The sequence below is a fragment of the Ips typographus genome, linkage group LG16 (genome assembly GCF_016097725.1).
Source record: "Ips typographus isolate SLU linkage group LG16, UJ_Ityp_2.0, whole genome shotgun sequence".
Classification (NCBI taxonomy): domain Eukaryota; kingdom Metazoa; phylum Arthropoda; class Insecta; order Coleoptera; family Curculionidae; genus Ips; species Ips typographus.
Window position 1 is genome coordinate 6,931,127 of NC_138437.1, and position 210,749 is coordinate 7,141,875.

Genomic DNA, 210,749 nt, shown 5'->3' on the forward strand with positions numbered 1-210,749 from the left:
AAAAAAAATTTAGTATAGATTAGTGTGTATTCAAATTTTATTTTAAACAACCAGCATTAGTATAAAAAGCAAGAACACATTTGCTGACCTTTTGTTAATTTTTTATACGTTCGCTTACCAAATTTGCATTGCATTGTACGTTAATTCTGTACAAATTGGTCCTCATAACCAAGCAAATATTGGCAAATGGACTATCGATTAGAAACTACTGAATTATCCGAGCGGTAAAGTGGGAATTTGGTCATCCACACATTTTGAGAACAGGTGACTTATAATAAGTGAAAGTCATAAAAATCAACCAAAAGTGTCCCACATGGCGTATTATTATTGAAAAAACTGTTGTTGAATTGTAATCGTATTACTTATAGATTTTTAGTGCAATTAAGTTCCCTAATTAACTCCCCTACACACAAACTGCCCTATCGGAAATTTGCATTACTAACTTGACCGCCTAATTGGTTATTTGTTTTAGCGTACCGTAACTAACGCGATTTCATTTATTAGTTGCATGATCATTGATCACCATAACTGCTTATATGTAGGCGCTGATACAAGATTTGCATTTCACTGCTTTTAAATTGAGCGACTCCTGTCTTTAATAATTTTTATTTCAATTTTTTATGAAAGCTTTTATTATTCTGGTTGTTTACTCACTCTTATTCTCATTTATTTCAGGAAATTGCTTAAGTTTTTTTTCTTGAGGGTACAATCCGAACGAACCAAGAAAACGAGAACTAGGTCGAGTTTTGTTGACTTTAAACGACTAACTAATCAATTGTTTTAAATACTTCAATAAAAGAGGGCATTGCAATTTGGCACAAACATGCATATCGCAAAGTATTAAATTAACCTTTAGATGGTTACATTCAGTCCAAACCGAGACCAAATGAATCTCGAATTATCAAGCCAAATGCATACACATTTGGTCAAAGTAATTGAATCAAACAACCACTCAATCCTAATTAGACTTGAAAATTCAATAAAAGGCATTACACAGGAAAATACTGTATTCAATTAGCATTTGTCTACTGATTAGATTAAAATAACGAAGTATGAACTTTCCACATGTTTAACAAAAAAACTACCATAAATTCCATATAATTCGGATTATATAGCGCTTTAATCTAATTCTGCAACAACTTTTTACCGTAAAAGCTGCACACACAACTTCATTACAGCAAAATCTATATTGTGTCGACCACTTTGATACCACAGAAGCATGTTTGCCCAAGGGAGACGTTTTCTAGTTGAATAGAGGTAGATTTTATACTTGAATAAGCTTACAGGATAATTAAACAATGTTGACTGAGAACAGGAAAAGTGATTTAGAAAAAAACCACAAAATATTTTCTACCTATGCAGAGTGTTTTTCGGTTACTTTAGGGCTTTATTTAGGATTATCTTAATGGAGTGAGAATTACTTCCAAGTTTGTTGAGTGTCTAATGTACAGGATTTTTTCCACCATTAGTCAGTTCTATGTTTGAATTTAACTTGAAAAATCCTTAGATGATCTAGAACTCTTGTAACAACATTAAGGGTGTATTAATTTAATTTTTATTTCTACTTTCAGTTAAAAACTTTCCTTAAGGCGTAACATCACTACCTACTCGAAAAATGGGATATTTATCCAAAGTTGGTTAATTAACCACGATTCTTTGGATCTCAGTTTAGCTGCACTTAATTATATACATTTAGGAAAAGCAAAAATAGCTAGATTGCAGAAAATTGTGGGTTTTAATTAGCATCTCAGCACTGCAGTTAAATCTAAAGTTAACTTTGTCAAAACAATAAATAAGATGAAAAACTGGCAAAACAGTTTGGAAATTTTCCGGTTTGTTATTTTGTCGATCATATTAACTTTTGTTGTTAATTACTTACACTGTTTGTATTACAAAATAATAGTAACAGTTAAATTTTTATGAAGCTGAACTACATTTCCACTTGATATTTTTAAAATAGCATTTCCTTTTGATGCAGGATGTTACGAATTTAAAGGTACACAAGAAATTCACCCTTGACGTTTTAAAAGGACGTAAATAAAATGTTAAAGGGTCCTCAAACTAACACATTACGTTACACTCTTACGTCTTTCTAGGAACTTAATTTTTAACGACCAACTAGGCAAATCGTAATTTATCAGTAAAATTCTTAGACATTTTTCTCTTCTTGTTAAAGCTTCAGCTTCAGCTTATTCATGTAGATATACATAATTTAAAGTATTCGTTAATAGGACATAATCTCCAAAAGACTTATTTTTGATACCTAGTACAGGCAAGCCTCACTTTTAATATTCACATATAAATCCGTTTCTAGAAAAGTTTGCTTTATGTTCGGTTTGAATTGAATTTGAAACGTCGATGTTTTCTGGAAAACTCTAATAAAAGCAGTACAATGTTCAATTTTAAATGTCAGTCCTAATTTAGTGATCGAGGAAATAGAGAAAATATTTTACTAAAAAATATGTTTAAGAGTTGCAGAGATCAGTGGAAAAAGTCTGTCAGTTAGAGTTTCTTACTTTATAAAAAGCTTTTTGGCATACTGCATGCATTTTTCTTCTGATTCTACAAAACGATTTGCTCACTCATTCCTAGTATCATTGACGAATAAAAAGAAAATATGGCGTAGGTGATAAAGCGAATCTTCTACGAATCGTACAAATTGTCTGTTTGCTTTCATTTCACTGCAAAAAAATTTAAAACCCATTCAGATCATAGATCATTAAATTTTAAAACTTTCTTAAAACCTGGTTAAAGGAAAAAAACGTTTTTATATCTGGTGATTCTACATATTTATTAAGTTAAAATGTACCTACATACATAAGTAATTTTTATTATTCAAGTTTTAAGCAATTTACTGGCTATAATTTTTGGATAAAGGATTAGCACGTTTCTATTTGCAACTAAATTTCTGACTCCAATTACTTGTTCTGTACGTGGGCTGATAGTTTCAATGCAGAACAATTCACAGAATTTGTTTTGTGAAGCTTTAGCACAATATTAAGTCCAACATATATAAAATATCGTATATCGTAATATTAGTCCGAGTTTTTCTTTTCCGAATAGGTGATCAAAAAGAGAATTAAATATGAAGCAAATTACGTCCAGACTTTGATGTTATTGTTGCTGGAATTGCCAGAAATTACATAAAAACCACCGTAATTTCTGACCACATGTTTTTCTTAAATATATTCTCAAAACTAACAATAAGCTCATGCGGACTTGAGAAAACTTTTCTGTTTTCAAATGAACGGAAAAACTGCTTTAGAGTTTATTATAATAAATTTCCCATGCAAAGAGCTTTCCACATTTTTATATATTAGGTAAAACAAACTAAAAGACTAAAAGAGACTTTGAAAGTGAACAACGTTATTAAAAGATACTTGTTGCATGTAAAGATATTACATGTACCATGATATTGATCATGCTTAATACAGCTAGAAGGAGCAACAAGTACGCTTGCGCTTTAGGGATGTTTCTTTCCTATTTCATTCTCGCAAATAGGGTCCCTTTTTTAGTCCACAGCATGCTTTCTGAATGCAAGAAATACCCAGCAGTGACAGCGCTCCGTAATATGTAAAACAGTTTCAACCGAATACGACAGCTGAGATATTCTGAGGTAAGCTGATGATTTATTACCTTTAGTTTTTTTCAATTTCAAGGGTAGTTTTAGTCATCAATTTGAATTGCGCGCCCGCTTTCACTCATAATTTTAACTTTTTACGCGGCAAGTGACGGACGGAAAAGTTTGCTAAACTTTTTTCTACGAGCTAATCTGTTTTACATTTGGCGCCATTAGAGGGTGTAATTAGCTTCCGATTAAATATTTAAAATCTTCGATCAGTCGGTAATTTTTCAGCGAATTCCTAAAATACCCACATGTGCTGCTATATTTGGGATAACTACGTAAGTGGACGCGTAACAAAAAATTTTGTATAAATAAAAATTAAAAGTGCAGAATTTTAATTAAGTGAATGTGATTTTATAGATGCATGTAATATATGAGTTCTATAATTATGTAAGATAAAATATTTAAAACAAACTTGCCCTTAATTAATCAGGGATGGGCAAACGTAATTAAAACTAAATATTTTTGTTAAAAACTTCCATAATTATATTTTACATGTTTGCTAGGGTTTAATCAACTTTTAAAAGTTTGATAATGATAATTTAATTAATTACGGCAACTATGTGCCTTAAACCCGCATAATTCACTAAATTTCAGTTATCCAACTTTTTAGCTTTAAATGGATTTGCATTACATTTTCCCGGAAAAACCGATGAAATTTAATATTGAAGTTTACAGTATTCCAGTACTAAGCAAAATATTCGGGAACATAATAAGTAAAATTTTGACGTATTTACACTCCTGTACAGGGTGATACAAATATTTGACGTTCAAGATTGACTTAGTATAAGCGAGGGGATAATATGAGGATTATCATAGATTATTCAGTATTATTGATGCTATTGGTATTATACCGGTATTATTGTCCAAATAATACTGATACTATATGTATTATTTCTTGATTATCGTATTATTAGAGATTAATCTGTATTACTTGGATTATGCCGTATTATTCAGATTATTATTAGTATTATTGCATATTATTAATATTATTTGGTGAGTGACACCCCTCGGTGATAAGGCTTTAAAATAAAAACTCTTTTTTTAATTAAAATGTACAAGAGTGTTAGTGTTAAAGAAAATGTCTGCTTGAAAAATCAGACACAAAGTTTCAGGCAGGATAATTCTCTATAAAAAATAAGTCACACCAGAAATGTACATCAATGTCAAATGTAAAGTATTAATATTTAAACAAAAACTTGTGATAATTAAAAACTGATTGAAATACCATGTTGTTTGAATAAAATCTTTTTCCAACTTTAACAAACCTAAAAACGATAACAACACAGGTCAAACTAGACAAAAAGGGTCACAAAAATTTCAGAATCTTCCAAGTATAATATTTTAAAACCAAGACAATTATTCTCATGGAAATGATATATAATTTACTAAGTTATCTCAAAAGAGATTCTAATTATTCTTGACATTGTTAATAGCGTGCAATGTGACAAACGTGACAATATCACCGAGAAGGGATTATTCTCCTGAAACTTTACCAAAGTCAAATGAAACTAATTTCCCAAATTCTACACGTAATCGCATTACAATTCTTCCGGCTTCCTTAAGTTTCATTAATCAGAAATTTGTATTTAATTATTAAAGTGTGGAAAAACAACAACCAAGTGGTTGTCTTCTCCTGTGTTATCTTTTTGTTTGATATATTAGTTGGTAATTAAAAATTTTGGTCTTTTGATAAACGCAATTAAACTCCACTTATTTGAAAAGAAAGTACATTAAACACTGTTGAAATTAAAGTAAACATTCAAGGTACTTAAATGTATATTTACTATTAAGCTGTTTCCTTAGGTTTACGTAAGCAAGACTAAGAATTTTCCTTTTAATTCGTTTGCGGAGGAAATGAAGCACCAAAAGAGATTAACTCCATTACAGAGTTGCAGTTTTTACATTGAGTCTAGAATAAATGCGATTCCGTCGAGAATTGCGTTAAAAAGAAATTTCTAGAATGGTAGACATTTATTTTTAAGAGTTTTAAATGGCACTGAGACTCTTTGATGGTAAACATCTTTTAAGACTATTTTATTTTAAGTAAACAACACAAAATTACAGGTATACCTCATAATTAATGCGTTTTGCTACTAAAATAAGACAGAGAGAATGGATCCATAATTTATTACGTTTCTCCAGAGTTCCGGAGCTTTCTGCTTATGCATTATAATCCACTTAGTTACAGCTTCCAAAGTAATTGCTGACTTTTATCTTTAGCAGTTTTGCCCCTAGCCATGTCGCTGAACACGGCTTCATCCACTCCATCAACCAGCATGGCGGCCCCAGGTAAGTATTATGTTTAAAAACATTTTAAGTAAAATTTCCAGCCGGCATTAATTTAAAATATGTGTAAAATGGGGTTGTTAGGACGAAAAAATTTAAGGGTGCTTTAATCGATTTTGTACGGAAAATCAATTTTAATAACTCTCGAAAGTCTGTTCGAGTTTAAATGGACAAACACATAACAGATAACAATTTGGTTTTTGCTTGTTTAATCCTTATGTATTTTTTGTCAATTTGATTGGCTATATGTGGACACAGTATAAATGCAAAATTCATGGTGTTGATGATTGCTTTACATTATCAAAATTATTAAATTGTTAAACATGTGTACCATTGGTCATTACTCTCTATTTGATGTTGCCTGGCCTTTAACACCTAAATTAATTTTCCGATGTGCAAATAACAAATTTTGAAATTTCCCAATTATTAGCCTTGAAATGAATACTGGCAAATGCAGTGGCGTAACTTGAAATTTCAAAATTTTCTGTATTTGCTCTGGGCTTTTGCAAGACTACAACAGATACACCACTGGGAAAATGTTTCAATAAAATTCGATTTTAACACAGTTTGAAACATTAACATTCACACCAGTTTACAAATCAACATTATGCTTACATTTTAAAGTGAAAACTGTTCAGTATTGTACATAGTTTTGATTGGTTTAGAACAATTGCCCTTTTATTCAGGAAAACAAGCAAATATCGCCAACGACAAAATAAATACGACAATTACGCAAACCGTTAGTGAATGTTTATATGTACGTATTTGAAGTCGTCCATAACGACTATTTATTCTAGAATGGAGTTTAGTTTGGTCTGAATACAATACGAACTTTGTCAAAAAGGTTTAATTATTATTGAAGTTCCTACTACATTAAACAAATAAATGGATATGAAACTAAATACTGTATTGTTAACTTATCCCACTGATTTGAAAGCCATTTTAAAGTTTAATGTCAGGAGGTTTGAGTGGCCGGATTTCAAAATGGAAACTGTTCTCGAGTTAATTTAATAATGCAACATGGTCCAGCAGAATATCCGAAATTGGCATAAAATGACACACAAGAAGCTTCTTATTGTGCATAACTACAAATAAAGCTAAACATGAAAATAATGTTCCTAAAGACATCACCTTGGTCGTTCAGGCAGTCTATTGTTTGTCTGACAACAAAAAGGTTTTGTGCTTGGACGTCCGGTGAAAAAAATCCAATAGACCAAGGGAAAATCGCACATTGTGTAGGTCTCATTTCCTTTTTCTATTAGAATAGAGCCACATTGAAAGACAAAACATATAAAAGGAAAATGCGGATAACATGACCGTGTAACGGTAATCTAGACGCTTTGGGAATAGTTTGTTCTTATTTTTTTCAAAACGCGTTTAGCTTTTCCGCAACTCAGTTGCGGAAAACTCAGCTATAAAATTGACAAGGTTGGACAAAAAACAACAAAAAGTCATTAAACCAAATTAAACCCACTTTCATCTTCTTGAAGAAATCGGACATAACTCCAAAATGAACTTTGTGAACAAACTTTTGAGATTTGATTTCTAAGCACTAAAGACTCAGTTTTGTTTCAGACTACATTAAAACTTTACGTTTGGTCAGATTAGACTTTTGTTGTTTTTGAAGTTTCAGGTAGATTCAGAATTTTAATTGTTCTCCTTTCGTTTAATAAAATCTGATTATAATTTAAAAGGATATATTTACAGAATTAACTGGTTGACCGTCATTTCAAAACCAAAACCCATTTTTTCTATTGTCATTATTTATAATAATTAATTATTTGTTGCATGAAATTTCGACACGACAGTTCAGAATAATTAAATCCATAAATAAACTCCCTCAGGGTGTGTCTGCTCATTATCATGTATTGCAAATTTTGCTTTTAATTTTAGTGAGTTCAGAAAATCAAATTTTACTGGTAAAACTCCAACACATTGGGTTTGATCAACATTACATAATTTTCCTATATTTCATTATTACTATAAATAGCAACCTTGTTTCCATCTCCAGTATTTTGTTGATATAGCCGCAAAATTTAACCTTAATAAGTTTTTTTGTAATTAAGACAGCTGTTATTCTGGCACTATCAAAGTTAAAGTTAATTAAAAACCCTTTTATTTCAATGTTTAATATAAGCGGTTTAAGATTATTTTAAACGTACCTTTCTTTGTACAGATGTTATTTGCGTGGATGTGGGCTGTGCCACGTTATGTTGAAAATAAGTTTTCTTTCAGTCTTATAATTAAGCCAAACTGTGAAACGTGTTGAAACAATAATAAATAAACCATGATCTTGTACTTATACACAACAAGTTCATCGTCCAATATTTATTTTGTTTACCTGAGGCGGGCATATGAAATTTACGTTAGATTGCAAATAAATATAAAGTCTATTTCATATTCCCTCTGAGAGAGAACTTCTGTATCGCTTACGATCATAATAAGAGGGGTGTATAAAGCAGAAGAAAATTCTGAAATATTCTATGGAGTTTATTTGTTTCAACCCACAAATGTAAAATAATACTGATAACCTGTAACCTAAAATCATCGACTCTTTGTGGAGGCACTTGCAATATTAATAATTTAGAATGACTTTTAAATAGAATTACTCACAACCCTGAGTGCTGCAGAAATTTCGGATTTCTACATATTGTAGATTAGACATTAAGGAAAATACGTTCTAATGAGTATAATAAATGAGAAACCTCCATTATTATTAAAAAATAACAACGTACCTACATAGTACAGCTGATAAAATGTGTGCCTCATTTACCTGAACAGAAGGGTGAAGAGATTTTAAAAATTCTAAATATAACCTTTGCACCCCTTCCTTAAAATACACCTGATGCACCCTTGTTTGGAATTAATTTGGATTATACTAGTTTGAAATAAATAATAATTAAAACATTCATCAATATGTGTGTGGAGAATTCAATACAATTGAGAATTTTCTATAATTTAAATTATATAAAGAGAAGATTTTTCCTATTTTTAAGTCTCAGTCATGTGTGTCTATTCTTTACATATTTCTCCACACGTTCCTTCAGTATGCAGACAAAATATTTAAAATCTAATTGCATTGTTACGTAACCATAATTAATAATTAGCTTTGTAACCTATTGGTTAAGCAACTACAGAGTCCGAAATCAACGGTCTTGTATCATTAACAGCAATGCCTGCAAATTGATATTTTGCATCAAAACTTCCATTGACCTAAACCTGTCAGACACCATGTTTCACTTTGTGTTACATATCTGAGTGGAAATTGCATTCTAACTTTAATTAACGTTGGTTATAACTGGTTTTTCAGAGCCGAAAGACCCTAAGGAGCCGAAAAAGTCGTCCACATCGAGTTCCTTGCTTAGTCCAAAGATGCAAAAATCCATTAAAGTTAACGAAACTCAATTACTTTTCTTGTCCGAGCGAGCCAATGGGGACGCTAGAATGCTTGGATCTTTGTGGAAAAAGTCGACATCGTCAGAAAAATGGCAGCTGCGTTTTTTTATTCTTTACCAGGTAAATTGAAATGTAATTTATTAACTTCAATAAGCCAAGCTAATAAGTACATCCAGAAAGGTTATTAAAGAAATTGGTGCCTTTGCGTTTGACGGCTTTTAATGAAATGGGACGCTAATTATTTTTCGCATTGGGAATTTTCTGACAAAAGTTAATAACGAGATTAAACAATAAAATATTTGTAAACTTAATTTACTAAACACAAAGGAGCAAATAATGAAAATCGCCCAAGAATGTCATTAAGAGTCTCTCGAAAGGCGGAAGTAGCTTAGTTCCTAGTAATTTCCTCGTGACAACACCTTTATTAATGACTATTTTTGAGAGATGCTTGTTGACAACAAATAATAGGGAAAGCTTAATTAACTTTATGTTGTTTGCTTAGTCGTGAATTTCTCAATAGTTTTATAAAGTTTCCGAAAGCTCTGAGAAAACCACTGAAGCCTAAAGATAATTAAACTTTGTTTTTGTGCTTTGATATCATTATTTAATACAAATATTTTGTTATTTCAGGAAATCAAGGATTTATTCTGTTGTGAATGGATGTGTCAGTTTTAGGCCGGGTTTAATTGATTTTTCCTTCTGTGTCCTAATAATAAGATTTTTTAATATCATCACCGAGATATAATTAACTTTCTTTAGATTTTTATCTCCTTCATATATAATTTAACACATTTTTTATTTGCTGGAAAATTAATAATGCATGGTAAACCATAAAGCATTTTATGATAAATACAATTTTCTGATTACAACCTCAAAACAAATAAGCTACTAATCACGCTAATTAGATGATCTGTTGTCGGTTTCAAAATATGCAAGTATTTGAAGGGAACCTTTAATAATTGCCTTAGGGAGGAACAAAACTTCAAGTTCGATAAAGTCAATTAGCAAACTTTAAGCTTCGAAGGCCTGAATGAAGTTTCCCATTCATTTCTAGAAAATCGTAATATAACCTTATTGAGACTACTTAGCTGAAAATTCCAGCTTCTCATATTACAACAGCAACGAGTAAAATTACTGCACTGCTAAGTAAGAGTTAAAACACAAAAGTAATCAAATCTTTAGTACTGGTTTTAGCTACTTCCACCGCAAATTGCTAGAGTTTCGAAATTCAACGTTTATTTAAAATAAATAAACTTTGTATTATATAGCAATAAATAATTCACTAATGCTTACCAAACTTTTTAACCGAGGATTGTATGATGCTTATTTATATTTTATTACTCAGAAATTTACGCAACAACTCACGGTGCTAGTTTAGAGTCTACAATATGACCACTGTTTTGTGTTGCTATTGATTTTATGATATACCAAAGAACGGACGTTTCCTTTCTCAGTTTTGCATGTATTGAATATGAATGTAAAGGGATCCAATTTTTGTGAAAAATGGTCACTGAATCTGAATGTAGCAAAAGCACAGTTAACAAAACGTTAACAATTTGATTCAAATGTTAGTTCTGCATACAATTACTTAGTTTTTACGACCACGAGTATCTAAAGTCCCTTCTGGAAAATTACAGTATAAGCCACACAAGTAGGATTAGTAGAAAATAAACATTCTCCCCAAATATCCAATTCAATATGACTACAACAAAAGAGTGTGTGTTATACAATGTTAAATTATGAATGATACTTTTTCTATGCTCAGTTTTCAACATGTTTGATCTTCGAAACAGTATGTATTATAATAAGAGAGTACTCCTTATATTCAACATCGCTCGACTTTGCAATAGGACTCCATCGTCTAGAGCTATATTAGCAGTAACACTTGTTGCTCATTAAACTGAGCAAACTAGTAAAATAAAACTCATATTCACCTCCCAGCGTTACAAATTAATCCAAATTGAATTTCGGTGTAAAAGCACCCCTAAAGTGAAATCGAACCGGGGATGTTTTATGAAGAGCATAATTAATTTTGAGTTTAATGCGCATTTTTATGGTCTTACGGTCTTGTTTGTTCTCTTAAGGATCTAAAAAAGGTAAATTTAAACCTGACATTATCGACGGTAAAGAAGAGATTATTTGATTTTTTTTTTCTGTGTGTGTTTTCCGACCCTGAAATCTGCCGAGGTAGATATCATCCATTAACGATGGAAGCGATGAACAAAATTAATTACATAACGTAGTTGAAAGCTTCCATTATAGCATTGCATCAATTTTAATGGTTAATTTTCTACTAACAACAGTTTTTTTTGGTTTAAGTTCCATACCCGCTGGAATTAATCTCGTTAGATTAATCAACTTTAATATATTATAACTAAAATTCAATTTATTGTTCGAATTGACATTATCAGTTTGCATTAACAAAATTAATCTTTGCGTTGATTGTGATGCATATACTTCACAACATATTAAATTATAGTTACACGTTAATTTCATTATTTTCATTTCAATCAAAGGGACTCAAATATAATTGAGCCTTTCCTTTGTTCGAGTATCCCAATAAATTCTGCTCGATAAATATTTCAAATCAAAATTAAAAATTAATCAACGGTTTGTTTGTTCCAGAACATGCTGTTTTATTACGAAAACAAAGAAAAAAAGGATCGTCCCTTGGGGGTTATTTTTCTGGAAGGGTCTTACGTTGAGAGGGTCATCTACACTGATAGCACTTTACTACCCCCCACACCTGAGAAAACTAAAGACAAGGACAAGGAGAAAGAAAAATCAGACAAAGTAGATAAAGAGAAGGAGAAGGAAAAAGAGAAAGATCTTGTGGATCGTAATGTGAGTATTGCTGGGATAATTTACGTTAATAATTAAGTTGAATCCAGAAAACTGTTTCTATACCGAAAAGGGGATATTTATAAGGGGAAAATTCAACGGGAAATACCTTTAGGTTTTTATTCGGGGTTTGGCAACTATTTATACAGATTCTGTGGGCGTTTTTATAGGTACAAATTCCCTGGGAATCTCTAACTGAAGTAAATCGATTTAGAGCCAGGGAGCTTTTACATTAGTATAAACAAACGTTTATTTATGGGAGTATTTAAGAAGTACCTTTAAGTTGACGCTTTATCAAAATCCAACAAATAATGTATGTTTTTTTTTAAGAATAGTACTGAAAGTTAATTAAACTCACTAGATGCTTCATCAAACTGTAGATAAACTCTTTTTAACTTTGTTGTTAGTCGTAACCAAATTGGTTGCAACTTGAACTTAGCCGTAACTTATAAATTGCTGATTTAGTAATTGTGAGGCTCAAAAGTTTGGATTGCCGCATGAACTAAACTTGGTACATAAAATTTGTATTTGTGTGTAACATTTCAGATGTTAAAGTAACTTATTTTTAAGTTTTGTAACCTGTTGTCTCCAAATCAAATTTTGAGGTAGAAGTGCTTTAATTTAATATCCTTCAAAGACTTAACCTAATTAAGTGCCAACAACGTTCACTTTACTGTTCCCGGTTTCAATTCTGATTCAGAAGCTTTTTGTTCCTATCCCAAAGTTTAGAAGGTTTACGATTTACCCTTATTGCATTAAACGCGGAATTAATGTTAACCTATAAAAGTTAAGATTTAAAAAAATTGTTGAAAGCAACAGATAGTTGTTTTCTCAAGCAACATTCAAACTCAGTTCAAACAGTTAAACTTTAAGTAACAAGATTAAATTGTTGTATTGTTCTGAGTGCACTGAAAGTGGTAAATGCAGTGGAAAATCCTTTAGAGGCAAGGTAACGACATTTATCTATTCTTTGTTTCAGTTTTGCTTCCAGATAAGCTTTAAGAAAGAATATGTTAGGAAATTTGAATTGTGTGGTCTCGCTGAAACGGAAACTTTGATTTGGATCCAAGAAATAGAAAAAGCTAGGTAAGTGATAAAGTTTTATTTATTGAGTTTAAGTTTTTGAAAGGATTTTTAAGAAGTAAATAAATAGATATAATTTACTTAGTGTTTAATTATTGGTGTATTTAGATTTGGTATGTTTCCAGTAAACTACTGAATAATAGTAAGTGTTAAGATAAGCAAGACTACATCAATAAATGTCATATACATTATATACATTTATTAAGGTAGTTCTGCTTGATTCAACACTCAGTATCAGTTATTTTAGTACGTGATAACAATTTGAATATATTTCTTACCATAATAACGTAACACTTGTGAACATTCTACTTTTAAGTAACTAACAATTTTTGTGCATAAATGAAAATAGATACATATAAAGACATAAAATCAATTATTCAGCACTTCTCGTAAATGCGTAATCAGATTGTATTGTATAACTGAAAAGCGAAATAAACGACCGGTCAATTTGATATTTCCAATTAGCACCATGTGGGTGAGAAATAATTTCCAGTTTCAAATTACACTATTTAAATTTGTCCGCTTGGATTACAGTTTAATGGCTTTTCAATACCTTTCGCATGCAAATTGTGCTATGCAGGTTTTGGACGTTTAGATCCAATCTCCTTTTCTGATAAGCATACAAAGCAGTTTTGATCAGTTATTGAAGTCCGGAAACGGATTAGCTGATGAATTAACTATGAACTGGCAAAACAAACAGCGATTCATGTGTGTTTTGGGGTTCGCAGATTTCAAATAAAGAAAAAACACAAAAATGCGCTTTGCATCTGTGCAGGGTAAATGGAACTGATTTTAAATTCGCTCCCGGTTAATGGTTATATACTCTCGTGCAAAATGAATCCTGTTGTTTTTTTTTCCAACATCCAAATTATTATTTTTTAGTGAATTAATTAGCTCAAAATTACTGAGTGAATTTGCTGTCACATGTAATAAAACTGTGACTTCTAATTGAGATAAACAGAGAAAGATTTAAAAATGTTAACAACATATAGATTGATAATCTTCTTAATACTGGAATTTAGCTAGAAAGAATAACACTTTGACTTTTTACAAGGTAAAACAGTATTAGTCGAATTTATTTGAACAGACAGCCCGAAGCAGAAAATCTAGACTTTATAACTGAAATTTATTGTTAATTAAGCACTAAAGTGTAATTGTTATCTTGAATGGAAAGTGGAGCGAAATTTTCCGCTTTTACATAGATTTACTAGTTAGATGGTGCACTTAAAAATAATTTACAATGGAAATTATATATCCGTATTAGGAGTAAAACTGAATTTCCCTCAGGTGCAGCTGTACTGTTTACGCTTGGCTCTGCAGCTAATGTGCCCCTCGAAAGAGCGTATCCCCTTGTGAATTAATTTTTCGCCCTCACGTTCTCCATTTCAAATCTGCATTATCTTACTTAATAAGGTTTTTGTTTACTTTACAAAATGTGTCCCTTTTTGACCTTTCTACGCCCCGACGGTTTTATAATGTTCTCATTTCCAAATTACTGAATATATGAAGAATCAGGTAAAATTTGACGATCAATAACTTCGTTAATGCTAATTGGATTTTTCAGTACTGCTTTACTTTAGAAAAGTGTATTCTTTAATTAATACTGAAATAAAGACGATTATGGCTAACACAAAATATTAATAATTTTGTCCCATTTAGTATTTATTTGTCCCGTGTTCAACATCCAGGTATTTTAACAACTGTGCAACGTTACAAAAAATATGTTTTTCTCTTCCAATAATAGAAAATCGACATTTGTCCTTTATTTCTATATTTTTAAAATGATACTTCAATGAGCAGTGGCCTGTAAGTAGGTCGGTTATAGCCCTTATATCTGTGCCGTTTAAACTGAAAAATTGTGAGCTTGGTTTGAGCCAATCTAGAAAAATAACACTTTGTATTAAAAAGTAAATTGCATTACCAGACTTGGAAAATTCTTAATTTCATTCTGATAAGCTGATTAAAAACGGTCTTGCTTCCATAACAGAAAACTCAAAAGTTTGTAAATCGCTATTTTATAAAAAGTGCTTTTAAACTCCAACCGTTAACAAGTCATCAATTTAAGTACTTTTGAAATTGTGTGGAAAGCCATAATAAAAGAATCAAATAACACAGTGAATAGGGATTTCGAGCTCAATAATTTTCAAAGTGTTTTGGAGCTTTAGAGCATTTTAATCTGAATGCTCTTATAATTTATTACCGATTAAACGCACTTTAATCCCAATAGAATTTTTTTTACAAACAACAAATAAGTGTATTTTTACTGTGGTTTGGTGAAACCATTAATCCAAATTTAAAAACAGTGAGGTAGATTACATAAAATAAAGTTTCATTCTTTACAATATTAAATTTTACCTAACTCTGGCAAGAAGAGTAAATGATTGTAGTAATAATTTCCAATTATATAAACACAATTAGTTTAAAAACACTATCAATATCGTTGATAATTGGATTTATTCTGTGAAAATGTATAACTTTGTGAGAACATTTTCTAATTTTATGGATTATCAAGTTACCTAGTGGGAATATTTCCTTTAACACCTAGAATTCCTGTAAATCTGTAATCGAAATCTTGGAAGATATTAACTGAAATAAAATAACTTTTTTGAACGTTTTGGTTCTGGGGATTGGTTTATATAACAAGGTTTCTTCTTATTATAAACAAAGGTAAAGAAATACAACAACAACATAAACTTTATCCACCAAAGGATTAACTTTGGAAACTTTTGATAAAAGTCACAATTTTCTAACAAAATATAACAATTAAGACTTGTGTCGAGTTTACATAACTCCACTGGGGTGGTTTTAGGTTACCAAACGTGAAAGGCAATTTATATTCCATCGTAAAAAAAGCTTTAGGGAATTGTCGAATGACGTTAAATTTAAATGTTTTTACGTATTTGACGTGGGTTGTGGCAAACATAAAAAATCCAACCCCCCAACGATAAAGTAAATACATTTCTTTTAAAGAAATTTGCCTCTGTGGTAGCCGAATGTATTAATTTTTCTCCAAAAAGGAATTAATTTAGAAAGATTTTTATTTTTCAGTTTCAGCAAACAACATCTGGAAATGCAAAAGATAACCGCAAAACATTTGCATATTATTCAGGTGGTAGAAGCGGAACAAACTGCTAAATGGCAATTTTCACTACATTGTGAAGACTTGTATGCTGAAATGAGATTTTTAAGAGAAGAGGTATTTAATTTTGCATGAAACTTGTCCATCCTAGCGTCCCACCCTTAGGTTATTTTGCTACTGTTTTCGCGTAATAATCCCTAAGCCTTTATCTACTCCCTCAAAGTTTGTACTAATTCCGAATAACAGAACAAACTAACCTAGTTTAATGAATTAAAATAAAGTTGGTGCAGTTTTTAATTACTCAACTTTGAAATTGTTTGTTTTAGTTAACTGCACTGAAACGTCAAAGACATGTAGAATGTTACAACAGTCACATGATCCACACTTGCATGAATGTCGAAGACAATTCATGCATATGTTGCTTGTATGAAGATTTGCAAGGGGACGAGGAAAAACTTGCGAAACTCAGAAAAGTGCAAAGCTTTTTTAGGGGATGGTTGTGTCGTAGAAAATGGAAGCAAATTGTGGAGCAATACATTAAAAGTCCTCACGCTGAACGACTAAGAAAGAGGAATAACTTAGTTTTCCAGCTTGTTGAAGCTGAAGAAGAATATATTCAACAAATGGAAGTGTTGATAACGGGCTTTTTAAGACCTTTTAAAATGGCGGCATCATCTAAAAAACCACCCTGCACTCACGATGATGTCAATTCCATTTTTCTAAACAGTGAAACCGTGTTTTTTTTACATCAAATTTTTTTGAAGGGTTTAACTGCCAGATTGGAAAGTTGGCCTACCCTCGTATTAGGTAAGAACAGGTTTTGTTTGTATTTTCTATGTAGAATATTACAATTGCATTTTCTAAATCAAAATATGTAGTTATATACAATCAGAGAGAAATGCTGTTCACATTTAATTATTCAACTTTGATATTTCATTTTGCATGGAACGTGTTTTTATTTATTTATGCACGCGGACAGAAATGGAAGCCGCATGTGAACTCGTCTCGTATTTTTATTTCGTTATATTCGTATTTTTGCAGTTTAAATTACCTAATAAAACTTCATCTAATGCAATTTAAATTTAAAATAGGAATTTCCGCGCCAATTTACATAACATTAATAAGATTTATCTAAATTGCGACAGTATTAAATCGAGTACGGTTTGTTGTATTCGAAAATTGGGCTCTTAAACCTAAATGAATCTACAAAAATATGAATTTTGACGACGTTTGCAGGTGATTTATTTTCCATGCTATTGCCGATGCTAAACATTTATCAAGAATATGTGAGGAATCATCATTATTCTTTGCAAGTATTGACCGAGTGTAAGCAACATCAGGCTTTTGCTGCCACTTTGAAAAGGCTCGAATCGAAACCCATGTGTAATGGACGAACTTTGGAAACTTACCTAACATATCCTATGCACCAGGTATTTTATTTTGTACTAAATAATTACGACACGTGTAACAACCAAAAATTCGATAATTGCATTGTTCATGTAGTGAGTTGGTTTAAATGACCACATTTGGTTGACTAAAATATAGAACAAAGCTGTTTCAGTAATGTAGATATGAATTTATATTATTCAGCATTTAATTGGTAATGAAGTTACTAACTTAGGACACGTGTTTTCACTTAGGTAACACACTAAAAGGAGTTTTCATGTCAAGTTGCTCTTAAGAGAATACTGCAAGATAGTTAAGTTTAAAAATTGTGACTCTAGAAACACGAATTCTTGGTTATTTATGGTTGCTTACTTAACATCATTGGTGCCAAATAAAATCGAAAATGTATCACTAATAACTGACTCTGAAAATCGATAATTCTCAATTAGATTGTAGGGTGTTCAAAATTAAGACACTCCTAGAATCTTATAAACAACCTGACTGATTACAATTACTTGTTAGGAAACCGGTAACATATACGGAAAATCAAACTAAATTAGGATGACATCACAAGTTCTAAATGTTAATGTCATAATTGTTTTTAGATCCTCTGACAATATTAAAATGATTCTAGAGGAGTTTGGCTTTTTTTATAATGAAATAGTTAAAATTACTTTGTGTGTGACTTCTAGCAGTATTAAAATAAGGTTATTTGATGGCTAGAGGAGTTTTGAGGTTCTTGACAACTTTAAAATGATTCTCGAGACATTTGATATTTATTATAGATTATTTGATTAGAAAGGTGGACAATGATAATTGTGAATATTACGAGAAGCGACTTGACTTTTTAAAACCCCCTACACCCCCTATAGGGTTGACCAGAGTATAGAATGATATTTTACCAAATATACTGTAATAACTGAACGTTATAAAATAACCCTTAAAAGCTACTGTGTGTACTGTTGGTTATTGTGAATTGGCCCTGTAGGATATTTTTCGGTGTTAAACTTAAAAGAGTCAATATTTACGTTTTCACGTTCCCAGTAATTAAGTCAAGTGCTTGAACTCGCCTAAGGGCAATACACCCTTTAAAGAAAATTAAATATCCTGAACAAACTGTTTTAGATTCCGAGATACATAATTACGCTTCACGAATTGTTGGCTCATACGCCATTTGAGCACGTGGAAAGAAAAAGTTTAGAAGCAGCACAAGTTCAGCTAGAAAATTTATCAAAACAAATGCATGACGAGGTACGTTAAAAGGCTTTTGGAGACGTTTTAATTTTTAAGCAGTTTTATTCTGTTTGATACAAAATCCATTAGCTAATGTTGTTTTTAAGGTTTCCGAAACAGAGAATCTTCGCAAAAATTTGGCTATTGAAAGAATGATTATGGAGGGGTGCGACATCTTGCTGGATGTAAAACAAGTTTTTGTTAGACAGGGGTCTTTAATGCAAATTCCTTCAGAAAAATCTAAAGAAAAAGTTACATTCAAAGGATTCAGGACTATAACCCGTCCTGATAAAGATGCCATGAGGCAGTGCTTCCTCTTTAGTTATCATTTAATCATCACTACAAGGTAAGTTTTTTTTATTTATGAATTTAGTTAACATATTTGCAATCATAGAGGAAGTGATGGCAACTTATATCTAGTACCAAAAGTAGGGAAGGTACCTATGAGTGACTCTATTCTCATTGAAGAACCTAGTGAAGACAATCCATTAGGTAATTTAGTATTAATTAAATTGGGTTTATGCGGGCTAGTTCAAACTAACTTGAACTTTTCCTGTAATATATCCACTAAACTAAAAATAGTTTCTAATATTTTAAAGGCTTGTTTACAGATCGTCCAGGATCCACGTCCTCAATAAACACAGAGCAAAACACATCCTATCAGGGTCGGGATTTCAAAATTGTAATTGACAATAGGAACCTGGAAACCCCGGTAAGCTAAACAGGAAGATGCACCAATTAATTCCCCCTAGTACTTGTTAAATATTGCTCCTTTTGGTTCAATTATGTTTCTTTATGTCGTTGGTTTCAAACTTCGCCTATAGGCTTGTTTTTCTAAGTTAAAGTTGAACGTTTCAAACGTGATTATACAAAAAGAATCGCTATTTCGTGTTGGGAAATTGTAAAAAAATACCTACCCTCCTTGACAAAATCTCCTGGGGTTGGAAAGTTGGAAAATCGAGTTTTCAAGACAGCTGAAGTAAGTTAGGAGATATTTATTACTTTTTAATATCGCGTCTTGTATTCTTTAGGTTTACATTTACGAGAGCTAGGAAATTTATGCTTAAACTGAGATCGTGGTTGAATTTTAATACTACGTACCTGCTTTTATTGATGAAATATTTGTCACGAGTGGGTAGTGGTTAAAAGCCCTCAAACTGCCAGAATAAATAATTGAACAGTCAAGATATCCTGTGGGAAGATATTAGAGGTTGGAGTTTCCTAAAAATGTATTTTTGGAGCAGTTAAGAAATGTTATGAATTTAAGCAACCTGAAGAGTTGTCCATTCACCATGTTATCAGAAATAGCAGTAATAACTGTAGAACTACACACACACTATTATAATATACAGGGTGTCGCAGAAAAAAAAACGGAAAGAAAGTCAAGTATCCCAATGTTGTTGCTGTTGGACAAAAACCTAAATTTTTAAAAGTAAATTTCTTGAGTTTGTTTGAAGAGATTAATGACAGTGAATTATTAATTATGTATTCAAAACATTATTCACTGATTTCCACACCAAATTGACTGTTACCTATAAAACATATTTAACTTTTCCAGATGGTTATCCACTTTGTGGCACCTACAGTAAATGACAAAGCAGCTTGGATATCTGATATAGCCGCGTGTATAGACAACGCACAATTCAGCGAAATTTGCAAGCCAATCCTGCCAGAAACTAGTTCGATAAATCTTCCTCAGTATATTAAAAATGATCCACGGCTATTTCACGATGAACCAGATATCAAATTCTCGAAAACTTTAAATTCCTGCAAAATACCCCAAATCCGCTATGCTACTCCAGATCGGCTTCTAGAAAGACTTACTGGTAAGCTGGTTAGCCTCTAAATCATTTAGATGTGTTTACATTTTTCCAGATATGTAATTAATATTTGTAGTGTATATTTTCATGTCGTCAGCATGATATAGTTTAGACTTACACTTCATTAAGCGTCATGTTTTTTTTATCCAATCCCCAGGAGCACATAAACACTGATCGAATCATCTTAGGAAGACTTTTTAGTATTTTGCCCATATTTTGCATGCTCATCACCATCACCCTCGTTTCTAGTTAAATCACAGGTAATACTCAATGTATCCAGTAAAACTTTGAGTTTCAGCGCCATCTCTATTTTTAGATCTACGTTTCCTTTCCATCGACTTTCTGAACACATTCCTTTTAACTTATAAAGTGTTCACTGATGGTCTCACAGTGCTAACAGCTTTAAAGAGAGTGTATTATGCTAGTGCTGAGAAAGAAAGAGAAAGGATGACAGACTTTATGCAAACTAAAGACGATAACACCCTACAGATTTATGACGATTATAGGAGAAGGAGTAGTCTTTTACAATTTCCTTTTAGAAGAACCAGTGGCGCTAGCTCAGTTTCTGGATATTGTTCTGAAGCTAGCGATAGAGATCGCTCATGTAGCTATGACTCTCAAGGACAGAGAATTTTTAGAAATACTCTGTTGACAAAACGTAAGTCCGAAAATCATCTGTGATTCTGAGTGACCAGATTTACACACAATTCACTTGAAAATGATTTAAAAATTGTCAGTGAAAATAATGTCTGTAAAGTATGAAAGACCAGCAAATTTGGTCACTACAACCAAAAAGATTATAACTACTAGCCAATTTTAACAACCAGAAGTGTAAAATTGTGTGACAAGTGTTATCTTTTTTGAAAATTATTAACGCTAAAATTATCCTTAAACTAGATATTTTTGTTTTAATTGGCCAGCAGGTTACCTTTCCATCTTAAATGTTGTAATGTCTTATACCCCCCCCCAAATTTACTTTAAATCACGAGAGCGTTAACCTAAACTTAATCAACTCACTTAATTAACAGCAATCAAAATCAGTATGAGTTAACGTTACCGTGATATTACAAAAAATCCATATCTTACAACTGCACAAATTTAGCTTTGGCAGTCAGATGCAAGTCAGCCAGAAAGAGACCGAATTTGCAAGTGAATTGGCCTGTTAACGCAAATAAAGTGTTTGTCCGCTGCGACTTAATATCAACCAAGCATCTGACAGATACCACCAAAGCTAAATTTGGGAAGTTGTACACTTCTTTCGCTGTAGATGAGGAGGATGCAAGTAGAAAGCCTTCGACTTCACAACAAGCCACTCCAGAAAGAAAACGGAGCTCTTCTAAAACCATTTTTATTCAAGTCAATTCATATGATGAGAGTTGCGAAGAAGTTGAAGAAAAAAATGAGAAATTGCTTGAAGTTCCTAAAGTCGAAGCTTCTAGCAGCTCAGAGACTTTAGCTGGTATGTCAACCTCAAAAAAATCGGTTTTACTAAACTCACAAACTTTAAATAGATGTAGGTCCAGACCCATGTGGAAGTTGCGGTCAAGAGTTACCAGTGGATAAACTTACAGTAGAGCAAAGAAGAAGAAGAGATATAATAGAAGAGAAGAAAGTAGCCCGTAAAAAGTCTGCTGAACTCAAAGCATCTGAACTCCGCAGAAAATCTGACATTACGGCTGAAAGAAAAAAGTCGGTTTTATCAGACGACGCTAGAAAAGCATTAATTGAAAGACGTAGATCTGAAATTCCTGAAAGAGTTAGATTGGAAGACCGTCGTAAAAGTGAATTCGTTGAACGTAAATTAAGCAAGTCCATAGATGAACGTAAAAAACCTCCTTTGCTCGAAGACCGGAAAACTACTATTATGCCAAAACGTCCTTCAATATCTATTGAAGAACGCAAAAGATCAGTGGATGTTGGTACTGTGAAAATTAGTGAAGAACGTCGCAAATCTGAAGACGAAGTAAAAAGGAAAAACATCTACCGACACATTTCTTCACCAAGGCCTACAAGAAAACACAACAAGGAAAAAAGTCTTTCATTTGAAAGTGACATTCATCCTGAAGAAGACGCCCCTGAGCCAGAAGATCGAATTGAGGAAAGCCCAGACCACATTGCTAGATCTTCCATAGCTTCAGTCCAAGCCTCCACTCAAGTAATTCTAGGGGTGAGACACTCAAGCGGATTAATGACAGTTTTAGCACTAAAACCTTAAATTCTAGTTCTTCCAAAACTTCTATCAACGCTCACAGAAAGAAGGAGAAAGACGTGAAACTCATGTTTCCAGCCGCTCTACTACTGCCAGATCAAGTTTCCAGCATGAAGCTGTTACCAAATCTCCTAGTAAAGCTGGAATTGTTGTGGGAGGCATAAAACATGCCAAAAGAAGGAGCAGCTCTTCGTATGCTAGCACTGCTTTTGCTATTGCTACATGTGCCGCTGATAATCCAGTTGCTCTTCAATATCAACAGAGACAGATTATTGTAGAAGATAAAACCAAGTCTTTGGAACATATTATTTCTACTGCAGCTACTATGAGAGTTTTGAATGTTTTAAGGTAAAAATTAACTTTAATTGGTTGCTCTGAGTGTTCTTAAGGTATAATTATTACTGTAGGCATTGGATTTCAAAGCAAGGAAGAGATTTTGAGGTTAACAAGGAATTAAAAACCCAAACCAAGGACTTCCTGGAGGAAATTCGTTGCAATCCAAACCTCACATCTGCAGAGCATAAGGCTGCTGCTCAACTTTTGCTTTTGCTCGAAAAGCAGGATGAACAAGATAAAACTGTAGTTGATTTGGTCAAACTCCTTAATCCTCCTCCAGTAAGTCGACAGTAAATTCAGTCAGTTAAATGTTATTGAGTTGTTTTATAGGAGCCAAGTAGAGAAAGAATTGATAGTTTGTCGGCTTTAGAAATAGCCGAGCAGCTGACCTATTTAGATCATCAGATTTTCAAACAAATTCAGCCTGAGTAAGTTGACTTAAATCACTTGATTGGGTTTGATTAATACTGATTTCAGGGAGTTAATGAAAAATGTGTGGACTGGTGATCAAAAAGAGATTAAATCTCCGCACGTGGTGATGATGTCAACTAGGTTCAACCACGTGTCTCGACTAATAGCTTCGGAAATTGTTCGTAAAAATGACATAGGAGCCAGAGTGGAAACCATAGAAAAATGGGCTGCTGTAGCCGATATAGCTAAATGCCTACACAACTTCAATGGAGTGCTACAAGTTTGCTCAGCCTTTACTACTGCGTCAGTATTTCGTTTGAGACACACATGGGAGAAAGTTTCTAAAACGGTAAAGTTTCATCACAGTTAATTAAACTATAAACTACTAACTGAAGTCACAGGCAAAACAATCAATCGAGAAGCACCAGAAAATGATTTCTTCAGAAGGCAGATTCAGAGCTTTAAGGGATGTAATACACAAATGCGATCCTCCATGTGTCCCTTATCTTGGTGTATATCTCACTGATCTGTCTTTTATTGAGGAAGCCACAAATAACTACATTGACGATACTTTGCTTAACTTTTCCAAGATGAGAATGGTAAATATAAAATACTTATTTTATTTGTTTTAAAAAATGTATTTACCAAAATATTCGAAACCTACATTATCATCTTAATATTACTGTTATTTAGCGTCTAAAATTTCTATAATAAAACAAATATGATATGAGTGGATAATACTGCTTACATACTATAACTAAGTAAGATGCATTGAGCTTGTGCACTGCCAATTTAGTCAAATTAAAATAACGTTACAAAAATCAAGTCAATCAAAATATAAATATTGCTACCTACTCATCTAAAGTCCGTTCCATAAATTAAATTTAACCTTAATCTATTCAATCAAGTAAATTAAAACAATATTAGTAAAGCTTTGTGCAACACCTGTCGGTTTAATAATTTCAACACATCTAAGGCTTTTGCCACTGTAGCAAAAAATAACAGGTAATATTTAGAAAATTTGAATAAATGTTATTTTTTTCCAACTTACTCAAAAGATCATAAATTGATTTTGAAATTAAATAAAAAGGGAGTTTTTAGTAAAGTTTGCAAATGACAGTCTAGATGTGTCTTATCACTAACCTGAAACTAATTCTAATAATAAAAAAAACTTATCAGATATAATAAGCAGGTTATAGATGTAATATAAAATTATAAATACCCTAAATAAAAATACACATACTTATACTAAATAATACGTAATAAGGAATCACTGGTGATGCTCGTCTCTTTGACTATTTTTGTACACTCCTAAACCTAATTTATAGTACTAGTAAACTTAATTTACACTAATTCTAATGAGTAAATATGAATTTTACTACTAATAATAAAAGCAAGGTTTCTAACATGCTCTTCCTAAATTTAAAAAAAAATGTATCGTTACAAAAAGGTACTGGTAATTATGAGTTAAAATACGTGGAAAGGACATGTTAGAAAGCATTATCTAAATAAAACTAATACGTTTAATATTAATTATTGTATAAAATAAAAAATAAATAATTAAGCAAATTAAAATAAAAAGTGGACGGACTATAGATAAGTCTTGTAAAAGGTGGCGAATTAATTGAACGACGTTTTTTCAGTCTGAAAGTATTTGCAAATCTCAACTGGTATGAAAATAGTGAAATGAATTTGAATTTGAGAAATAAGAAAAATTAGAAAAGCTAGAAAACTACAGTCATGTCATGACGTTTGTTATGTTACTCGAACGTAATCATTATCCATTTAACTATATTATATTAATAAATTGCCGTTGGCCACCCTGTATAGTGTATTTCATATTGTTTTTTTAATTTATATATATGAGGGTCTTGGTGTACAAGGTGAAAAAAAAAAAAATTTTTTGTCTAAAAACAGTAAAAGATATTAAATTTAATTAAATTTTTTGAAAAATTATTAAGTCTACTTTGAATATTTATCAATTACCAAGAACTTCATATACCTATATAAAACCAATTTGAAATACACTGTGTGTTCAAACTATACTAATTAGTTCATTATATAAGCTTAAACTAGTTTGTTCCTTAACAATTAAAATGAAAAAATGAATCTCAATAAACACTATTTTAACTACTTAAAATTAAACTTATAGAAGTAATAATACTTATTAAATTTATTTTAGATTGCCCATGTTATACGTGATATAAGACAGTACCAACAGACATCCTACAAAATTGACTTGGTCACAAGAGTATCCAACTATTTATTGGATCCATCTCTGTTAATGAGCGATGATGATTTATTCAGCTATTCTTTGAAAATTGAACCGAAAACCAATCGACTTTGTTCACAATCAAGCATCGGTAAAAGTTAAGACATATTATTGAAATATTTTGAGAAGGGCTATTGCATTGGTCAATCGACGATGCTTCAACAGTTTTTTCTGTGTTGAGGCATTGTTAATTGTTACTGTAACGTCCTGCTCAAAATCCTCTTCTCTCCTCTTTCTCACTGATTGAGTTCTATGGTAAATTTTATGATTATTGCATTGTATTTTATTTTAGGAGGTCTGGTACCATGGTAGGACGACTAATTCTGCAATTTCGAGAGATATTTCAAAAGGGTTCTAATTGAAAATTTAAAATTATAATGAGTTTCAGGACTACCTTAACTATGGATGTCACCCCTGTTGGATATTTATCCTGGATCCCTCATGCTCTGACCTGAAATTAAATAAATGTTTTAGAAACTTTGTTCAAAATAATATAATATGTATTAATTATCATAGTTATATTGGGTGTCACTAACTACTTTATGACTTAAATGTATATCTGTGACTTTGATAGACCAGGTTTTATTGCCCTTTGGCTATTATTCTAAACTCATGTCATTCATGTTTTTCAACAGCCATATATCAATAAATTGACTATAATATTTTTGTCAAACAGCTTTAGTGTGCTGATAGTACAGAAGAAAAATTTCCCTTCAAAACTAAAATTACTAAAACTAAAAACTTTAGCAATAGTTTCGTCATCTCAATGTTTCATATACAATTATTTAATGGCCTAATATTCTAACTATATGTACTAATCAATAAATGTGATGTCTAACCTAAGATTTCGCCCATTTTAATATTCTTAAACATTGCTGAAAAATAAGACAATCAGCCCAAACCAGTACAAATACATTATTTTATACATTTACACACCAGAGAAATACTAAAGTAAAATTTTATTCTTTACAACCGAAAATATTAAAATGCGTGAAACCTAATTGCATGTATTTTTAAATAAATTCTATATATCGTATATCATATAAATGTAGGGGAATATATTTTTTGTAAAACTATATGATTGTTCTATGGTGACTTTTTGGTTGATGTGAAATATATCAGTTATTTATAACTAGATCTATACTAAACACATCATTCAAAACGTCGAAAAAATGGGAAAGTTTATTTTTTCTAATTGTACAATGTTCATTCATATATTTGGTAAAATCTCCACTGGTAATGGGAAAGAACTTTTTAACCAAAAAAATGTATTGATCTATGCAGATGATTAACTATATGAAGTACTATTTTAATACAAAACTTTGAAGTAAATATAAGTAATATATACCTACCGTAAGGACTGTCGTAGGCCCTTAAATTACGTCAGTATTTAGTTTGCTATTTGAACTCTGAATATTGTATATACAGTTAATATGGTCAATTACCTGTGATTAATCTTATACAGAGTGAGATCAACGAAGAAAACTGTGACAGTGTGACAACTCGTGTTTGGTCTACTCTGTACTATTTACTATTCTTCATCTTTCATATAAGTATTCAATTTATGACTTTAAACGTAAATGTACTTGGCTGATTAAAAAGCAGTCACTTTAAATTATCTAAGTGTTCCCTTGTGATAATAATGAAATTCTTGGTATACAGGGTGCATCAAAAGTATTATAATATTAAAAGCGGAAGAATTCCAGATAGTGACATGTTGGTAGTATTTCAGAGGTTTATTTAATACGTAAAAAAGTGCTTCACTGAGTCAAAAAGACGTGTCCTGTATATTAAGCAGTGTTTATAATGGCTATACGTCTATCCAATGTTTGTGATCTCCTTCCATTAAGTCCCTCCTTTTGGAATGGTTTTTGTGCCTATTTGACGTTAAAGTGCTCAAATTTAACTTCATGGATTACCAATCCTCTGTTAAAGTCCCTTAGTGTTAGATGACTTGTTGTTATAATCAATGTTTTCCATTTAATCGTTGTTTGGTACAGAGTTTTTATCCCAAAAACTTTGTACAGCCAAATCTTCATCGTTAGTAAAGTAAGTATATGTGATTACCACTCAACACGTTACAATGCAATGCTTGACTCAACTTATGTCAATTTTTGGTATTTCACTACTAATTAACATTGCAATGCAACGTTGAAGTGGTGATATGCATCTCGTTTTGATTGTCTTATAGTTCTCACCAACAGAAAAAACAGGAAAACAACACATTATTGCGTTTCATTCAAATGACTGAGTCCGACAGTATTTTATGGCTTTAAGACAATATATGTATGCATATCTTTTGATAGTGTCTCCAATTTTTAATAAATTCCTTTTAAGACGTTTAATGATTGTTAATTTCTTTTAAACCCCTCTCCCATAGAATATGCATGTTTTTCTTAAACAAGATTCGAACTGATACACACCTAAAAAGCCTTTTAGGTTAAATTGAATAGGTACTGCTGCTAATAGCTTGCCATACTGATAATCATATCAAGATGACAAACGTTTGGTTATCTCTCTTTCTCTGTTCCTTAGGGTAATGCTATTCTAAGTTAATCTGATTGCCAGAAGGGATTGCTAGATGTAATTATAGTTTTGATATTACTTATTAAGGAGATGACTAATGTTTGGTAAATTAACTAAAAGTGTGCCAATAGGGCATGAAATCATGTTAACTTAGGATGTTATAGGAAAGTGAAAAGTTTTGGTAGCTTCCCTGTAATTTGCGCACAGTTTTATTACAAATATATTGATTACCTACACCTCGCATTTAATCTAAACGTGTTCAAGAGAAAGACGGTGTGATTGAGATTTAAGATTTTTTGTTATACGAGGGTTAATGTGAATGTACGCATTTCTGACAGTTTTTCAATTATTACGATTCTAAAGTCACCAAGTTCTGCCTGACCGACAAAAAAAACCACGTTTCTTAAATATTGCAACAGTTCTCCAAAGATGAGCAGGGAAATTAAAAATTAAATAAGAAAATTAATAAGTACTTAAACATTATCTGAAATAATGATTGGTCTCCCTTCTTCCCAGTTTTCCATAATAACCGAGAACATAGCTTGATTTCCCCAGAGGGGTTACACAATCTGGTTTAAAGAATTGTTCGGATTATGACAAGGGGATTAAGACAGACAAATCAGGTTGTAATTGCAATAATATGTATTTGGCTTACCAAATTGTTTTGTAGGTTGCCTCTTGGAGATATCTGATAAACAACAAAAATTAGTAATGACTGACTAGTAAAAAGAACCTACTTACTTTAGTAAGCAGTAATGTCCATCTTAAGCAGTTAAAAGATTTTAATTAAGGTCAAGTATGGTTGATGAGGGTAGTTGTAAGAATCCTGGGAGTGATCCCAAGGCTGCTCCTCTTGGAACATTTCTGGATTTTTTGGTGGCTTCACCGCTCTGAAATAATCATCAAAAATTTAGTGCATGAGTATTTGCAAATAAAACTTAAGATATTTAAACTTCATGAAAAGTTAGAGATCTATTGAGAAACCAGCTTCCTAGTGTTTGCGTACTCGATTGCAGCGTATGTAGGCGGACTAACTAATTATGTTTCTGCGGATCTTCAAACACAAACTTCCCGAATTTCGCTAATGTATAGCTGAAATTATTATATTGAAACCGAGATATCTGATCAGCATTCATTAGGGACGCTTGAAGCAACTAAATACGTGTTTGTCATAACTTATGTGCAATCTGGAAGAACTTTCTGTTCCTCTTAGTTGGATTACAATTATTGCAGTTAATCCGTCTATGCATGACCTGGGTTGTTTCGGCCTACTGACCAGATTACACTATCGTAGATTGGTGTGGTTGGCAATTAGAAAGGACGGTTAATAAATAACTTCTTACCCTTAAATAAATTAGTTTAATATCTAAAATGAAATAATCTTGTTATGTGTTTCCGTAACGTTATTAATCACAGCGACGACACGAACCTAAATAAAGATAGATGTTTCGTAAGTTTTCATTTAAATTATTTACGTGAAATTTCAGTTTCCATAAAGCTGGATTCCCAGGATACATTCATATTTGGGTGCTTTATTGGAACTCAGTTGGGTATTTTAATTAATACATAATTTACGTATATAACCCAAGAGTTTGTTATCTACTCTCTAGAAGAGGGTCTAATCACTATGTAACTTTAAGTGGTAATTCCAATAATCATCATAAATTTAGCTTGAATATTAACGTGCCAATACACAATCAAAAACAGTGAGAGTAGACCGTTTAATACATTTTAAGTCCAGACCTATTAAAAATTTTAATTTAAAACCCACCAGCAAAATGTATTTATCCATATGCTTTAGTGGAGATTTCCGGCGAAACCAATTAATACAAAATAAATTTGTTTTAATTCAGTTTTATAAAATTGAGAATTTGCTTTAATTATTTATGGGCAATGCTGCCTGTATGACAATATGTATATTTGCATATTTTTCCCAATAAAGTTGCGTTTCACTTTAACAGCTAAAATAAATTGAATTTTAAAATCCAGTGTTGTATATGTTTGTATATCAAAAGCAATAAAAATTACAAGACTAAGTGCCATAATATCACGCCATTTTTAAACCATAACCCATACTTATAACTGCTGTTGGTGGCAGTAATTGAAAACGATAAGCCCGATAAAACCACATTACCAATAATGCAATTCAATGGTTCTGGCACCACGTATAAATCATCCATTGTTGGGCATATATTTGATATAAATAAACGTTTGATAAGTCACTAAACTTCCACAATACCACTGTTTTTCATTGTGTTTAGCAAATATTTTCGATAAGAAACTATTCCAATGACTAATTGGTAAAATGCACAAAATATGGTACCCTAGTTTAAGTTTTCAATTTAAATGATTTCAAGATTGCTGTTTTTTTTTTGTTTTTAAAGATGTAATTTTAAATTTGATGTCATCTGCAAACAATCATTTTTTTTTTAATACATAATCATATATAATTTTACCCTTATCTTGTTGTTTTCAGAAGTTATCTAGTTAATCAAAAATATGACAAAATAGTCTTACCTAATCTTCTTTTTTGCATCTTAACAATCACAAGAATGATAAGTTCGATTAGCAGAATTTTAATCAATATTTTTAAAAATGAATACAAAACGTCACACAATAAAACAAACAAGTTTTCTAAGCCCATGTTTAAAAAGAAGTGGGAGAACCACGCTTGGTTCTGTGGGTAGCCTCCTCGTCACGTTTGTAGGGACGGAATTGCGCAGTTAAATATTAATACTAATCAAAAATTATCATTAAATTAACAACAAATCTATTTTTTTTATATATTCTTAATTTACATGGAGGATTTATAATTAACTTTGGAAACACTATATTGTACACATATTTACATTTTACATTAAAAGCGCTTTTGTAATTTAAGCAGTTAATTCTGAAGCCTTTCTGAACTAGATTTTTCTCTCTCATTTTTATCTGAATAGTTATTTTGTGTTTTAATGTCTTTTTGAGTCTTTTTATCGTTTTCAGCTATAGAAGTTAAATATAAAGTTTCCTAAAAATATCCCAACCACCAAATGCAACAAATTTTCAGTGCGATTTTATCTTATCAAAAACGGTGTTTAAAACCTTTTTTAGTTTATTAAAAATTAAATTGTGTTGTAACTTAATATATATCAAATAAAAAACTTAAAAAAATAGAGCAAAGGTTACAACAATTTTAAATTAGTTAAGGTTACTGTAAAATAATTAAGATACAGAATATTTCTGAATTTACATGAAAACAATTTTTCTTGTAAAATTTAGCGTTTTTCGTTAAATGCGTGAATAAAATTACCAATTTTTAATCAACGAAATGGTTTAATTTAACTAAAATGCAATGTGACTGTTCGGTAATTCCCTAATAAGCTATTACAAATTAGTTCGAAAATCCGTTTCGTCTATTGATGATTTCCGAGCATTTTCAATAAAATGGATGTGGTTTCGGTACTCAATTTACATTAACGTTACGAATAAACACAAAATGCTAAATAAAATTGAAAAACTCACCTATCGAATACGGCGGAAAATGTGGACGGTAATACGAAGAACAGTTTCAATTATCAGTATTTTAGTTAACAAAAGTAAAAGTGAAAGAGAAAAATAGCACAATGCTGAAAGCATTTTTTTTGGAATCAGTTCACCTGTGAGTAAGAGAAAATTGTACTAACTGTGGTTCCTTACTTTTTTGAAATCAACAGTGTAAAATCACTTGCGCAGTTACGACAACAAAAAACAATAGCTGAGTCAGTACAAAGTCTGTTACATTGGTGAGGGTTATAAACTTTTAAATAAATTTTTTTTAATTAAATATGTAATTACAAACTTACCGAATCTACTGCCGCACAACTCGTATTATAATCAGAAACAAAGTTTTAGCTATAAATATATGAAAAAGCAAAATCATAAACAAAATGAGGAACTGAGCCAATTCAGTAAATTCAGTCATTTTTAGCAGACTGTTTGAAGCAATGACTACGAATGACAGTGAATGAGCATTGAGTACAACAATCATTACCCCCACACTTTTTCTTTTGAACTTCAAAACAAATAATAGAAAAAGTTCAAAAACTTACCTAATCGCCTTCTATGCCTTAATGTGTAGAGAATAATCACAACTATAATTTTTGTTATAAAATATTTCCCTAATAGAAGAAACAATAAAAATAAAAAATCACAAAAACTGGAAAACATTTTTCTAACACCAGGTTTCAACTTTAACTGAGTCTAACGCTATGTGAGCCACCCTTGGTGCGCCAGTAACATGCGCACTTGATTTTTTATTAGTCAAGATTTAGTGCCATGGTGAATTAAAATAACGCAAAATTATCAAAACATAACTAATAATTAGCAATGCTACATAGTCTATTACAGTGTCTAAAAACCTAAGAAGTGTTTGAAAAAATTCAAACAACATTTTTTTAAGTGGTAATTGTTAATAACTGGTTGTCCAAACTACTATAATTACACCTTTTACTAAGTCATGCGCAGAAAAATTGATTTAAATCTGGTAAATAAAGTTTTCAAACAAATTCGTTTAAACGGAAAAATTACATTTTTATTTTAAGTTTTATATTGAATGAACAAAAGGATTTATAATGTTTTGCGCCTCTCACAGAAGGATCTGATGAATAACATAAGGTGCAAAGGAAAAGTAAAATTAATTAAAACCCTACGAATTTCGGAATGTGAAACAGACTGAAATTCATTTGTATTTAAAATGGCCTATGAAGTATGTTGTTAAAGGGTAAGTTAAAAAATATATTAAGCAGTCCCCTGTCTTAATAATGAAAAAGCTACATACCTGACACAAAATCTGAGTACTTCGCACATATTTAGCATTCTTGAATAACAAAATTGAATCTTTACCCACTAGAAATAGTAATTTCAGTTAGTAATATGCAATGTTGCCAAAGAAAAGTAGCCAAAATTTTGGTTTGCTATTACTCTTAAATTTAGTTAATTATCAAATACTACAACAATTCTTCACTGTTCGAACAAACGTGGAATAAAACTAAAACTGGCAATATTAAATATGTATAACCGATATTATTGTTATTGACTGCTACAGCTTATTTCTGCTACCGGTAGCAGGAATTTGTTCTGGCAACACTGGTTGTATTACTGATAATTCTTGATGACTACAATCTTTAAAACTATATTCCAGATAACACTGGCATTTACTGTAAATAAGTAATAAAAAAAATATCAAAGTGAAAATCCGCTGACACTACAATGATATGTACACGGTAAAAAATATTATTGGTATTAAAGGCATTATGCGGTATATCAAATGTACTGAAATAGTATATTGTACAAGGGTGGATGTAATAAAGTAGATGCTTTATTATATTAATTATTGACAGTAAAGATGACTTGAAAAACCTTTGATTTGCTTGTTAAGGAATTAACCAATATCCCTGTAAAGGTAGAAAAGATATTGAAGGAAACTAACCCTATCCTGCTGTTTATATTTAATTTCCTAAATGCTAAAACTGAACTGTTCCACGTTAAACTCTAAACATACTCTAATGAAATTAAGGTGAACTTGAACTATCCGAAACTAAATCCTGCTATGCTGATATATCGCCCTAGAAATTGACCCTGAACTCCAAAGGGTCGTTTGTGGGAATATCTGTGGTGCTATTTCTTTTAATTGAGGGGATTGAGATGAAGTTTTGGTAAATATAATTGTCGAAGTTGCAGATCTAATATATTTTGCTGTATCATTACAATCCTTAGAGTTTCTGCTATAAATGCTTGAACGAATTGTCTTGTAATCATGGCTTCATCGCAAGGACTTCAGTTAATTGGTGCTGGAGTAAACATAGAAGTCTTATAAGATAATAGCAGCTATCCTAAATTTATCTTAATTCTGAAAATTGGTACTGGTTAGATGTTTGAGAGCTATCATTACAACTGCAGCAAGGTCTCTGCATTTGCAGATTAAAAGGTTGGTTGAGGGTTAATTGAAGACTACATTGAGTGTCTTATCACAATAAATCAGTCAAATCTAGTAGATACGTGGTTTGAGTGCATCGAGGCTGTAAATATGAAGATTTATGATACGTTTATATGCAGCGTTGAAGCAGAAAAGGAAGTTATTACAGGCGATAACACCAACGACTAAGTATTGGAGAAATCTTTCTCAATAAATTATCGGAGCTCATTTATTGATTTAACACTGAATTTAACGATCATTTAAATGACCTAAGTTTCCTTTATTTGAGGGACCCTAATCGTAAATCTATCAAGCGGATAACATTGTAGTATGCAATTTCAAGGTAATATATTCACTCTCATTTTCGCATTTTTGTTCGAATCTTCATTTGCTTTTAATCTTTCCGAGACTCGCGAAAAAATTATAAAGATAACCTTGTTTTCAGGCTAAAATCCCTTTTAAAGCTCCACTGTCGCTCTGATTTAGAACGACTTACGTTTTAATCTCGTTCATTTTTTTTGGGTGGATTTCAAGGAAGGAAAACGTTGTTTTTCCGGTTCTGTGGTAAACAAATTTGGATGTAGAAACGTTAAAGCGCGATGAATAAACGGTTTATCTAGAAATCTCTTTTTTTGATGGTTTTTATGCTAAACTCCCTTTCTTTCTAACATTTTGTGGGCCCATGTAACTGACTTCGGCATTCTTACGGATCAAAATAAAACTCATTAAAGCGTTAGGAAGCTTTGGAACGCTAAAGCTTTATTCACCCTGTAAATAAAGTGCACGATAAAATTATTGGCTTTGAGTAACTAAGGTTTTATTTTACATTGACTTCTTAAGATGGTCAAAATAGCAGCAATAATTCAGTAAAAACAAAAGTCAAGAAGCTCTCCAGTTTCTGGCATAAGTTGAATTCTGTGACTACGCTTTGATAAAAAATATTGAACTAATTTTTATGTTGCGTTTTTTTAAATTAAAATTCGAGCGCTTATAAAATACGATAGGGTTCAGGGTAAATTTGCTGTTTTCACGAAATTTTCAAGAAGTTAAAAATGAGTCTAAATGGTAATACTGAGAATGTTAAACAAAAATTAATCAACTTGCTGTATAAATATGTGTCGAACTGTTTTTCTGTTGGAGGTAAAAATCGAACTATAAATGAAAGAGATCAATATGAAACAAGTCATATGGTGGATAAGCGTTAGAGGGAGCAACTCGATGCCTGGATGTGGAAATAGCGACGATTTTCCAGATATACTACTGCCGACGCCTCAGTTACACGAGGATCCTCGAAGCGCTAGCTATTTCCCGATTAGCGCCGTTCTGGAAACGCCGACCACGCGATCTTTCGTAACCTAAAATCTGGAAAATTGTTTTTATTTCCGAGTCCAGCAATTAATAATTTAATAAAAAAAATGAGATTTTTCAATGCAAATTTAAATTTTCAATTTAAATTTCGTAAAGTTGGATAAACTTTCAGTGTTTCTGATCGTTGATTACACTAGTGACTGAATTAGTGGTGATTGCAGTGACTTGTTAAATCGCTCAACCAAATATGTGTGGGAAAAATCAGTTGATAGTGGTAGTTGTCGTTTTGCTGTTTAATCCAGGTAAATTTTGGTTATGAACTAAAATGTAAACAACCTTTGCACCTGCATAACAAACTTCCGTAAATAACTAACTCGCTTAGCATGGAGGATTTGTTATGCTTTAAGTGCAATAATTTAGTCAGTAAACGAGTTAACAATAACTGATTGTGTATTTTTAGGGAGCTGAGATTGGTCCCATTGTATATCAATTTTAAAGGTTCCGTATAGATTTGAACAAAAAAGTTCGTATTCACGTGAGTGAAATTCTCCTGGGAATGTTCTCCCTTAGGAAACATTTCTGCTCGTAAAATATTGCGAATTTACACCTTAAGTAAACGAAAAGTTTCGGAAATATTTTATAAAAAAGGCGATTTGTAAATTATATCTCTTTTAAATGAAGCCGACAGGGTGATGCTACATTGTTCTGTCTTTAATCTGTTTAATCAGTATGCAAACAAGCTTGTCTCCTTTAAATTCGGGCATTTTTTTCTTAACAGGTTCATTATTTTTTTTCCCTTCAGCCTTGTCAGGAATTTAATTTGAAAGGGCACTGGCACCTTCGAATGTTAATGAGTGTCAGGTTCTGGAGAAATTGTTAGTTTATAGGACACACTTCATAATCCAAAACTTCCTCTTCGTAAATTGAACAGTTTAAGAAGTAACGGCACGGAAAATCGACTGTTTCAAACCCCTGAACGACTCGAGAATGAAAACGAGCTAACTTAGTGCAAATTCTACTTCTGTTTTTGGTAATTTAAACTGCTAGTGTCCATTCGCAGCTTCCTGGAGCAATTTAAACTATCGACTCCAGGAGAGAAAATTTCCTGGATTGGAACTGAGTCAGCTTGATTTTTTGATACGTTGGATGTTTGGAAATAGGAAATTCGATTAAATTGAATTTCGTTTTTCCGCTAGAAGCTTATTTTGCTTCAACTCATTATACAATATAGAGGATGTCTGTACATTGTCTTATAACAGAATAATTGTTTAAACCTCAAAGCCTTGTTCAAGACAATTTAACATGCTTTACAATACTCAAAGAAATCTTGTTATCTAAACCTTATTATTTTAGATTGAAGTAACTTGTATGTAAAAAGTATTATTCTTGTTCATGTTAAACCCATAAGACAGTTATAATTGGGCGATTTCGAAAGAAGACTAACCCAGGCTCGGCCTTTTGTTAGGATATTTACGTGCTCTCCTGGGATTTCACATTTTATTACAAAAATATGTAAGGATAGTAGTTTGGTAAAGTTGATTGCTAAGTTACATTTTATAGATTAAAAGCACTTTTTAATATAAGAAGAAGTCTTTCTTCACTTTTTTCTCAGTCAAAAAGTATTTATAATATGTAACATTTACTGAAATGACAATATTTTTCTCAATTACATGCAGAACCGAATTCATGATACGGAAATTATATTTCTGACTAAGAAATGTCCAAAAGTTACTAATAACTAACAAATTTGAGTAAATTAAAATAGAAATAGTCACGTGACTTTCAGAGCAAGGAAATTGATAATTCAAAACAGTCACGTAACCTACACAAATTTTAGTTGTAGAATGACCACGTAATCTTCAGAGGAACAGTTTGATCTTAAGAAGTCATGTGATCTTCAGCAATTCCAGTTAATCGTAAAAATGGTCGTGTTACCTTCACAATTAACATTTGATCTTTAATATGGTCACGTGACTGCAAGCATGCTATCTGAACCTTAAAAAAAATTTCAATATAGATTCAGATTATGATGCATGAAACAGAATTGTCAGGAGTATTCAAAAATATTATAATAGACAGGGTGTTCTATTTAAAATAAGAAAGTTGGTAAATAACTTACAAGTACACTTCAAGGTTCTTATAAACCTTAATTTTTTAAAGTAAACATCACAAAGAAGTAAAAAAATAAAAACATTTTATTTGCTGCTATAAAATGGAATCTTCAAACCAATATCACATCAGAGAGTTTTTTTTGTAAATTATATACAGGGTGCAACATATTTCTGATTTCATATCTCAAACAAGTAATGTTATAGACAAAATCATGACTTTCTTTGAACTTTTTGCTATTCATTAACATTCTGTATGCCTAGTATTGGAACTGTATACTCTCACAATATGAAAATACAAAACAAGAGCAGTTTTAAAAAATTGTTGATTGGTCGGTTCATACACTAGATTTAGTTCTTTTGATTTCTCCGATTGAAATATACACAATCTCGATTGTTTAGGTAAACCACAAAGACTTCAAACGCGTCAATTTCCACATCTGATTCGATCAGTTAAGCGCTTTAATATGTAATATATGCTTCATTCATACATTACATCGATGTAATTTACTTCACTTACACTAATTGATTTGGGAGGTGCAATTTAAGTTTTAATCGACTTAACCCTTACAAACCAGTTGATTTTGACTGTTTTAACAGCACTCTAAGATCATTAAAGTTGGTTTTGATTTAAAATAACAAGTTAGTTACCTACATAATTAAAAACACTGTATACAGTCACAATAATTCTATAAGGACAAAATTACAATAAAACTTACATGATGCTAAAAATGTTCACATGGTCACTCCACAAGTAAAACCACCTTGAAATCAGAAAATAAACTACAATGAGACCGAGTCCTTTAAAGTGTTTGTATTAAGAATGTAAGCAAAAACGTTGTTTTGGATTTGTAATTTCAGCCTGTATGGGGGCAATATCTAGACTTCCATATAAGCCTGTCATTGTCGTAATTTATAAACTCAAGCTAGCGATAGCGCTTTTTTATTTTCTAAAAATATTTAAATTCTTTAAACACAATTTATCATTTGGGTTTGTATCTTATAATTTCGGCTCTAAGCATAGGCAGAGAGAACGTCATTTTAAGGCACAATATCAATCATTCCGCTGAGAATGTCAGCCTTCATTATAACCGAAAGAAAATGTATTTCTTAAAATTCCTCATGGGCTTCGGAAAGAACTGCTTTGTTGCGGAGCTTCAAATTTTTATAAAATTTGTGTGAAAATCATATGTAAGTATTTTTTACGTTTTAAATTTTGTACGTCATTCGCTCTAATGGGTATTTATAATAGAGAGTTATTTTTGCCCGGGTCACTGGAACAAAACTAATCAATCATTTTCGTGTAATGAACTTGTAGTATTCAGAACATATGCTACTTGGCGCAAAATACCTCCCGCTGTCATTATCACACAGTACGTCCCCTAAGATAGACGAAAAGGCAATTTGTCTCTGGTTAGTAAAACCACCACAATTCCTCCCTTTATTTTCTGCAGGAGCATGACCTTCCTGCTCGAGCGTTGACTAAGTAAACCCATAAAAAGTGTGATATCAAAATATATTGGACCGAAACCTGAAAAGCTTTTTAGAGTTTAAAAGGTTGCCAAAATGGCAAACGTGGGATATTTACTGCTAGCGTACATTTCGGGGCGACAGGAAATCGGCTTGATATAATTCCTCTGATGGACATGCTATTCACAATAAACATTTCAAAGATATTGATATGTCTTTCCAACGAAAAAATTACTAATTGTTCGGATTATTTATAGCTCAAAGGCAAACGTGTTAAAATTGGATCCTGCTATTCACTTTAATTTATCCATGAAACTAATAGCGGGTTTAAGCACCTGGATAATTATAGGTGCACAATATAATGTTTGGAATGATAAATTATTCACATATTAAATTAGAGGGATGTCTGTAATAACTAATAAATAATGTAAATTCAATGATAATTATTGTTAATGTGAAGGGAAAAATAAAAATGTTTTGTACGAGAAGTATAGTGTTATGTATAAAGTTTCTTAAATTGTTTTGAGAGAACTTTAAAATGTAAGTATGTATACTCCTTTTCTTTCCAGTCATTTAATTTTTAGATATGATCAGTGTGTACAAAAATATGATATTCTGTGCTCTAGAAAAAGTAAATGTGCTTGAAAAGCCCTTACAAACGAAATTGCTACTTTCCATGATACGTTTATTTTAATTTTCATGAAACGAATATAGTTGTTACACACCTGGAAAACTCTTGCTTGGCTGGTAAATAAATTTACTGACTCTTTTTGGTCCTTTTACGAATAAAAATAAAAATTCCTAATGCCTCGTGCGTCACTATCGGCAATAAACTTCGATCTAGACCTAAGTTTAAATTGACAAAGGTAAACAAAAGGCAGCTCTGGGAGACATTTTATTTAAATTCTGACCAATGGTTTGGGCATAACGCAATAAAAATGGTATAAGGGTTCTCCCTTCGGTATCTTAAAATGTGTCAATTTAAATTTTATTGCCTTTTTTTGCCTTTTTAACTGCGAATCCCAAACTTTTCCCTACTGAGTTTTGTTCCTAAACTGTAAGTTTGCGTCAACTTAAACCACGAACTGCCCATTTATTAATTAAGTTACTTTTTTTTATTCATTTTAAAGTCGAAGCTTATTCAAATTGGTATTTAATAAGATAACTTCTCGGTTGCTAAACCAATTATCTATATTGAAGGAAACTCAAAAATCTAATAATTTCCCATCTCCGTTCGATTTGAACGCCGATTTAGGTTGGTTTAGTATATATTTTATATCTGTATCCTATAGCAAAACAACAGAAAATCCATATTTTTGACAAACAATAACGTTGCCTGTCCATTCTTGTGTTTCCTTATTAAACTTTCCCTATGGAAAAACCAGGATGACAAATGAACTCGATAGCCAAGGAACATTCGCTTGTGTCTTCATTTGTCATTTCTCCATAAAGACATTCCTATAATGTTAGCCAAGAAAATACCTGCCTTTATTTCTTATTCACAATAAGAATATTCGCGTAAAACGAGATGAGGCAAAAACATTATTTGGGAAGTTCTCGTATAGTTCAGGGAATATGTAGATTTAGGCAAATCGATAAAGGATTTCAAGATTTTCTAGCAAAATTCCACTCTTGATGATTTTTACCTTCTACCCTTAAGTTTTCATTTATGTCCTCCGCTATGGCGGACATGTTGTTACATTTGCATTTTATTCCTCATAAATCCAAATTGAAAACAATTTTCCTGCCGGATTTTATCCTGCGTTATTAGTTGTGATTTATGGCACTTTTCGCTTAATTGGAAGATTTATCACTAAAACGCGTAAAAACCGCATTTGTTTCCACCTCCAACGCTAAAACATTGAAAAGGTGTTCTGGACCTTTCTAAGTTCACACTTAAAAGCAATTAATAGGTCCTAGTTAGAACATGATTGATATAAGAAATTAAGATTTATCTATGGTAAACATCGAGAATTTCTTGTTTAGTAAGAATTAATTATTTTGTTCATTTATCGGATCGCGTAGTTATAATTAATCATCTTTTATGGATAGCGAGGCTAAATTAGACGGAAACACTTATTAATTATTTTGTAATGAAAGTTTGATTGAAGTAAAAGGGTCAGAGCTAAATACTTTTTACTAATTACCAGTAAGGATAAAGTGACGGTTTCTTTATGCAATCTCTAAGTTCATTACAAAGTTTGACATTTTTCAAAATAGATACTAGTAAAATTCTCTTCTCTTGTCGAGAGGAAAGCCTTCAATAAAAATTGTATAAAAATGTATAGAAAGTATTATTTCTAAAGTCACTTCTCAAGTACATGTTCATTATACATAAAATTCTCTAATATAAATTAATGTCTGCTGAACTTAATATTATAAAAATAAATTATTTACTTGAAGCATAAAAGAAAGTCTTTATCAAGGTGATAAAAACAAACCCCCACTTTCGATAAAACGAAATTGATAGTCAAAATAAATGACTGGGAATTTAATAGGAGTTTAATGGAGACTTAAATTATACTTAGCTGTACCTAGCAGTAAGTAAGCGATAAATTCGATATAAATCTCTAAAAATTTCGTAAAGCCTTTTTAGAGCCGTCCTGAATTTATCCAGTGACAGCGCGATTTAGAAGGGGGCTCATAATAAATATTTACAATTTCTGCTTAGCAATGAGTCCCTTCGTGAGCTAAAGGAGCAGAGAGTCATTAAAAACGAGTCCCTCATTAATTTTAAAGGGAGTAACGATTGCAGCCAGTTGTGTATGTTTGGATTTATGAAACGGTAATATTGGGTGAGCCTTATATTAAATAACTTTGGGTAAATAGTCGGGAGAAAAGGAGCTAGGGTGTTTGTTACCCCTGTTGGACCTTAATTGGTTATAAACCAATGTCAGGAGTTGATTAAAATTGCTGTGGAGTAAGTAAAAAAAGGGAAGAAAAAGGATGCATACCCGGTAAAATGGATATAATAGGAATAAATTAACTTTTGACTAGCAATTCAGACCCTAAGAAATTTACCCAAAATGATCTATTTTCGGTCAGACATCTTGTCTCGGATTTTGTAATTCACCTTCCAAAGAAGAAAATCCAATTTTTCTCATTGGGTTTTATTAGTCCTAAGGCACTTGTAAATATACTTTTCGTACTAGACCCGACTGATGTCTCAATTATGTTATTAATATTGATTTTCCTTCTCGATTCCGCTTTCTTTCCTGTTTTAATCCTCTCATACATTACGTTGTTTGCTTTTGTACCTCAATGGCAATTTCTTCGAAGGTCATAACCGAATATTTTCGTTGAATTTTAGATAAGTAAACACGAACTTTCTGTTCTGTTGATTCATTCAATTCACCTCAAAGCTTCCCTATCAATAAAAATATTGACATTCTTTCAAAGCTGTGAATTTCAAGCGCCAATAAAGAAAATCACTTTTTGTCTTTCCTTCATTAAGTGCTTTTTCAATGGCGATATCCGATATGGCATTGCCTCGATTTATATAAGTGTTTGGTTCGTTAGTCTACAGCGTCAGACGCAGGTAATGATAGTAATTGGATAGAAATTCACACACAGAACATTTAAAATAACAGTCTGTTAACTTAATTAAGCAAAAAATTCACGACGTTAACCAAAACAGGAGTTGCTTTTCAAATTACTCAGGTATTGCCAACTTAAAAACGTTATTTCTAAAGTGTCATGTTAATTTAGTTTATTAGCAATTTAACTAACTTAATTAGGTTTTTGGATGCTTGCTGTTAACAGGCGAGTGTAATTGTGCATTGCCAGATTATCTTTTTTATTCTTAGTGCTTTTCTCTTTTCCCCTAGTTTTATTTTAGGTAGCCACTTTGGGACTCTTTAAGTATTTAAATTTAGTTCTCGCCTTGATATCTAACTAATAAATAATGAGCTATCGTAAACAAAGCGAGGAATAAATTTCAGCTAAATAAAAGGGCTCCCATAATTTCTGATATGCAGATATTTTATTTACAAGGTTGGATTTATGAGACCCAAATTATGCAGACTGGGATTTATTAACAGTGCTAGTCTTACATAGGTGCAAACATTTATCTCTTGGAGAGACTCGTAATCACGTAGTCATATTAGTAAACCGCAGCTTGCCTTTGTGATTTTACGGTCTAGAATGCTGCAGTCTACATTTATCTGCTAAAAGTCTTGCCGAGCTTTGAGCTTTAAAAACTTAAAATACCTTAGAGTTTCCTTTTCATTACTTTAGATATAATCAGGTGACTTAATCCAGTATCATTATATAATTGCCTAACTTCCAAAGAGGATATTCAAAGCATTGTAGGCAATTAATTGATTAAACTACAAAGCAAGTGTCTATTGTGTGTTCTGGCATCAAAATCATGTATTGATTAAAGTGTAATTTGGATTAGTATTGGTCAGGGTCAATGTGATCCATCTTATTTAATTGAGAAGAACAATCTCAAAATTCGTTAATGTCTATTAAAAAAATGTATCCAGGAATATTCCGTTCCTATAATAGAAACACGGGTTTTTCGAATAAAGAGAACTTTTGATACTTGCTCAAATGTTTCCTCTTGCTTTATGAGCGGTTTTGTCTTCTACGGGTTCATTATTTTTACGGCACCGATTTCGAATATTATTCCGCAATAACTTCAGAGACAAAAACTTTTCCTATGCGTAGGCACGTTTCACAATGGTTTTTAATATAATCGTATAAGCTCCTCTTCTAACAAACCAGGGTGGAAAGATTCCAGGATTAAACCTACGGCTCGTTGGAGATCTAGCACAATTTGTGGAGATAAAATTTTGATTCATGCGGCACAAACCATAGCTTACATGCATGCACTCCCTTCGTATTTCTCTTTGAGCGAATATAAAAAAATATATTCTATTATCCTGTCAGAAAATACCTTTACGTGTGCACAGCATGCACTTTAAGAAGTGCACCGATAAATCTCCTCAGTCTGGCGACGTGTAATTTTCCACTCGTTTACATGTAAATCGAGTACAAGGATGGCATAAATTATAAAAATACTAGTCAAAAGTAGCCCACACTACAAATCTAGAACTATATTTACGTGTGCTGCTAAGCTTTAGGGTTGATAGTTCTTGACCCTTTTAAAAACTCTTAACTTAATTAAGTGCACTGTGCACAGAGGGGCAAAACGAAAAATCCCTGGCAGACATTTTTGTTACTAGAATTCTACTAAATGAAAAAGTTTTACATTTTACTACAACATGATCAAGAGTATATGAACTTAACAAAGTGTATATGATGATAAATTGAATTTTCTGCAACGTTTTTAACAAATAGCAGCTCCTCTGTGCGACGTGTAAGCCTTAAACAAGGGTGTTGTGTGCCCCTTTTTTATGACCACCCCCTTTCTCGTTTATAACAATTACTCAAATACTAAAACAAAGCCGAATTAGTTTTATGGCTTAGTTTTTATTGTATATAGATTTAAACACTCACTCTCTCAAGTATTACAATAATTACTGAATTTAAAACTTACTTAAACTCACAAAATTCTAAATTTAGGGTCTATTTCCATTTAACGGTTAGGTCATGTGCATTTTGGTGTAATTTCCTTAAGCGTTCAGACCCTTTATTGCCAGTTTTCAGGCAATTAGAGTGGTCTAAATTTGACGATTATCAAAGGCACCTTTCTAATTTCATTAACACTGTTTAATGTAAATGCCTTAATAAGTCGAAGCAATTTAAAGGAGATCTTGGACAATTCGTAAAATTTAGAGTAGACACGCATCCCAGTTTATAACAACACACATTTATTTCTGGATTAAAGAGTAGCATATTATTGTGTTTCTTGAGAGTTTCATATTGATTTCGTTGTTCAAGTTCAAAAAAATGTGCCGCCGTTTGAAAACGTTATGAAATTCTCCCGTACCAAAAATACGAGAATAACATATTGCTTTAATATGCGAATTTCTGTACTAAGCACGAGGGAGAAATTTGTAGTTCTTGTGACGTTTGTACTGTTTACACAACAAATATTAAAATTTCCTTCTTTATAAAATTTTAACACCATATTCAGACATTGATTGAGGGTTGTACCAGAATGTCCGTGTCAATGAGCACATGTACACTGCTCAGCTAACACTATGACCACCCAGGCAGATGTCTGGAAAATTACCTATTAAGCTGGCGTCTACCTGCCAGAAGCATTCTTAAGGGCCCCTGACCAACTGGACAAGACTGAAAGGTTTGAGAAAAGAAAATTTTTCTTTCTCAGCTGGAAACCTGTTAAGCTTATATGTTGAGTCAGCTTTTATTGGGTTTTATACACATCCGTTTCAGTACAGTTTTTATTGAGGCTAGGAGCCTTAAAATAAGAGCTAAATATATCTCAATGGCAAAATGAACTGAGGCTAAACAATTATGTATTCTGGTGATCAAAGGGTTACAGTAAGTGTACTGGACGGGCAACCAGTGTGTAGACACATTCTGAGTGACAAAAACAAATTTTCCTTTATGCCGGATAACTGGAATAACACGCTTAGTAGAAAGTAAAAACATACGCAACATTTGCAAAGTGAATTTACCAAAGAGGAATGGAAAGTTCTTCAGGGTGGTCGGATTTGCTTATTTTAGAAACATGTGTAAATATTCAACATACATACCAAGCCTTGGATATACGAAGGGGAGAATGATCTTCAATCTCACACTCATGCAACACCGAAGCTTATTTATCAAATATGTATACATATGGCTTCTTGATAAAATATCCAAATGCAATAGACAAAAGTTTCAATTTTACCTTTCTGTATATTGCGAAAGCGGAAATTTATTCTAGACCATTTTTAAAAGATGAAATCTGGGCATTCATCTCCGACTCAATTTATAGGTTAAATACCTTCAAAATTCAAGTTCAAAACAGTTCCGTAAGAACTCCCGAATATTTTTAGCTCTAAACTTGTGATCGATTAGAATAATCCATTCTAGCTACATACTTTATTGACGCACAGCATAATGGACTTAAGAAGATCAGTTTTCAACTCCCCTCTGTTACTACTTCCGGACAATGCTCTATTTGTTCGACATGGAATTTAGAATAGACGGCTCCAGGCTGACAACATTGAAAACGAGATAGGAATAATACCTCCTTGCGAATTCGCGTTTCTATTGCTTCTATTCAGTAATAATTCTCACATGCTTCTTCTTATCGTTGCTAGTATGTAAGAAAGTTAAAAAATACTGTTGCCAAATTGATATTTGTCCCAAAATTAAGTATCATATAAGTGAAATATGAAAGTTATCCGGGCTTATCATATAACTAACATTTTTTCATCCAATATACATTCACACTTTTGCATTGTTGTTACACCGGTCATTATCCTTATTATTTGTCAACATTTTTCCAATATTGCCAATTTGATAATTTTCTCAACTTTCACATTGTTGCAACGCTGTCATTTTCTTAATTTAGTTCCACATTTTTGCAATATTGATAAATTGACATTTTTCATAAAATTAATCATAAATGATCAATATTCACATTTCAGTAGCATTGCCAAACTAACCATTTTCCTAATTCAGGTCCACATTTTTTCAATGCTACATAACTGACCATTTCCCTATGTTATGACCAAATTTTTGTAGTTATTGCCAAATTGGCAATTTTCTTAAAATTACCCGTAAATAATAAATATTTTCTTTTTTCATTTCTCCAACGTTGCGAAAATGACCATTCCCTGATTTAGTATCAAAATTATTGAGATGTTGTCAAATTAACATTTTCCTTAAAACGACCCAATCTCTCTTTCTTCTCAAACATTTTCCTGAAAAGTATCCAATACACATAATCACACTTTAGCAATGTTGCCAAACTGATCATTTACCCCATTTACTTACACGTTTCTTGCAATGATGCTAAATTGACATTTTTTCTAAAATTAGTCATAAATGATCAATATTGACATTTCAGTAGCGTTACCAAACTAAGTATTCTCCTAATTTAGTTCCACAATTGTACAATTACGACAAACTCACTATTTTCTTAATTTATGACTAAACTTTTGCAATGTTGTCAAACTGACATTTTTTCTTAAATTATTCATAAGTAATCATTATAAAAATTCACACTTTAGAAACGTTTTTTTTAAGAAAATTTTTACAGTGTTGACATTTTCCAAAAATTACTCATAAATATGAATACAATTTTTTCTACTTTTGAGTTGATTGTCCCCCTAAATAATATTTCAGGGAGTTAACCACCCAATAGGGTATTCGAAACCAATTATCTGACTCAAATGATGTTCCGTCGAAGCTAATTGAAATAAAATTTGAGATGAAACACGTATGTTTACATTGTAATAGAAGAGTTTGTTGGGAAGCCAATTTTAGCAGGAAAATTAGCCTCACGCAACTGTGAAAACTATGCTTTGTTGCTGAACTGTGTTTGATTTTAATGGGGAAAGTTTCTACTTTCTAGTTTTTAGTGTAGATTGGGTTACCGGATGCAGTTGCTTTTTGAATAGCCTTTTCACATTCTCCCCTAATTCAATCCGGGAAATATTTGATTAAAAGTAAATCTGACAAATCCTGAAGTTATTTCGAGCTCTTGTTGCCACCAAACAAGATAGGCGTCGACTTTATTGGATTTTTTTTTCAAGGGCTTTGGGCTCCCCTTAAAAACCGTCTTATAGCTGTCATTCAAAAAATTTGAATAACATTGTCGACAAGTAATTTTTTTGGTCGACTAATGGAACCAAATATTAATTTCAACTGAATTATAATAAGCATCGTAAGAACTTGTTCACCTAACTACTTGGGAAATATCGGTAAGTTTCCTTGGTGATTTAATTATCACCCAAGCTCTGGATCACGAACAAAGCCAAAACTTTGCATACATCTAGCTTACAAAGAAGTCAGTTTCTTGTGTGATCCACAAATAAAGCTCTAACTAGTCTTTCAGAGCCTTCAAGTCTACATAGTAAACATAAAACTTTCCTGGAATGTCTATATTGTCGTTGACTGTTCGATGCTCTTCATAGCTAGTTAACCACGCGCAATTTACCAACGTTTATTTGAAAAGTCCTGATGGATCTTTTACTTTTTCTTTTGTTCTCAAATTGTGTTTTGTTTTAAAGGGATTTAAGCTTAGTAAGTATTAAAGCGCATACTCGTAAACAGGTCAATGCCAATGCGCGGAACTTTAGGTGTGTGTTACGTGACTAAACCAGCACAGTGTAAAAGAAACCTTTCGTGTGGCCGATTAGCTTTTTTCAAATACGTTCAAAGCTCACGCAAGATAACAATCTACGTCAGCACTCGACATATAAACGGAATTATCTTGGTGCAAGGCTTTTATTATTCCGGAATGGGTGAAAAACGACAACCACAATAATTCATTTCTTCGAAAAGTACACACTCTGGAATAAGTTTTCTTATTTCGGGTGACGGGACCAACGTAAACAAGTGACATGGAAAGACAAATAAAGGAGATTAGTTTTTATGTTTTCCAAGTTCAGGTGGCAAATAGCCGGGGAAACTTTTAAGAGTGGGAGAGATATTGAAGTGAGCAACGCGTTTTGACGTGAATTTATTAGAATAAACGTCTGTCAGGGTTGGAAATTCAATGCAAACATTTCTCTGATTTTGTAGGAATGGACGAGAACACTATGTTCACGAAACCCAATTTTTGTGTTTAGACACAAATTCTGTAGGTTGATAGTCTTTTTCTGTTAGACACGGTTTTTAAGATACGCACAAAATTATTTTTCTCAAAAAAGGATACAAATCTGTAAAAAAGCTTTAAAGGTACAAAACTTTTCAGAGATGCAATTATTTTTTTTTTGAGCTCAAGTTTTAGACGTTTTTTGAAAACTTTCAAAATTGTTTTGAACTACTTAAGGAGTATTTGGAAGGTTTTTGGCACAGTTTGACAGTTTTAAGAGCATATTGAAGGTTCTGGAATGCTTTAGAGGCATTTGGAAATTTTTAAACAGTCCTAGAATTTTTTGGAAGCTTCTAGACTGTTTTGATATCTTTTGGGAGCTTCTAGACTAGTTGAAGAGCGTTTGCAATCTTTTAGACTGTTCTAAAAGCTTTTGGATTGTTTTGTACTTTAAGAGCATTTGAAAAGTTTCTGGAGAGTTTAAAAAGCCTTGAAGATTTTGGACTGCTTTTAAAGCATTTGAAAACTTATGGACGGTTTTACAAACTTATGGAAGTTTTTAAACTGCTTTAGAAACCTACGGAAGCTTTTAGATTGCCTTGAAATTTTTTGAGAGCTTAGTTGAAGATCATTTGGAAGTCTTTAGAGCGTTCTTAAACTTTTGGAAGCTTCTAGACTGTTTTGATATCTTTTAGGAGCTTCTAGACTAGTTGAAGAGCGTTTGCAATCTTTTAGACTGTTCTAAAAGCTTTTGGATTGTTTTGAAAGGCTTCCGACTGTTGTCGTTTCTTTTTAGACTACTTTAAGAGCATTTGAAAAGTTTCTGGAGAGTTTAAAAAGCCTTGAAGATTTTGGACTGCTTTTAAAGCATTTGAAAACTTATGGACGGTTTTACAAACTTATGGAAGTTTTTAAACTGCTTTAGAAACCTACGGAAGCTTTTAGATTGCCTTGAAATTTTTTGAGAGCGTAGTTGAAGATCATTTGGAAGTCTTTAGAGCGTTCTAAAACTTTTGGAGGCTTCTAGACTGTTTTGATATCTTTTGGGAGGTTCCAGACTAGTTGAAGAGCGTTTGCAATCTTTTAGACTGTTCTAAAATCTTTTGGATTGTTTTGGAAGGCTTCCGACAGTTGTCGTTTTTGTTTTAGACTACTTTAAGAGCATTTGAAAAGTTTCTGGAGAGTTTAAAAAGCCTTGAAGATTTTGGACTGACTGCTTTTAAAGCATTTGAAAACTTATGGACGGTTCTACAAACTTATGGAAGTTTTTAAACTGCTTTAGAAACCTACGGAAGCTTTTAGATTGCCTTGAAATTTTTTGAGAGCGTAGTTGAAGATCATTTGGAAGTCTTTAGAGCGTTCTAAAACTTTTGGAAGCTTCTAGACTGTTTTGATATCTTTTAGGAGCTTCTAGACTAGTTGAAGAGCGTTTGCAATCTTTTAGACTGTTCTAAAAGCTTTTGGATTGTTTTGAAAGGGTTCCGACTGTTGTTGTTTCTTTTTAGACTACTTTAAGAGCATTTGAAAAGTTTCTGGAGAGTTAAAAGAGCCTTGAAGATTTTGGACTGCTTTTAAAGCATTTGAAAACTTATGGACGGTTCTACAAACTTATGAAAGTTTTTAAACTGCTTTAGAAACCTACGGAAGCTTTTAGATTGCCTTGAAATTTTTTGAGAGCTTAGTTGAAGATCATTTGGAAGTCTTTAGAGCGTTCTAAAACTTTTGGAAGCTTCTAGACTGTTTTGATATCTTTTAGGAGCTTCTAGACTAGTTGAAGAGCGTTTGAAATCTTTTAGACTGTTCTAAAAGCTTTTGGATTGTTTTGAAAGGCTTCCGACTGTTGTCGTTTCTTTTTAGACTACTTTAAGAGCATTTGAAAGGTTTCTGGAGAGTTTAAAAAGTATTCAAGGTTTCAGACTGCTTTTAAAGCATTTGAAAACTTATGCACTGTTCTACAAACTTATGGAAGTTTTTAAACTGCTTTAGAAACCTACGGAAGCTTTTAGATTGCCTTGAAATTTTTTGAGAGCGTAGTTGAAGATCATTTGGAAGTCTTTAGAGCGTTCTAAAACTTTTGGAAGCTTCTAGACTGTTTTGGAAGGTTTTCGACTGCTTGAGAAGCATTTTGGAGTTTCTGTAGTGTTTTAAAACCTTTTTAGACTACTTTAATTTCGCCCTTTTTGAAAATTCTCCAACTTGTTTGTTTATCAAAATATCGAAGTGAAACGATGAGATTCTAGTGGCGTGCTTAGTTTTTTTGCTACTGCCTTACGTTTTCTAAATAATTGACATAACTTTCTAGCTCAAAAAACAAACACCCTATATATTATAAAACGGACAATTAAATGATTTATTTAACGTGTTAAAATGTATTTTCTGTAAAATTGATCACCTGAATCCAGATTGTCTTTCTTCCACGTGCAATTAATGAGTTAACTGATAGCAATAAAAGCCAAGACCTGTATCAAAATGTCTTCAATCATGTGCTTTGAAATTACATACAGGGTCACTCCAAAGTTAGAGACAGATAGTCGTTTCAACTTCATGGATTACTACAGTAAAATTTTAAAAAAGGTGGTTCAAACCATTGCAATCAATACTTTTAATTTACAATTGGAATTGCAGCCCATTTGAATTGTTCGATTATATTAAGTGGGTTTGTCACTGCCGTGCATCGTTTGATACAAATGTTGCCAGTGGCTGATACTAATTTTAAGTACCCAGAGGTATTTTAAAATATTGGCTAATAATAACTGTAGGAGCGGTCCCGTCTCTAAAGATATGACAGATGACTGAGTTATATATTTTTAGTCCGGATAAGATTGTTGATGAGTTCAGCTTAATAATGTATACATTGCATGATTTCGTGCACATGAGAAAACACTCAACGCGCGAACTGTTTACTGAGAGGAGGAGGAGCTGTCGATAAGTTATTGTGGAATTTATTTCACTTTACTGAAATGCATTTTTCTTGTTAAACTCAAGTCATTCAAAGCGGAACTTTCTTTATATGAAGCGTAAAACCCAATGCAATCTCATTTATTTCGTTGGGATTGCTTGTTCTAATCTCACATTGAAATCGACTTGAAAGTTATATTGAGTGTTAGTGTCTACTTCTTTGAAGCCTCAATTGAAATCGTAAGCAAAATATCTCAAATAATGTTGTGAATTGCCAATCATATATTATATCGACATAGTTTTTACAATAACAGTGCCAGATTTGTTTTTGTTAGATTATAAAATGAGTTATATAACGTGTTTCTGTGATAACAACTGAACTTCAAATCCTGACACAAAGCAATTTTGTTCCAAATTTTTAATAACTGTATTCAGTTCGTATATGGTTGGTAGAGATAATTCGAGAATGGAAGTTACCAAATGTAAATGGGCATTTAGTGCTGATGGCCTAATTTAAAAACAAACTATTAATGGAGCGTCTGTAAGTGATTGATTGTGTTATTGTGTTTCGTGTAAACAAAGCTGTTTGTGTACGTTGCGCTATTCTAAAATGGTGAACGTAATTTCGAACTCGGCATTGTTTTAGTGTCTTCACTTAATGACTGCCAGAAAAATACGGAAAGTTAAATTGCAGCGGAGAACAAAAATATTGTCGAACGGGTTCAATTTTAAATTAATTACAACTCTCTCGGACCAGCATTTTTCTGCAATGGAATATAATTTTGCGCATTCAAACTCAGCGAATCGTATATCACTTTCAAACTTGCCGTGAATCAGAAAGAACTAATACACAATAAAAACATTTAGGTTAATGTCTCTAATAAAGCAGGCTGAAATGCCTTTTCATCGAGTCAAATAAAGCTAATTTACAAACACAATAAGAGTGAGATATCTTTTGGTGGTTTCCGATTAAGTAAATAATTACGTTTGGATAAAAGAGTATTTATTTAGAGATTTCATCTTTAAAACATGTGTGGAATATTGCTTGTGCTATAATTATATTTCATTAAGTAATTTCGATAAACCCATATTTCCTTTCATGGAAAAGATCAATAAGGCAGAGTTACCACTCCCACTAGCAAAAAAACTTTATTGAAAATTTTATTGTTGAAGTTGCCAGGCTTAATAAACAATGATCTATTCTTATCACGTTTTCAGTCTACTAAAAATTAATTGTGGAAGGTAGAGAAAACGTGAAAGGAAAAGTCTCCTAATTTAAATTTTCCAGACTTTATGCGCTGGACTTCTTTCCGGTAATATTTGCGATTGTTTAACGGTTTTCTCATTTGTTTGTTCCACTCATAATTGGTATCTTCATTATAGCCTTTATTTAAGGAAGACCTGTTGCCCTGGGTTACTGTTAAACCTCTTTTATGAAAATTAGTTATTAAAAACCTAAATGAGTTGCTTTAATTAATAAGAAAAAATGTACATTTTGATCTTGGAGGCCTGGCACAGTAATGATATTCTTTCAAGTTTTACATAAGAAAATGAGGGAATATAAATTTGGACATGGCGCCTGAATAAGCGGTAAAAATCCTCAACGAAGGCTTTTTAAGCCTAGAAGGATAAAGAAATACATAAGACTTCAGGAGCTGATTTAAAGTCAACTTTCTTTAGTCCTGTTTTTATATTAAGAAAAAACAAATTGAATCTGGAGTTGGATATTTTTAACAACTTAAATATTTAAAAGGCAGATAGTTTCGTAAACAATCTATTTTTGAAATTTGATTTAATTACTGCTATTACTACAAACTTTAGAGTGTTTATTATTTTTATATGACACACGAGTGTAGCAAAGCAGGAAATAATTAACACCATTACACGTGTTTGTACTTGTTAGGTTATTCAATCTAATAACCGGTATTGACATTTGCTACAAATAATTTCTAAATATAAAAACACCCCATAGGATAAGTATAGAAAGAATAACAAACAAATAGCAGTTAGTGAGGACAGTTTTAATGATGGCGTTGTTCGAGAAACTAATTGAGCATTCAAATTGTTCTGATAACCCATATTTACTTTATGCGTCTGAAGGGAGTTCTGAAGGAAGAAAAGCTGTTATTTTAGGATAGGAAATTTCGAGATAATTACCTCTATTAAGCGCCATTATCTTACACGGAATAATGTTACGAAGTTAGAGATCAAGTAACCTCATTTTAAGACAACAAGCTTTATGTAAGTGGAGACAGGGCGTGAAGTGTTAATTTTAAGACGTATGTTTTGAGGTTTGTTTCTAATTGGTAAAAATGTTTAAGGCGGCGAGTTTAAATGGAAAACTTAGGAAATCCTCGGAGTTTGGAAGTGAAAGCTTACTGGGAATAATTAATTGTAAACAGCTTTATTTAGCTAGAGCTGTGAAATTAAAAACAACTAGAATTTTTCTGACACTACATTACTTTGTTTTTTGTTCCAGGTAAGCTATTTTGATTGCCGTGCAGTTCCATAATGGTAAGTAGACCTTTCACTTCATAGGGGTCAGGAATAAATCCAAGTTAAAACGTTTCTTGGAGGTCTTATAATTTAAGGGCTCACGTTGAAAAACGAAGATTTATCGCCCGTTCTTTTATTCGCCTGCTGATGGTTAATTTTTAACTAATTGTTGAATAATTTATAAAAATAGCAGTCCAGAGTTTGTTTGCCAACCCCTAGTTTGTTAAAATTTTAGTAGCGAATAATTAGGTTATTCATCTTCTTTCCACTTTCCTTCTGCACTAGCCGCAAGCAAAGGGATTACCGATGCAGCATAAAAAGCTCACGAAACTACCAGCTATTTAAAATATCGTCTAAATCATTTTACTTGGAGAAATGTAAAGTTTTTAATTAACACTGACGACCTTGCGCAAGGCTTAAGACTTAAATTTCACGTTAATGGAACTCAGCATTTTACAGAACTTTTTTGTTTAAGTTGTTTTTAATTCTTGTTATTTACAGTTAAAAAATTCTTAGATTTTTAACATGAAAGTGTGGAGAGTCTAGAGTAATAATCTCACTTTTGTTTTTTCTGTAAGGGCTAAATAATGTGAACTACTATATAAATTTAGGGAATATACAGGGGGAGTTTTTTCTTCCTAGCAGGGTATAAAGTTGGTTGAATAAGGAAAAAACTGCAGTTTTAGAAAATCAATTCAAAACCGTTTTTCTTTTTTTGAAAAAGTACGGCGGCCTGGAAAAAGTCTGTCTCATTTTGTCTGTCATTTCTTGAAACTACGTGAAATTTCCTTTAAAACGAGGTGCAAGTCAATATTTTGATAGAAAAGTCAAAATGGCGGCCTGGAAAGCCATTTTGTCTGTCATTTCTTGAAACTACGTGAAATTTTCTTTAAAATGAGATGCAAGTCAATATTTTGAGAGAAAATTCAAAATGGCGGCCTGGAAAGCCATTTTGTCTGTCATTTCTTGAAACTACGTGAAACTTCCTTTAAAATGAGGTGCAAGTCAATATTTTGACAGCAAATTCAAAATCAAGGCCTGAAACGCCATTTTGTCTGTCATTTCTAGAAACTACGTGAAATTTCCTTCAGAATGAGGTGCAAGTCAATATTTTGACAAACAATTCAAAATGGCGGCCTGGAACCGTCAAAAATACAACTTTTTTATTTGTCAATTTACAGTTGACGTCTCGGTGTCAGTTTATGTTAAAATTGCCCGGAAAAGACGCTGGTGCAGTCGGTTTCTTGATATCTCAAAAACTAACAGAGTTAGACCTAAACTTTAACATTTTAACCATTTCTTTGCCAGGAACTCGGCCGGATTAAGAGATACATGAAATCTGACTAAAAAATATTTACAATATAATGTGATATTATGGTAAAGAAAATTTGACGCCCTCTAGCGTCCAAACGGAGTTATCAATCAATTGCATAAATATGCATTAAAATCCTTTTTTTATTTTATTTGTTTATACTGAAAATAGTAGATACAACAATAATTAAAATATATCCATTAATTAATTAACAAAACGTGAATAGCTGGATTTGTTTAAATCCGCATTTATTAATCATAGCATTAATTCCTGGTTTACAATGCAAACGCAAATTTTAAAATTTGTAACATTGCGGTAAATACGTATAACGATATTTGTTTCATTAATATTCTCCTGGTGTGGGAGAAGGGGATTATAAAAAGCAAATTTTAGGTTGAAAACCTAAAACCCTAGGGTATCCAATCTGCTTTTTTAATCAAGTTATTCCGTGGTTTCAGTAATTAAAATGTATACATTGAGTGGCAGCAGACATAATTTAAGCATTAAACAATTTAGTAAAAATTTTTGGATGGAGTAATTAAAGAATAATTTTATCTTTGGCGAGGTTAACAAAAGAGTTACCTTGAGTTCTTTTAACTTCCGAAAAGGGTGGCTTTAAATATAATAATAAGCAAACAGTGAGCTCAACTGAAAATCTCTCACCAACAACCGCACCAATCTCTGGCAAACTTAATTACCATTAAGGATTAATGAATGTTTCAATAAATATTAACTACTTGTGGGACTGCCTTGTTGTACCTATCCTAGATAATGAGTTAGAGCAGGTAGGAAGAGCTAAATTTGAACACGACTAACACGAGGGTGTGTAGAAGCCCCCTTAAGACTCTGTATACCCTGTAAATATGATTATGTAAGTGTAAGGACAAACTTTGGGACTAAATAGGGTCGGGATGACGTCGGTGACCGCTAATTGAGTGTAAATATTAATCAATAATTTTCATTAATTGTATCAAAATTGAGGCTATAGTGACTGGTTTATTATTTAGCACGCACTACTGTAAAAACCTGTTGCTCCGATCGATACGTACGTATATTTCCATCTTTTTATTAAACCACTTTTCTTTATAATAATGGGGTGCATTAAGAGTTCAAGATACTTGATTAACCTCTAGCGAATCCATATTTTAGTACGTGTAAAATTGCCTCTGCAGTGTATTTCCTATGTAAACCGCTTTGCGCCCCTTAATCTAAACACTTGGGTAAATTTATTCCTTATCACGCCCCTGAAAATTTTCCTTTAGGTATTAAAATATTTTTTGACAGAAAAACACGTCGCGTTCACTTCAAAGCCCTCTGTTGTCCTAGTTTTCCTCAATAACCACAAGAGACCGCCTTTGCCATATTTTCTTTCTATGTATTCGGTGTTAATGCCGCATAGTTTGTTTAACGCTTTACGGATTTACCTAAAAGATAAATTACTATCGACAAAACGACTTCGATAAACACGGGATTAAGTTTTATACACGATTCATTACCTTAATTAACAGCCAGAAAGTGGGAGTATCAGATGTGCACATACACTTAGTGCTACTTTCAAAAGACAAACAATGCTTAGGCGTGAACTGTTTCATTTGTACGCAAGCAATTAATCTGCTTTAGAATTATCACACTTCAAGACGACAGAATAAAATTCAGCTTTAGGAAATCGGACTAATATACGAAATTCGAGGACGTCCTTTCATCCTGCTGACTGTGACAAAATGTTCAGGACGATTTTTTTCCTTTTTTTTTTGCTGTCGCGACGATTATTATCTGAATATATACAGCCACACGTATTTTGCTGCCAAAATCATTACTTGTCTGATATTTTAGTTAAATTTTATACATGAAGTTGTATATTTTCATGTGGAACGATTAAAATCATGGTCACGTGACCATAGAAAATCTTCAGCCATCCCACTGGTTATGGTAACCAATTATCTTCTCTTAAGATAAATTAAACTTCTTACTTCCAAAATTAATGGATACTGAATAATTTTTGTATCATTTACCCGCTTGATGGCACCACATAACACCAAGACTGTCATTTGTCACCAGACAGTAATGTGAAATCGTTAAAATCGTTTGGGAAAGTAACCCGAAGGTAAAATGGTAGTTAGTTGTATTTGTCGTTGCTATAGTAGCTATAAGTTAAATCGTGTTTGTAATTTTGATTAAAGTAAAGACTAAATTACTGTCCAAAAATAGTATTTATTTTCCGGCCACTTATATCTACCGTTAATAATAAAGATAAATAAGCTATCATAACTGGACATTTTAGGGGCCCATAATGATGAATGTATAAGTAGTAAAATTGTTTCGTTGCTATCCAGAAAAAGTTTAGTCACTTCCTGTTTGTTTGACCGTAATGTAAACAGTTGTAACTTATTTGACACACTTTTTTACTTATGTACATATAAGAATACATACATTTTTAAATACCGTGGCGATAACTCGTTGGACCCTAATTCTGAGTACTTTAGAGAAAAAATAAAGCAGTTTCAAAAACAACATTGTGAAACAGATTAGGCGAAATTGCATGCGCTGGCATAGTTAAAGCCACTGGTCATATGTTTAACAAACCGTATAATTAAAAGTGAGAGCACTGATAAATCATATAAAATAACAGTGAAAACCCCAGTAATAAAGGAAAAGGTAAACTGGATTTATCTCAGCAAATTGTCTAAATTAAGTAGTCTGATTCTGGTCTCGCTCTTGAGAAATTAACCAAATGTTGGTTAACATGGGAATTTTACTGAGTTTCAACCTTATTAAAAACCACCCAGTTACAGTAAAAATTAACTGTAAATTATTAACAAATGTGTTTTGAAATAACAAATTAGTGAACAAAACAAAAATGTGGTGACAAAAAAGATACTGAAATTTGTCTGACCAAATTGGTCCTCGTCTCGTTCCTCCGAAATTGGCTTAGTATAGGTCAACATAGAGGTTTTAGGAAATTTTAGCTTTTGCAGGTTAAAAGGTTCACAAACATTTGGCAGCAAAGAAGATAAACGTTTATACTTATTGGAGATCCATTATCGGTTTTAGTCCGGTTGTGAGTGAATGCGTCTAAATACCCTCCAAACCAAAAAATTGTTAAAATAAAAGGTTTTATATGGTGTAAACGGTTGATAGTTATGAATACCGTTAAATCATATAAAAGCAGGAAATTGAATTAACTGGTAATATATATCCTTGATTAAAAAAACCAGACTGAATTTCTTGAGGATTATGGAGCTGTTTTCCTTCTCAATTTCAAGAATAATGTTCGGCAAATTGACTTTCTTTTCCAGTTATTTTAGCTTTAAAAATATTCGTGGAAATCTGGGACCCGTCTCCCTTGTTTCTTCCAGCGTGAATTTTAGGGGTCAGCGGACAGACCTGGCAAGTCAGTTTTCATGCGGAATTAACTTATATTTATTAAGACAAAGGACTACATTTTTTTGTCATGTAGGTGATGGGATTGGGAGAAAAAATGAGAATTGTCGGGAACTCTTTTTAGTTTCATGTTTGGTACCATTAATCTTGTATCGTCTTGTTTTTGCTCTGACACTAACAAGTTATTTTTCATCGAAAAAGTTATCAGGATATCAAGGAATTTCTTTCTGGTCGTCGACATATACTTTTACTCGATTTTCTGGCAATATTTGCACGTTTAACGAAATTGAGCTTTTGACACGTTAAGCTGACGTTAACTAAAAAAAGTACTAAGATTCAATATCTCGGTAACGTGAGGAGCTAGAAAGGCGAGTTTTGGCTAATTTTGTTGAGAAATCTATAAGAGTTCAAATAAAAAATTTACAACTTTTCAAAAATACAAAAAATGACATTTCACATCAAAGTGCATTTTTGGCAAATTTTTTATTTTGCTCCATAAGGGTTCCAATGCACAGCAAAGGGCATATTTATAACTAAAAACCTTAAATTAGCTGAAATAAACACAAAAACAGCATTTTAAAATGGATTTTCTTTCTACAACCGCTTACGTATAATACCTTAAGCAGCTATTTAGACGCATATGTTAGAGATTAGCCTTTGAAGTATTAAAGTTAATCAGCTTTCTGTCGGCTTTAAAATTCCAACTAGCTGCATTTCGCTCATTGGGTTACATCCAAAATCAAAACTGTAGCCCCCACAAAAATTAATTTATCTTGAAATTAAAAGGGGTGACTTGCCAGAATATCTTCTTAAGTTTTTGGAATTATGCCAAGGCAAATTCATTTTAATGTAAAAACTCCCAAGTGGATTTCTGCGATATAATTTACACTTTCCTAGGTTATGGAACTTTTAGTAATAATTACAGATGAGGAAACTCCCTACATTTTTTTAAGCCCGCTAGGTATCAAAAAAAGTCAAAGTTAAGTTATGCAAATTAACATAAATCATTTCGTTCTCCCCAAAGTAATTCGTTTTATCCTCATAAGAGCTCCGCGATGTAAAAAATTATCTGTACCCCGCCTAAAAGACCCGAGTTTAATTATAAATTCAAATATCTTTTCAAGCAGTGCGTTTTAAAATAACTGCCTTTAATTTTACGTAATTATGCGGTTTTTGGCTTACGCAAAAATTGAGCAAATCCAATTGAGCAAGCGAAGCCTGGAAAAAGTGGCCTCTAGGTTCTTCAGCGGACTTAAAAGAGGCATTTTTTAAATTAATAGCATGTTTAAATCCTAAACCGTAGTGAAAGCAATAACGCACTTTCGGCTCAAATCAATTATTTAAGGAGACAGCGAAAGGGCTTTGATCTCTCTGGAATTATTTATCATTTGGTGCTGATTCGCCGGAGATTAAATAAGGGTGGAATGCTTAGCATTAATCACTTTGTCAAATGCGGAATTGCGTACTTTGTACCATTTACCTTGTAACTCTATTCCTATTTAGCTTGAGGCCACGCATAACCCAACATACTGGTGCTTTCAACATATTCAGTTCCATAGAACCATACAAATCAGTGTTCTAACTAATCTGACGTTTAATCTCAGCTTGCAGCGTTAAAGATTTTCTATCACTTTGATTTAGTGTGCAAAACTTAGAGTATGAACTTGGTAAACATTTTTCCACATAAAATGTAGCCAGCCTCGCCAATGTATTTTCCTAAACTTGGGCATGTACGGGATAACTTTTACACTTTAAATAGATTTCCCTCACTGCCCTGAAACTTTCTTTGTTACTGCTTTGACTTCATCTAACCCATTAAATTGATTACCATCCAAAATAACTTGTAAATAATACGTCAGGCTTGGAATTGGAATTTTAAAATTGAAATGTGGCATATTAAGACAGCTGCATTTTCTATCCTAACAGATAAGAAAGAACTAAATTTCAATTCCGTCAGAGCGGGCTTACTAATACCCTCAAGCGTGAACCAAATTTCAATTCTGAAGGACCTTTTGTAAAATACGATTACAGGAGATTGTCCAATTATGCTTTTTACTGATCAAAAGTTGTCAAGTTTTTAAGATTTGATTTGTAATTAATAAAATACTGGACAATTTTATTGGGTTTACAAAGTTGTAATAACCTACATTACTTAATTAAAAATATAAGCTAACTAATGTAAAACCTGAGAAAAGAAATGTCTTTACTATTTATTAAAAAAAGTGTAAACTTAAGCAAATCATTCTTATCTTATAAGCAGGATTATTCCAGGCCGTCTTACGGAAGCTTGAGAAAATATTGAGTGAAAATTGCCCTTAGAAGCTGAATAATAATCCGCATACATGCTTAATCTCTCGATCAGTTACTTATGCTTGGTTGGTGTTTCAGAAAATTGCCTCAACTTTGGCATAAACTAAGTAGAATATTCTTCCTATAAGTTGAGCTGTGACAAACTGTTTTCGAGGATGATTTGCAAAAACTCCACGAAAATGCTATAATAAATAAAGCATTTTAGTCAGCAAATCCGGTGCTCGTAATCTCTATCGCACGCACGTATTTATGGTAACTTCGCAATTTACATATGAATAACTAAAATAGGATCGACACAAAAGGCTGTATAAACTAGAACTCTCTGGTTTCTAGGATTGGCCCTACGCCCTGGATTGGACAATGCTTTAGGACCCACGATACGCCAAACCTGCCTACGTTGTTGTATAGGGAATGATCTCTTTACTTTATAAAATTCAGATCTATATGGCTTCAATTTATTAACTCTTGTTGAAATTCAATTCCGTATAGTTTTTTAAGCTCAAATAAAATTGAATTGAAGAGATCGCATATAACGACGTATATGAAGTAGAGTTGGCTACAGATAGTGGAAGGATCACAGATAATAATGAAATGGCCTTATATTGTGGAATACGAAAAGGATTTTCCGATAATTCTCTTTTTTAATTAAACGATATTCTGCAATTGTGCCGAAATAAAACAGGGAAAAATTGTGAGTCTGCGATAAATTAGACCTTGTTTAAATTTCATTTTTTTTTTCACTAAAGTCGACTGGTTATCCAGGAATAAAGTTTTGTTCGTTTCGAAACAGCAGAAACACGTTTATTCCAGGGATCCAGTCCATTATGAAAAATGAGTTTACACATTATCCACATTGTCATATGGACGTGCTTTTTTTATTATGTCGTTTTTGAGAGGATAAAAAATATTTGCTAATATATTAATTATTTACAATTAACATTACCAATTAGAGTGAATGTATTCCCACTAGGCATTGAAATTGCAATGTTTCAAAAACTTTTATTAATTTGCACAAACTCTAATTAGAAATTGCTAATTAATAAATAATGTATTACTTTAAATTAAATCCGACAAATATGCAACAAAATTGGTCCAGAATTATTATGGTATGGGGGATAGTTAAAAACGCTAAATAATGGCCTTTTATGGTTGCATTTTGTTTTGAATTTTACTTTGGAACGAACAATAGTTTTGTATAATGTTCCATATTTAGATGGCACCCTAATCGCTGGCCTCTGCTACGCTGAATCACGCGTTGTTTAGCCATTGTCCCATATGGCCCATATAACAGCCCTGACATTCCCAAGCATGACATTTCATATATCACATTATTATACTGCAAAGGGGTTTTTGCCCGACTTTCCAGAAAAAGCCGGCTTTTTAATATCGCGGCTTTATTTTCCAGGAATTAAAGCAAAACAGATTCCTTTGTAGAACCATTAGAGTCATATCGACCATTAACATTAAAGCGATACGTGTTACACCAAAAGCACAATTATTTGCATTCTGACCATTTAATTCAGATATCGTCTATGGTATATTTGCCCAAGTTAGCCGTAATTGCTATCCTCATAAATTAACATGATTGGCACTACGGAATTGGTAAATAATGTTAGTCTATCAATGTGACCGTATAAATCCCTAATTTATATCGGATGTCGAGCCTCCATTTTCCTTTATGCAGGCTCCAGTTGTTACATTACAATGTTTTTCTTAGGTTAATCCCAAATTTGGACGTTATACCCCCCTCGAATTTCCATGAGCCTTCAACAAACCATCGGTCTCCATTGTTTTAACTTCTGTTTATCCACTATAATAGAGACCCTTTCAGATGATGACTATGTCATATCAGCAGCTGATTACGCTCCAAATAATAATTCAGATAGAAGCCATTTTCCTGGCTGCCTAAGGGGTCTGAAATGACTATCTAATGATCGAATGTTAATTGAAAATGCAAATGCCCTATTTCCAGTGATTGACTCTGATGTTGTTGACTAACTGCGTTTAGTACGCCTTAGAAATGTTTACAATATTGTATTTCCAACCTTCAAACTCTATGAATTTCTGGTTTCAAAATTGACTGTTCCGAAAAGGGCTGTTTATTATTATGGTCCCATATAAAGTGCGTTCGTTTCATGTTCCTGCTATACTGGTTGTATACGTACTTGTGGAAAGAGAGGGACTTTTAGTTATTTCACCCGTATTGTCACAGTATGACTTCTTAACATTAATATTTCTCTACTTCCTAAAACCTAGTTCATTACAGTCATTAAACAGAACAGTACGCTCTATGTTATGTTGTCTTGTGTATGTGGAAGTTTAATTCTATATGTTTTCTAAGTTACACTTTTAATTAAAACCGGGACACCCCATTAAGATTACTCGAATATGTTTCCAGACAGTACGTCCTTGAAAGTTGCATACTTTGCACTAACTTTCCAAATTGAAGTACGTATGAATGTGCATTTAAGCAGCACTCTACTTGAACTGATATCAGCACGGCTTGTCTAAATAGTTTTGAATTGTAAATTCACCCTCCGTCGATTTGATAACAGCTTATGGCAAAAAAGTCGAACATAATACTTAAATCACCTCTTACCTGGGTTGTTTTAATGATTAATAACAAGCTCTTAAAAGTCTCAAGTTTCCTTATCAAGACTAAGGAAATTCCAAACAGTTCGAAAGGAACAAGCATCCACTTAAAAACAGTAATAATGTTTCTAAGGTGCAATTTCTCTCTTTAATTTATACTCCCCAGGAAGATGTTTTCCCCATCTAATTAAGTACATTTGTTAAAATCTTTAATTGCGCTTGTACTTTAATAAGTATACTTATCCGGACAATAAATGTCTGTTTTGGAGTTAGTTTTATTACAAATTCATCAAAAATAAAACGACGTAAAAGGGAAAAAGCTTTGCGAATACGACAGGAAGAAAATCATGAAATACTATATAGCCCCGAAAAGAGGTGTCCTAAACTCCTTTTAAAACGTTATTGAAGGATATGATAGTAGGGGTAAAATAAAAAAATATTGGTATCTAGCCTTAGAGGGAAAAAACGCCATTAAAGTAGAACCAAAGTAAGGTTTATGCAATTTTTCTTATGTTTCAGGAAGCTTTGATGAAGTTATAACGACTTTCTGATGGCGTTTTCTATAAAAGAAGAGCTTTTGTTTACCAAATATGTTTTTGACTGCCTCGAGCTTGCAACCGTATTTGTTGCATGTTTGAAGTATAGTTGTGTGAGGCTGTTTTAACAAAAAAAAACAAATTTTTAATTAAGTCTTCATTAAAAAACGTCCGCCATTACCATTTAAATCAGAAAACTTTTTCGTTTGGCCCCGATACGAAACTTCAATTACAAAAAAAAATTGATTTGAAGGAATATTGTTGCCGTTATGAGTTAAATGTCGGAATTTCCATTTTCCAGATTCGGCTCTGCCATTCTGTGATAATTAAACCGAAGACTAAATCACATTTGTCCTTTTATGAAGTCGTTATTAATATTTCAGATAACAATTGTTCTTGATAAATTAAATTTTCAGATTAGTCATCCTTGATTTATTATTCAGATAATTATACTTTTAGATTATACTTAGTGAGTGCAAAATTAATTGATCATTCCGTTTCATTAAGACATCGAAATGAATAATTTTAACGAATTCATCAAAAGGGACTGAGAAATAGATTTTCATTCTTAGTATTGTTTTAGATTCTCGAAGGTGTTATTAATTAATGGGATCCTAGGTTCAGTAGCAATTTAGCATCTCACTGGAGAATTTATGAAGTTTGCTCATCTAGATAAAGAATATACTTTTCTTAATACATACATACTAAGTCTTATTTCGAGATTGAATATAGATTGATCTAAACGGAAAACGAAGGCAATTTTGGAACTAAATCCTTAAAGCCCGGTACTCGAGAAGAACAAACAACCTCGTAAATAGTTGAGTGTATAAAGCCCAGAAGAGTCAATAGTAAAACAAAGTAAGGAAACCTAGATAATCCGAAAATAATAAAATATTATGGTGGCATATAAGAATAATATAACGATGTTTGTACGTGAGAAAAGTACTGATAGGACTTCGGAGGTAGTCTATTGATTTGTCGAAGCTACATGAAAATAAACGAAACCAAAATTATGGACGTTTGTTCTCAATAGCGAATAAAGTTTCGCTATAACTTTAACTTGAACTCGATACTGCGGTTTTTGCTTTTATTGCCTTTGCATTTTTATGAAACTCCCACTTCGCCTAGATATTCAATAACTACTTCCAGGGTTATGCGCATTTTACTGTAAACTCTTTAAAACACCGACTTGTGGTGGTTATAAAATTTCTCAAAAACAATCTCTTAAGTAAATTTTAAACTTTGCTACTACAAACACAAATAAAGAAAATAAACACAGCAGGAAGATTTGGTTCGGACATTTTTATTGGCACATTTTGCAAACCTTATTCTACGAAGTAATCCCTTTAAACAATCTCGGAGTCGCTGCCTTAAAGAAGAACTATTCAACCCTACGTTTATGAGTCAACTTACTAAATTCTAAGATAGGTATTTACAAACCCGACATTTGAAATCTACATGAGAAAAGCTTATGGGCTTCTACACTACACTGTCTCAAATAAGGCCATGTTATTAAAATACCCTAAATTTATCTAGCAAATTCTTGGGGTTGGGTTTGTCGTTTAATAAATTTTAAACTTTTCCAACTTAAGTCCTTTTATTTAATGTTGTTTGGGTTGTTTAATGACGCAACTTCGTTTATTTCACCAAATTATTCTCTGACAATTTTTGTTTGTCTTTGAACTTGTACAGGATAATCCAAGTTTAGTTAAAAAACACTCTGTAAACATGCCTTATAATTATAGGTATTTCTACTGCAACACAGTAATTCTGAAGCTCTATTTCTTTTATGTCTTCCTGGAGCCTAAAAGTCACTGTTAAGGGACTTAAAAGGTTTCTTTCTTATTGATGTACTTGGGAAGATATTAATGTTTAAATGAGCCATTTCACACGTAAAAAACTTGAAAGAATGGGGGTATATTAGGGGTCTTTTTTTACTACTTTTTGAAATTCAAGATCTCGGTAACCTGATGAGTTAGAGAGGTCAGTTTGGCTCATTGATTGGAGTTCAAATAAAAAAGTTACAATCATTCAAAAATTGAAAAAATGCAATATTTGTCAAAAGTGCAATTTTGGCAAATTTTTATTTTGCTCTATAAGGGTTCCAATGCACAGCAAAGGGCATATTTATACAAAAGAACCTTAAATTAGGTAAAATAAGCACAAAAAAAGCACTTTAAAATTTTTCACTTTTCAAAAAAATTGAAAGAATGGGGGGGTACTAGAGAGGTTTTTCAGGTACTTTTTGAAATTTAATATCTCAGTAACATGAGGAACTAGAGAGGCCATTTTTACCTATTTTGTAGTATTTTTTATGCTTTTTCGAATGGCGTAGGAACGAATTTCCTGCGAATTTAAATAAAAGAGCTACGATTTTTCAAAAAGTAAAAAAACTCAATTTTTGTCAAAAGTGCAATTTTGGCAAATTTTTATTTTGCTCTATAAGGGTTCCAATGCACAGCAAAGGGCATATTTATACAAAAGAACCTTAAATTAGGTAAAATAAACACAAAAAAAGCACTTTAAAATTTTTCACTTTTCAAAAAAATTGAAAGAATGGGGGGGTACTAGAGAGGTTTTTTAGGTACTTTTTGAAATTTAATATCTCAGTAACATGAGGAACTAGAGAGGCCATTTTTACCTATTTTGTAGTATTTTTTATGCTTTTTCGAATGGCGTAGGAACGAATTTCCTGCGAATTTAAATAAAAGAGCTACGATTTTTCAAAAAGTAAAAAAACTCAATTTTTGTCAAAAGTGCAATTTTGGCAAATTTTTATTTTGCTCTATAAGGGTTCCAATGCACAGCAAAGGGCATATTTATACAAAAGAACCTTAAATTAGGTGAAATAAGCACAAAAAAAGCACTTTAAAATTTTTCACTTTTCAAAAAAATTGAAAGAATGGGGGGGTACTAGAGAGGTTTTTCAGGTACTTTTTGAAATTTAATATCTCAGTAACATGAGGAACTAGAGAGGCCATTTTTACCTATTTTGTAGTATTTTTTATGCTTTTTCGAATGGCGTAGGAACGAATTTCCTGCGAATTTAAATAAAAGAGCTACGATTTTTCAAAAAGTAAAAAAACTCAATTTTTGTCAAAAGTGCAATTTTGGCAAATTTTTATTTTGCTCTATAAGGGTTCCAATGCACAGCAAAGGGCATATTTATACAAAAGAACCTTAAATTAGGTGAAATAAGCACAAAAAAAGCACTTTAAAATTTTTCACTTTTCAAAAAAATTGAAAGAATGGGGGGGTACTAGAGAGGTTTTTCAGGTACTTTTTGAAATTCAATATCTCGGTAACGTGAGGAGCTACAGAGGCCATTTTTAACCCATTTTGTAGTATTTTTTATGCTTTTTCGAATGGCGTAGGAATAAATTTCCTGCGAATTTAAATAAAAGAGCTACGATTTTTCAAAAAGTCAAAAAATTCAATTTTTGTCAAAAGTGCAATTTTTGCAAATTTTTATTTTGCTCTATAAGGGTTCCAATGCACAGCAAAGGGCATATTTATTCAAAATAACCTTAAATTAGGTGAAATAAGCACAAAAAAAGCACTTTAAAATTTTTCACTTTTCAAAAAAATTGAAAGAATGGGGGGGTACTAGAGAGGTTTTTCAGGTACTTTTTGAAGTTCAATATCTCGGTAACGTGAGGAGCTACAGAGGCCATTTTTAACCCATTTTGTAGTATTTTTTATGCTTTTTCGAATGGCGTAGGAACGAATTTCCTGCGAATTTAAATAAAAGAGCTACGATTTTTCAAAACGTCAAAAAACTCAATTTTTGTCAAAAGTGCAATTTTGGCAAATTTTTATTTTGCTCTATAAGGGTTCCAATGCACAGCAAAGGGCATATTTATACAAAAGAACCTTAAATTAGGTGAAATAAACACAAAAAAAGCACTTTAAAATTTTTCACTTTTCAAAAAAATTGAAAGAATGGGGGGGTACTAGAGAGGTTTTTTAGGTACTTTTTGAAATTTAATATCTCAGTAACATGAGGAACTAGAGAGGCCATTTTTACCTATTTTGTAGTATTTTTTATGCTTTTTCGAATGGCGTAGGAACGAATTTCCTGAGAATTTAAATAAAAGAGCTACGATTTTTCAAAAAGTCAAAAAACTCAATTTTTGTCAAAAGTGCAATTTTGGCAAATTTTTATTTTGCTCTATAAGGGTTCCAATGCACAGCAAAGGGCATATTTATACGAAAGAACCTTAAATTAGGTGAAATAAGCACAAAAAAAGCACTTTAAAATTTTTCACTTTTCAAAAAAATTGAAAGAATGGGGGGGTACTAGAGAGTTTTTTTAGGTACTTTTTGAAATTTAATATCTCAGTAACATGAGGAGCTAGAGAGGCCATTTTTACCTATTTTGTAGTATTTTTTATGCTTTTTCGAATGGCGTAGGAACGAATTTCTTGCGAATCTAAATAAAAGAGCTACGATTTTTCAAAAAGTAAAAAAATGCAATATTTGTCAAAAGTGCAATTTTGGCAAATTTTTATTTTGCTCTATAAGGGTTCCAATGCACAGCAAAGGGCATATTTATACCGAAATACCTTAAGTTAGGTGAAATAAGCCCTTTAAACCTTTCAAAAATTGGAACAATGTAATTTTTGAGTACACTCCAAGTAGTTTTTGCATAACTATTTTTGATATTATAACATACTGCTCTTCAGAATATTAGCTGACAAGTGGAATTTAACTGGAATACCACAAAACTACGTTTATAATTGTCAGTAAAATTTAACAAAATATTTGAAAGAGGCAAGAATTTACCTAGCAAATCAAGGAAAACGCTTTGGGCATCTAATTAGTAGAAAATTATTGTGTAATTAGTTTGCAGCCGGAATTGTTTAGGTTTGTTTTACATTTTTAATTAACCTTTCATTCTGTAACAGACAAGTAGTTTTATTATTTATTTTTTCCTAATTTAGAAAACAATAAAAGTAGTTAAAATGTTATAAATGAGAAAATCCAACGTAACCTGTGAAAGCTAGCCTGGGAAAGTGAAAAGGACAGCAATTTGTTATCGGATACCACACGACAGGTCGTAGGTGAACATTGTGCAGTAGAAAATACCTCGATATATATGTTCAATTACCGAAAATAAACAAGGTTAGCTAAAGCGAAACTCTGGCAAATAAGTTTCCGGGTATAGGGAGCAAAAACTAAACAGAACCATTCAATTTTCGCAAAACCCGGCAATTTAGTTTTGGAGCAAAAGTCATTTAAATCTAACAATAAAGTTAATTTTGCAAAAGCCGACTCGTCCTGAACATAAAATGGAAAATGTTGAACATTTGCTTGTTGAAATTTTACGCGGAATTAATTTAGCAGAGAAGTCAGTGCGTCTGAATTATCTGATATTATAATAGTTTCGTTTTACGTAGGGTAGAGGTGAGTTAAAAGTTTCAGAAGTTAATTCTAAAACAAAATGAAAATAAGTTTGCTGTCTAGTGCAGTGGCTAGCACCCTTGTAAGAGTTCCTAAATATGCACGAGATTCAAATACTTTTTGTGCTACTAGAGCATAGATAAGTTGCAAAATTTGCATTTCTAATGTGCGTTTTATTAAACCCTTCAAGGAATCATTAACATTTTTATTCAAGTTTAACGGCTTTCTGATAGTACTTACAACTCGATTTTAATGGTTTCAAAGAGAGTTGTTGCGCATGTAATTCTACTAGAAAACTCGCACCTCGACGTGGACAAATCTAATTTTACTGATAGAAGTTTGGAATTATAGTCTGATACAGTTGGTGAAGTTTGGTTTTTTTGATAAAAGTTAGATTTTCGCAACTCAATTTAAATTCAGAGAAAAGCAATATTTTGTTTGCTTAATATAAAACCTACTTCGGTTATGAAAATCGTTTTCGGGCTCTTTGGAATCCTACAATTTTATGGCCGACAAAACACCCACTTATCTTCGCAAATAAAACTTGCAATAAACAATTCACAATCTCCCATGAAATATCGGCTAAGAGACAATAACGACTGAAGTTGTGTTGATCCTGATAGTTGAAGGATCAATAAGCGATAACATCTCATAATAGGATATGTTTCATAGGAAGTAATTCTACGTTGTAATACACACTGATTGATACGGTGTTTATCTGGTTAAAGTGATAATTTTCAGCTCCATAACAGAAACGAGGAAGTCCTTCCGTTTGATTGGTCTTCGCCTAATTCATTCCATTACTAAGTTAGCCAGAATTATTAATCGTTCAGTCTATCGAATGCTACCAATCAATTCTCGAGTGGTTTACCGGACTAATTAACTCTCAATTTCAGTACTTTTAAGCTACAGCCTCTGTAATATTGGAGTTCACTTCAATCTCAGAGAAAATAATGAAATATTCAATAAAACCCCAAAAACCACTTCGCCCTAAGTCTGCTGAATTAAGAATGAGCAATATCATTAGGAGCTGCGTTGAACTAGCGTTCTTTACGATTATTGACCTAATCTAACTCTAATAAATTAACTTTGCTAAAACACCCACTGAACTTAATATTCGTATTAAGATATTTTCATTTCTGGAAACAAACCGGCTGCATCCGAACTTTAGAAGTTCAATATAAAGGTTTCCTTATTTTGCCGCCCTATTTATTCACTGCACGCTCATTGCATCTATTATTACGAATTTAAAGAGTTCCCTATACACTGAATTCAAATTGAAAACCCGGCAACTAATCTTCAGCTGTGTAGTTTCAAGAAAGCTACTTCTCTTATTTTATGCATGCTAATGTGTTGGCATTGCTAATTCTTCTCAAGTGTTTTCAAATCAAATAGAATGTTACGTATACGTGGAATTTTGGTGAAAATTATACGTCAACTGTACCCTGTAGCTAAAATGTGTTTGTAATATATTAAACGCGCAGAAAATTTGAATATATTAGAGTGCAGGTTCGTATACTCCTAATGTTAAATGAAGTTATGAAATTGTTTTACCAGATCACCGAAGCACGGTTTTTTTAAAGCATAAATTAAATTTTGCGATAATAGTTTTGGAGTGAGTTTACAAGGTATTTAGATTCTAATCTAAAACTTTTCCAAGTTAATATAACTTTCACACAGCAGTTTAAAACAGAGAAACTTTTTTTGGATTGCTTTGCATAATACCGAGTAGTATTCGCGCTGTATTTTAAATGTTCATGACTTTTAGAGAGTTTTGACGTAGTTTCGACGTTTCAGTGAGAAGTTCTTAAGGTAGATTAAATCGAGGAAATTTGTTAGCGGTGTTTTTTAATTAAAAAAACTTCGATTATAAAGAAATTACCTAAATGAGGTTAAATTGAACGTAAAAAGTAGATTTTCCCTCCATTTTAAATTAGGCTACTCACTCGAACTTCCGAAGTTCTTAACGTCATTATGGAAACTGCAAGCCGATTAACCTTCGGTTAGAATAATTTTGGAAGTTTCTTGGGATACATTTATTACAAATCTTTTAGAAATCTCGCTTCAATAACTTATTAAAAACAGTGGAAAACTGTCCAAGTAAAGATAATTCGAAAATGGTGTTTCCGGAAAAACTTATCTTAGTACTTAAAGTTTACGAATGTTTCTGCATGGATATTTCATTGAACGAGAATGGCTATATAATACGCAAAGTAATAAGTAATATGGAGAATAGCCTCACCGTTTTCAATGCAATAAAATTGTTCGTTTCTCCATGTTAACTTTATGTCGTCATGAACATTCCTGACTTTATATCGGCAATTCCAGAAGTAACTTTCCTCGCAATGTTTCCATAAAATATTTAGCCGCAAGTTTGTTTTCATTTCCTAATGGCCAAAATTAATTTAGACCTATTTTTGGGGATGCTCAGACCATTGTCCCAATCCTGTGTAAATGTTCGTTAAAGTTAACATTCGGAACTGAATGAAATTTATTTTTATGCGTCGTAAACATTTAAAACACTTTAGGCAATTAGGGTTGGTTATTTTTCCTCAACGTTCATGTTTAATTAGGTTTGTCTCAGTTTTTACGTTATACCAGTTTTATTATTTTATTTTATTAATACAGCATTAATTAAATTTTAATATTTGTAATTGTGAATTTAGAAGTGTCAATCAAGTTTTAATTCACTTACACTGATACACTTCCAAGGCAGGTAATAATCATAGATAACAATTTTTTTGTATGATTTATACAAAATCCAATTTTTTGACTATAATACAAATTTCTACGGAAATTAAATCATCAAACAATAACATCGACGTCTCCGAAATAAAATTTTTAATTTTGTATAGTTTCAATTTATTAATAGAAGAAGCTAGAATAAATCACTTTTGTATTTCGGGTAGCGTAGCCACGTGAGCATTGAATTAAAATTCTTAATTAAACTAAAACATATGAAAAAGGCATTTTAATTTAATTTCAATTTGGTCTGTTTTTTATTAACGTTCATATCTTTGTGTGTTTCGAATTAATTAATTTTAATGGTATAACTGGCTGAAAACTGAGCAAAGAATGCTTAATTTTACATTTAACAAAATGAATTAGCACATCAGTGAAAAGGATAAACAAGAATCTGAAATCATAATTGTATGGTTACGCCTAGTTCAACATTAAGCAACATGAAAAAAATCACGTTTCATTAAAGGCCATTTATTAAAACCCCTTCGGCGTTGTACTCTAATATTCCAGATATTAATGGCATTATGGGCGAGCCTTTTCGTGCAGCTGGATTACAGGACTAGGTTTTTTTTTTTGGAAAATTAATTTTCCCTAAGTCAGCTCCTGAGCTTTTACTAAAGATTTATCTTTAACCTCGTCTATTCTTGAAAGGTCTATAGTTCACTAATACAATATTTTCGTACATAATTTAACCGCTTAGAAAATTGTCTTGGACTTGATGTAATTGGTCTCTGTCGGATTTTAAATTAACAATTATTCGAGAAAGATGGCAGAATACTTTCTTAACTTGAGTGAGGGCACCAAATTTTACGCAAGGCTGATTTTATTCGGGGGTAGATCTTATGAATGTGTCGAGATATTTTAATTTCCTGAATAAATAGATGTTCCATAATTTATTTCCGGGTGGAGCATCCTGTCGTATCTTATCAGGAACAATTTACTTCCCATAACCGTTGATTTTCTACTACTCAGTATAATTAAATTAAAAGACTTCATTGGAAGAGTAGAAGAATGGATTTTTTATCGCAGAATTATGCGCTGTCGTGGAAAAAATAGGGAGTTTTTTTTAATTAAAGATTAATTCTTAAGTCACGTCAGAGTAAGAGTTTTTAATAAAAGCGCTGAAATTCTTGTGTAAGCTCAACTATTACAATTGTCTCTTGGAGTTTTTTTACAACTTCATTTAAGGTCCTTTATTTCCAGATGTTGTTTACAAAATGAAATCAAAATTCAACAACCTTTCTCTTTTATCAAATGCCGTTTGATATTAGGCCTTTGACGTCGAAAGGCGCCTTTTTAATCGCCTGTTATTATCCCTTTGCTGTACCCTTTGCTCTCCAAAACATTTTCCGGACGCGATTATTAAATGAATGCCAACCAATAAATGCAAGAGTGGTTGCAATGATTGATCAAAATTTAACTTTAAAAGCGGCGTAAACAGTAATTAATTGTTAATATTATATTCCGATATTTACCACAGGCATTTAGTTTTCGCTTCAAACAGCAACTTTCGACTAAAATAATTACAAAACTTTTAATAGGTAATCCAATACAATTCCGTTGAAGCGATACTGAAATACCTTTCAAGCTGGGTGTGTTCGAAATAATAGACCTCCAGCAAAAAGGAATTTTTAATTGATGCTTTTCCTATATAAAGCACAGGTTTGTATGAAGTTTATTCAGTTGACAGCCAATTTGCCCCTTCCAAACACCCTGCAAAATATGATTATATCGGGTATAAAAGGGGTATAGGTGGGTAATGTAATTCATGGAAGTGAAAGTGACAAATGTGTTCTGTATACAATGTATGTCAGCTTACCAGCTCCATAAATTCAATTGATATTGCTATCTGAGCGACGCCTTTTTGTTTTGTAACTTCCACATAAACACGTCAATTTCTCTAGTTTAATTAATTTTATCAATAATTATTTTAACCCAAACAATACAGTTATAGAGTATATTTATTCTATTTTTCTTAACAACTGTCATAGTTTTAATTTTTTACTATTGGAGAGTGGTTGTGTTTTGGTACGAGGGTTTGGAGGTATTCACGTGACTTAAGACAACGATCCTTAATGCTCTAAGTTACTAAGTTCAGCATGTGACTATTTCCATTTGTTATGTCACATTCAAAACCAAAGTCAACTTGAGGTCGTTAAGTATGAGATTATTAAATTTTTTAATAGGCTTTATAATGATTCTTAAAGTGTATATTTATGCCAATATACAGGGAGGTCCAAATTGATTGTAGGATACGTAAAGGGTGGAAATTGAGAATTGCTCCTTCCTCCCCTCATTTTTGGCATGCTTGTTTACTATTTTTAAGTGGTAATTTGTAAATGTTTTGAATTATTATATTATATATAATTTATATTTTGCCATAACAGTAATTTCTGTACCAAATCTACAGTACTGAATTAATTCCATTAACTCTAGAAACATACGGAAGCTTTTAGACTGTTTTGAAATCTTTTGTAAGCTTTAGTTGAAAAACATTAGGAACATTTTAGATTGTTTTAGGTTTTTAGATAGTTTAAAGAGCATATTCAAGGCTCTGGACTGCTTTAGATGCATTTGGAAGCTTAAAGATTATTTTGAAATCTTTTGAGAGCTTCTAGACTGTTTTCGAAGGCTTTCGACTTCTTTAGAAGTATTTTGGAGTTTCTATAGTAAAGTGGATGCTTCTGAAATCTTTTTAGACTACTTCAAGAGCATTTGGAAGATTTTTGGTCAGTTTAAAGAGCATATGAAGGTTCTGGACATTTATAGACAACCACTATGGTTACCAACTGGTAGATACTATATTGGTAAGCAAAGAAGAGACAGCAAATTGATTAACTATAAGAAATTTGGTAATTTAAATCACCAAAGTTAATTAAACTAAACAGGTTGGACTGTAATAGAAAAGGGAAAGGGTGACAAAGATTTTAAGATGCATTAACATCTCAAAATTTAGTTTTATCTCTAACTTATGAAAGGGGTAGGGCAGTTATTTGGGGTTCAATGACGGTTAGGGTTGGAAATTTAGGTTTAAGAGAACATAGGCCAAACAGTTAGTAAAAAATTATGTGTTAAACTTAATTACTGGAAATAGTGGAAATTAATTACAGCTTGTGAATTATCTGGTTTAAGACTAATTATTTCTGAATTGCCTTACTCACCTTTTTACTTGTTGCATTTTTAGAAGTGGTTTATTTAAGCAAGAGCAATAGTGTGATAAATTAATACCAAATACTATTAAATGTATTGATTATAAATTGTATGGCAAATATAGTCATATTATGTCAACTGTCAGAATTCGTTATTGGATTTTTTTAGAATTATTTTAAAACTGGTTTTGTCTGCTTGGCAACCTTTAAAGTGTGTAGAACATGTTTCAGAACTTCTGACGTCTTACTCTACTAAACCTACATGACACTTATGTCAAATGTCAGAATTGTCTTTTAAAAAGGAATGAAACGTGTATCAGTCTGTAGATCCGTTATTTTAAAGAGGACAATTCTGAAAATATCTGATTTCATACTACCTCTTTTCAGTTATCCCTGGAATTTTCTGAAAACTGAATTTGTCTGTAAAAAGTTCCCAGACTGGAAAAGAGCAATATGACTTTTATCCAGCAAAAATATGGGTATAAGATTTTCAGTCTCGATAGGCACAATTACCGGCCTATAAATACTAGCAGGTCAACCAAGCCACGATTTTGGTGTAAGCATAAGAAAGGGAAATTTTTCTTTCCGATTTCTACGCGATAATATGCTAAAGTTGCCGTATTGTTTACTTATAAAACCCTTTTTCCGTAGGTATAAGCAAACCATTTTGTATACATTCACAACGAAAAGAAAAATTAAATCTTCTGTGTGTGTAATTAATATAAGTTGTGTTAACATGAATTTGTTATATTTCAGGTAATGAACAAAAAAGGGTCATGACGACGTAAAATTGCACTGCTGGACACATCTGTAAGTAAGCATGTGATAAATTTTGTGAGGTATAGCTGCAAAGCATAGTGAAAATGTTATTAGTAGTATCGAATTTGAGGGTGCATAAGCTGAATGCCTGTTGTGGTTTTACCAAAAATTCATTAGAGCAGGAACTACTGCTGGCAGCACTGCGCCTAGCAAACTCATTTAGCGAATGGGATATCTAGAACGTGCTATTTCTGACCGCCGTTTTGGTAATTAGCCAAGTTGATTTGGTTTCAACCCTACTGTTATTGAATTGTACCGGGATTATTTCTCATTGTAACAAATAGAATCCTATTACCATTAACGCTTAATTAGGATTAGTCGTTATACGAAAAAAATTTAATGGAATATTATTTAAAGCAAGCGGCTCCAAGCACATTATGCGGTATGAAGTTCTTAAATGGGAAGTAACTTCATAGTTATCATTCAAATTCAGGCTCCTGGGAGTCATATGCTTTTATTAGTTTGAAACTTTGAATCATTTTCAATGCAAACCGCGATAAGTAGCAGCTAATTCGAAGTTCTAAATTTATATCTTGTATTTTACGTCGGAATATATTAGGGAAGGTAATCTTGCAGACTTGAAGGCAGTGTTTCATTGTCCAAGTTTTTCTTAAACGAACAAAATAGCTTTTCTCGATAAGAGAACTAATATACTTGACGTGTATTCTTTCGACGAAGCTTTAACGAAACGGGAAATCCCGAGCAAGTTTTTATTGAAATAATATTTTCGTACAATTGCCCATAAAAGTCAATGCGGACTTTGTTGTTGTTCTTTTGCTATACTTCGGTCATCATAATAAAAATAACCAGGTTATAAAATTGTACATTTCCACGGACAAACTGTATTACGCCGTCGTTTCTATAGCTTTACTTGGAAGAAAATAAATTTTGGACTTTGTTTTATTAAACGGCTTTCTTGACAACATAAGAAATCAGGATTTATGGATTTAGCTCGGGTCAACCTCAGGGCAATTCTCTAATACCCTCACTTTTGTAGTTAAATCTTCTCTGGCTGCTTCTCCGCGCTCTGCGTGTATGTTATTTGAATTACGGTCATGCAAATGTGTTAAATAGCATTTCAGTTGTCAAGATTTCAGATAAACCAATTATTTAAATGAGAAATTTTCAAAGGGCTGAAATTTTTAGAGTGCAGACTGTATTTGTGACAAGGCCTGAATGATTACAAGCTAATTAATCACTGTTGGCTTGTAATGAGTTTCACAACTTCTGTGTCCCTACTATGTTTTTGTTTTAATGTCTCTTTTAAATAGTAAAGTCATATATTTTAAGTACAATGTCATTTTTCAAGGACTGTTTTTATTGCAGCAGAATTTTAAACATTCATCACAGATCAAAAATAGAAAGAAATAAAATATCAAATACTACTTTTGTGGCTCAGAAAACTTAATGGAAATTGCCATTCTGAGAAATTTAACAATAAAGACAGATTTGACTGAATTGTCTACAATAGACACTTATCCATCGATATTTTATCCATTGCAGGTATTTCAAATATATAAATTTGTTCCTATTTAAAAATCTATAACTAAAACGATTTTGTAAGTTATTTTAAGAGTTACAGAGTGATTTAATACAGCAATTTGTATCTCTTTAAATACTCTTTTCATTCCCTTTTATAGGACGTCCTTTCTTAAACAAAGGAGGAAGTATATATTGAAATGATTGAGCTGGCTAATTGCTTCAAAATTTTTAAAGAAGTGTACTTTTTAAACAAATGTGTTTAGTTGTCGGTAGTTGAATTACTTTCAAATTACTTTCAAGTAATTGAACTACTTAACAATAACTATAATTGATTTTTATTACTTAACGGGTAGACGATTAGAGAGAACGATTAGAACTTCCAGAGTAATTAAAATAGTCTGGTACTGCTGAGTAATATTTAGGCAAGCTTGTTCAGCAGGCAGTTCCAAAATAATTCTCAGGGCCTCTCAAACTTAAAATTCTGGATAGATTAAGACACTTGTAGAATGCCTCTGACAGTATTTGGAGATTTAGGAGAGTTTTAGTAATATTTAGAGATTTCTGGCAATTCCAGAATGATTTTAAATGTCTTTCCAATTTCATGGAATATTTAAGACTATTTTTAGGAGCCAACAATTGAAGTTTGGACAAATCAAATTGGTGACAACTAGTTAAAACAAAATATTCATAATTAGTGGCCTTTAAAATTCATTATACAGTCCAGGTCCTAACTGTTCCTGAACAATAATGCTGGTACTCATATATGAGTTACGTTTAATATATGCTAATGCATTCAAAATATTTTCCTCATTTCTACTTCTGGCCATTGCGACTAAATACCTACTGGTGGATAAATGGACCAAACATGTCTATGAGAATATCGCTTTGCATAAATTCTGAAAGCTGTAGTTGTATTTTCTGTTTTTGCTCACAATGCACCCACAGTTTTGTTGGAAGACACATTTTTTAGCGTAAACAAAAATGCTGAGAAACCACTTTCCATAAAGAATTTTTAGTTTTATGATTAATTAAGGGCATTTATGTTAATTACTGCAAACTTTTGTTCTCCTGAAAAATGTTTGCTTCGTCAGGAGATGAATAAGAGTATTTGGCTTTCTAAAAATGCAACCTTTTGTACTGAAAATACTAAGCTACTTTTTAATAAAAAAAATTTTCACCCAAAACTTCTGCCATAATCTAACAAGGCAAATAGTTTAAACGTTTTGTGTACTAACTAAAAGTACTTTTATTTTCTACCTTGAAACGTAATTTATAAAACAATTAAGCTACAACAAAGTACGTTTAGGTGTAGTTGCTTGGAAAATTGAAATTAGTGAAAGTTAATGCGTTCTTCCTTTAATGCAATTGCTCGTTTTATCTAGTAATAAAATTCGCAATTTTTAAGCAACACTCTCTGACTTTAGTGGAGTTATCTAAATCTATATGGTGAATATATCAAATCTAACGTTATCCCAAGGCAAATCCAATATGCAATAACATTTACAGTACTTTATTAAAAGGACTGGAAATGGTTTTGCACTTTCTCACTAGAGTGTTGACTTATTGGCTTTTTTTGATGCTTATGTTAACGTGTCAGCGAAGTCATTAAAAACAGTACGTTGGAGGCAACATAGATGCAAACTAAAGCAGGATTAGACTCAAGAGATACGCAAATAAAATGATTAATATCACTTCACTCGGGAGCAACCTCAAGCTAGAATATCCAGAATCAAATTATATATAAAATCGATGTTTTAAGTTAGGTTATAAGAAGCTGAAAATTCATTTATAAGGTTATCTTAATTTAAAGAGCACTTAGAAAATGCATTTTCCTTTTAGACTTTCACTCGAGAACTGCGTTAAATTGTTTTGATGTTTAATTTTAACGTCTTTTGATGCCGAGCCACCGACGCTGTGGAAGTGTAAAAACCGCTATTTCCGACAGAATAGGAAGAAGCTAAGAAAGTTTGAAGTAGTATTTAAGCTTCCTTTTTATTCAATGAGGAGCCACTAAAAACGTTACGTTAATCCTTTGGTAATGTCCTAAGATAGGAAAAAATTCATATTGTTTAGTTTGCACAACAATATTCCGCGAAAATGATATTCCTAGACGGCATCTAACACCACATCCCAATAGAGCTTGGCAAGAAGGCAAATTTGACATTAAACTGAATATGCAAAACACGTCATCGTGGATGCTGGATGGGACTTCGTATTACTTTAAATGAATCCCATTGTAGCCCGTGGGTTGAACGATAAGTGCACTAAGTTTGGATACGGATCCATTAAAATTCCATTAACATCTTGTTCATAAGGGAATTCTACAGTTGTTTAATTTCGTTAGCTTGATACGGCTTACGGACGGAAGCAACTTCTATTAAGGTAACTCTCATTGTTAACTTCTTTAACTAGAACTTCCAACTACACAAAATCTCCACCATATATTAGTATAATTCAGTTTACTGGCTTTGGATACTTGCACCATTCAAAGTTTCCTTATAAACAGTTACACGTCTTCATTTTATTAAGGGGATTAAATTATTTATTCCAGAAAGGTCCAATTTTAATAAAGGAAATCATTATCTCCTAAGCTTTGATAATAGTTTTCTCTAAATTATCCTTTACTGAAACAGTTTGCAAGAGAAGACGCAATTAAGGAGTTTAGACCAAGCGTGGACTACAATCTAAGTTCTGTGTGGGTAATTTTTGGCTTTGATTACATCTTTTTTGTTGCAGTTTGATAAATTCAGAATACAAATTTAAAGTTTGTTCTTTTCCGCATTTAAAAGAGCAGTATGTTCAAAAATACCTCAATATAAATCCAGAACGTGATGAAAATCCCTCTATGCAACGCCTCGATTGAAGCTGCTTAAATGCTCAAATCCACGCTTTCGTGCCTAAAAATGTTTTTCAGCACCTGTCTATTTGGATTTTACATGTACATAAACGCGAACTAACTAGACCAATTAGTCGCAGATGACATTTGTTTATTTGGCTTCTCCCTTTTAACATAACACGAGAAGTGAGGGAAATATGTAGAATATAGAAAGGAAATTGCAATTTTCCGATTACATTTTGGGCATACACGCCGATTTACATAAATTGCGTTTGATTGTAATTCTAGCGCTGGAAAAATTAATCGTGTTTACAGGATTGCTGCATGTTTAAATTTATTTTATTTTGCGTGAATTTTCAGGTCTTTAACAATTTAACCGGTATTTATTTAGGTTCTTTTAATTCAATTGTTAATGCCATTTCCATGCCTTCTTGTTGTAATATTTACTTTATTTAACTTTCAAATGCATTCACCACTATTTATATTAAATCCAAATTTGTGTGAAAAAGCCAAGTGATGTCCTGAATTTAACTAATAATTCTTTAAATAGAAAAAAAGAACTTAAGGTACTTCTCAAGCATTGAAATATTCTAGCTAAACTTGAGAAAGTAAATCAACAATATGACGTATGTTTTCTATGCTTTGAAAAGCAATGCGGGTAAAGTGCGAAGTCGCCTGAATAAGATATTACTTTGAGGCAATAGGGAAATTTGCGAAAGAGACAAATATACAGCATTTATTTGGATTCTTTCTATAACATTACAAGAGAAGAACTACGAAGCAAGAAAAATTGTTCAGATTTCCGGTATTTTGTTGTTCAGTAAATTGCACAATAAGCAAAAGGACACTGTTGTAACTTTTCCTCTTTTACAATGTATCAATCCGAAAATCACGTAAAAATATTAATGCATAGGTATTGTGTTTTTTAGTAAACAATATTTAAATAAAAGCTGGAGATATTGTTATTGATTTTCATTCATGTTGTTACAGTAATGAACCTGTATTAATTCAAGAAATTAAAACTAATATAACAGCAACTAATTAGTCTCCTCATATATTAATTATAGTATATAATAATTCAGTTTTTGAGCATTACACTTTAGTGGTTTAATTAAATAGAAATGCAAATATGGAAACATTTTCCGGATGACAAAACTACTCGTAATTTAGATTAATAATAATTATTGTAAAGTTGTCATTAAAAATCCAGCGTAATATTAGTTAAAACCTAAAATTCACTATGCAAACAGAAGGGGAAATGTTTAGAAAGTAGTTACAAAGAAACATGGAAAAGAAGAAAATTTTAATGACTTGCATTTTACTTAAACCAACATTCACAGAAACTTTGTCGTCAGGAATTTAAAAACATATAATCCTGATAATTTGATTTACTCTCCGGTAAACTGGAACTAATTTCCAGGAACATTTTTAAAGTTTTTGATGGCTTGTTTGCTGCAAACTGCTTTGTTTTGCTTCTGTTTCTTAAAGTTTTGAAAGCGAAGTTTCTCCGCCTGATTAGAATATTTACGCTGGTTTTGTTTTCCCAACGTTCTGCGTCTCTGCTTACTTCTCTGAGTTTCATCATTTGGTGAAGTACGACACACTTGTTAATTTAATCACGAGGACTGTTACTTGCAGTTCAGTGAGAACGAAAAGTCCGATTCAACCTACAAAGTATTTCAAATTCAAATCCGTTCCGAACAAATATGGATACTGATCTTCCACTGATGTCCAACGCGAATAATTTGTACTTTCAAATATACATTTGCAAGTGTAATTAAATTATATTCCTGTCTACTTGAATTCAATTCGGATTAATTCTGATTAAATTTCCCTCGTTTTAAGGCAAAGTAGGATAACGCCGTTTATTGGACAAGGCACCGATTTGAATTTAGAGGGAAAGAGGTTTGTCACTTTCACATTAAGCTTAATTCAACTAGTTGCATCAACACTTTCATAGTTGGTTACTAAACAACAGAGAAATTAAAGTCGTTCAAGACGTCCAACTGGAAAAAAGGCTTGAAACTCTCCTGCCTTAAACAGGTTATATTTTCATCAAGTAATTTTCGTGTTGCTCTGGTCTGAGCGGAGTTTATTTAAAAGCTAGCAACTTAATGCAGATAAGAACTTTTCAGCAAATTGCCTCACACAGAGATGTTAAATTTAAAATATAATCTCATACCGCTCATTCAAAAAGTTTTAAACTTATGATAGACCTAAACTTTGTTACGCAAAACTAGGTTAACTCTTGACATTTGGTGATGTGAAAAAAAACTAAATGATAGCATAATTACAGGACAAATTGAGCAAAGGAGAGTCCTAAAAACTGAAGTGCCACTCAATCACCTTTTATTATGGAAAATTACATAACCACCCCCAAGCTGTTGTTTTTACTTTTTTATTTTGAATTGTGAAAGCAAAATTAATAGAACAAAATTACTTTCCAGTGATTTTTGCTTCAGTATAGTGTAATTTCACTTTCATTGTGTTGAATTCTTACAAACATTCTGAATTAGCCTTTAAAAGCTTTGTGACATTCGACTGACGTATTGTAAAAATTAAAATCCGGCAAGGACGAAAGACATAAACTAACCTGTCGGAAAGAAGTTAAAACGTACATTTCAGGATAAAAGCCCCTTATTTAAATGTAGCCCAGTTATTCCATGCGTTTTTATTACATCTAACCAACATATATAATTCCTGCTGGGCAAAAAATTTGGGGGATATGGGTCACATATCATTTTCAGGCCATTTATTCTTGATTGTTTTGTGTGTCTCAGTGATAAATTAACTTTTAGCAAAAAGTTGTTATTTTAAGACACTCTTTTATATCAAGATACGAGTTGTTTTTGATGTCAGGCGGTGTTAAAATGGTTAAAATTTCGCCAGCGAAAAGCGTGGATTCGAATTTAATTTCTTATGTGTACATAAGACATTTACCCCTCCCATGGCAATCAAGTTAAAATATTCAAGACCATACACTCGCATACATTTCGTGATTTGCATTTGGGTTCTTTTTCGCTTGAGTTGGTAGAAGCATCTCTATAACTAAAATATGCACGTACGGATTCCATACATAGTTCTGTCCCTAGCACGAAATTCCAATTTAATGTTGTTAAGAAAGAAAACCTAATTCAGGATTGATGATCCTATTCACTCCTAACATTACCTTACAACACCTAAGCAACTGCAGAAAAATTGAAGAATGAATTCTATCAGCCCAATTTCCTCAAATTTTAAAGCCTATTAAAAGAGGTATAATTAATTTTAAATAAATTAGAGTAAAGCAAGCAATTTCTCTTCTCGACAAAACCAAATAGAGTTTCTTCTCTGTCGGTACAAGTAATTGATATTCAGCTCATCCTCATATTGATGTATCTGGTTAACGAAAAGTTCCAAGCAGTAATTAAAGCTTTCAGACAACGGTTCCTTTTGGACTTGGGTCATTTAGGCAAATAAATTACGGAAATATTTTCTTCTGACCCCCCTAAAATAAAACGCTCGTTTTCTATCAAAGCTGACACAATATATCTCAGGCAATTTATGAGAATTTTAGTTGGTTATATGGCTTGGAAGTTTCATTTTCGGTTTATTCACGGAAAGACGATATTATCGACAGAATGAAATATGTCATTACCGTTTGATATCTTATAGACAAAGTAATAGATTGTCTTTAATTTAGTAGAGGGGCTGGTGCAAGTTGCTAGTATTTTCAAGATTTAAACTTGGTAATGAACCAATCCAGTTCACGCCATTAGAGGAGTGAAACTCTGCTCATTAAAAGCTGCATGTCAGGACCATCTTTGACTGTAGATTAGCGAGGAGAAAATGTAGTCGAAAATAACTTTGATTGACTTTCTCTATTTCGAGTTTGAATGTTACGCACGGCAATATTCTGGAACATCTCTATATTGGTACATTTACATGAGGCCGATTTCAATATAGCGCACTTATAGAATAGAAATTTCAATAAACTAGCCATCTATCCTGGAAATTGCTGCAAAAGAAGTGAAGTTGGAAACGCAACCATTTGCGCAAGAAATTCCGTGTAACATAAAGATCTAAGATTTGTTGTGCACTACTGAGACATCAAGAGTGATAAATCTGTATATGCTGCAACTTCACGATAGTTTAGTAACGGAGTTACCCGAAGAAATACGGTTGCTTGACAGACTTTCATTTTAAAGTTCAAACAATAACAGATTTTTCAATGCCTCCGCGTTGTTTCCGGAAGTTACGGTAATAAAATTTGCTTACGTTTTTACCTTGAAGGCATAAATTTTCACTGGGCCAACTCGTTATTGCTCTCACTTTAAGATTAATACCCCTTAATTGCTTCAACCGGAAACTAAAATCGAGGATTTTTAAGTGAACTTGTATAATTGTATTTAAGAACGCTTCCTAATCTAATTTAATCTACCCTAGAAATACCGCTAATTGACCAACGCCGTGAAGAATTCCATTGCGTAATACTACAAGTATTTTAAAATGTAAAGTAACGAACTGGCTAATTTTATTACAAACCCAACTGGCAAAGAGCAGTCGTCCAATAAAATGCCTTTTCCTGTTGTCCAACTTTCGTAATTAAATTCAAATCATTTCCGTTCTGAAATAGTGATTTGCAATTATAATTAAATTATATAAACGAGGGCATAAGTTAGCCAAAGCGGCTTGTTATTGATTATGCCGATGTTAATTCTAAATAGAATTGCATCACAATTTCATACTCAAAATTGTGCTCGTTTATTTTCCCTCTGGAACTATTTGGTTATCTTGCGGTATAAATATACACTGATATATAGTAAGGCAAAAACATTACTGCAGTTTGAAGGATACTCATTAATTATTTTAATCGTGAGAATTTGCCGGGATATCCCAGAATTTATGATTGTTAAATTGCGGTCATCTGGTTTAACTTAATTTTCACCATTAAAATAAGCATGCAAAAACTAGTTTACACCAGCAAACTTGACTAATAAACTGAAATATCTGAACTAAATATCCACAAAATGTCATACTAGAAAACAGCTTATATTTGATAGTTATTTCCAATCTAATCCTATCAGACATCCATTTTATGTTAAATTCAGTAAAAGCTGATAAAAACTACTACACTATGCTTTGAAATGCTTTCAGCTAAAAATTATAACGTTGCCGACGAGAACATAATTTTGATAAAAATACTTCGATATTCATTCCCACTGCAGAACGGTAAATTGGAATACCGAAATGAACTATCTATAGAATTTTAAGAACGCAAAAAAATATCGGCTTTGCAAACCTTCTATTGTTGAGGAAAAGAAGATTTCGGTTTTGTAATTGATTTCCGGTACAACGGAATCGTTGTAATCTTGATTTTGTAAATTTGGGATTATATCATTTGATGGGAGTTGTTTTACGTATAGGTAAAAATTGAATAGGCATTTACGAGAGTATTTTAATTTCATTTCATCTTTGTTTTCAAAACAAATGTAGAGAAATACCATTTTTTGGTCAAAATTTGTTATTTTGCTTCATAAAGGTTCCAATACACAGCAAAGGGCATATTTATACTAAAGGATCTTAAATTAGGCGAAATAAGCACAAAAAAAGCACTTTTGGAATTTCCTCAAATGGGCCAGCAAGGTGGGTGTTTACAGCAGCAAAGTATTTTCATGTAGAAGCAAGAACCCATTTAAAACCATTTTTAAGCTTCATTGAAAAATGCAAAATTATTTCCTATACAAATTAATATTGATTTGAATTGGGAAATCAATCATTACATGACTTTATTCGATTTGTATATGTAATCCTAATAGGTTAAATGTTCGATTAATATTTCACGTGGTGTAACGTGTATAACCCTTAGCATTGTTTGATACATCAATGTATTCAAAAATAGTATTATGGAGAAATTAATTTGTTTGGTACATTATTAATACTAGTAAAATTAAAATAGTTTAAACTGGGCTTTATACTCTTATTAAGTGGTATTGCACACGAGTAAATTCAATTAGGTGCAGTTTATTACAGGCGAAAATCGGATTTGGTTACAGTTTAAACAAATCCAATGGATTGCAACCACATTTCTCTAGTTTTGTTCGATCGGATTTAATTACATGAACCCTTTAAATGCAGGTAAGTGCTTTTCAGGCTCAAAGAGTGCGCATTTAGCAAAATCAGGCCGCGCTTCTAGGTTAGTCCAAATCAAATCAAAGTAACATATGTCACTCGTTTTAGAGACTTCAAAGAAAATCTTGGGACAGTCCCGTATTTGTATTTGCCATGTTGCGCTAGGTCTTTTATAGGACGTGAACGCGAAACCAATGAGCTGAATAAAAGCGAAGCTTATTTTTCGACCCCCTTTTTGTACATATTTATTTTTATTTGCTTCCTGCAAAAATATTATAACTTGTTCCTGAGTCTCTTCGCATAAACAGCCGCGTGATGCTCTGCAATTTTCATGAGGTGGATCTGGACGTCAAAAGCAAATTTATGTGATTAACTGCGAATGCTTTCTTCTTTTGAATAAATTGGAGCTTTCTGCAAGAGGGTAATCCGTTTATCTGGGACGCCCCTTGAGGTGGTAAATGGTAATATTCGAACTAAAGGCGGTAAAGGGAACACAATATACCAAACGACAGAACTTTGCGAGTTAGCAGAGTTGCCGGCAGCTGTAGGGTTTAAAATAATAATTTCTGTGAATGCTACTTAGCTATACTACATTAGTAAGCAAATGCATATTTGCTGTCTCTATTAAGCCGGCGGACCATTAAATGCGAGGCTAATAGAGGTAATGTTGCACTAGTATCATCGGACCATGCATGTAACACAATATTAATTTTTACTTTTGAACTGCTTCGGTCAGTTAGGAGTAATGCTCTTCAATACATGTAATAAGTGGTACAACTTTACTTTGTGATGTTCGCTTGTTCGAAGTTGATAAAGTTTTCTATAGAATATAGCCCAAAAAGTCCCAAATGACTTATAGCAGAATAAAGCCGGCGATTTTCCATCGGAAGTTTCTGACTCAGACGTCGAAATATCCGCGTCTAGTTGACACGCCAAAAGATACATAAATTCCGTCTGCTCTAAACGATCCACGGATCAGATGACCTAAATCTAGATTTTATTTTTCTATTATTGTCTTCTTTTTCCTTTGCGAAGCAGTTTGTCTTTATTCCAAGGACTTTCCTGATGAGATTTCGCATTGGAACAGGAGAAATTAATTTTTATTTACGTCTTCCTGAATATTAATTCCCCTACCAACCGCTGTTGTCCAACTAATTCCAACAAAGCACACAAACTCGTTACATTAGAGAAGATAATTATCCTAAAGGCATTATTAAGTCACCAAAACTCCAGGAAACTGCCTCTAACTTCCACAAATCGACGTAATGGACACATATCCTGTTTCACTCTAACATTATTCCACGCCTCGCTGTTCTCTTTTCGGCCAAACGGAAAAGAAGAACGAGCTGAAGTTGTCTCTCTAAAACGCCGGATTTACGTTGACACGTAATATAAAACTCTGGAATCAAATAATAAAAAAGTTACAATTTAGATTTAAAAATAGGCAAAATGTTTAACACAAATAATCACAATTTGGAATAGAATGTTATACTGTTAGAAAGTGGGGTTACATACATGTGTATTGGGAACTGGCTCTGTTTATCAAAGCTCCTTTGGAAGCAGATTTAATTACTTTGAAATGTTTTAACCCGTTTTTTGATTGATAAATACAAGCAGGGAGTCATTACGGGCTCATTAATGACCACCAAAAATAGGCTAGATTAGGTTGAGCAAGGTTTTTCTGCCTATTTTAAAATTTGATTTTAAATTAACTAACAAATGCTGTTATTTATTTCTACCACAACGGTTTATTAAAAACTATCACTTTACTTAATAATATTTAAAAAAAATGGAATTATTAATTACCACCTTATTTAATACAATTTCATGATAGATGCAGTATAAACACATTTACAGAGAATTGTCCAACTAAGTTAGAAAGTCCTGCGAACTCATACATTGTCACGTTCGCAGATATTCTGGATATAATAGGACCGGACAATAAAATGGCAACTGTTCCTAACACTCCAAATTAGAAATTTAATTCGATTTGGTGGGTTTGTTAATTGGGCCTTGACGTATATTTCGAGTGTGCTATAATTGCGATTTAAAACCATCGACGAAGAAAAATCCCAGCTTTATCCATTCGATAACTGAAATGAATTTCGGTTGTGCATTCCATATGTTCTGAGTTCGTATATGTTTATCATCAGCAATGCCTTAATGGCTTTTTGATTTTTATATGAATTTTTGATTTGACAAAAGGAATGAGAAAGCAATCCAGGCGTGACTCCTTCCGTGGTTTCCTTTGCCAGAATTTTTTATCAAGAGTTGCTGTGAAAATGGTCAGGCCATCAGTCGTTTAGGGTAATCAAACATTAATTGAAACGAAATTTCCAGCGAGCTATTTATGGCTGATTTTTCGGAATAACAAGCTTTTGAAATGTGAAAAATTCTACTGGAATATTTGTGTATAATAGAATAACGTATTGTCACAGTAAAATTAAAAACCACTATGTCATTTCAGGTTGCAGATTGAAAGTTGATTAATATTTGCCTGGGTGTTACTGATCCCGGGATTTTTTAATAAGACGAAGTAGGACGTGTTAGATCAATAAAAAGCCTAGGGGTGGGTCATATATATTAGGGTTGTCACTGATAATAATTTTATCAAACTCAGCGAAAATTAATTTCCTGATATTACGGGTTGCGTGCCGGCTAAGCAGTGGTTTCTGTTGTCTGTTCATTTGTTAGGAAAAATAGTTTTGATATCCTCCTCTTATGAGGATATAAATCATACCGACATGAAAGGATAGTGTTAATAATAATGGGTATTTGTCGATCAGCAACCGATAGCGTCTTTTATATAATAGATGACTTGAAAATATAAACAATTTATCGGTATACATGGTACACCAACAAACCAATTGGAGTCCGTTTCAAATAATAAATATTTCATAGAACTCATCTTGGTTCAAAAACAACAAAAGTTTGTAAGATGGATAGACTCATGTGCTTTGCATTTTAAATTTAATTTGGCGTTTCCTCGCTAAATTGCCACCGCTTCTTTACGTTATGCTTTTCATCAACCGAAAATACGACAGACGAATGTCGGAATAACAATTTCTTAGTCAAAATCCTTTTCAACCAACTGCAGTCACAATTAATAACGACAACACAAAGAGGACAGTGTCCCAGATTCTATTACAACTTATCGCCCTAGTGGAAAAACATTCTCCAGTTTCTCTAACATCATCCGGAAGTTTGACAAGGAAAGAAAGAGGTTCGGAAGAGCAAAAAATGCATATTTTGCGAGTCTCAAGCAACTAAATTACCTGCCATCAAGTTGCGATAAACAATACTAACTGTCGAGAAGAAAAATCGCTCCGAGGTTATATAAGGCTGGTGGCTTAATAGCAAATTAGGCATAAAACTCCCAAGTTTTTGCTGACATATTGCTACCCGTGCTACAGGATTTTGCAAACCGAGCTGCTCTTATATTGTCTCTAAAATTAAGGGTCAACGTTTGTGGCTTAACTTGCAGAGAGCCAAATTTATTCTCCCTTTGACCGAAGTAATGTGCAATGTGAAGGTATGCGCAGATTCTCTTTTTTACGCCCTTTAAACTCCCCTTACTCTGTAACGCTCTTATCGCATTTCTCTCCAGATCCCCCAAAATAATAGGGATATTTCCTCATCACTTCTAATCTAAAGATATTGTCAGGAGGGAAAAACAACCCTAACCGCCATCGACCTAGTTACACGTGCGAGAACTCACTATTTAACTACGGAAATTTTTATTTAATTTATCATCCTACTGTGAAAGATTTCAAGTTTAATTACACCAGCCTTATCCGAAAGTTTAAGCTTTAGGCGATAACGTTACGGGAGAAAAGAAATGGAAAAAGTTTTTGCAACGGTCTGGTGCAAGTTTGTGATATTTTTGTTAATTGATTTTCGCAGTTGCAGTCTTGCTATAAATTACCATGGGAGCTATAAAATGTCTGATTTACTACTTATACCAAATTTAAGGAGTATCCCAAATAATCTACAATGTAAAGTGTCTCCAGTTACGTAAACTAGTTTCAAGATTGACGACTGTTAAATGCGCCACAGTTATAATAAAACATTTTTCAGGGTAAAATTTGTACCTACAGGCTATTAAAAAGCTCTTTTGTAATGCTATTTGTTTAGTTACCGTATTTACCAATTCCATTAATTTTGTGGGGCAGTGCATGTCAATCATAATGAAAATTCTAAACTAAATTTGTCTTTACACCGCTTGATTTTTTTGTCAATAAAATGAACACAAAGCGTTTAGGTGACATTGAAGGTAAATTTCAAATATGGTGGTTGATTTCTGGTTAATTGAGTTTGTTTTGTCTACGACTGTTTAATAAATGTATTGTTTACTAGTACATAATTTTTTTATGGATTGGAGAAGAGAGAATATTTTATTATTGAATAACCAAATCCTGATCGTGAGATTATGCACATTTTGCATTCATCAGTGAATATACGTATCATAAGATAAGCAGTTTCTTATCTAAAATGCGGATCTGAATTTGAATGAAAGTTGGCTCTGATAGCTCGATTGACTGTTATGTCTGGACGGTTTGCAATAATAAAGTAATTTACCAGATACTTAGCATAATCGTAAAAGAAAATATCAGATCCTTGAAACGAAAATAAGCAGCGTCAAACAGCTGACCCAGCTCTCTTTCTCTCTCAAGAGTCAGTTGTTGTGCTCCATCTAGTTCGCGGAAGTAATAAATTTAGCTTTTTCAAAACAGGATCGAATTTCATTCTTTATTGTGCATAGTTCAGAGTTAGCAAACTTGAATTGGAATAAATACCGAAAACTCGGTGGATTTTAACCAGAAAATGTATCGACTACGCGGACTGTCTTAAATGAAGGATGCGTTCCAGTGATGAAGTTGAAGGGTGGAAAATATTCGAGTTTTGATCGGAAATGCGCTGACGTCAGCTGCTGCCCTGAGATGGTTTTGCCATGCAAAATACATTATTATGCAAAAAGCGCACGTCTGCGTTTTACGTCGCGGAAGAGAATAAAGAATGATTGGCTTAAAAGCAACTATAAGCCACATTAAATCTAATAATCGATCTAGACGACATTTTCAAAACCCCCTCCAGAAAAATATTCACTTCAGTCTTCTAACTCAATTCATACCTTCCTAAATCAAGGCTCAAAAAATTCCTTTGAGAACGTCATAATTATATTTGAATACCGCGTTATTAACTTTCTTCTAAACCCACTCAGATATGAAGTAAAACCAACTTAAATTCACTAAAGGCATCATAAATTATGTGATTTTAAGGTTTGAAAATGCTTTGAGGCCAAAGAAAACACTCTCAACCTTCAAAGCTTTTAGGATGAAAGGTAACTGCTTGCTAAACCCTGTGGGGTTATTGTTTTTGATTTGTCAAGTTCCACACGCTAGCCGGAAAAAAAACATCAAAAGATTAAAGCATTAAATCAAAAAATTGGGTAATTTGTACAGCAAAAGAAGTTTGGTATTTCAATAAAACTTGCGTAAGTAACGCCAAAATTCTAACAAAGATAAAGTGCGTCAAGTTTTACTTTGTACGAAATTAGCTATATATCAAAAGTTTGGTGCTTAACCCTAGAAGTTAAGTCGACAGATCTCTAAGTCATGTTTCAGGAGAAAATCTGGTTAACTCTATCATATATCTTAGTTTGCTAGATTTAGTGACTGAATTTTAATGGTGCTAATATTCTCCTACCTTTATGTTCTCAAATTAACTATGCATGTTGTCGAGCTAAGCATCCGATTACTTTAGTTAGTTACGTAATTTGACTTTTCGTTGAACTTCGATAAAAAAAGAGCAAACTACAAACTTTCTGTGTCAAATTACGTAACTTATTCAAAGCAACAACTCCTCGAATACGAAACTTTACCTAGAGATAGTTTTTGTTGCTTTTCCTATAACTACAAGATGAAAGACAGGAATGACAGGAAGAACCTCTGAACCTAAATACAATTTAACTGGAATGTGCCCGCTAACAAAGAACGTGGGGTATCCTTGACCAACAGGGAAAATCAATCTCGTAGAGTTCAGCCCCAACAATAGGTATAAATCAAAAAAGTTAGTGTCAAAACAAATAGTTTCGTAAAGAGGCGTGCCCGAAATGTGCAGGGCGAGTCATTATTGAAAATGTCGCATAAACCGCTCACATACATTTTAGTCCAGAAAACGGGATACTCGTACCCTGGCGCAATGCCAAAACCTAGAAGGCGGCAGCGATTTCAAAATTGAAAACTAATTTACAACAGTTCTCTGGATTATGACCATGTTGGAAAACACGTCCGCAGTTTCGTTTAATCAACTGTAATTCCGATACATTCAAATACGTGTTAATAAGTGCACATGTCCGAAATAACCAAACTTAATTTAAAGCAATTTTTTTTCAGTTAAATCGTCCTGAATTGATTTGGGTTTGGCAAAGGAATTCTTTCCGCAGATTGTTTCACTTCATTTTGTTTCCTACAAATCTTTCTAAAGCCAACATGCAACTATAGATCTTCATGTTTCCTTACAGATTTACGATTATTTGATTCGAAGACACAATAGGTTGACCGAGAGATCAAACTATGACTGACTATGCTTTATATGACAAATGTGTTTGTCACTGTAAAATTGCAGCCTTTTTTATCTTTTAGTGCTATGAGTCTGTCATCTCTAAATGTTACAAAATATTTCAGTGAAGCTAGATAGTCATTATAATGTAATTTTCTTCATTTTCGTGAAAAATTTAATGGTGATTTCTCTACGTACACTTAACTCTTCATATGTTTCTTTATACTTCTTAATATACTAGAGATAATTATTATTATAATTAAATTAAAAAAAAATCATATCTTGGTAAGGAAGCACTTGCGGACTCATATTTATAGGACATTTTTGACTCAAATTTACCTAAAGAACACATAGTAAAATTTTGTCCCTTACCTCGCGGGACACCCTGTATATACAGGGTGGTCTAGTTTTAAGTGTCAATAATTCACCATTTGATAGCTAATCAAAAAATAAGTTGACTTGCATTATGTCATTTTTCTGAAAAACGTTTCCTAAGGAAGATACAGTCCTCCAAATTTCAATTTAAAAAATCGTTTTATAGTTTAAAACTGAACAAGACTTGTGAAAGTCAAAATTTGTACTGAATAGTCTAAAAACTTGCTTTTTACTATTAGGAATGGTCTTATGATTCGCTTTCTCGGACTGCCATCCTGGTTGAGTGTCTGAAACTGGCTGAAAAAAGTCCGGAAATCAAGACAAACATTGTATTGTGCATAAAACTCATTTTTTACAACTAAAAATAGTATAAAAGTTGACTTTTAATGCTAGAACGGACCTTACTAGGACTAAAGAGAGTCCAAAAGTATATTTTCAAGACTTTAATTGGTGTACAACTCATTTTCTGGACTGGACAACAAGTCTAGAAGTAAATTAAATTTTCGGACTATTTTATTTCTAAAAATTAGTTCTCAAGACTATTATTGTAGCATTTGGTACCAACATTTTTTACTTTCATTACTGAAGAAACTTGACTTTTGGAAATAGTCTTAAACTCGATTTTTCAGTCTTAAAAAGCACTAAAAACAGTCTGAATTTCTTAGAGGTGCTACAATTTATTGCACCTATGAGTGTAGAAGTCAATTTAATAGTGAAGAAGCTTGAAATAACATTTTCAAGATTATGGTCAGTGGACACACTGGTTTTTAGGCCTGATAAGTCAAAAACTTTGTAAAGATAGTCTTGAATCTCGATTTGAGGCACTAAAAACCGTCTAGTTTATTAAGAAATATCCGAATTTTTAGCACTGAGGTGTCTAGAAGTCGATTTAATAGTGACAAAGCTTGAAATGCCATTTTAAGTCTATGAAGAATGTAAAAATTGTTTTTTTAGTTTGCTATGTCAATAACTTGGTGAAGATAGTCTTGAAACTCGATTTTCCAAGCTGAAAGCAGTTTTGAAGCACTAAAAATAGTCCAGAATTCGAAGAAAATGAAAAGCAAAGTAAAAAGCACGAAAAGTTCGTTTTCAAGACAAATTTCATGAATCTAATGTCAATGTCCTGCATCTAAGACTATTTTCAAGACTAAAATATTGAAATTTGTCTTCAAATTATGAAAACTTACTTGAAATGCAAATTTTAAGCTTCTGATGTCACTTTTCATTAGTTCAGTCACATTCTGGGGTTCAAGTCAATTTTTAAGGTTTAAATGTATGAATTTGTAGTAACAAATTCTTGAAAAAGTAGTTTTTATGTCTACAAGTCAATTTTTAGTATTAAAGTCTCTCGATTTGCATGAAAACTGGTTACAAACACAATTTTTAAGCTTCTGAAATGTTTATCTTTTCTAATTCAATTTTCAAAACTAAAGTCTTTTAGTTTGTCTGGAAACTATGAAAACTGGCTACAATAATATTTTTTAAACTTCTTAAGTGAAATTTCTCCTTATTTCTAAAAAATATAAGCATGCTATTGGTCTTAGCAATCTGGTTAGTAATTTTAGTATACAAAACATTTAATTTATTGTCATTTGTCAAGAATGTTGGTGACTCTATGTCTTATTAATAGTTTTGATTGAAATATGTTTTTGTACAGATAAGCAGTACACTAAATCTTTTCCAATGTCTTCTAAAGAGTGCTGGTATTTCTTTTTCCTATGTGTTGGGTTGAAGACCACCGTCAACAGTTGGCCAGTCCTTGAAAGAAATCGAAGTATCTTCAATGAGATCACGTGATTAACTTCAGAGACTACACAGTAACCTTTTGCAGTTAACTATTTCACACCGTTTAGCAAAATGAAAAACCACGACTTTATAAATTATATTTTGTTGAAACTTCAAAAGATATTATTTTCACGCCAACCTCAGTCGCAAAGTCAATGTCCCATTTATATATTTTTCAGGTTTGTGGAAACTAAGATAAATTCTCGTACATCCATTCCCATTGTTGCTCAGTTTATTTAATTCCGCCTTGACTTTGTGATTCGCACACATTCTTACCAAATGAAGTGTACAGACACCGTCGAGAAATTGATTTCATTCCGCTCTTGAGGCGACATTGTCGTATATAAGTATGTAGAAAGATGAGCTGGAGATGTGCGTGTGGGACTCAAAAGTGATACCAAATATTGCAACTATAAATCTGTGGTATATTAAATTTTCAACCAAGCTTCTGGACATTTCCCAAGGCAATTTTAAACGGATATAGTCCCGCTATAGGAAATAGCGATCCAAGCTTCAATTATAAATACAGAGCCGAGATCTGACGTTTGAAAAGCGAAAAGCTGCATCTAATGCGAAGGAATATTGGTTCTTTGATTCCGGTTGCATCTTTGACATTTGGGCGTTCTTGAGGTTCGTGTGCCACGATTAAAGTGGGATGTTACCAGATGTTAGAAAAACTTTTGATATTTTGAAATGATTGAAAGTTAAACTGAGCAGACACATCAAGCGTCAAAGTGATAAGTTAAACCTCATTGTGCAATGCTGTTTTCTACTCAAACATTCAGCTCACAGAAAGCCGAAACATATTCGCCTGAGTTGAGCTTCAGGCGGATTTAATAAAAATCTAGTGCAACTGATATTGAAAAGCATTTTTCATGTCCTTGAGAGCGTGTTTTTGATTAACTCAATCCAGTGTACTACATGAAACAAATGAGTTTGCGTAAAGAATTTGTGGCAGAATTTTTTAATTTACTGTAGCACGAAACAAAGAAGCTCTTGCCTAGATTATGGATTAATTTGGAAAGCTGTGTCCCAAATGTAAGCTGCAAAACAAGTTGGGAAAATTTAAAGAAAAGACTATATTATTCAGTCCTGGGCGTGAGGCTCTTTGTCCTGTTAATACGCCAAAACTAACTATAAAGCAGCACATTCAAAGCGCGAAAACAATCCTGAATTGAAATAAATGCTAAACGAAATTGCCTTTTCTTCGACGACATAAAACGCTGATTCGTCAGTCTCGCATTTCACTAAAGTATAATGTTGTTTTTGCAGCAATGCCAACGTTAGTTACAAATCAACGGCTGAAGACACTAATGGAGACTAATAGTATTTGTATGCTGATTTCACACACAGGGTTGCCACTACATGCGGCACTAGTGCAGCTGTAAACAAGTTTCAGTTCTATATTGATGTTCAAGTGACATGGTTTGAACAACCATTCACCTGAACAAGATTGCTAATCAATTGAACTTCAATTATATCGTGATCCAACGAAGCTTTTAATCATCAAAAGTCTTTGCTAATATTGGAGTAAATCTTAAAGCTGCATACCTGCATAATAATTCTAAGACTTCCCTAAGCTATAAATATGTTTGTCATGTTCTTTAATTAAGAACTTTGAACGACAGGAAATCGATACTGGAGACGTTTCATTATTTTAATCAAAACTCAGACTGTTTTCTTTTAGCGACTGAATTTAAAACCTCTACAAACAGAGCTACGGAGAACAGACGAGCTTAGTTCAACGACATCGTGTATCAATATTTGCTTTAAAAAATACCGCCCAAATGCACCCCAATATTTTAAAAAGTCTTTACTAATACTCCTGCTCGAAGGACCATATGTTAATTCAATTTACTGTAGTACAGAGTTTTCTATATTTTTTAGTCTCTTTAAGTAAAGCGCACAGTCATGGTTAAATTACCATCCAAAAATGAACCTAAATTATTCACCCTCTTTAAGTAGGTCAACAAAATGAGCCACAAAGTGATATCAGTATAAAAATACTAAAGTTTAAACGTTAACTTACTCGCAAAGTCAATTTAAGAAGACTTTATAATAAACCTTCTCCCTTTGGGAGTACGGTCAAACGATTTTTCCCCATCACCAGTTTTTCCCAATATTTGGAGAATTCTTTTGTTGTGTACGTGGATGTTTAAAATTATATTTTAAATAGAAGTTAGCACTGAAAATTCAGAGTCAAACCTCTTTGAAGTTAGTAGAGCATTGAGAGTAAGAATAACAGGGCTTAAATGCAATAACGCTGTATACGAAGTACTTGGCTAAAATGCACTTAGCAGTCATTGATTCGCTTGCATGTGGCGTGGGTTTGCTGCATTCAAATAAAATCTAAAAGAAACTGCATACAAACTGATAAAACGTAGATTTAACTCTAAATAATATGCTCTATATATGACCAAACAGCACAACCGCCTTTTTGACCTAACGCGAATATTAACGGGCAATAATTTGCCAGACCATCCAGCTTTGTTAAGCTTTCATAGACCAATTTAAAAACGAGTTGCTCTGATATTACCTGAGAGAGATTCAATGTAAAACTGTGAAAATAAATGATAATGCCAATTAAAACCGAAATTGAGTTGGAAATGGATTTCAGATTTTCAGTCGCTTCTAACTTCTATCAGGAAATTCGTTTCAAATTAATAAAGCCACCAATTCAGCAAATTAAGTTTGAATGTAAATTTTTGATTGAGTTACTCAGCAAAAATAAATATTGCAAAGTTGTATACACAACTAATAGTTTCTAATAGATTCCGGAATTCGTCGAATGTAGCCGACATTCTGTTTGTGAAACAATCATCAAACCAGTTCGCTTTAATGCCATTTGAGCTCACTACGAATTCCAGCTATTTGCAAGCTGAAACGATACATGATTGGCTCCGATCGATTGGTGCTTTCTTCTTATGTGAAAATGGAAACTTATTTTATGTGGTAAAATACCTTTCCAGGGTATTACAATTTTCTAGATAAAATTGGAAACACTCTGTGCATTTCCCACTCAGTTTCATTCTTTTCATGCATAAACGAAAGTGTCGGTGCATAATTTAAGTTCAGACATTTTTAAATTGAAGATTCCCCAGTTTGTCTGGTCTTACAATATTTACGATAATCAATCAAATCATCAATATTAATTAATAAAAAGTTTTTTCCTCCCAGCCGAGACAAATTAGTTATTAGTTAAGAATTATGACGATACTTTCTTAATAGAGCTGAACTCATCAGGGATCTTTCAGTAAGAGAAGTAAGATAACAAATTCTGCTCTTGCTTATTACGAAAAAGTACATAAAGCAAATGAAAAGTATACCGAGTAACATAACTATAAAATGTTTGACAGCTGTCAAATTTAAAAAAAAAAACTACTTTTTTGACAACTTCTATCTAATTTAATGGAAATTTACTTTTTATGCAAATTTCCTGTTTTTGTTAAGAGCACTAACAAGGTTTCCCTCACATACAATGCTAAATGGCAAAATTTCCATAATGTCCACACTTGTGAAACGCAATTTAGAGTTTCAGCAATTTAAACTGTCGGTCAAAAAATATGAAAAATACGTTCCCAATATAAAGCTCTCTATACAAAAGTAATAACCAATTTTTCATCTCTTTTTGTGTTTTAAATAACGAAACTTCAAATTACCATAAAAATTTTACTCTTCTCTAAAAAGCGCAATTTAGCTTTTTCTAGTAACACACATTGTTTGAGCATGATATATGTTTTATTTCAACTTTATGCTTGTAACTATAATTGTATTTTAATTGAAGCAAAATACTTTGAATTGTTTATTAAAAAAATAAACGATTTTTTATAAAAATTACGATTGATAGTATTAATGTAAAATTAATTTTGAAAGTGAAAAACAAGGTGTTGTTTCTCAATTTTTAAAGAAATTACATAAAGCCTACGGGCAAGTGGTGGACATTAGCAAGGCAATTCCTGTAAAATTACAGTTTCCTTTATAACACTAAGCTAGTAATAACGGTATAAAGTAGAACCATAAAATAAAGAATTTTTATACGCTGTAATTTGAGGTCTGCTCTAATTTAGGCTTAAAATTATTCAAACCTTGTCGGAAACATTACTGTGACACGGAAACGAGAATTTCCGTGAGAGTCGACTGGAAAAATATCCAGAATGTGTTGTAGCAAATAACAGTTTAGGGTTAAAGCCTTGTGGTTTTCGTTCGAATCACTGGAATGCTTTATTTTTAGAGCTTGAATTTTTTAACGCCCTTAATTTTTATTGCCACTGTAGACTTAAATTCCTGCTTGGCATTACCTAAATGATTGTTCTCTAAACAGCCATTTTTAGTATTTATTTAACTGAAGTTAGAAAAGAAGGAATTGTCCCTGAAGCTTTGAAAGGAAAATAGGTTCATTACGTTGAAATATAAACACCTTCAGATATATTGGAGACCTGTCATAGTCAGGTTCGAAAGATTTCTTTAGAATATGATTTGAATAAAGCTATATGCATAAAATAAAATTGAGCGGAAAATTGAAACAAGCAACGTCTACGCCAGAACATGTAGAACTAGGACAGTTTGAATGATTTGTATGTTGTGCTGAAGTTTGAAAAAATTCCCTTCTAGAAATCCTTGGTTCCATATAATAAATAACGATCACTTCGGCCACACGATATGGACCCTTTCAAGCAGGGAAAAACTCTCGAAAAATCAATTTAATAAAGGCTCTCGCGCTCTCTGTAATTGGTATTAAAGGGTACACATACACGCACCCTCCGATATCTGACAAGTACTTCGACCGCAGTTCAAAGGAAAGGAGGTTCGGTATAGTAGAAGAAAAGGGAGAGCTAAGACGATCCTTAAATGGACTGTTTTTAGCTTCTTTCCCGGAAAACTAGAAATTGTTTTCCAAGCTAACGAAATAGAGGGTGTGTTTATGTCTTTTTTTTATACCTAGATTAATGCCCTACATCTCATTCGCTTCTCACCCTCCTGAGTTTGTCACTTTTTATCGGTAACTACGTACAAAACTACAAATGGAAGATTTAACAGTCATTATTAACAGTAATATCCCTTGGCTTTTGTTCTTTAAGACTTTGTAACTGACCTCGAGCAGAACCAAAGATTAAGCACTAAACTAGATGTGATCTATACTCTGATAGCTAAAATAGGAATTTCATTCCTTAAAAATGTCGTTTCATCCCGAGTTTTACGTCTCTAATATAGCAGTAGATGCGGAAGCATAAAATATTATTGGAAGCTTTATTTCCCTCCCTAAAGCAAGTACAGAAGACCCAAAGTTCTGAAATAGAATTATATAACCCAATTCCCGGTAATAATCGAGGTTCTTCTTTTATCCTTATTTCCATAATGCTCGAGAATATTAATCAAGTTTACAAACCATATTAATGATTTATTATTAAACGGAACGGAAAATAAATATATTTTTTCACCCTCTGTGGCATTATGTTATTACTTTCATTTGTAATGTTTGTAACCATTTTTCAAAACATGCCTAAAAAATAAATACGGCTGAGTCATCTTATTTGAATCTCAGCTCAAGATGGTGTAGAAAAGCTTTTGGCTAAAAGCATAAACCTCTCAATATTTACAAACATTCCCAGATAAAACAGAGTCGAAAGGGTTAAGTGAAACATGAAAAGTAAATTTCCGGTCTGTAATCTATCGTTTTTGAAACTCCAACAGAAAATTTAATTAAACACATGCATTGTGTGTTTTTGTTAATATTATCAGTTATGCATATTGAGAAAAGCATTTATGTTATCAATACTTTAATGGGCACATTGTTATTTGGATAGTACAACAACTTCAGAGCTGGCAAAACAATGCCATTAATTTTGATTATAGTAAAATCAGCAGTGAGTACCAGGGAATATAAAGCTGCATTAAAGTTAGTTTTGATCGAGAATTGCTGTAGTCAACATTTTAACATGGAGAATCACAATGACAACACTTCCAATGAAGATCAAGCGGAAACTCCTCCAATACTTTTCTTTATAAATTCCTTTGATGAGATGGTGATCCGCAATTACTTCTTCGCTGTGCAACCACTAAATGTTTCCATTGAGTACCGGCTAGATAAAAGGTATCCTGCTATCACTAGAGTGTACTATAATGAGATCAACATCATGTACCATTTGAATAACAACCAAGAATTTGTCCATATGGTGGTGGCCTTTTTCATTGGTATGCTGATGTACTCTTTTTGGTTTCACGTTATTAGGATGTACCGAAATTTGTAGTATGTTATGGTTTAAGTTAAATAATAATGAATTTGGTAATGTTTTATTTGGCTTTGGTAATACATTGTAATTTATTATGGTTTGGTTGTTTTATTTCAATTTGTAACAATGATAATAGTGTGACTCAAAAGTCATTATTATTAAAATAGTTCTCACCTCACTTTTCTTTAAAAACCAAGGTAAGTATAAATATTGTCTAACTATAGTTAGGTACAAAACAAAGGGGTTATTCTTTGATTTCTTCATTTTTTTTTACCTTTACACTATTAATTTGACTCATCATTGCACAACAAAGTAGTATGTAAACTTATGGAATGTTTAAGAACATTCTTTGCGCTGATTGTAATTATGCTATCAAATTAAAGTGATGTGTAAGCAATTGTTGCATACCAATTCGATCTAAATGACTGTATTCCAGCTTATCACATACACAAAAAAACAATAGCCCATTTAACACGATAAAGTGCATATCTCAATAATGGTCATAACCAACACAACGCATTGGTACCTGTGCTACTAATTGGCATTAAATCATTTGCATTCTAAAAGTTTCTGTAACAGTTCAAGAAAAATCATAAGTAATAAATGTGTGACAGTGATTTTGAAGAACACAACGGAGAAGAGAGCGCTTTGCAAAGGGAAATGGAACCACCTCAAACAAGTACCTTCCTTCAAACACCACCCAGCCATCAGACTTCGAGAATTAGAAGATTCTTTGAAGAGGTGTACTGCTATGTCGATTACTATTTCGAGAGGTACTTCCGGACTTTTGCCATCATAATTTTGGTGTTGGTATCATTTTACTTGTGGTACCAATTTATGATTGTTGCCAATAAACCACGGGACTTCAAGACGAATGGAACGATGGAAGTTGAAGCTAGTTCTGGTACTGGAGGCCTTACAATCTGGATGTGTTCTAGTGTCGTTTTAATTTTTGTCAGTTTTTTTATTTATTGTATTTAATTTTTATTCATTAAATACAGATATGGTATGATGGGTGTTTTTTTATTGCTAAATCATATAACAAAACCTAATTACACTGAAATGTTTGATACAATGACTGAACTTGTGTATTTTATTATTCTGTAAAGTTTGGCAATGGATTGTTAAGCACGAAAGAATAATGGCTGGACCAAAAGCGAATTTTCCACCTAATGGAAATTTCATTAGCATGTCAGAAAAGAAACAGGAGTTCGGAGAACTTTCCTAGGTCATAAATAAATATAAGGTTTGGCAAGTTTTCCGAACCTCGTTCATAACAGTTTGAACGCTGTAGATTTTTCCAAGTCCGCATATATTTAGAGCTAGTTAGAGACTTTTAGTAGTTTTGCTTTTTGACATTTGTGCCGATGTTACAAAGAAAATCGTGCTTAATGGAGGAACAGTTTTATATCGTTTTTTGGGCGCAAACTGCAATTTAACCGTCAAATAACAGTTACAACAATGAACCAACGATTAGTTCGGACCATTTCCACTTAATAATAGGTTTTCAGTGACAGACAACAAAAATAAATTTTCCGATAGATTGTAACGCCAGCCGTAAACCTTTAAACCATTTGCTCAAAACTAATAGTTACTTTGATAAATATATGAAACGTGTGGGATAAAAATGCGTTCATTTATCTAAAATACAATTTATATCTGTCATATCTTACGTAAGCCCCGACCATTGCACCATATGTTTGGTATCAATTCTGCGTGTTTCGAAATATAGATTTTATGCCAAACTAGGAAATTTCGGCCCTCCGCTCATATCATGGGGTATCGAGATCTTCGTGATAAAGTGCGGACACGATCATGCAAAATAGGCTATAAGTCCTCCAACCCTTGAAAAATATTTTTTATATTACTTGTGATATGTTATGTTAGCTCCCATAAATAATAAATTGAATCCTTTGCTTCCCTATATTCACCCCTGCAATTTATAGCTCAACCCACATTGTCAAACATCCAAATGCTTTTCAACGACTTTTATTTTCACTTTCATTTTCCAAATTCGTTCAGGCCCATACACCGCAGTTTTTCATCCTCGGGCTGTTTTTTTTAAATTTTTTTTTAATCAACCATTGCTATATTTTTGTCCCGCAATATACTGAATCATTTTTTTAAACGTTCATTAGAGTTGTATTATGTTTAAATCCAGAACAATTCATAAAGTAAAGTACCTTTTTTTCCGATCAATAATGATCAAATTATTACCTAAACTATAGTCTGTTCAACGACTTTTACGTCACACTTATGACTATTGCAAGTTTTAATTCAGTTTGATTAAGTTCTGAGTTTTGGCTTCATTTTTTACTAAATGAAAAAAAGGAAGAAGAAATGGTACCAAAACACTGGGTTATATTTTAACCAAAATTTTTTTTCTTATAAGAATTGTACCATTTACAACACTTATAGACTCAATCATAAGTAATATTTTTTTACGTTTAATCAAACCAGAAAATATGACTAATTTATCGTAAAACACCCTGTATACCTACATATTTTTGCCATTTTTCTATTAGAACAATGTATATTAAAGCTTATTAAGAGAAAATGAGGATTCAATAACTAAAATTTATTTAGTCAAAAGAAGAAAGCAATACCCAATAAATGAATAATAATAAACTTTGCTACTTTTGGTTCAAAATTCTGTCTATACCTTCGATTCACTTAAAGTTTAAAGAATGATTTGCTGCTACAAGACATTGCTTGCTTATTTTTCAATTTTTGAGTTCAGGAAATTTTATCCTACTTGGTTTGTTGCAATTCTTACAGGATTTAACCGTTTATTAGTAAACTTACGTATAATACTTATAACTTCATCGGTTAAATTAAGAAAGAGTAATTATGCTGAATTGAAATTCGAACATTCCGAGCATATAATATTAAGCACCGGCAAGAGGGTTGGTTGCCGAGTTGTGTAAAGTTGAAAATAAAGCGAAATTGAATTTTTAACGAATCAAATAAGTGAGAAAAGGAATCTTTCATTCTTCCGGGGAGCTACAAATTGCATTTAGGAAGCAGTAAAAGGGTCTGAAAAACAAAACTGGTAAGTCTTCGTTTTAATATTGAATTGATAGGGTTTCCTCGGGCTGCCAAAATAGAAAACAAGGTGAAATGGTAAACATACATATGTAGGAGGCGAGGATATTGAGGGATGCATATCGAATAATAACATATTGTTTGAAGGGTTTCGTTGCTTTCATAGAGTTATCGATTCTGGCTTTAGATTTAGTGTGTTTATCCGAGAAATCGAAGTCAGCAAGTGACTGTTGCAATTAATTGCTTTCCATAATTATTAAAACCTCGGTGGGTTTTTATTGCAGGGGAACATGCAATCCGCGTTTATTTTCTATTGTGTTATGCACCATTTTGCAGGTTAAATTTTATTTTTAAAATGTCACTGTTAAATTAACTGTGACTAAAATTGAGTTTCCTCTATTTTAGGTGAGTCCAGACGTCCTTTACCGTTATGCCTGCATAGAAAACAACATCGTTTGATCTTGATGCTGTGAAAGGGGTTGTTTTTGACAGAGAAGTTTAAATGAACAGTTAACGGCACCATTCAGTGAAGCATAATTAAAATTTGTTACTTAGAGGAAAATTTGAAATATGAACTTTCCAGTTTGACCTTCGGCTTTAACTTTAGAGCGAGAAAACTCATAAATTCCTTCTTAACTGCCAAACTTTAAGCATTTGCTAAGAGCTGTCACAAAATAAATATTGTTCAAGTTATAGTCACGGACAATAATTTCTTACTCTTTGTATTAATTGAAGTAGTTTAAGTTTCGCTTTCTCACTGTGGAACTTCCCTGGTGTTATCGTTTTATTGAGGTAGTAGCAAAAAGTGTCGCAATGTAAATTAAAACACATTGGGCTCTACCGAACAGAGCCCTTTGGCAACATCGTTTAGAGCAAGCGTTGCCGGTTCTATTATGCACTTTGTGTGCACTCTCCCGCAATGGTTAATGTAGTGTTAAACCACATATACATAATCCCGCAGAAATGCTTCAGATAAGAGCCGAGATTTTTATTTTATTTTCGGAATTTCTCTCCTACAGGATAACAAATCAGTTCTCGAGCTATAACTTCCAGGACGATTTATATATAGCGCCGCCGAAACTAGGAAAAGGATTCTTTCTACAATATTGCATTCTTAAACACAATTGTTATAAACCGAATAATAAATGACAAAACTTTCAAATGTGGAACCAAACTTCTGGAGTTAATATTTTACCTGAATATAGAGCAAATAACTTTCTTTACGGAACTTCGCAATGATTGATTGTCAGGACTTAATTTAATTTAAATTGTTGTTGAGATTGATGTCTTTGCAACTTCAGAAACGCGATTCACCTGAGTAATATATAAAACTCATCAAAGAGTTGATATTTAAAAGGGTTATACTAAAATAACTATTTTTTTGTTGAAACGCAATTTGGACCATTACAATAAAGACTAAAAATACTTCAGATTGAAAATTTTCTTTTTGGTTGCGGTCAAAAGCATAAAAACTCTTCTATATTTGTTTCATGTTAAATATCACTCTTGTAATTAATAGCCCGCACGCACTTACTCCGCATTATCCTACTTAAAAAGGATTTCAGTCCGAAAGCTCTGCACACTTTTCAAATAATAAAGAGCTACTTTTGGGAATGAAAACTTACTCCAAAGTTTAAAAAATATATTTGTACTACTATTTAAAGGCTGTTTGGAAGTTTGAAAGAGTTAACCAAAAGTCGTAAAATTAAAATTGACATCTTACAGTTAAACTGTAGATGGATGTTTAACTATACCTTAGACAATCAACTTAATTTTTTTGGGTTTTTATGTTAGATTCTGAAAATGTATTGCTTATGAAACTTGATTTTTTTATTTTTACTTTATTGTATTTTTGGTGGAAAAACTGATTTTTTTGTCCTTTTTTTTAAGTTTGGCAATCTTTAGTTAAAAAAAATAATAAAATTAATTTAAGGTCAAAAAGTTGCTGTGGAGAAGTGTCATTAGTTTTTATCTAAGTCCAATAGCAACGTCACAAATAAATAAAACCAAAAATCACAAAATGAACTATTTTCAAAATATCTCAAAAATCAAAAAATTGGACGTTTCCTAAATGTTATTCTATTAAGGTCATGTTTACGCAACTTTTCTGCCATTTAACCAAATCTGTATCTTTAACACCAGATATCCATAGTAACCCTGCGTATTTTAGACCAAAACCAAATTAAAAAACGAAACAAATCAGTTTTGCAGGATTTTACGTTAAAATAATATTAATTTTCCACCAAGTGAAAAAAGTGAAATTTGGACATTAACTCCTATTTTATTGTAATTTAACTGGCAATATACTAGACTTTTATAGTGGCCGCAAAGTGAAATAGAATAGTAAAGAATGAAATTTAAATTTATAAGCCTAATACTACGGACGATTAACAGAGTGCCGAGAACCGAAAAGAAATACAGCAAAATCGGTTTTATATGTAAATGGAATTGAGTTCTTCCGCCCTTCAGCATTATGGGTGGATTTGAAAATCTATGTTAAATTGATCTAATGGGAATCTAGGATGTGCGTTATTTTATCCAGTAATTTAGTCGAAGCCGATAATTATGTTGCAGTTTAATGGACTGTCACGTTAAAAAAGTAAAAAGACAATTTTCAGCAGGGGAAATTGCTTTTCGCCTTTCCTTCATAGCTGGAAATCACGAAAACAATTTTCAGCAGCATACGAAAAGTTAACAATGCTATTAAAATATGAGTGAACTCGTTTCTGCAGTACACGGTTAGGGCCAGCATAAGTCCAGCGGTAATAAAAATCGATTTTATAGCAAATAGATGAAAATTGAGGATACATACTCGGTGTAAAATCTGTTTTAGGAGGCCATAGAGATCCAAAACCCGATATTCGAGATATTTTTCGATGTGAATGGCCGACTGTTCAAATAGCATTTTACAAGCTTGTTGTGTTTGTTTCGTATATTCTTTTTATTAGCAAATTATGCATTCATTGCTTTCTGCAGGTGCGGGAATACAAAATAGGCTTATTCCGCCTATTAAATCACAAGCCCATAAGTTAATAAGTGAACTCAAATATATTGATCAAGTACCTTCCGTTGTTTGCCTTGTAATTATTAAATTATAATTTAAAGTTGGCGTTTATACCAAGTTTGGGAATCTTCCTTGGTCGCTCCCGTCTTCCTTAACTGTAAACTAAACTGTTAAGGTAACCGAAGTTGTGCAAGTAATCAGATTATTACCATCAGCGTCGCTATGTTCTAGTTTCAAAATTCCTGAACAAACCTAGGGGTTTGACTTAATATTTAAAACACGTCAACTTTATTAACGAGTTTACAGCAATTCCAGCTATTCAAGAGAAAATATTAGCAGATCGGTTGCTAAAACTCCCATAGTTTCCATAATATGTCGTTTCTTCACAGTTTGGACGTGAACTTCCTAACTTTGAAATGTGCTAATTTGATTGGACGTTAGAGCGATTACGCAAATTGCGCTACGTTGCGTCCAGTTGTGGTATTTCCCATGTTGGTTTGTAATTTGCACACTATAGGCTAACATCCTATTAGTAGGTACATGTCAATTTTGATTTCTTAATAATATTAAAAGTTTGTTTATTCAATGTTTCATAAAACTGTTCTATAAAATTACTCAATATTTTTAGGTAAAACATTTCTCAGCAAACTTACGGAAACGTAATTCTGGCGTAAATTAACGACCTGCATGTATGTGAATCTTTCGTGACGAATTTAATTATTTTAATTTAATAAAAGGGAGTAAACAGCGCAGATTTATTTAAACACAGTGAAACATATTATTCCCGTACTAGTTCCGGTTGGAAAATCATATACTATTTTAAACTTGCTTATAAGTAATGGTGAAGTAGAGTGCGAGGAAGTAATTAAACATAAACTCATTAAAACCACGAAATTTGCCCTTTTATATTATAATGGCGTGCGTCATTTAACGGCAATAAATTTCAAGTCGCTGTGTAGTTTTCGTTCAAATTCCACGCAAATGATTTTCTAGACTATTCTGCCCCACTTTGCTAAAATTTGGTCCTGTAGTCCCCTGATATATTATACGCGTCAACTTTTAACGACTACTATTTATATTTTTTACTGACACTCATTTGAAATTATGCAGGTGATTTAAATTCGGAATTGCATCATTAATTTTAGCATCAGATATATTATATTTGGCTACTTGTAATGTGAACCACCTAACCCTAAATTTTTTATTGATATTTCAGGACTTTTTTGGGACGAATAAATAAATTCTAAGTGTATATTTCTTTGAAAGGATCTTTACATTCGAATATTTGGGCTATTAAGTACTAAAAATCGTACACAAAGGTCTAAGTTAAACCCAATTTACTATTGAGCCTTTTGACACGATTTGGTGTTTACCGAATGTGTGCAAAATGGCCCTTAAAGCTCAATTCCCCATTTCTGTGCAAATTGCGGCTTTACGGTTATGTTCGTGTTTTTCTTTAGTGACAGCCAAAACAAATTATTGATTAACAGTTTGAAGCGAACGTTTGATTATTAAGACTGTTTTTAACCTAATTAGTTACTCTAAAAAACCTGCATCGCTGACCTTAATTAAACTGAAACTTTAAGGTAAAATAATTTATAGGAAATCAGATGCTTTAGAAACGTAATTTATTTACAAGCTATTTCAATTACGTTACAACATAATGGGAAAAGGTTCAGTCAATCCAAAACAATTTAGGTATTAAATCGTCCTGTTGGAAACTTTATCTATATTATGTGGTTCGATTCGGAAGTGCAAACAAAATACATTGTTTTCAAATAATTTGTTCGCTGAATATTGATTAAAATTGTCAAATACTGCACAATCTTAGTTTTGTTAAAATTGATTGCACAAAGTGGTGTAAAGTGGAAATAGTCCAAATGTAAACTTATTAACTACTGAAGGACTTTCATTGCATTAGAGCTAATTTTCACAAGTGGTTTTCCACGTGTCCAGAAACTTTCATATACAATAAACACAAACCTTAGCAGTTATTATTAACCAATATCATTGGAAGATGTGAGATAATGTTCTAAAGACACTTTACTTAGGTATCAAATTTGTTATCTCTCTAAACTAGCTTACGCGACAAGCAGCTTAGGCAGTGCAGCTTACAAGCTTTAGTATTGAAATTGATGTAATTAAAACCTGCTCTCTTTTACATTTAAGTTGAAATAAAAGAATAATTTTATATAATAATATGCCAAACTTCTGAAAATTACTTATTCCTACCTCAAATGGGTTTTCACTTTGTTTTGGTCCAGTTTTGACTTATTTCAATTAGTCCAATAACTAATTCGGTTTTAATCTGCACTGACAGTCTGATTGATCAATTAATATCAAAATCAATTTATAGTCATTACTAAAAATGATTGTGTATTTTATAGAAACAAATCATTCTGAAGGATCCTTCGCCTAAAGCATTTAAAGCAATACGTCATCGGATCTTCAATCATCATTTAACATAAACGAAAAGTTAGCTTGCTCAATTAGGTAATTTAAGGTTGAGTGCTTTGGGTCAGATATCCATCAAGAAAAATTGAGATCGACATAAATACCCGAACACACATAAAGGATCCAGCTAAATTAGAAAAGTAAACCCCGGAATTTCATTTAATAAATTTGTTCGAGAGCAGACATAAAACATCAAGGAGGATACTGGAGGTAGAGTTTAAGTCAATAGAATCTAAAAGATGTTCACATATAACCGGAAATGGCACTATCTGTTGTTTCGACTGTAGATTTAGAGCAGCCACAGTAGAAGAAAATATAAAAGCAGAGAAACTGGTAATTTACTATGTACATATGGGTGGTGTCCTTGTAGTGAAAATTTGACGTATTAACTTTTGTAAACGGGGGAGGAAATTTCCTCGGTGTTTTGCGATGAAACGTTTACTGTGTCGAAAACTACAGGTGAAATTGGGCGCAATATTTTTCATTTATATCTTTCCTTCTCAAGCGGCGTTTCCCATCTAGCAAAATGTGCACCATAAATTTACATACAGTTGACTCGTAGAAAGGTTAAGTCTTAACACAGCGTTTGTCATCGCTTGCACCGGATTAGTTGGGGGGTGGAAACCCTAATCGGATTCTAAAACTTACCTCGTTTTAGAATCGAAGGAAGTGTGAGTGATTATTGGTAGTAACATCATGAATCGCACTGCTATTCTGCACGCTATCGCTTTAGCTCTAGAAAGGGAAGTTGCAATCTAAATCATCTGAAAACGATTCGGAATTGAATTATAACTTAATTTTAGTGCAGCCGTAGAAACGGGCTGACCTCCCATGTAATACACCCTTCCAGTTAAAACATATGAGGCCCTGGCCTGTAATTTCTGGTCAGAAATTAAACGGATTTGCCCTGAATCAGAATAGCGGTGGATTTTTGAATGCCCAACCTTTAAAGCAGAGATAAGGTAAACAATGTAATTAATACAGACAAACGGCTAAATCCGTTACTATCTCTGATCTATTATTATAGTGTTCTATGGATTAAATTTATTACTCATTCATGCTTAATTTACAACATTCAGCATATGCATTCTCCTGAAATGCTTTTGAATGCGGGTGCCTGACAATTTCCTTAAAAATACTCTATTTTACTAAAACCAAGCCCTACCCAAGTTGTTAATAAAGACAGGAAACAGAAACTGGTTAAGCAAACTTTTATTTTTGCATTCTCAACACTCAAACTATCGTTCGCACCTCTGAAAAGCCATTCTCACACCGGAATCGGTTATTAACTTTGATCAAACTCTCTTGGAACGAAACGTAACGATGGTTTGATCGAGTAATTGATGATTGATTGGTAACGATGAGTGTTGTTTCAGAGTGTAACGTGGTTTGAATTCCTGTTATTTTTAACAAACCCATTATAAAAACGCTTACGATATTTCAAGATTTTGAAGCTGCAGAAAATCACAATGATGTCATAGTTTTACAGTTGTCATTTGTAATTCTCACTTTGATTTTTACTTTTTAAATCTCATAATGACAATTAAAACAAAACCAAAAAATGACTTGTATTAACTTTCTGATGATTTGAACAATGTACCCATTTGGTAATGAAACTCATTGTGTACTTAATGGAAAACATGTTAAATAGCACCGAAATAACGTTATCGATTCTATTTACTATTCAATGATTGGGTTTGTAGAAATTACAATTGGAAAATCAACGTATTTTGTCAAAACCGCCACCAGTGAAAGCTCATTTTTGTCTGGACTTAATGTAATAGGGATCGGGTAAATTTCTACCAAAGCAAACCGAACGGATTAAAATCAATTCCATTAGAGCTGAAGAGATCTTGTGGGTTTTTAGCGATAGTCCACTGAAAGTGTTTTCCAGCCTGGCATTTTATGTAAAGTGGTTTCATCGGTGCGAAAGTTAGTTTTATTATATTGGTGACTCGAGAATAAACTAGTGTAAAATAGCAACGTGAAAGCAAGCGATTCAACAATTTAGCAATTCAAGGAAGGGAATCGTTTTACTATATTTGCCTTGGAACCCTTATTTAAATATTTATCCGAACCGGTCTTCCTGCAGGAAATTCCGCTCTTAAAGAAAAAACTGGGAGTATTCGAATTGGGTCTCTTTTCTCGACAAACCTTTCAGTTATTTTCGTTTAATTACGGTTTAATAATCCTCCAGTTAAATATAAATTTAGTTTTAGGGGGGACGGAATTCCTTTTTCTTTTCCATTGAAAATTTTGGGACAAAACCGGAGCTAATCCCCGCAATTTATTGTATTAAACCGGCCTATTTTATAAGCCCATCGAAAGGTTTTTTGGAACTTTAAATTTGGACCAATTATTTATTAGCGGGGATTTCGAGTAGAAAGGGTTGGCTGGTCCTAAGGACAAAAGCCTTTTTAATGTTTCCGAAACAATTAATTTACTTGTTACTATACCAAAACTTTTACACGCCACTAATAACAATAGAAAATTCACCAGACTGTAACAAAAATGCTAAAATTCGATACCTGAGCAAACGAATATAGAAATGTCATTTCCTGCAATATGAAATATGTGACCGCGGAATCGCTGAGCTTTAATATTGCACCCTCGAGAAGGCTTGCGCTAACAGGGATTGCTAGCTTCGCCTTTCTATGTTACCCACAGGTACGTAACTGCAACTAGCACGCCTTGTCACTGACCTACTCTTAATGAATGTGCTGGTTATGGCTTGCGAAGCTCAACGAAAATTAACCGACGTTAAATTCATTAACACAACATTGCTAGTTTCAATATACAATAGAAAGGAAATTGCTTTGCTCTGCGTGGCCTCCAGCAACTAACAACTCCACAATAGTAAATTGTATTTGGTTACTAAAATCAAATAATTTCAGGAAAAAATATGTACCCATAAAAGTTCTTTAAACATGCCAACAGGTTAAATTGTCAAAAACACTTTAGTTATAATGATGAATAGGATTGAAATTTTGGTAGTGTTTAGAAAAAAATAATTCTAGGATCCTTTTGCAAATTTAAAACAATTTTGGTCGATTTAGTTCTATTTAAATTGTACGTAATTTACAATTGAGATTACTTAATTTAAAGTCGTTGAATCAAACTTAAGCCAATTACTTAAAAATATAAAAGTTAATTACTCTAATACACAAGTCGCGCTAATTGTATTATAAAAATCACGTTTTAGGTAACAACACGAAAAGAAAGTTTGTTAAATGATTTTTAGTTCACGGAAGTGTCTTATAAGAGTTTCTAGGCGGCTAATTAACTTAAAAAGTAACTAATGAAATTATATCCGTAAAACATGAGGTTAGTTCCAGATAAAAAGTGTTCAGCGAAGCTATAAAGCTAATTACAAATTTATAGGGTTTGCCGTCAAAGATCCTGGTTGGATAATAATGGTAACATCTCATCCGTTTTGGAAAGTTTGTTGGAAAGGTCCAAGTCGCGTCTTTAAAATCTGATTAAATTTGTAGCAAAAACTGGCCCTTAGGGTTTCATTATCATGAAAGCCACCTTGTTAAATTTTACACCAAAATTTAGAACATTAGGTATTTTCTTTAGCAACGATGCTTTAAGAAGTTTGTAACTTGGTCCCATAAATGTGTAAATTATAATTGGTTTTATGCAAATTGAGTCTCCCTAGTAATTTAGGGTAAATGTTTAAATAATAGAAACGTCCGAAGGTTGTAAAGAGACTGGGAGAGAGAAAGAATGCTTGGAGGGTATTACGAGTGATTTATGGCAAATAATAGATATCATTTGTCGTTTTCTCAAATGGTGCATGAAAGAAACTTGAAAGCGTAGATACCACAAGGGAGATATTGTGACAAATAGTGACATTTCGGTAAGTTCGTCTACCTCTTTGAAACGTCGTTGAAATTACGTTGCTGCAGGATCGATGTTGCAGGTAATTAAGTTGACGGAACGACTAATTATTATTCGTAGCTTTATTTATAAATTCATAATTGCGTGTATGTTATCGAACAAAACTAAAAATACTCTAGGTGAATAAATAGAAACTATCTGGGAAATAATAAATTTTTAGCTGGGGTGCTTTATTTTAAATGCTACTCAACTTGCTTTCTCTGCATGCTTATTTATAGGGACGGTTATTGCCAGTAAATCGTGATATATTATCATGTTTATATTTTTACCATAACCTTTCTACTGATTACTCATTTTATCTAAATGTTTCTTTTATGAATTATTCACCACATATTTATAAAGTGATGAAACCATAAATAGCCAAACAATTAATTAGTCACCTCACCATGATCGGTTCCGGACAGGATTTGAAATGAGTTAAACCCGGAAGCGGGAATATTAATATTACCAGTTACCACGCAAATTTTCACTCTTTACTTCGAAATCTTTTGAGTTATGCACCATAAGGGTAATAATAAGGTAACCTTAACTTATTCAGTATATTTGAGAAAGACAGCGGGGAATGGAATTTCTCAGGTTTTTAACATGCACTTAGAAGATTAAACTGCAAACTCTCCGATGCAATTTATAGCAGACAGCGTTGAGAGAATGGTGGTTTCATTCAATTTTAATATCTGCAAATCATATTGAAACCTCTGTTTGCTACTATGCAACTGCATTTGGTGTGGCTGCATCATATTATATTAACACCACTTATCATGAGTTCTTTTTATTCAGTAAAGTTGTTCTAGATCCTTTGTCGTTTTATCTAAAATAGTTACAAAGCTTTTGATATAGTTCATGATTTAGCTCTAAGATTAACTTAGTCAGAACCGGATTTCAATCTCACTGCTTATCACAGGCCACTAATTCGAAATTTCCCGCTGGTCTAGCAAAGCCGCAGTGTTTTAATAGAGATCCAATATGTAAATATAGAGCCTGTTAGTTATATATAATTTGCTTCTAGGTATACTTGGACGTCTTATTTGCTCAACCGGTTTTCACTTTGAACCATCTAATGAATAGGTTTTTTTTTATTTCAGCTGTAGCTTTACTATTGAGAACAACTTACGTTACGTTACTTGTTAAGTTATTAGGTAAGCATAATCTCTGCATATCGCATTTCTGGCTGTCTCTTTGGTGCTAGCCAAGAAACCAACCTCATTAGACGTCTTAGACGAAGGATTACGAATCTCAAGACTCTGACCTAATAGGATTATTAAGTTCTAAACAATATTGCGTTAAAATCACGAATTACTGAGAAAATGATGGTATTCACCCTGATCAAAATTTTGAACTTCCTATTTAATATTAAATTTTGCTAAATTAAATATACAAAATGGTGTTAGCAACTAATGATTATACCGTTCATATGCCCCAAATCCGGCTTAAGTTTTAATAGTGGCTTTACTTCACATTTTGGATTAACTGGAAACCGAGTTCGTTCAAGTGTAATCTGACATTTAAAATTCCAAAGTATAATGCATAGTTTCCATGCGAAATGGCTGATCCCCTGTTTGGATAAGTGACTTACTTTTAAAAAAGGAAGTAAACTATTAACAGCTCACCCATATAGCACTAGTTCAGAGGTTAAATTTGGTTAAAGTTTGAAAATTAAACAATTTCTAACACTTTTTGCGTTTCGGCCTGTAAAATTTCCAACAAACCCCTAAACATGATAACCCTATTGTTTTCGATGACTGCAAGTCTCATTTAAATTAGCTGTTTTGAAAATCAAAATATTAGCCATAAAAACAAGCTATCCAATTAGCCTGGTTTGTTTTCCATTTGGTTCCATTCTTAACTGGGTTTATCCTGACATGATCTAGGGTGAATTTTTCATGAGGGATAAAACAAAAGCAATTCGATATTCCAATTTTCACGAAAACATATTCGGTTTCGTGTTTTTTAAAATTGAACCAATTAACTTGGGTAGCAATAAAAGGCGCAGTAGTTAGTTTCTAATGAATTAAAATGTACTGAGATTTGTCTTAATTATTTTGGGCACACCTAGAACACGCAAACTTAATATTATCGGAGGACAGTTTTGGTGTTGTTTGAATGAAACTGTTCAAGCAACACCGCAACTATAATTAGCCGTTCAGGTGTAAGCCCATCCGGCTCATATTTATCCTTAATAAGCCCAATCAATTTCGAAGGATTTGATAAATTGGATCGTCACACAAAGATATTTTGCTTCCCCCTTTTAAATGAAATTGTGTTAGCCTGATTTATGCGCGAGGGATACTTGTCAAAACATGGAACCTAACCCCGTTAGTTGCAAAAGGGGACACGATTAGAAATTTAATTTTTACTTTTTCCATTAGCGCCTTTTATGATCGTTATAAGTTTCGGAGAGTTTCTGAAACAATGTTCAAGCCAAGTAAACATGTTTACAGTTCAACAGTGGAGAATGTCTCTCCAAGCCACTTTGCATGGAAGTTACTGATGGAACTTTTTGACACCAACCCGGCAAACAAACCTCTCGATATTGATAAATTACCTTTTGTTTCCTGCGCGGGTATCATTAGGATAAAGTTATATTTTCGGGTTAAACGGACATAAAAAAATACTCTACCAAGGTAATATCACTGATCGGAAGGGAAATGGTCAATAAAATTGTATGGCCGTGATTTCTTATTTTGGAATGTTTTTGCCAACAACAGGAATTGCCAATAAGCGATATTTACGACAGATATAAACTTGACAAATTTACAGAGCAAACATTTTATATTGGTTTAGTAAAACTCCACTGTTTGTTTTTCGGCCAAAGGGCAGCCACCGGACATTAATTTCCCTTGGATAACATGTATTGGAAATTACTACCTTAAAATGTTATTTCCGCTATTTGTTTTACTTTTTCCACCTTCCTTGTATTTAAATTAGCTACTACATAAACCATGTAACATTATGACCAAATCAAAACAAATACAAAACCGAACAAAGCCGCTGCCTTGAAATCAATGGGGTTGAACACATGTTTCGTTACATACAGCAGTTTAAATTGTTTTCCATTTGGATGGAAACATGCACAAAGTTAGAGATTTAAATGAAACCTCAGCCACTCACAGACTATGGTAACGAACTGTCTAGACACAATTTGAGGTTTTTAGGAAACTCCAACCAGTATAGTAAGGAAAAGGTTTTGAAAATCGTTTAAACAGAAATTTACCGACATTCGTTAATTTTCTTATCTTGTGCAAAGAGAGGACAAACAAAACGCTAATTTTCTGAAATAGTGACATACATCACTTTTTAAAAGATGAAAATAAAGATATAATATTATTCAAATGTATCGTTGGTCCTGATGATTTAAGTGCAAAAAGTTCATTTTTGCGAATTTGTCACTATTCCAGAGAACGAACAAATTGTTAAGAAATAAACAGTATTTTAAGGTTTTAAAATAGTTTTTGGTTTCTTACATTAGGTCACGTAGGTTTTCCCGATCAAGTAAAACCGAGTTTTAAATTACAAAGGACTAGGCTGAAAATTTCGTTACAAATGTAATCAGATTTTAAATATTTACGGTTTACCTTCCTGTTGACAATCCCGAGGGCAAAAACGTCACCATTATATCTATCGCCCCAAACTTCTTTAGTGCAAGCCTACCCTCGGTGGATATCAAAATTTGAACAAGGGGTGGATTGTCGTAGTGCAGAAAGACAAATCGGGGTAGCCATAATTTGTGGATTTCTGAACTGTTAATAATATAAACCGCAATTCAGCCTGTGCAATTACAAATTTGCAAATTACTCACTTGCAAAATCGGCCCTATTTTAAGTTTTATAGCCTGTTGCCGCTAAAATGGGTTTATTATTACTAGAGGGTTCTAGCTCAAATTCGACGCCTGTCTACATTGCGGAATATATACTAATTACATTATGTTTTGTTACTTTGGCATACCTTTAATTAAACAACATGCTATGTGATGCTCTATTTTAAACGTTCGGCTAGCTACAGTAGAGCACTTCTGGCCTCGTTAAATTTTACTAATAAACGAGAGAATATGTATGCATTTACAGGAATACTCGCTAGTAAAATATTACTACTTTCAAATTGAAAACAAATTGTACTTAATTTTTTATTTATGGCATGGAAGGGGAGATATTCTAAGAAGCTGGTAATTTGGATCTCTAAAACATTAAACAGAGGCTCACAACAAAGCTAGCAGAGTATGAATGAGTAAATATTATAAAACCCAACAGTGGAGGAATGCTTGTTGTCTCTTAATTAGCACAGCCTATAATCCTAGCTAATTTATCTAGCAGCTCTGGGAATAGAACGCTGGTTGCATTGTCGACGACATGATAAATGTCTTCAGTGTATGGGAATTATCGCCATTTTGCAATTAAGTCCTTTAAATGAAACAATTTTCATATACGAGCTTGAGCCATTAACTGCAAAATATTATTCACTAAACTGTTTGCATCGCAATTTATATGCATAACAAAAAAAACGCTTAATTAAAATTTATATTAAATCTAGAATGAAGTTAAAACAAGCCCACTTGCTGATGTTTACTAAATAACGAAATAAAACTTTTACAATAAAATTAATGCTATTCCCGTAAATATCAGTTGTCTAGGAAACTCCCTTCTTCGAAAATTAGGACTAAATATTAGTGTCGTAACAAGAAAACTTCTTTAAACTCGCCTGGATAATTTTAGGATGGGGTGACACCGTTTTGCAGCTCCAAATTAAATTATAAACAGCCCAGGAAAAGTCAATTAAATCGAACAATAAAAATTCAAATTTAGTCCTTAAATTTCATGTTTTTTTGTCTCTGCTTAGAACTTCTTTAAATCGTATCTCATTATATCAAATTTACTTTAATACCTGTTAACGTTTGTTTTAAAAAATATTGAGTAACAAGTAGCATGACACCATTTGATTACTAACTGTTTGTCTTGTTTTCTACTAGACACCCCTCATTATGCTCATTAGAACTCGTTTATTGTGTTTGCTAATTAATCATTTTGAAAAGGTAGATGATCTGAATCAATAAATTAACTACACTTATAATATGAAACCAAGAGAAACCAAACTATCAACAAACAATACCCCCATTCTATTTGAACCACATAATAATGTTAACAAATTGAATTAATCGTAAGTTTTAATGAACAATGTAATTCTTTTGCCAAAGAACAGGATTAAGTTCTTTTACTGTTAGACCGCAATTGCTTGAAATTTAATAAGTCTTTAATTTCGATTCCATTTGTTCATTAGAGTCCATATTTTCAACGGCGAGAGACCTTCCTGCAGTTCGTGTTTTTCTTTTTGGTGGCTTTTTATTAATTTCATTTCGGATTTACTTTGTCTGGTTAATTATTTTCTGAAAAGTGCTTAAAAGAGCTGCATGAGGTAAAAGCATAAAGTAAAACTTAACTGCCTGAATTTGAACTACACTGTGTTATAAACTCGTCACTAACCATTAAAATTGTCAATGCATTTTAAATTGAAGTACGTAGTTCAACCTCCAGTCACTAAAAAACAAAATATCATAAAATAACTTTTTACTCAAATACTCTTGTGCAAAAATAAATATGTTCTCTGTTAATTCTTGTATTGGACCTAAAATTTGAAACAGCAGCAAAAATAATTGACCAAAAATACAAAAATATCGTTATGTATATTCGGCGTATATTAATTTGGTACAAAATATGAAAAATGCAAAAGGAAACAAAATCAGTTATTTTCAGATAACAATTTTAATTTCCCACAGTTTTCTATATCGAATTGCATAATTTTAATAGGATCATTTTGCGTTTCTGACAAACAAATTCCATCACTATATGTTTTAAACTTATTGCTCAAGTTTAGGTTACACAGGAAAGCAAATGAATTATGTCAGATCACTTCAACTGATTACTAACAAAGGAGAATTTTAGGATGAGCGTCCTTACAAACATCACTAGCAGACTAAAAAAGTGTTATTATGCAGAATCTAAGATGAATCTAAACTCGATTATTAGCGGGGCGCCTAACGAATTCTTTTGTCAAAAAATCCTAAAAAATTGGTTCTTCGTCTCGTGGCCTTTTTCAATTATTCCCTGAAATTGGCAACACACGTCGAACTTGCAAATCAACCACCCTTGAAAATCCTATTTTTCAATTTGCATTCCCATTTCAGTTCTAAAAACGTGAGCTAATCAAGATCTGATTTTAGATTAGTATTTTCATCAATGATCGTAGATTAGAAAAAGCATAGGTTGAGTCAAATCAAAAGGTCATCAATAACTTATGGAATTCCATTGAAACTCCTCGAACAACTTTCATCTGGTACAGTTAATGAATGCAATGCATTACAATATCATGATGAATTACAAAGTTTCGTGTTTTTCATGACAATAGAGCTCAAGTTTTGATTATCTATGGGATTGAATGCCAAACAGTTCATATATTCTATACAAAATCCTTAACATAGCAGGGCAATGACTGTCTGGATAAAAGCTTCGGACCATTACATTAAGAAATACATAAAGTCATATTTTATTCCTGTATCTTTGTAAGCTTGGCAAGCTGGCCTCGCTTTTATTGTGTCTGCCTCGTGCCAATTAACAAACTTCATTAATTAGCATGTGTCTTCAATAAAAATATCCTTTGTTTCACACATACGTATATTTTGCGGTATGGAATAACTTATTTTTTGCGTCATGATAATATAAAATACAACTTAGACCGTTTCATTATATATTGAATGGCACACTGTTTCTTCATGATAATTGATAGTATACTTGGCATGAGCTATCTTTTCTTTCTAACTTACAAGACCCTTATGTTTTATGGTCTGGTCTAATTAAGCCCAAGAATGCTTTATAAGATACATTTTCTTAGGTAAAGTTCCAAATTTTGTAACGGAGTAAACTTTGTTTTAAGAAGTAATTAATTATTAAAGCTTCAATCATTAGATTGATCACTTTGTGATCCAGCACTGATTAGTTTTTAGTGGAGAGTAATCGAATTTAATATGGTCAGGTCTAAAAAATATAGCAAAATTGCCAATAAAATAAATCAAAATTAGTCCCAATTAATAAAAGTGATATATCGAAAATGATTAGGTGTTGCATTACCGATTGGCATCCAAAATGAAAAATGATTTGTCGGATGTAACGGTAACGGTAAATGGCCTACACTGGTAATTATTGTGACGACACAACTAGTTTTGTTCGTATATCACAGTCAATGCTTTATTAGCTTTCAAATGCCATGCACGCAAATAATGTTAGGTTGACTAAAGCTACATTGTACAATAATTATTCTTGTACATTTACTACTAACAGTGGCCGTAATTCAGTTTTCCAAAACAACAGCTTCGACAACCGCTTGTATTGTCTATTGAAAACCATCCAAAAGATACATAACAAAGCATAAACTGTCAGGAACTTAATATATTTCAATAACAAAAATACGCAATGAATTAAGACTCCCTCAGTTTAGATGTAAACATAAAAATTAATTAATTCGGAGGGAGCAAATTTGTGTTGGACGCCTTTTTGCACTGCCTCTGTCTGCTTAAACAAGAAATTCATTAAATGGTTTGGGTCCCGTTGTCCACAACGAGGATCTCTCAAGCAGTCACCCTTATAATTAAGACATTCAGAAATTGCTAAATATTATTAATTTGCCGTTTTGTGCAGGTATTGTTTACTTACAGACACGAACGAATTTCTGAAACTCGAAATTACCTCGTTAGCTCAACTCGCTTCAGTTGCTTTATTTTCTCTAACAATTTCAAGCATCAGAAAAAGCAGAAGAACGTCTTGAAAATATTGAGCTGGCTAATTGTCCAGAAATTCTGAAAGAAGACTGAATGGTTGATTTAAGTTCCGAACATATTTTAAAGAAGAATTTTCTATCAAAATCAGAAAAAAAGAGGAGAAGAACAGGTTGAAATGATTAAGCTGACTAATTGCCCAGAAAACATGTCTTAAAGAAGAATTAAGTTCCATCAAAGTCAGAAAAGAAGAACAAAGGAATGTGTTGAAATGATTGAGCTGGTTAATTGCTCAGATGTTCTAAAAGAAGACTGACTGGTCTATTTTAAAGCCAAACATATTTTAAACATTTCTTACAAGAATATACTATAATATTTTATTTTAATTCAGTTGTATATCACAATAATGACAGTTTATTCATTCTAAGTTAAACTAGCAAGTTTTATCTGAAAATTACCAATAGCAAATATGCCCTGACCTCAAGTTGTTATTCAAAGTTATATAAACCTACATAACTAATAATCTAATAATAGTTTAATGTAGTGTAATTATAGTGGACATTTAAAAATGCTAAAATATGCAAAAGATTCAGTTCGATAACCACGAGGAATATTAACTAGAGATTTTACATGCTGTACAAAATATAACACTATTTGAAGGTTATTTACGTTGTATATGGGTCTGTAAGTCTGTTCAAAAATTCTGTTACTCTCATATCATAAGCAAAAAAAAATAATGTAAGTAACTTCAAAGAAAACAAATAATTCATAGCAAAAGTTTTATAGAAACATACTCGTACAGTAAGTTGTTTCAAATAACTAAAAAAAATTCCAAGCCTCCTGATATTTTAGGAAATATATTAAATATTTCAGAATAAGTCATCTTGAAGTAAACGTAAAATTATTTATTATTAATGTAGGTTATTTAGGAAATTTTTCTGGAATTAAATTATTAATTACAAACTATTATAACAGTCCTAGTAATTTAGCTTTACTAAAAAACTCTAATATCATATCAAAGTTAAGTTCGTTCTACCAAAATCAAACAGACACCATCGGTTTCAAATCCAGGACATAACCTAAAACCCCATCAGTTAGTTTTTTAATTTACTTTTACCCAAAAAAATCTAAACAAAACACCGTGACTGAATTAGTAACGAAAACAACTTTGCAATTAAACTGTAGAAGACGAGACTCAATTAAGATTTAAGGAATTGTCTTTAAAACTACAAGAGAGTTTATTTATTTTCTGTTAATACACTTGTCAGTTAAAAATAATTTAAAGTTTGTAGCTGAAATATTGAATTTTTTAAATGTAACAATTTAATTCCTTAACCCTAAAGCGCAGCTTATAAAAGAATAAAACATGCTTTTCCAGGTGAATTTAGCTGACCGTTAAATTTCTAGAATGGTTTAAAACTGGTATATAGCGGGTTAAAACATGCAAGTTTTTATTTTAGAGTAATCCAAGCAGAAAATTTAAATAAATGGAAGTTGAAAGACCAAATGCAGTTAAAAATTCCTTTTCTTTTATTCCGCAATAGTTTTAACTTTCAAAATTGTTGGTAATTTTCTGTGCAATTATCATACAAACATGTGAATAAGAGCTGATTAAATAAGCATTCCCAGGTCAGCGTGTTTTGCATATAATTTCACTTTATTTAATGGAAATTTAACGTATCTGGCGAAAGCTTGGGATTTCAACCCTTGAAGGGTCCAGACACAATTTGCCTAATTCGGTTGTATTTTTGGCAAACACTTTTTGTCTATTTTACAAAGTCTGTTCTAGTTTTTTTACTAAAAGATTAATTTCTCTTTCTCCTAAATACTCGGAGTAGGTGATAAGTTCTAAAACGATTGTCCTGTTTCTGTATGAACCAGTTTTAGTTCTACGACATTAAACTTTTTATCTACCGGGCAATCAGTTCTTTTCATGAGAATGAAGACCGTGTTTGAGAGAATGGATGTGTTAAGTTCAACGGCAAGTCATTATTTTCTAGGGGAGAACTGATGCAATGCTTCCTCTTGCACAGATATCAGTTGATCTTACACCGTTTTATATAATGAAAGGTTTCCGAGTTGAGTGAAAGCTCCGGTTTTTACTTCCTTTTTGGAATAGGTGCGAGATTTCCCTAATTTAAGGCTATTTCCCTACAATGGTTGCGTTAAACTAGATGTCTAACATATTTTTTTGCTTCAGTATCACAGGGATTAATTAATCAGGAGCAAAGAGATATTTCTTTTTTTCACGACTATAATAAATGCCCGACCTACTCCAGCAAATTCATTTATTATTTTACAAGTTGGAGCCAACGTTTGAATGAAAACTTTTACGAACTTACAAGGACAATTTTCCTTGCGAGATTTAGGGCGGTATTTCGTGTAACCCGCTTTATTGCACAATTTTGTTTTGGATATTGATCCGCTGATTCTAATTTCAGGGAGTCGTAAACCGGATTTTTTAAATGAATCAACAAAGTATTCTGTAATGTTGGTTTTTGCGGAATTTCTGCTGTAATGGGCTGATTAGAAAATTGAAACAAGAAACCTGCAGCCAATAGCTATGTGTCTTTAATAAGGGTAAAGCATGACTGGTATTTAACGCGAATAATGGAATGTTAACCTATTGTATTCAGTTTGGATGGCAAATATAATACTGTAGCGACTAACGACAATAGTTGCAGTTTGCTATAGATTGTGTTATTGGAATTTATCCCCCTTACCTTCCGGTAAATACTTCTAGAAAATAAACTCAACAAAGCTGCGAATACGTCGCCTTTTGCAATAAAAGCTGCAAATAACTCGACCTCTATTTTTAATTCCATTTCTTTTTAAACGTTTCCAACTAAATGGCTACAAATTTAAAGAGCAAAATTTCTGTAATAGGAAGTTTTACACAATCCATACTTCCTGCTTTCAGTTTTCCTTTTTACTGTATTTAAGCTTGAATCATTGTAAACCGGGATTTTTTCAAGCACCATACCGCTAAAAGACATTATGCAGACATCCTAAAAAGAGAGATAGAATACCTAACTACGTACTTACCAAGTTAATATCATGTAAATCTCTGGATAGTTCCGATAGAGATTTAGGAAGTGTTGTTACACCCTTGCTTAGATTATTCAAATCAGACCTATTAGAGGGGATTTTTTGCTATTTCTTGGGATTTCGTCCGAAGGGATGGGCCTGACCTTCAATAGGCAAGGCCTTTTCCCTTCCACTTTAACATAAATTGACCGGGACGTGATTCTACTCCCAAAAACTCACCTTATTGTATAGAAAATTCATAGGTTAGTGTATCAAAATAGTGGAAAAAGTCAAGCAATAGTTTGCTGCGATGTTAAATAAGGTTTTAGATACAGTTTTTGTCGCCACTCATCGTTAATGCCTAGCACGAACTTGTTGGAAAAAGTAATCTCGATCCCTTGAAATCGAACATACCGGCGATATTGCTCCCGTGTCCTTCCATTTTTAAAGCGACCTAAACACCGGTTTATTTTAATTTAGCTTTTCGCTTTTATTACGTCACCAAAACTGTAAAAATGTTACAAACATCAGTGCATATTAGGGTCATTTCAAACGTTTCAAAGTAAATGTTCTTTCTTGATAAGAACTACAAATTAAACCGAAAGTTAATTAAGATTTGCAGTGCTCAGCTTCGTTCAATCCGAGATCGTTTTCTTCGAAACCGTTCAGGGACTTCGAATAAAAGTGTTTTCATACTGCCGTCTGTCTATGCAATTAATTGATTCACTTTGGCCTTGCCTCAGGCAATATGTTGATAATTTCTTGTGTTGAATTGTACCGAAAAGCATTAACAGTCAAGTCGTAATGGACAATAACAACCTAATAAATTAATGACAAATCTGGATGACTGAAATTGTGGCTAAGTCATAAACTACCTCGTATACCTAAATACGTCGCTGTTAAATTAATTATTAGATTACTTTACTACCAGATGTCATTCATGAAATGTCATTAATCTCCACTGCATAGCAATGTCTCGTTACGATTACGGTTATTTACTTGCAGTAATTCCTCTTAATGCGAATGCCACACTTAATAAAAAGTGCTAACTAATTTTATCACAATTTACAAAAATAGCAAACCTACAGTCTAAATAGTCTAGATAGAAACTCGCGTGTCCATAAAATATGAAAATTTTAAAGCTTTTTTAAGTACGGCAAAAATATAAACTTTATTGGGTTATGTGGCAAGAGCACCAAATAAATAACACTGCATTATGACGCAACGCATAACATATGCTTCACATTAATTAGTGTTTTGGTTATATTTTACATAAAGTTAGGTTTGAAGTATTTTTGAAAGTTTTATCAAAATGTACGAGTAGAATTTAGGGGTACATCACAGTAACAAACTTTTCTGATTGAGAAATAATTATAAACTACTCTTGATCTGAGTAGAAGAGTGATCTGTGATTAATAATCATATTTATAATATTCACATTAGTAAAAGCTATCTACTCAATATGCCTATCCACAGCATTCGTTAACTAACGAGAGCCGACAGGTTAATTTGACCAGAAATGTGGTATAATTGATGTTTTAACAAACAGTGGCACCACATAATCATAATACAACCATAAATTAACATACAAGTGACTGTGCAAGCTCAGATAATCATTTCTAGTTAACTTAGAGTAGCTGTGAATAATATTACTTTTATGAGATTATCAAAAAACTAAACAGAGACTGTTTGAGTGTCAGTTAGAAAACTTGCATGTCTCGTCAATGTACATAATTTATTTGGAACTTCATATTAATTGACCTAATAACAAGATCATTTAGTCTAGGGGGTGCGGTCTAACAAAATTTAATGAGATTTTAAACTAATTCGTGACCGAACACCTTAAAAAGCGCTGTACTATTTTCCAGGGGCGCGGCCCTATATCATTTGATTAAATATTCTTCACCAATCTGAATTTAGGTAAGAATTAAGCCTAGCTAGTTATAACACAGGGCGTAGGTAGATATAATTTAAAGGCGGGGCTTAAAAAGGTGTGTTCTGTTATATTTTTGGTCTTAAAATCACATCCAGGATTATTTGGCTCAACTTAGGCCCACCAGCATATATCATTTATTCCGTACAAAAATAAAAACTTAAATTTTGTAATCTTGCTAACTAAAGAGCACTTATTAAAAAATCGGGTTAGAAATTATATAATTCCAATCCTAGATCGATTTACGTAGCAAAGTGCACTTAATTAGAAATGTTCTAGTTTGCGCAGTAAAATCAGGGGATATTCAATTTTAATTAATTTCGGCTTTTGAAGTGTGGTCATAAGTATGTGAATGTATTAAATTCCATAATCAAATGTACGCATCAAAATTTGGAGCAGAATAAATCAATTTTGAATACGTACTAGTCAAATAACAATAGCAGATAATTAAAAAGTTCGTAGAATTAATCTTTAAGTACATATGTGGTAAATAACACATATTTCAATTACATGCATTCTATGAATAACAATGATTTTGTGGTATTTGTACACATATAACAGGCCATTCTTGGAAAATTAAAATTTAATATAACACGTAATTTTTATAACACCATTATCAACAAGGTCCAGTATATCCACTAAACTTTTTAAATTATGACAGTCAATATGGTCCTTTTTGCAATGCAATTTTTGTTTCTTTGCACAGCAAAAGACATACCTACGATAAAGGATTACACATTAGTTGAAATAAACACAGAAAAAAAAACACCTTGAAAAAGACTGTAGTGAGACTTTTCATTAACATAAGCTCCCAATTAGTGAAAGAAGTGCACTTTGTGTCTTTATGTCTTATTTCGTTGTTTTCAAGCGTGAGATACGCTTCCCAGACAGGCACTTATTAACACAATTTAAATTGTCTTGTTGAACAACAACTTAACACTCTTTTATTAGTCTGCTGGGGCCGTGTTATTACCGTAAAATCATTTCTAAAAGAGTAAAACCGCATTTTACCAATAATGAAATTTTTCAAAGAGTTAGTTTGTTAATCAAGAAAGGCTGTGTATGAATTTACTGAGGGATGTTAGTAGGTGTATTTTCTTGAAGTTTTAATTAACCGAATAATTGTAAAACTTACCTTTACGGCTCATTTTCTTGGGTTACTAAGCAGCAAACACGCTTCCAAAACAGGCACTTATAACCACGATTTAAATTGTTTTGCTCAAACAACAACCTTAACAGTTTTAACACGCTTTACACTTTTATAATTACATTTAAAACCCTATAATATTATTTCACAGCGGTAAGGCAAGTTTTTAAGTATTCACACAGTAAGAATATTTTTTCGAAATAATAGGCCCGTTTTCATTCCGAGTTAATCATACTTTTAATAAAAATTTGTTTTTATCACCTGACACCTTGATTACAAAATCGAAGGGAAATCACGTGACTTTTTTGGATTCGTAATAATTTCATTTATAGATCATCATTTGATAGATCAGGACTTCAAAGGAGTAGAAAGGCCACAAACGTTATTTTTCTTAAATTTTGACTTCAAACTCAGAAATTAACTAAATTCCGACTTCAAACTCGGAAATTAGTTGCAATATTGTCAAACTGACAAATTCTACTATTTGGTGACAAATTAACAAATTCTACTAATTAAGATCAAAGAGTGTTTGCAATGTTGCCAAACTGACTAATTTTAATAATTTGGTTTGAAGAGGGTTTCCAATCTGTCTGACAAGTTCAACTAATTTCTTTGAAGTGTGTTTGCTTCCAATGTTGCCAAACTGAAAATTTTTGTCCAATTTGGTTTGAAGAACTTTTGCAATGTGACTATGTAAATTCTGAGTTCGAAGTCAGAATTTAACTAACTTAGAATATAGAAAATAATGTTTGTGGCCCTTCTACGCCTTTGTAGGATACAGATACATTACTTTTACACTAAACTTGCCAATCAAAAACGCCATTAATAAACCCTTTCCGTCGACCGTGTATAAGTGACTATTCGATTAATAATCAATTATTGCAGCACAAATTTTGGTGGTGAATTATTGCAAATATTATTAGCTTTGTCACAATACAAAATATTCTATATAAATATAATCTTAATTCGACATAATACTTTCCACCAAATTCTATAAAGCTCCATTAGCGTTCATTCATTCACAGCCTTTTAACCTGATTATTTGACTCAGTTTAATGCTGCATAAATTAAATCAATTTAGTAGGATCGACGGATTTAAAATGCAATTATATAAAATACCTAGAACTATTTTCATAGCTTTATTGAATATGCAATGGGACAGCGATGAATTCAGCATTGTTATTATTATTTATAATGGTAATTTATATAAAATGGTTCGTTGAAGTGGCTTTTGTTCAGTTAGGAATGATTTAAAATATCCAAGCAGGAAATTGATGTTCTTTTATTATAATAATTATTTTACTTGAAAATTCAGCTTCTTATACAATTTACTGGAGAGATATAATCTTCAAATACGTATGTAGTTCTAAAGTTTTCTTGTTTCAAGACTAAATAAAAATGTAAATTTTCTTTTAAAAATTATTATAAAAAACATTAAATGTTCCTTTTCTGGAAACTAAAAGAAATCTTGAAACTTATATTCGAAGACTACCTGGGCTTTAACATGAACTAAACTTTTGAGCGTAAAAATAAGAGAAGCATTTATGCAAGATCTGGTTATCCGCTTAAATTTCTCGGAATCGAATTTAACCAGAATGGACTGTAGGCAATAAAATTCAAGTAAATCGACATTTATTCCCGAATCGAATTAAGTTTTTTCTACCTATAAAACTACAAATCCAAATTAAATTTAAGGTACGCCAGCGCCAGGTTTATTACATTTACTAAGCTTTACATATAATTAATATTTAAAACCACTTGCTTTCATGTGTGCTATTAAATTTTCAGTTTTTGGTAAGTAATCATTTTGATTACAAACTGGAGTCAACTTGGAAATTCTGAAATTAATATCACTTAACCCATAAGTGGTCAAGATGTTATCAACAGTATAAAATGGAAGTTTGACGACAAGGCAGTGTACGGAATTAAACGCGTTGGCAGTTTTAGCATCCTGCTTTGTACATCTTGAACAGGAAACAGGCGAATGTTCCGGTTGCAAGTCCCTTTAGTACTTCCGTCACATTTCCCTTGGAAAACGAAGCTAGTCAGATAGTATATATCAAACTTATGGCGATATACAAATTTAGAATCTGATATCTGAACACTCTGGAATGTAATGCCGTAAGCCAGAAATATCAGTTTTAGTAAGTAAGCTCAGAACTAGATGGGATCAAGTGGGTTATCCAATGAATTGACTTTAGTTTTAATTGGCTAGCTGTCAGAAACTAATTAACTCTATAACTTACACAATTTATTAACCGACCATCTGGCGTTTCACGAGAATTAGCGTATTTAAATCAAATTGTTTAATAACACCGAACATCATATTATTGTAAGAGTAGGTGTTATTTGAAGTGATTAAAACCGGAATTTCAATAAACAGATCCAATAATAACGTTCCACAAATCACTTTTCGACTCAAATAATGGATTTCGGTTAAATGTCCATATATTTTTGTTTCATACAGTCCCTTTATTTTCCCATATTAACGTTCATCCTTCTAATTTGGCAAAACCTCTGTTACAAGTTCAATTTAAAAGTTTCCCAACTCAAATATATCATATCATAAATTACGTTTGATAGCTTTATATCGTTTGATTTATTGGAATTTTTTTATTTACTTATGCATGTGGTTGATTTCAACCTCACCCTTTGGCTTTCATTAATGTTTCAAAATTAATTTTGTAAATTTTTTAAATTTTATTAAAGGGCATATTTATACCACAAAGGACCTTAAGTCCTTTTTTTAAATCACGGATTTAATTTTAATTTCAGTAAACTAGGTTCAAAATTCGAAATTCGATACTTTACGTAAAGTTTACCTGTAGGGCGCTCCATTGTAGCGTACTTACTTAAACTGATACGTGAGCTCGAAACTGGATAGACAACATACATCAAACAATGGCTGGTAGCGAAGGGAATTTGAAAGTTTTATCAATTCGCTGAGCTCCTATTTATTTATATTTTAAGCTCGAGTTTGTCTATTGGACAAAAATCTGTCACCTGAAAACGTTTTGCGAGTTGCAATCTCCGCTGTAATTTGTCATCTTTGTACGCTTGTAACAGCAAACATTTCATGCAGTTTTCATTTTATCGTGATTAAAGCAGTTGAGGAAACAGTACCTTACAACGAAGGGGTATTAGGCAAATCAATTAGGAGTTAACATTCGTGCAAATCGCTCTAAGCGAAAAAATAACCTTTTCCCATCGCGAGCTATCAGAGATAACATTCATCGTAGCTTCGTTATATCCTTTCTGATAATTGCGGCTTTCACGCAAACCGGTTGGATACTTTATGATAAATGGGAATATCTCGCTTTTATTTTAAGTAGATAGGAACTCTCAATATAAATTCAAACCTTGCTAAAACGCTTTGCTAATTTATCTGATTGCACGTTTATGAAATTTTCAATATTTAACAAGCTAAACGAATGCAAGAGTACCTGTATTGTTTTAAACTATAATCAGGGAATTCATTACCCGTTGTTAACCTACAGGACCAGTTTATGTAAGCCTCTAACCATAATATGCCAGACTCTCTAGGTTTAAGTTTATTCAGTTAGATGGCTGTAATTCCTGATTATAGTTCTAATAATGTATCCATTTATAGGTTATAGTTAGCAGAGTGGCTTTAATTTCCAATTATTGATGTAGTAGATGTTCAGTATATTGTTGCAAAATGTATTCTCTATTCTACTGACTTTACACCCTCTAGATTTAATTATAACAATCAAATTTGTCTAAACCAAAATTGGGTAAGCCTACTAACATCTACACACATGTTCTAATTAGAATATGATTAATCGACCAAGAAAACCGTTTTCGCTTGTGGTTTCAGTTCAATTTCCATCAACCAGTTCAATATGCAAACAATAACGACATCCTTATTATCGAATAGGACTAGGTAAACCGCATTGTTCAAATTACCCAAAACCAAAGTTGTTTAAGTCCGGGAAACTACGTGGTGTAGCAAACTTGAAGAGGGTCAATCTATTGAAAGATTGGTGTGAAGAGATGGTAACACACACACAATCACTATCAAGTAAATTAAACTCTGCAAAGCGAACTAACAATCTTGTCAATAAAGTTCGTTTTTGCTGACCAGCAAACTAAAATTAATAAGACGATTTTGAAAAGCAGAAACTTGTTTTTTAGCAGAAAAAATATTCAGCACAATAAGGCTGATTTGTGCTTACCATCATCATAAGTACAAATTTATTTTAAGTCAATTGCGACAATACAAACCAAATTTTTTTTTCCAAAAATGTCATATTTGACACAAAGATATTTTACGTATATTAATCACATCTGAGGTAATATAACGATTTTGTTTGGGTGGTAAACATAATCTCTTTCGAAATGTATAAACTAGGATTACAATTATAACAAACTCGCAACCAAACTTCTGCCAGAAACTACTAAAAACTTCGTGTTCAATTAACTTGATGTCAGTGAATACGTGTTCAGATAAATTTATAATAAGTTAGCAGTAGTATCCAAATTGCAACAACATTTCACAACTAAAATGAGCATTGCCTCAAGGCAACAAGAGCAAAAAAGAAAACTCGAACTCGAGTGCTAATTGTTTGTACTCTTTTAATATTTCAAATTTAACAAAGGCAAATAAAAGGTTAGGAGATACCTCGTGTAAGTTCGTTAAAATTCCTCTTAGTCAAATTTGTTTTGGGTGAATATAACAAGGCTTTATTCCCAGGCAGGTTAACAGTTCTAGCTAATTTCGCTGTTTTTCTCTATGTGTGTGTTTACCAGGGTTTCAGTTGTACATTTTCTTGTTTCTGTGTTTGCAGATTTAAAAATGCAAGCACAGAATGTTGCATTGTTATTTGCGTTACATCTATCCAAAATCTATACGTGTGGAAGAAACATTTAATGGTAGGCGTGTGAAAATAATGAAGTTAAACCGGCGTCCCTATCAATCTAACGAACGGACTTTTATTTTCCTCCCTTGACAAAAACAGAAGTTTTATTGTTTTCTTTCGCTAATCTATTTGTAATTAGTTTGTGGGTAGGTTTCAGTATATGCTACAAACAGAGATTAATTGGAAAATCCCTCGGTAACACGGCCTGGGCTGGATTTTATGATGATATGATTTGGTTGACTCCCTCTTGTTGGAGCGTTCATGTGTAATTACTGTCACTTCTGCTAAAATTTTACTGCGTGCCGATCCATTTTTACTTGTGTATTCGTCCGCAGTCATCAATTTTTCCTTTCATAAAAAACTTAGGACGAGACATAAAAAGCCTTTTATCCCTCGATAACAAACTAAATCTCTAGGCATTGAACTCTATAATACCGGAATAACCATTGCCGGCCTTTGTTCGCGATTTATCCCCTGTTTGACAGCACAGCCGAAGTGTTAGATCCGTGCTATGCTATTCTCATAATCTTTAAAGCTGTTAACACCTTTGCCTTTCAGTGAAAATCAAACAATCGATTTTTTTAAAACGTTCCATAGATCAATAATTTGAGTTTTTTGTTTATTTTTACTCCCTGATCAAAAACACAGTGTACAATCATTCAGAGGAGAAAGACATCACTAAACACAAAGATAAAATACACATAAACCTTTTATCAATATAAAAATGTGCGCACACTTAATTGATTTTTAATGCTCACATTTGCTGTTCTATGAAATTTATTTTCTTTTAGAGCAGTTAAGCAGATTAACACCTTTTAATAAAACTTTCGTAGTCAAAAAGAATGGTGTTGAGTTAGTAACAAGATATCACAAGCTATTACGCTTTGTATCGTTTTTCATTTCTGCTCCATTTCCAGTGTGTGTGGGAATTAAAGTTTACACAAGTCTTCTAATTACAGAAACACAAATTGATTTATTCTGTGTAATTTCAGAACTTTAGTACAACAAATGCGTGGTGTAACTTCCTACAAAGTGAGAATTTCTCTGTGACTGATTTACCAAGAAAACAATAACATCCTATAGAGTTTCCATACCCATTGTTGATATAGCAAGGGTAATCAAAACCAGAATCCATTCATTCGATCATGCCCAACTTATGCATTACTACACGGTTACCGGAGCATAAACCATTTTGGTATGAGAAATGTTTGCGATGGTGTTACGCATGTAGCAACGTTCCTTTCCTAATACTGCCCAGATGCACATAATATTGTTTATCGACGAATCAACCGGATAATTGCTATTCAACTCCACCAGCAAAGCCCTAATTTATCTCCAAAGCGAATTAGATATCTAAATATGGGGATGAACACTCAAGAAAAAGATCAATTTCCCAGTATTTGCGAGCTAACCCAATAACGTACACTGTAACACGAGGTTAAATTTATAGTCGTGTACGGCCAATTTGAAAGTTAAATATTCCTGAGGGTTATATAGAAGTTTAGGTAGCAATACCTTGAACCTATATAGAGTAAACGTATAAGGGTCGGATGCTCTATAAACTATTGCACTATTTTACGGGTAAAGACGTTGATTACCCTTCTGGACACGCTTTGATGGATTGCCAAAACTTTCTGCTCATTATTGTTAACCTTAACGACATCAACCACCACAGGATGATTTTAATGTCCGTAAATGGTTTTTATGTTACCAGTCAAGGCAATTGCTCATTAAAAACACTAGAATGCCCAAAATCCCTGACCTCAAACGCTTCGTAATCACTGGCACCGCATCCCATATTTACTCGCAGCTAATCTTTTGTATACACATTCCAAAATTTTCGTATTAGCCCTTTTGCTTTGTATTCATCAACCCTTTTTTGAGCTCGTCTTAGGCGAGACCTTTTAACAAAAGAGGTGAGAGGCTGAATGAAAAAAGACCCCAGCATTTATGCCTTCTTGGATATTCATATTCCCTACCGATTCGGTATTTACCACGTCATTATTTTATATTTTAAGAAACGGGCGATAGGAGAACTGATATATTAAACGGAGGGTAAAACGGAAATATATAGATGTATGATCCTTTCGGCTATATTTTATACCATAATTTATTAGGGCAAATAAAAGAGCAACACAAGAGGGTTTGTTGTCAAAGTCACCCTCATATACAGATAGTTTCAATACTAAAGTCTTCATACAAGATGACCCTTGTTTGTTTATACTACAATCTAAATAGTCTGGTATTAAACTGACCAATATGCAAATATTTATTCTGTGGTGTATGTTCTGGAAATGTAAACCATTTAAGACCACTGAACTATTGTGTTATGAGTATACTTAATACAAAAAAAAAACAAATCAAGTTAGTTTATCCAACCACGAAAAACAGATTAACTTTTAAATTAATAATTTAATATTTGATGTTATCAGCTTTTATTGACAAGAGCTTCAACCGAATTTCATTAAAATATTTGAATAGAATTAAATCGTAATCCCCCTTGGAACATTATAATATTTAAGAGGACCTTACAACGGCTACAATGGCTGACAGAATTGAATAAGTAATGTTTTACCTGAATTAACATAGCTTTGGTTGGGTTCGTACCCAGGGTAAAGTAAACAAATCAACTTTTCAATCCCCAACATCTTAAACAGCATTTAGGTGATGTCTGGTGCTACTTTGCTCAACAAATGTTTACGAGTGTCTATTTTGTTATTTCAAAAAGTATAGTAAGCTCCGGTTTTCCGTTAAGGTGTGTTTACTCAATCGAAATGGTTAGCTTTAAATAGATTTTCTTCGTGAATATTCTATCAGCCAGCATAAAATTACCCTGTAAAATTTCCAATTCTAAGTTTGGTCGATTTGAGTGCGCTTTTGTGAATTTCTAATTGGGATTTCTTTAAAGCGAGAAGCAACAAAGAAACATGGCGCTGCATTCACGATCCGGATCATTAAAAGGAAAGTTTTAAAACAAGAAGTTGGTAAGTGTTCCACACAAATAAGCCCCCTTTATTAGGAAAGGGTATTTTTCTTGTAGGTATGCCTGGTAATTATATTAGCGCCGTTGAAATACGCACGCAGAAGTCATCAGTATTCTCTGGGTCTGTTTGGAGGTTTGCTCCTCCATTACAAAATTACACTATAATTTAGATAGATGGCTTTTTTTCCAGCAGCAAATCAAATTGTGTAATTAACCCCCTTCATTAGTATTAAGTGATAAAATCATTGAATCTAATACAATGGTCTCTCCAGCTGGTGACGCAAGTTTCCTTACTAGAAAATAATAAATGATATTACCCGTATGGTATAATGAGCTAATATGTGTCAAAGTATAATCCGGTTATCGTTTTAAATCGTATTAGCGCGTCAAAACTTAATGCACCAATCAGCAGCTACCATCAGCAAGACTTTGAATTATTCCGAACGTATAAGCGCCTAAATTGTAAAGCCGAACAAAGTTTAAAATTGAGAAGAAAGTTCACAAATATGAACTGTTTGTTTAAAGTAAAAAATCAATATTTAGGGAGTTGAATTGACTTAGAGTACGGTTACAAATATCTTGCTCAAAGTCACACAATGCAAATTTAACCTTTTATTTAAGTTGTCTAGTATTTTTATTGTCTCAACTAATTCGCCTGGTAAACATCGTAAAAGTCAATATCAAATAACAAACTTCAATCGAAAATAGTGCCTTTTAACCGCGAGATCTATATAAGCCCAAAAGCGTTTTCTTTTAGATGGATAGATAAACAAACATAAAATAAACCATATAAATACAATGCATTCGAGAGAGATTGTATAAGCCGCTTACAGTATCTGTATCATCAATGTATTATTCTTATGGCATTTTGTCGTCCTACATCCCGTTACAATGAAGATAAATTGAGTGTGTTGTATATCAAGGCAAGAAATGTGGCGCGATTTTGTACGTTAAACAATAACAGTGTTGGAAGGGCCTTAGAAAGGAAAAAGTCAGAAGAGGTTTTTAGTATTAATTGTTCCAAAAACTCAGTTTACTGCGTCTGCAATTTAGTAAATAAACCTCAAAAAGTGCACGTTTGGAACATATGCGATAAGAAATCTTCCCAAAACCTTTTCGTAATTTACAATTAATTACTAGGTTGAAACCACAACAGCCGTTCAACAAACAGTAAAGGACAAGAATATAACTTAAATTTGATTTGCTCTCCAGATGTTTAACAGCTCGAATTAAGTGGCAATTGTCTCAGAAACAAACACATATAACTACCTAATTAAGTTAACGAAGTAACTTAAAAAGTAAGGCAATTTCCCTTAAATTTGGGACTGAAATCAAGGTTTAAACAGGTGAAAAGACATCTCGACGCAAAAATAATGAATATTTTAATTCATCTGGGAACTTTCCCCGTTAATCCGCCCTCGCAAATAATGAATAGGCTTGGATATTCCTTTTTTTGTTAATTCGATTATTCATTCGTGTGCTCGAAACGTCCGAGTTTTATTTACGTTTTGTTAAACCGGTCTTTGTTGCAAAGAAACAATTTTATGCAAATGTATTGCCTGACCACAGTGGCCATTTTTATGGCTCTATGAAACCATAAAGTTAGCGTAATTGTAAGCGTTCCAATGGCGTTTAATGGGCAGTTACGTTCAATCCGTCGTCCATTCAGGACCGGATTTAGATATATCATTCCAAGCTAAAGTTTCGATTTTTTTCTGGCATTTAAATTATGAAAAGAGCTCCAGCAGGTACCAATGCCAAGTTTCAATGTAAATGACACTTGGCGTGCGCTTTGAACAAACTCAATTTTAACTTTAATTAAATTATTAGCCTTGTCTGCTGGAACTAGGCCAGATTGATTTAATGTTGAAATTAAAATTCAATTAATAAAATACAGACAGAAATGTATATACCACAGCCCTGCTTCGATAAAACCAAAAGCTTAATATTTTGCGGTAACTTTGCCCTCTCCCAGAATTCCGCATTTCCGTTCTTTTAATTTTTGTTCAAAATAGGTTTTTCCCACGAACCTAATAAACTTCTCCCTAAAGGCAACAGATTGGCCGTTTGGACAACATGTGACCCGTTTAAACCCTTTCGGCAACTCGGTCGAAGCTCTACAGCCAGAAATATGTTATTATATAATTTGCGGTAAATTGGAACTTTACTTCATCAAAATGTCAAATAAATTCATTACAACTTTAATAAATTTTATAAATAAATCAACCGAAGTTCATCAAAAAGAAATTCACCGCTGGTTAAACTTCCAACCACTTTTCTGTTTAGAGGAAAATCTCAATTAAAAATATAATTAAAAACACATTTTTCCAATAGCGTAACTCCTTTGTTTAATCATGTTTAGAGAAGTTGCCCTTAATGATTTTCAGGCCCATCTCTCCTTTGACATTATTTATTACCACAAGCTTTGTTTTGGTCATTACATATACTGCTAACGCTAATGAGTAGCCATTAATGTAGGACATGTTAAATACAGGGTGGTCCAGTTTTAAATGTCAATAATTCACCAATGATTCCTAAGGAATACAGTCCTTCAAATTTCTGTTTAAAAAATCGGTTTTTTGTCATAACTTTCAAACCGTTGGAACAATTTTGATAAAATTTGGAACACGCATTATGAAATTAATACTCATTATGAATGACGTTTGCCAAAATTCTCTAGTAGCCTAGATACAGGAAGATGGTTTTTCAAAAATTTCGTGTTTTTTTTAATTTTATTGTTTACGATGAAAAAGAAATTATCTCTTATAAAATTCTGATTTGAAACTTCCTGTACGAGAAGTTCAAAGACCCAAAACTAACTCAACCCAACTTAAAAATTGTCTTGGAAACAGAAAATTCACTTAAGAAGCTTAAAAAATTTAATTGTAGCTAGTTTTCATAGTTTCCAGACAAACTGAAAGACTTTAGTTTTGAAAATTGACTGAGAAAAGATAAAAATTGATTTCAGAAGCTTAAAAATTGTGTTTGTAACTAGTTTTCATGCAAATTGAGAGACAAAATTGATTTGTACTTGTAGACATAAAAAACTACTTTTTCTAGAATTTTTTACTACAAATTCATACATTTAAACCTTAAAAACTGACTTCAACACCAAAAAGTGACTATGAACTAATGAAAAGTAACATCAGAAGCTTAAAATTTGCATTTGAAGTAAGTTTTCATAATTTTAAGACAAATTTCAATATTTTAGTTTTGAGAATAGTCTTAGATAGAGGACATAGATTCATGAAAATTGTCTTGAAAACTAACTTTTCTTGCTTTTAACTTTGCTTTTAATTTTCTCAGAATTCTAGACTATTTTTAGTGTTTCAAAACTGCTTTCAGCTTGGAAAATCGAGTTTCAAGACTATCTTTACCAAGTTATTGACACAACAAACTTAAAAACAATTTTCACATTCTTCATAGACTTAAAATGGCATTCCAAGCTTTGTCACTATTCAATCGACTTCTAGACACCTCAATGCTAAAAATTCGAGTATTTCTTAAAAATCTAGATTGTTTTTAGTGCTTTAAGGCTGTTTTCAGTACCTCAAATCGAGTTTCAAGACTATCTTTACAAAGTTTTTGACTTATCAGGTCTAAAAGCCAATTTGTACACTGTCCACAGTCTTGAAAATGTTATTTCAAGCTTCTTCAGTATTAAACTGACTTCTACACTCATCATAGGTGCAATAAATTGTAGCATCTTTAAGAAATTCAGACTGTTTTTAGTGCTTTTAAAGACTGAAAAATCGAGTTTAAGACTATTTCGAAAAGTCAAGTTTCTTCAGTAATAAAAGTAAAAAATGTTGGTATCAAATGCTACGATATTAGTCTTGAGAACTAATTTTTAGAAATGAAATAGTTCGAAAATTTAATTTACTTCTAGACTTGTTCCAGTCCAGAAAATTGAGTTGTACACCAATTGAAGTCCTGAAAATAGACTTTTGGACTCTCTTTAGTCCTAGTAAAGTCAGTTCTAGCTTTAAAAGTTAACTTTTAGATTATCTTTAGAAGTAAAAAATGAGTTTCATGCACAATACAATCTTTGTCTTGATTTCCGGACTGTTTTTAGTTCTTGAAATCCAGTTTCAGACACTCGACCAGGATGGCAGTTTGAGAAAACAAATTATAAGACTATTCCTAGTAGTAAATAGCAAGTTTTTAGACTATTCGGTACAAATTTGGACTGAATGTTCAGTTTTACACTATAAAACGATTTTTTAAATTGAAATTTGAAGCACTGTAAGTTCCTTAGGAAACGTTTTTCAGAAAAATGACATAATGCAAGTCAACTTGTTTTTTGATTGGCTATTGAATTATTGGCTTAAAACTGGACCACCCTGTATAATTTAGAATCAAACTAATACAATATCCCAGCATTCATTAATTGTTTACGTAGTAATAGCAAGAAGGCACTTAAAAACACATACAACTTACAAACTTATGACTCAATCAATGTCACTAAAGTTTAAATTGCTTATTATGAACTGCAGTTACAAAGGCTCAACCTATTAGTTCGCTGAGTTGTTTCTAGCAATTCTCAGTCTTCACAGCATACAATTTACTACTAGGAATAACAGCTCTTTGTATCGGTATTAATTTATATTGATTTTAATTTAGTAGTAGCTAGTTCAATTTTGCTAAACGTCAAAAAACCTGTGTTAATAACACAATTGTATGAAGCAAGTTGTTACATCCATGACAGAATAAACCACCAACTTGGTTTCGCTAGCAAAGCAAATTGCAACAGTTGTTCATTATTCTAATGTAAGTAATTTTTTCAGGGTGGGTTCATGGAGGTGTGGCAAACTCAAACGGCATGAACGCCATAGAGCAAGAAACTGAGACGCAGCAAACTCCTCCTGTGCAACTGGGACCAAGCTATATTCCACAAAATCGATTTGAGCCAAATTTTGACACCATGACGCCACGTAATGTCACAGCTCTAGTTGGCAAATCAGCTTACCTCAGCTGCCGAGTGCGAAATTTGGGAAATAAAACGGTAAGTTATTTTAATAGAAGTCTCGCATATTTACGGTCGCTTCTCAAAGGAAAAATAGTATAGCTAACACGAACAATTAGTTTAGCATTTTGCTATCAACGGGAGAGAAATCCTTTGCAACGGCTTCTCTATAAATCTCTCTCAGTGGAGTACCGTTTATTAATAACCTAAATCATGGCTAATTTTCGACAAGAAATAGACTAATTTATGTCCCCAGTTGCAAAATTAATTTTCAAATTTTGAAATATTTACTGCGCTAATAGAAATGTTTCCTTTGCGTTAATGGGTTTTGTGCTTAAGGATTTGGTAATTTATGAAGCTTGCCATTGTCGTTACCACTTTAAGGCAGATTTTTTTTTACACTCACCATTGTTTGAAAGCTCCTCGTCTTTATCCGATAACAACAAGGAAAAAGCGTCATGTTTATCTTTCCGCACAGTTTGAAATAACAATTAATCCTGAGCGAATATAAGAATGCGCTTATTTGCAATTTTTCTTCCTCGGCTGTTGTTGCTCCTCAGAGAATTTCATTCAAGCTAAAATATGGTGGCGAAAATCCGACGCTCCTCCGCTTATCTTGAGGTTAGGTTCAAAGAGATAAATCCACCTTAATGTTAAGGCATTGATTTTATCTTTGGTTAACCTAATTACCATATGTTACACGGAGCAAAGAAATACTAGCTACACAGTATGTCTCAAATTAAACCTGTAATAAAAAGAAATATAAAACCGTTTATGCAACACTGTGCTCACTTTTCAGAGCTCAGCAATATTGTGTATAATAAAGTTAAAACGACGGAGACAGAGCAAAGAACTTTCCTTATTCTAGATTTACGTGGCGCCTTGCATTCGCCAGTGCCAAATATTTTCGTATTGCGCAATTAGGAGAGTAAAAATAATTTTAGTTTTATTTTTACGTATAGAATTGTGAGGGAAACTTTTAAGTAGTAAAATTCTGGATGAGTCGTAAAAGCGTCAGTTAAAATTGACAAGTTCGAAATGAGCTAGGCGAGGTGGAATTGTACTCTCACCGAGTGGAATCTCTTTCTATTTGCAATTCCTGCCACGACGCCTCAATAAAATTTCCAGATTACAAAACAGTCCAATTTGATTTCTATATATCGCATGATTTCACGTATTACCAACCTTTTTTGGTTTATCGGGAGCAATAGATCTCTGCTTTATTTATTTTGCATTTGTAGGTCAAGCAAATAAAGTTCCAACTTGAATACCCATTAACTGCATTTCAGATTATTTGTAAGTAATCAGTAGTGTTTGTAAGCAATAGACTGAAATTTTCAATTTCATAAATATTTATAATAAATTTCCGCAAAGTACATAAAATTCACGATGAAATTACTTTGGTGTTCGCTGAAATGCCTTTAACATCATGAATAAATCTCTAAAGGGTTGAAAGAACAATTCTCCTGACAACCAGAAACTTTGTTTTCAACAAGTCAGGGATCCGACATTGAACTTTCCTTAAGCTGTTAAACTTCCAAAGAACTCTAATCGTTTACTTAATATACTTATTATAAGAGTTACACTGTGCAATTAGCGTAAATCAGAGACCATATTTAAAGTAACTTTACAAAGAAATATTAAAGATTCCCAAACCCCAAAGAAACCAAGTATTCGCGGAGACAATATATTAAATTTAACTAAAATGAAACAAAAGCAATGACTTTCCTTCCAGGCCGAACTTCACATATAAATCATTAAACGCTGTGGTAAAAGGATTATGTTCTGGGTATATAAATTCGACTCAGACGTAACATCTAAACTGGGGAATTAATTTGCGGTTGCAATTGTGAAACGAGTTCAACTTAGTTTGAATCACTATCGAAGTTCCTAAAGTAGACTAACAGTTTCCTTTAAATCGTCCACCGATACAGACCCTTAATTTAAATCATTTATCTGTCAGCTTTACGTTTGACTCCTGTGTTTTCCTTTTAGATACTAATTGTACTGTCCTAACTAACAACTAAACGTAACTTATAGGGGAGGAAATGAGGATGGCAGACCACTGATTAATGTCTCACTTATATGAAAGTGAAGAATATATTTTCAATTACCAAACAAAAAGTGACCGAAACTCATTTATCACACACTGGCTAGAAGATAGAACTACTGCAAATCAGCTACTGATGGCCACGTGACCAACAACGTCACACCCCTTTTGGCACACTAAATGTCACAAAGTTTTGCTACATCTCCGTCTAGGGCATTGATTTGCGTCTTCTTATCCTGGGAAATTTTCATACTTAAGTAGCAACAATTTTCCAGTGCAAAGTAAGTTGCCAGTTAGGACAGTAAGAGAATTTGGTCTAGAATCACAATGTAGAATAACACAGTTATGGTTGATATTCGGTTTAACACAAAATGTCATAACCTTAAAATTATTATAAGCTTTTATTTATGCTCATTCTTCTTATTTTCCTAGCTAAATTTGTGAAAGTAAACAGATAAGATCTTCTACAGTTTAAGATTTTGTACTGCGTAATTCCTTAAGTAAAAATATTTGATTGTAATCGATGTAATGCCGCAACTTATCCAAACAATCTTGTTCCGGAAGTCTGATGCATTCCCTGTCAATAAACTGAGATATTTGGATAAGACAACACAGATTGAACGAGGTACGTGTATCAAGTAACTGGAACACTCGATCCAAGAGAACATGACAGAATGATTAACGAGAATTAGCGAATTCCTGGCCTGGATTTATCTATAGGTGAAAATCTATGTTATGTTTAACGGTTTTTGCTTTTTTTGAATTAATGCAACAGAGGGATGTTAACAAAATAAAGCACATGTTCATATAAAGTCGAACTGTTTGGAATTCATTATTATTTTAAACAAGCCGAATGAGCATGCAGGGAAATTTTGTCAGCAAATAAATAAATCCCTGCTTATCGGTTTAACTATTGGATCTGTAACAAAACATTTCAACACAAAATCTGGCCCACTCAATTAATAATGAAATTAAATTGCAACGACGATTTTGCTTAAACAGTAAATAACGCTTGAAAAAAAACGTTAAACCTTATTATTTGGTAATATAAAGGGTGCTCGATGAGCAAGTTATTCCCTTCAATACCGGATAAATCACTGAAATGTACATAAAATTGGAGGATTTGAATACATTACGAATACTCTGCGTCAGATATGTTATTCCAGACTTACAACCCCGATTTTCATGCAGATGTGTTTTTTATGCTTTATTTCAGCTATAACAACAAAAAAAATTCAGTAGTAAATTTAATAGTAAGTTAACTCCCTATGGAATGTAGAGAAATATTTCAACGTCTAAGCAAACTCGGAAACATTCTCGAAAATGTGGTTTAATTCCTAATCGAATCTTATCAGCATTCGTCCAGTTGAATAAGTAAAGATGTAAATGCAAAGTTTTGCGGTTTGATTTCCAGACTTTAAAGCCCTCTAGAGCTCAAGAAAACCTCAATAGTATGAAAGTTCACTCAAAACCGGAGAAAATATTTGAAATCGATTCACACCAAATATGTAATATCTAGTAATAAAATAGTGTGTTCAACAAAAATTGGATGATGTGAAACATGTTAAAAATGATAATTGGTCATTATTTATAATAAGTGTGTCATACTTAATCAAATTATGCTAAATATATTGAATTAAATAGAAAATAATAAATTTGTTTGAAACAACTTTGGTACTGACGGTTGAGTTCATAAATTGTAGAAAGCATGATACCATGTGAAACTCGATGGCTGTGCATGGCTTTAAAACGTGATAGTGACTTACGGAAATTAGAATTTAAGCCATATATCGTTTTATTTGTACGATAAAATAGGGGGATGTTTATCAAACCGCGGGAAGCAAATCCGCAAGGTTATAACTCAAGATCATCCCAAAAATATGAAGTCTTTATTTTCGTTGACTATATAAGCTGCCTATTATTATGTAAAGCGTGTCTCTTGTATCTAAAAATCTGTAACACTGGTGAAGCTGCAAGGAGGAAGACGGAAGCTGAATTCCTAATAAGTTATCGAACACTGTAGTTTGTCTTATCTATCTGTTACATATTGATAGTATAACCTAGTTCTGCAAATAAAAATACCCCAGCAATACGTAGTACACCCCTACGCTAAATTTCTCTGTCATTGCCTACTTAACCCCATTCTGCTTCGTCTATAAATTCATTCCTTCATAGTTTGTGGACATATGGGATTCCATTACTAAGCGCATTTGATGTCGACAGGGAAAATGGAGAGTGTCCTGCCCGACCCTAAAGTAATCTTGATCTTGATGTTTGTATATATTTAGGGTATTTGTTACACCCTTCCGTCTTTGGCATCATCATATTCCTAATTAATGGAAAGGTATGCGAATTTAATCCACTGATATCCCTTTGTGAAACATGAGTAGATTAGATTTTAACAACTTTATAAGGTATGATTGATACTACTTACCTAAATAATACACAAACACTCTATAATGTAGTGTTTGTTTTACTTAAGAAAATTTCAAGTTGTTCTAGTGGTGCGTTAAATTACTCTATATACTCCAATTACTACTCAAACAATGATTATTTCTCTGAGTAGACTTCACAGAGTTTGCTTGCTATTTATTTAGCCGTTACCTGGTGGAAAGGAACCGTCGTTAGCAGTGGTCTGGAGATTAATTGTCTGCAATATTTACCGATCCTGGATAGGCAATGATGCCCTCCAGTTCGGTAGAGAACTTTGGAAATTGATATGATTGGGTAAATTGAAAAATGTTCGTTCAGTAATAAAATTTTGTATGTGCGTTTACCGAAGTAAAATTCATAGCATAGCGGAGAGAATGAAATAAACGTTTATGAGGGTAGTTTTAATGGCCTCGCCATTTGTCAGTTCCCAATAAAATTTAAGAGGCTTCTTTGATATCCACCCTATGTGTGGTTTGATTAGCAAAATCAGTCGATATTACACGTTTAACCATATATGAATTCTACCTTTTATTTTAAGTTTTTCCTTAATATTCTCTGTCACTGTAACTTTTACTACATTCAATAATTTTCCCAGTTCGTTTCTGAAAATAATGGAATTGCAAATACGCCCTGATAACACGCCACGACACTCTAAAATAATGTAAAAGCGCACTGTGAACGCCCTTTATCTGAAACCGACCCTAGCCGTAATAATTTACAGAAAAATTATAATTTTAGGGAGAAACCTTAATTTACTGGCCAATTATATGGGAGCTTTTTTGCATATTTATTTAGGACCTTTTTTAAATTACACTGGGTTGTTTCAATTGATCATTTTCATTTGCGAACACAACCACAAACTTTCAAATTTCCCTCTCAATAATTAACCCTTCCTACCATATTTTCAATAATGAACAGTTCAATTTTAATATCTGTTTCCGGTCGAGATATCAACAATATCCTTTGAACCGTCATGATTGCAAACATACAAACTTATTATTATCATTTTATTTAACATGGCAAATAATCGTTTTGTATATAGCCAGCATTAAATTATAACTACTGAAAACCTGTGTGACAATAAATACAACTACTCTAAAAATAACTCTACAACCCATTAGTATACACATTTTTTTTTATTCCACCATAAGCAATAATTCAGTATTTTGTTCATTGTTCATTTTATACGTTATAAAATATGTATCGCTGTGTGGTTTGTTTTAGATTGATGACTCCGTATATAAATAATTTTTCTGTTTGACTACTGTGGAAAGATGTTTTTACTGTGTAAATGTAAGTTAATTATGCAGTATTGATATTTTTGGGACTAGTTAATAAAGACGTGCTATTTATAGTTTTATACAGCTATTTATTGATTGGAGATTTATTTACATGTTATTCAAGGCACTCACTGTATTTTTTACTATATAACTTTGTTGTCTTTTCATTCGGAAGAAAGGAAAAACTAAGATTAATATTGCCAACATGATTTAATTCAAAATAGATTAGAAACTGGAATTAAATTTTTCAGAAGTTTTCCTTCTCCGACTTTTCCAACACTTAAAATACTTGCTGAAAAATATCAAATCCAAAGCATATCCTGCAAGGGGCTAAATTAAAAATTCCTTTGCTTTCGTCACCTAATTGACACAAAAAAAGTTAATGCCGCGTATAACGACAATATCCTCGTTAATTGTGAGGTAATGAAATTAAAAAGGATATTTATATAAAAAATTAAACGCATTCTAGGTTAATTAGGTAAAAAGCCCACGTGGATAATGCATCAGCAATAATTCAGTGGTTTTTCTTTGTTAGCTGTAACAATAATTCTTGTAATCACTCATTGCTTTGTATATAAAGAAAGTGGGACGCGATTAAATCGTTTTGAGTGATTTAAGCTTTCTGCTTATTTTTTAAATGCCTGACTGAAACCAGTAAATTAAGTCCAATTTTTCTTGCAGGTTTCTTGGATTCGTCATCGAGATATACATATTTTGACTGTTGGAGCTTATACATACACCAGCGATCAACGATTCCAAGCCAATCATCACACAGAAACTGATGAATGGACTCTGCAGATCAAATGGGCTCAAAAAAGGGATGCTGGAATTTATGAATGTCAAATTAGCACTCAACCTGTCCGAAGTTATTTTGTTAACCTCAATGTTGTTGGTATGTTAGTGTTCAGTTATTTTAACTTGCCAAAAAAAGGCTAAATTCAATTATGTATATACAGGATGTTCCATTATATCAGAGATTTTCCGCTTTCTTCTTGAAAATGTATACAGCCTCAAAAAATTTTTGGTATACATGTAGGTCTGTTATAGGTAGTGTAAAACTGATCAATCAAGACTTGTGAGAGTCCAAATTTGTACTGAATAGTCAAAAAACTTGTTATTTACAACTAGGAATAGTCCAAATTAAATTTTCGGACTAATTCAGTTAAAATTAGTGATCAAAACTAATATCGTAGCATTGAGTTAGGTTGGGTTGGTTTTGGGTCTTTGAACGTAATGACTCAATTAGCTCGTAAAAGAAGTTTTAAATCAGAATTTTATAAGAGATACTTATTTTTTCAAATTGAACAACAAAAGTGAAGGGAACTGTAACTTTTCAAAAATATCCAGTGAAAAATGAAAACCGTCTGTATGTACGCCACTGGACAATTTCAACAAACGTCATTAACATCACATAATGAGTATTAATTTCTTAAGTATAAGTACTTGTTCCAAATTTTATCAAAATTGCTCCAACGGTCTGACAGAAACCGATTTTTGAACTGAAGAAGATAGCCGCATTCGTTTTCAAGCTCCATGGAGCGAGTAGAGCGTTTTTGACGTCACGATGACGCAATTTGGCAAAACCATTATTTGACCAACTGTCAAATTACGTCATTCTGACGTCAAAAACGCTCTGCTCGCTTCATAGAGCGTGAAAACGAATGCGGCCAATGACATAATGCATGTAGACTTATTTTTTGATGGGCTATCGAATGGTGAATTATTAATTTAAAAATGGACCACCCTGTATACAAGGGGTTTCACAGTTGTGGTGAGAAGAAATTTGTGTGTTGTTTGTTATAGAATAAAAAAAAAACAATTTACAGGGTATTTTATTTGAAAAGTTGGTATCTACTTTCGGTATAAGCAGAAATAGATACCAACTCGCTTATTTAAAATATTTTAGAGTAGAGAGAATATGAGATTTTTAATATATTTTAGATGAATTGCCCTCATTTTGAATTACCTGTCAAAAATCCATCTTGTATCTCGTTTTAAAGGGAATTTCAAGTAGCTTTAAGTAAAAACAATCAAAATGCAGCCTAATGCGGTTATTTTAAATTTTCTGTCAAAATGTTACATATCATTTTCTCTCACTCTCTCGATAACAAAGAAATTGCGGATACATGTTCTTTTGAACTCTTTGCTTAACAAGAAATCTCTCCTAAGGTTTGTCACCACAACACTGAATCACCCTGTATATTAGGTTTTCAGCCATTTCTTCTTCATTTTCATAAGATCGCATCACCAATTCTTCTTTTTTCATTCCACTGTGATTATTTAAATATTCAGAAGTTTAATAAATCATAAACTAAGTTTAAGAAATGTTAAACTCTTTCCCCAACACCAAGTCATACTTTCTTAATTATCTAGAACTTATCACAACTAAACGTGACATGTTTCAACTCTAAAAGATTCCAAGGCATCTAAACTAATAACACATTCGGTCTTAAGAATCTGTAATTATCAAGTTTATAGAAGCCAAATGGAATACTCCGTTTGGGTTTTGCAGAGTTGTTGGGAATGTCTATAAACTGAGATTTTATGTTGCAGAAAACACCCTGCGGAATGTTCATTTGCAAGTTACTATCTTCTCTACGTTAGAGGGGATAGTATTACCGTAGGGATTAACTTAAATATTGTCGTCAATCTTAAACTCACAATTTATGTTCTACTGAAAAAAGTTAATTTTGAACTACTTTGTAAGATACGCAAATTCAGGGGAGACATAAAAGTATATTAAAGCAGATAGCTGTATACGAGTGGTGTTATAAAAGTTTGTTTTGGTAGATTTATTAGAAGAAGTCCAAGGGGAACAAGCAGTCCAAGATGAAAGCTATGGATGTAACTGCTCATGTCCTCCCTATGAAAATTACCGGATGTATGGTGGTTATTCTGGTGACCCAGGTTGAAGGTTACATATATGTTTACAAATTAATACACTAACTGATTGACGTGTGCCATTAACATTAACTCGTTTAACCTTTCGCTTGTGAAAACATCCTTTCCTCTCGTTCGTTTCACATGTCTCTTCTGCACGTTCTAACCGAGGACTTAATCGACATTGTCTCCAAATCGCGAAAATATATACTTAAAAAGAAATACCTGGGGATCGTTACCTTTATTTAACACTTCATGACTGCGTTTTTGTTAGCTCGATGTGAATTTTTATTCAGCATAGATTATTTCTAACACAAGTAAGGTAAACGTTTTATTATTTACAGTTCCAACTGCTGAAATCTTGGGAGGACCCGATTTACATGTGGACAAAGGCAGCACCATCAACTTAACTTGCTCAATCAAGTTTAGTCCTGAACCACCAGCTTATATTTTCTGGTACCATCATGATGACGTAAGTTTATTGCACTTACACTAATTGCCTAGATACAGATAGAAACTGATTAATGATTAAGATGATTAATTATGATTAATTATTATTTCCTATATTTTCAGAGTGCTTCAGAAAATCGTGGGGTAAGAACAATACCTTTTCATTGTTTTGATTGTGGGAATGTTGACAAAAACTAAGAATTTGTCTAATAAAATACAATTACAAACACCATAAAGTCAAAAAGAGAAAAATAGCCAATCAATTGTGTTTTATATCACTTTCTACTTTTGAAGGTATCATATTCGCCCGGTAAATGGCATAAAACTGAAATTATCGAGTAATAAAGCGTAAAAAAGATCGCTACTTTTAACTTCAATAACTCGATAAACCAACTTTACTCCAGCATGAAAGTGAGTTAATGCTGACCCGCGGTTGAATCCCACAGTAATATAACCCGAAATGATATTTTTATATTTTCTGTCATCGATTTTCAAAAGAAAAAAGGCCAAGTCCATTACAAAGGAGTTTCCGCTTTTATAGCTACGAATAGAGGAGTTTCGGGATTTTTTTCCAGAGATTTTTCGATGAAATGGACATCCAAAGGATTATTACATATCAGGAAATTAGCTTACTGCTGATAAGAGGCTGCAGGAAGTAGATATAGATTAACGTTACGTTATTACTGGGGATTTTATTATTGTAACTTTTTCTTGGATTGTTCTCCAATAAATTTAATTTGCTAGTTTTAGCAATCACTTACTTATTTAATACCATAAAACAATAAGAATAACCTAAGAGTCAATTAAGTAGAAATCCTTAAAGAAGAGTGGACATAGCAGTTCAAGGAAAAAAGTTTTTTAGCGTAAAAGGCTGTGAGAAAAAGAGGCACAATTTAATGTAATGACTGGATTACAAAAATGAATCACTGACGTAATCCTTGTTTCCGTTTTAGTAATTTATTTTGAGCTTATTCGAATGCAAATGCTGCTTGCTTTTCGAAGATACGAATTTAAGGAGAAAAGGAAACTGCTTCCATTTTTCTGGTTCTTATCAAAAATAATTTTAAAAGTCAAGGGTTGTTTTTAAGGCAGTTCTGTTCCACCTAGCGCTTGCACCCATAAAACGGGCTTAAAGATAAATAAAATGTGCGCAGGGTTTATATTTATTTGTTTTGCAAACGTAAAGCAGTCGGGGTAAGTACTCTAAATAAATTAACTGCTTCATACTTTTTAAAGAGCTAGTTTTATTATTATGCGACCAATTTTGTCGGGCTATTATTCTTTTTTTGGCTACAATTCTTTTAAAGATTTCTAGTTCTTTTTCAACCGATTAGCACTTAACTCTCAGCCTGTGTAAAAAATAACCATTAATTTTTGAAGGGGTAGTCGACTTCATTATCTTTAATTTTTCAGAGAACAGTAATTTATAGTCGTTTGAGACCCTCTTCTTGCCCTTATTCAAGCTAATTAAGGAAAAAAAGTTCATCCATTCACCTTTATAGATAGTCGACCAGGGGATTAGAAGTAGATAGCAATTAAATTCGTATTATCAAATAACTGTTTGCTAGATAAAATTCACTTTCAGATATCTTACTAATATGAGTTTTAGGGGTAACCAAAACTACCCAAGGTCTTAAAAACAATTTTCTCAATACCCAAGTGATTGCAATCTGCAAAGCGTTCTGTTAAATTGCGCACATTTGTTTTGATAGTTTGATTACCCGATCTAAACGTGCTGCAGAGTTAATATGCTCCCTGTATAGCAAAATGCATTTTCAAATGCAAACGTGGTACGTAAGCTGCAAATGCATTTTTCAACCTTAATTAAAATGTTAAAACGCTTGGGAATGTTGGGGAAAGTTGAACATCAGCACAATTCAAGTGATTTGTTTTAATGCTTTTGGAACCCTCACGGATAGAACTTAATTCGAACACAAAAAACAAATTTTTCCTTTTCAATGTCATAGTTAAAATAAAATTTTTTAACTGCAAACAAACTCTTTTTCCGATGCGGTTTGATGGTGTCAAATTGCCTTAAAACTTCAGAGATGTTTTCCATAATAAGAAAGTTGAGAGAAAAATTCGCATCTATCATTTGCCTGTCGGTTCCATGCAGCCAGTAAATTTAATTAAGTTTTAATGCAACTTCGAAGGAAGTATTGGGGTTAACGAGATACTTGCAACGTATTCAAAACCAAACCGTTTTCGTTTCAGAGTTCAACCTTTATGTGAAAAGGTTTAATTTCAGGAATACACAATCTGTTTCGTCAATAGTCTCTATCTTGTAAGGGTGATAATTGCAAACAAAAATTAATGTAAACTGGGAAATATTGTTTAAATGTGGTTATAGTATTTAAAAAGTGTTTGAAAAAAATGCAATTTTGGCAATTTTTTATTTTGCTCCAGGAGGGTTCCAATGCACAGCAAAGGACATATTTATACGAAAGGACCTTAAATTAGGTGAAATAAGTACGAAAAAAGCACTTTGAAATTTTTAATTTTTCAAAAAAATTTAAAGAATGGGGGGGTATTAAAGATCTGCTGTTTGAAATTCAATATCTCGGTAACATGAAGAGCTAGAGAAGTCAGTTTTGGCTCATTTTGTACTATTTTTTATCCTCTTTCTAATGACGATTTAGCAAAATTGATTGGAGTTCAAATAAAAAGTTAGTTACAACCATTCAAAAATGGAAAAAATGCAATTTTTTCAAAAAGTGCAATTTTGGCAATATTTTATTTTGCTCCAGGAGAGTTCCAATGCTCGGTAAAATAATTTTCATTTTTCAAAAAAATTTAAAGAATAGGTATTAAAGGTCTGGGGAGGTAATAAAAATATATCCATAGACGTTTAGTTCAACCAGCCAACGGGAAATAGAGATTTTAAGCTGTCATGTCAATTAATCAACATGAAAACTAAATAGATTTTTGTCCTCTATTGTGGTAATTTAACGTAGCATACTAAACCCTCTGGACTGCGGTAAATATGTTCCAGTTGACTGAAAGTTGTGACAAGTTAAATTTAGCCTGTAGGTATAGGTACAGATTAATATAAAATAAGAGGAAGCGGAATAATTACCCGATATATTCAAAGCCCTCTTCTAGAGAAGTGTTTCATATTCACAGTGTTTACTTAGATTTAGAGACTGAAGAGCCAATTTGGTTATTCTGGAACGATATGAATAGCTGTGAGGCATATTTGAACGTATAAATGAGAAAAGTCACGCCATGTTACGTTTAGATTTGGTTAAATTTGGGAATTTCTTTTTCAGGTGATAAGTTACGATTCGAGCAGGGGTGGTGTGAGTGTGATCACTGAAAAAGGTGACGTAACAACAAGCTTCCTATTAATCCAACACGCTGACATATCGGACTCTGGAAAGTATTCTTGTAGCCCGTCCAACGCAGATGTCGCTAGTGTCAGAGTGCACGTTCTAAACGGTAAGTTTGATATATGGACCGTAATTAGTCGGTTAACTACTGGTCATATCCAATTTCCAGACATTCCTTGATGGCATTTTGGATTAACCATCCGATTTATCAATTTTAAGTGCAATTCTTCTATCCTAACTTTCAACGATCGTAATCCTTAAGAAAGAGAAATCGCCACCTAATTTGGCCTGTCCGAAATGAATAGATTACAATTAGCTTTAGGCCAAAAACTGAGAGTGTTCTCAATAAAAGCTTAAAAGTTTGGCCAATTTTTTGCAACGACTTTTTGCTCAAGCCGATTCTGAGTAGCGAGGAAACAAGAAACTGTTATTGCCGACATTAGGACTGGGCAAAAACTTAAATGGGAAACTTATTTGATATCCCTTTCTTTCTATAGAGCACACGGTGACAGATACTAGGTGGCTTTAAATCTTTTGCAGGAGACATCACGTTTTAACCGGTTTTTGCTTTAAAATTTCCATTTCAAACAGAATCACTTTTTACCTAAATCGCGACACTAATATGAAATATTTTTCTTTCACGTTAGTTGTGCCAATTAACTATATAGACCGTAGAAAAAAAAACATAGGATATTCAAGTCCACGTACGTTCCTTAATTTTCCGGAAAGAAAATTAGCTTTTTGTTGCTGAAATAATTCCAGCTAATGTTTCCACGTTCTGTACATTTTGTTCTGGCCATTCAGAGACAAATGATACCATCTAGGAAGTGCGAGAAAGAAAGATGGCAAAAGACCTTTTAGGAATAGTAGGCCAACGTTCAATCGCAGTTCTAATGAAGCTTAATGAGAAATCCAAAACAAAGTGCCTTATAAATCAATAACAAATCAAATGGTTCAAAAGTTTTAAATTACCAATTTACTGCTTTAAAGAAAAGTCTTCCTTTTTGGTCTCAAATTTCTAATTATCGTAGGAAACTTTGTTATGATTTTTAATTAAAAGCAGCTTAAAAACACAAATCAACATCTTTTGTATTTTTAGTCCTCAAGGGACTTTCCCTATACATCTATCCTAATAAGATAATAAACAAGAACAGGGCCGGCTAAAACCATTAAGCTGGGATTCCAGAAAAGAGGACGGACCTTATGACAATAAAATCCTTTCTTAACAGGCAACTAAGTCAATTATATGGAGTAGAAATCCTAATAACAACTGCTCACTTCGAAGTAACCCAAAAGAGGATTTTGGAAACTCTTTTTTACATTTCCACACCGCGTTGGGGCCAAACAGTGCGTAATCAGTATTTACACCCCACTTTTTTGTCTTACAAGCACTGAAAGTGCGATATTTTTCGTTGAGACAGTTTAAAAAGATTTCACCGAAGGAAAAACTTTTTTAAAAATCCACGCTGATGAAAAATTTACGACCTTTCAATATGCTATTCTTTTCGGCTTTGGAGTTACCTCTCTTCGAGAGCCAAGAACAAGTTTTCCGAAGTTTTCAGTCGCCTGTTAACAAGACTAATCTTTTTAAATTAGAAACTCCACTTTTTAAATATTCCGCTGCAGTGTAGGAATTGATCTACGTTTGTTTTCCAACGGGAAAACCGTTTCTTTAACATTTCCTGCATATATTTTAGATGGAATATTTTTAAAACATTTTGATCCAGAATTATCTTCACAACTATACAGTCACTAGTGCAAAAATAAGTCACTATCTTAGGACTTTTTTTTAGTTAAGTTAGGTTAGGTTAGAACTTCTATTAAGGTACGTTAAGGTTGTTTGTTTTGTTTCGTGAGTTCCAATGGCCTCTTGCTTGTTAGCATCCTGCCAAATCTTCATATGAGTACTTCTACGCTCTAAGGGAGAGAGCACCAGGAGCCCCTAGCGCGTCGAGTTTTTACCCTACCCTCCTTTGAAACAAAAAAGTCTAAAAAATCGCTTAAGGGCACAATCCGAGTAAAAGATATAGTCATTCCTCGTGGAAACTATAAACATCACTGTCACATCCACGTGGTCTTCTCCTAGGTTTTTACCCTTTCCTTTCTGCACAAGATAATTCCCCGTAGACTTTTAGGAATCAACGTTTCCACTTAGAGATTCTACCATCTCCACTCGAGCGGCTGCGGAATTCGGTCGTCAACTTCAAATTTCCCTGAACACCATTTCAAGAAACGTGGTTTCTTAGTGTCATAAAATGGCACCCACGAAACTGACGTGCTATACGTTCCAAGTTGAAAACCGAACTCAAACTACGTTAAGGTACACATTGAAAGTTATTTACTGGAAAGCAGCGATCAAGCCTAAAATTTTCAAGAGTAGTCTTGACCTGGCTAACTGTTCAAAATCCTCAAAAGAAGAGTAGACGAATGTGTAGAGAAGATTGTACTGGCTAAGTGTCCATAATTTTCAAGAGAAGAGTAGAAGAACGTGTTTAAATGATTGTGATGGATAATTACTTAAATTAATGTCTAATTGCAAAAGAAGACTAACGGACAGGTCCGTATTCAGGCACAGACTACAGGCTGCAGAACATTATCTGTAATATTTATAGTTTATTATTTGTGGTACAAATTCAACCCATTCTACTCAGTTATGACATAAACTGAGTTTACTATTTACCTTACAAATTCAGAATCTTAATTCTCAGTTCCTCATTCCTGCAATTACAACTTACACTCTAAGAAAGTTTAAGCTTTTATTTGCTATTTAGGCAGTCTAGAGCTTCTGAAAAGCGAACGCAAAATTATGAAAGTTTCATAATGTTTACAAACTCCAAGTAAAGCGTTTACATTTTAAATGATTTTCTTAAGCTTTAACAATGTTTTGTAGTTGTTGCAACCAAAAATCCCACTTTTGGATTATTAAATAATAATACGATAATAACGTTGTTTCATTCAATTGATATTACGGTCAAATTGCTGTCAGAGACAAAGAAAACGTGTATAAATTGAAAAGCCCCGATAAACAATCATTTTCTCTCAATGGGGACTCTTTCAAGTCAAGAACAATTTACCCCGACAGAGCTTGAACTGCTAAGTAGATGTAAAGTCGAATTGGGCCATTAGATGAAAACCCTGTGTTTAATTGTTTCATTGTAAACTTATCAGTCGGTTTGTTGTCGTTTTACTGTTGACTTGTTCCATTTTGCAATCAAGGCTTTCACAATATTGAAAGTATTTTCCCTAATAGCCATTAATTAATAAAGTTATCAGAAATTCCTAAAAGAATATTCAAAGAAGTCGAAAAGGAATTTGCCTGGTGCCGAGTGCGTTTCAACTTAATGAACTAAATAAACTTTTTAATTGTGTAATCTGGCAGCATCATGAAATGCATTGTGGTTAACAGTATATTTTCTCTCTGGGGGTTCTTTAAAGAAGAGTCAACACGTCCTAATTTTATCTGCTTGTTAGAGCGTGATTTAGTTTTACTCTAGCTACGTGTGAGTAAGTTTTCTAAAGGGTACAAATAGAAAAGACTGTTCCTTTTATTTTTGCTTCAAAGATTCGGCATTCTTCAAGGTAAAGGGCAGCCTTAATGGGAATTTTATGAGACACTCGATTTTATTCTTTAAATTTCGTGTTTGAACTCTGAACACACAACGTTTATACGGTTCGCTTCTTTCTTCGGAAAGTCAAAAAACCCTTGATTAAGTACGACGATTTCTCCCACAGTGTATTGATTAAACATTAAGGTTATTGTTCATTTGGATCACAAAGTATGAAATATATTATTCAATTAACAATAAATATCGACGAAATGTTACTTGGAAAAATATTTTATTGTGGCCTCTGGAAATAATTTCTTTCCTCGAACGGATCCACTATTAAGGTTTTTTAAGTTCGTTTAATGCCCTCGAGCCAATAATAACCGTGGAAAGGGCTGAAGCCAGTATAAAAATACCAAATAGGGACTCTAATAGCTGCTCTGAGCTCATTTCTTTTCCTCTCAACCTCCGATATTGATAAAAATGACTGAAATACTCAACATTAGAAGCCAAACTGGATCTGTAAATTGGGTGTAAACAGGTAAAAGGGATAATTAATTTCAAAAGCAAATTATCTTTTATAGAAGGGAAAAAAAGGCACGTTAATAAATCTTAATTCAGATTTTCGCACTTTACTCTACATACAAAGACCCTTTGTTTTGTATAGAAAGTGGCTTAGGTAAACAATGCAACTAAAATAACAAAAAGTACGAAACAAAACTGGGTAAGAAACCGGGACAAAAAGTCATATTTTCAGCAGGCGGAAAAACATAATTAATCAGAAGTCCACGGCGGTTAAGAAGAACCAAGATTAAAATAATCGATTATCGATTAGTGTACGGTTAGTCTTTTGACTGGAATAAATCATGGTGAGGGAATTACAGCCAAAATAGTAGAAATAGGAAATTTACAAATCAATCAAATGGGTAATTAACTTTTCCGCTTGACAGGTGCCGGAAGCTCTCCAACTATCTATAGATATTAGCCCGGACGATGATTAAATATATCAGAATACTGAAACCTTTTTATTTTTATTATAAAATAGAGCCGCCTCTAATAATGTCATCACTCTGCTTCAACGTCACTCAGTGTCTTTAATAAAGCTGACAAATATTCGCTTTAAAATTTCTCTAAGCTAATTTTGCATTAAACGGATTTCTAGTTTACAGGGTGTGTCTTTTTCAGATGATCAGTTTTACTCTACTTGCTGTTGGAACTCAGTCAACCAGGTTTTGTTTATGGTAAATCTCATTGAGCAAACAGATTATTTCAAGTTAATATGAACCACCATGATATTTGAGTTTTTGTACACAAAACAAAATGGAAATATTGTATAATTTCTTTTAGTTTTCTACCTTACTTCGTTAAGTGTTTTTTTGAATTAACCGTAGTTAGTTTCAAGAATTCACAATATTACACTGTAGAGCTTCGTTCCTAATTTCCACGTATCTCAGCTCCTGGTAACACTAAACGAAACTTGTGTACCTACAATACACATTTATTTTATAAATTTTATACTTCTCGAAGAAGACACCAACAAAACGAAAAGAATGCTGCGAGTAGCCAAAATAAAAACGCTCAGGTTGGGAAAAACAAGAATAGACCGAATTAGGAACACTGACATTAGGGAAGAATGTAGGGTGCAAGACATTACGCTCACGTGGAAGAGGGAAGACTGCCACGCATAGCACTTGAAGGGAAACTAATAGGGAAAAGAGCACCCGGAAGACCACCTAAGAGATGGAAGGACAGCTGGCAGTCCACCTCCCAGGAAGTGATCCAGAGGAACCTGCAAAACTAACATATCGCGAGATGTTAAATATGAATAAGAAGAAGAAGAATTTTGTTTCACTGTTTTCACATGTTTTTGAATTGATCCTAGTTGGTTTCAGGAAGCATGGAAACATGCTTCAATGCACTCCGCCACTGGTTATGTATTTAATGGTGTGAATCAAAAACAAGAAATCCTTCATAAACAAAAAGAGTTTTCTGTGTTTAATGACTGAAATGTACTTACGAAACTAAAATTTTAAGTCAATCTATCCTTTCCTTTTGGTCAAATTATAGTAATAATTTAAAAAAGTGAAGATGTTGGGTTGAATTAATGAATGAAAAATGTTTTTAAAACTATCTTTTGATACAGTGATACTAAAGATATTAATCGAGTGAACGATAACAGAAAGTTTTAGAGCATGTTAAACAGACTTTTTACTGTCACACAAACATACATCATATTGCTAAAGAAGCAGTTTTCCTTGGTAGTCTAAACGAAATTTTAGAAAATTAATTTTTTTAGAGATACCAACAACAACTTGATTCAGCAAATAAATTATTACACCATCTTAGCATCTCTTATTGGATTTATAGCATTAAAATGTTTTAAAACTCCAAACCAAGCAATATGAAGCAAGAAATTTAATATAGTTCTTATCTCCAGATCTGGAGCACATGTTCCGATTATTACTTCATATAAATCTCCAGGATATAAAAATCCGGATTTATTTGGACCCAGTTATATCAAAATATAAAAGCTCAGGTTATTTTAAGAGAAATTGTTGGGGGTTATTTCTGTTTGACAAATATAAAGATGTACTTAATTAGTTTGAATGTTTAGATTAATAACTAGGAGGTTTGTTTAGTCCATTAATTTAGGTTTTTAGGGCGCCTGGCTAGTAAATGCAAGTTAATGCTCAATGTAGCCACTCGGGGTAAGGAAACTTTTCTATGTGGGTAGAAGCTGAAGCGAATAAAGTTAAAGTTATTAGCAACTGTATATAATCCTAGTTATTCTCGTTAATTAAACATTTAACAAAATCAGTGTGGCTTTCTATACATTCGCACTGACGCAGTAACATCCTAAATGGTTTTACACAGAAAACCTATTTAGTTTATTTCGAGTTTAACGAAGTTTTACAAACCTATGCCTAAATCAGTTAACAGTGTACGTAATTCAAATATGTGTGTATGAGCAGGAAAAACCATTCCAGTAGGTTTGATGAATTGATTATTTCGAAAGCTTGTAAAAAACTGAACACCGGAAACTTCATTACTGGATTAGTGGACCCGACACATCATTTTCCGACATTGAAGTTACCTCCGTAATTACTTGGAGATTGATTTGCACATTTCCGATTTGCAATGCATTTGGAGCACCAAAATGCTATTAGCATACACATCAGTATTTAGCAAATTTCAATTTAGATTTTCAGTTTTGCTAACTCAGGGTTGTTCTATCTTGTTTCGAGTGTCTATGCGTTTCAATTGACATCCTTGGGGTGTGAACACGCAGAATGTCAGGGAGTAATCGAGTGTAAAGCAAAGCGCAACTGTACGAATATTTGAAACGCAAACGACTATCCATAACTCAAATGGTAACAATACTAAAGACCTCGAAATTCCAGGACACACACTCAAAACCCGAGAAGTTTTACACTCTATGAAAAGTCCATTCTAATAATAAATTCTGGATTGTACTCTGAAATATGCGCAATATATCTTGAAAGCGTAAGTTTGGATGGAAAATGAGAGCACTAATACGCTTTCATATGTGAGGTTTTAAATGTTTTAAATAAATTTTCCGCTTTTCTGTGTTTTCCCTACTTTACTTGATAAATAATAAAATTTTCCTGTCAAACTTTAGATAGGATGCAAATTTTATCTATGTATCCGTATTCTCTAAATGTGAGTTTTAATATAGTTTTATACTAAACAAAACATATATTCATAGATACCCAGCAAACAAAGCCCATCAAACTTTTGCATTTCGTATACCTTTTAAATATGTATATGTACTTCCGGATCTATCGATGTGTCGTCTGGGGACGACGTTTAGATTGCCAAACCGTGTTTATTTATTTATTTCACTCAATCCGTGCTTTAAATTCGTTTATAGTGTAACCAAGTTTACCTCTAAAAGATTCAATTCATGCAGAGAGTAACATATTATTTACGGAATAGTTATATTCCTATTCGCCTCGAGGTCCAGAAAATAAAGTATCCCTAATAAAGATAAAAAACCAAGTATGTAAATTGCGTATTGTGCATGATGAACACTGTATGCAATTTTTTAGGTTTTTGCATATTTACTAAAATCTGCATGTTATGAATAAAATTACCAATCTAGCTATAATACTTGCATTACAAAAATAGTTTACATATCGGTGTGCATTTTTAACTCTCAATAAAATTAAATATCTTTTACAAAATCTATTCATCTATAGCAATCAACAATCACGTTTGTATGACAGAACTCTGTTGCTGGGGAAATTTTGCACTATTTTCAACTGTGGTATTAGATATCTCTACTATTACTTAACCATTAATGTATCATCCGCATGTTCTGTATCTGTAGAGTGGGGAGGGTGAGTGTAGACCCACAGCACTTAGGCCACATGTGACCCATTGTACATCCTCCCGAGTTGTCCTCCTGGGTCACCGTCCATCCTGCCTTTCCCAAGAAGGTCACTAGGGGATATCTCTTTTATGGTGGCAGGTTTAACAAACACTCTCTTATTGACGATAACTCCGGAAACTCGCATAAGACATGCCCGACAGTTTCATCTTCCTGTTCACACATCCTGCATAGAGGTGTGTCCACCACCCCCATAGTATGGAGGTGTTTCCTTAGTTGACAGTGGCCAGTCAGATATCCTACTGTTAAACGTAGGTTTTTCCTGGTCATCACCAAATATTTCTTGGGCGCCAGCTTCCCAGTGTCACCCAGAGTGATCCTGGCAAGACTGTATCCTTTGAGTCCATCTCTTTAGGGATTGAGCACTGGGTCCTAAAATTTTGAGAGTCGGCAATGCGATTACCTTTGCTCCTATTTAACCCATCTCAGGATAATATTGTTATCTACCGAGGCGTTAGCTAAATCTTGGTGGCACTCTAGTACTAGCCCTGAGGTAACACGTTGTCTGTTCAGGGCTAATACATCATCCGCATGTTATATTTGTAACTAATTTTTGTTAGAATGTCTATAAATGAAATATTGTTCTACGGTTATTATTTATGTGTTAAATGGTGGTCAAATATGACAACAACCTATATAATCTTTGCCCAACCAAATGAAAAAATTAATAAACTAAAGGTTGTGTTTTTTTCCAGGGGAGAGACCAGCAGCCATGCAAACAGGATCAGCCAGACTCTCCAAAAGCTCGCTCAATATCGTTGCTCTTCTAATCATCTCTTACATATATCAATTATGCACTTACAACCCATGTCACAGCTTTGGTGCTGGGAGGTAGCTATTCAGCCTGTTTTTCAACTTGAACTTGTAAATATTTTTGAAATTTCCCGTTCATCATCTAAATTGAAATTTTGAAAAAAATATTTGCAAACTGAATCAAACTCAGATTAAGACGAATTAGCTGCGTACATTTTATTCATCGATAGTAACGGTTTTGGGCCAAATCATGCTGGAGCTGCATTTAAAGGTTAATTTTTTACTGATATTTTGAGCGATCCCTGCATCGAATTCAAACAAAATTTGACAGGGTAATCAAAAAGATGATTATTGGTTTTGGAAAAGCGGGTCATTTATAGACCTGGTAAATGTGATTTTAGAATGGTTATATTTCAAGTAAGTATTAGCTATTTAAACTAGTTTATTGTAGTGGTAGATAATTAGTAACTGTAAATAAGTATTAGCCTCTTTAAAAAACCTTGGTAGACATAGTGAAATTTTAAGATATATATTTTTTTGTAAATATCACTTTAAAACAAGCAACAAAAATCAACGAAAAAAAAAAAATATTTAATCAAATAAAATTAATAGTTGTACAGTTTGTTCTATGTTGTACAGTTATCGTGCATATTATTGTACATAAATACATCTGGATGAATATTTCAGTTCAAAATTTTTTAAGCAACAGAACAATTTTTAACTACTAAACAGTTTAAATTAACAAATATATGTGTGTCCATAGATAAATAAATGGTTATTGTTGTGAAGTTAAACACACATATCTTTTCCATTCAACCCAATAGAATAAACTTCCAGTGTAAATATATCTGACACACAGGGTGTATTTGTTGTTTGTTTCTTCAATTCAGGGTAGAACACTAAATGTTATAAAATATATATGTACTCACTCAATCAAAAAAACTATACGCGTTTATGTGGACTACATTCATTAAAATTTCAGGCCTACATTCAACTTTAAGCTCACTCTGTATATAAACCTACATGTTAACAATAAATAATATTACTCTATGTCAACTTTTGTTAAGTTTTTGCTTATTACAACCTTGTTATTGACAATTCTAATAAATGTGTTTAAAATTGTAATTGTATATCAACAATTTGAACTCTGACAAAATGTGTAGAACTTATATGTAATTCAATGATTAAATGTACAAGTTTATTCCTAAATACATGTACTTAAAATTAACGTGGTTTTTGTTATCCCCTTTTGAAAATTTCAGGCATAATTTAAATGGGCGACAAATAACTTCCAGAAGGTGGAGACCTGGAGATATAAGCCGTATATAAAGGGCTTAGAAACTGGATATAGCAATGTAAATTCCCTGAGCCAAATATTTATATAGCTTCCGATAAAACCGGTAACCAATTGCTCTTTGCCCTATAATGCTCGACATATTTAACCAGCCAGGTTAGATAAGAAAGTTTTTATTAAAAGTGTGTTATAGAGTTATATCGGTGAAGGATTAACAGAAATATTACGGGTGATTTCAAGTTCAGATCTTTTTATTGTACTAAAATTAAATATTGTCAGATTGCTTAAGAATGCTTCTTCACATATGACAAAAATGGGTATATGTATAGAAAAAAATTAGGGTGGAAACACAAGGAGAATGTACTGAATCAACATAATCAACAGTATTAAAACGGACGGAAACCATTGCCCTACATTTCTTTCACTTGATTCTTCAATTACCCCACTGATGTTGTAACCTAATGAATAAACATTGTAAAAGAACGAGATCAGAACCTAAGCAATCTAGCTTCATTAAGCGTCCTAAATAAAAAAAAGCAATGTTACGGCTAATGAAGAACAATAGGTTCTTGTCCTTGACATAGAAGGTCGTTGCTCCCATTTCCTGGTGGTACTGGTACCACTCCCACGCCTTAGACAATGCATTTGCTGGTACGCCGCCGGTACTTTCTGCTTCTTTTTTGGGCAAATGGGCCTTCTTCGGTTCACCAACAATTCGCCAGTACGTTATTGTTGTTATGACTTCAGACTGACCTAGATTACTTACGAGGTCAATGTACTACTTGGTTAGTTTTAATGTTAATTAAATTTTTTACTATATAATCCGGTATTCATTAATGTTATGCGCACTATTAGCTAATTTAATTAAAACAAAACTCCCTATCTATTTCTCCAGTCATTTAATTAACGAGCCCTTTTGAAAACTTTTTGAAATAATCGTGGAAGTCGAAAGAAAAATATTTTTTTTTTAAATTAGACTGGAAAACTTTTATACAATTTATTGTATGAAGTCATTAAAGAAACAAGTTTCCACCCTTGTAATGAAATGTGTGTAGAAACGCCCCGGAATAGGGGACGGAAACAAAAAGGTAACCATCGAAACTCCTATATCCCAAGCTTCCTTAATGGCCTAAGCCAAATAATATTGCCCAAATTTGCGGTTTACGTATTCAAAAGATTATTTATTAACAGTGGCTCTATAAATCATAGGGATATATTATCTCTTTCATATCTTTTGCTTGCGAATCCAATAAATTTCGTATTATTTAGAGAGAAGTATTCATATGGTAACAATGCCACTAAATATATTACTCGGGGAATAACTTCAGTTTCCAGGATTCTCTGTAGTAACTTACCATTTATATATAGGATGACCTGAACTTCCACATTTGCAAACCAGAGACAGGTCAAGGAATGTTACGTGTACTGGGAAATAAGATTTGGAGTAGCAACACATTTTATGCAGGCAATATTCAAATTTTTTTCTACTTCCCGTTTTTGGAACATTTTTTAAGCAATTATTCTAACATAAATGTTAAAAATCTTTACACACAGACAGGTCAGTAAAAATCTTTCATATACTCTCTTCGAAAAATCAATAATAACAACAGTATGAGAATGAAATGTATTGTTAAATTTAATATACTTTATACTGAAAAACTTAACAAACGCAAAACGAAGTAGTTAATTAAAACACAAATCCTGTTGTTTTTGTGTATAGGTAAGTGGATCATCTGGATGACAAAATTAAATTTTCCAGTGGCTTTTCGGTAAATTTGAAGCCCAGGAATTTTATTATCCATACGCAAAACAGCTATTTTTCCACATCGCTTTTGAAGTTCAAAGGGAAATTGCGTAAATATGTGAGCTGTGCACTTTTCGGTCACATTGAAAGGATTCCAGTACACAATATGTGTGCTGAACCCCATTTCGTAATAAAACGAGGTTTTATTAACAAATACGTTTGTTATTAAATTATTTACATAATTAAATTGACTACAAAAAGTTGTGAACCAGTTTCCGTAAATCTGTAAACAACAGCGTTATGCGGTGTCATGCTGACTAATGTCGAGGATGTTTGAATGAATGTAAGTGATGAATGAAGCGTACAAAGAAAAAGAAATCGAAAAGCCCAGGTATAATAATTGGCTTACTCCTGAGAGATGCCCTAAATAATAATTGGGTGCGAAATTTAAGACTGGTTTCTCAGATGGTACCGTTTAAGCAAAACCGATATATTGAGATCGTATACCCATAGTGGCCTAAGAGCTTTGAACTAACGCGGTCATACCAGAAGACGTACTACCATCGGTATGGTGGGTACCAAACCACACCGATCGCACCAGAAGAACCCAGCAGCAATTAGCAACGGTAAATTTGTGTTAAAGTGATTCTTCGCGCATTCACATTAATGAACTGAAGTGCCTCAGGCCTAGTTACTGTAGCAATGCATAGTTAATATTTCGTGTGTATTTGACAGTGACTGTGTGTGTGACAGAGGTGACTAGGTACCATCTAGTACCATCATGTCCGGGACCGGGACCTACGGGACCTTCCTTTATTTATTCCTCTTAACCCTTATTTGCGGTACCGCTGGACAGGATGACTCCCTAGCTGGCAGTTTCTTGTCAGGTATGTCTCTTTTCGATTCTCCTTTTCTTGTCTCGCACACAGGTATGACTCCTTTTTCTCCTTTTAGCGAAAAACGGTATCCTGCAGTACTGTTATAAACTAAATGTTTACTAATCAAGCTCATACCTCAGGAATTTATAATGTCTCCTTTTCGGTCTCATTTGGATACACATATTGACGATAACTTTTACTTACAATTTAAAACTTGATAATCACACTAGATAAACAAAAATTCAAATTCTCGGTGCAAATTGACAATTGCAAATATTTATTTGTTAACTTATGAACCACTAAACTCTCACTTAAAAATTACACCCTATCTTCATCAAAACAGAAAACTCGTAAAATTTCAACTTCAGTGGCGGCAATATATAATCCATTCGGCCCAAGTAAAGCAATAAAAAAGTCGTATTTCTTTGAGGGCGTTCTAGAAAAACTTCCCCTTTTACAACTCACATGTATAGCAAGAATAAGGGAATTAAAATACTTAGGTGATAACAGCCAAAAGTTTTTTATTGTTTTGGGGTAACATTTGACCAATTTCTAAATCCTGGAAAAATTACTGGTTACAATCTTTCTCAGGATTCTAATGGTTTTTAATGGAAGCACATTAGTGGGTAATTTGCATTCTAATTAAACACGACATTCCTCATAAATTATTTATATTATTTCCGAAGACTTAAAAGAATAACCGTACTTTATCGTTAAAAGTTGAACAAACCTTTTATATTTAACCTATTTGTTTTTCGATTTAATTGAACTCGGAGGCGTAACATAAGACGTTTTAAATACATAAGACGTTTAAAACATTTTTAACTTTTAAATGCATCGACTTTTCCGATTCATTTCTCTGAAACTGAAACGGATTGACCTATTATTTGCTCTGAACTTTCTTTACTTGAAATACAAAATACCCCAGTAATATGTTTGTGTAACTATAAAATTAATAATCCCTTCCTAGTCGATTTTTCATTAATCATTAAAGTATATTTCGCAACTTCATAATTCTCATTTTAAAGCATTTTTAAGAAAATGTACAACAATAATAAGTTTTCCCGCAAGTAACCACTAACAACTTTAAAACTACGTGCATTTAATTAAACTTTGCTGATGACTACATACTTTGCTTAAAAGTGGAGAATATTGGATGTAGTTAGGTCACTGACAAATTATTAAAGTTTCTGTAGCAAAAGTGTTTTCTTATGTATGTGTAATAGGACTTTTGGACACAATCACAACCACTGCAGACTCAAAAGACTGTCCAGGAGTTTGCGTCCATGCATTAGCCTCAATCATATGTTATGACGTCCTTGAAGACATAGCATGTCCATCCTCTTCAATGAAATGTTGCGTTGAGCCTCCAGGGCCTAATGAAACCCTATCAAATTCCAGTAACGTTGAAAGTACCACAGTGTCTACTACTACGAGTACTGAACCTAGTACTACAGTCACTACAACTAGAACCACAACTGTTGCCAGTACTACAACTAGTCAGGTTTGTGTATTAACGATTACAAAAACTGACTTGTTAATTAATTATAACTGATGGTGTTTTAGGCAGTACCAGACAAGTCAAATTCAACGGAAAAAGATGACGGTGAGTAATTTTATAATCAGACTAATAAAGTCTACAGTAACTAATTACAGGTGCTAAAGCATGCGCAGAGAAACGAGGTGTTTGTGTAGCTGAAAGGGTAGCTGACTACTGCGAAGCTATATTGAACACTACCAGTTTATGCAAACCCGGTTTAAAGTGTTGTGTATCTAGTGACGCGTATGGTGATAATCCTCCACCAGAACTAGTGTATCCTAACAAAACCAAATCGAACTTTACCAAAGTAGAGACTAGAACTACACCAAAGAGTACAACGTCTAGTACCACTCAAGGTACCACCCCTCATATGGTGAAACTTAATGCACCAACGACTAGCAGACCCCAAATTTTAAAACAGTGTAGTGGTGATTGTGTTTCGGGACTGTTTGCTTTGTTTTGTGATGCTGTGGATAGCGAGGCCACTTGTCCTAATGATGGTAGCTGCTGCATCAGCAACTCGGTAAGTCAATTTGAACTTAAGAAAAGACTGGATGATTTATATTTTAGCCCAGCCTAAGTTCTTTATTTAGAATTTAAAGTTAGATATAGTATATGTTGCGCAGTTCCTTGAGTTAGGTATTCTCATAGTATATTGCAAAGCTCATTATGGCTATATTTGTTCTCTGAGATGTTAGACGTATATCCTTAACTTGCTCAATCTAGTGAATGAGTTTTTTAACTTAAATTAATTATTAGCTACTAGGAATTTTGATATTATATACAAAAATATCACTAACACAACCTATTTCAATAATTTTATAGATAACAAATGTTTATCAAAAACCCTTAACTAAAATCAGGTTCAAGAAGCAATCGTCCTTTTTTTAATTTTATACTTAATATTCATTTAACAATTTTTTTTATGATAAGGTAACACGGAAAGTTGGAAAGTTTTCACTAGCAATACGGGCTCTATCTAAGCACGCTTGCTTTTAAACTAGGTCTGTTCGTAATAATATAAAGTGCATTTTATAACGGGAACTTCAAGCTAGAAATGCGGGATCCAGTACAAATCACTTAGAAAATTAGTAGGGTGTGAAAGTTTAAGATATGTAAAGTGATTTAGTTAGATTTTAACTTTTAGGCAAAATTATTAAACGTCTAAATTTAGTTCAGCGAAGAAGAAGTGTCCGTCAAACCCCAACCAGTTCGGACAACCACAACCCCAAGGCCCACAACTAGAGATCCAGGTCCAATCTGTCCTGGGTTCTGTCTTCTAAACATTATGGCGGCGTTTTGCGAAAGGCCTTCAGTGTTAATCCCTCACACCTCAAACTGCAAAAGAGGTTCAGTGTGTTGCGACAACACTCGAAATAACAAGCACACCTCAAAACCTAAGCCTCAAAGACCTGTCAATCATGTACCAACCACCACCACCACTGTGGATCCACGTCCAGATTGTCCAGGATCTTGTATTGTTCCAGTTATTAGTTTTACTTGTTTCAGTAAGTATTGGAGGGGTGTCAGTAGTCAGTCATTTGTGGTAATATTCACATAAACACCAATAATGATGATGAATAGTCAAGCAATGTTTTCACTTCCTGAGTATGCAAGAATATCTGATGGAACTTCTGTCTTGACTTACATTTTAGGAAATGCCGAAATGACTGAAATTTTCAAGTGTAGAAAAGCCGGAACAAAGTGCTGCGCCCCCAAATCTCTAATTAAAGAAGCAGCCTTAGGTCAAATTGACGAAATGCACACCAAATACACTACAACCCCCAGTCCAGGAGCTGGACCCCCATTTACTGTGCAACCCGTAACTATGCAAACTAGTAAGTCATATATATGATTTCTGGTTGAATTTGTTACTAAATGTTTGTTTAAGCAACGGAAGTTCAACCTATGATTACGACACCAAGAAACCAAGTCTACAGCAAGTACGTATGTGGAGTTAAAGGTACTTCAAGAATGGGAAGGGTTGTAGGAGGTGAAGATGGAGAACAAGGAGAGTGGTGCTGGCAAGTAGCGCTCATCAACAGCCTTAACCAATACCTGTGCGGTGCCGCTCTTATTGGTACCCAATGGGTTCTCACAGCAGCTCATTGTGTCACTAAGTAAGTGTCTGACTCACCGCAAACTTAACTAAAACACTTTTTGGCGCAGTATCGTGCGGTCAGGGGATGCAATCTACGTGAGAGTGGGGGATCACGACCTAACAAAGAAGTATGGAAGTCCTGGGGCTCAAACTCTTAGAGTAGCCACTACGTATATTCACCACAACCACAACAGTCAGACTTTGGATAACGATATAGCTTTGCTTAAGTTACATGGACAAGCTGAACTTAAAGAGGGGGTGTGTTTGGTTTGTTTGCCAGCTAGGGGAGTTAAACATGATGCTGGGAAAAGATGCACTGTGACTGGGTATGGATATATGGGAGAAGGTATGTTTAATCATTGATTTTCACTATTATTTTATTCCTGGCTAGTGCTTAACATATATGTTCGTTAATTTAAAAAAACATCACATCTTTCTGGTTTTCAGCTGGTCCAATCCCATTAAGAGTCCGAGAAGCTGAATTGCCCATAGTCAGCGACGCAGAGTGCATCAGAAAAGTGAACGCAGTAACTGAAAAAATATTTATCTTGCCTGCTAGTAGTTTCTGCGCTGGTGGAGAAGAAGGCAATGACGCTTGTCAGGTACGATACTTAAATTGACCTACATGGATTTTGTGAGGAATTATTCACATTGCAGGGTGATGGAGGAGGACCTTTGGTTTGTCAAGATGACGGTTTTTACGAACTAGCTGGTCTAGTTTCTTGGGGATTTGGATGCGGGAGAGTTGACGTTCCAGGAGTTTACGTGAAAGTTTCCTCGTTTATTGGTTGGATCAATCAAATCATCAGTGTCAATAATTTATAGATCTATTTGTGTTGTTGAACTATTTTGTTATGTTAGAGATAGTGTGGTCTTAAGTGTGTACATACGCCAAATGGGGCTTGAACAATATTAAGTCCCTTCTGGCAGCTTGCACTACCATATTACATATTCACAGGTACAAACTTATGATTATTGTTGGAATGACCCTAGCAGAGATTACCTTATAATGCCTAGTTGTGTCTTCATATATCGTATCGAGATATTTACTAGGTTTGGGTAACTTAACGGAATTTGTCTCGCAAAAACGTAGGCTGGGGAATATTTAGATACATAAGGTTATCGCGACTAATCTATGGATAAATACTTATATCAATAAAGTTCCCGTTTTCGTAAATAAGATAATTCACTCAGCTGTAGCTATTTCAGTTAAGAAGTGCCACGAAAAAGCTGTGGTTACAAGTAAGTACGATTTCAAATAATTTCTGTCTAACTCTATGAAAATTCAGACCAAGAGACAAATATTCGTGTAGATGACAGGATTTTACGTTACGTGATTCGAAACAAATGTAAATAATCAGGAATTAGTCTTATAGGATTATTTTGCGTTGGGAGTAATAGAATCACGTATTTTTGCACTATATTGTTTTAGTTAAACGTCGTTACCAAATATGGGGGGTGCGAAACGTGGAACAAGGACTTTTAGTATTAAGCCGAGTATTTTGTATTTCAAATTTAATTCGTTGAGCTTGTGTTTAACAAATTCCATTACGGAGGCTTATTGTCCGTATTGCTCAATTTATATTTTAGTTGTCACAACAGGGAAAACAAACTGTTGTAATTATCATAGGTATATTTTTTATTATAAACAATATTAAAATTGACTATGGTAATGCCGGATAGATAAAATGTTTCCAAGATATGAAGTTCGTATAATAAAAGAAAATCGTCAAATAGGAATAATATATAATTTAAAGAAAGAAAAACGATGTTTCTGTTATAATACCTAGGGTCTATATGATTATTTATATAATTTAAGAGTATAATAAATTCTTTCTCCTTTTAATATGTAACATATTGGGTGTTTGACAAAACCCTTGATAGATTTTAAGGAATAATTCAAGCAGGAATATTAACAGTCATTACATTATTTTCGAGAATATTTCGACACCTAGTGATTAAACACTTAGTAAGGTTTAATAATTAAACCGTGGATTAATTGATTATTACTTAATGCTAGTTTTAATGAACGCAAAAGTACATCCTACACAAGCACAAAATATTTATTTAAAACTAATAAATATTTTGCGTCAGTTAAAGTACTGCAAATAAAAAAAAATGCCACTCGAATTATTCCTCCAACAATCTTAACAAGAGATTCCCCAAGCACCATGTACAGGAATGTCCCAAATTCGAGAGCAACCTAAACTGCGTCAAACATCAAAATTGCCGTATTAACGGACAATACTACACTTGGGTTAATCCCCTCAAATTTCAGGTGTCTCTCCTACTTGGGACGTAAAATAATTAAATTAAAAGTTGCCATAAAAAAATACTCACTACCAATATTATTTACAGGCAAATGTCTTACTTGAAGCTTAATCACAGTAAACCATAAACTTATCAGTACATATTTAATATGAATCAGTGCATTAAACATCTCTCTATATTCTTCAAGTCTGACCTAAACATCGCCGTTTAGGAAAACTACAAAACAATTGCACGCAACCAAGGAACACAACTAAAATTATTGCCGGTTGCACAAACTCTAAGCTTAGCGTTGCTTTGACTGTGACTTGTATCTCTGTTATATATATTTATGGTGTCACAGTCAAAACACTGAGTACCTTCAAAAGCAAGTGCAAACGGTGATTGAAACAAATATATTTATATATAGCACAATAGTCATACTTAAATATCCTTATGTAATTCAGACCTTACTTTCAATAAAATATTGAGGCTCTTGTACATTTACTCTACACCCATGAATCTTTTCCAGGAGGCACACTCAATGGCGGAGCCTGGCTCGGTCGCGTCTGCGCGTCTCCCAACTGACTCAAACTGGCATTACCTAGGCTAGGTTGCCTGTTGCGCTTTTTCTCCATGTTTACTTGAGCGTACAGCGGCTCCGGCTAAAACATTGATATTACAATTAACACACATAAATAAAATAAACTCTAAAACTAATAATCACAATTTCTACTTTTCAGGTATCATTCTGCTTGTTAAATGTAAACAGGAATTACAGGATAGGAAGAGAAAACCTTTTGAAAAAAAAAAGGAGTACCACGAAAAAAAAGAACATTCCGATATTTTTGAAAGGACAAACAAGGGAGAAATCAAATGGTAGATTTGCATAGCCCATGCACAACTAAACAGAAATACTTAAACATTTTTGTCTTCCTACCCTGACCTAAGCTATGTCAGAAGCTGGCCAGGGCCTTAGATTTTCAGGGCTCCGCAAACCAAAGGCGCTGGGCAGCTCCCGGAGCCTAAGAGCCCATTTACATTAAACACTTCAGATATCGGACTACAGTGCCAGCACGAACAAACTCATGCAGATAACATACACAATACTAGTTAGTGCATTCGAATAAGTACAAAACAATAATAATCTAAGGCCCTTTGAACGTTTTTTCTAATCGTGCCGGCACGTAAGTCGGCTCAGAAGTGGCACTGTAAATGCAGCCTTACCTGATGAGCCGCCCTGAGCCTTGGCTATTCGCTGTCTCTCATGTCTGCTTGAAGATCCATCACATTCGCGGGATTCCCGAATGTTGCAAGGACGTAAGAGGAATTTATAGGATTTTGGAAGATTTTTCAATATGTTGGGCAACAACTAAACCCAACGTCAAGCTGTGATCACACTAAATACATAAGAAAATCGATGCTTTAGAGTCACTTTCACATAAAACTGACAATGATATTCTTACAAAGAGTGACCGTGAGTTAAAATAGGAGTGGTTAAGAAACCACACAGTAAATATGTAGAATTAGGCCATATACTGTAATTACTGAATATTTGATAGAAACACGCTATGTTAAAACTCAAGTTACCAAAGAATTTTTCATATTCAAATCTATATTCCGAGTTACCTTGGCCAAACTAAATAAAAAATGTAACATCTTGAAAACATTGTATACTATAATGACTCTAAAGCACCGAATACCTGAACACCTTTTAGAAAATGGTTTACAGTGTTAAAAAGTTCAGTTGCAGCCTGTAAAAATGTATGTACAACACTTAGAAATATGCCATAAATAATACAATTATTACCCAGTGTCCGAGGTTAAGGAAGTGGAAAGCAAAAAGATCAACAGTTTTTCACATGGGAAATTAATACTGGGGTCGCTTACATTTATTCGTATTAACACCAATAAAGACACTGCGGAATGCTCTTTGCCTTAATATGTACTAATTTATGAAGTAGCAGTAAATAATGAGAGAACACTTGAAAACAGGATTTCCAGCTGTGAAACCCAAAACAAAAATTTGAAAAAGTGCATTAATAAATAAAATACAACTCCTTAACACCAAGTGGCAATACCACATGGGAAGATACAATGTCTATACACATATTACAACAAAATACGTATAAATAATCAGGTATATTTATTATTCGCTTAAATTTATTTAAACTTATCAAATAACGTCCTAGGTTAACCATATGTTCTATGAAAGGAGCAACATTAACGTGTTTTTAGCTTTGGTTAGTGATCTATTAGCACCCTAACAATACAATAAGGAATACGTTAACTTGGTATGAAAACTACAACAATGTTATCATTGCCACCGTTCCACCTTTCTTGGTTACAGTGATGTCTATTACATTTTATGAATATAGTTTTTCATTAATATTATATGCGTATTTAAGTTTCTATGTGAAGTTACAAATCTACTTACAAATGAGGCAGTTGTTTTACTTATATAGGCCAAGTATAAAATCTTCTAAAATTAACCACTTCTCTTTTAGTGCTCTATATTCCACCTTAACCATCTCTAACAGTTTAAGCTTATTTATTATACAGGAATAACAGATAGACTTGTGTATGTTTAGTAGTAATGGACATTTTAAATCTTTCTTTCCTTGTCCAGTATACTATTTTTAAGATACTGAAGAAGAGTATACTTCTGCCTGCCAATAAAACCATATGAGTGCTTCTAAAAAGTTACAGCATTTAAAGATTTTAAAGTGCCCCGTAAAATACTATTAAAACCATTACCCAGATAATGTAACAGTTTTATGTCAGCTTTAACAAGCATTTATTCGAAGAGCGTCTTGAGATTATAGGCTCTTAAACCGGTATTAAAAATTGGCACTGCAGACGTTATTAAGGGTTTTGATACGGACTTACATTACTTCTAAAGGCTCTTTTTGAAAGTAACATATTTACTACTCTGAAAGCGCCTTGGCGTAGTGTTGCAAAAACCCGGAGTCGATTAAAATGCAGATTAAAAGCCAACAAGGTTCGAAATGGGGCAATAAAACTGCCAGAATTTTACCTGAAGGTTCCGCACAGTTTTAGAGAGCAAACTTGTCAAAAATTAATTGGTAGAAAGTTATGTACTTTGCACCAAGATTCAGCGTTATCTGTAAAAGAACAGTTAAGACACTTTATTCTCCTTTAAGATTTACTTTTTTATGAGCAAAACGTTGGCTTTAATTAGTCCAAAAAAGTTACACAAATGTTGTAACCTTGTAAATAAATGTTAAAGATACTATACACCACGTACACATCGTGTAAACTTTCATCAGATTCTTCGATCGGATTGAAATGACTTTGATTCAATCCGATCCAGTAATTCACATTCCTGATCTAATTGCAACTGATTAAAGAAAGAACAAGATAGTCATATTTAACAGGTACTTATAGAGTATTGTTTTAATTTGTTTGAAATATTATTTTAAATAATATTGTTGAGTAAATTCTTGTGTTGCCTAGTAAGAACATTTATTAGCTGCGTAAACCGGAAACACTACGTTATTATAAGTAAACAAAATTACAAATTATTGAAGATTTTATTGTAAATAATACTTTCCTGGAATGTATCATAAAACGTCATGTATTAAAAAAAAGTATTAAAAAATCACTTGAAGAATTCAACCACAATTTAGCTTTGGACAAAAGCTGGAATAGCAAAATGTTAATAATTATTAAAACTAAAATACCTAAAATGTACCAGCAAAATACGTCACATGACAACCCTACAAACAACACACCTATCCCACCACCTGATGTATTCAAAATTCTTTTCAACAGTGTTAGTTAACCCTGTATATAAATAAGAAAAAAACTGAACTACTACTACTGATCTATGCTTCATATCTAGTGATGTGTGTTATTTAGAAATTGTGGAATATAGAGTTGTTATGAAAAAAGGTGACTAAACCAAGGCTAAAAATCTCAACACTACGGTTATTTAATATATAAAAAAACTTGGAATGGAACGAAAGTCCTTATAACTTATACCCTTCGATACGGAAATGTAGTAGTTTCTACAGTTTCTTTATTTATATTACGTTACGGTTAGCTACATATATGTATGGTAAGTATGTCATATTTTAATAATACTAGGCATTGAGCAAGTCTATGCTTTCGAGTCAAATTCACTTTTAAGCAGTCTCTTGCGAGAAATTGACAAAGACGGTTGAATCGTAATAGAGGAGAGGAATTGGTTATGAGTGAGACAAGAGTTAAAAAGGATTTCTTCTTAATGACTTACTGGAGGTGGATTTGAACCGGAGGGGTAAGGCCGTCCCATCATCGGTGCGTTTTCTGGATACGCCATATCTGCCATCGGCACATCATCCTGAAAATAACCAATCTAAAAACGTAACAAACCCACTAAAAACAAAAACAAGCACTGACCCTAAAAGCGGGACCTCTAGGACCTGGCACTGATCGCTTCATAGTACGATCTTCATACCTAGTTCCACTTTGAGAAGCCATCGGTCGATTGAGAGTACTATTAGCATTATTCGGGGAATTCGGACCCGCGTTTCTAGCTGCCACAGTTTTGGTCACAAAGTCCTAACACACGATTAGAAACACCTTTAACTTCAAACTCAACAAAATACTTACTTGCTCTTTCCAGCCGTGTTTCTTATACACGTCTCTAAGATCCTGATGTTGCCACATTGTGAAAAGTACTTGTCCAGCAAATTTTAGTACCCTAGGAGTGTATTTTTGTCGTTGCCTCGTTATGGTCATCAGTCTTTCTACTCCACCTGCTTCCAGTAGTGATCGGGAGAATTCAGCGTTCTTCTTAATGACCTGTTGAGTATAAGATACTTACTGTCACAAGTTTATGTGATTATTTATGTTTATTATGGATAATTCTGACTTAACGGCAGTGCAGGAGTATTCAACAAAAAACCATAATCTGTTACTTCAGACTAGATATAACTTTACCTTTCTGCAACAAAACGTCGAGTATTCGTGTAAGATGATCTACAATTCGTTTCCACAGAGGTGAGATTCACACAAAAAATTAAATTAAGAAAATGGCTGAAGCTTTATTTAGTTGAAACGGCGTTTTATAGAGTTGGGGAATTTTTTGATAGTTTTAAGACTATTTCTTTAGAGCAAGTTCGAATTACTATACCATTGTACCTTTATTTGTAGTCGTTAGTTTCGAGACTTTTATCATGTATTCTCTTTGTCTTTGTTACTAAATGTTATAATTAACTTTTAATAATAAATTGACTGTAATAAAAACAAACAAAAACTCACCTCATTGAGAGTGGCTAACACAGCAGCAATAGTATCATCTGAAGTTCCCTGGTCATGCTGCTGATTACCGGATGGTAATTTCTGGACAAGATCACGCATAGCATATTTCCCTATCAGTTCCTTGTTACGTTGGTCTATAGCCAGGTTCCTAAGTGCAGTGGCAACAGCACAAACCACCCTATCCACTTCCATTCGGAGCAGCTCGACCAAAATGGGTAGGCCTTTCTCTTTTCGGACAGCAGCCCTAATTTCTATGCTGGGTTGCCAATAACAAGCTGCCAAGTTTTGTAGAGCCCCGGCAGCAGCCTCCAAAGTTTCCGGGTTCGAACAGCTTTGAAGAAGAGCCAAGTATGACTGGACTACTTCAGGCTGCCATAGGAGCTCCATTCCTTTAACCGGATCGCCTCTGGACGCCGCAGTAGAGACGCCTGTCGAGTTTGAGGAAGAAAAATGGCTGTCTTTGCTTTCAGAGGAGTTGCTTTCTTTTTTCTTTTTGCTGCCCCCAAAACAACCTAAGTTTTCTCCTGTAAAGGGTCTTACTTTTACAACGCAAACTAACAACTAGTAAACTACGAACCTTTAGAATTACTTGCAGCAACTCTGCTTTGTGTGGGCAGTGGATTTTTATCATAGTTAGGGTCTTCAACTTCCTGACACCGATACGATAAGTTCCTCAGTATACAAACGCAATTCTCAACAATTTTATTGCCTATATTGGACTTTTCTATGGCACAGCGAACAACGAACAGCAGGGAATCCACTAAGCCTTCACACTCTCTGAGTTTCTTCCTGGCATATTCACCGGCAGAGCTAACATTTCTCAAAACTCCAGAAGCGTTCCGAAATACTGTAGACCAACATGTTTCACCGTGATTTCCTTGAGGATCCCATCCGGAATGTGGGATTATTATGTAAGTGACTATAGTGGCCACTCCATCGTCTATAATGCTTTTTTTGAGATCTTCACATGACGACAAGTTCCAAATAACCCCAGTTACAAGTTCTTTAATCTCAGCTTCACTGGACTTTCTTAGAAGCGTTATAAGAGCCGGTATACCACCAGCATTTTTAATTGCACGTTTATTCTCGTCATTTTGACGACCGAAAGATAAATTTCTTAGAGCGCCACATGCGTTCCTGTATACTTCAACACTTTCATGATTTAGCAATTTCACTAATGGAGGGATGCCACCTAAAATTGCAATATAGTTTTGTTAGTTTAAAACATTCGGAACTGTTAAAAATGACCCCCTACCTAAGGCCCTAGTCTTTTGTTTGTTGGGGTCATGCATGTAACATAAATGCTGTAAATAAGCTGCTGCATTCGCCTTAATCACATTATTAGGATTGTTAAGAAACCCTATAACTTCTGGCAAATTGGGGTCTCGCCAACGCATGCCTCGTGCATCCTCATCTCCCACTACACTACCTGGTGATGAAATGTGTACCCTATGACAAAATTATTTATCTAGATGACTTCAACATGATGATTAGGGAAAAGAGTTGGCGATTTCTTAACAGAAACAGCCCAATCTTAATAAAAACTCACCTATCATGGGGTAACCCCACATTGTGACCATGCAGAGACATTTTACTAATATGTTTCTGGAGGTCTTCTTCTTCAAACATCCTCATGCTTGGTGCTACAGCAACTGGACCATTTAAACTATCTACATAGGGTCGGGACAAAGGTGCCGTGCCATAAGGTGAAGGGGACACGTATCCGTATACAACTGCTGAGTCATCTTGATACGGATCTATACCTATTGGACCTCCAGGTGATGGGGTTACCCTAAATAAGGAAAACATGTATTCCTTGTCTCATCAATTATTTACATCCCCAAACCTATAATGTTCAGGTAGTTCATCGTAACCACCTCCTAAATAGGCGGCGTTAGGTTGGGTGGACATGGGCAGGGGCGAGGGATCTGCACTGTGCTCACTTGGACTTGGAGGAGTTGGGGGTCGGTCAGTCCCTGCCGGGTATCCCATATAGGCTCCATATGGATTGGGGTAATGTTCAAAATCCTGATTTGCAAAGTTAATGATCAAAATTATGCATATTTATTTTGTTTGTACTGTAAGTTTAATTGTCTCAATCAAATAAATAGCGGCCACACCATATAATAATTCGACATCATTAATTGTAGCAATAATCCCCAGATAAGGATATTCTGATTGCAAAGCACATAAAGCTATGATTCAAATTAATATATTCGTAATAAATGTTATATGCTTGCGCAAAAGCTGACGCATTCAAAAGTGTATTATTACTGAAATTTAAGCATACCTAGAAAAATTTCAAACAATGTAACTTTTGAAAGTGACCCCAGTCGCAATAAAAATACAATAGATTATAGGTTTTGACGCGTTCCAAGTGTATTAAAGTTTTCAGCAAAAAAAATAACACTCTTTCTTAAGAACTTGGCAACTCATTTTGCTATATATGTAGGCAACTGCATATTTATTTCCTACTTAGAATGTCGGATTTTGTTTGAGATTTACGAGCCCCTTATAAGCCTAATTAATTCCGCATAAAATAAATCTCTAGAGTTTTCTTCTATAGTTGCAGAGTTAATATCAAAACGTCCAAGTATGACACACTTAATTTTTAAATCTTAAATGGAAGTGGATTTAATGTTAAGATAATACAAAATGCATGAGGAGAAAAAGTTTTAGTTGAATTGTCAGTAGTCACCGAATAAATTTTAAAATAAATAATGAAGTAGAATTTTGGGTTTATGCGTTATCACGGATGATATTAATCAAGATAAGATCAAATTTAAATGACATGAGTAACAGTCTGACTAAAACACGTTTTTTGCAACATTGGTTATTTATCAACATTTCGATTTTGTTAAGTCTAGTTTTCAAATAAAAATTTTGCACTAAACAGAGGAAACTGTACCAAAAAAAAATTTACTTTTTAATACTGAACATTCAAACGAAAAGAGATTAAAATTGTTCTATTTGGTTCATCCTACATGCATAGAACATTTTGTTCATGTGACTGTAATAAAAAAGTTTATCCTTTCAGCTTATAAGGCAACTTGAGCAGAACATAATGAGGAATGTTGACAGGGTAATTTCGAAGTTGGAAAACTCATTTCAACGACAAATAAGGGTTCAAAAATAATCTTACATACATGCCCTTTACAATGATCCATATGTGTTAAACCTATAAAAACTTGTTCTGTTCAATTTGACAGTTTGGTTTAAATGCAAACTCAAATATGAGATACATAAAATGCAACACACAATAAAGATTTTTAATTGCAAAAGGGATTCATGCTTTCAGGGATCATAAAAAATTTTAATTGAGGCGCCAGTAACAGTTTGCAGTACTCTTTAAATCAAATCAAAACAAAAAAAGATTTTCTGTCAGATAATAATATACCTAAAGCAAATGTATTACTGACATCAAAACAAGCAGGTAAACCTAATCCTTTCAGCTACCACATGAAATGCTCAGAACTAATACAATTTAACAAACTATGACGGAATACAATTTAGCGTTTTAATTGGGGACTACATCAAATTAATTTCTGCGTTCTGATGTTAACGACATAAAGCATAATTTGCTTTGGTTTATTACTGGAGTTATGGCTCTATACAGATAATATCTTTATAGAAGCATTTCTAAAAAGCTACCAAATTAAATCCAGACGGTCGAATGGAGCATTATTTATGACCATATTTCCACTAAAGTGACCTTTAACATTACACAAGTTTTATTTCCCAAATTTACTTTTTAATTTACCCACTTATATCTACTAAATCTGAGAGATAGTAATAAGTTTAGTTCTAATTTGAGCTTACCTGATAATGTGGATGTTGATGGTATTGAGAATACATGTGGTGAGACGGTTGTTCGATATAATCAGCGTAATGCGAACTATGAGGATAAGACCCAAGTGGTACAGATATATAATCCCCTGTAGATTGCTCCCCGATCTGCTGAACTTCCCGGACCACTTTAGTAACTGTAGTGACTTGTTGGGTAGTCTGCTGCTTCTGGCCTCTTACTAAGGGTTCGTCACTATGCACGGACATGTGACTAGAGTTTGGGGAATGTTCCGAATGACCATTACTATGAGAATGGTATGTAGCGTCGTTTAATGTCGACACATCAGGACCCCTAGTCACAACATTTTAATTAATAAATCATCTCTCAATCCTTCATTAATATTATGACATTTCATTGCGGTAAAACCACACATGCAAAACAATGACCACTTACTTATAGTGCTGCATGTCGGGACCCTGTTCTTGGAAGACCCTCCTAAAAAAACACAGAATAAATACACGAAATACTTACATATTTCCTGTTAATCTCTATAATTATTTTCAATAATTAAAAAACTGTTTTTATGTTACGTCAAAGTCCAATTGAATAGAAAATGTTTACAATGTCAAAACTGCTATAGATCCAACACCAAAAAAATACAAAGAAATTACTGAAGCATGCACAATATGTTAGAAAATGATTACACACCAAAAACTACTATACCTTTGTGTTATTTCAGTGTGAGTAATGCTTCTTTCTTGCCTCTGTTCCACTCTCCTGTTAACCAAGCTGCCAATGCCCAAAGCACAAGTATTTTAACCAAGCGGAAAATTCAAAAATCAAATTTTTAGTATCATTCATTCACCTTGCCAATAGCAGTGGCATTCAAAAAGTATCTAAGCTAAATAAAACAACTAACCCCAAAATGAAACCTCAAATTTCATTGAAACCTATGTTAACCAAGATTTAATTAGAGGAAAATTGATTGACGTAGCCTGCTTTTATATTATCTGGAGCGCTTGAACTTTAGAGGGTTTGACATTTATGGCCATAATTGATATAAAAATTCCACCATGATATTAGTGAGAATGATAAGGCTTTCAAATCATGTGTTTTTAAACTTGGGTAAAGTTTTAATTGGAAAAGATTTAAATTGTCCCCTGAATTCCTCCTCCTAGTAATGGTCTTCTGGTGAAAATTGAAGGATAGTCCTATTGTCGCTTTTGCAATTAAACTTTAAATCCATTCTTTGCATAAATTTCCAACTAAAACAATCCCCGAAATATTGAATAACTTATTCCAACTTACTCTTAAAAGTTAAATTTAAAACGGATGTCAAGAAAGTTAATTTGCTTCATTGTTCAATTATATCGGAGCTCAATTTCGGAGGAGTAAAATAAAAACGATAGTTTCAGAGGCGAAATTGATTCAGTTTGAAATAATTTAAATTCCTTGGAAAATAAATCCACTTCCAATAAAACAAAAAGTCAGTTGCATCTGGTTCAATAACGAAACGAGAAAAAAAGGATAATTCTGCACTGTCCTATCGTCTAAGTCTAAGGGATTCATTTATTAAAATTCTTAAAATCAAAAATTTAAGGGAAAAAGACTCAGTCAAGACAGATTAGTTGTAATTCATTTCTACTTCTACGTCAAACTTTGAGGAAAAAATCACCGTTTTAATATCACACACTCTCAATTCAAATAAAAAATATATACAATTTCAAAAAATTAGACATAAAAGGAAATAAATTGCAATTACACCACAAATAATTAACTTAAAGTTCGTTTTCAGTGAATTCCACTTACTGGTTGTGTAGCTGTCTAGGGACTTTAAAACTTACCAAATAGAAGGGTTTATAGAAAACTGACCTATATTCAATACCTTTATAATTAAGGCTAATGAAGTAACTGTGAAAATTCGAACCAAATAAGTTTCTACTATAAGCTATAGTACTTCCCCCCCCTGCTACCCCCTTCACATATTTGGAAGCTTTGACTACATTACCTTCTTGATAAACTATGTCGTGATACTTTGAAATTTAGCCGCATTTTGGAAATTCATATTAAAGTTTCATCTAAGATGCGGTTGACTTACCAACTTTAGAAGTTTGGATTATGTTCTAATTTCTTCAACTATAAAGAGGAAGTCAGTGATTCTCCAAAGGATGGGGTAACTTTTAAAGAAATTTGCGAGTTAGAGCATTCACTTTTGTTGTGGATGTTGCTTTATTTCGTTTTTGACCGCCTACCAATAAAACAGCATAGCAACCTTAACATCAATGTAACAGCAAAATTAAATTATTTGATAATGAATTACAGACATATAAACCAGCATTATTAGTACCTTTTAATAAAGTTAATCAATGATTTTCCCCTCAATGTACTAAGTTAGGAACACAGTTACTTACATACATGAATCCAAAAGTTGACTAGCAGACATTTTGTAGAGGTTTTGTTTGTGTGTTAATGTAATATTGTCCTGTGACAACATGCAAAATGATTAGTGAATGTTAACAACATGAATCCAATAAAATTATGTTCCTTCAATGATTCATTAATCATCATAATTGAAAAACATAACTTTATTGACAATGAATGACCCATAGCCATAATGCACATAAAGCTAACAAATAAAATATTGATGTCAATATAAAAAAAGCACTTACAAGTTAAAATACGTCAGTCTGTGGAGAGGGGACGATGTTTAACAGTTCGCCACTTTCGTTGAAGAATTTCTGAAAAAAACAATGGCAATTATCATCTAGTAACAAAATATGCACCTCTTTTATATGAAAGTTCAATTGTTTAATTGCCTTTAATGAGACTGGTTGATATAATAACTGATGTCAGCTGAATGTTTTCCTACCTTAGTCAGACACAAAAGAATAACGCCTGTTAGTCAGAATTAATCAAACTGTTTCGCACTTTTATATGCAAGATGGGACATTTTTCCCTACCTACAATTTAAAATGGTTGTTACAATATGAGACTCTCTGCTATCAAAACGAATTACTTCACAATTCCAGTTACTGATAAAGAAGGGAACCCACACTTCAACCATTGTTGATTTTTCCAGTTTACTTAGACTAAGATTATTAATAGAATATCATATTATGATGTCAATAATCGATTTAAAGCCAGATGCAACAAGATGAGAACTAAAAAAGTATGTAGTATGTAGTTCAGTGGGTGAAACTTTTTACAAATGTGTTAATTTTGGCTTTGTTTATGCTAAAACCAACAGAGTTTTAGTTTAACTGGACTGATAAATAAGTATTACTCAGTTTTGGCTCCTTGAGATATTAAAAGCTACTAATGAGTAATGACTAGTCTCAAGTTAAACATAAATTGTTAAACCAGTTAGACTTATAATATAGATAGATAGATAAGATAATTTTTTGAACTGGAAACTTATAAGTTAGTAAAATTATACTTTTTTGACAGCCTATATAGGATGGTCCACTAAAGACTTACTGAAAACCCTACTGAAAGGGATAAATCTGAAAATATTTGTAATTAAGTGAAAGCTGATTTATTTTATTTATTGAACACAAATATTTATAGGATGGCAATAATTTCAGTTATACTGGAAAGGGAGAAATTTGTTCTCCTATTGAATTGACCTAAAGAAAAATCCTGTTAATAAACAGTAATTTGCCTTATATGTACAATACCTACAAATACATCACAGTCAAGAAAGAAAAATGTACAATTTTTAGTGGAAAATATACTGTACAACTGGCTGCTTGCTGGGTACTCCTCTAGAGATTCTGGGTCAACCTAATTAGTCCTGCAAAAATGAAAGCTGTATTCAAAAGCATTTTAATACAAACTTAAGGCAAACTTGGAAAAAAAGTACTTACTTTACAACCCAGTACAATAAAAAAAATCCCTGACTTAAATATTCTCTTTTTTTTTATCTCTAATACAAAACAGGCTGTAGTTACTAACACTGACTAATATATCAAAAACCTACCAACTACCAATTAAGTATGACATATTTATTTCTGATTTGAGATTTTGCATTTTAAAACAGTTTCTTAACATAGTCCTGAATACAATAAAATACAATTTAAATGCAGATTGTACATTAGGCAAACAAGCTTGAGGCAAGAATTTTAAGTGAGAGAAACATACCTCAAGATGACCTGTTTTCATTGGTGTCAACAAATTTAAGAGTTCAGACAGAAAAAGGATAAAAAAGCTAATTTTTGCAAAAACACAGGATGTTTATTTCTTGGCTATTTAAAGACCTGAAGACTGCGGGGCGGGGCTAAATCTGTTTACATCCTAACATTCTACAGATAGGTACCTATATAGAGGAGATTATCAAGACAGAATGATTAAAGGATTTCCTTAAGTCTACCCTTTAGAAGTGTGTTTAAATTATGCTACTACTACGGAAATTCTAAGCAAACATAAAATAAATAAATACAAATACAAACCTATCATGTTTTTAATTGGGGCCTTGGAAGGTCAGGCAAAACTCTGAGCAGGTAATGGAGACTACGTCACCAGTGAAAACTGCCACTAAATATTAAAACACGTGCCGGCACTGCATTTCTCTGACTTAAAAAACGTGAGAAACGTTATAAAATGTACGTTTACGTATTGTTTTGCTAATTTTTACTTCGAGTTCTAATTATATTTTCGAGGAATACACAACTCGGCTCGGTAGACATTCGCTTTAGCTCCCACTCCCTTCGCCAAGTGCATCCTGGGTAATACTACGATATCGAGTTGACATATTCAATTTTGATTGATTCCTTTTTCCGGTTTGGATATTGCTCAGACTGTACTTTTAAATTATTAAAAGACTCTTTTTTGCACCTAAACTGTACTGTTAATATGCAATTGAATTCAAAAAAGGTGTATAATCGCATAAAAACCTTACGCCAAATTTAAATTACGCGCCATGAAAGTGACAAACAGTTGACAGGACTTCTAACTTTAAAATTGATTTTAAAAATGTATTACCTGGAATTTATTATTATTATTCACAACAATTACCTCTTTACGCTGCTTAATAATTAAATTTCAATTCGCGTGAGATAAAAATGTAATTAAAGCATTTAAATCTGTTTTTAACATGCATTTACTGGAGTCTGTCAAAATAGTAGGGCGATTGGAGTCAGGCGTGGCAATTCTCGCCATCTGGTGACAGTTTCGGGAAATAAGAAAGCGAGTACCGATTAAGGGGGTCAATCTTGTCTATTGATATTTTAAAAACGATGGCAAAATACTTTACTTTGGTAAGACGGTATGCGGTTGTAACTAAGAGAAAAAAAGAAAAAATCCAAATGTAATTAGAAAACCAATTGGTATACGATTTTTTTAAATAAATTAGCTTGTTAGCTGCTGTAGCTTGCCAATTTTTCAAAATTGGCTTACTTAACAGTTGAGATGTGTTTTGGAGTCAGTGTTTACTGGAGTGTCTACATTGCATGTCTCCTTTTAACTCATTCTGATGAAAAAAGATGGCCTAAGTTACTACAGCTTAAAATACAGGTTAATATTGTCGCCAAAATACCCCTTTGCTCAGAAAGTTCTGCTTTTTTGGTGAACGCACAATTCCTTGTTATAATTATTACTGTAAGTAAAAATAAATGATTTATACAGTATTTGAAAATTAAAGAAACATTGAAACTGACTTCAATCTGAATATTTTTAATTAGTACGAATATGACACATTAAACAAATTGGCAGAGTGGTTTAAAATAAATAAACTAATATTTTTTAAGAACCTACTTTTGTAAGTTTATTTTTTTTACGTAAATTTCCACTTCTAAGTTAGTCGTAAAACAATTTTGTTTATATTTGGTGGTATGTGAAGTTAGCTAAAAACCGCAAAGATTTGTTGCCTATTTGTTTCTTTTGCTTTTCGGTCCGTTAAAGGTTAATTATTACAAACTTAAATTAGTTGAATTACAATTGACGAGTGAATTTGTGAATAGTGGGCAACAGCAGATTGATTAACGCCATTAATTTTCTGACAGTTTACGGCCGCCATACTGAATGATTTTTGTCTTTATTCAAAAATATTTAGTATGCACAATCAACTGATCAGAAAATTGTGAATAGTACTGACATATTATGTCAAGGTCACTACAATTTCCTTGTAAAATATCATCGTTATTTATATTGCATTACAAATATAAACAATGTAGGTAGATAAAAACAAATATTCCTGGTTGTACCACTTTGCACAGATAATAAAGTGATCCCCTAAAGATAAAAGTTTCAAGGAAATTTGTTGATGAAAAGTGTGAACTGAATACCTACACGATTTTGTTATAGCGAAACTATGTCTATACGCGTATTATATTAAAAAATAAGTTGTTTTTTTATAAGTCATTAAGTAAAATTAGAAAAATACTCAGTCTGGACTATTTTTTGCATCTTCATAAATAAACCAGTTGAGTGCTTGACGAAATACAAAAATAACTAATCGAAAAGTTTGAGAACAGTTTTGAGACGCTTGGTATCGGTCGTCTCTGTCGAACGCGTTCAAGGTGAATGTTCCCTCTCTGTTTAGTTTAGTTAGTTTACTCAGGTAGGTCCCCCCCTGTTTCTGTTTTTTTTTTTGGAATAAGTGCATCTGAATGTCTACAATCAAATAGTTGACAAGTTTTTAAGTTGTGATTTGTTGAAAAATGACCAGTTTCCATAAAGTTGAGGTGAATAAAACGGTATGGGAAGTTCCAGTGAGATATCAAATGTTATCTGCTGTAGGATCAGGAGCATACGGCCAGGTTTGGTAAGTATTCTAACCCAATTTTTACTGTGCCAATATTCTACATTATTTTATTATGAAATACACACTAATTGCCAACTCCCAGTACCTTTACAACCTTTTGGAAGTCACAATTTTTCTTAAAAAACACCAGATGTGATTTTTAAGGTTATATACTTAATAAGCCCCATAAATCCTACCAGTGTCAAGGTAATTTAGTTCATATTTTTGCAGTTCTGCTGTAGATACCCAGACTAAACGAAAAGTTGCCATTAAAAAACTAGCACGTCCTTTTCAAACTGCTGTACATGCCAAGCGGACTTATAGGGAGCTCAAATTGCTAAAACACATGAGACATGAGAATGTTATAGGTCTCCTGGACGTTTTCTATCCTAAGCATGATAACAGTCAGGTAAGAAACATTCTGGATTTCTGGATAAAACAAAAATCAAGGAAAAAATTTTAGATTTATTTAGTAACACATTTAATGGGGGCTGACCTAAATAATATAGTGAGGACCCAAAGACTGACTGATGATCATGTTCAGTTTTTAGTTTATCAGATTTTGAGAGGTCTCAAGTATATTCATTCTGCTGGGATTATACACAGGGTAAGTTAATATATTTTTACTACCAATTTTATGGTAATATGTAGGTGTAGTAGATCAGTATAGTAGTGTTGTACCTACTGCCAAAGTGTGACTTGGTAGTAATAATCATTAAGGAAAACAGAACATCAAATAGCTTGAAAATAAATCCTTCTGAAAAGAAAACTGTGTTAAATTGGTACCCTGTATATTATTCTTAATTAATCATTATTGATGACAGGGCTCCAATAAAATGTACACTGCAGTGCAACATTTTATTTGAAGTTGGAATTTTGATTGGAGATTAGGCAAGGTTAATAAATGTGATTCATTATACAGGGTTTAATTTGATATAATTAGTATTTCCCAACTTGACTCAAAAACCAATCAATCTTTTTTAAAACCCTGATCTTTTGATTGATCTCTACATCCATGTTTTCTTCATTATTAACTAATTTTATATAACATTTATCTTACAGGATCTGAAGCCTTCTAACATAGCTGTAAATGAAGACTGTGAGTTAAAAATCTTGGATTTTGGATTAGCAAGGCCCACAGAAACTGAAATGACAGGTTATGTGGCTACTAGGTGGTACAGAGCTCCAGAAATCATGTTGAACTGGATGCATTACAATCAAACTGTTGATATTTGGTCTGTAGGGTGTATCATGGCGGAATTATTAACTGGGAGGACACTATTTCCTGGCACAGATCGTATCCTTTTTTACTTTACAGTGGCCTTTCAACATTTTTGAACTTGTTTCCTTAACTGGTTATAGATATCCATCAGTTAAATTTAATCATGGAGATTCTTGGTACTCCTGATGAAGAATTTATGAACCGGATCACTTCAGAAAGTGTGAGTTCTGGTCTCATAACGCCGATAAAAATGTCGTGTAACTAAATAAACTTGCAGGCACGGAATTACATTAAGTCTCTGCCAGCCATGCCAAAAAAAGACTTGTTCCAATACTTTGTGGGCGCAAATCCAAATGCTATAGATTTACTTAGCCTTATGTTGGAAATAGATAGTGAGAAACGCATCAATGCTGAAAAAGCTTTGGCTCATCCTTATTTAGCTGCCTATGCTGATCCTCAAGATGAGCCAACGTCTGAACCCTTTGATCAGAGTGAAGAAATTATAAATTATCCAGTTGAAAAATGGAGAGGTATGATAATTTAACTTTGAAGCTAAATATCTTGAATTGGAATATTTATTTATCTTGTTTCTTGTTTTGTTGCAAAGTTTGCATTTTCTAAAAGTTATGAGGTAGGTTAATTCAATGAGTAGTCCGACACTGATCTACTAACCAATTTTGATCAGTATTATTAACTGACTTGATGACAGAATATTGAGATTAGCCTAAGAAATTGATACAAATGTTCTTTTTGTACCAATAACAATTATAAGAAAATTTGAGGTACAAAGTTCTCAACACTAATGATTTGAAGTCAATTATTCTACATAACAATTTCTAGGAAACTTCTGGTATACTTAACATATTAAATATTAAACCGTTAGTTTCCTACACTTTCGTTTGACGTAGGATGAAAAACAAATCGAATAATTGCTAGTTTTAGTGGCCACGTGCATTGAGTAGTTCAGTGCCATTAGGAATTGAACTTTTTCCATTATTCATTTTATAGGAAAAATATTGTTTTGCGAGTTTTAATGGTTTATGGTAATTTACTTATACAGAATAGATCGAAACAGCTTTATTATTATTACCATTATTGTCATAGACTAAATGAAAAGTATAGACAAACGTGAGATGGCACCACTAAACGCATATTCGCGTAATTTTAAAGCCAAACGCAGCAATTCCGATCTTTTGACTGTTGGAAAACATCAGTTTTAATGCGGCGTTGTCTAGTTGACAAATCACATTTTTTGTTTTGGTTCAAGGCAAAAAATAACAGATTTTGTGTATGTTTTCTTTAATTATTATGTTTCACTTCGTTGTATTTTTAGTTTAGTTATTTGTTATTAGTTTATTTTTAATATTCATCAAGGGTTATTTTATACTTAATACATTATGAATTCCATGTTTAATCTTAAAACAGTCACGTGACCTTCAGAAGAGTCACGTGACTTTTAAAAAATGTTTGTTTATTGAAAATCGTTATGTGACTATGAACTGTAAAATGAGTCACGTGACCTTTACAAATATATTTTATTTTTGAAAATCGTCACGTGACCATTTGCATATTATAAGGAGTCAGGTGACTCTTCAAATAATACTTTGACATCTAAAACAGTCACGTGACCTTTAGGTTTTCGTTTTGGCGTTAAAATAATTAAAAAATGTCACGTCGCCATTTGCACTGTAAACGATTACATGATCCTTCAAATGACATTTTGACATTTAAAACTGTCACGTGGCGTTAAAAATTACATTTTAATCTTACAAATAGATATGTGATTTAGTGTATCAGTTTAAAACTAAAAAAAAACGGTTACGTGACCTTCAGGATTCTGTTTTGACACAGGACTGTTTTTAAAAAAGACTCCTGTGACTTTTAAAATAAATAGAATCTTTATTATCCATACATCAAACCAGAAATTCTTATCTTGTTTAGTTTTCAAAATACGAGTAATTTAACTCAATAGCAAAAGAAAGCGGATTATAGGAAATACTGCTAAAGTTGGCAACTATGTCTACAGTGACGAGCTGTATTAGCTGCTCTTAAGAGTTTACCTACAACTGAAGTGGCCGAAATACATTAGGAAGCCCTTGAAGCGTAAACAACTTTCTTTTTGGGTGCCACTTTAATTACATTGCGCTGGTTGTCTGTACTTATCATTTAGTCTATGCCATTGTGCAGATTTAAATTTCACAATCTTTTGAAATATATTAAATGGTGGTGAATCAAATAATATATGCTTTATAGCTAATTAACAAACTGAAACTTATGTTATCGTGCTAAAACCCCAATCACGAAGCTGTATTTTTAACTAAGAAAATGATGATTCTATGCTTCTGTGGCACGCGAGTTTTATAATAAACTCCAGTTAAAAGCAACAATTATCACACATACGTTAACTGCAAAGTCTAATTCAACAAACCTCCATTATAGAGTTGGTGTTAGAAGAAGTGAATTCATTTGTTTACGTCCCGATGCCGAATGAAGAAGGACGAGAATAGTATCTGAAACAACGACCTCAAGCCAGTTACAAGTTAGTCGTCATTTGTAAGAACCGTAGTTTAGTGAACTAAGCTAAGAAAGTTCTGTTCAGTGCTAGTGATGCAACGATTACTCTTTATACATGTTTACTTATTTATCTCGAAATTAAGAAATCTAACAATATTACCAGTAAAGTCATCTGATCAAAAAAACTCACAAAATCGTTGCATCACTATATCAGTACCTAAACTTTAACGTAGATGGGTGCTAACGATGTCAATAAAAAAAATATGTTCCTTGACTTTTAACATTAAGTGTATATTTTGTAATTTAGATGTATTCAAAACGTGGTTGGTATATTTCCTGTTTATTAACAAATTGTTTTGCTATGTGTTGGAAAACGCACAAAATTAGTACGCACTATGTACAGAGGTTATAAAGTGTCTTAAAATACATTTTAGATCGATTGTGAAAAACTGCATTAAAATCAGTGAAGCTGGTTACTTTACTTTTTTTGATAAATGTGCTCTATAGTTATTATAGTAAAATTCGATCTATAATTGTGTTTTACATGAATCGGTCTAGGACTGTCTTTATTGTTTTTTTTTGTGCACTGTAAGAGGGTATCAAGTTGTATTTTTTAGCCTTATCAGCTTTTTAGAAAAACTATTTTACATTATAAGAATATAATTTTGTTTATATTGTCTAGTCGCTTAAATGAGGTTTTATTTCTCTCTGATTGAAAATTTGATGGTGCGTGGTTATCCAGTTGTTCTAATTTCCTACAGTAAATAACAAAATGTCATACAAGATGGCTTTATTTTCTTGTAAAAATAGATAAGGAAGGGACAGATAGGATTGTCTTGCAAATTTCGCATAGCAATAATAAATACTGTGAACTTAACAGTAAAATTTTGCCATATCTTTTCTACGGATTTAGTTTAGCATTGAGCCTGCATTTCTAGTTAGAGTGATTGAATTGAATACGCCATTAATGAAAGCATTTCATTTTAAGTTACTGCTGGAACATATGGTACTAACTAGTAATGCGGGTGAGATTCTATGACCCTTATAATGAACTTTCAATTATATTTAAGTACAACATAAATGGTCGTAATACTTAAGAGGAAAATTCACAGCTTTATTACACTAGTTGATAATATATTTGTTTTCTTTTTTCTTTTATAAAATTGTTTATAATCTTTTCTAACCTTTTCAAGGAATACAATAAATGGAAAAATAATTTAACGTAAAATAAATACTGTTAACAAATAAGTAACTATTTATATAATAAAGACTAATCACAATGAGTTTGTTGCTTGATTTAAAGATATCACTTTTTACACTTGGCTATATCGTGAAGTTTTTTCCACAAATCGAACTGTTCGGCACTTTTTACCATGTGAATGCTGATTTCTTTTTGAACGTTACACGGCGTGAGGGACACACGTTTGTTTAAAAATTCGGCCGCGTGAACCCGTTTTATCTTAAGTTCATTGGCGACAATTCCCGTTAAGAACACATCTTCTAATTTCAAATAGGTATGATTTAGAGCAGACTGATAAAGCGGTTTTGCTAGATTGGCCGGAAGTAAGTAGGCGGGACCTGTCGTGAAGTCTGGAAAAACGGGTGGCTTATATTGCTGGGGCGAAATGTAATACTTCGACTTTTTATTCCGAATTGGTTTCCACTTCCTGGCTAATCGCCCGTATATGATTCTTTGTTCCGGTTTATGTTTTGCTATGAAGGCTAATAGGCGCGATACGTTTATAAACATATCGTCATCAGTTTTAAGTACAAAAGCTGCTTTGGGACAGTAGTTATCCACCCACTCCAATATCGAGATGGTTTTAAGAGTTAGATTGTCGTACGTATCTACAAACTTCCCTCTTATTATGTCACCATATATCAATTGCTCTTCGTCGAGTTTCTGATTTATAGTTTCGTTAGCTATTGACCCTAACATAAACGCTATTGCTACGTCCTTTCGGCTGCCGAAGGAACCCCAAGTCTTTCGGATTGCTTCTCTGGCACTATCATGGCTTGGAGCTGACGTAATAGCTATTAACAGCTTCACTCCTTTGCCCAAGTTGTCACAAACATCAGAACTTACATCTATATGACCTGCTTCGTAAATATATTCAGCTGGTACTCCTTGAGTCAGATCCAAGTTTAATTGATGAGTATTCGAAGAATTCGAGTGGTTAGTTAAATTTTGGGGTAGTACTGGTGCTGGGGGCGCCTCCGACGACGTGCTGCTGTTATGCACAATAGGAAAGCTGATGTTACCTTGGATCATCCTTGATTCTGATAATGTTAGGAATGATCTGGTTGGTGGTATCGTCGGTTTCAGGGTCGACGGGTTTAGGGACAGCAAGAAGAATACCAATATCAGTAAGGTGAAGGCGAATGCCAAGTGCATGAAGCGCACTTGGGATAGCCATGGCACCCCCATACCTGGAAAAAAAGAATACTTATAATAATTCACTGTCTAATTTGTCTGCGTGCGTGCTTTAACTTTTGTGATACAAAAACTAAACTAAAAACTAACTAATTTTGTAAGTAAGTAATAAGTATATTAGTGCATTGATAAATTCAGGTATAAACACTCATCGTATGTCATAATTATCACAAAACTGTTAGTTAACTTCAATGATAAACCTTTTAGTTTTGTAGCAATTCTATAGTAGGTAACTCAACCAACTAAACAATGCAGAAACTGTGATTATTTAATAATTTGCAATACAAGTAACTGTACATTCAGAATGGACTAAAATAACCTGATATGTTATTAGCTGGTATTTAATATGTGAAATATTGTTCTGATTCTGATTAATTAGTTTGGGCTTTACGGCTGAGCGCCTTGTTTAATTGTGACATTATATACAGGTGAACGTGACAAAAGAAAATGTTTTGCTTTTCTTTTAATGAACAGATTTATTCGCTGTACCGTTGGTAACAATACAAAAAGTAAAAAATACTATTTATTCAGAATCTTTTAGTAAATAATTTTAGACCAGATAGCAACTTAAAGATTTCAAACAAAATGAGTTTGGAGGTCTACAATAATTTATACACTATTGTTTATACCTGTTTATGCATATTAACAAAATTAGTTTTTTTTGCCAGATTGTAGTTGAATACTAAGTGATTACTAATCAGTAAATACTGTCTATTGTGCCACTACAAGAAAAACTGTATAATGAATCAAATCCCATTTTTTTAAAAGTGATAAAAAGTACAATGGCAGTACCATTGTCAAGTCTACGTGCTGAAAACAGTTTTACTCATAGATGAGTCATGAGGTATCGTCCGTGTACAAACCACAAGACATTACCATACTTTCTTAAGCCCAAATTCTAAATAGCTTATAAATTGTAAATCTAGCAATATGAGTTTTCTTAATTAACTAAATTTTTTTGTAAAAATGTTCTATAATTTGATTGAGACGAATTACTACTTACTAATATCGTTTTGTTGATTGGGTCCAACAAATTTCGGCTCACCGCACCAAAAATAGAATTTCACACTATTTTCAACTAATTTAGATAATTTTAACTAATAGAGGTGAGACGGAGTTCCCAACCAACACAAGAAAATAATTCTTTTTGTCACTCATTCATTAATTTTTTTCCTAGAAAAATCAACAGTGCCCTTTTCTCGAATTACAAAATTTCTACTCTAAAAAAAACAATAAAATAAAAATCCGACCCTGTTTTTTCTAAATCAAAGTGCCAATCAAGGAAGTTGAGCCTGTCTAGGCCACTGCAGAAAATTGTTCTAATAAATCTTTACTGTATACTAACCGTTGTAATGGTTCGCAAACTGATCAGTGTTACAACAAGATTTGTGATTCTTCAAAAAGCACTTGACTGGACAAGCTGAATGCACTCACTAGAACTGTCCAGTAATAAAGCGAATTGAAAAGCGACAAACAATAAGCAATTAACGCATTATCAAAATATGAATAATTTTCAGGTGGCTTCTCAATAAAATACTTTTGAGTGTTGTTCAGCAGTACTATCTTATTGGTTGCATACAATTAGGTTCTTTTTGACGTGGTTAAATTAACTTCCTGTGATTATGTGGCTCACAACTGAAGGTGTTTCTTTAACCAGACATTAAAATCATTCAATAACGATAAAAATAACATTGTCCATTTATATACGTGTCGCAATTGCCTTTCCAATTTGATTCAGTAAATTGTACGACCATAATAATTAAATTTAGTTACCATCTACAGCAGTCTACATTAATTGCCTTATTGTATTCTAAATAATTACCTCAAGGGGAGTCTGAAAATGTCGTAAACATTCTGGAGATACTTTTATGTGGAAACCAACAGTCATTAAAAATGTATAAAATATTGTTTACAGAACGTCTTTAAACATTAGCATGTCATTAAGAAACACCCTGATGTAGTTATTATTACATACTTTTCTATACAGTTTCATTTAAAACTATATTCTTAAAATTCTGAGAAGCAGGCATAAGACCCGTTAGAGCAAATATGACTAGAACTGCTAAAACTGGTTGAAAAAACACGAACAACTTTTCTAACAGCATCTGAATTTTAAATGAGTTGGTTTCATACTGTATAACACGTCATGACTACAATACTTAGTAGCCAAATCACTAACTCTTACCACACTAAATCTGGTCCGTAATTTAAGCATATTTAAATGTATAATTTTTATTGTCTTGCATCCACGAGCCTAAAATTTGTCAATTAAAGAACCTTGGCATTTTGTACTAGAGAACTAATGAATGTTCTCACTTATTTAAGTATTTGTGATATTTACTTTAATAATTAAGAGCGTATATTAATATTGTTTATAGAGTGTCAAGGTTGTTTTGCTTTATTAGAACCATACATCAACTACCTTGGTGTAAATCAAATATTACAGCCCCTTTCTACACATTAATACTACAACACTATTACTACTAGTACTTACCAATTTAAGTAGATAAAAATAAAGATAACTTTTGTGTAGGCAAACGTATCAACGACATGTTCAAATCTGAAATAAAACAAAAATGTTAAAACTCCTAGAAAGAAATTCAACTCTGAACAAACATAACACGTATGAATATTACTGATATACATATTTGCAGACGTTATTGTTGTATCATGTTTTTGCACAAATTTAAGAAATTATTCCACACATTCGTATTGAAGTTATTGTCAGCTTTGTGAATATTTGAAAGATAAATGGAATCTCACTTTTTGGAAATTGTTTGATATGCAAATTTTATACATTTGATTAAGTAACACTAGCAGCAAAAGCGACTTTCACCAGTTTACTTAATAAACTGTTCTGTGTTTGAATAGACAATAATCTACTTACAGACATCCTAACGCAATCAAGACACTAAACCACCAAGTACGGCAGCAGAGGCAATATTACAATATTTAATAGTAGTTACATATACATAATAAACCACATCTGCATATGTGTAATATGATATTTTGGTCTGTTTAGAAGTAACCCGCCCCCAATGTTAACTGAATGAAATTTGAACCGGTAATTACTGAGATACGTTGTGGTTTTCAACTAATATTAAAAAATTTTCATGTTGAGATCAGCCACAAACCCATAAAAATGATATGTAAATTAATGAATAAACTATTGTATTTTAGAATGTTAAAGTCTGCCCTTCATAGCTTAATCATCACTATTAACAAAAAAATTACCATACGTCTCTGTACACAAAAGCAAATCTACTAAGAACGTACACCCACCCTAATAGGTAATGAAATAAGATTGTTGAAATTAGTACGCCTATTAATCAAATGATTTTTAACCTAGATACAAAACACTCCATTGCTATAGGAACGCCAATATTAAATTAACGACAAATGGTCTTTTGTCACGAACACATTATTTCCAACTAATAGCATCACTAGACGCGTAGTAGTTTTTATCACACGTTGTTTATATGCTTTTTTATAGGCTTATAGATAGAAAATGTTGTTTAAAGGGTTAATAGTTGGTATGATGTAATATCAACAGAAGATCAACCACAATAGTGTGTAAATAAGTAAACATACAGTAGTAGTGTATAAATTTATGTAAAGGTAGATACAATTATCTATCATTGTAACGCAATTTCATTTTATATTGTACCGGGTGACCCAATAAGACTGTTCCTCGATCATATCTCATAATCTCATTTTCTCAATATTTCAGGTTAGGAAAGAGAATTTGAAAAACTGTTTTCACTGGCCTATTTGGATGTTATTTGGCTACTTTTTCATAAAGAAAAAGTCATATCGTTCCATTTGTTTTTTTTTGGAATTTGAGTCACGGTGTCAAAACTAGCCCCCTGGCGGAGAAATATTCAACTAAATTAACTATATTTTGGTTAATTCTTATTGCCCAAGAAATGCTCTTTTCAACAATACCAAATTTGTGAAAATTGGTCAAACCGTTAAGAAGTTAAAGCAAGTTATTGCAAAAACAATTGAACACCTCACGCCATTTTTGTTTTTGAAATAACAGAAATTTGTTTTTTACGAAAATGATAGATAAATTGGTTCGCTTTAAAAATGAGGAAAAAAAACTCTAGTTTATTGTGCAAAATTTATAGAAAATGCAATTTAAAAATGCCTCTGGTGGTAATTTTTAGTAAAGTTTCGTTTTATTTTTTATTGAACTACACTAATACTTTCTATTTCAAATGATATCAATTATATTTTTACTTTGTGGGATAGGCCCGTTATAAACTAACCAACACTCCTGTTAAAAGTTAAATCGACCATCTTATACATAACAGCAACATAAGTCTTAAGAATCCGCCGTTTCCTGTTCAGTTATGCAGATTGACTTTCTTACAAATAGAGCACTGTCTGTATATGGTTGGATTTGAAAAAATGAACACAAACACAATTTAACTTCTAAGCCTGCAAGGCACATTCTTTATCATAACCTTGTGGCTAAAAGCACACACATAAAATATTGCTACTGCTTACTTGAGGTAATTAAACATATGCACAATTTCAATCAACAGAGATAAGGATGATAGGAAAAAAAATTTCACATATATGTTCACTAAAAAAAAATTGTCACATAGTTTTCCTTGAACGCATTTTTCATGCTAATCAGTAGAGAAGCAAACTCCTTTATTTAAAATCTTCACCAAGACATCATTAAAAACAAATTATAGCATAAATTTAATGACCTGAGCAGGGATCTGAGAACCTATAATTTTATGTATTCTTTCGCTTCTTGGATCCTTCGCTTTTGTTCTCTTGACCTTGTTCTTCTGTTAGATTTTTTTGTAAACGCTATTTTTTTAATGTTAATGAGCAAGAAGCTATAATACTACACTGTTTTGGGGTATGAAAATGGATAGTTAAAAGCCATTGTTTCCTTCCATTTGGTTTTATAACGGTGTTTTAACTCAAAACTTGCAAAAACAAATTTTGGAGGATTTCCAGAACTAATGCACTGCTGAATCGATTTAATTTCATTTCTTGTCACTTGAAAAACCCAGGGAAACCACGACATCAAAGTTTATTTTAATTAAAATAAATTTAGGTTTAACTGATGCTATTTAATGACTGGAGCGTAGTGCAGATGGAAACAATGAATCGATTATTCATTCATTTAGAACTGTAATAAATTTTCATATTTTTAGTTGGATAGACTGGCAGAGTGCCAAAGTACATATATACAGGTTTGGAATTCAAAGTATACTGTTGAAAGCTTCTCAACCAAGCTTGAGTGGATGAAATATTGAATTTCATTTTGATTAATTGCAAGTAAAGATCAGGTTCGACATTCTAATGAAAAACAACTTATCCCCTGTGATTTTGTTCTACTGCTGGTGGTGAAGATATTAATTTGAATTCTTTACAAGTTAATGCATTTCCTGATGATGGTGATAATTTAAGATCCCTGATAAGCAAATGTCCACTTGCACGTTCGATATATTCTAAGAAGTAATAATTACTTATTATACTAGCTGAACTGTTTCCTGTCGTGGTTTTGGGGTACGTAGTGCATATAAATAACAGCTGTTTATTTCCAAGCAAAAGATAATTGTATTAGTAAAAATCTATATTTTGTTTACTATAAATAAGTCTTGTATATACATACCGCCTTCTGTTCTATTAAAATCTGATTAGACACGGAGTAAAGCGTTTCAAATATGAAATAGCACAACACTGTACACTTGTCCAAACTTTTGACCATTAATTCTAAGTTCTTAGGTGGCCAAAAAATGGTAATTTTCCGTCGACCTGAAGCAGTAATGACTGGGAGGTTTTGAAGAATTTGTTTAAATATGAATCCTATTCGAGCACAGAGGCCAACCAGACTATTCTTAATTTCATTCACATTCTAAACTGATCTTTACCATTATTACTAACTTATTGTTAATTTTATAACGCGGTAGTATAGAAAAAGTAAATATTTAAAGCTGTTAATTATACATAATGTTGGGATAATTTACCAAAATTAATCACAACATTGCATCATCAGAACCGGTTTTTTACTTTCCTCATACGCACAATTTCGACAGTTTATAGAGAAGATGCCACTAATGATTTAGAATTAATTTCTTTTGACGGTGAAGAATATTTTCGTTGACCACACATTCAGAAATTCTTCACCTCATATACAGTTATACTAAGTTTAAATATATACTTTAATAGTGAACTACGTGATGTCCATCCTAATTTAAGAGATTTTAGGTTGCGTCACTTCAACACTATTGCAATTAACGGTATTATACTTGGAGTAATGTTTTAGAAAATTGAACAAACCTTTTAAAACACATCCTTTACTGGGTACTAAAATTTACGACACCACAAACTGTTAACAACAACAATAAATAAGTATATAACTAGGAAATTTACAGAAATAGTGAATAATTGAAAAGGTTTTTTCACCACAAAACCAATGCTATTTTATTTCTTGAGTACACCTTTTGAATTAAAATGATTTCAGGAAAAAACCGTACAAGTAGGTGTTGCTATTTTTACTGCTACTTAAACGCAACATAAATAGCCTTTTCCTGAAAGTAACTTTCACAGGGTGTGAGTTTGCAGTTTTATTAGTCAGGAAAGTTTCATTACAGTATACTTTTAATAACTTTGAGGATGTGCACAGATTTGGACTTAATACATCTTCAATACTTCAGCATATAAAATATTATACAAACTGGTTGGTATTTTTGTGTGTTTGCAATGTACTTTAAAAGGGGACTCATTTCAAGCTTAGTTAACAACCCTCTGAGGACAATACCACCCCTATACACCACTTAATGATGTGTTGTTACCAATAATAATCAAACACATGTGTAACATGGTTCAAAATGAGAGATAGGAAGAAACAGGAAAACGTTATCAGAACCTTCAGGAAGAGTAGTTTAAATTGGATTTATTCAGATGAACTAGTTTATAAAATTACAGTTTTCTAGTCTACGAACGAAAGAATTTATTTTTTCTGTTAGTGTTGCCAATAAAGATTTTTCACACTGCAGGTCTGCCATAACAGTAAAATAAATATGCACTAAAATTACACGCAAAATTCCCCTAAAAATAATTATTATTTGCTTAGCACAAGCTATTTTCGGTAATTTCTGCCAATGGGATTTGAATTACTGAGAGTTTCCCAGTAGACTGATATGTTCAGCAACATTTTGCCGGTTAAATAATTTAGTGGTGATAAGTTATGTACAGAAGTCCATGTAAGCCAGTCAATGAACTTCCTACAATAAATTCAACCACACTAAAGTTTATATATAACCGATAGGTATGGCGTGGTCTATTCCAAAAACTAGTCGGATGAATTTGAATCGCGTAAAGGAAATACGACAGACTGATAAACTGAAAGAGGATATTATGTACGTAGTATGTAAAATATATAGGTTACACCAATTAGTTGATAATCCAAGATTTAAATTTTCATCCAATCAATAATTCCTGAATTTAATAATGTTGAGGGGAAAACATCTTGGGAACATCGAGTTTCTGCGTCTATATAAAGGTTTTAAAGGTCAGGAATGACGAAGCAAACTTTTAAATTAATTGGAAAACTGCTGTTTCCACACAGGTTCTGAACAATTATTAACACTGTAAATATTTACGTAACTTACTTTTATGCGTAAAAAATGAGTTGATCAATATCTGGAAATGTGTGTATTTAAAACGTTTTCTGATGTGTGGAGTGGCAATTTCCTTAGCAAAAAAAAGTCAGCTCTTTTAACACCAGAATGCATTAAATTATACCTATAAATAGCTGCCTAATACAGAATTAATTAAGAGTGCTGTTCAATAACCTTCATTGCGAAAAAAGAATCATAGATGATTGTAGAAGTCATTCCTGTTTAATTTAATGATGTCATTTCGCTAAGGACACCAGTGGCAATAAAACGACCAAATTACCGATTTTATTGGATAAAACACGTTCATCCTCATACAAAACTTTAAATTACCTATGATATAAGAAAATAAAACGTGATTGGGTTTACACTCTTTAATGTTCTCTTTCAGGTTGTGTTGCAATTAAACCAGATCAGATAATTAACTTTTTTTGGTTTTTTATGTATCAAATTAGGCTACCAAAAGCGGGGTGATATGTGTGTGATACTTTTAGGAACAGGTTTCATTCATTTACATTTTGAATTACTGAAATCCCGGTCAACTCAAGGTTGACAATTTACACACCAAGCTGCAAACTCTTTTAAAATAGCACAAGTTTAATTAATATAATTTATTACAGCAACTGTTATAGCTTTAGGTTTCAGGGGCAGCTACAAAAGAACAATTTTATAACCAACTACCTATATAATGTAGATTAAGTCAGTTTTGGTTTGTATGTGACTTAAATTTAGTTTACATATATAGGAAAATATTTATTTTTGATCAATATTTCTAACTCAAGTGATATTGAAAGTGGGTTTAATATAAGAATGACCATTTATAAACGTGGAAAACAAATCCAGAGATTGGCATATTTTTGGAAAGAAATTCAGGGACTCCTCTAGAAATTACTTTAGAAGAACAGGTCAGGTAAATACGACTACGTAGTTATCCACATCTGGGCAAACTCTTTAAATTCATGTTAATTAAATAGATATAAAAAAATCTAATTTGCACTCAGCCTTGACATCCAAAAATAAGGATAATGTGGTGGACTTCCTACCGTATGTGGGTCCGCGCTAAATTGAAAATCCCGCTCAATTTTCTAGACGTACTTAATGACTTTTTACGTATTTACTGATAACACTGGCTTATAAATACTACGACGATAAAAATGATAAGCACTTACCTGAACGTTTCGTTGCATTAATCACAAGTTAGACGAAAATATACATAACCATGCCATCGTACGTTTCTAATGACACTGATATGACACATGTCACATTTATTGCTCACATGTCACTGAGCAAGTATCGATACAATGTGTCATCTTTTTCCACTAGAAATGTTTTTTACATAATGTGGTCGATAATTTATTTGAATGCTGATGATGATGCGCATCGAGTTCCAGGTTTCAGGTTCTAGTGCCTACTTTAAGTTAAACAAGACAGGAAAAAATACAGAACCCTTGCATTAAGTTCTAACGGACTTGGTTGTGTACTAAAGGCTTAAATTGTATGTTTCAGGAAAACCAATGTTGTTGCTTTCGTTTAAAAAAAAAACCTGGGCAATTCTACTTTGGTTTTTTAACCATTAATGACCAATTGTACAGACGTATTTAAGGAGGGCATTTTAAGCTAAGTTTTGATAAGACTGTGACATTTTGCACCTGGCTTGTTACAGTTAAGTCACAACTTAGCATAATGCCTCTATCACAATAAACATTAACATAAGAAATACATAAACATGTTTATTTTGTGATATCTAAAGAAAAGAGACATTTCATGGTTAACAAATATGAACTTTAAATATAGAAATGCTGCAACTAATCGTAACAAAATAAAGTTGGAAAAAACCTTGATAAGCGTTTTCCTCACAGCTTCGACCGGGTGCCCATCTCTATAGTATCGATATTGAAACTTCAAACCGTCAGCTGGCAGTTCCCAGCTTCTCAATGTGTGGCCAATACGCAAGCGTGTCTGTCAAATTTGTCACAACACAACAAAAAGCAAAAGTGAATGGATTAGACAGGTGTATTATACAAATTAATGCATTTCATTCAACCTAAAAATGTTTATTTTTGTGTTTAACTGACCTTAAATTAATTAATAACCCTTCCTGATTGCTAGGTAATTAGTTGAAATCGAAATGAGCATTATTAAAGGGACCGAAGTTACAGTTAATTTTTTTGTAGTGTTTTATGTGATGTTGCTAAGAGCCTGGGTCTAATTATTGCTCAATTTTCTTTTTGTTTAGGTCCTCATGGTTCTAAAATCATGACACATTACTGGTGGATGCATTGGTTTTGGATAACATTGATAGTTTATCAGCATTGCAGTGGTAAGTTTTGAATAGCATTAGCAAGCATAGTTAAGTATTGTAAACTTGTGTATTTAGAGCTAACATTCAACAATGAAGTGGTTCTGCAGTAAGTTAAAAGTTGTGGTGTTTGTTACTCATTAGAAATGTTTAAAATGTGTATTTATTTTTCCTACTGTTGAAATATATAAAAAGGATGAAGACCTACATAACTGTATTTAAATTCAATTTGTAATAGGCAAACTTCCAATACAATCATCAATTTCTTCTATGGCTTTATTACTGTAATTTTTTATGCCAAAACCACTTTCCATTTACATCATGCAATCCATTTCAGGCAACAATATGAATCAGCTTTCATTTTTTTGCCACCTTAACTTATATATTGTTTACTGATGCTTGTGTACAGTAGGTAATTTTTGTAGTGATTTTTAGTTACCTTGAGAGGAAACTATTAGTCATTAATGTGTGCAAACAAGTTTTTTTTTGTTATAAGATAGGGTAATTATTACTAAATTACCAACCACTGGAAATTGTGGCAAACATTTTTAATTATTCAGTGAAAATGTTGATTAGCTGTTGTGTTTATACACACTCAATCAATACTTTACCACATTTAAACTTTTTAAAGTCAGCCACATGTTTGGCCTATATTTAACCACTAAACTGTATTAAAAATTGCTTTAGAGTCAGACTGTCATTGTTTAAGTTTAGGTCAGGTTCCTAATTTATTATTTTGGGTTATTGCCTACCTTGAACTATTAGTGTGCTGCATCTGTTCATTAACCCAGGAAAATTCTTGTTACAATAAAAATAAAGAATTAATGTCTACAGCTCTATAAATACATTGTTTAAAAGCAGGTTTCCCATTTGCTTGTTGTAGTCACTCTTCATTCTCACATTACTTTGATGTGTTAACACATTAAAAATGCAAATGCATCAGTAATTTGCTTGTATTGAGTTGTGTAACAAGTAAAAATGGTGCTAGTTATAATTGTTATATGTAGGTAGTAAAGAGGTATGTAGTTAACTTAATTTTATTCCTTTTTTCTTTTCAGTTATCTTTGGACACTCTTTGATGACAACTTTACATTCCAACTCTCCAACTACAGATCTGCCAGTCTCAAATAGTACTATTGAATCAAATAGTTCTGAAGATACCCCTTCAATTCCGCCCAGATTTTCTAGTTCTGTGGTTTTAAGAAATATTTCTCAATATGAGAGGAATGAGTCTATTCCAATGCCACCAATATTTTCTAGAAGGCTTGATGTTCTCCCTTTAGATGTTCCTCCAAATGAAAATGCAACAGAATGGCTAAATAACACTAATAAAGATTTACCTGTGATAAACCAAACTGAAACAAGTCTGAATGGAAATTTCACTGGATTTTTATCTAATAGGAATAAGAGCATGAATTGTAGTAGCAATCACATTGAAGATGTTACTTCACCAGATGATTTAAGTTTTAACCCTAGTATTGTGCAGCAATCTGAACGGCTAGGTTAGTTTCATTCTTAAATTTCAACTTATTACAAATACTTATAAAATTTTGTAGGTATAGAAGAGAGTTCAATAGTTGAAGAAACAACAGGAAACTTGTCAGCAGCTGGCATTACAGGCATCACTCTAGGCTGCATAGTGGTTGTAGGGATTATATGTGGAGTCACATTCTTTTTGTATAGGAATCAAGGCTTTAATAGACCTCAAGTACTTAATGACAGATGTAGTAATCCTGATTCTAGTGGATACATCGACGATGCTTCAGTAAGAGTAAGCAGTTATATTAAAGAAAGATTATCTTTGTGGGCCCTGTGAAATAAGATGGAAAGTTCAGCTGTATGGGTAACAAGTCTTTATTTGTATAAGTTAAGGCCCAGAAAGAAGTTCTTTTATACTCTTCTTATTTCATGCTTAATAGGTTACTAAAAATATTAATTGTTTGAAAGATTAGAGAATTCTGTTTCTTTATCATTGGCAACCTACTTACATTTTTAATAAAGAGTTAATCATCTTTCCAGGATAATTCAGAAGAAATGTACAGTCTCGATAACGATTCGTTCTTAAATAGTCTGGAGGCCATGACGATCCAAAACTACTGGACGGATACCGTAAAACATACAAAATTGTAGAGATTAATAGAGTGAAAATTTTTGTATAGAAGTATTTTAGAATCTGTGATGCATATCAGTAATAGTTTAGTTAGTAAGTTAGGGTTAGAAATCTACTTACGTTTTTGGCATTTCTGCGGCCTGGTATTAGTAGTTATTGTATATTGGGTATCTGCCTGAGATTAAGTGTGTAGTCAAAAGATTGGGGCAACATAAATTGACTACGCGGTTTTATTAGATTTACTACTTTCTTGTTTACAGTTGCTTTTTAGCAGCACTTTTTCTGGTAATTTTGTTGATTTTGTTATCTATGTAAATACAATAATAATCGATAGCAATAACTGCAATCAAAACTTTAATTGTCTTCTTTAATATACATTCTCTTTTAGAAGGAATGTAATACATAACGTACTGCTTTTACATAATGTGATGTTTTACTATTTATCTTATCTTTTTTGTTACTTTTTACATATTTATTATCAATCATATATTTACACCCGCTTTTTGTAGTTAGCGGCATTTTCATTTTGTAATAAGTTCTTCCCATTGTTGTTGACTTTTTAACTGAATACTTTTGCTCTTGTATAGTGTAAATTAAAACCTATTGCGCATTCTTATATTAATTTAGTGCAATATTAAGTTTGTCTTCAAAACAGACAGAACTTTTCTGTATCTGCCTTGACACAAGACATTTATGTTAGTAATATATATTTAAATAGATGTGCTGTAAAGTTGTGAAGAGAAATTAAATATAAAGTGAGAATTGTGATTAGAAGCAGGCGACAATGTTAGTGATTTTTTTTGTTAACTTTTCAGTACAAAAATTGAAAGTTACGTACTAGCTTAGTGTTTCAGTATAAAGAAAAGCAATCCAGAAAAGTACTAATATTGTTGTAATAAATATTAATTTATAGCGTTTCGAGGACCTGAAAACTAATAGAGTTTTTCTAAGTATCTGTTGTTTTATTTTTTATACAACTTTATATTTGACTGAAAAGAAACCAAAGGTTTTGTTACATTCATTTCTATAATAGAGGTTTGGGATTTTTAATAGCAATCTCACTTATTTACAAAAATACATTGAAAAGAATGAAATATATGCAACCCAACATGCAGGCCGATGTATTGAGGGTTGCCTGCTTCCAAGGTATATTTCAGCTGTTCGTCTGAAAATATCCTGCGGATCCTGAAAGGACGAAACAGGATAACTAATAGGTCCGCCTTACTGACACAGTTTTTTGTGTGCCTGCTAAATTTGCAAAGGTGCAATTTGATTAGGTTAACATCGGTGTGATTAATATAAAACCGGTGAGTAATTAGATGATACATTTTTATAAATAGAGAGATTTCCCAGTTTCAAATGGAAATAGAGTGGCTATTTTTACTAGGTCATGCATGTTGAATAATAAGGTTTTGTTGCCTCTTACCATCAGCTTTCTTTTGGTAAATATAGCCGGCTCTAAATTATTTTAATTTCCTAAAATTTCAGTTAAAACAAAAACAATTTTAGTTCCATTTTTTAATAACATTTTAGGTACAATTTTATACTGCAAAGCAACAAGGTTTATCGTTTTTCCCAAATTTCAACCAGAAAAAATGTTTACCTTATGGTATTCAGTTTTGTCGTACAAGGAATACAGGTAAGCATTGAATATCAATTACCAGTTATTTGCATGCAATTTGAGGTATATAATATTCTAACTTATTTAGTAGGGGAATTATTTGGAAACTAGTGTGGTTAACAGATACAAAGTACTTGGACTGAAGTGCTTAAAGGCATTTATTTGAGTACTAATTGCTGTAATGATTACTAATTTTTTAACAGTGGAAAATAGACGTGAAAAAACTGTTATGTGAGTGCTTCTGATACCATGGTGAAAGCGCATTTACTTACTGTATTATATACTGAGGTAATATTTACATAAAACCACAAACAAACTAATATTAGTTTGTCTGTGATAAAACTTATCCCAACTAAAAAATTGCTAAAGTAATTTGCTTGATTGAGAACATATAAAATAATATCACTAATTACAAAACGGTTATTATTTAAAGATTTTTCTTTCAACATATGTTCAGAACTTTGGCATTATTACTTGGCAAGCTTTGCTGATTCTATCCTTCCTAATTACAGTGACTGCAGATACATTTACTCTACTTATCATACTTTATTCTTTATATTTTAAGGAAACCTGCAGACACCATCAAGTGTATTTGCAAACCTGACCGTTTTTTTTTTTTAAATTCTTCCAAGGAGCAACGTACACTAATTTTGCTCGCAAACAGTCTTCATGTATTTCCTGTTTAAAATCTAGAGTGAGCAAAACATTAAACATCAATTTTTAAGGGTTTGGTTTGGACAGTTGAAGAGTCACTGAACTCTTGTATAAATAGTTGTTTCTACGTGTGAGACCGTATAGAGACAATTTCTTTTAATGCATTTGTTATTAATAGATCAGTTAGACCCCAAACCGTTAGTTTTGCCTCTCCTGTTATGATTTATTTTGGTTCTTAATTTAATCTCTTTGGGTTGCATTTTATTTGGCGCTTATTTTTTTTGTTTTCTTTCAAGAAATTCAATTTGGGATAAGCTATGTCCTAAAAAGCCAGGGTCAAAAGAAACAGCGGTCGTGTGCCCTTTGCCACCTAAAAAGAATGAGCCCGCATCGAGAATTCCGGTGGTTGAGCCCCCAAAGTCTCCGCGCACACCTTCACCTCAAGTGCCCGCAACTCCACCCGCATCAAGACCCCCACCTCCCGCATTTAAGCCTCAAACCCCAACCTCACCAACCCCAAAACCTTCTCCACCTTCTAAAATTGAACCCCCGGCTAAACCTCCACGATCACCTTCTCCCCACCCTATAAGGGCGGAGGCTTTCGATGATGTTGATTATGAAGAGGAGAGTGAAGAAAGCAGCGAACCTGAGGAAGAAGACTCGGTGTTGGCCACTCCACAAAGAAAACCTGTAGCCAAATCTGTTAACGAATTTCTCGATAAGGAAAAAACGACTTAATTTTTAATTGACATTTTTGTTGCTTGTATTATATGTTTTTTGTTATATTTTTTGGGGACTCGCTTGGTGATTATAAGATATTTATTTTAACATAAGGGATGATGTGGTTATGGTGTTTCAGAGGGTGTGTTAAGTAAGCTGGTGTTTGTTTTGGTTGAATAGAAAATCGATGAAGCCTTAAACGTTTTTTTTTTAATTAACTGCTATATTTTAAAGTTACGTTTGTAGCTGATAAGGGTTGTCAGTAAATTAAATCTGTTAATAGGAGAGCGTATCAATATCCCGAAAAGTCTAGTAAAATTATTTCCATTTGAATGGAGCTAAAGTTGGCTTTCAAGTCTATCCGACACTTAGTTTAGTTTCCTGATAAGTTTTTAATAAGACTTGTCTCCCATTAATTAAAGAAAGTCAAAATAATTACGTAAAATTAAAGAACATTCTATATTAAGCTAAATTACAGCACTCAAAATAAAAAGTGATAACAATTTGGTATGTTTACTTATGTAATCAAATCAGAGACTTGTTCAAAAGTTTCGCTGGAAAAAAACATTTATTCATATAGGAATCCATCAAAATGTTGAATAAAACTTGCTGTTTTCACAGTCTTTTAAATCAATGGGGGGAATAAAGCTAAAATTGGAATTATTTGAAAAAGGAATAACGAATCGTGATAATATTGACTTGACAGCTCGATTTTCGGATATTTTTAAGGAAAAAGTTTGTTTAAAAGAAAACCTAAAGGAGCATTTACTTATTTTGTTTTGACGGAATTTTCTTTTTACTGGATATATAGAAGTTAATAAAGAGCGTCAAAGTTTCGATCCTGGAATAAATATGAGAAGAAAAATCGCCCACAAGTTATTTAATATCGATTTAGGGTGGATAAGGAGATTTTCTGTTCAAATAAGCTTAAGGAAGCTGAAAAAATGTATTCGATAAAATTATAGGGACTCGTGCTTTTCATTTTACGAGATCGAAGAAGGTTGATGTTAAGGGCTTCTTTTTTATCAATAACGTAACATGACCTGTAGGTACGTTACTTGAGTTGTAATCTTGGTCCAATTTTTTTCATCTTGAATATGATTCAATTGAAATACAAATTTTCTAGTAAAAACTAGACTGTGATAGTTGTACATTTTACGGGTTTTAGACTTGATGACCAAAAATTAAAATTGTTATTCTCCTTACCATATTATGACTTCTAGCATATGGTTTCAAGTTTTACTGAATTTCTAGCAAACCTAGCAAAAAGTTTTGTACTGTTCGCGTTATTTACAAACCGGGAGATTGAGTTAAAACTTTACAGATGATTGATCATAAATTAGCCGTGTTATTTGGAGGACAATCAGTGTCTGTAAAATTGCATTCCGAACAGTTTTAAATGGTTTTTGCTACTTAAAACGCAGCAGCAAAAAATTGATTTGGTAAATAAGTAAATTGCAAAGCACAACTTTATAGTAGAGAGTGCATGCACGTATTAGAAACCTGGCACTAGCGGATTTGATATCATTTCTATTTTGGAAAACAAAATCTTAGCTCATTCACACCGAAAAGTCTGGGCAAAAGCTCTGAAATAAACTTTTAACCGCCTGTTATTGCCAACATTTTTGATTGACATGCAAACACAGTTATGTAAGAAATCACATGCTGGTTGGAGAATAATAGCCTCGGACCGGAAGTTTGCTAAGCATTATTAGATGACTGGATTTAA

At 32.8% G+C, this 210,749-nt stretch overlaps 8 protein-coding genes across 30 annotated transcripts; 6 read left to right on the forward strand and 2 right to left on the reverse strand.

The window, feature by feature from the left end:
• The first annotated feature begins 3,511 nt into the window (after positions 1-3,511).
• On the forward strand, positions 3,512-26,082 carry LOC145738880 (ras-specific guanine nucleotide-releasing factor 2-like). Its single transcript, XM_081993996.1, has 22 exons — positions 3,512-3,616; positions 5,849-5,917; positions 9,225-9,430; positions 11,936-12,154; positions 13,131-13,237; positions 16,283-16,430; positions 16,640-17,120; positions 17,550-17,743; positions 18,825-18,950; positions 19,040-19,278; positions 19,327-19,424; positions 19,544-19,644; positions 20,491-20,758; positions 21,069-21,410; positions 21,855-22,211; positions 22,264-22,919; positions 22,975-23,309; positions 23,369-23,576; positions 23,628-23,725; positions 23,775-24,057; positions 24,110-24,307; positions 25,891-26,082. The coding sequence occupies exons 2-22, from the start codon at positions 5,866-5,868 to the stop codon at positions 26,080-26,082; spliced, it is 4,908 nt and encodes a 1,635-aa protein (XP_081850122.1). The 5' UTR covers positions 3,512-3,616; positions 5,849-5,865.
• A 9,590-nt stretch (positions 26,083-35,672) lies between these two features.
• On the forward strand, positions 35,673-163,427 carry LOC145738643 (zwei Ig domain protein zig-8-like). Of its 10 annotated transcripts, none has more exons than XM_081993551.1 (10): positions 38,585-39,048; positions 54,330-54,364; positions 76,528-76,581; positions 140,890-141,107; positions 147,513-147,723; positions 149,622-149,738; positions 150,056-150,183; positions 150,285-150,305; positions 153,431-153,599; positions 162,142-163,427. In XM_081993551.1, exons 4-10 carry the CDS (start codon positions 140,925-140,927, stop codon positions 162,279-162,281), a joined length of 969 nt encoding a protein of 322 aa, XP_081849677.1. In that variant the 5' UTR covers positions 38,585-39,048; positions 54,330-54,364; positions 76,528-76,581; positions 140,890-140,924; the 3' UTR covers positions 162,282-163,427. The 10 variants fall into 10 exon arrangements, with proteins under 10 accessions (XP_081849675.1, XP_081849683.1, XP_081849676.1 ...); XM_081993552.1 differs by lacking the exon at positions 38,585-39,048 and adding an exon at positions 51,845-52,090; XM_081993553.1 differs by lacking the exon at positions 38,585-39,048 and adding an exon at positions 52,177-52,391.
• A 2,340-nt stretch (positions 163,428-165,767) lies between these two features.
• mas (trypsin-like serine protease domain-containing protein masquerade) lies at positions 165,768-174,495 on the forward strand. The gene is made up of 11 exons (XM_081994479.1): positions 165,768-166,124; positions 167,342-167,619; positions 167,682-167,721; positions 167,772-168,178; positions 168,830-169,163; positions 169,311-169,493; positions 169,547-169,775; positions 169,825-170,102; positions 170,204-170,358; positions 170,414-170,998; positions 172,536-174,495. The coding sequence occupies exons 1-10, from the start codon at positions 166,019-166,021 to the stop codon at positions 170,579-170,581; spliced, it is 2,178 nt and encodes a 725-aa protein (XP_081850605.1). The 5' UTR covers positions 165,768-166,018; the 3' UTR covers positions 170,582-170,998; positions 172,536-174,495.
• On the reverse strand, positions 171,486-185,825 carry p120ctn (adherens junction protein p120). 7 transcript variants are annotated; one of them, XM_081994473.1, is made up of 16 exons: positions 185,692-185,825; positions 185,507-185,630; positions 183,728-183,796; positions 183,470-183,540; positions 181,782-181,847; positions 181,512-181,553; positions 181,091-181,409; positions 179,118-179,299; positions 178,821-179,063; positions 178,527-178,720; positions 177,849-178,463; positions 177,272-177,795; positions 176,621-176,812; positions 176,408-176,569; positions 176,262-176,348; positions 171,486-172,668 (listed from the first exon to the last, which is right to left on the reverse strand). In XM_081994473.1, exons 4-16 carry the CDS (start codon positions 183,499-183,501, stop codon positions 172,513-172,515), a joined length of 2,814 nt encoding a protein of 937 aa, XP_081850599.1. In that variant the 5' UTR covers positions 183,502-183,540; positions 183,728-183,796; positions 185,507-185,630; positions 185,692-185,825; the 3' UTR covers positions 171,486-172,512. The 7 variants fall into 7 exon arrangements, with proteins under 7 accessions (XP_081850599.1, XP_081850598.1, XP_081850600.1 ...); XM_081994472.1 differs by lacking the exons at positions 185,507-185,630; positions 185,692-185,825 and adding an exon at positions 183,928-184,017; XM_081994474.1 differs by lacking the exon at positions 181,782-181,847 and having other exon boundaries at positions 185,507-185,783.
• Positions 185,826-187,118: 1,293 nt separating this feature from the next.
• On the forward strand, positions 187,119-192,816 carry LOC145739117 (mitogen-activated protein kinase p38b-like). Its single transcript, XM_081994484.1, has 7 exons — positions 187,119-187,818; positions 188,029-188,206; positions 188,261-188,404; positions 188,860-189,094; positions 189,160-189,239; positions 189,297-189,549; positions 191,459-192,816. The coding sequence occupies exons 1-7, from the start codon at positions 187,715-187,717 to the stop codon at positions 191,524-191,526; spliced, it is 1,062 nt and encodes a 353-aa protein (XP_081850610.1). The 5' UTR covers positions 187,119-187,714; the 3' UTR covers positions 191,527-192,816.
• Positions 192,307-202,878, reverse strand: LOC145739116 (beta-1,3-galactosyltransferase 5-like). 4 transcript variants are annotated; one of them, XM_081994480.1, is made up of 3 exons: positions 202,786-202,878; positions 196,462-196,527; positions 192,307-193,963 (listed from the first exon to the last, which is right to left on the reverse strand). In XM_081994480.1, exon 3 carries the CDS (start codon positions 193,959-193,961, stop codon positions 192,840-192,842), a length of 1,122 nt encoding a protein of 373 aa, XP_081850606.1. In that variant the 5' UTR covers positions 193,962-193,963; positions 196,462-196,527; positions 202,786-202,878; the 3' UTR covers positions 192,307-192,839. The 4 variants fall into 4 exon arrangements, with proteins under 4 accessions (XP_081850606.1, XP_081850608.1, XP_081850607.1 ...); XM_081994482.1 differs by lacking the exon at positions 202,786-202,878 and adding an exon at positions 199,609-199,632; XM_081994481.1 differs by lacking the exon at positions 202,786-202,878 and adding an exon at positions 196,855-196,924.
• Positions 202,879-203,568: 690 nt separating this feature from the next.
• LOC145738758 (uncharacterized) lies at positions 203,569-206,978 on the forward strand. Of its 4 annotated transcripts, none has more exons than XM_081993786.1 (5): positions 203,569-203,725; positions 203,853-203,936; positions 204,974-205,417; positions 205,472-205,686; positions 205,935-206,978. In XM_081993786.1, exons 2-5 carry the CDS (start codon positions 203,873-203,875, stop codon positions 206,043-206,045), a joined length of 834 nt encoding a protein of 277 aa, XP_081849912.1. In that variant the 5' UTR covers positions 203,569-203,725; positions 203,853-203,872; the 3' UTR covers positions 206,046-206,978. The 4 variants fall into 4 exon arrangements, with proteins under 4 accessions (XP_081849912.1, XP_081849914.1, XP_081849913.1 ...); XM_081993788.1 differs by having other exon boundaries at positions 205,472-205,680; XM_081993787.1 differs by having other exon boundaries at positions 203,592-203,725; positions 203,791-203,936.
• A 197-nt stretch (positions 206,979-207,175) lies between these two features.
• Positions 207,176-209,220, forward strand: LOC145738761 (uncharacterized). 2 transcript variants are annotated; one of them, XM_081993800.1, is made up of 3 exons: positions 207,176-207,332; positions 207,559-207,664; positions 208,597-209,220. In XM_081993800.1, exons 2-3 carry the CDS (start codon positions 207,621-207,623, stop codon positions 209,036-209,038), a joined length of 486 nt encoding a protein of 161 aa, XP_081849926.1. In that variant the 5' UTR covers positions 207,176-207,332; positions 207,559-207,620; the 3' UTR covers positions 209,039-209,220. The 2 variants fall into 2 exon arrangements, with proteins under 2 accessions (XP_081849926.1, XP_081849928.1); XM_081993802.1 differs by lacking the exon at positions 207,176-207,332 and adding an exon at positions 207,337-207,467.
• Positions 209,221-210,749: the final 1,529 nt, after the last annotated feature.

Excerpts from the sequence above, each read along its gene's own strand:
- LOC145738758 (XM_081993786.1), top strand. The coding sequence starts at position 203,873 with ATGACACATTACTGGTGGATGCATTGGTTTTGGATAACATTGATAGTT. Across the intron at positions 203,937-204,973 it reads AGTTTATCAGCATTGCAGTG|TTATCTTTGGACACTCTTTG; the intron begins GTAAGTTTTGAA and ends TTTTCTTTTCAG. Across the intron at positions 205,687-205,934 it reads TCGACGATGCTTCAGTAAGA|GATAATTCAGAAGAAATGTA; the intron begins GTAAGCAGTTAT and ends TCATCTTTCCAG.
- LOC145738643 (XM_081993549.1), top strand. The coding sequence starts at position 35,997 with ATGTGTGGGAAAAATCAGTTGATAGTGGTAGTTGTCGTTTTGCTGTTT. Across the intron at positions 150,306-153,430 it reads GTGCTTCAGAAAATCGTGGG|GTGATAAGTTACGATTCGAG; the intron begins GTAAGAACAATA and ends TTTCTTTTTCAG. Across the intron at positions 153,600-162,141 it reads CAGAGTGCACGTTCTAAACG|GGGAGAGACCAGCAGCCATG; the intron begins GTAAGTTTGATA and ends GTTTTTTTCCAG.
- LOC145739117 (XM_081994484.1), top strand. The coding sequence starts at position 187,715 with ATGACCAGTTTCCATAAAGTTGAGGTGAATAAAACGGTATGGGAAGTT. Across the intron at positions 187,819-188,028 it reads GGAGCATACGGCCAGGTTTG|TTCTGCTGTAGATACCCAGA; the intron begins GTAAGTATTCTA and ends ATATTTTTGCAG. Across the intron at positions 188,405-188,859 it reads CTGCTGGGATTATACACAGG|GATCTGAAGCCTTCTAACAT; the intron begins GTAAGTTAATAT and ends TTTATCTTACAG.
- LOC145738761 (XM_081993800.1), top strand. The coding sequence starts at position 207,621 with ATGTTTACCTTATGGTATTCAGTTTTGTCGTACAAGGAATACAG. Across the intron at positions 207,665-208,596 it reads TTGTCGTACAAGGAATACAG|AAATTCAATTTGGGATAAGC; the intron begins GTAAGCATTGAA and ends TTTTCTTTCAAG.
- p120ctn (XM_081994473.1), bottom strand. The coding sequence starts at position 183,501 with ATGTCTGCTAGTCAACTTTTGGATTCATGTAT. Across the intron at positions 179,064-179,117 it reads GAACTACCTGAACATTATAG|GGTAACCCCATCACCTGGAG; the intron begins GTTTGGGGATGT and ends TTCCTTATTTAG. Across the intron at positions 176,813-177,271 it reads TGTTAGCCACTCTCAATGAG|GTCATTAAGAAGAACGCTGA; the intron begins GTGAGTTTTTGT and ends TATACTCAACAG.
- mas (XM_081994479.1), top strand. The coding sequence starts at position 166,019 with ATGTCCGGGACCGGGACCTACGGGACCTTCCTTTATTTATTCCTCTTA. Across the intron at positions 169,164-169,310 it reads TATTAGTTTTACTTGTTTCA|GAAATGCCGAAATGACTGAA; the intron begins GTAAGTATTGGA and ends CTTACATTTTAG. Across the intron at positions 170,359-170,413 it reads AAGGCAATGACGCTTGTCAG|GGTGATGGAGGAGGACCTTT; the intron begins GTACGATACTTA and ends TTCACATTGCAG.
- LOC145739116 (XM_081994480.1), bottom strand. The coding sequence starts at position 193,961 with ATGGGGGTGCCATGGCTATCCCAAGTGCGCTTCATGCACTTGGCATTC.
- LOC145738880 (XM_081993996.1), top strand. The coding sequence starts at position 5,866 with ATGTCGCTGAACACGGCTTCATCCACTCCATCAACCAGCATGGCGGCC. Across the intron at positions 13,238-16,282 it reads CAAGAAATAGAAAAAGCTAG|TTTCAGCAAACAACATCTGG; the intron begins GTAAGTGATAAA and ends TTTATTTTTCAG. Across the intron at positions 24,308-25,890 it reads ACTTTTCCAAGATGAGAATG|ATTGCCCATGTTATACGTGA; the intron begins GTAAATATAAAA and ends AATTTATTTTAG.